This window comes from Aythya marila (genome assembly GCF_965140915.1).
Source record: "Aythya marila genome assembly, chromosome: 1".
NCBI lineage: Eukaryota > Metazoa > Chordata > Aves > Anseriformes > Anatidae > Aythya > Aythya marila.
The window spans coordinates 106,979,670-107,268,027 of NC_139042.1; the positions used below are offsets into that span (position 1 = coordinate 106,979,670).

The following is a 288,358-nucleotide window of genomic DNA, read 5'->3' on the forward strand; positions in this document are numbered from 1 at the left end:
ACCTACACATTGAGCTTTAGTCACTGGACAACACCTTGGGACTGTGACCGGAGAATTCTTGCAGGAGAAGGTGAAGAGCTGGCAGTAACTGGTCACTCACTGTCACTTCCATGACACAGAACCAATTCATTAAGAAATGGGCTGCAGATAACAAAGTTCTTGAGACAAGAACAATTTACCTACAAGAAAACATACACATCCTGCTGCTTTTTTAATCCAAGTATGTATAGTTTAATTAAAGCACACTAATCCCAGAGACATTCTGTATTCTGCTGATTTTGCTCTAGGCAAAACATCACTCAAACCAAGAAGAATTTTTTTTTTCAAAATGGCAAATGTGGTGAAACAACCTAACCTTCATGGATGAACAGAAGGGTCTTTCCTTGGTATCTGAATGTACTTCCTCTCATGACACAGCATGGACCCCCAAAGCACACTTACACTTTATCCTAACTTCATCTCTTGTGTATTGTATCTTTACATACTGTTTAGAACACAAAGTTCAGTTGGAAGGGACCTTCAAAGATCATCTAGTCCAATCTCCTGACCACTTCAGGGCCAACCAAAAGTCAAAGCACATCACTGAGCACATCACCTCATTCTTATTTATTAGATTTTTTTTTTTTTGCCTTTATAAATTGCACTGCAGAAAAGTTGCTAGGTATTATGCAAAGAGATAATATAGAATGTTATACTAAAACCAGTTTGTCACATTTACATTAACTCAGTGTTTTGGTATTCACTGTGGCATAGAGAAATGCATTTCCTTTTGATGTTAAAATTTTACAGTGTCTCCAGCATCAGATTTGAACTGCTCTGCCTGACTGGTTTCTTCAAATCCCAGATAAACTAGGAGTAGGGGAAACACTGTTAAGATGGAGATTTTCTGAACCTCAAACTATTTTATTTGGTTCACAAACCCCACTTGACCACATGAGGAATTTCCTCTGGGAATTTCAGACCACTGTTTCTGTGAGGCAACTATACTTGCAAGAGATAGGTTTGTGAGTTACAGAAAGTTTTAATGATGTTTCAGGAGCTATAGGTGACCAAGGGAATAGTAGTTTGGTTAAAAGGAATGCAGTATTGCCACGGAAAACCTTCAATTAAAAAAAAAAAAAAAAAAAAAAAAAAAAGCAAGACTGAACAGTCACCAATAGCTAACAGACAACAGAAAGAGTAAAACAATAGTGACCATGTTATCTATTAATTCCTTTAAATGACTCATCAAAATTTTGATTTCATTGTTAAAGTCTCCTCTAATTGGCTCTATAGTTATGTCTTGAATTTACACATTTGAATATTCTCCTAATCTTTCTACTGTCTTTTCTACTTTTGTCTTTCTTTTTTACTTCTCAACAACACTGTCTTCTCCACATCATAATTTATTGCTACATTTCCTTCTCACTATTTTCTTTGTTTCTTCATCTTATTAAATGTTTTTAAGAACAGATTCTCCTGCAGTGTGGACATTAGAATCAAATTTTCAAAATCAATCAATAGAACAAGGAGACACAAAAACCTTTAGCACTACTATACTAGTTTTCCTTCCCTGCAAAGAATGTTCAGGATGATGATATTGCTGTCTGGTTATGTACACATGGAGATAATGGCTTTTGACGTGTTCTTGGCTTTTATATGAAATGCTGACCCATCTTCTCATCGGATGGCACACAGAAAGCTTGCTCATTCCATCCAAAGTTTAACAGACTTCTGTTGCAGGAAAAAAGCTCTGTTAAAAACACTTTTTTAAAGTTTACATTATCAAGTTGAGTCTCACAGGTAAATGCAGAGTTTGTAAACGTTAATCATATAAAATCCTGCAGCAGGTTATCCATTTCTTAATGTTATATTACATTTTGGAAATTATGCCACCTGCCCATAAAACAATATGCACCTGCAGTTTTGAAGCAGGCTGCTTGCAGACCTGTGTCACCAAAGATGTATTTCACACATTGGGGTGGAACTACAGAGAAAAAAACAAACAAGCAAACAAACAAACAAACAAAAAAAAACATAAAAGTTTTGTAATCAGGAAATAGTTATGGAAGTGTAGATATTATCAAAGCCTGGTGAGCTTGTGGACATATGAGATGACATATAATTTGTACAAGGCTGCTAGTCCAGGCAGCATGTGAATTTGACTAAAACCGTGCATGAAGCTGACCTAAGAGGCACAAGCTCATAGGAAATCAACAAATGTGTTTTCCTGTAAGATCATCAGCCTTAGTGCATTCAGTCTCCTGCAACCTGATAAGCTTCCTCTGTCATACTGAATAATAATGAGGATTCAAACTGCATGCAGAAGCCTAGGAGAAACATTGACATTGCAGCTAGCTTGACTTTGGTATGTCCCAGATATAAAACCTGGCTTGCAAGAAGGCACTCCAGATGGGCTTTCATAAGCCAGCCATTGCTTATTGCCACATGTACTGTTCTGTAGCCGCAAAAGCAGAGGACCGCTCTGTCACATGTCCCCAAGGAGCCAGCAATACAATGCATAGCAGGAGTGACACAGAATCACAGAATCACAGAATTTCTAGGTTGGAAGAGACCTCAAGATCATCGAGTCCAACCTCTGACCTAACACTAGCAGTCCCCACTAAACCATATCCCTAAGCTCTACATCTAAACATCTTTGAAGACTTCTAGGGATGGTGACTCCACCACTTCCCTGGGCAGCCTGTTCCAATGTCTAACAACCCTTTCGGTATAGAAGTTCTTCCTAACATCCAACCTAAAACTCCCCTGGCACAACTTAAGCCCATTCCCCCTCGTCCTGTCACCAGGCACGTGGAAGAACAGACAGAAAACAGTAGGGAGCTAGTGTACACTGCCAAGAAGAAGGGTGACATCTTTTCCTTCAGGGAGGCTGTAGCCTCATAGAATCGTAGAATCATCTAGGTTGGAAAAGACTTTCAAGTTCAATACTAACCATCAACGTGACCTTCTGAGTCCTTCGCTAAACCATGTCCCTTGGTGCTATGTCCACATGTCTCTTAAATACCTCCAGGGATGGGGACTCCACCACTTACCTGGGCAGCCCATTCCAATGCTTCACCACCCTCTCCTTGAAGAAGTTCTTCCTAACATCCAATCTAAACCTCCCTTGGTGCAACTTGAGGCAGTTTCCTCACATACTGTCAATTCATCACCTGAGAAAAGAGACTGGCACTCTCCTCACTGCAACCTCCTTTCAGGTAGTTGTGGAGACCAATGAGGTTTCCCCTCAGATTCCTCTTCTCCAGACTAAACAGCCTCAGTTCCCTCAGACTTTCTTCATAAGTCTCATTTTCTAGCCTTTTCACCAGCTTTCTGCAAGGCTCAATCAACTCAGTATCCTTGTAGTGAGGGGCCCCAAACTGAACACAATATCTGAGGTGTGATCTCACCAGTGCAACATACAAGGGGACAATCACTTTCCTAGTCCTGCTGGCCAGGCTGTTTCTGTTGCATCTGCATGGGGGAATGGATGTGACCATCACCAGGTGCAGAGGAACTAGAGCTGTCTCTGCCAACAAAGCATGGCATGGTGGCAGGCCTTCTAAACTCAGGTGCCCTTGTCACACTCGCGTGGCAATGCAGCTCCTGGGGTGTCTCTGCAGACCAGCATGTTGCACTGGAAGGGCACTGTGGCAGCCAGGCCTAGCTCAGGCCCTTGTATGCACCATGCTGCAGCTGATGCCTCTGTGTACATTGAGCATTTCAGGCACCAAGACACTCTCCTTATTTTTACCCATGAATTTCACTTCTGAATAGCCTGAACTGGACACAGTGACTTCTGCTGTGGGGTTGGTGTTTCAAGCTGAAGGGATCTCTGGTCAGGGGGAGGGAGGAATCAGGGAGCTAGTAGCAGAGTGATCATGGTGTGAAAGAAGGAGGGCAGCAGCCTTCCCTTACCCCAGCAGGCACCGTGAGGAGGGCTCATGTGCTGCAGACTGGCAGGCCTAGTTACTGCCACACACTGTCGGGGAAAAAGTAAGTAAAAAAAAAAAAAAGAATGAAAGAAAAGAAAAAAGAAAAAAAAAAAGAGAGAGAGAGAGAGAGAGTAAACAACCAGTATTTATTTGTGTAATTAAAGGAGGCTAAAATGCGATAGAAATATCTAATCTCCACAAGAAATCCCGTAACCAATTTCCAACGTGATTAAACTCACATTGTTGTGAAATGAAACAATCTAATCAACAGTCTATGTTCTAATTATGTCTACCTGATCTTGAAATATTTCCAAGCTTGTTTATATCCCCAGGCCCTTTTATCTTGACGTATCGAAAAATCATTTCTAAAATGAATCGAGTAACACGTTTTTCCTTCCGTGGCAGGTACCACATGGTGAGCTCAGGGAAGTTCAGAGCCTGCTGCTAGGAAATGATGATTGAAAAATCTCAGGCAAGGGAGGGAGCAGCGGTGAGGGAAAAGAAAGAGCTCAAGGGGAAGAAACATACTTAGCGCTGGGTACAGAAGGAAAAAACATGGTATACAAATGAGGGTATAGCAGACTATCAGGGTGAGAGAAACTACACCATGCAGAAAGAGAAGGAAGAGCAGAAAGATGAAGGCAGTGTGGTCAGAGACACCTACAAAAAAAGAATGAATGTGACAGAATTCAAGGCTCTCATCAAATTACTATTAATTAAGTTTCAAAAAGTCTTATTTTTATCTCTTCCTCACAGTTTATTATTTTATTCCTTTGAGCATTTCCTCAGACCTGATCTTTGCTCTCATAACTATAATAGTTCAAGCATTAAATGAGGGTTGCTTGAGGGGGAGATGGATGAGAGGTGATATATGAACATAGCCAAATCATGAATACTCTAAAACATACGTCACGTTACCTCCAAAAGATAGTGAAGTGCAGGGACTTTGGAGAGTGGGGAAAAAAAAAAAAAAAAAAAAGTCTTCAAACATGTCTTCCTAGTTCACTGCATAGCGAAGTGCATTACAAGGTTTTGATCCTGATACCAGCTTCTGGATGCTACTGCAACATATAAAATTAACAGGCTTGGTATGGCAGCGGGAAAATACATCATGCCTTAAACTTTAGAGTTTAGAGCCCTAATACTACTTTTACCGGCAGATAAATCACAAAAATAATGAGGGAGAAAGAAATACAAACTTTCAAGGTTTTTCTTTTTCCCATTATGAATTTTTATAAAATATCAAATTACTTAAAAACTATTTCCCCCCACATATACACATATTAATTCCAAGATGGTGATTTAAATCAAGCTTTCTTCCTGGAGTGCTGAAAATCAAAAGGACCTCTAGCACACAGGCAGAGTCCCAATTAGAAAAGCCCCAGACAAAACACAGCTCAGCACTGTCTATCATGTCTCTACTACTAGGGACTGAACTCAGGTAAGAAAATGGATTGTTACTTTTAATCAACATGACAATAGTAAGACCATTTGAATGGGATGAAAGGCAGAGGAAATACCTTTAAACTGATGAATAACCAATTTTCTGTACTTCTAATGAACATTCCTACAGTTTTAAAACATTCATAAATGCTTCAGAGGTTCCTTGTGAAACACATCTGCTCTGGTTTCTTGTTTCTGTGGGTACCCAGAATGAGATGTTGTGGGAGAAGACACAAGAATTCCTTGTATAACATTTGTGGAATAAATTTCACTGCATTAAATGCTTTTAGTTTCAGATCCCCAAGATTTAATGTCTTTCCCATTGTTAGTCATGATTAATGATAGCAACTCTTTACTATTAAGATCAATATCTAGGAGGGTGGTCTGCCCTCAAGGAGAAGCAGCAGGATTCTGAAATTTTGGCAGGCTTCCTCTGAAGCACATCTAGTGGCCTCTCAGCACAAATAGGTATTCAAAGCAGCAGCAGCTGGAAAACTGAAGAGAGAAAAATTGTTTTGATAGTGACCTCTGTATCAGGATTAAAGGGGGAAAAAAAAAAAAAAAAAAAGAAAACTAACACCAACTCTCTCTGAGTTGTCACCAGGAAGTATCATGCATGATGCAGCTTCAGAGCTAGAATAGAGGAAAGGCCTGGATCAGACCTTCACGTTTACTTTGTGAAAGTCAGGAGCATGCAGTAAGCTTAAAGCAACTTTAGCCATGTTGGGAGTGTATTGTGTGACACACACGTCCCACAGGAGATTTTTGCAGGGTCTGAAGGGCCTTAGGTGCTTGATGCAAAGGCAAAGGCAGGAAGAGGATCAGAGAATGCTTTGTTATGGGGGAGCACCAGTAGGGATGAGACAAAGGTGCTCTCATAAACAGTTAAGAGAGAAGGAAAATGTGTGCAACACCAAAAACAGAACAAAAAAAATATGTTTGGGTTAAGAAAGAAAAAGAAACCACAGTTCTGGAACAAAGCTAGCAATTCCCAGAAGTGCTTACGCAACCTACCTATCTTTCATTAAGTATACCACTGCTGATAATACAAGTGCAGAGACATTCAGACTACCTTTGTACTATGGGAGATCTGATTATGTGTTAAAACCTAACTGTGACTACACAGAACTTAGCATCTAATCATTTATCTTTTTTTTTCCCTCACCTCTTCTCCTTTGATTGCAATGTATGTATTACTTGGAGTGTCCAAATCTCATTTATTTGTGTCCTCCACCTTTAAGAAGATATCTGAGTTCATGAGGCTTCTCTGGATCAGGAAGCACAGAAACAGGAAAAATAGGCTAATTATAAACTACCAATTATGCAAAAAAGTGGTGTGGTAGCTGATGATTTATATATTGTTTGATCTTTTATAGGTCATCTTAAAAGTTAACATTTAAATTATTTGAGAAATTCTGACTCTTAAATTGACTGCTTTAATAACATTATTGCTGCTGACTCCCTTGAGTGTTTCTGCTCTTAGTTTCCTGATTTTAATTATTAATTCATCACTGCATGTTGCATGTCTCTAAAGCAACAAAAAAGTTAATATTCATAACAGATATCTAGGCTATTTTTAAAGGTAGGTGAGGAACAGTGGAGGGAAAGGTGGGGAAGGATGAGAATCAAGTTTTAATTACTGGTTAATATCACTTATAAGTTATGGAGCTGGTTGCAGCTCTGTTCTTTACAAGTTCCTTAAGTGCACACAAGAAGCGCAATTCTACCAGAGGCTTCACACAGCTCTCTGCCTCTTGCACATCACCTCTGTGCAAGCTGCTCCTAGCAACCTGTGACCAGCAGCTTCTGTAAGACTAGCCTGCTGAAGTAATAAATGAAGCAAAACATAAGAGAATGGTTCTAAAAAAGGAAACCCATATATAAATACAACCTCATGTGATCTTACATTTCATTACAACATCAACAAGGCAGACTGGCTTCTTTCTTCAGTAGGGAAGGATAAAATCCAGCTTCCACTTTCAGAAAGCCACAGAGCTTCCTGGAGATCCAAGCTTCTCTCTGATTTATTCCTTAGTGTGTCTCAAACTGATTTTTCTCCTGAGGGAAATCTAGACTTAAAACAAAACAAAACAAAACAAAACAAACAAACAAACAAAAACTTCAAAAAACCACAATTTCTTCCCTGCTACTTTTGGTCCTCCAGAAAGTGCTAAAGTTTTTTTTTAATTTTTTTTTCTTTCATCTCTACAAAGCCAAACTGAGGAATCTTCCTTTATCTCAGCTAAGATTTCCAGCACATTCTACATTTACTATCAGAATATAATATTTAGTCCTTTCTCAATAACAGTTGTACTCCACTACATTTATAGTGATGTCAGAAAGTGACAAATAAAAGAGGAAATGGAAAAAAAAAATCCTTTCACTAGCAGTCTTTTCATTCAGCTTTTTCTTCAGGAGAAAACAAAAACAAAAAATAGTTCACATAAATAGTCACATCTAGAGCTTGAATCAAAGTTCAGAGTTGCTGGAGACAAATCTTCGCACAGCTCTGTACCACCTCTGTGTTTAAATGGGGAAGTTCCTCTTGGGACTTCTGGCTTCCAGGCTACTCCAAAAATAAAGATGTAAATGGAACAAACCTGTACCTCCCTATCTTTTAAACTTACACAAAAAAATTCCAATGTGCACACTTTTGTGCCATTTTAAATCCTCAGCCCATGAAAAACAAGATTTTTTTTTTTTTTAAGTGGATTTTAGAAGATCTGTTTTTATCTTGCAGGCCTGTTACGGGAATCCTTTCTGCAGAATGAACTTCATGAACACTATTTCTGCTACTCCATTTTCTTTTATTTTATTTTCAAGAAGTTTCTTTGCTTTCAAAATTATAAAGTTATTTATTTATTTATTTATTTTATTTTTCCCAGCATCTGTTAAAGCACAGGCAGCCTCTAGGAACACAAATCACTGTGCACTTGCTCTTCATAGATAGTTTTAATCACCTATATTCACAAGAGGACATTTACCACAGGCTACAGATTCATTTACTTTTCTTTACTGTAAAGATGATGCTATTATTTATCATGTATTAGCATTTGAAAAGTCTTTTTATGTTCTACATCAAAAAGATGAAGCGAATAAAAACTGAAAGTCTTGCTATACGTACAGAAGATAACAATTCTAAACCATAAACTGCATGTCCATTTTAAATTGCTTTTTCAGATTAGAAAAATGATGAAACTAACCTCAGCTTATTCCCTGCCACCAGCCAAAACACGTACACATTCCCACAGTTTCATGCAGAAAGTTTTAACTAGGATTACGTACAGCTAAGACAAAGCAGAGAGCAATACTACCAACCATAGCATTTCTCTAAAGATCCTAAAGTGTTATTTTTGCTCTGTCAAAGACCTCTAGATGGCATACTTTAGTAAACTTTTATGGTTACAGACATTTTGGCCTCAGTGCACAGTTTACAGTGCTCTCACCAATGTTTTTGAATTAATCTACTGTAATGACTGTCAGTTTAATGAGTTATTAAAAGATATTCATGTTTTTGTAGTGCAAAGTGTAGAGAAAATAGAATAAGTAACATTCCATTTATTACCGAAGTTCCCAGAATAAAAATATATTTATCTGTCTGAATTGCATTGCAGGCTGTAGGGGAAATAAAAGCAACAGCATTTTCAAGCAATAAAATATTTTCTGGAACAGGACACATGCAAAAATTGTAATAACCTATCTTCCTCTTGAAGTCATTAGGGTCTTTATAAATAAGAACTTCAGTAAGTTTGAAGGGCTTATCTGGTAGGGATCTGAATGGTTTTACAAGCAAAACATCTAATAAGCAAAATGGCAACTTGCCTCTAGGATCCCTGTGCAGCATTACACCAGGATGTTGCATTAATTTGTAGTAGACTGCCAAATATAGGTATCATTAAACAGGTGAATACAAATTTCTGTATCACACAGGCTCTCTGTTACTGCTACATGAAGCCAAATAACTTGCATTTGGCTATATGATTCACAGAATCAGATCCTAGCAGAAAGGCAATCTGTTTTGAAGAGACAAGTCAGCAAGACTGTCATGGCCATCTGACAAGTGACAATCTCTCACTTTAAGTTCATATATGTATATATGAACTAAGACATTTCTGTGCTAATTTGCCACATGAGAACTGGACACAATGTGATTACCATATGGTTCATCTCCCTTTCATCCAAGATTACAGCTATCTGGGGCTGAGTCACAGAAAATCAATACAGGTACAAGGTCTCTAGGGCACATTACTTGGGACATGGAGTCAGCTTATACCCTCTAACTGAGTGGTGCAAGGTTTGAGCTGGTTCCTACATGCCTGCACTGCTTTCAGGCCCTCACCAGTGCAGGTAGAGTGAAGGTTGCATGCAACCACCTCCTGACTGTTTCTATACCATAAGACAAAAGACAACTTGCCTTTTCTGCAACTGATTTGGCTTTCAGAGCTTGCTTTCTCACATCTACACATCTTAAGTCTCCTCCTTGGTCAGATGTTGTATTCCCTGCTCTCAGCCTCCATGCTTCTTCCTTCCTCTTCTTTCTGCAAAGTCCTAAGTGCATGGAAAAAACAAACAAACAAAGAAACAAACAAAAAAAGACAATGGACAAAGCCTTTCCACCTCAGTTCCAGGCAGCTCCCCAATATTACCTGGATTATAGATCCTGACCCACTCCAAGGTACCTAACAAGCATTGCTCTGGGGCACGTCTGCAATTCTACATGCTTTGTTCAGGAATGTGGTTGTGAGGTCAGTGGATTTGAAAACATACCTCAGAAGACTGAATCATTGGATAATTATGTTTGATCTAGTACGTTCATAGGTATTATGCTTTGTTTTTTGATGCCCCGAACTAAGCCATATATGTTCTCTCTGCCTCTATTTTAGTGTGTGGGTGATACTGAGTGCCTTATTCAGAGTACCATAGGAGAAGGGAAATGAACAAATGCTATATAAAACAAGAACAAGCCAAAAATACCCTGGGGTTATTGCCGCAAATTTTTGCAGGTGTTCCAGTCTTCAACAGCACAGTGGGACTTTTCCATTCATGTTTTGCCTGCTTCCTGGAAAACAGCGTTGATGTGAATATCCAAGCTAAAGAAAGCAAAGCCCAATGTAAATTTCAAAAACAGAACTGGCTTTATATCCCACAGATTATTATATAGCTGTGTTCACAAACTGTGCCTAGGCATCTCAGGCATGTTGAACTATTCAAGCATAAACAGAGCCAAGATTATTTATAGTCCTTTTGTAGTGGATGAGGCTTTGTTGCAATTGGACAAATAATAGGGCCCAAGGTGACACATACTGTAGTATTGGTAGAGGGAGAGAGGGGGAAATCACCAAATTGAAGTGCTTGGAAGTCTACTAACTACAGCAAGTGCAACCAATGTCATGAGAAAGTCATTCCTCTCTCACAACACGTGATTTCAGGCTCCTTTTAATCATTTTGTCTAGTTGTGTACTCTGTTTTATGATGGTTTAATTGTAGCTGTACTTCAAATGTGGTATGCTGATGGGGGACAGCAGGGGAGCATTACGCATAAAATTTAACTGCAAAGCTCAATGCACTACTAATTGTGGTGCTGCTATGACACCTCCATAATTACTCTTTCTTATCCACTGGCTCTACTAAAATAATTCACAAGACAAAAAGCAAGCTGAGAATGCCAGCATTGTCACTGCAGTCCAAATCTAGACAGGACTAAAGCATGGTCATGGCTGGCTTTTTGACATACACATCCCTCCACAGAATTTACAAAAGCCCTATTTTAAGCACTCAGTTTCCATATAATCCAAAGGTCATCTAAACCAGCTGGAAGGAAATGTGGAAGAGAAGTGCCTAAAATTTCATCTTCCTCAGGCAACTATGCAATCTGAGTAAGTAGTTTTTCTGAAATCAGGTTCTACAGTCCTGCAGGACTTGTGAACTTTTTGAGCACACACTGGCAGCTTACACTTATCCTCTTAAAAAAAGCTAGAAACAGAAGAGGAACTTGTGCCACTATTTTTCTTTTCTTTATGATAGCAACCTAGGAGCAGTGCATTTTGTTCATGGACAAAATGAATAAGCATCACCATGCCTCAGTCACTCTCTAGATCAGGACTGCAGTGACAGGGCTGGCATTCTCAGCTTGGCACTTGTCTTGTGAAAAACTCAGTGGAGACAGTGCGTAGGGACAATTAATGACAAATGGGTCATAGCAGCATAGTAATTAGGACTTCACTGGGCTTTGAACTTGATTCAGGAAGTATGGATCAATCTTCAGTCCTCCCTTTGCCTGGGGATTGCCCCTTGTTTATTAGGACATATGGGACTATGGAGGGAAACTTCCTCCTACAGGATTTTTTTTCTGGACCAAGTAATCCTTCACTATTTTTTAAAGACTGGCCAATGTCACCCTTCACTTTACAGTTAGGATCTTTTCATGGGAAAGGACATGTGATGGTCTGCGTTCCTTGGGCAGAAGATCAATTCAAGCTCTGACCTTAACAATGACGTTATGCAATGGGCATAAAACCAGGTATGGGGAACCTTCTCAGTACTTCCTCCTCCTCTTCCTCCAGCTCTACCTATCATACAATGGAATCTAATCAACCCAGATAACTCAATACTTTCACCATAAAAAAAAACAGGAAACTTGGCCACACTCAAAAATGAAAAATTGTAGCTACTGTGAATGGTCCAGTAAGAAAAGGTGTATGCATCCACAGGCCTTTCAGCATCAAGACTGTCATTTTGTGCTTGGCACTCTTGTATTTGGGCTCCATTTTACAAGCTTTTGTGTTTTACAGGTTATGTCTCAAAGTCTGATCAGAACTGGAGAAGCAACATGACTCCAGATAACCTGTAACATGCACTCTGGTGTACACAAATTGGTAGCAATAATATTTATCACAGTAAGATTAAAGAGCTTTAGCTTTTGACTCTGCAGAGGAGGTGGAGGAGAACTGCCAAAATTCTCATTGCTGTATCTCAGCCTTTCTGTCCTTTTAATTTCAGAGCAGTTTAGGTAGGATACAAAACAATTTAGTGGACTATGAAGCAAGGAATCTTTAAGTTTTGGGAAGGAAATCAACAGAGATGCAGATTTCCTCTAGTACTGATAATTCCAAGTCATCTAAAAATTCCAAGAGGTTGGTTTGCAATAATGATCGCTAAAAATATTTTGTAAATAGTGCAAAAATATTTCACATTTTAAAGTTTTTCCTCTTTAAGTGCAAAGACTACAGATGAAAAACAAACAACAACAACAAAAACACAAAACAAAACTTATTACAGATTCTCAAGTACTAACATACAACTATGAAACAGAAATAAGACAGCAAATACTGCAAGAATTTCAAATAAATGGAAAGAGTTTGTAACACTGTCCCTGCTCAGATGATTCATTTCCAGAGTGCAAGGTTGGGTGATAGGTACTGACAGCAAAGGTTAGATCAACTTCCTAGTCTGCTGAAGGGTGCTTAAAGGATTAGGGACTTAATACTATTGAAAGTACTTGATTCTCTCTGCTCCTTCTAGCTTATTATGAGGAGCATCTTTCCTCTGCCTACACAACAGCAAAATATCTCATCAAGGGCAAAACCAGGTATGGTTATTTAATTTCCAGATTCCTTCATGGCTAGTTTCTGAAAGTGAGTCACATTTTACTTAGTCAAACCTGTGAACCAATCTGGACTCATAGGATGCAACACCCAATCAACAAATTGGACATTGAAGCCAACTAAAACATTATAACAGGTATTGTTGATTCTAAATGTGGTTACCTTTAAACAAGTGCAGTCATTTTTAAAGAAACCAAAACATTCCTAAAACAAATTTAAGCTCAAAAACATCTGGACCCACACTTCTACTATACATGTATACATACATGTATTACATCTATTATACATACATGTATTTATCTGTGGTTCTGTGATTATATGTATATATATATGCACATACATATGTAAGTATATACACAATGTATATATACATACACATGTATATCCTGTTAGTTTTGTCTGAAATTGTAATGGGTTTACGTGGCAAGGGTTTGGTAGCAGGGAGCTGCAGGAGTGGCCTCTGAGAGCAGAGCCCAGCAGCTGCCCCATGTCAGATCAGAGCCAGCTCCAGCAGGCTCCAAAAGGGACCTGCTGCTGGCCAGATCTGTGCCAGGGAGCAACGCTGGTTGGGCCTCTGGGAGAGTGGATTGAACAAAGGGGAAAAAAAAAAGGGGGGGGGGAAAAGAGGGGGGGGGGAATAAAAAAACTGCTGTGCAACAGCAGCTGGGAGAGAGGACTGAGAAAACGTGAGTGAAGCAGCCCTGCAGCCCCCCAGGTGAGTGCAGCAGGAGGTGCTCCAGGCAAGAGCAGCAGTTCCTCTGCGGCCTGTGGAGAGGCCCCTGGTGGAGCAGGCTGTCCCCCTGCAGCACATGGGTCCCACATGGAGCAGATCTCCACGCTGCAGCCCCCCCACCCTGTGGAGGAGCCCCTGTTGGAGCAGGGGCACAGACTGCCTATGAAGGAGTGGCAGAAATGAAATGTTACAGCCTGACAGCAAGCCCCATTCCCCAGCTGTTCTGGTTTTGGTTGGAATAGAGCTATATGTCTTCCTAATAGTTGGTATGGTGCTGTGCTTTGGATTTAGGGTAAGAATAACGCTGATAACGTCGATGTTTCAGCTGGGGCAGAGCAGTGCTCATGCATAGCCAAGGACGTTCCAGCTCCTGGTGCTGCCCTGCCAGCGAGGAGGCTGGGGGTGCACCAGGAGCTGGGAGGGGACACAGCCAGGACAGCTGGCCTGGGCTGCCCAAAGGGGTGTCCCATGCCACGTGGTGTTGTGCTGAACAGTGAATATGGGACGTTGTCTGAGGTGGGTGTACTGCTGCTTGGGGATTGGCTGGGTCAGAGGGTGGTAAGCAATTGCATTGTACACCACATGTTTTTTATATTCTTTTATCAGTATTATTATTATTTTAACTTATTTTTTTTCTGTCCTACTAACCTGTCTTTATTTCAGCCCTTTTTTCTTCTGATTCTCTCCCCCATCCCACTGGGATGAGTGAGCAAATGGCTGTGTGGTGCTGAGCTGCCTGCTGGGTTAAACCATAACTGTGCTGCCATGGGGGAGGAGGCAGAAGAGGGTGGATGGGGGGAAGGTGTTTGCTTTTAGTTCTTATTGCTCTAGTCTGTTAGTAATAGGCAATAAATTATATTTATGTCCCTTTTGCTGAGTCTTGTTTGCCTGTGACACTAACTGGGGAGTGATCTCCTTGTTCTTATCTCAGCCCATGAGCCCTTTTCTCATCATTTTTCTCTCCCTCTTCTTTTGAGAGGAGTAGTGTGGTGGAATTGAGCCACTCACTGGTGTGAAACTACCACAGAAGTGTTTTCTAAATATGAATCAAAATTCAAAGTCTTCTTTTTATGCACACTGACAAAGTGAAACACAGGTAGTTTCAGCACTTCTCTTCTCTGCAGTCGTATAAAGAGTCACCTGATCACCTAGAGACATTTATAATGTAGTTGGATATGTAGCTGGAAGTAGTCAACTAGACTTCTGCTCAGTCAGCACAGAAATGTAGGTTTATCCGGAATATGACTGATCTCAGTTGAAGGTAGAGGTCTAGATGAGACTAAAAATTTAAAAGCTGGTAAGAAAAATACCTATTTAATCCATTTGTAAATCCATTTCACAATGTGGAAAAGAATGGCATCAGGTTTACATTAATTTACAAAGAAACCAAGTAAAAATCAAACAGGTTCAGAACTTTAAACCTATGAAAATCAAACCTCTTTTGCTTTTTCTTAAGATCTAAAAATCACCATGTTACATCATCTATTAAATGACATCCTGACAGCTCGCCTAACTTAAACACTGTGGAGAAATCCAAAAATTGACTGACTAAATTTTATTTACTTGCAGAAGTATCACTTCTGATCTGAAGCCAACCATGGAATACGTTAAAGCAAAAGGGATCTGGCTGAGGAAACTGTAGACAATTGAGGTGAGAATGGTTAATGGAACACAGCCTCAAATATAGTTATTCTGCATGAGCACAACATAAATATTTCAAAAGTAAATTTATCACAAAGAAAGCTTTTATAAAAATATAGAATGGAAAATTTCCAAAAGAAACATATTGCCCATCGTTTCTTTGATTATTTGTTTGTTTTCCTCTCTAAAAGTCCGTAAAATATCCATTTAGTGTCTGTTACCTCTTGCAAGTGTAGCAGGGAAGGACTGGATGACTGAACACAACTGTAGCAAACAGGATCACAAGAAAGTGGTTACAGATTCATGAAGACACCTTCTGGAAAAGATGATGCAAAAATACAACACAAACATAAGAGGTTTTTTTTCTTTTTTCTTTTTTTTCTTTTTTTTCTTGAAAAATGAGTTATATGACATCCATGGCTCATTAAAGGCATTTCATTTCATTACTAGTTTTTCACAGATGAAAGGTAACTCTTAAAGCTCAGTAGTTTTGATAATGTAGAACAGAAGAGCATGTCTAAATCTCGATATGTCATTTCTTAAGCAGAGAAAGGCTTTATGTCTACTTTAAAAATATTTATATATACATCAGGGAGAAATGGACAATTATTTTGGTGACTTCTGCTATTGACATAAAGGGAAAAATTAGATGCACAATAAATGTACAAATTTTACCTCTTCTGTAGGAACAAATTATCCTGCTTACCCTTTAACAACACATTGTGACTTTTTTGCCATCAGCTCATAAAACCAGCTGAGGGAATTTTGCTAATTAACTACAAGTTGTGAGCTGCAAAATTCACCTATCAGCTTGTTTCTTCTTTAAAACAAATCAACCAAACAGGAAATATATCAGAATGTTCAAATGCTCCTGTTGGTTTTATCTTGCATTTCCTAAGTAAAACAGATATTTAAGATCCAGAATAAATACTAATAGTACTAGCTTGTAACAGCTAATGGGTGATGCAGGCCCCATGATGCTAGAATTGAATGCCAAAATGCTCCAGAAAACTAGGCCATTAGATTTCCTATCCACTACACTGCCAATAAGGCAAATGCAATGATTTCATTTATATAAATAACTGCTGCTGTTCACAGATAATGGAAGCTTAAGCTACTCACTGTGCAGTAGGCCACTTGAAGAAGCAAAACAAAAATAAAGCACCTTGCAGAAGTAAGGAACAATTGTGTAGTTGCTGGCTATGTTTATACAGAGAGGAACCGTGGTGATTTCTGGCTACCAGAGTGGGCACATAGACGAACAGATAACTACATGGATAAACAAATGTTCTTACATAATTTGGATGCAGAAAGCTAGCCCACAGAATAGACCTGCACAACCTTGAGCATAAATAGTGTTAGTTTTATTTTTGGCTTTTTTTTTTTTTTTAATATTATTATTTCCAAGGGCTGCACGTGCCTGATAAACTCTTACTGCTCACAGGCAGTGACTAGAACAAATGAGCTAGTTCAAAGGGCCGTTGCGAGGCTCTCTGTTATACATATATGGAAGTACCGTTTTTCCTTTGCATGCTCAATTCCATCTCTAATCCAAAGCAATTGCTCTGAGGTGCCAAACTTACATGCAGCATGACAGCCAGCAACAGCAAATAACATCAATGCCTGCTTTCTCCAGATACTAAATGCTGCTGGACAGAAAACTCATGCTATGTTCTCCCTGTGTCCCACCATCCTGCTAGCATTCATAATAATCTCAGATGCTGCTCCTCAAAGAACCACAGTAATTCTGTAACAAATAGGGCACTACAGAAAAAAAAGCAATGCCAATTTTTTCAGTGCAGAATACAACAGTAACACAAGGGAGCTCGCTTTTAAGCAGGATACTTTGGTTTCTGACAGCTCACAAAGCTGATTTTTTGCCCTGCCACCGCATCAAAACTGTACTAGATGATTATCAAGGAGCCCATGAACCACCACAGCTCAGAGTGCAGAACTGCAGCGTAAATGGAGGTAGATGATGATTCACACTGAGGTTATTTACATCCTGCAGCACAGGGTGGTAGCTTTCTCAGCCTTCTCAAGCTAGCTACTCATGCTCCAGTAAAAAAAAAAATAGTAAAAAAAAATAAATAATAATAATTAAAAAAACACAGCAGGCAGCATGAAAATAAATATATCAACAATGTTTCTTCTAGAATCTGTTGTTGCCAGGCTCCATACACAATGCTCTAAAGTGGGCAAAATACTAGGGAAACTGTGAATGAACTGGATGTCAGGTTCTCAGACTGAACGCCTGTAACCTCACTAGTACTTCCCTGAGGTTAGAGACATTAAATATTGAAAAAAATCCAAAAGCATGGTAAAAGTTCAAAACACTGAGGCAAAAAAAAATGGCTCTACTGGTATCTCAACCTATCTTTGATGAGCAGATACCTCTGAAAGACCAGGGTAAGGCGAACACCGCCTTGAAAACTCCCTCAATGAGCTTTGCTGTTGACTCTCTTCTTGTCTCTACCCATGGGAACGATAGCTTAAGTGGTACAGCAAATGAAGCTTGTGAAGAAAAATTAGCCTTTAGGATTATCAGTACTCACCTAACATAAGTTTATAGAAGGACAAAAGTGAAACATGAAATTAACAGACGAACTGTTCAATATTACTGGTGAGCTACTACCTCACAGGAAGAAGCTACCACTCAAGCATAGTGAAATATTTTCCACCTTCTGAAATGTGCTGGTTTTCTCCTAACAGTAACTATATAACGACACCTTAGATTAATCAAACTGCAAAGATTTTATTTTATTATTTTTTCTCATATAAACGTAATTTAGAAAGGGCTGTGAATATCCAGGCTGAGATGGAGAGGAGCAGCTTTGCAGATGCTGTTTCTGGAAGAGTCAGGAGCACCCAGGCCCTAAGGAAGCCATCTTCAGAGCCCACTCAGGGCTTTTCTCTCAGGGTAGGAAAAATCCTTCCTGTGCCAATGCACAGCTCCAGGGCCTGAGTCACAACTGGTGGAAGAATTAGCACAACTTCACCAGTCATACTGAAGTTATCTCAGTAAAGGTGTTCTTCCCAAATCTTGTACTTTTTTGAACTAGCACTCTATACCATGGCCAGCTGTGCTACCATGCCAGTTAAAGTGATGAGAAACAGTTGGGCGCACATATGCTTAACATGAGGGGGATAGAGAGGTACCAGAGGTACCAAGTCAGCATCAGTGATCAAAGCACAGCTGGCTACTTGTTCAAAAAAAAAAAAAAAAGTTTGGATTTTAGTCATGTATTTGCAGCATTGCTGTGACCTTGGAAAAGTGACTTCTTGACTTCACTCCTATGCCTTCCCACCTGTGAAGCATCTTGGGAGCTGTTGCTTATCTACCAGTGCAATCAGACCTACATATTATTATTGTAACCTGCAGTCTTTCATAATTAATTGTGATAGATGCAAAGTTAATTTAAAACACTGTGTTTTAAGACCACCAAATATTTCAACAGAACCATAGCTCTTATTTTTAAGAAACACTTGAGTTCTTTGCTGTTAATCATACAAGACATAACTGTTCTCCACTAATATCTCTGTGATGTAGAATTTAATTTACTTTCCACCATTTTACTTTTAATTATTGCAAGACTTCCAAGCAATAAACTGAAGCAACATATTGATGGGACAAGCCTTTTAAATGATGAGACATAATAATTATTAATTACAACTTAAAAGTCTCCAGCAGCACTTATTTGCTATAAATACTGGCTGACTTCAAAAGCTGAAAAAGGACAGTATTGTGCAACAGTCAATTAATTACATATAATACTGCAGATACCTTTGTTAATGAATTTACTTATGAATAGAGCAACTCTCGGACTGAAATACTGACTCAAGTGTTAGCATACACATATTTTTTCAGGGACAAATAAATTAGCATGTACAGGCCACCTAATTGTGTTGCAAGTTCTTATTTTCTCTAATACAGCATAGTGTACTTTGTATGTGTCATGCACATAAGCAAACCACGCTTAGCTACACAGCAAAACTTTAAATCATCCATAAAAGCAAGCAATTTTGCATTTCTTTTCTCTGTTCTCTGCTTTTTTTTTTTTTTTTTTTTTGGGGGGGGGGGAGCAGAACATTACAATTTTATTGTTAGCTTGAACAGGATTGTAAAATAGCATTTCTGTCACAAGTAGATCAACAGAGCACCCTTCTTAAACATATGAAAATGCTTAGTAAGCCTCTGTTTTAATTGCAAGTACTGGCAATTCCTTTTCAGAAGAAATGATTCCACATGTAGAGAAGATTTTGGGCTTTTTTTTTTTTTCCTGTCAATTTTGTGAAACTACCTTTATCTACCTTTAACTGAATCTTGCACATACATATTGGGAAGCAATTTATGAAGTTTACTGAGAGTGCAGCACAGCTCACAAAATAAATTGGCCCTTTCTGAATGTACTTACCCCACCTAATGACTTGGAGACATGTTTTTGTTGTCACTGTTTCTTTCTTGCTTTCTTTTAAAGAAAAATGAAAAGCATGGAGATATATGGTCTTGTGGCACCAGTGAAAGCAGCATGAGCCAGGATTTAGGGCACGTGGTCAGAACAGGATAACTGGATTTTCTTCTCAGCTGTACCAGGTGAGCTAGACCAGTCATGTCATTCGTTGTCCAGCATTTGCATCAATGTGCAGACAAGTACTTTTCCATTACCATTAAATTTTTTTCTGAGAAGTGGAAAAAACAAAACCTGTCACATAGGAGCAAAATATTGTGTGACTAGATGACCAAACACCACATCATGCTATGATAACATTAAGCGTACATTTTCTAGTTTGCAACTATTTGCAAATTGGATTAACTTTAGTAAAGTCCAGTAATTTACAACTGTGGTCACAGAGAATGTAAAGGAAAGACAGATGACTAAATGAGAAACAGAGCAAATATTAACATGACAGTAGCACCAATAGCTCCATAGACAGATCTGTAGAAAACTGCCTCTGCTCTCAGTAGACAGGATAGAGAAAAAAAGGAATCACTTCAAGATTTTTAACTTATCACTATCCTTGGCTGGCTTTTTGTTTTATAGAAGATATGAAAGCAGTTTTGTGGACAGGTCAGAGCCCAGAATACTCTCAGAGTCCACTGTTAAACCTACTGAAGAACTGCTTGCACTGGCTGCTCTCATAGTCTACAAAATTTTCACATCTTAGAAGGATGACAGAACACTGAGGAAGATTTTTACAATGTTACCTCATTCATTCAGGAACATATCCAATGCTAACTGTAACATGAACTGGTGATGTCTAGCACTATGAGCAAAGCAATGGAAAATACTGGCCATACATCCTTGGCAGATGTATGTCCTTCTGATGCTTAACCTTGTAAAATTCTGATGCAAATGAAGATTAAAACAAACAGACATACAACAAGTGAGAGGAAAAACACTCTCAAAGCTGGCACAGGAGTGTGGTATGAACTATACAGCTATACAAGTCTTGTGAAAACTGTATTTTAAATTAGCTTTAATTCCTTATGGAAACTTCAAGGCATTCTCAAGGAAAACAAATATGTATATATATATATATATATATATATATATACAGAGAGGGATGGAGAGACTCTTAATCATATTTTTTTTTCTCTATTCATCTCCCTAATTCTAATTAGTAGGGGATATTTGCATTGAAACAATCTCTTTTTCTCCTTCGTTCATTTGATCAGCTGCTTATCCCTCACCTGGAGCCGTAATCTCTTGTCTGTAGCTTCATAATCTTCTGCACTGCTAAAGGGATTAGGTATCCAGGTGAAGCATAAACAGCAGGAACAGATGATCACATAGGAAACAAAAACCATCCTGACTTTTCAGATGCCAATTTCTCCACTGGTAATTAAAAATTAAGTAAAATGAAACCCTAACCACTGCCACTCTTAGAAAGTAAAGAAGCAACCCTTCTTTTGTAGAAGAAAGCAAAACAAAACAAAACAAAACAAAAACATAGGAAACAACTTTTTAAATAAATAACTCTCCCCAGATTTAAAACCGCATGAAACTACAAAATGAGTACTAGAAAATGTGTAAGAAGATTAAAAAAAAAAAAAAAAAGAGAGAGAGAGAGATGATTCTAATGCTTTAACAAAATTGCTGCAATCTTAACAATACAAATATTTTCCAAGCTGAAAAGAGATGCTTTTTTTGTCTGAGCTTTCTAAAAGAACAGCGAAGCTGAGCTAGGGTTGTGAAGGTTACATTTTTAGCCTATAGTTTTCAATGGGCAAGACTGAATCTGCCTGTTTACATCCCATGCTCATTTCTTGCATAAAATTATACAGCTTTCCTTGCATCTAACCTTTTTTTCTTTAAAAAAAAAAAAAAAAAGCCAGTGCACCTACTGAAGCAAAGCATAGACTTGCCATAACTTCCCACTGTAATTGAAAATGACTCTGATTACTTGTGCTCATTAAACATACATAAGAAAAACATTTGTAAAATTCAATATACTTTTCAAAACAGTACGATCTAAATCTAGCCAATTCATACCATTTCGACACACCCATTTAATCTGATATTTGAGTCTTTTCTTTTGTTATTTCTTGTTTCATTGTTTTCCTTCAACTACACTTATGACACTAAGCTCAGACAGAGCCCCTGCTAACATATTGCAGAACTGTAAAATTTTCAGGAATTGTTATGATTGCGTACTTTTGTGAGAAAATAAAAATATGTTTTGAAATGTATTACGCTCTTAGATTAATCCTAGTTATACAATGATTCTTACAAAAGCAAAACAATGGCAGATGAATACAGCTTTTCAATTATTCAGTTGTGCTTTTATGTGGGAATGGGGTACTCTTTCTGAAGCAGACAGTGTCACCTGGTAGATAAAGCCAGAAGCAAAAAACAAAGTCAAGCTATTCAAAAACACATACATCTTCATATCTATCTTCTTCCCTTCAAGTTATCACCAGCTTCAACTTACTTATCCACCAATATTGTTCGAGGCTTAACAAAGTTCCTTTCCTATCAGTTTAATGGGCAATAGATCTACTTCTCTCCATCACTAGTGTATGGAGATTTACAGTGAGTAAAACAAGCATGCTAAAATCTATTCCCAAAAAGTTTACCTTCCCTTTCATCAATTAAAATAGATTTTAGTAAGTGAATGGATGAAATAGATAGCATAACATTGTAGAGGTTTTGAAGGTCTACAAAAAATCCAGTCAAATATAGACTGAGTTAATATAGTTTTACTGACATAACCATTCTCTCATCAGCACGCCTGTGGACAACGTACTGTCAACAGCCTCTAGATGAGTAGACAAAAATGAACACCTGAGCCAGGGGCTCTAAAGTTTGTCTACATCTATGTTTATTCATAATAGTTCTTTAAAATCTTAGCATTAAGCAAAACCCACTGAGATATAACACTCAAACTGAGAACAATTAAAACTTTATCAGGCACTTCTCTTTACTACAAGCACTCATTGTCAGGCATAGATAGTACCAGGATGTGAAATTGGTAGCAAAATATCAGAATCAACTTTTTTAGCAATAGTTTAGGCAAGATGTGTTGATGCAGCAAGGACTGTGCCTGGAGGAAGGGGGGGCGGGGGGAGAGAGGAGGAGGGAGCATTACATAATCAGTTCTTCAATTTAAGTGTAAGCAGATTTCAACACAATAAAACTGCAACACAATAAGTTGAATTGAACGATGAAAATAATGCAAAAGAACATTCACTGAGGCAAAATTTTTAGGTTTTGGAAATGACATCAGCCTTCCTTTACTTCTTGGAGGTTTACAGAGAAAGCTACCCTACCAACACTGTTTTTTAGCATCTAAAGTATCCTTCAACTACAGCTGTGGTCCTTCTGAATTTGGGGAAAGCTGTGAGTAGGTCCACCACATGGGCAGCCCCAGTTCCGGGCTCATTCCCCTCTTTCTTTGCAGCAGCCTCTGGCCACTGACCTTCCAGAGTAAGCTTCTGAGCTTGTCTCTTCCCCTGGGCTCCAGAAATGGCAAAATGACCTGAAAGGCAATAGCTGAGACTGAAAACGCTACAATACACAATGTTTTTTTTTTTTTTTTTCTCCTTTGCATTTATATTCATTACTTTAATCACAGTGTATATCAGAACAGCCTAGAATCTAGGAAAAATGCTTTGAACACCGTACATAACTCCAGTCAACTGAATATAAAATTGGAATATCAATGGTGATTGCTCAGGAAGTGATTAACAAGGAAAGACAAAAAATCACTGCAAATGTACTATTTGACAAAGAATTGATAGTAGGTACATGTTAATGAAATAGTCAACAAACATTTCAAGGCTACAAGCAGCTATGAAGGAGACAAAGTTACACTTCCATGGACTGCCTCAAATAACAATAAAGGTTACATTTAGAGGCTGTTATTAAATAAAAAAAAATCTCATCTGTTATTGAATAGTAAAGCTTTAAAACATTACTGTATAAACACCAAAGAGATAAGGCATGAGAGCACAGAAAAGAACTTAAAATAAATTGGGCTTTAAATTAAATATTAATTGTTCAAAACCAAATTCATCATCTGTGCTCTGAAATTAAGAAAATGTTTAAGATGGATATGCCATAAATGAGACTTGAAAAGTGCTGTTGCCCAAGCATTTTTAAGTTGCTCAAAGTAAGTATCTTTTTAAGGTTACAACTTGGGCGCATCATTAGAATATCCTGAGGACAAATGCAACTTTCTTAATGCTATTTTACAGCCATATAATTTTCAAGAACCAAGACCAGGAAATACACTATTTCATAGCAAACAGAACAAGCATTCCCAACAAAAGTTTGATAACATTAATGAAAATACAACAGAGAAAAACAATTAAAATACACACAAGAAATTAAAATCATAACATGACCATTTGACTTCAATATACAACACCTGCACAAGATTTAATAGAAGTTATCAGATTTATGCTGCTAGAGAGTGGATATTGGGTATTTTTGAACATCAAGTGATCTTTCGTAGTAAAGAAAAAAAAAAAGTTTTCTTATTGAATCTCAATTGACTTGTGCTATGTTGCTGCCAATATAGACACATATAACAGAGTAGTAAAAGGAAAAACACTTCTTTCATATATCTCCGGATAAAATGTGATCCATCATCCATGAACACGCTGTGCATCTCAGTTAAGATTGCTTCTTGCAACCATGTGGTCTAGAATAGCTCCTGGTTTTGTGCCTCTCTGGATATTCTGACACCTATTAGTGTTGTCTGAGTATTTCTTCCTTTTGTTTTGGTGCACGATAAGAAAATTTGGCTCAGCTACAAGGAAAAAAAGAGCAAAGTGCACGCACGGGAATGTATAGGAAATGTATAAGAAATGAACAGGATGGACAAAAGCAATGAAAGAAAGAATGGGACCTGCAGCGTATTGAGTTATGGTCTTCTCTCTTTCAGTAACAACTCCAACTAGTCTGCCAAAATCTATTTCACACTCCTCCTCACCATAAGTTTTTGTTTTTCATGTTGACAAACATTATGACAGAAGATTTTTCTCACTTAATTCAGTTAGGATCAATTTCTGACATTCACGTTTGGTCAACTAACTCAGAAGTTATACTCGTCTCATGCAGCAGCTGCAGAACTAAGTGCAGCCCATGGTTTCATCAAAATGTTCCTGTCTTTGTTCTACCAATTTGCCTTCATCTCTGGCCACTGTCCAACAGGACTCACCACACTGGAGTACTTTGAATGCCCACTTGTGTTCCACACACAAGATCACAGAGAATACAGCATCTGTAACTCAAGCATTTGCGTATTAAAACACAGGCCTAAGTGTAGCTCAGGGGCTCGGTACCAGAAAAGTGTTAATGTTGCCAGTTGCTGTATTTCATTTCCCCACTCCTCTTTGCTGTTTTGATTACACTAATCTCTCTGCATTTAGAGTAAGCAACATGCTAGGTTCTTAAAGTTATTGTAATAATGAAAGTAATAGTCTGACTGTATATTAAATAGCATAACTAATATTTTATGAAATAAAATAGCAAAAAGTAAATAACACATCTACCCTAGAAAGATTGCTAATTCTGACCAGTATAGCTTATTCTGAGAGTATGATAACATTTTGCAAATGAGACAAGAATATGTGCACAGAGAATGTGTTGCTAGCATGTAATAACAATAATAAGTTTACACACAATCTTTTACCAAGGATTTAGGGAGATAAACTGGTAGCATCTGAGGAAAGAACTAAAGAACTCCTTTAGAAAAAGAAAAAAAATAAACACAAAACCAAACCAAACTGAAACCAAACCAACCAACCAAAAAAGCCACAGGCTGATATAGCCAAAAGCTTTACTGTCAACAATATGCACCAGCCTATAAGTGGATCTCAGATGAAACAAAGGAAGTATTTAATCCACTCTAAAGACTCTGCAAATCACCAAAAGTGGTTTGCAATATGGAACTATACTCGCCTAGCAGGAATATGGAACAGATGAACTAAATCCATTTCCAATGTCTTAAATCAAGGCACTAGAAAGCTGAATTTCTAGTTTATTATATGAAGATGTTATCACTTGTTAGCTCAAGTGTTTAAGCTTTTATTTCTTTTAGATCAGAAAAGTTAAATTTTGTAGTCCATCAATCCAACCATCTCAGAGTTGTTACTGAAGTCAGAGGACCTCAGAAGACAAGGGAAAAAATTAAAAACAAATTAATGTGGGAAGATGAGATAAATCAAGTAGTGAAGGCAAGAGTAAATTATAAGATCTTTTATCAAAAAATGAATAATTTTTTTTCTACTGCAAGAGGAATCCATTAATTTTATTCCTCCCACCCCATCCCTTAGCATGATTGTAGTTCAAGTTGCATAATATAAAAATAAACTTATGAAGATTTGAAATGTGTTTAACATATTATAATCACCACAGTCCTTCAAAATTTAATTTAAAAATATGTATAAATCAGGAGAACATAAAGAGTTTGCACTTGACAATATTTAATGGGAAAAACATATTTATAATTGTTAAATTGCAAGCAAAAGGGAATCAGAAAAATAAATGGCACGGGCTGGATATGGCAATCACTGACAGTGACTGCTTTCATTGACTTTAAATGAAGTTTTGGGGAGTGCCCTATATAGTAATTCTAGGTTTTCCAAAAGACAAGATCTAGGAAGTCCAGTGTGATTTAATGCAATTCAAGCAGAGAGATTCCTTGAATATCTGTACCTCCGTTCTGTATGAAACTGAACTCTCCAATCTTGATTAAAAAGGAAAATAAAATTAAAATCAAACAGCATATACTCAACTTGATGGCTTTTATCTCGCTGGCATCCCTGACATACTTCAAGTTAAGCAAACACTTAAGTTGCTTTCTAGACTTGCCAAAGTGAAGCCATTGGACTTGGCACCTCACTGGCAGGTAGTATGCATTACATGAACCATTTTGCAGTGGTTTATACCTCATGTACAGTTCTTCCTTTTGGTTATTCACTGCAGCACTATCCTGTGTTCATCTTTCCCCCTCTTCCTCTCCTGAAGTAATTCCTGGAAGAGAAGCCAAGAAAAAGTTCCTTAGGATAAGGCTGTGTCATGCTAAAAGGAACTTTCAAGGAATCAAAATTCCTGAAAGCAACTATTTGCGAATGTGTGAAGATACACAACCAAAGCCCACCACAGCAAAGGCAGACTCCCTTAGTTGACTGTGGTAATTATCCAGTGCGACATGGAACAGACATAAGGCTATTAGTGACTTCTGTGGAAAAAGCTTCCTGAGGGAGCTTGCAATAAAATAACTAGGTAAATCCTAACACAACAGATCAGTGGTATCAATCACAAAACTACTAAGAATGGTGAAGCCAAAGTTATCAGAAAGATACAGTTACTTGCCAGTCATTATCAGCTCTTATTAGATGATCACCAGTTGACTGATACATAACTCAGGATACAGAGTTAAACCCAAATTCCATTTCATAATTCATATGCTGTTTTGTGAGGATGGCAGGATTTTATCACTAATTTAAAATACTGCAACACTTTTGCAAATTTAGTATAGTCTTGAATCCTGTCTTCTACTGTAATTCTGGTCTTAAGTTACCAGAGTTATGGTAATTACTACATCTCTATATTACAAAGACAAAGGCCCAGTCTTAAGGAGGAAAGACAATAATTCCCACTGACCTAGAATTTATGATCCCAGAACTTCCCTGATGGACTAAGATCACTTGCTTAAGGGAAGCCAGTTCAATGAAGGACTCATAAGAAAGAAAGCACTGAACAAACAAATGGCTTTGAAACTACTTAAACTAGAGCATTTGAGCTTACACAGAATCAATGGCTGCTTTAGCAGGTTGTCAGGACAATGGTTTCACTTAATATTTAAGTAGATATACCTGATGTGAAAGAAATATGCATCCATGTCATATTTGTCTGTATGAATATTTTCCTTAATGAGAAAGGAATATTCAAAAATGCTAGTTAGACAAATCAGCCTTTTTACCATGTTCCTGGGGAAAGAAAAAAAAAAAAAAAAAAAAGGCCTTTGTAAATTACCTGATTTATCACACAGTCAGAATGATTATTTTATTTATTTATGTTGCAGGAATATGCAAGAATTTCAGAAGTAAACCAGAGCTTTTTTTTTTTTTTTTTTTTTTTTTTTCTAGGCATGTTTGGGCATTTGGGCATTTCTTGACCCTAAAAGGATTAAATTAATAAATATCAATGCAATTATGCTATACTCAAATATAAAAGTTAGAGATTTATTTTTCTATGCACAAAGATGTCATACATACATTTAGAAACAAACACATATTTTTGTGGAGAACAACCCATTTAGGATTATGTCAGGATTATGACACAACCTGACTGTTCAACCAAACTAATACCACAAAAGGCCTGCATGCAGCACTACCACCTGCCCCTTTGATACAGCATGGATCAGCAAGCGTTTGGGTAATTCATACCAAACTCATCATGGACATTTTATACATGAACCTGTATCACATTAACACTGAGACATCTAACTGAAAAACAGTTTTTATCTGAACACAGTTCAGATTTGACCCTTGGCAAGAGTAGTACATCAGTTCTCTTCTGTTCTTTGGCTGTTTCCAAATTAATCTTGTTATTTTAGGTCAAATGAAACGTTTCAAGTATTAGAAAACATAGTGGTTTACTTCAATAACAAGCAATAAAAACTGCTAATATAATCTGTAAACATTTGTACTTTATTGCTGTGCTGAATGACCCAATAAATTCAATTATTCACCCAGAGAAGAGACACTGAGCTCTACTTAGACAGAGAAATCCATTTTAGTTACTGCTGGATTTTTATGAAAAGTGAAGGATGACTTTTCCTGGAGGACTGGAATGAGAATGACAACTTTAATACATTTGCTTAACCCTCTTAAAACTTTTTCAAGATAATTTTTTTAAGCTTTAACAGAAGTTAAACTCTATTTATAAATATTTTTTTTGCTTTCTGTTGTATCAACTGAATGCATAAACAGGGATTACTCTATAAGCAACAAATGCATTTAAAGTCAGTGTTTCCTACCTATTATGTTGTAATCTACCCAGCAGGGCCAGAACCTGACACCGTGCTGGAGAAGTTCATGCCTCAATTCCTTACAATAACAACAAGTGTGAGTTACTGGACTGCTGCTATTCAGCCAATGTGCCTCTATAAAAATCAAATTAACAAGACTACTGTAACCACCACAGTATTGACCTCCATGGGAGGTTTTCCAATGAAAAAGAATACTGATGTTTCCTCCCTAAGCTCGTCCTCAGTCCTGATCTTACTGCCTGGCACAGGACTCCAGCCACTGACACGGGCTTCAGGTTAACGCAACCTCCAGGACAAACCTTGGCCTGGGGGATGCATGCTGCCCTGGGCCAGGGGTGGGGAGCACCTGGAGGGCTCACTCACCTGCTCCGGCTTTTGCCTATCTCTGGATCTAAGAGTGGCCATGTATGGCTAGCCAGACAGGAACTGACAGGTGCTGAAACTCCATCTGGGGAGCTGTTGTGAAGCTGCAAAAAGGGCTGATGTGGCAAATGCCACATCACGACCACTTACAGACACCACTTCCTACCTTTGATGTACCTTTAACATATGACATAGCACCCTCCCTGATTACTCCCTTTGCTAGAGCACGCAACATTAGAGTGCAATGGTAAAATGCAGCAGAACTTACACATAACAAAATATTTGAAGGGCATCAAAAGCAGTATTCAAACCATTTAACACAGGCTCTTCCTGAGTCCAATTAAGTAAGGAAGAAATTAGTAAGAATAGAGCAATGCAAGATCTGGAAGGAGTGAATCCTTGTATCATCAGAGTACTGTAATGTATATCTGAAATATAACCTCTAATGGACAGATCCCTGTCTATAAAATGTGACTATTTCACTCTTATTTCTCCTGTGCTTTTGTCTTTGGGGACACAAATCATCCCCCACCATCCCTTATTAGGTTTGTGGCACAAGGAAACACCAATATCAGCCAGGACTGAACCAATTTCTGATGCTGAGTTTAGGATTGTACAAACAGGAATGGCAACCCTCAGGGGCATTGGGGTCAGTAGGGAAGAAGTTAACTATTTCACTATGTGCTTCTAAACTTAAAGCAAACCCCACAAAACTCGTTAATTTTTAAAATTCTTCCGGCATACGAAGACAAATTAGTCTCAGTTAAAAAAAAAAAATCCCCTGAAACCAAACTACTACTGTCAACCAAATGTTCCGGTGGTAATGGTTTTGTGCACTGAAATGTTACATATACTGCTTCAATTTCTAAGTCTGTATTTCAGATGAAAAAGTGCAAAAAAATGTTTATAAAATTAGATATTAAAGATTTTGCTACTCACTGTGGGTTTTGTTACATTAGACAAGAACAATATTTGCCTTAGCAGACAGAAGAACAATGTCTGAAGGCTGTTATTATGCCAGAATGGCTACATTCAAATAACTGTAAAAATAACTGCAGATTCACAAATCAGCTCTGTGTTTTGCAGAGTTACATAAAAATCAGGGCTTAAGCCAAGGAATATGTGACAATAGTGAAGTCTTGCAAATTTAGAAACAATACTACTGGCCTATTAAGCTACATCTGCATTAGCAAATATTTTAGGAACAGAAGATCAAAGTGGCTGATGCATAACATAGCTGTTACTTACAGCTCTGGCAGTGTACTGTGGGCCAGATGTAGTCTCCTCTCCAGTGCTGATGCCTTAACTCCACACGCAACTCAGAGCTTCCTGATAGGGACACACATCAGGCACATATGGGAAGTCCTTGCAGGGAGTGGAGACCATACATGGGAACATTAGGGTCTAAACAAGTTACATACCAATAGGCATTCTGAGTGCTTTGGGAGAAAAAATCTGTTTGGTTCCATCTCCAAGGAATATACCTTGTTTGTCCCCAAACTGCTCTGGGAACAGAGTCAGCATATAGTGATTGGAGTCCCTCAGGGAACTTGCTTCAAAATTGCATATTACTTCTCTGATCCAAATCGTGTTTGTAGACACAGCCTTACAACCAGAGATACCAAACCATTTGCAGCATATTTATCTTTCTGAACTGTACTATAACTTTTTTTTGTTTTGTTTGGTTTTGTTATCACTTCTGAGGCCTTTCAGGATGCATTTCTAGAAAGATATCATGCAGTATTAACTACACATCACTTGGTTAATTAAGCAGTATCATGTGTGGAAATGTTGTGCAGCAGTGGGCTGCTTTTGCTAATGATGTGACTTAGAGATGCGTAAAAATAGTGGGAACAGGATACTGTAGAATGAGTGGTTAAAGAATAAAGCTGAACTCTTCAAGTTTCTGTGACCAAGAGATACATAAACAGAAGTTTTAAAAGCAAGAGGAACAGCTTCACTGCAGATACTTACCAGGTTTATCTGGCTACTTATTCCCTGTCCACCACTCCCTGCTCTACACAGATCTACTACACGCAGTCCATCCCCAAGCAAGCCTGGCCTTCCCTCTGTGCAGGATTATCACATAGCTAGCATTTTCTGCCAGCACCATTCACTGTGAAAGACAGAACAAGCACATGATTGACTCTAGTAAGAACTGGAACAGAGTTAACAAACAGTAAATTTTCCGTGTGTTTGAGGTTTCACACTCTTGCTTGCCTTGGCCATTCTGTTGTTTGAGTTCTTGCCATTGCATATGGAGCATCCCTTGAGCACACAGAGCATCTGTGTACTGATATGGATATGACTGACCCCCTTGGAAGAGATGGGAAGAGGACGTGTTTGATTGCATCAGTCCAGCAGGTTGCAGCAGGATTCCCATCAAACCTGACTTCTACTAGGCTTCAAAGCAACCTCAGCGGGTGATGTGTCTTCACAGACCCTTCACACCTTCATACTTTGCTTTGCTCCCCCCCATGTCTCACTATAAAAAGCTGTGCCTGGTGAGCTGTGGTATGAGGTTCTCTCACCTCCTGAGCAAGCCATCCACCACACACCAACTTTTCAGAGCAAAGACGTTATGGGACACAAAGGAATCAGATTCCTCTAAATATATGCAAGGACGTGCTCAGACCTAATTTTTTTCCTCATGGGGAAAATTCCCTACCAGCAACATGCAAGCATTGCTCAGCAGATGACACAGAGGAATAAATTTAATAAGTTGAAGATCGTTCATTTGCACATCTCTGATTGCAGCTTACATGTGCAGTGTTATAATAACTGCTGTGAGAGCATTAACAGAAACATTACTACAAATCCTTTCAGCTCAGACAGCCCTTAAAAGAGGCTACCAAGCCAGGGCCACAGACTCCATAGGATCTGGGGAAGTTCAGAGCTGGGCCCCTTGTGATGTTTAAGGATGTTGTATAACACAGGCCAGTATATTTGTCCCTGCTGTAATCATCTCTCTGCCTCCAAGCACCAGAGAGATTTGGCCTTGGCAGAGCTTTTCATGGGCAAAAGCCTTGCAATTACACCTATCAACATACCCACCTTGTTGGGTGGTAAGAGTCAGAGAAATAGGCAGGTATAAGGACACGAGGGATTCTCAGAATATAGCTAAAGGCAGGCAGGGCTAAGCAAGGTACAGTCCTGCAGGGTGGCAGGACAATAGGGAAGATAAGCCCACTAGACACCTGCATAAGTCACCCAAAATAAACAGGAAGATTCACAAGCTCTGTTCAGAAAAAAAAGCAAATGCAGACAAGACAGGCTGAGTGCCATGTCTAGCATCAAAGCACGTCTTGGCTTGAAACCCATCAAGACTGTTAAAACTAAAGGTCAGTGTATTTAATTATTCATGGCGATGTCTACCGATGAGTTACCTCTGATGAAACACCAGCCATGATCCTTCACGTTTAAACATCCTTGTGCAGTGTTTTACATAACATGCTGTGTATCACCACTCAAGTTTAAATTGGACTATTACAATCAAGCAGTGTAATAAGTACACACTGCTAGGCAAGAATTTCCTGAAGAGATCTTCTGTAACAGTAGCAGATGTATAACTTGGGGATATTTGCTCCTTTCATGTTTTGTACCAGAACTAACATGAAGATTTCTGAAAATGAGTAACCCTGCTTGTGCAGTGATGGAAAATTAGGACGCTTCTCTCTCCATTCCGTCAGTATTTAAATCCAACAGAGAACTGGATAATTAGAATTTTTATTTATTTATTTTTGTTGATATGAGAATAGCTTTCCCTAGTTAATTTCTAGTTATGTGTCAATATGGTTTTATGTTCCCTTTAATGCGTGCATGCGTATTTGGTGATAGTATTTCTAGGCACGCATTAACCACCAGTGATACCTTGTGGTTACTCCATCCACAGAAAAAGTAGAAAGAGAAAAAAAAGAAGGAAAAAAGCTAAAATTGCACTAAATATATCATTTACTATCACTTTCAACCAGCTATCCTCAGCTGAGCAAACCGTGCTCAGTTTCTTTTAAAATACTTAATCATGTTACTGAAATATTCCTTTAAAAAAACAACAAACAAACAAAAAACAAAACACAAAACAAAACAAACAGGTCATTGCTATGAAGGACTTGTGGCCACTGTGTTAATCCATGAATATACATTGTATTACACTTCTCCAATGAGTTTGAGGAACAAGGGCTGGTAACTCTAGAAGGTTACTGAAAATAAGAAGGAAAAGTTAGTTCTGTTAGTTAGCAGTTTGTTACACAGCACAACTAGAAAACACACATACAAATTGGACACCACACAGTCACCCCCTGACAAGTTGTAAGGCTGAGACACCAATTGTAAAGAGCCCATTTTCCAGCTAGGGTCAAATTTCTGGACATCTTAACGCCATAAAAAAGTTACGTTCCTGCCAAATCATCTTGTGGCATCAACATTTGTGCAAGGATCGCTGCTGGGACACCCTGACCCATGTGGCAGAGAAGACACTGAGGCCATCAGCCTGGCCAGCCACTGCCTGCCTTCCCTCCCCTGCAGGTGCCAGGCAGGCATCGTGCCGCTAATCACTGAGGCCTGAAGTGCAGAAGCCAAAAGAGGCCTACAGAAAGCTAGTTCCTGTAGCCCAATGACTTTATACACTCACTAAAAAAGTTCCTTATCTTCAGAAGAAAGGTACATGGATTCACTCATGCAATGAACCTCCTGAAGGCCTAGGCCTCCTCTACAGAGCTGCTTACACTAATGATGTTGAAGCTGTTACTGTCTAGGCTTTCCAAATGTATTTTGCTCAGCATTTATATTTTTATAGAATTTTTCTGATTTTTTTTTGGTGTTTTTGTTGTTGTTGCTGCTGGTGGTGGTGTTTTTTGTATTGTTTTGTTTTCCCATTATCCATCTATGAAGATGCAAACAACCTCTTTTTTTTTTTTTTTTTCCTTTTATTTTTTAATCCCCTTCCTCACAGAGACATGTTATTGAACTTGGAATTCGAAGTCTCTCTAGAGTAGCAACAGTTTGGGACCAAGGGAACCTACCAGAAACAAAGTAAATTGAATTAAGAATTACAGAGACTGTCCAGCAGGTCTTAAGCTAATGCCACACTAACAGATCTATTAGATTCGCTTTCACATTTTTTTTGTTTGTTTTTTTAAACCTCTCATTCTTTCTGGTTATCTCCCACTGCAAATGAGGACATATTTGAATCTTGGAATAGATTTTTTTTGCCTTGGGAAAATTGTTTTCTGGTCAGAAATCTGTTCTCTGTGTCACACAGCCCTTCTGCTCCATTTCATAAACTGAGCAACACTAGTTCCTTCAGACAAACAATTATTGATAGAAAAATACATTTTAGGTTGTGGACACAATGTGTTTACATAATTGGCTTTCTCATGCTAGTCTAAAGACGTGCTTTTTTTTTTCTTTCTTTCTTCCAGACAGGGTTTGCTTTTGTCTGACAAAAACATGTCACAGTCAGAGATTTAAAATGATTAGTGGAACTGCAAAGGCAGGAATTGAACACCACTACCAGACATCTTAAGGCTCCCCTCTTATCTGCACTCTAGAAAACCCCCAGCCATAGATAACCCCAACTTATTATGGAAGACAGAAAACTGTGATTGCCTCAAAAATTCATAGCTAGTATTAACACAGGCTACAGAATACAGAAAGACTCATAAAAAATGTTGTGTTTGGTCCAATACTACTGCAATGAACAACAGCAGCAGCAATGGAAGCAGTGGTCAACAGACACTTTCTACAGAAGCCGTGATTAGAATTTCATACGTCCTACAGAGCAGGTTTTTGTTTCAGTTAATTTTCCATATCTTTACTGTACCAGAAGGTAGTTATTTGATAGAATATTTTTGTGTTTAATACAGAATACCTTTATGAAGAAATTTATATTTAAAATAATTTAAAAATATATATATAATTTTCTACTTGAAAAAAAAAAAACAAAACCCTACTATATTTTTCTACAGGAATAATTGTTTGTCAGCAAGTCAAGACTTATACAACAGAATCGGTCCAAGAGTTTTTAGCATGAAACAGGCTGGGTACATACACAATTTTGTCTGATCATTCACAAAGCTGATACTTTAACCACAGGATAATTAGCGTACTCCAGTTATCTTGCTCTAGAACCCACAATGACACAGGGTACGCTCAGTATTTTGTGAAAGGCAACTAAGGTTGGGATTTACCCCTGAAGTGCGCAGCTAATTCAGTTTTTTGGTGGCTGTGGTGGGCCGATCCCAGCCCACAGTGGACAGGGAAGGTGAGAAACCTCATGGATCAAGACAATGACAACTTAACAGGGAAAGTAAAACCTGTGTGTACCAGCAAAGCAGGAAAAGGAATTCATTCACAGCTTGAAATCAGCGGGCAACATCCAGCCACTTCCTGGTAAGCAGGGCCTCATATATATACTCACCACAGATATATATATGCCACACCATATGATGTTTCAAATATATATATTTATTTATTTATTGGTTAAACACAACATCATATGGTGTGGCAATCCCTTTTGTCAGTTTGGGTCAACTGTCCTGGCCATGTCCCCTTCACGAGCTCTAGCCCACATGCTGGGATGCATGAGGGCAGAGAAGGAAACGGAAAGCCTCGACACTGTGCAAGCACTGCTCAGCAGAAGACAAAACACTGATATATTATCAGCACCATTTTAGCCACACAGTACCATACGGCTGCCAAAGCCTGAACAGCAGGACAGCTAGCCTAGAGCGGGACAAGTAGCTTCACGTTCCCGATCCCTTCCCTCCAGTAAAGAGAACAGAAAATATAGCTGCTCAATAATCACTCAAACAGATTACTGTAAAGTGGTAGAACAAAAAATACTATGGAGAAAACAATATAACATTACAGCATTTGCTGCTTAGTTCCTTTAGTGTTTGAAGACATAACTATTTTTCCTAAATGTGCTGTATCTATTTTTTTCATAAACATCATACTTACCCTGAGCAAAGGTTGAATATTCAACCCAATAAATTTACACCATCCTATCACAGATTGTCCTTGCTGTATACATTTAAACTGTGATTTGTGAAGTATAGTCAGAATAAGACAAGCAAGCTTAGAGGGAGTTCCCTGCCAGTTTTTAACAACGCTGAAATTATCTTGGAGTCAAATGGCATGAGTGATTAGTGCTGCATCAATTTTAATTCTCTCCTAATATTTTGAGAAATGATCGTCCTTAACTTCAGAAGACAGTTTTCAGAAGAAGATCAATTAAACTGTTAGACCTTTTCCAGGGTTCAGAGTAGCTTTGTAAATATGCAAAAATATCAGCTAAGCTGAGAACTATTACTCCAATGCCTACATGTTCTTACATTTTCTCTTAATTCATTTTAGGCTTTAATTTACCATGAACATCCGAGAGTTATTTATATTTACAGGGTACATATTGTATTCAGAGGCATGAAAAATATAATTTGTCTCATCTAATGAGTCATAATTAACTTTTGTTTTTACCTTTCCATAAGTGGAATGTTTCTAACACATTCAACTGGAGTTATTTTTATCCCAGGATTTATATAATTCTTTTCAGTAAGAATAGTCATATGTCAGCCTATCATTATTACTGCAACTGTTCAGATGAAGTAGAATGAGAAAGTCTGCATAAAGGAGACACTGCATGAAGAAAAAAAAATTCTCTCTCTATACCAAGGGTAAAGAAGACCAAAAGAGATTTTGTTTTGTTTTTTAAATGCTAGTAAAACTTTCAGAAAGAAGCAGTTTCTCTCCTCCATAATTTTAATACAACTCAAAATGATCTGGAAATCAAAAGAGTTTAAAAATATGCTTTGGCATTAGAGACAGCTCTCCATTAGAGCAAATGACCTCAACCTTCCTTTCAAAACACTCATGCTATATGCTACGAGATCTGAAACTGCAGTCATGCAGAGAGACTTCCTTGGCTGAAAATTTTCTGTTAATTTTAAGGAAGCCACTTCTAGGCTGGCTTTTATGAAGTTCAAATCCTAGCTAAGGGATGAAATATGCAAATACAAATATGTAAAACACTGCTTCATCTCTGTAGCAGTTCACCTAGAATGACTACAGCTTGGAAATATTAGTCCGTGAGGAAACCTGAATTCTTTATACTTATTCCTCACAAGCAAATTATGGAGCAGGAAGAAGACCTGATCATAGACCTCTATGTATCCAGAACACAATACCTACATTTAAGTTAAAGGAAACTGTTTCTGTTCTTCATTCAGATAATTCATACCCTTTGCTATGTAACTAATGAAGTAATTTCTATGCATGAGAACAAAGACCTTTAAATAAATAGGAAGTTATTTGTTTATCCATTGATGTGCAGTTAAGAACCTGGAATCATGAAAAAATGGGACAACTAAAACTTATTCAGCTGCTTTAAACATCTTAATTTAAAAGCAGAATTGTGATTGACAGATTGATACAGAAAATATCACCTTACATTATGTCTAAGTACCATGCAACAATTTATCTAGCCTGGTATTTTACTGTTCATACAGTTGGCCTCCACTTGTCAGAGGATTAGCTACACCACATTCCTGTCTTTCAGCGAACATGGTTAACAAACTCTTTACTAAATTGACTATAATGAGCAAGACAAATTCCATAGGAGAAAAGCAAACAGAAAGGTCAAACAGTTTTTCCACTGAAGTGTGTTTTTCGGACATACTCACCAAGCTGAAACAACTGCTTCATTTTTCATCTTCAAAATAAACCTCAGGACAATAAGGCTTGAATTGTGGGACGAGGAGGAAACAGCAAGGGAATCAAAACTTACTACCTTTGGAATACACAGTCTAGTGGATACCTGCCTGTCACTGTACGGATCACCTAGGCTGGAGAAGAACATGAATTATTCAGTACAAGGAACCACTCAGCATACAAACTGCAAAATAGAGGTAGGGTCCTGGAACATCAGTCTGAGTCTTTAGATAAACTGTCAGGTGAGGAAGAACTTCTTGAGTTCATATTAACGGCTAGAGAGACCATGGAACAACTTCTGAGGCCAAAAAGCACCTCGTTCAAAAAGCATCTCTTTCAAGATGCTAGGGAAGTAGGAAAGCTGTCTTTAAAGGAGTATAGATCCTTATCAGCCCATTGCCGTAAGAGAGGTTATCTTTAAAGGGAGTTCTTCCATGATGTAAATAAAAATCTCTGTGCAGTCTTGTGCTCAGGGATGACTCACCATGTGCCACTTCATTTAATTCTGTGACAAACTATCAGATTTATCTACAGAGTTCTGATGACCTTCTGATGAAACTGATCGGGTAACAAGTCTATGGGGCCTGATGACATGCATCCCAGGGTCCTGAGGGAACTGGCTCATGTAGCTGCCAAGCCTCTACATCACATTTAAAAAGTCATGGCACTCAGGTGAAGTCCCTGGTGGCTGGAAAAAGGGACACATCTCTCCCATTTCTAACAGCAGTAGAAAGGAAGACGACAGACTGATGAACCTCACCTCTGTGGCTTGGGAACATTATGTAATGAATTCTCCTGGAAGCAACGTTAAGGCACATGCATGATAAGGAGGTGGTCCAACACAACCAACACAGCTTCACCAAAGGCAAATCATGCCTGACCTATCTGGTGGCCTTCTGTGATGGAGTGACTGCATCAGTTGACAGGGGAAGACTGACCAATGTTATCTACCTGGAATTCTGTTAGGACTTTGATGCAGTGCCACACAACATCCTTCTCTCTAAATTAGAGATGGATCTGAAGGGTGGATAAGAAATTGACTGAATGGCTGCAGCCAGAGAGTTGCAGTCAACAGCTCTAATATCCAGGCAGAGGTCAGTGATGAGTGCTGTCACTCAGGTGTCCATTTTGGGACTGATACTGTTTTATACCTTTATCAATTACATAGTTGGATTGAGTGCACCCTCAGCAAGTTTGCAGATAACACCAAGCTAAGTGGTGCAGTCGATACCAAAGAAGGAAGGGATGCCATGCAAATGGATAAGCCTGAGAAGTGGGCCTACATGATCCTACATGTAGTGAGGTTCAACAAACCCAAGTGCAAGGTGCTGCACCTGGATCAGGGCAATCCCAAACATGAGCACAGACGAGAAAGGAACTCATTGAGGGCAGCCCTGCAGAGAAGGACCTAGGGGTTCTGGTGGACAAAAAGCTTAACACGAGACAGCAGTGCATGTTTACAGCTCAGAAGGCCAATTGCATCCTGGGCTGCATCAACAGCGACATAGCCAGCAGGTCAAGGAGGGGTTTTATGCCCCTCTGCCCTTATAAGGCCCTACTGGGAGTACTGCATCCAGCAGCAGGCCCAGAGGAGGGCCACAGAGATGATCAGAGGGCTGGAGCACTTGTTCCAACTGATAGAATAGTGCTCTAGCCTGAGAGAAGGCTCCGGGGAGACCTCATTGAAACCTTTAAATACTTAAAGAGGGCTTATTAAAAAGATGGAGAGTGACTTTTTACATGGGCAGATAACTAGATGAGAGATTTAGATTAGATGTTAGGAGGAAATTCTTCACTCAGAAGCACTGGAACAGGTTGCCTAGAGCTGTGGATGCCCCGTCCCTCAAGGTGTTCAAGGCCATGCTGGATGGGTACAACCTGATCTAGTAGGTGGCATCCCTGCTCATGGCAGGGGAGGGGTAGAACTAGGTGATCTTTAAGGTCCCTTCTGACCCAAGGCATTCTATTATTCCATGATTAGAGATACACCCTCAAGGGAAAATATGCCAACATCTTAATACAGGCAGAACACCACCATTAGAATGTAGACATGGACTCCAAAAAAAACCCCTTATTATTATGCTTCCTATATTTACATGCTCATCTTGCAAATCTTGTAGTTTGCATTTATTAGTGTATCATTACATGAGTGATGTATTCCTGACAAATAATCTGCCAGTCTCTCTAGAATGTTCCTGACAAAGACAACTTACCTATTTCAAGTTGGGCAGATCTAATATACTGTCCAGTATTAAGGCTACTACACAATCTTTTACAGTAGAAGCAATCAAAATCACAAATGCCTTGGTTTTATAGTCCTCAGTTTATTTGCATGTAATTTTACATAGTTTATACTTCACATCATGCATTATTCCTTCTCTTGAAAAAAGTTGTGACAAGGGTTCTTGCCTTGCATTACTATTTGAAACCTGGAACTTCTGCCAATATAAAAAAAAAAAAAAAAAAAAGACCTATAAAACATTAGATCAATATAACGTAAATATAGCATATATATTAGAAGTTGCTTGTTGTTTCACTACAAGGAAAACAATTTGGAAAAAAAAGATTATCAGTTCCAGTTGCTAAAATACTTCAGTGTATTTTCCTGTGAAGTCTCAGTGTCTGGGAATGCTTTTATTAGCCCACTAACAAGCAATGATTAAACTGGTACAGTGGAAAATGAAGCACAATAGAAGACAGTATTATAGTTCTCTTCTGCAATACAGAATTCTCTGTCATAAAGAATATAGCAGACAGGATGTTCATGAAGTTCTTTCAGTGTGAACCTTGCGAAAAGACTGTTTTCCATCATGTTGTAATATTCCATCATCTCCCTTATTTTGCCTAAGAAGTAAGCCATATCAAAGTAGAAGTAAGCATTCCGAGAACTATGAAGAGATGTGTAAATTACTGAAAAGTTATTCCAATGTAGAAAACTGGGTTAAAAAAATAAAACAACACCACTTGGAAATGGTCATGGACATCTTCCTCTTTGGCTACTTGAAGAGTTATAAAAAAAAGACATTAATTTCGTAACCAATTCTAGTGTGCCTTTAAAAAAGTGGAGAAAAAATAAAGTATGTCTCATTAATTTGGTATGAATTTTCCAGAGTACTCTGCAATACATTTTCAAATATAAAGAATCTTACTTTTTACAAAAACAAGTTCTAGCTTATTAAAGAACTCACTTGAATAATCTTAGCAGCACTCCAACAATTAACTACCTTGATTTTACTGAAAAAACTTGATCACTGTATTTTGAGACTGTTTCTTCTCAAACCATAAGCAACATTTCAGAAGTTATAAAAGTGCAAGAACCACCTCATGTTCCAAACTGAAAGCATGTGCTAGAAATGATGAAATCAGTATTACGAGGTCCTGACGTCACTGAAATTAAAGCAACAGGAATAATTATATCTTAAGAACATTTTCCAGTGGAGTATCATTCCACTTTTTACTGGAGATTTTAGCCATCTAAATATAATAATTATCATTTTTTCAGCTGTAGCAAGTGAGGTGCACAGACTAAGTGATTTGAGCAAGTAAGCAACACAATGGTCTCAGCAGGTCAGCGGTCAATTGGCTTCCCCATTTGGATGTTTAGCATTTTTGTGCAGTTTTAATAAAATAAAAAATGGCAGAGTACATTACTCTAAGGACCTTCTCATCCATTTGGATAAACACTTTAAATTCCATGTTGGACCTCACTGAAGAGGAGCCTCAAACTAGGTCCCACAAACCATTAAGCCTGCCTTTCAGCCAAGAACTGCTGTTCTATTTAAGCAAGCTACTATGCATTGAACATTTGAATGAACATTTGAATTCACTATCAAAAAAAAGATTTTTGCAAGACATTATAAACACTGGAGCAGGATCATGCTTGTTAAGATGTTATTGCTGATAAAACTGTAAACAGTAATTTAATTAGCAATACCTGCTGCTTTGCAATATTTTAAAGACTAATTTTTTAATACCAGAACTACATTTTTCTTTCTTTCATAATGGTTTCCAAAACAGTTTCTAGTGAACCCAGAGCTCTGCAATTACATGTGAATATTAATCTTGCATTTTAAACAGATAATATTACTACATTCGGTTTCAGAAAGATTTCTTAGAACTAGTTTTGTTATACTTCATACTAGTACACCATATCAGCACTTCCTCTATCACTTGCTTCTTCGGTGATTATTAGAGATCTTCATTTTGCATTATCCATATTCTGAAGCACAATAGCCACTCTGCTTGGAATGTACACCTAGTAAAAAGATGACAAGAACAAGAAGAGCTGAGAAAACCACAAACCTCACAGGATTCAATTTCTACAAAAGCGTATGTGAAAACACGTGTGAAATACTTTACCATTCATAATTTCTCATATTTGCAGTGTATGGATGTTTAGCATTTAGCATTAGCAGGTCATACTATCACATTTTAAATGTGCTTAATTGCTTAGTCCCCAGCACTTGAATCATACAAGACAATCTAAACGTTTAAAAGACATCTTAATTGCACTCTCTCTCCTCTTTTTTTTTTTTTTTTTTTTTTTAATAAATCTTACTTTGATAGATTTAAAGAGGCTACCAGTAGAGGGCCTCATATGACTTCCAATGCCCAGTTTAAAAAACTTGAGAACATCTAAGTCAACAGACTGTATAACGATAAATGAGCAAGTTTTACAACAGCATTTGAACACCCTTCTGCTGTGAAGTAAAGTTGCCCCAAGGTCCATCATATCATTTCATACAGGTAAATACCAGCCATATGACACAACAATGTATTCTCCATCTTGGCACCTGTGGAGTTTCAGTGTCTGAGCAATAAAACTTTATCTAAAAACTATATACAGATTCAAATTAATCATTACACTATTGCATTTTGCTTTATGGTCTTTTACCTTATTACCATGAAAAGATACGCATATAATCAAAAGACTTCTCATAGATCACAAAAAGCTCATGGCAATATATTTTACATGACATTTCTTCCAAGCAAAGTAGAGTCACAATCTGAAAATGAGACTGATATGTACTACCTACCAATTACCTTGATATATGGTACTCCATCAATTGTCAAGTATATGAATGTGTTTGCTGAACAAGTCAATAAAAATGCAATTATAAAAGATAACACAACATTGAAGATTATCGGCTTCATTCTGACAACATCCTCTTTTACAGTACCCTCCATCCCTGTGGAACGTCTAAGACTGTGCAATTTCAACTACGTTATCTGCAAACTAGAGCCTGATGGCATGAAAGGCTTTCATAGTTTTCAAAATGTGAGGCATTGGAACAGGCTGCCCAGGGAAGTGGTGGAGTCACCATCCTTGGAAGTCTTCAAAAGACGTTTAGATGTAGAGCTTAGGGATATGGTTTAGTGGAGGGCTGTTAGCGTTAGGTTGGAGGTTGGACTCGATGACCTTGAGGTCTCTTCCAACCTAGAAATTCTGTGATCTGTGATCTGTGATCTGTGAAAACAGAATAAAGCAATAAAGCAAAGAGCTTTAGGAAAAGGAGGAAAAGAACAGCTGATCTTCATTGAACCAGACAGAGCCATGTCCAATGCTTCTTGAAAGGCAGCAAACATAATGATTTCCCCTAAGGTTTCAGTGATAAATAGCTCCTACAAATATGTGCAGTGAAGGAAATACTTAATGAAGTCAACTAGTTCAGAACGTATAGATAAAGGAGAGATTTTTCAAATTCTTTATTGAGAAATTCAGTGCTCTGGGTTTATATGATGACATGAAAAGGGAAAGAAAATTATTCTTATTTGCTCCTAACAAAGAATGTGTAAACAGCTACTTCAGTTAAGGCAAAAAATATTAACATAAACACAGGATACAGCAATTCTTAATCATATTCTGGTCAATAATATATCAGATCTTAGGAGGAATAAATTATCTCATTTCCTTTAAAGTCAACTTGTAGCTGAGAATCTGAGAACAGCATGGAATCATCACACCAGTTCACTGTTGATCAGAATTTTAGAACTGGTTTTAGGCACATTTTCAGAGTTTGTGTAAAATATATTTAAATTGATAAGAGGTATATTTACGATTTGTCACAAACTGATTTAACTGCCACCTTATTAGCCATGTGTTTTTCCACGTCTGGGCAATTAAATATGGGTTCTAGTGTTTATTGATTTGTTAGGCTTCTTGAAAAATCATAGAGAAGCCAACTGTGGCATTCTCTCCTAATCTTATCAATTTATTTCATTCACCATTTTAAGCATCTCCAAAGCTTAAATAAAACTGCATGCAAAAAGCGACAAAACAAAGGACTCTCTCCATCTGAAGTTAAATATTCATTCCACTAGTGTACAAATTTTTAAAAGAAAAAAAATACTACACAAACATTAGATAATTTCTGTTACAAATATTTTTTCTGTGTCAATTTTTTTTTTAAACAGTATTTCCAGAAATACCACTGTGTATGTACTCTGGCTTTACTGTTTGTTTAAACAGACAGAATACATAACATTTGGGTGAGAGACGGGAGAAAAAACGTGACCAAAGATATTGCAAATATTGCTAATATTTCCTGAGATAAAGTGACATCTGGAAGACTATCTGTCCAGGAACCAACAACATTTTCAGCCTTCTCAGCCCAGATTTCTCACTTCTGCTCCTTCTTAGGACACTTAAAATCCCAGAGCTCCCTCAGCCTTTCCCGTTCTTTCATCACCTTAATTACTACTTCTGTGAAAACACACCCCACTTATTTCTATTTTCTCCAACCTTTTTTTGATTTCCTCCTAGCCACAGATACTCCTCTTCCACCCAGACTAAGGGCCATCATACTTGTTGCAATTACTGGACTCCTTCAGCAGTCTGGCAGCATTGGTGTGCTGAGTAGTCTATGCCCTATCCGTGGTATAAAAATAAAAATAAAAAATAAAAGCCAACTTCTTTTGTCATCTTTAAATACTGAAAAAATGGCAACTTTTTTCTTTTTTCTTTTCTGAGGTAAAGCACTACGCACTTTCTTAATATTTGGTTTAAGTCTTTAAATTACTCAAGTCCAAGTTATATTAAAGAATTTTAAAGATAATTTCAACACACTGAAATGCATTAATGAAGATACCTGTTTTAACTTATTATGCTATGGGCCTGTGACAAACTCCATTCCATTTAAATTCGTATTCAGCATAACCCCAGTCCTTTTTCTTAGGGTTCCTACTCAGAATACTGATTTTCTAATCTTCACTGATACATGGCGTTCCTCTGCAGAATTTTTCTTCATTAATTTGTATGAAGTTTCTATTGGCTAAATTTATCAAGATACATCTGGATTAGACCAGTAACATTCACAACTCATACTAATTCAGTGTCATGTACACATTTGCTGTCTCATCAGTACGGTTGCTGCTGAAGACTCCAAACAGTATCAGACCCAGCAGCAATTCCTAGGGCACTCTTTCAACAGCTGGACATTCACTCTCTGACTACTAAATTTGCAGCAGTCCAACTAGCTCTCAACCTGCAAAACAAGCTTCAAATCCAGCTTGTACTTCCTAGATAAGAATGCTGTAGGAGACAAAGCTGGAAGTCTTACTGTGTTGATTGTATTAACCTCATGCACACAGCTAGAGTCCTTTCATCACAGAAAGCAGGCAGATTAATCAGGCATATTTACCTTTGCTAAATCTGGATTGGCTTTCTGATTGACCCATCTCATATGCCTCTCACTTGTTTAGATATGGATTCCAAGAGGATGCAGTCCACGATCTCTCGAGGGACTAATGAAAAAAGCATACTGGCCTACAGAGTCTTTAGGTTTCCTTTTTGCTTTTACTAGAGCCTTTACTACAGCTGTCAGAAATTTTCCCTGACAACTATGATTTTTCACAGATGATAGCAGCCTTGCAATCACACTACCAAAATCCTTCCAGATTCCTGGGTATATCCTATTTATCCTGCCTCTTTAAGGTGTCCCTAACCTATTGCTCTGCTGCTGCTTCTTTCATTTCAGGAGCGTACTGGCACACAAAAGGGTCTGAGAGCAGGCTTTGCCCTCAGACACCAAGGCTTGAAAAAAAAAGCTTTAAGTACTTCTGCTCTCTCCAGAGTACCTATCATGTTTGACTCCTCCCTTTGTCAAGGGACTTGTGTTTCTTCTTAAGCTCTTCTGCTATTTGTATACTTTTTGTACACTTGCAGAACTCCCATCTTGCCATTCTTTATATCTCTAGCTAGTTTTTAGCTTCAGCCAGGCTTCAACCTCTCTGATTAGGCTCTTAGTAGTTTACAACTTGCTTTTATATTCCTTCATTACTAACCCATATTCTCTTATTTGCCAGATGCTCTATTTTGTAATTAAGTTTGTCAAGTAGCTCCTTATTTTTTATTGCTGTGTTCAGCATGCATATTCTTGTCATTTGTAATTTTACATAGAACAGTTATCAAGGTGTTGACTTTCAATTAACAATTATGAAAATAAAAGTCACTTAAGAACTGACAACTGACTTGTCTTTAAGGTCTGTTTTAGAAAAAAAACAGACAATTTAAACTTGTCCATTTTAAACTGTAAGGCAATCACACTGAAAAGGGACAAATTCCTTATAGATCAGGGTTTCTGGCATTAATATAGTTTACATACTCCAATACATGCATGAAAACATTTATTGCTATCAGCCTGCTACACATTGTGTTATGTCAAAATCATATTCCATTCAGGTGGGCTATTGCACAATAGGGGAAAAAAATGGTATTGCTACTATTGCCAGGAATGTATACGATGCTTTTCAGCCATACAAATGCTTATTTCTTAAACTTTTTTTTTTTTTCCCCCTGTAAACATCCAGATAATTTCAAGAAACAAGAGATTAGAAAAGCTATAAAGAATACAGGAATACAAAATAAAGGAAGGATCTGTAGATAGCAGAACATATAAGCATGAAGCTCACTCTATATATTTTGAGAGGACCATAATATGCAGCAATCTCCATATATATATATATATACACACACACACACACACACACACACACACACACATCCACAAGCAAGAAGTTCTACAAAGGACAATTTCTACTTTCTGATCCATCAGACTGCATTCAGTACCAGGTGCAAGCACAACTAAAATTGGCTGGAACTGCAATGAACTACCCTTCATCCTACTTTGAGGGTTGGAAAACATCAAGTCCTAAAAATCATTTCAAGGTCATTTTGCAACAGATGGGAGAATTACTGGAACTCAGAGCTAGATCAGGCACTGCAGAAAAAATATTTGATAGTGCATATTGCAGCTGGTGGATGCAGAAGGCAATGTCACAAGAGCCTGTGCCAACATTTTCCCAAACTTTTAATTAAAATGAGGGCTTTGGACTATCTCTTGTCTTCTCTGTATCACTACTAATTGTCAGACACTGACACTATTCTGAAAATATAATTAACCATCAATGAATAGGATACGTGATAGCTTTTCCTTTCTGACTATAATTTGTTATACAAAACCACAGACATTTCAGATTTCATTTTGCTAGACATTGCAAGTGAAAAAGAAGGTATGCTTAAAATAATGTGAAGTTCTTTCTTCCAATTTGTTTTTCAGTTTATAGCTGTAAAGCATGAATATGCAGAAAATCATTTCTCAGACTGTCTTGCTTCATTTATGCAAAAGATCTCCATATACTGCACAGGCTCTATCTTAAAATTTCTATTATCTTTTGTATTTTTTTCTTAAGAAAGAGTGCTTTAAAAAACAACAAAAAATGACAAAGACAAATGTGAATGGAAGAAAGACTGAATGAAATTGGACTACATTAACTTTGGAAACATTACACTTGTTTGTTGCTGTTGTTTGTTTTAAGAAGTCAAATGATCAATGAGCAACTGAATCTATAAGTCTTAATCATCAAGAGGTAAAAACAACAAAAGATCTTGCTACTATGAATCTTATCTGATTCCCCTAGTTATAACAGTTAGCTTTCTAACTACAAACACTCTTTCATATATTCTGCATATCTGTAAATGGAAGGAGAGGAAACAGTTAAAGACTACATCACTCCCTAAAAATTTAATACATAAATCCTTATCAAGAAAGTAATTCAAATGACTATTTTCAAAGCTAAGGTCACTAAAAGCTTTTAGATCATCTCAGTATGTGAATATTTTAATTTGTCAATAGACTCATGGAAGCAGGAAGTTGAACTTTGACATTAAATATTATACATTATGGCCAAGGTTAAAAAGCCCAACCCAGCAATAAGGATATTCTTAAAATAAGCCACACAATTTCTATTTCATTAGGGGGGAGGGAGGGTGGCAGTGTGGAGTGGTGTATTTCAGCATCTATTTTTTAGCTAACTGGAGCTAACTGGAAAGAAGTATGCAGAAAGGTGGCAAAAAGGAAATGTATAAAAACTGAAATACATTAAACAATAAACTGCATACTATTTTGCCAATGACACAAACACTCTACAATATTACATTTGGCCTTTTTGTTACTGAGTTATGGAGATACAAAGTATAAAACCCACTGCTTCCCTATAAGCCCTTACTTCTGTGAGTTAAAAAATACTTAAGTTACTTGTACTACATTGATATCAAACAACATTTTACAGTAAAATTCAACCAAGTCAGTTGCCTGATAAAACATTTGGAACAATGAATATCATTAAAACAGATCCCACTTCCCCCCACCTGGTCTAAGTCTCAGGTCCAACAATCAAGAAAGCTATCAACAAATGACTTTGTACATAAAGGGGCACTAGGATCTGACAGGAGTTGAAATGCATCTACAGCATTTAATTTACTACCTGTAAAGAAATGGGAAGACTTAAAACAAAACAATGTTTATACAAGCATTGAAAAAGTACAGAACTTTCATAAAACATGGCTCAAAAAAGACTATTGGGGAGTATCATGTGGAAATACAAACAGAAATAAAACTGTGGTAAAAAGTCAATTTCTACAATAGCAAAGAAGTTAACGGCTTGTTATTAGAAGGTTTGATGACATGGAAAGTTATGTAGATTGCAATATATTTGTTAACAATACAGACCAGAGCAAGCAGAGAAATGGAAAAATTAGATTATAATCACTATTTAGATCAGTCATATTACAATGGATATTTTGGTGCATTTTTCTATTGAGTTTTCAGGGTGTGTGTAATGATTTTGAAATCTGGCCTTCTTACAGCATTACTAAACAGAACACGAATTATCATCTGTTCATCAGCAAAATGTTTCAGTGCAATACCTAGCAGCGCTTACAAAGCTTCATCCAGTTTTCTTCGCTCCAGGTATTTCATATTTCCCTTCTTATTTTGCACCATCACTTTGTGTTTTTATTTTATTAGGTGATATTTCTAGAATGACTCATGTCACATCTAATCTCCTATTTTAGTAATGTTTGTACACTATTTAAGCTTGACTTGAGCAGCAGAATTATTGCATGTGATTTTGCCATAGTACTCTGGGCCTGTTTTTGCTGATAGTGTTTACTAACACACCTTAAGGGAGGTGCATCTGTCACCATGAAAAAAAAATATATCTTTTGAGTTCTATGGTGGATGAAGAACTAAATTTTTTGAAACTAAATACTTAAGTTTTATGCATTATGCAAGTACAATAAAATAATTATTAAAAAAAAAAAAGTAAAAAATTTGTGTGAGTTCACTGAGGTGGTTGCCATACATCTTCTGAAAAGAAACTTGAAAGAAGACACCTACTTGGATTTTATAACCTTCAAGTAAGATTAAAGCAGTTCTCAAGGATGACTGATCATCTAAGAACTAGGATTTAAAATGCTATTTACAATAAAGCAAAAAATGTTTTATTGTAAATAAAAAAAATGTTTTATTGTAAAACAGCAGTTGCAGATATTTATTGTAGCTTTTGTTCTTTGTTTCTTAGAGTTCTATCTTGCTAAATTTGGTCTGGTTTTCCAGAGTGCTTCCCCAGCTACATTTCCTTTGTGTCCTTGTACTACCATTTTACCTTTATGTGGTGCTTGTGGCATCTTCTGGGCTGTTGACTGAAGCTGGTCTGTGAATTGTACTGCTGAAGGATATAAAAGACAGTTATCATGACCCATTCTGATGGGTTTCTATCTGACCCGGAAGTGCCATTGCCATGCCACAATTTATGCTGCAAAAATGCATTTGCTGCTTTGCTTGTCACATGCCTTATCTTCTACATGCTCCTAACAAATCACATCTTCATATTGTTGCATTTTTTCTGTCTTGAATGACTTGCATTCGTCATCTAAAAGTCCAAATGTGAAATATACGTTCTAGATTAGTTAATAGCCTTGCACAAGTTGAGTTAGTGGCAGATAATTAAGATGCTCTCTAATCACTAAAGCAATGTATTTGAATTGGACACAAGAAGCAAGAATTCTGGGAGCATTAATTTGCTGTATAACCTTCAGGAATGAACTCTCAGGGTCTGTTTCTTACTGTGCAAATGAGAATAGATACTTACCTACTCTATAAAGGCATTGTCACATACCGACATTAAAAAAATGTTCCCAAGATCCTTTAGGCCAAGCATGATAAAAGCACAAGAATTCTTTTCATGAAATAAAACCACTTTAAAACATGCAAACAAAAGAAATGTCAGTACTCTGAATATAATGAAATAGGGTGAAAGCAAGTGTGAGATAGATTAAAAGCTACAATAATTCTCAGGAATATAGATCTCGTGAGACACATTAAGACGTCACACCAGAAACTGATTTCTCCATTCTGTCATGGAAGAGTGGCACACACAATCCAGTGCAGAGATCCTCTGTATCTGTAGTCAGTTACAATACAAATGTAATGTATGTACAAGCATTTCTGTGTACAGCTATACCTGTGTATAGAAATACACACACCCCTTCACACTTTTATGTTTTAAATATGAAAATCTAGTCAACAACTTAACTGTTCTCAGAACTTTTTCAGTGAACTCTGCCTTAATTCATGGTCTTTTTGAATCTTAATCTCTGAGTTTGTGAACATACATACCCATGTATGTGTATATGTATACACATATATAATGAATGGGAAAGTAACAAATTCATAAATTGTTAATTGTAGTAAGTAATTAGGATTTCAAGAGTAATGACAAAGGAGTTATTTTGGTTTTGATTAGTCACCACCTCAGCTAACAGAAATCATATGCAAGTATATGCCTCCCACATTACCTGAAGTGATCTGTGGGAAAGTCTTTATTCATTATTTAAGATAGTTTAGGACTGGAAATTCTTGATGGGACTAGAGAAGGTCTGTTCTATGTTGCATTTTTTTTTTCTGTAAACTGAGGAGAGGAAGTAGCCAGTTGCCAATGCATGATTTGCTCTTATTCATGTTTGTGGAGTTCAGCACATGATATTAAGAAAGCGATGCAAAAATTAGTTTCTATGGAACTCTATTCACAAATAAAGCATGAAGATGGTATTTCTCAGACATGAAAATAAAGGAAATGATTATGTTCAAAATGGCAATTCAAAAGCATGTTAGAAGGTTTTCATGCATATTGTTTGGCAAGGAATGTTGTGTCTGTACTGCAAGAGGGCATGCACATTTAAATGTAATGTCAAAAAAGGAAAGTCAGTTAACTTTATAGGTCATAATAAAATCATGGCATCACCTCTCCTATATTCATCTAAAGGGTGATTTCAGAAAAAAGCACAAACAAAAAACAACACAGAAATATTCCTAGAATATGCTCCATACTTCTCCGAAGAACTTCAAAAATTGTTCAGATAAAAACAGAATGTCTTACTTACCATAAGTGAATTATGTCGATAATTGTGAGGATATTCTTCAGAGAAATACTCTGTATTGTGGTCCAGCCTTTGATGTCCCCCATATTCTGAAGCATCAGAATCCAGAAGGATTTTATACTTACGGAAAACTGTTAAGGAACTATGCCAATTTATTGTTAAATGGGACAGAAAAACTGAAAGAATTGTTGAAACATATTTCAGCCTACATCAATATATAGGATTTAATTTTTTTTGTCTTGTTTTTATTTTTAAATCAACCTAAGAAAAGAGTGGGAAAACATACAGAACCTACAGAAACTGTGTGACAGTTTGTCTTGAAATTTTCATCTTAGCATAGTGATTCCTAGTAAAGAAACTTCCTTCTCATCTCTTCTAAAATCTTCAGTGAGAGATAAATTTACAGTATTACAGTAGTAATATACACAGCAATTTGTGTAATGCTCTAGACTAAAAATGCAACACTAAACAAAATGAGTGGCTGATTTGACATAACAAAATTGTGAACAACCATAAAAATTACAGTCACTGTTTAACAATCAAAGAATCTGATCAAGTGTCCATAGGAAAAGTATATGCTCTTACAGAAAAAACACCTTACAACTCCAATGAAAGTTTTTCAGAAGAGAGTTTGAGTTATTATAACACAGAGGAACAAAAGGAAGGTTATTTTTAATAAAAGACCTTGTAAAACAAATGTTCTGACTGCAGTTGCTAAAATGGCATGTTATTTAACATTTTAACAATGAGTAGGACTACCTGCACACATACTTATAAGGATTCAAACAGATTTAACAAAAAATAAGAGAAAATAATTTTAAAAGAAGAAAATCAGAAATAAGGTGGAAAATAAAGAAGTAAAGAGCTAATACACAAAAGTATACTTCTTATTTGGGACAACAACAAATTAAATGTTTTACGATTTTCTGGACTTCTCACAGGCAACATTCAAGGTTGTTGGAACACCTCAGCTGTAGATGTTGATTGCACAAGCTATTTAGAACCCTTTAATTTAAGTACCTTTGGATTTCTTGCTTGGGTATCATTAAAACGTCTTTTACCATTCTGAAGTTATAACAGAAAGACTCAATCTATCCCACCACCACTAACCAACCAACCAAACAAAACATACAGAGAAGGAAATAAACATTCTATTATCCACAATCTGTTTCCTTAATTTAAAGCTATGTAAGAATCTTGTTTTGCTAGGGCTTGTATTTAATAGAATTAGGAAAGAGTAAAGCAGCCCTACTGATTTAAATCTCCAGCAACAAGAAACTGTTCATTTGAAGCATGGCATAACAAAAAAGATGCCTAAACTAGAAGTGCAAATTTAACCTGTGATTAGAAACTAGAAGATTGCACAGGTTTTGCTGACAGAAGGTAAGAAAAAAGAAATACAGGTACAGAAGAGGGAAGAAAACCAAAGCGCTCAATTAGCTTCTTAACATTAGCCATTCAGTAGTGTCTTCTCCAGAACTATTTGCAGCAAAGGAGACCAATGTCAATGACTGCCATGTTAGTATTTGATTTCTAGAGGGAAGGTACCAAAGAGAGAAACAGAAGATCACTGCATTCTCTAATAACATTTTCATGTAAGTGTTTGTTAAAAAAGTATTTTGTTAGAAAAATTATACTTTATTAATCAGCTTTAATACTCAATGTGTGCACTACTCCCCTCACCCCCTTTCATTTTATAAACACGCCCAACATACCATTCATCTGTTACCATGCACAACATATCAAACCAGACTCCAAACTACAGCTCCTAGTTTTCTCTTTGGTACCCTTTCAAATCCAGCATCAGCAAGGACTGCTACAATTCCACTGCATATTGTATGAACACGAATGTCTCCCTCAAGCATTTCATCCTTTGCTACTGTGATCTACACTATACATTAAATTTAATAATTTATCAATGTTGCTGAAAGCCCTGACATCTCTAATGATTCCTTTAAAACTATTTACATCAAATGCAATTGTTATAGCTATGCTAATTTTGAAACAAATTATCCCATTTCCTTAATCCAGGCTATAAAAGTATGTCTAGCAATGCTCTATAGCAATCACTGCCTCTCCACTCCTCACAACATAGATGATTTGGCATAAATACTGCTAACCAGATCCTGAATAATGGGGTCAAAAGCATCCTAAGATCTCCACAAATTAGATATTCCTCAGGAAAAAGACTTTGTTTGGTAAACAAGCCCATTTGCCTTCCAACTTAAACCTCACAGAAAAGCTACATTTCACATTTCAGAATTTTACAAGCATTTAAGTTTACCATAATGAAAGCATTAAACAGTTATGCATTTTAATTAAGCACATAATAGAGGTATTTTCTTTTGCAGTGGGGCCTCTCTTGTTTCAGCAGCAGAGTGTTGGATACACTAGCCTGTACCCTGACTGAAAAAAAAGACTGATTTCTGTTCAGTTTGATGCTCTGATTTTAAATTTACTTACAGCTACAGTAAAGGATAGCAGCAAAAGAAATGAACTCTTGTACAGATAGAGTTGGAAGTGGAACGTGTGTCATTATCAACCACATTAATTACTGAGTTACTATGTTTTTATGGTATTTTAAAAAATATATATTTTAACACAAATTTCTAATTTAATCTTATGTATGCTTAATGACACGTAAATTCTACTAAGTAAATGAAAACCATAAAATAATTTGTATTTTGTTCCTCAAGCTTTAGTGGTGAAAAAAAGGATCCCAGTATTATTTGTGGGTGTGATAGACCTGCATAATTAGGAGCTTTGCCAAAGAGCAGATAGGAATTTCTACCGACCAATTTCAAAATTATTTAAGGCTTACTGAGTATTTATAAAGAATCAGTCCTCTGTATGGTCTGGTTTGATTCACATAATTTTATTTGAATGTGTTTGATCCATGACAGATATTTAAGTGCAGGTCCTCTGTATTACACACAACTCCTATTACACAGATTATCTAACTTGATGGGTATCCTGTCATGTAGGAAGTCCAGACATGACTGAGCAAAACTGGAAACAGAGGAAGGATAACCAAACGTGTATGAAAAGACTGTCATCCTGTTACACATCCACATTTTATAATGTTTTCAAAGCTAGGACTAGACACCATTATAGTTTAAATTTTATTGTACAGTTAAATGTTTAATCACCCATACCTCTGTTTCTCTGGTGTTCTCCAGCCATGCAAATAGAGCACGCGTGTGTACATAAACATTTATTTTCTTTTCAACTCATATGTAAACCAGTCAGGTGTAAACTTCACCTGTATGGTGAAGTATGTTTCACCATACTTCTCAATATATAAAAATACCTAGTAAAGATTTCATTCTTATCCCTTGCTACCATTTCTTGGCTAAAAGCAAAAGGATATGGTTCTAGAAATACAGATTGGACAAAGCTAAAGTACAGATCAAAAAGGATCAAAATCTGTGCTGAAACACTTACTTTATGTCTGTATATAGAAACTTTCAGAAAGTGAATTGAGGCTAGAAAGAAAGGTATGGACAACAGACATGGGAACACTTTGAAGAAGCTTTTGATCCTTTAAAAAGTTTGGGATCAGCTGGCTGCCCTGAGCCAGTTACAGCGGCAAAAGCTAACACCGACATGACCCCACACCTACTTAAGCTGGAAATAACACCCTTACGACAAGATTAAATTTACTCATTCTCATTATATACACAGAGATTAAAAGTTTTACTCAGCCAAGTAAAAGCTAAGGTACTCCTGGATGCTTTGTTTGGAAGTGTCCAAAGAAAGTTTTGGGTGGTTTATTTTGTATGTTTCCTTACATAAAACAAACAACTTTCCCATAAAGACTCTTTCAGTATTTTCTAAGAGAAATAGCTACCGTGTATATACTGTCATAATTGCACACAGCATACAGAAGACCATCTCTTCTCAGGAATACTACATCTCATTAAATAGTTTAATGTAGTTACCATTCAAAATATATTAGCAAAAGCTGCACAAAAAGCAAGAGATATTTAGCTAGGACATTTGACACAACATGCGGGATGTTGTGTTCTGCAAGAATGCAGAAAAAAATCCCACTACCCTGCCCCAGAATTCGTTGTCATATATTCTTGAAGCAAAAGATCCTCCAGTACTCACAAAAAGAGCAGACCCTCCACATGCAATCTTACATTATGCATTACAGCAAAAATAAGCTTTATAAACATGGAGAAGTGAAAAGAAGAAACAAAATTTCTTAGTGAAAAAGTTAAAAAGGTGCTGTATCTGTTTTGACCCAGAACTCTACTCTAAAAACAGAAATTACAAGATGGCTTTCTTCTTTCAAATAGAAATTCATATCATAGTAGATTAAAAGAAAAAAAAAAAAAAGTTTTCCTCAATCATTAGGAATCCAGTGTAACACTGAAGTGCTGAAAAATTATATTCTTACTCAATCCAGACGGTGAATTAAAGCAGTTATATTAGCATTATTCAAGAAGGACTTACAAAATAGATCCCCAAACCCAGAAAAAATAATCCAAACTTATAATGAATTAATAAGTTTCCAAATCAACACATCTGCCTATATGCAACAAATAACTTGTTTCAGCAGATACAAATACTGGTGAAAGCAACATGTTTTCAGATTTTACCACTTGCAAAATCATTAAGAAGTGGTCGTGACAAGACAAATATATGCAAATAAATGCTGAGGCTTCCAGTGACTATGATTTTAATATTAAAGGAATGCTAGCAGTATTGGACACTCTAGTGCTCTCCCTCTTCTTAGGCATAAATGAGTTCACATGATTTCCATACACTTTCATGCATATCTATTATCTAATGCCCTTGCCTGAAAAGACAGAAAAAATTTGAGTTATTAAACTAGGATTTACTGAAGTTTTTAATGAGGATGCATTTAGTAACTTCACCATCATCCTTAAGTGTAGCACATGAAAACCAAGGCTGACTCCATCTGATGCTGAGTGTTAAACTGCTTCTTAGTACGGTTAGTTTATTAGCTACATGTACAATGACTGCAGAAGATAAAAACTCTCAACTAAAAGCCTTTAATGAGTTGGAAATATTTTGACAAATCCAGTCCTCAGACTCTGGTAAAATATTTTTGCCCACCTGCAAGGAAAATCAAAAGCTACCTTTCAAGTATTGTACCAGCATTCTCTTTTGTCATTTTAGCTACAAGCATACAAGTAGTCTACACGTGAACCAGATTCAACATTGTAATAAATGGATGCTCAAAGGTCAGATTGAATAAACTGGCAAAGATGTGTTGAATGACTCACAGCAGCATTTAAAATGTGAATATACAAGTCTTTCCAACTTTGCTCATTAAAATAAAGTCACTCTAAGTCAACAACATAGAAGACTACAAATTACTAAGGGGCAACCCTTATGAAGTGTGGATTAGAAACCTATCATTAATGCACCACAACTTCCTTGTACTACTTTCATTTAAACACAAAAATTGCTTACCCTGTTTTGTTTGTTTGTTAGCACTTTTTCAATTCAAAGTTGGAAACTAAATGAGGAAAAACATGAAAAATCACAGAGGTAGGTTTCATATTTCAACTGAAGCCTTCATTGATTTCAACCACTACCAGAAGTTCAAGTGCACCTAAATGCACCATCATCTGAAACTGTTTTTCCTTACTGAGCCATTTTTGTGTTCCTTACGTACCTGAACCTCTGGCTGTACTTAAGATATCATACTAATTTTCTCTAGGTAAATATATCTCAGAAGATAAAAGGGAAACACTCACTCTCTGGTTTCACGAATAAGACATACTATGGCTACTCAGTCAGGGTTTTCTCCTCTTGCAGATTTTTATTTTTTTTTATTTTTTAACCAGTTTAAACAGAATATAAAGCTTGGTACACATGCCTACTTTAGTGAGACAATATTAGAAGCATACACACAACTTGTCCCAAAGACAAAACAAAAAAATATTTCAGGTTGCTTCCCCCTGACATCTGAATACTCAAGTTGTGTGTCTAAAGGTTGACAATGTGAAATACATAATTTGTCTCAAAAGCTTCATTTGTCTCAAATGAAGAAAAACACCCCCAGATTCAACACAACTCTTTTCAAAGCAATGTGTTTTAACTTAAGATCAGAAAATTCAGAAATCCATCTTAAAGTTTTTTCTTTACTAAACAAGTTCAAATCAGATCCGTTTAAATATTCCACTATTTCAATCTATTTTAAAGTCAACTCTGAGAGTGCTCTGGCATTATCAAGAGAGTTTGCTTTCCAAATCTATGCAGGCTCCATTTATTTATTTATTTATTTATTCATTCGTGTATACTCATCTTTAAGAACTTTGCTGACAGAAATAACAAAGGGTGAAAAGCTGCTATTTATGAAAACTACTGCTAAATAGCTGCAAGAGCTCACTTAGGCAAGAAAGGTGACCTCTGCTTACCACAGGAGTTTACAAGCACACAGGAGGGTAAGGCACAGTATCATTAAGCTTGTCTGAAGGAAAGAAGATAAGGATTACAAGTCATAGGATGGGATCACCAAACATTCAGGTTGGAAGTCAGCTACAGGGTCAGAACAGGTTGTTCTCACTTTTATCCAGTATGGTTTTTAAAAGGGTTGCCGTAAATACTGAGCCTGCATAACGTGTTGGGTAGACTGTTCCAATACTTGCTTGACTGTCAGTACTCTCGACAAATTTCTGGTTGGAAGGGTAGCATCTCTGCAACTAGATCTGTAGCTAGTGAAGCTGTACTGTGATTGCATACCCTATCTAAGACACAATACAGATTTGAGATTGGATTTACTGGAACCATGCCCTACTCCTTCCCAAGAAGTAAAGATACCCGGGGTAGAGAATGCTGTTCATCATCTGTTTTTCAGAACTATGTATAAAAGTTGTTGGGAAAAGTATAGAGAAATCATGAGGATGACAATGAAGACAAAACAGGACTGTCATGTACAAAAGTACTAGCTAGTTTGAGAAGTCAAAGGCAATAACAATGAATCAGGGCCAAAGGAAAATATTTACCCTACAGAAAGCAAGAACAGATAAGCTCTCCTGGCAACAATTTTCATTGCCAAAATGTTACCACTTGAAGTAAAAGAAAATAGCCTGCCAAAAAGTGAAGACCAGAAACAAAATAAGAAGGAAACCCGGGTGCATTAACAGCTGTAGAACTGTATATTGTTATAATAAAGTTGGATTGTTAAAGATACTGAAGACCTGCAATTTCTTGAAGAAATTGATTTTGTAAAAGAAAAGCTATGGGCACAAGCATAATTTATGAATTATTAATTACTGAATTATTAACTTGCACACAAAATGAGAAATATAGTCACAGATCAATATGGCTGAACAAAGAACTTTTCATTCACCTCAAATCCTAGGAAGAAGTATAAAGAAAACAGAAACCAGATTTTCAAGCTAGGAAGAAATAATACCAAGGTAATAAAAAGGAAGTTAAAGGAACAAAATGATATGCTAGTAACATATGTTAAGGAGAACAAGAACTCATTTTTAAATGCACCATGTACACAGAAACGATGAAGAAAAGTGAAGCTTCCAGAAGGACTGTAAAGTGCCTACAGTGTTTAGTTTTTTTTTGTTTTTTGTTTTTTTTTTTTTTTTTTTTTTTTTTGCTTTTAACAGTTCTTGAATTTCCATAGAAAATCAGGTAACTAGCTTAATTAATTTCAAGGTAAAGGGTACCTTGGTTCCTCCTCTCCACACACTCCTAGTTTTGGAGAAGACTGAGGTGTCAACCTGCAATTGAGAAAGAGCATATTAGAGAGCTTTTAGATAAATTTTCAAATTAAATTAAGCACCCCGGCCTGATGAACTTCATCTCCAGATATTTAGAGGGTATTTGAAACCACTTAGGAGTTAGCTTATGGCACAGTACTGAAGTGGAGGGAAAAAGTACTGTACCTTTTTGCTTCAACCAAATATGGATACTTTTTGCTTCAACCAAATGTAAATATGGATATATGGATGTATTTAAATCCACATCAGTTGGTAATCATGATGACAAAATGCTGATTTACTTCACTGTCTGCTTATCCTTTTTTACTTGCAATATATCTGATTCATACTGTGCTAATAGGCAAACGAACAGCATATGTTATATCCTGTTTTCATCCCACTGTTGTTTAGGATGTAGGATCTTCTGACAAGTAATCTGTGCCACAACAGAGATGGTGCCACTCACGAGTACCTACCTTCCTGTCTTGAAAGGAAAACGGAATACTTTGTTTTACTGCAGGGAACAGCATTCTTCATTATCAATGCAGGCCATTCTTATAACCCTTAATTTGTTGTTTATGCCAGTACTTGCACAAACACTTTTCCATTCATGTATTTTATACATACTAATGATACTTCTGTTACAAATCTATTATTATTTTGCAGATAGCAAAATCTACAGCTGCTTCAAACATGCTACCGTAAAGTCAAGAAATGGTCCCAGGTGAAGGAAGGAAAGTTCAGCTGGGAAAAATGCAAATGCTATACAGGTAGGAATAAGAATTATTTAACTGTGGGGAATAGTGCAAGATGAGAAGAAGTGAACAGTTAGGAAGTACAGAAAAATAACATATGAATTACAAATGGAACATGCCCTGGCACAAACACCACATAGGAAATGAGTTATTCAAGACCATGAATTTGATAAACTTTTTGATATTTGAAATTTGATAAAGTCAGAACCACGACTTGTTTTTGGCATTGAGCTTCAAGGAAAGCTAATTCCAGAGAATGGCTCAATAACTTCAAGAGAAAATCAAAAAAGTGACATCAGTGTCATCAAAACAGAAAGGATCTCTCTCTTCCATTAAAAACAGGACCAATAATAAACAGTGCTTAAATTGCTGTAAGACATTTCAGTTAGAAAATAAGAATAACATTATAATAGCAGAGACAGTAACATACTGGAATAGATCCTACTACAAAAGTGGCGAAGTTATTTTGAAATTATGGTGGTTAACTTAAATGGAAAACAGATCATAGCTCCTTTCCTCTTCTGCTTCCTTTCAGCCATTTTCCTTCTGAATAGAGGAAAAAAGGTCTTACTGCAGACGTGCCTTGGAATCACCACTAGCCCACAAAAATGTGTAGACAGGATTAAAAAAAGAAACAAAAGCAGAAACTTATAAATGGCTTCCCTGTTAGCATTCAAAATTTTATTTACAATCAGAACTAGAGACAGCTGACCTAGATGTTGATTATTTGTCTATCTCCAAACTGAAGCAAATTAGGCAGAAACAATTTGTTAGCTCAAGCTGCCTGTTTCTCATGAAAAGGCTTCTGAAAGAACATAATTCATGAAGTAGAATTCCAGTATCAGTATAGAAATGCTTTCTTTTTTCCTTTACAAAATGAAACTGTATTTTGGAAATAGCATATGCTACCCTGATAGTAACACAGATTCATGGCAATGGAAACCCGTACCTTTTTCTACACAGATCAAACTTTCTCAAGGTGCATTAGTAGGCTATACTTCTTATTCACGCATATTAACCTTAATGTATGAACTATCTTGATAGAATTTGGCATTTGGCTGATTCTAAATTAAGTCCTTTGTCTTCATTTGCTGTGTACACGCCGAATTCTAATAGGTAGGGACAGTTACATAACTGTACTTCAAAGCAGCCTGCAAAGTAGCATCTTCGCCTTCAGCAATCACACTCCAGTGACTCACTCAAGTGACCTTATTTGCTCATTAGAAGCTCTCCGTGCAGGTTGCAAGTGTCAGAGAGCCAGAGTTAACTTTTTTTTTTTTTAAGTATATTTTTGCAGCATTTTAATGACAAAATTTGTGATATTTCAGGCCTCAGTTAAGTATTCACTTATCAATGATGACTCTGACTTTGAATATATTCACTGTAAATCCATGCCAACAATAAGTGACTCTTATATTCATTCATTGTAACTTCACAATGCTTTGGATACATTACGCCATATAAAAATGGCAATATTTGTAACGAGGTAACCATTTCTTCCCACTATGAAATCTCCCTACTTGCATTTTAGCAGTTTATGACAACATAAAACGTCAAGACACAGAGATAGGCTAGTAAAAACTCAATATTGCACAGCAATATGTACAGACTTTTATACTCACATACACAATTAAGGTCTCCATCCCTGAACGTCTCACATTAGGATACATGATCTTAGGAGAACAAGATGTATGCTGAAACAACCCACTTTCAAGGGAAATAAATCAACGGAGAAGACAATTTTATAAAAGAAAAACTGACTCCAAGTTGGCTATGACTCTTCATAAAGTTGCCTGTTCAGAAAGACCTTCCAAATTAAGCAGGGCCAGAAGTACTGTAAAGTCTACTATTACTCCTCTTAAGAAAGTACAACAATGTTTGCTATGCCAACAACCTACAAATAAGAAACAGCTGAAAGAAGGATGATGTCTTCAATGTGGTAAGAATATAGGAATGCCTACAAAAACAGAGGTTGGAAAGGCAGGAAGCTCTATATCATTTAATATACCTGATAAGAAATCTGAGAAGCTATATATGGCAACAATGTTATGATATGTACTATTAGAATGTATGAAGAAATATGTCAGAAATATGACAAAGTCATTCACTTAATATAGACAAATGTAATAACAAGAGTTACATACACTACTTTGATTAATCCAATCCATGAAACAAACCTAGGTATGGGCTGATGTAAAGCTCATCACATTTCTCACAATTCCCAGGATCATTCAGACAAACTTTTTAATTAAAACATTTGAACCAATACATTATAGCAGTTACCTCTTAAGCCTTATTCAGTAAATTGCCTCTCAGAGTGTCAAATTCAAAATCCACTGACTTCTTAAAACAAAAACAAAATGGTAGCAATAAACTCATGTTCTTAACTACTTCTACTTCATGTTTAAGTTCAAAGGGAGAATAAAGAATTGCTTTCAGAAGTGGAGAAGTGGAGAAAAGTTGTCCTGAAGATTTAAGGTCACAAGACAATATTTCTTATTTATAGGATATATATTTTCTTAAAATCTCAGGTTGAACATTACAAAACTACATACAAAATCCAGAGCTCTAATTGCAGGACAAGAATTAGAAACAAAGCAATTCATTGTTAAAAACAACCCAACATATTTAAAGAAAAATGATACTAAACATTGGTCTGCTGGATGTTGGCAGGAAAGAAGAAAGGATGCCGAAAGCAAGTAGCAATAGTAGTTAATAATTTTAGGATATGTTTCATTTAAAAACTAATCCTCTGAACAGTTCTGCATTGTTTCTATAATATGAACGTTTGACTACTATAAAAGACTGAGTTGTGAGAAGAAAGTTTCATGATATTTTTGCCTATAACTGATGAAAAATACCGTTCAAGTCAGCTGTTCTTGATTAATTGTTTAAAAATCTTAATCAGAAAGGACTTTCAGCATGTCCAAAGGACAATTTTTAGCTCTTCTGTTTAGGTAGAATATAAAGTGGACTTCCTATGGACTTGTGCTGTTGATGACTACCCTTAACTTCCTGTTCTAAAAATAAAGTCAAATCATTCATGAAGTACCAGGAAGAAGCCTCAGCCTCATTCATGTTCTGCCACTCTCCTTCATGCCGTCCTTTTCTTTTTTTGCTCACTTTTACCAGAATTAAAAAATTACAGAAATAGTTCAAGTCAGCCACTGTTAACCACTAACACTTTATGCAGTTACACTACAGAAAATAAGTAATGTGCACCACAGAAAATAAGTAGATACAAACCTGAGCCGCACTGTCTCCCACATATTAACTTTTGCCTTTTGATCCAACAAAGGGAGGTGTTATGAAAAGAATACAGATGTTTTAGGCTTGCTGTTACAAACAGAATTACGAATATCATATATTGACTTCTCATCTCTGAAAAGGGAAGCCATTTTTAGTTATCTTCAATACCTCAAATTTACTGTCAATTAAGACTATGCATACAGTTAATTATCACTGCTAAGCTAAGAAGTTGATATTTAAAGAACTTCTGTAACATGATTCTGCTTTAGAGCCCAGTTTCAGAGAAGTATTTCAGTGGCTATCTGCATCTACTCAGTTCTGATGCAAAAGTATTAGGTATGTCAGGTTTAACTGAGGTATTACTAAGATTTCATAGAATCATAGAATATCCTGAGTTGGAAGGGACCCTTAAGGATCATCAAGTCCAACTCTTGACACCACACAGGTCTACCCAAAAGTTCAGACCATGTGCCTAAGTGCACAGTCCAATCTCTTCTTAAATTCAGACAGGCTCGGTGCAGTGAACACTTCCCTGGGGAGCCTGTTCCAGTGTGCAACCACCCTCTCTGTGAAGAACCCCCTCCTGACGTCCAGCCTAAATTTCCCCTGCCTCAGCTTAACCCCGTTCCCGCGGGTCCTGTCACTAGTGTTAATGGAGAAAAGGTCTCCTGCCTCTCGACACCCCCTTACGAGGAAGTTGTAGACTGTGATGAGGTCCCCCCTCAGCCTCCTCTTCTCCAGGCTGAACAGGCCCAGTGACCTCAGCCGTTCCTCGTACGTCTTCCCCTCAAGGCCTTTCACCATCTTCGTAGCCCTCCTCTGGACACTTTCCAACAGTTTCATGTCCTTTTTATACTGTGGTGCCCAGAACTGCACACAGTACTCGAGGTGAGGCCGCACCAGCGCAGAGTAGAGCGGGACAATCACCTCCCTTGACCTACTAGCGATGCCGTGCTTGATGCACCCCAGGACACGATTGGCCCTCCTGGCTGCCAGGGCACATTGCTGGCTCATATTCAACTTGCTGTCTACCACGACCCCCAGATCCCTCTCTTCTAGGCTGCTCTCCAGCGTCTCATCGCCCAGTCTGTACGTGCAGCCAGGGTTTCCCCGTCCCAGGTGCAGGACCCGGCACTTGCTCTTATTGAACTTCATGCGGTTGGTGATCGCCCAGCTCTCCAACCTGTCCAGATCCCTCTGCAAGGCCTTTCCACCCTCATTCGAGTCCACAACTCCTCCAAGTTTGGTGTCATCAGCAAACTTGCTCAAAATACCCTCTATTCCTACATCCAGATTGTTTATAAAAATATTGAAAAGTACCGGCCCTAAAATGGAGCCTTGAGGGACCCCACTGGTGACCGCCCGCCAGCCTGACGCAGCCCCATTTACCATAACCCTTTGGGCCCTGCCCGTTAGCCAATTGCTCACCCATCGTATGATGTTTTTATTTAGCTGTATGGTGGACATTTTGTCCAGTAGGATCGTATGGGAAACCGTGTCAAAAGCCTTGCTGAAGTCCAAAAAAATCACATCAGCTGGTTTCCCTTGGTCCACCATACGGGTGATCTTATCATAAAAGGAAATCAGGTTAGTTAGGCAGGACCTACCCTTCACAAACCCATGCTGGCTGGGACCAAGTGCGCCTCAATAAGTCCGAGAACCATCTTCTCCATGATTTTACCAGGCACTGACGTGAGACTGACAGGCCTGTAATTGCTAGGGTCTTCTTTCTGACCCTTCTTGAAAATTGGCACAACATTTGCCAGCTTCCAGTCTACCGGGACCTCTCCAAATTCCCAGGATCGTTGAAAAATAATTGAAAGAGGTTCCGCGATGACATCCGCCAGCTCTTTCAGCACCCGGGGATGAATCCCATCCGGACTTGTAGGGATCCAGGTGGAGTAGCAAATCCCGCACACGTTCAGGGTCAGTTGGGAGTTTGTCATCCCCACCGTCCCGGCCCTCCAGCTCAGGGCACCCTGGGTGGGCACCCAGGGCACCCGAAGCCCATCATCGGCATTGAAGACAGAGGCAAAGAAGGCGTTAAGCGTCTCTGCTTTGCCTTTGTCATCGTCTGTGAGGAGACCTTCCCTATCAAGGAGCGGCCCTATGTATTCTTTAGTTCTCCTTTTTCCATTTACATATCTAAAAAAAACCTTTTTATTTTCTCTCACAGACACAGCCAGCTTCAACTCTAGGTGTGCTTTGGCCACACGAACTTTCTCCCTACAAACACAAACAGCATCCCTGTATTCTTTCCATGACGCCTGGCCCTCCTTCCAGTAGCGAAACACTCTCTGTTTCCGCCTAATCTCCATTAGAACATTCCTGGTCAGCCACGCCGGCCTCCTGCCCCGCCTGCCTGACTTGCGATATTTTGGAATTGCCTGATCTTGTGCTTCTAGGAGGCATCGCTTAAAGAATGACCAGCACTGGTGGACATCGAGGCCTTCAAGAGCAGTTTCCCAGGGGACCTTGCTGACTAGTTCCCTGAGCAGCCTGAAGTCCGCTTTCCCCATATCTAGGGATGAGGTTTTGGTGGCACTTTTCCTTCTGTCACCGTAAATTTTGAACTCAACCACTTCATGCTCGCTATGACCGAGGCGGCCACCAATCACCACATCTCCCACCAGACCCTCTCTGTTTTCTAGCAACAGGTCTAGGAGGGCACCTTTCCTAGTTGGCTCCGTTAGCACCTGCACCAAGAAGTTATCATCTAGGTGCTTCATGAACCTCCTGGACTTGCTCGTGTCAGCCGTGTGGCACTCCCAGTTAACGTCCGGCAAGTTGAAGTCCCCCATAAGGACAAGGGGAGTTAATCTCGAGGCCTCTCTTAGTTCTGTAAAGAATAATTTATCGGCGCTATCGTCCTGGCCAGGCGGTCTGTAATAGATTTCAGCAGTTCCATAACACAGTGATCTAACACTATCCAGTCATGGCAGTTCCACAACTCCAAGGCTTTCCTTGGACTAAGAACAATCTTTTTATACAGAGAAATAGGATAATAGAATACTTTCGTCTTCGTTTATCAATGAAAAAAATATGAAGAATGCAACTGTCAGATGCAAAATTGCTGTCTTTCACCCAGACAGAACAGAAACAAAAAGTTCAGTTATGTTCAAAGTGTTTATGGACAACTTACTGCCCACAGACTTATTGCCCACAGACTTTGCTAGCAACAGGCACTAAACAGAAGTGAGACTGTATGATATAGGTAGCAGGGTACGCTGTCCTATTTGACACACATAATCAGAAACACTTCTTTTAGAAAAATGTCCTGATGTTTCATTCCATGCAAAGGCCTTGGATGAGAACATCTAGAAATAGATCATAAGCAAGCTTCCCAGATAAAAATGAGGTCTTAATTGCTATATGATATTTATTATAAAGGACAAAGAGAAAAAACAAAAGAAAAAGGATACTTGATCCAAATGATCCAAATCATGGATCCAAATCAAAAGGTTTTGACCTACATTAAATTTGTTTTTTTCCTTTTCACACCTTTGTTATTTTGTCCTTTTATGGTCAACAGTCTAAGGTGAAACATCTTGATTTTTATTTCAATGATCAACAGAAACTAGAGCAACTTCCCAAATTTTGTTTCAGAAGTCTGATGAAGATACATTCAAATCTGCTGTTGGGATAAAACTACAGTTGTGAGGCAACTAAATGACCTGTTCAAACAAACACTATGTTCTAGCATCACAGTGTCTTCATAAATAGATTTTTTTTCCTTATCCAACTGAGAGTGTGCTTTTTGTTCTCTTGGCATGGGAAACATTGCTGTGCTGCACTTCAGAGAAAACCATGCAAAAGAAATAAGATTTGAAACCTGAAAATCTTTTCCGGCTGGCTTTGTGAACCAGAACTTGTATGCAGGCAGATATATAGCTAGTGATAGAACATACGTTATTTGGAATGATCTTTAAAATCCCAGATACTGGAATGAAGAGAAGGTTCCTGTCTCCAATCAGCAATAGCTCAATCTCAGAGTTCACTCCCCTCATTCATACATTGAACTGCCATAGAATAAACTGACTAGCAGAAAGATTGTTGAGGTGATTGATGTGAAGACTCTACATTTGAGATTCCCAAGTGGAAACACTGAATTATGAGAAGCTCATTGTTTCTCCTCAAAGTACAATGCAGTAAAAGAGGACAACACTTCCTTAACTAAATGAACAAATGTCTCAGAGGTAATGGTGTGTGTTTGACAGAAACGTAGTGGCAGCGATGGCACTGAAGACCCTCAGTGCCATATAGATCCACTATTTGATTGGGGTGGGAGGAGTTACTGAGACAAAACAGCTTTAATAAAAGTACAGTGTCTGTAATTGGCAGTTCCATTATCAGTAGAAAAAATAGCTCAGTAAATGAAAACATTAGTATGTATCTTTATGCTTTAACAAATTTTTTTTTATCATTAAACTGTCTATAGTAAATTATGGAAATAAAATTATACTACACACACTTAAAAGACAAGAGTGTACCGAGACTAACATATTAAAATAAATACATGCTTTAAACTGCAAATATGAGACATTATCTGTATGCCTTTTGTAACCACATACTTGTTTTGAACACACTTGAGCTGCTAAGTTCTAATATGATTTTCAGTAAATCAGAAAAAGGATCTAAAAAAAATTTGATCATCCACCACTAAGTGAGTAACAAGCATTTTCCAGCAAGTTCCAACTTAAATAAAAAAAATTAAAATCAATTAGCATTGACTGTGCTGCTGGCCATGATACAGTACAGAAAGCTGTTTCAATGCTCAGAGTGAACTAGCCACAGACCAAACCAGCTGGGCCTTCAAAACCAGTGAAGAGCAGATCTTGCGATTTGCTTCACAACAGCTACTATAGAGCATTTGCAGCTAAAACAGGAGCAATGCATTCAGGATTCAGAAAAAAAAAACAAAAACAAAACAAAAACAACAACAAAAAAAAACAAAACAGTAAATGCCTAAGGAAAAAGAAGATTCTTGTGCAGTAAAACAGATACATGAAATGTTTCTGAAATGACTGAAAAATTTAGAGTACTGGTAAAAAAAAAAAAAAAAAGACTGCTTATATGAAATATTAATTTAGTCAGACTAGTCATAAAAATATTTTCTTAAACATAAAATAAACCAAAAAGCTTCAGAAGTGCCTGAGCACAGCTTAGTCCCATCTTAGCTATAAGGGCTAAGGAGTAGAATTTTTGTAAAACTCTGCAGCACATCTACTTACATGCACAAAAATACTGCCTTGGTATTTAATTCACTTAGTACAAAACAGAAAATGAAGCTATGGAAACAGACTTATGTAATAGTTAAATAGAAGCCTGATCGAGACATTTACAGAAGATGTAAAAAATATACCAAGTTCTTGAAAAGGAGGATTTTTTTTTTTTTAATATTTCTCAAGAATTTCTGAGAATTGAACCTTAAAAGCATGCTTGACAAAGAAAGGCAGAAAGCAAACAACATGTTTTGGATTACAGCTTCTTCATGAGGGGAGCAGAGGGGCAGGCACTGAGCTCTGCTCTCTGGGGACAGTGACAGGACCCGAGTGAACGGCATGGAGCTGGGACAGGGGAGGGTCAGGCTGGGGGTTCTGCACCCAGAGGGTGGTCGGGCACTGGGACAGGCTCCCCAGGGCACTGGTCACAGCACTGAGCCTGACAGAATTCAAGAAGGGTTTGGACAACACTCTCAGACACACAGTCTGATTTTTTTTATGGTCTTGTGTGGGGCCAGGAGTTGGACTCAATGATCCTTGTAGGTCCCTTCCAACTCAGGATAATCTATGATTCTAATTGCATCTAGAATCAGAGCAAGAAAGTCATGTTAATTCTATTATTGTGTGCTGTAGCCAATAAAACTGAATTTACACCTTTTCCATCTGCATACCTCAAAGCATTTTACACAATGCAGAGGAAGTAAAGCAGCATCCACTTAAACAGGTATACATCTGATGCCTATGACAGTCAAGTGCTGGTGTATCTCACAGCATCAGATTGATATTTTATTAAACTAGATTACTACTCTGCTATACCTTTTCCAGGCACTCCTGTAGGGCCATACAGGCAGCAGAAGAAAGTACTATAGAAGGTGGGTTTGACCTAATGTTTCTAAACCCTGCTACGTTTCAGAGCTCAGCAGGTAAATACAGCACTGCTCAGAAGTTAGAGTAATAGGGTGCCACATCACACTAAAGCAACTGCAATATGGCAAAAGTTTGCTGAATCTACCAATAAATAAAAAGAAAGTAGGCCAAAAGTTATGAGCTGCAGTGATTTAAACTGGCACAGCAAGACTGACTAAAGTTTGTTTGTGAACACACTTAAACTGAATTTGGGAAAACTAAATTCCTCTAGCAAGTTAATGTTACTTTTTTTTTTTTTTTTTAAATCTCCCTCAATGCTAAGGATTTGGACGAAAAAGTAAAACCAGCCAATTCTTTAAGAGTAATCATTTACTGCTTCTCAGCTGAGCTAGAACACATTCTCAGTCTACCCAGTTATAAAACAAAAATTGTACAACCTTCCTGGAAGTTTAAATTAATACATTTTTCTGTGTGACTCTGTGCACAGACTCATCTTACTGTGGTCAGTTTCTCTTGCTTATTTAAAACGCAGAAGTTTCTTGATTGTTGTGTCACAACATTAAGAGAGAGAGAGAGAGAGCAAGAGAGAAGGGCAAAAAGAGAAAAAGGGCAAAAAAAAAAGAAAAGAAAAAATCAAAGGGAGACTCTCAAATGTAGTCTTTAAATCTCTATTTTTACTTGTGTTCTACAAAATGATCTCATGAAGAAAACAAATTTGTAATCATTATTTTTGCAGTAAAGCAAGCATTAAAGACTGTACCAATGACAAATAAGTGTTTTCTTACCTTGTAACTAGTTTGCATTCATACTGGAAAATTAGTTTTTAAGTAACTAAGTACATTTCTCTGTACAAATGAAACAGTAAAGAAAAGGATATTTTCCTGGAATTTCAACACCGACTCTGTAGTCTGTATAACTTTGGTATGGGTGGAAGTTGAAAATAAAAACAAGACCTGCTCTCTCAAATGCAATGACCTTATTGGATTCATGCTTTTCACTCACAAAGGCCTAGGAAGGAAAAAATAATAATCCCATTACTATGTAGTTTTTAATTTCTAATTAAGTTACGGAAAATAAGAAAAACACTGCTGCAATCCATCATTTCAAGTAAAATTATACAAGATTCAAGCAGTATAGATGTGAGCATTACCATGCAAACTAATTGTAGTGCCTATGTAATGTAATAGAAAACTTCTAGTCACTAAACTGCAGCTTAGTTTTTAAAAGAGAATTTTAAGAGGCAGAAGCTTGCAAGGTATATAGAACAACTGAAAAAATCTTACTCAGCAAAGACTAATAACATGGTCTTTTTAACACACTTCTATTTAGCAAAAATGGATTTCTTTTATTAAATTTTCCATCTATTTGTTATGACAATCAGCATTGCTTCTGCTAGTAATTTAGAAAATGAAGCAGTATGGTTTTTGTTTTGTTTTTTTTAATGTGTGAGAAATTGCTTTGAAAAACCACATTGAAATGGTGGACATACACCACCTTTGCTCTATTAGCTAACGCCATTAATAACTAGAAGCATATTTAAAAAAATCTTCAAAGTGGATTACAACTACTATGAAATAATTTTAACACTGAGAAAGGATAATTGAGTTGCTATAATAAAAAATACAGTGCTATGTTTATATAAAACAGCAAATGCAAAAGTGACAGGCTAAAAACTAGGAGACTATAGCTTACACTATACTCTATGTAAAGCATTTTCTCAGTAACAAAATAATTATTTATGTAAAATTAAATTGTCAGAACAATTTACACTTTTCCAAAGCAATCCCTGGATTGGATTACACACTATTTTATAGTTTATTTTTTCCCATCTGCACATACTAAATAAAAATAGCAAAAATAATAGGAAAAGAGCTTGCTAGGAAACTAAAAGGAGGGTGTTTCAGATTGCCATTATCCGTGGAAGATATTCCAGTGACATGTTTTGACAACTTCAAATATATAGTGGGCATTACACAGTGCATAATAAAGTGCTGTTTAAAATTTCTGCATGTAAATTCTGTATTGTTGTTATTCTGAGCACGTACACAACTAGTGACTAAAAACTTATCATTTAGTATATACAGCTTACCGGGGGAGATGCAAGCCAGCCAAATCTTTCCTCCGATTTATTCATATCTCTATCAAATGCATTTAGGAATCTATAGCGAAGAAGATGATCATCAGTAAGATTAAATTGTCTTCTGGCATAGTGATAGCTCTCGTTATTCCCTTTTCTGGGGAAGTCAAGCCATTCAGGATGCCCAAATTCGTTACCTGAATTTAAAAATATTAAGGAGCTGTAAAGTCATATGCTATAAAAAACAAACAAAAACAAACAAAAAAACAACAACACAGAAGTAAAATACATTAAAATACGTTTCATTTCTACAAGTATTCAAAATAATACTTCTTCAAATATAAATTGGTCCTTTTTATTATTAAAGCAGTTCTTAGGACTTTCATGCTTGGTTAACAGGTTTGTTTGGCCAATAAAATAAGCAGAGCTAAATATCCAAGACTATGGGGGAAGACTGAGTTAATGAATGGATTTTATCCTCTATGCTATTATGGTATTGTTAAAAATTTCTCATTTCCGTGCCTTAAAACAAACAAACAAACAAAAATAGTTCCATCAAGCAGGATACAAATTTTGGAGTTGCTATAAAACCTAAAAACATCACCGTAACACTGCAAGTCCATTGTTTTGTAGCACTTAACAGAAATTGGCACTATCATTCATACTGTCAACTTCTACAACCACAGAGACTATCTCCCGTTTTATCAACTGAATGACAACAAAAAAGTAAAAAAAAATAAAAATAAAAAATAATCAAAAGATCAGTTGTGCCAACTTTGACCACTTTGTTGATTTTTTATCCAGGGTACAGATACTGTCATCACCACTTCCAGTGGTATAAAAATAACTATTAGGAAAAGTGACTTGAATCACTGTTCCTCACTTTCTAGAAAAATTGAGAAAGACGTCGTAGTTCAAGTAGTGAGCTAGGTAGTATAGAGTGAAGCACAGCGTGTAGTGATGCATTCAGTGTTTGATATTGAAAACAACTGACTTAAGGGGCTTGGTGCTTCAGGAACCTACCAATAAGTATTGGCTCAGCCACCCTACAAGGGGAGCTTCTTTCCCATACATAATGCTCCATGTCACACACACCAGAGACGCTTTCCAGGACTGGCACAAAGCATGTTTCAGCTCTGGTTTCTTCCACATGCCTAATGGCTCATGTCCCACAGACTATGTGCAAACACAGTATTTCCATTTGTTTTTGTCTAGCAGTAATGTTCTGTAAGTCTCACCCCAATTAACTAGCCCCCACAACTAGGCAACAAAACATGCTTCACTTTAAGACATGGAGTAGGCTTATTCAGACTTAGGTCAAACTTCATTAAAAAAAGTGCAGGAAAAAAGTTGCCATTTAACCAAGGAAAAAGAAAGCTTGGCTTATGTACAATCTCCGAAGCAAATCTCAGCTGCCAAAGCTAAAAGATTCATGCCAACACTTCATCTGGAATGCAGTATTTTGAAAGACTTTCACGTATGCAAACGTTGTTTTGTTTCATATACCATCATTATTACAGTTTGATGCAAATCCAGGTGAACTTAATGGTTCTTACTTGTGCTATAACCTGCTGCCTAGTAGACTCGCAGCCACTTTACTGTTCATTTTACACAGAACTGACTGAAGTTCAGTACTTTGAAAGTTAGACACATTTCAAAGTCTGTGATAGCTGGTTCACCACAAACTTTTTATGTAGAGCACGCAGAGTATCTACTCACTGCAAATCAGACGCAACAAGTGGTGTATCTGGAAACACACAAAACTAATGTGATCAAATATAAAAGGGTTTATATGAAAAATCCTGGTATTTCTACAGGCAGACACTCAACTTTTGGCAATAAACTGCAGTTCTGTGGGCAGACGAAGAACATGGATGCTGAGGGATGGCAAGTGCTGTTTCCTGGATGGATACCCTGCATGTGTAGCCACCATCTGCTGTCTCACACTGCCTGTGTTGCCTGGGAGGCCCCGAGGATACGGTCAGCAGTGACAGCTATGAATTTACATTTTCAAAGTGTTTTTTGTGTATTTCCATGCTTTTTTGGGGAACAAAGAAGTGAACAAAGAACAAAAAACAGCAGGCTACATATATATTTAGGAGAATCCTTCACACTGGTACCCATTTTGTAAGCAAGCTGACAAGCTGTAAATTAAATTTCCCATTCAAAAGCTAAACCACTAAATTTCATATTCCGCTCAGAACCAGAAGACAAACAAAAGAATCAGAATCACAGCAGGACAATGAAAATAACCTTGGAATAATGCTGGACTAGCTCTTAAACTGTGCTAACAATACGGTACTGAAAATGAGGAAGGATATTGCTACAAAACTGACACTATACCTAACCAAATTCAATACTCTCCTAAGAGCTGGGCAAGGTATTACCTTCTTTCATGATCAGTGCACTATTGAAAAGATGGACTACATGAGACAGCTCAGTTAAAGAGAGCAAGAAATATCAGAAAGTCAGAGATAGTATGTATCGAAACAATAGCCAAGAAAATCATAGCTATTTGTTCAAGAAAAACATAAAGTTAGTGTTAGGTCAGAGGTTGGACTCGATAATCTTGAGGTCCCTTCCAACCTAGACAATTCTGTGATTCTGTGATAAAAACAGGAGAATAAAGCAATGGAAGATAGTGAATAAATTACAGTAATCTAGCACATCATTTCAATGGAGTATTTCACTCTAAGCAGAGCGTATCTATCATGGTTAGACCATAAAGCAAGTCTGCCACCTCCATTCACTTTCCTTGTTTCCCCACCACAGTTGCTACTGTTTGAGTGCTGTTTGCCTTTTTATTTTGCATAAAACATAAGTACAGCAAAATTAAAAAAGTTATTGTCTTAACTGCTACTATCAGTCATTAAGAAAAAAGGAATTTAGCAGTGTAGCAACCTGATAAAAGACTAAATTACTTAGAATTTAGAAAAGAATGTAGGTCTAAACATTTATTGTTTGCACTAACATCTGTTAGTGAGGGCATCTTCTGCACAATGTACTTGTGAACCCTTTGTATTTGCTGCTTAACTTTAAAAGGTGCTCTTTATTTCTGAGGTAGACTTGAGATAGAGAAATTTAAGTTTGTCAACCTGACAGAAAAAAATTAAATTAGTTCAGGAAAAGGTACAAACATTTAGGATGGCAGCAGGCCTTCTAATTAACTACATAAACTGCTTCTGTACATGAAAAGCACTGAGTCTACACATCCTTTAACAAGAAACAGATCTCACACTTTTTTTTTTTTAATTGCTTTTTTCCTAGTTTAACTTTACAATGAAAGAAGGGAGGTGCTAGAAAAGGGAAGGTAGGGGTAACTGGATGATGCTAGAGATAGCCAAATGTACCTGTGAAGTACATGCTGCCCCCTTCTCCATGTTCCACTTCTCTCCAATGAGAAGCAGAAGCATTCACTTAATAGCTGTGAAAGCCTCTAAGCACAGAAGTACTATTGGGATTTCTTTTTCCTGTAATTAATTTGGTGTTTGATATAAAGGTCCAAAGTACAGATTGACAAGAAGCCAGCTGCTACAAATGATGCAAATCAAGACAATGGAACTAATGTGGAGGAGGTAGAGAACAAGGCTGAAATTAACTGAGATTTTGATTAGAGAAACAAAACAAAAACAAATCATTGAAGTGCAATGCATACTAATTTTTATCTATGAATTAATTCAAGTCTGCTATTCCCTACATATCGTGCAACTTTATTGCATACAAGACTTCAAGATCATGGTCCCAACAAAGGAATTAACATTATCACTATAATGAAAATTTACATCACACTTGTTTATTGTGACAGAAATACATTTACACCACAAAGTATGCTGACGAAGATTACTTTGTAGCTGAGCCCATCTTTACTAGCTATTTTCTCTCAAAGAATCAGGATAAACAGAACCGAGGACATGTTTAAAAGATGCAGGCAATGTTAAGAGATGTCTGGTATCTTGGTTTGTTTTTTTGAATGAAGAATGACATTAAATACTTTAAGAGCAGTTAAAGCAATAAGCTTATTGATACTTCAAAGGGTAGAAGACTAATTAGGTATTTAAGGTTGAATGAGAATACAAATGATCCAAAATTCTTTAAGATCTTATTTAAAACAGATGAGCTGAAGATTGGACACACTGGGACAGATTTTCAGCTGGTCTACCTTAACATATTTCTACCAAAGTAAGTGGTAAAGTTATGCTAATTTACACAAGCCAGATAATCAGCTCATTCGGGAGTTATAACTGATTTGAATTTAACTTCACTACCTTTGTGAATATTGATGACAATGCAACAATCTACAGAATATAAATAGAATCAATGTAAATAAGATCTAGATAACATTTAATGTAAGTAAGATCTAGATAACATTTATCACCACTTCAAAGCATAAACATTTCAAACAACTAATTCTCATTTTCCCTGAATGCGAAGCTCTTGGATATTATGAAATTCTGATCCTTTGTACTTACTCATGTTTGAACTACATCATCTTCAGACCCTTAAGTAACTAAGCTTAACAACATTCATATTACCTGAACCATACAAGAAGCTCTATACTACATTAGAATTCTAAGAGAATGAGTTTCATTATTAGCATTCATTTAATCTTGCTATCCACATGAAAATATAATCAAGAGGATTTCCAAATTGACTCCTGGTGAAATAGCTGGGATAGGCACCTTGAAAACCTTTATGATTTTCAGCATCTAACACCAGCTTTCAATGACACGTTGATTCAGTAAATACTAACAAAATAGTTTCAAGCAAACATTATAGTACAGTTCTTGTATTAAACACAACCCAGCGGAAATATTATGTATAAGATAGTGGTAAAAAGAGATGTATTGGTAGAAGAGTTCTGTGAAAAATGTTTTTCTCTTATCTTCTGAAATGGACTAGAAATCCTTCCAATCTATGAGGAGAAAAATCAGGATAAATATTTTATTTGTTTTGAAACTCAGATCTTCCATATCCAAAGAGATTGTTTTGACCACCGGCTGGATCACTCTTTCTTTCCACCTTTCATCATCTCCATACAAAGTTTCTTAGAAGTGCAGTGTTATGTGCAAAGATTTCTTTGAAACACGCATTTCTGAAGGCTCTGAATTGGTATTTTGGTATCCAATTAATATTTTATGTTTAGAATCAAAAAACCTTTCATTAAGTCTGCACAAAGAAACTGTCTATAATCTACAGGATTAATATTCAGGTAGCACAAATGGGGTTCAACTATCTTTTCCTTAATAAATGCGGTGATCTTACTTTTGTATTACCTTTAATTATTATAGTAAAGGAGCACATCATCCGATGTTAAAATTACCACGTATTCTAAACACCATGGACAGGAGTATTTGTGACATGATGCTGGCCCAATACCACATGCAGGCAAATCTCTAGAACATCAAGTCACAGAGTATTGTAAGGTGGCTAGTGGTCCTGCAGTCACAAATGTGATCCAGTAAATTCCTTTGCTAAGTGGTAACCTACTTGCTGCTGACAAGTAATGTGACAGATTTAAACAGGTTTATGATCATGCCTATGCTGTCAATCAAAGTGAAGGAAAGGCAGCAAATAGAACAGGGATCACACTAGACATGGGAGCAAAAACCTGAGTTTCAAATGGGTTTGAGAAAGTAATTCATAACTTGTATTGCTGAAACAATTAGGATTTCTTTGAATTAAATGACAACTATGATATAGGAACAGCAAATACAACTCCAGTAATTAAGATATAGGGATTGATCCAAGAAATTACTAAATGTGCCATAATAATACATAAGACTTCACAACAGACTTGAGAGACCAAAGGGGTGTAAGCAAATGGAATAAGATACAGAAAGGACTTCACTGAAGTAGAACATTCTACACTAACTTGACTTTTAATAATGTATCATACTGTCTTAACAAGAGCAATATATTAAACCTAATACTAGAGTAAATCATAGGATAGCACTGGACTCAAGTTCATTTAATCAGAAAAAAACAAGGTTAGTATGGAAAAAAAGTGATAGTGATCAAGAAATTTCCTGCCAGAGAAATGCCAAAAAATAGTACAGAAATTAGCACTAGACTTTTCTGCAAGACCCCTTGAGTACTTGGCTTAAGAACTGAGATTGGTTTTAATGTGTCATTTATAAACTCTGTAAGGACACTAATGAAATTGTTTTTATGAGACTATAAATACAAAAGAAGATGGGAGTATTACCTAGTAAGAATAGGATACTTGTGAGGTCAGCAGCAGAAGTGCTAAGACACAGTATAAAGGCCTAGAGACCACCAAAAGTGACCTGTTCTGGGGACAGCTCTTCCCTTGAGAAAAGCTCACCCCCACCAGAATCTTGTCATCTTCCAGATGAATGTGGCAACTCAGGCCGACTGAAAATGAGCACAAAGGAAGATAAAAGGTAGCAGTCATTTATTCCTGTTGCAGAATATAATAATAGAAGATGAGAATATTTACTTAGCTTGCTAGTGAGAAATCTATACCGATCATTTTGTTCTTAAACCTCTGTTGCACCACTGCACACAGACACACACCTCAATTATGAATTGTTCTATTGGGATCCTCATCTCCAGCTGAAGAACACTGTCATCGCTGATGTGCGTGTGGATCAACTGGAAATGACTGAAGACATAGGAAAAGGGAGGAGATGCTGAACCTTGCCTGTACTACAGGAAAAAAAGAACGTGTCCTCTAGTGTGATGCAGTAAGGAAAAAAAACAACACAGAATCCCTAAAGACACACGAAAGTATTCAGTCCTTAAAATGGTTACTGAACAAGTAACTGAATGATCTTTTTCGTAATGGAAATGTTAAGGAATTCCAGGTACGTCAGGCTTGTTGCTTCAGGAAGAAATCTTTCAGGTTTTCTATGGATGTAGTTTGTTCTTACACCAGAATAACACTGAATACATTTCTATAGCACTAAACGAAGTCCTCCATTATAATTATCTTTTCTACCTTTATAACTTTTTTTTCTTTAGTACTTCTCAATCTAAACTGTTATCACAGCCAACTGTTTGAAAGCATGGTTTTCAACACTAATAAATAAGACTGGAATGCCATACCTAAATAATACCTAAATGAAAAATGTCCCTTTATCCGAGCTACCTGTTTTCAACGGTGTCCAAAAGCAGAATATTGAAAACAACTTAAGAATACAAGAAGCTTGAATGGTGATATCTCCTGACACACTGTCAGCCTCCACTCATTTTCAGGAGGAAAAAATCATTTTAAATGGATAGAAGCCAACATGGAGGCCTGTATTAGATTCACACATACAACAGCAACAGGTTGCACTTCCAAATATTATACTACCCATTATACCACCCGTTATCTGAATATTCAGGTGTTTAAGTAGTACACATTTTAATTCTGCTTTAAGCCTTTCTGCTCTGATGACCATTGGTAGCAGTGAAATTTTCTGCACAAGACTTTCATAACAAAACATCTGTATGTTGAGGAATATCAGCTCTTGCAAAACTTTAACTGAGACAAAATATTCTCCATGTCTTCTTTTGAGGCTTTTATATTATATTAAAGAAAATACAAAATACTGGATCACAGAGGAACTGCTTCTGTATTCTATGAGTCTGAGAACAAATCTGGGGTGTCAGAGACTTGTGTGTTATGACTCTGGAGATTCTGTACATGTCCCTCCTCATTTCACTAATTTATCTTTGACTGGTTTGCCTAAAACTCAAAACATTACAACAACTCTAAAAACTGGTTTCTGTTCTTACTTCCTAAGCAACAAAATTTCTTTTTGTTGTATTCTTTTCAAATTGAAAATGATAAAGTACAGCATAATTTTCATTTATTTATAAACCAATTAAAACTGTGTGTATATAAAAGTTATTTGTGACATGTACCAAAGTTTTTGTTAACAAAAAACCTGTACAACATTGCTCAGCAAGAAAACATTAGCTTTATATGTTATTTTCACCACTCCAAGGATCTCATTACTTTTATTTTTATTTTTTTTAAAGCATTTGCTGGTTACTGACCTTTTCTCCTCCCAAAGAGATACCTTTGCAGTATATGTCACTTGCAATAAATGCCTTCTTGTCAAAGCAAACAGATCTGCTTCATTATTCTCTCAGTCATTAAGGCAAAATGCCACGGGTTAATACAAACAAATCACCCAGAAAAGCAAATAGTCTGGTATAAGAGACTTTGTTTAAATTCATAATTTACTTTTTTTTTTTTTTTTTTTTTTTAGTAGAAGTAAACAAATGCTTACCAAATCTGTGCACTTGCAAGATACTGTATTAATTTAATATTATTGTTAAAAGGTCCTGTACTCTCATTTTCATATTTAATGTCCTGGCCATTTCAAATCACATCAGGCTATTCCTTGGTACACAGGTTGTCAAGCCTAGACAAATCAAATGCAGTTAATCTTTACCTGCGTATAGACGCTAAGTTTTCATCCCTATCAGAAGGCCTCCATTTTGACATATACTGCAACATGCAATATTTAATTAGCTTTTTTTCCCCTGATGAAATATTAGCTGATCACAGCACTTTAAAAGTTCACAATGATAAATACTCTAAAATATCCTCTTCAAAACCAATTTATTGTAACCTATTCTTTACACAGCCTATTTACCAAATAAGAGATCAACAGAAATTCCATTAAAAGACATTTCCCACAACCAGTAATAGCTACATTCTTCTATCTTGTATGTCTTCATTTTAAACTGGAAAAAAATGTTTCGGAGTGTCTATAGAATTCAAGAGTAAAATATCACTGCAAAGTAAAAGAGAAGCCAAGGAAATAAGCCCATATCACAAACTTCTGCAAAACATATTTTACTTTATTTCTATTACATTCACATGCCACTAAAATGATACAGTTGACACCCTAGTTCCCATGTGTATTTCCAAGGGCTGTGTCTGGCCCATTGAAGCATCTCTTTTGGGGAGAATGGCTATAACACAGAACATTGCAGGAACACATTGAGATCTTTGCACTAACTCATGCATCTGCATGACACAGAGCAGAACTGCCCTTCAGCTCCTGAAAACAAATTCCCTCACAGTTCCCTTCTTCAGCAGATCTCTCTGAAAGAACTTTAAGCCAGCTGACATTTCCTCACATACAGTTTCATATGAAGATACTAGCTTGGTTTCCCAAAGCTCTTGCTGTCTCACATTTCAGGTAGCTGCCCAAAGATTATTCATTATCCTCACAGTCTTTCTAAACTACTGTATTCTATCACAGTATTTGAGGGCAACATTTTTCTTTTTGCTTTACATCTGTTTACCAAGTTACTTGCACTGTGGAAAAGAATTCAAAGAACTGGAGTTGCTTGTTAAAGTCTGAGTAATAGGGCATGAAAACAACTTCCTGAAACAAGTATGGTTATAAACAGTGATCAATACTATGATCAATATATTATGATCCAGTCCTCTACATGGGTAAAGAAAGAGCACAGCAATTTTCAAAGATGACTGTGACAGGGTGGGACAGGAGAGGACACTGTAAGCGTGATGAAACTGTTACACTATGTTTCATTGGGATGAGGCACCTATAACCACCTCCAGTCCAACCTGATCTATTGAAGCAGGATCAAATTACACAGGGAATCTGACCCTGCCTTGAGGCAGCAGGTTGCATTATATGTACGTGCAAGTCATATACTGGCAAGAGCTTACAACATAATTATTGGAAGACAATATTACTTTGTTTTCTTATATTTTTTAGCCTGCTTTCTCTGCAAGTACCTTGAAAAAATTAAACAGTGAGAACTATGAGTGGATTGGGGCCTTGTAAATGCTTAGAACTGAAATGTTAAGTAGCTTTAAAATGTAGTTTTTATTATTATTATAATATTTTGATAATGTTTAAGCACATTTCTGTCCCCCTCTTCAAGAAAGTTTAAAGCAAAATAGCATTTTCTGGGTTGTGGTGTGAATCAATGAATGCCTTGCCTCTCTCTCTGCAACCCTGTCCTATCAAGGTCGGCCTGTCTTCACTCATTTTCTGCTGATGGTAGAAAGCTTGAGTTTTTGTACCATGAAATTCTATAATGTTGATAAAAACTGTTCTAAGTTCTTAAAGAAAATAATTTTACAGTTCTTCAGAAGTTCCAGTGGTATTAAATAGTATTGTTTAGTCCTCATTTTTCAAACTGATCCTTTCTTTTGTCAGATCAATTGTAGAAAAGAAACCACAACTATTTCTACTCAGAAGCATCGACTCTGTGTATTTGCATCAGGAAAGGCAGGATGGTTGCGAAGCTCACTTACACAGAGGAATAACTTGGCACAGTCAGAGTGGACAGACCATGACACTGTACAGTATGATTTATGTTTTTCTTTGCAACAGAGGTAAAGTGCAGCACACTCAGAACTATATTTAAACAGAGAAACATTTCTATGTAATAAATACTTTCACTTACATTTCTGTAGTGTTTCAACAGAAGAGTATTTCATATTAATGAAATGTTAGTATCACCACTGATAACATTCAGTTCTATGGGCAGAAAAGTTTTTCCTTAAATACTTTAGGGAACAGAGCTTAGGAGCTTCAGCAGTTCATACGAGTGGACAAGAAAAGAGATGTCATCTAGATGAGAAGTTATCTAGACCAGAAGGGACTTTGAGAGGATGGTTATTCTACCTACTCTTAGGTAGAATAGATTGTTATGAATGCTTAGATGTAAGCACCCCTTCCCCAGGGCAGAATAATACATTTGAGACTTAAAATTTAAACTATTCTCATATACAGTATTTAACAATTTGAATAACAACACATGTTGCTGTTACACTACACTCATTTCCATTATTCTGTTTCCTATTAGCTGAATCTTGACAAAAACAACAGATTATAACTTGCAGCATAGTGGAAATGTCACAGTATTCATGCCTACATGCACTGTATATATTATTTAGGTAACCAGTTTCAAGAGATCCCAGAAATATTTAGAAACACAGATATTCAACAACACATCTTTTCTTACTATACTGCAAAGGTCTATAAAATTAAAAAAAAAAAGTCACCACCAAAAAAAAAAAAAAAAAGCAAACACTCCAAGAAGAAACTTTCCTGAACAGAAGATGTGGTCAAATAAGTTCTAGCTAATTCTTTCTGTATGACATACTGCTGGGTATTGACAGATACCACAACTGACAGGTCAATATATTTTAAAGGCGAATCAAGGGCCAGACTGGAACAGGAAGAGGTCACACAACATGGATTTTTTCCCATAATACGTTAAGTAAATGGCAGCTTGCTTACTGGCTTCGGTTAATCTAGAATTTCATCCTCTAATTTTGAGGAAGTAGATAAAGGATTATGCAAGTGAAAGTAAATGAAAACTAACGAAAAAGACCACTTGAATAATATTTGATACAAGAGGAAGTTAAAGCTTTTCATATGATGTAAATCAACAGTGAAAGTTGACATTGTTCAGTAATATTCTGTGCTTGCTATAGGAGCAAACGTAGTTAAAATTAAGTAAATATGCATTTTCTAAAAGCATAAAACGAGAAAAATTTGACATAAAAGTTTGGACCAACTCAAAAAGCAGTCCATAAGTTATTGTTTTTTTTTTTTTTTTTTTTTTTTTTTTAAAGATTTAAAAAAAAAAAAAAAAAAAAAAAGGTTGCATTTGTAGTTTGGAGACTCACCAAAAACTTAATTACACTAGAAAAAGTACTGCAAGGTATGTAAAAACAACAAGCAAAGAAGCTATCTGGGAGCACAACTTGATACAAGAAGGTAAAAACCCCCGGCAGATATACATGTATGTCAACAATTATTATTTTTGTTTTTTTTTGGACAAACTTCTTCATAGCATTTGACTCTAAAAAGAGTTGTTAAATTTCTCATGTATTTGAAATAACCCAGTTCTTAGAAAAGTGAAAATTGTGCACAGAAAACGTAAGCCTTCTCATCTTCTACTCAAACACATAAAGAAAGTCTACTTCACAACTGGCACATCATCTACTCTAGGAAATCATCTCCTTTATTGTAAATACACTACTATATGCACTAGAAGTATTTTATTTGCTCAATATATGCTTCATACACAGAACTGATGTAACAAGCTAACTAGAAGGGAGATAGATGTTGAATTAGGAATTCATTCAACTGTCCACATATCAAGCCACTCTTTCCTATGCCAAACAAAACAGCAAGACAAAGTCGCATTTTCTTGAAACCATAGCACAAATCACCTATCAGAGAACACTTCTAGTAACAGCTCTGAACTTCTTCCTATCTAATACTCTCAAAGAAGTACATTCCCAAGACTCCTCCTAGAATCACACAGCTGCTGCTTTGAGCCTACATTAAAGCTTCCTCCTGTCAGCTGCCTCCTGCCCTCCACCTGAACGTGACTCACCCTAGCACACTGAGAATACATTTTAAGACTTATTTAAAAAGTACTTGTTTTAAAATTATCTTGTTAAGACCTTCACAGGTTCAAACACCTCATTTACCATTGTTTTACAGAGACTGGGGCACCGACTAAGATAATTTCAAAAACTGAACTCTGTGGTTATTGTAATAATCTTTAAAAAGTACACAGCATCTTACCGTTAGCTACACCACCCTTTTCCTCAAAAAGATGGAAAACACCAAAAAAAGTAGAGCAAGTATAGCGCCACCGTGTCAGGCAAAGGTGCCCTGGAACGGTCTAGAGACTTACTTCCAATACGCTCAGTCTTAATGCTGTGGATACTGATGTTAGACCTCTATGATTAAAAAAAATCAAATTGAAGAAAAACAAAAAACACCCTGCCAGCCAAAAGTATCTGCAGTTCACACACCAAATATGTTTCAATGTAATTAAAGAAATGGATTTATTTATATTTTGAAAGCTACATAACTGACTTGTGAATTTTGAAGGTACAAGCAGTATCCCACTTGCAGGATGTCACACTTATTCAAAGCAATCTATTACTGTAATGCCTCACCACTGTGAGCTCATTCATTTGTATAAATACGCAAAATCAAAAATATTTAATATATATTTATATTAAAATGTAATCAAACGGTCTATTTGTTTCTAAACGGATACAACAGCTGAAATCTGTTGTATGACTAATATCTAACTTGAGCCATACTTTGGACGCACAAGGACATTTGCTTGGAAATTTGTTGAAATAAACAGAAAACAAGTAAAATCAAGCAGGAACAGCTACAGAGTTACGCGTGTCCTATTCTGAAATATTTCCAGTTTGTAGCATTCCTCCTACAGAAGATTCCAGCACAACAGTGGCAGTATTATCCAAGCAGCAGTGTTCTTGTCCACACCTTGGAAGTGCTACCTGCCTATCCACTCATCATCCTTTCTGTGAAAATTCATACGCTATTGTTATTCACATGGGTAGATGGTCTTTGTTGTTTTCAGATGTATCATTTACCGATTTGTATGAGGGTAGCCAAGCTGAACGCATGGCTTACACTTCAAACAAAAGGTAGCAGTGCTCTGATAGCCCTTACTTTAAGAAGCTTATTTCACATTCTCTGATTGCATTTCATTGACAGTGATGCCTACAAAGACCTGCTTCATTTACAAAGTTACCTCGGAGCCAGAGAAAACCTATTTGTGAGCATGGTCCTTGGCAGGTCTTTCAGATCCTAGGGCATGCCCTAGGATATTTGGACATGTATCACAGTGCTACAGATTGCTCTGAGATATGGAATGAAGTTGTGCAGAGCTCCTGTACAAAGGGCAAAAGATAAATTTGATGTATTGGCAATAGATGCCAGCACATCTCATCAAAGCATGCTGATTGGCATATGAACTTTATGTGCTTTTAAACAGGCTAGGTTTTACAATCCAGTTGAATTCTGATTAATGTGTAATTAACTGATCTGTTGCAAATGAATGCAACCACTGTATAATTAAGACTGGACATAGTTTAGTCTCTGAGGTAAGTTACAAAACTCAAGGCCTGAGTACTTGGACCAAATAAATTATCATACAGAAAAATCATATTGTTAGCAGAGATTTTGACCACATTGAAAAATAAAAAAACAGCAAAATGATTCCAAAGTAAGTTGCATGTGTCACACTTGATAAGAAACTTTTTACATTAATATCCTTGCTGGTTCCTAACTTAGCAAATAATCATTATGGAAGCACATGTTAAAGAAGTTATATGAATGTAATTCACACCTTCCAATTACATACACTTTAGAAAATATAGATCAGTATGATGCAGTCATTGTACATTCAAAGTATTCAGTAGAGTCTTTTAATTAACTGTTAGAGGGTTTGATGACACCACTCCAACATAACACACATAGTGCTTGGTTAGTACATCCAAAACCACCGTCAAAAAGAAAAGCAAATATTTGACCCAATATTAAGTATTGGCAGTGTTTCAGAATATAGAAAGCCTTCCAAAATGAGAAGAGTTGCAAGCATTTTCAGATCAGGTTTCTTTTACACAGTTCTCTCAAAAATAATTTGTTTCGAAAAATAGACTTGCCTCAGTGAACTGATAAAAAAAAAAAAAAAGCATAGCCCTGGCAAAATACAGCATTCCTACTGTTCAGCACAGTGTATCTTCTTTCTACAACTACTTCAATTCCACTACTTAGCAGGAAGACATTTAAATTTTTATTGTATTTCTACTTCTCAGGAAAAGAATGTACGACATTGATGCTAAATAATCATGGATTGAGGATTTCATGTTAGATTTTTTTTTTTTTTTTAATATACACAGCAGATGAAAATAAATGCCAGCTACTGACACTGAAAAAGAAGATTGGCCAACTATCCCCTTTGCTTCAGGGCTACTGCTGTGCTATGAATGAAATATTAGCCATCTGTAAAATCAAACATGCTAGGGAAAAATAAATACAGAAATGACATTTTGAGAGCTGTTACTTTTGCTAACAGTATAGAAGAATCCTGAGGTAAGACATGCCAGCTAATAGAGCTGCTTTCCTATACAGTCATCAATGTAAATGTTAGGTGTTGTTTATGTGTAACATTAATGAAAATAATTGTGTGTAGATAAAGGACTGAGTGTGGGCAACAAACAGAATCAAACCCTTCATCCTGCCATTTTCAAATGCTCATATTCATTTCATATATATATATATATACATGTATATATGTATTTGAGAGCAATATACTGAATGAGTTGTAAAAAGGTCCAAAATATACCACAGCTACATATACTTGCATTTAAAAGTTGATGACTATTTTGTGTCAATGAAGTCATTTAACCCAACAGCAGAGTTTGAAAAAGAAAAAATGTAAAGGTGGATCAGGCCCAGAAGAAACCAGATGGCCCTGTTTATAGGAAAGACAAGACCTTGCACCAGGAGCGGCAGAAGCCCTTACTGAGTTCAAGGCTAGCTAAGGTCGGACTATGCTGCTGCTCACAGAGATCGATGGACAAAAATTCAGTTGAAGCACTGAGCCAGCAGCCACTGTCTCCTACAGCTTTAAGGTATTGCTTATCACCTGCCCCACACTGCCTTGTTCCAAGATAAGCAGCTCTGCCCAACTGCAGCCTCATCCACCTGAACTGCCTGCAGCCATCGGCAGAAACTGCTGTTGGTCCTCCGAGCGCAGCTGTTGATCCCAAGACTTTGTAACATGCCAGAGAAATAACAGTGACACTGCTCTCCCACTGTAGTCTGTGGTCCTCTTCAGGCACTGAACTGCACAGTAACTTTGCATAAGATATTAATTTGGAAATGAGTGATGAAATTTACATATTTCTAACACAAATGTTGGTTTAACGTCTTCCAGACAAAATAAACTCACCAACTCAGAACCACGACACAGCATTATGCATTGCTTATTTGGCATTCACACTCAGGCCACAGCATTTCAGTGTGATTTGCTAGGTTGTAGAAGTAATTTTTACTTAATAACTTAGATAAAAGTTAGAGGCAACAGAGGAAGCCTCAAGAGTTTCACATTCTCATTTGCACTACACCAAATTAAACACTGCACTTACATTCTGATTCATTTTCCTTCTGCACAACAGTAAAAAAAATACATGACTACAGTAGTATAAACACTTTAAATTTTATCATGCGAAAATAACTTGCTGATTTTTCATCTCGGAAAAACTTGACTTCTCATTCTAATTTGAAAGAAAAACTGCCTTTGAAATATACTCATATTCCAAAGAGTGAAACTCCTGCTTTGCAGAGCATGTTTCAAAAGCAGTATCGTCAATGGTTCATAAATATTTATGTTGATATATATGTAATTAGTGCGTATATCAGAATAACCTCCCACATCAATCTGTGGATTCATTGTTTCAGAGTCTCCTTTCAACTTGTTCAATGTTATCTTTGTGGTGTTCTTTTGTTTGTTTGTTTTTGTTGTTGTTTTTCTGAGCTACTCTTACATTAGAAATGAAAGAAAGTGACTGGTTCATTCAAGACTGTAACCTGACACTTAAAACATTTTTGTAAATGATGGTTATTACTTTTAGCATATTTCCAAAACACCACTACAATAATTGTATGGTGACAGCTTAGTCTGTTGCAAGATCTCTGTTCATTACAGTCAATCAAAATCAGGATGGCTAGAGGCAAGATTATCTATATTGCTGGCATTTCTTTATTTTTATTTTTTGCTGTGAAGAAAAGGATATTGAATCTTGCAAGTCTTGGTTTTTAGTAAGAAAAGTTAGACACCAGTAAGTTCGGTCTCTGTACACAGCCATGCTATAAAATGGGCAAGTTTAAAAAATAAAATTCAAATCATCATTGGAGGCAGTATATTGAACTGACTGAAAATTCAACTGTTCAGTCACAGAACAGAAAAGGTATAGCGTGAATTCAATGCTTTGTCTGTAAATGAGATCTATTAATGAAAATGTGCGAAAGGTCCACATTAATGCACAAAAGCCTCAGATGACTTGGTTCTGACCTGTCCAGCTCAGTTAATTGCCCTGGTATTCACTCATTCTGTCTCCCACTGGAATAGGGACCAAATCACACACACATCTTAAAAAAGTTATTCTGGACTTTTTGCAAGATCCAGCAGTTATTGCACTGCATAATGCTAAAAGTCAGAATTCATTTAAAATCATTGAGATGTACTGCCTCCACAAAAGTACTTAGCCTTAGAACAATCATTACATCAGCTCCTACAATTTAGGATAGATTTGCAGTCACTTCATGTGGATTCTATGCATACAAGTGTTTTGTATGGATGGAAAAGATGCAAAATTTGACTTCAAATTATCTTGAACCTGATCCTCACCAAGCCTTTTTTATTCACACCTCAGAGAATGAAACAGGAAAAGTTAAAATATAGTCCCAACATATTGCTTACATATTATGTGACTGCCTACAATACCAGAATAACATAAGGAAAAGCTGTAAGTAACAATCAGTCTCTGAAGAGCATTATCTTCTCGTACTAATCTGCAATTAATTGCATCAGATGCAAAGAACTTCTCACGATATGTTTCTACGCTTTGGGGGGGAGGGACAAAAAACCAAAACCTAAATGGTTTCACACAGCACACAGGGTAAGCAAATTTATGAAACAGGTCCCTGCTTGAGTAACTAAGGATGGTGCTGCAAGTCAGCTCCCAGCTCTCACAAAGCAGCCGTCTGCTCTGGGGGTGGCGTGCAGTGCAACAAGGATGCTACAGCAGGCCGCTACAAGTGTCCTGACAAACAGATAGGCTGTATTTACAAATGTAATTTAAAGATAGGCATGACTCGTGTACATTTAATCAGTGTCAGCACAATTGAGAAATGGATGGGGGAAACAGAATACAGGAAAGAAGAAAATATAGGAAAGACGAAAAGCAATTTAGCAGGTTTAGGTACAGCCCATCAGGCAATTGCCCAGCAGGCAATAGCTTTGGAAGCCAAAGAGAAACATCACTCCTCAGAGAAAAAGAGGAGTGCACTGCAGAAAACTGGTACTGATGGTTCCTATGCTACAAATAGCAAGTGATTTATAAAATAATACCATCCAAAATCTCTAAGATTAGAGAAAGCTTCACAGGACAGTCATTCGTCTTTTTTTTTTTTTTTTTTTTTTTTTGAATGGAAGAAGACAGGAAAAAAATCTAGCAGTAGTTATAGAATGAGCTAAAACTGGATATTTATCAAAATTTAGAACAAAATAAAGTGGGAAAATTTACAAGGAATGTTGTCATCAACAAACTGGATCATAACTGAATGTTACCATATTCTTGCTTAAAAACATCAGTTGTAGCAGAAAATGCCCTTTCTGTATATTAATCTATTAATCTTTTATATGCTCCTCTCCTTGTACTTCTGAATAGGCAATACCTTAAAGAAACAACTTTAAGAGACCTCAGAAAAGCTGCAAGATGCATTGCATTAAGTGGCATTATTCCATCCCCATTCTTTCAAGTAATCATTCTTACTACAGGGACAAGGACTAGAGACAAGATTTTGGCCATTTGCCTCCCAGCGTCTTTTGATGAAGAGCACCTAAGAGGTACTCAGAGCGCCATTAGGCAGAGCTTCTGCCAATTCCATACTTCACCTACCAGTTTTAGCATAGAAATTTGTTCAAGTAACTAGGAAATCAGTAATCTATGAACGAACAACATTTTCTGATGATTGGCATATTACATACATAACTCCAGATGTGCCATCAGCACATACATTACGAGCACTAGCATGAGGTACACATGCATGAATAGGAGCTGAGCAGCATGGATCCACAGACAGAAGCAGAGGTTACCTGCTAGACTTCAAACTACTGGTATTTTTTTAAAAAAATATTATTTAGAAAAGCCTTAGAAGAGCTAAGTATAAAAACTTTTAATATAAGTAACTTGCTGAATTCACCACATCACCTCACACTACCAGCTTTTATCAAGGAAGACACTATCCAGTGTAAGTTAGTCCTTACCAAAAGGCAGCAGAAAAGTGGAACCTATGTATTTTGATCTCTCTAGCTGCATTTGCATTGACAAGAAGATAATCTCAGAGTACGTAGTTCAGTTAGTAATCAAGGGAACAAGAACGGGCAAAGTGACCTGCCCGAAGTGACCAAAATATACACGATAAAACAGATGTGTTGAGGTTTTTGTGTTGTTGTTTGTTTGTTTGTTGTTTTTCAATTTCATTTTACTTTACAAAATTCTATCTGATCATTTCACAAATTCAGAATGTTAAAAATACTTATAAACAACTGTCTGGAAGACTTCATAGGGAACTGATCAGGTACTCTTTCTTTTCATCCAGGTGGTACATGCAGGCGAAATAACTTACATTTTGGATAGTGCAACTGGGGAAGGGCTGACTCAGACCAAGTGTTTTTGTACATCAGAATAAGAGCTTCTTGTCTGGAGTTATTCCCACAGGAAAGAAAGGTATCATAAAGCGAGATTCATCATCTATCTTAATATTCGTGACTTTTTTTTTCCAAACAATTTCATTCAAACAAAGTTAGGAAATAGGTGAATAGCCTAACACTGCAAGCCTATGAGATCCATTTCCAAGAAACAGAGATTCACAGTGAATTATCCGTCTTCATTTCAGTATATCATACATCCCTATTTTCTGATTACAGCTACTTCAGGTTTTGAAATTCTAAATTTGCTATATCCACAGATGGCAGTATTTCTCTTATACTTGAAACACACTTAGCTGAGCCCTAAGACTGAAGGCGTAACAACACCAGAATCTTTCAAGACATATGTAACTAATGATTTTAGGTTTTCCCTGTGACACCAAGTTAACACATACAAATATATTTACATTGATAAATGAGAATGGGTGCAGATCAAAAATCTAAATTACATTTCAGCTGCTTAAAACATGGTAAATTTTTAATCTTTTTCTTCCTTTTTTTTTTTTTTTTTTTTGAAACAAATACTTCTAAATTAGCTATATAAAGTACTACATGTAAACTCATTTAAGTAGCCACCTCCAACTTTTTTCCTTGAGCAATTTTTTACTAGAATGTTTTAAGATGTTTTAAGGGTTACTAGAATGTTTTAAGATGTTTTAAGGGGTACTCCTCCTTCCCCTACCCCAGAGAGTAAGTAATTGCTAGAAATTCTGTATGCATGTATTGACCATTCTATTTTAAAACAGTATTCCAAAATTATCATTCTATTTTACTGAAACTTGTATGCATTTGAAGTACTATATCAATGCTATCATTACTCTCCATACAAAGAAGCGATGCAGCTTTCTTAGGACCCAAGCTGAAGACGTATTGCAACCACATTAAGAAGAATGTAATGCTTTTTCTGCCCCTAAGACAAGGATTCTTTGGTTCAAAGGAAAAGTAAACTTTGATTTCAGAAAAAAAGCTTGCTTCAATGTCAGAAAAATGTTGTGTTAAAGCTGTTTGAGGAAAGCCAAATATTTACAAACACTAAGATGATTTTCTCCTCTCTCCCTCCAGCAATGCTGTATGGAAATTCAAAGTAACAAAAGCAAAACACAAAACAGAGACAGGAAACCATTACAGATTACTTACACAAAGAAATTTTGATTTGGACAGCTGAAATACTTTTCAATGATGATTTTTCATTTCTTGTTTATTTAAAAAAAATGATGTTACTAAGGTGATAAATGTTTTACATGGATCTTCTTTAATAAAGGGGGAAGACAATTCTCTGAAACAAGTTAAATTACATACATAATTGCAAAAAAAAAAAAATGTTACCAATATCTTTAGTCTTCCTCTTTTGTTTCATTTCAGACTTTTACATGGGCATAAAATGCTGGTAGCTTATTTCACTACTTGTTTTCTTATTCAGATCTTAATGGGAACATTTTATCGTCAGAAAGTCAGAAATTCTTTTAAAATCTGATACTGCGTTGGAAAGTGGGAAATGGGGAGTGGCTAGGGGGGAGAGAACCAAGAAAATCTTATGTCATTAGATCCAGCCTTTTGGTATCTCTCAGATATGGCTCACATCAATCCCATACAAAGTGGAAAATTAAAAAAATCTTCTTACAGGAAGAAAGATACAGTACAACTACAGTACAATTTTCTCTATACATATTGCATGAATTCCATACTGGAGAAATACTTCTAGCACAAACACTTCCATATATACAGTTAGGCACTGAAGGAGTGGAACGTAAGACCTTCTTTGGACACACAACATGCTGTTTTCTGTCTAGTTCAAGAGTGCCTGTTTCAGTATTTTCAATGTCTTCATATAACAGAAAACACCAAGAATCAAGAAGATTACAGAAATGATATAATAAAGCAGCTATAATAAAGAACAGTTTTATTTCTATGCCTTCTTCTCTTCTGTATGTAAGGTTTCAGAGACAAAGCAATAGATTTAGTCATGTATTGCTACATGCAGCGTACAAACCAAACACTACTTTAATGCAGGAAATGAAAAATGCCAGAACACTGTCCTGTTGGCCTACAAATATAAATGCAAAGTGTAAATACAGAAAATGGAATTTTATATTTTATCTGAAAAACTTCAGCTATATCAAAGTTAAACTCAATTTAAAATGGTCTTCATATTTCATAAGAGACTCCCTGCTTCATCATTTTTTAATTGAGATGCCCTTCTTTCCCGTAAGCAGGAAGACAGCATACCAACTAATAGCTTACTAAATTTCTAAGACTACTCACAGCCAGCACTGTAACAACATTAGAGCATTTTTTTTTTTTTTTTTTGGAAACCATAAGAACAAAGTTCACATACTGGAGAAGTCTGCACAAATAAAGCCAGTTCTTTTCATATCTACTGAAATTAACATGTCAATATTCCAGTATGATTATCAACTTATGGGCTTTGAATAGCCATATTAAAATGTAACAAGAAGGCATAAGCACAGCTTGAAGCATAGCTTCTAAAACTTTGGATTAAATCAGACAAAATGAAATAATCTTCATGAAAAAGCCAAAAAGAAAATGTAACTTGAAACAAAAATACACACTTCAGCTGAAGTGATTGGACTGGCTAATCTTCCAATTTCTCCTCAGAAAAGCACCTGCAGGCAGGAATAGAAGTTATGCCAAATAGCACCTCCATCACTTTCTTCTAGATCACCTTTACTTTTTCAGAATGAACGTTTTAGTACTGAGATGTTTGCAAGTATGCCATGTATTAAGATAAGAGTTCATATAAGGAAGGCCATCAGGATAAAGAAAATTCAGAAACAAGATGAAGTAGTATTTCACACATACAATTGCTATATATAAAAGTTTTTCAGTAGTGCTTGCTAGAGTATACTTTTCTTTCTCTAAAATAAAAAATATTTAAATATTACTAGAGAAAACATTTTAAAATACATTGAGAAAATAAAGGATTTTTAAAGAATTCTCTCTTCACAAATTGGAAAGAGGTCTGCTGAGATGCCTAAGTACATGTAAATAGAACACAGGAAAAAAGCACAACAATATGAACGGAAACCTACTGAAAATGGCATATGCATTTATACAGTTTTGATATCTGTAAACATCCAGCATGCCAGCTATGATGAGAGAGGAAGTATTCTATGTTCAGAATTCTGCACTTTTCCTACAAGCAATATTATGTTAAAATCCTCACTTTCTAAGACTGTGACAGCCATTATGAACTAAAATAAATAACCACCCCCCAAAAAACAAACAAACAAAACCAAACATTTGATTCAGGCTGAGGTCTTGTTTGTTTGTTTTGTTTTTAAGAGGTCAGATGCACATATTCCCTGACTCGTAGAGAGAGCACATGCACAAAGGACACCTATGTAGAAGTCTACAGTAAGGGTGGGTGGGAAGTTCGGGGTGTATTTTTACTTCAGGATGCATATCAATTAGTAAGAATCACACGACACAATTCTGAAGTTTTTACTTTTCAAATTTAATGAGTATAATTTAAATGGACGGCATGATGATGATTCAACACTCTACACTAACAGATCTATTTTCTTCCTTCCAATTTCCTTTTTTCCACAATAACATTTTGGCATATGGCCATGTCTTCACTGTGAAGACAAAGCTCGTGAGCTTAGGCTGAGCTAAGAGTTGACCTACACGTATAATACAACTATCAAGGTGATCCATGCCATCCTGCAGTATTTGGTATTAACAGTCCAATTAAAAAAATGATAAGCATACGGGAAATGTTTCATAGTCATGGACTCTAAAATCAGGAATGGCTTACAAGACTACCTTTTCAACAGTCTCAAAAAAAATGCTAGTTAAGAAGCTATTCAATTGGAATAACGTGCCTGTCTGACCTTGCCTGTCAGACCTTTGTCTTCCAGCTTGGCAGTTACTTCTACTTAAGATACATAGAATGTAGTCTTTTATATTCAACAAGATAATCCAACTCAAAAGCTAGGTATTGTATTCGCCAAAAACAGCAAAATTCATTTTCTGCTTACCCAAAGACCATTTTATCTTCTTCCTAAGATCCCTTTCTGATTTACTCCACTATAAATTCCTCATCTCCCTTCCTGAGATGTTTACTCAAAGCATCTCTATATTCATACACAAGATTGCCTCACTTATCTCTGAAACTAAACCAAAATAACAAATTTTCAGTGTATTTTCATAATTTCTGGAGCCTATGGAAATCATTTGCCCTAAATTATGTACAAGAATGTATTTTATAGAGCAGGAAAGATAAAGCAGCTGTCCTGGGTTAACTGAGCCTTTCAGCTCGAATGCAGTACCAAGCTGACTGTGTGCTTCCTTCCACCCCTACATTTTCCTGGTTTGCCTTCTACCTTGCACATTCCCTCCTCCCAACACCAACAGATAGCTGCCTCTCCATGACTACTGCTATATTAAAGCATTTTTCATTAAGTCTCTTGACATATGAAAGGACACCAACGGATTAGAGTGCTTTCAAATTCTCTTTTTGTAAACTTCAACAGGGTTATAATAAATTACAATAGGAATGTACTCCAGATCAAAGTATGAAGACTATGCTTGCAATAATAAATTTTAGTGACACTTAATGCCTGCACAGTTTTAAATTTTAAACTGAGGATCTCAAAAGACATACGAGAGACAGGTCAAAATTTATATGGGATGTTTCACTATGCTTTCCACCACATGATTTACTACATCTTATTAAAATTTGCATAGAAAATACCTTGCCCCTTGATGATCAATGCAAATTCAACTACAATGCTGTTTGAATTCATACTCTAGTAAATTTCTGAGTAAGTGTCAGATTGATGGCCTCAGAAAATTAAGACAATGAGCAGATCTCATCCTAACAGGGCTTGTGAAAACAAGTTTTTGAACTCAAAGACATGGGATTTTATTCCAGTGTCACCACCAAAGGTGTTATTCCAGCTTAAACTACCTTGATCTAATGAATTAGTGATGCTACTGAGATGAACTCATTTCAAATTACCACAACCGCACACATTAAAATCCAAATTGGAATGTATGCCTAAGGATATACTAGTACTCAGACTTTACTAATACGAAATGTTATCTGCTCGGTCATGTCTCAAAATAACAATTCCTTTCTACACATACGGTTTAATTTTATTTGTCTATGCATTGCCCTGCACCAGTCTGAGAATGAACAATGCATCACCAAGTGCAGAGTTGCTGATTAACAGATTCTTATGCGTGCTGTTATACCAGCTCACTATAGTTTCATATTGCTAAATTACTTGATTGCAATGTAAAGGCAAATGCATTTTATGCCACCTCTCTCTCTTTAAAAGCCAGCCTATGAAGTATAATTGGGAAAAAATTTCCTTGCTTTTTGGTAGAATTAATTTCTCTAAACCATGCAGTTCCCGAGTCCTTTCCAGACTGAGTACACACAGACAGCAAAAAATAGAAGTAAAACATCCCTGTTTGTAGTGTGTTTAGAGTTTCAGAAATAACTTAAAGACAAAACTAAAACAAAATATGAGTAGTTACAAATTATGAGCAACAAAATTGTATCAAGTACAATGAGCAGTAGGGAGAGAAGAGAATCTTCAATACGAGAACAGCTCAATACCTTCTTTAGTAGATCCAGTTCCTTTCATAAGGAGAGAATTGTACAAGACAATTCACAACATGTATTCTTTAACGAATGGTCATCCTTACTGATGACATAGACAGTTCATAAACAATCTATTTGTCACTGTTTGGGTTGAGTACTCTTACCCTTTTTCCCTGCTCTTACACAAAATTCTTCCAGTGATAGTCTTAGACAGATTTAGCAGCTCCATTGTGTGTTTTTTTTTTTTTTTTTTTTTTTTTTTTTAAATCAAGTTGACTGTTTCTACAGACATCTGGCAAGAAACTAGAAAATAAACATAACTCCTATGCTTTGTGACAAAGAAGCTAAAACCTATTAGAAAACTATGTGTTCTGACATGAATTTGTTGAAGAAGGTAACACTGAGGAAAAAAAAAAAAAGCAAGTCTAGTCTCTCAAAAAGAAAGTCTAGTCTCTCAAAAAGATAAACATTCATTTCTGATTCAACTGGGACCTTGATGGCGGATTCCAAACTTACATACAGATCAGCTTAGTTACATGAAAGTCTGAAAATATGTATTTTTTTTTTCCCTATTTGGTTTTGGTACAGTGTTTTCAGATCAAGAACCAAGAGGGTCAGAAGTTGACAGCTTATCTATGATAAGTATAATCAATCTATCATTCTGAACACAGGCAGTGATGGACTTAACCTTCGCAAGGACATAAAAAACACATACATAACCCCAAGAGTGCTCTCTACACAGAAGAGGGAACAAGCTAGATTGTGTGATGATTTTGTTCACAAAGCCTTTTCAGAGAAAAAACAAAGGCATTTTTACATACCTTATATTGAGGCTCTCTCAAAAGCCCTAATTGTTAATAGAAAGTTCATAGAATGAATCTGAATTTTTATAATAATTACAATACATTTTAAAGCACTTCAAGAATACATAAACAGACAACATTCAAAGCGTTTTGCTTGGATCCAAGTTAATTACAGCATAGAAAGGCTGAGAAGAATACACTTAATTGCTTACACAATGAATCATCAAGCAAATATTTGCGTGCATATACACACACACACAATCAATTTTCAATATATTAGAGTTACAAAGAATTATCACACTTCAATACTAACAGGCAATATTTTATCCTCCACAAAATTATAACATTTGTAGATGTTACATCTGAAGTCTAATTAACAGTTTTTCATGTATACTTATGTGCATTAACATGCACAACTCCCTGCAAGTCTGAGATACTTTTATGACAGTTATTTTACTACAGTGGTTACATTCAATAAAAAAGGCAAAAGAATCTGAAAGCGAGGTAGATCTGTTGATTTTCAATTTATTTTGAATCAAGAGGAAGAAAATGAAAACTTAAAAGACTATTTAGTGAGAACGTTGTAACCACTAGATTATATTTAACTATTGAGTATTTAATTTCTTTCATAAAAGACAGCAAAGTGAAACAAATCAATGCCATCTATATTTAGTCTAATTATCATTTACAGAAATTTTCCTGAACTTCATAGCTACAAAAGGAGGAAAAAACAATTGTGAGAGGACAAAGGAACAGCTATGTCCTGCAGAATCAAAAATCCAGAAGATGTAGAAAATGCTTTCGATAACATAACAATTTTGTCATAATTTCTGTAAATTATATTTTTTCATGCTTAACTAGAGAAATTCTTCTGAAAATCACTGCTAAACATGCCAAGTTGTAATATACACAAGCTTATTATTGTGATCATTCTTCAGAACAATAAAGCACTAACAAAGACTTTTGTACAAAGAGATATAGAAGATTTCATGTGACACAATCCATCGAATCAGTAGATCTGGTTACATACACTCACACATGTTGACAGAGATGTTACAAACCTGAACTGCGAGCTGTACAAACTACACAAGATGCAAGGAAACAGATGGAGTCTTAAGAAGAAAGCTTGAAGCATTAGCAGAGGTCACAATACCAGTATTACTGTGATTAAATGGCGGCACTAAGCATAATACAAGAAAATCTATAATTCCCCCAAATAACTTAGGTTAATAAATAAATAAATAAATAAAGTCTCTGTAACAGCAGAGAAAGAAAAAAAAATGGAAAACTATGCATCATTCAAAAAAAATCCAACCTTATAACCCAATTAGAATGGTTTGATTTACTACATATCCACTCCACTCATAATACTTGAATATCTGATACTATGAAGACCCAAGAGTTAGACACAAACTAAGGAAACATCAGCATTGCTTGACATGTCAGCGTTGCTCTGAAAAAAAAAAAAAACACAGAAAAGTCACACAAGACATTGAGAGTCCTCAATTCAAAGGACTCCCTCCTGCCCTGGAAAAATTACACCCAGATCTCAATCCATGAAAAATGTCGGAGCAGCTGTTAACTCCTGAGTTCTGAGGATGTTGCTGACTGTGAAGGTTTATTTTTCAAGGCTTCTAACTTGAGAAACCACAGTGTAGACAATAACTAATCACCACATGTATGCAAAAAGCCATTTCATTTCCATATTTAAAAGAGATACACACAGGTATGGAGCTTTCTTCCCTACCCTCTCAAGTAGGAAATGGAATCAATTACCACAACCAATTTCTAGTATTTGGACACACTTTGTGAAGAGAAGTTGGAACGGAAGGAAAAATGGACATGTGCGTATGTGTTTGTGTTACATTCTGAGACAGTCTTCCTCTTTAATTGCTTTTGTACTAATCTCTAAAGCATTTTGAGTGTATGTAGAAGTGAAGCGTATTTTACTGAACTGTAAATGAACAAATATATTAACAATTTGTACATCTAGAAGACCTTCCAGAAGAGACTCAAAGCAATTAAGGAAGCCTATTCTAAAAAACTGGATTCTCCACTTCCACTCCCTAAGTTTTGAGTGGGGGCATATGGTGTACTGTGGAACAACACTGTAGGCAGACAAGAAGTCTATGCCAAATTGTAGGTAAAACCTCAGATAACACCCTTATTTTGCACCTTGCATGATCTTAAGGGTCTTTTCCAACTTTTATGATTCTATGATTTTAATTGTTTCTGTCAGACTGCCATGAAATTAAAACACCTGGTAGAACTGGCAACACAGAAAGCACATTTGCCAGGTATGCCAGCTAAGCATACTAAGAAGGATGACTTCAAACTCCCTATCCTTTACTAGCTGAGCATTTTAAGACTGTTCATTAACAGGAGTTGACTGTATGGAACTAGTTTAACAAGTATTTGCTCTTGCAAGGCTATTTTCTAACTTATGATCAAAAAAAGTCACAATAATCACTGAAACCAAGGCACAACAGCAATAATTGTAAGAAAGTAAACAGAAAAAATAAAATTCAGAGTCACTTGTTTGCAACATCTCTAAGAAAAAGAAAATAACCCCTTTGGTTTAAAATGAATATCCTTGTTCTGAATACAATTTCTTTTTAACCAGAGTAGATAGCAAGAAAAGTAGTATTTTAGGTTTTGAATCAGAAAAAGATACATTTTGCCTTAAATGACATCCCAATTTATATTGTAGGTTATGTTCTGTTCTTTTTATTTCAAACTTTAACTTAACATTCTTAAAGCAAATTGTATGCACATCTCCCAGACTGAAATTGGTGCAACTGATACAGCTTTTGCACTATTTATTTCTTTCCTTGGTTAACTTTTTTTTTTTTTTTTTTTTTTTTTTTTGCCTAATAAATGCTTTTTTATTATCAAATTCCTTAGCTTACAAAAATCTAAGTTTCTTTCTGCAGAATACTCATTTGGAGGAATAATTGATGCATATTATTTTTTTTAAAGGCCAAAGAGAGAACAAGTCCTCATACCAAACCATTAGAGAAGAAACTGTTTAGAGCATAAAAAATATAAAAATAAAAAGAACTCTAAATATAAATAAACTACTGTGTAAGTGAACTGATGAGTGGGAAGAATGGAAAGAAAAGGAAGCATTTCAGATTGATTTGATATTAGTGAAACAGAGATAAATGTCATCCCAAACAGTAACACCATCATTCAATGATTGTGACTGCAAATTTCTGTAGTTAATGAAAATCATTTCCTTGCTTCTAAGTGAAAAAAAACTTGTTTTTCAGGGAGAGAGAGACTTGGTCTCTGGAGCCCTAATTAACAGTTGTTTTACTATAGAAAAGCCACAGAAAACAGTACTAGAGATTCATGTTGGGATTAATCTCAATTTAAATCAATAGATTCAAGTTTAAGCCTATTTTAAATGAAGAAGGAAGCAAGAAAATGATTGTTTGCAAACTGAAAAGCAAGGTTTTAGTGGCATAAAACAGTAAATATTTGTGCTATAACGGATCCCAAGGATCTACAGTGCTATTTAAGGCCCTTTGGGCTAGATCTTACGTCTATTCTAGGCAATAAAGCAGTTACCATTCCTTGCCTAAATTTAGGTAGACACAGATGAACCACAAGAGAAGGAGAGAAAATGGAAACAAGCTCACTGAAGTACTGCACAGCTCTTCAACATGTCCTGCAGGGTTTTCCATAATTGCAGGGTGCAGACAACGAGCAAGAGAATAGGAAAGAAAATTTCAAGGAAATGAACTACTACAGTTGCCTATAGCTTTTCTTCAAGGACAGGATGGAAAATGAAGCAACATACAAACAGAACAGTACAACTAGTATTTATGGGAAATATATGAGAGTTTTTAATGTTGAAGTTAGACATCATCCAGTGGATGACAACAGTGGTTAATTTATTCACAAGGTGTGATCAGAAGATCCCTGTAGTATTTTAGAAGTCTTTTAACTTCTATTAGTCCTTGTTTAGCAATTTAGGAAATAAGCAAACCTTAAGACTTTTTGTTCTTTTGTAGTAGTTGAATTGACAAGAAAGATTCTAGTTTAGTCAGATGTAGGGTATTTATTTTGGTTTTGAATCTTCACATTAGAGTAGGCAAATATCTTTGACTCCAAATATTTTTCCAAGTTTTTCTTCTGTTTTGAACTACATTAATATTATATGCATTTTGTATTTCATTATCATTACAATTACAAACAAAAATACTTGTGTATGAACAGAGGTTTTACCAATATTGCCAATAGAAAAACGACTTCTACTAATACAGGCAGATACTGTGAATGCTTTGGACTTTTTCTTAAAATGTCATTAAATCTCAGACAATCAGATGTGTATTATCTATGTTAACACCTTCATGGAAGCTTGCCGGTGGAGGAGGAAACTGTGACCTTATTAAAGCATAGCACAAAAAGAATTAGTAAGTTTTGTGATTTCCTAAAATCGCATACCATTTTCTGACCAGCACTGGCCAGTCTCAGTACTAAAATCTCCATCAACAACAGGAATTGGGCAGAACAAACTGCAACTATAGTATGATTGCTACTCCCTATGTGCTTTGAAAGAAAAGGATTTAGATACAGCAGAAGTATCAAAACAATTACTATAAAACAATACTATTATTATTAAACAAACTGTCCTTCCAGAGTGTTCATTCCCTAAAGCGGAATGTTAATCACTGTCATGCTCATTTTCAGTGAAGCGTGTTAAGTTTTTCCTTTCTAGGTTAAGTCTTCCATTCCAGATGGGCAAATGAAACCCTAGAGATTACTTGCAAAAGCTGCACAGAAAACTGAAACAGACAGTAGAAAAGAATATACCAATGATCTGTATTATTAGAAAATTAATGTGCAAAGTTTTACTGTTCAAACTTAAGTTTTCATACGTCACTGCTTGCCTATACTGGGCTGTCAGTGAAAATTTAATGTCCAGAAACATGGAAAATAAGGTTAACTACTTCCAGGACTTTTCCAGTGGTTTCTCATAGATGTCTGTAATAAGGGCACAGAACTATCCTGTGTTAATAGCATCAGGAGAAAGTCACGAGCAGTGATCAGTGGAAACAAAACTTCTCAGTAACAATCTTTCACATACAGAATGTAAGTGATACTCCAACACTGGGGTAGTCAAATATAATTCTAGATCTTCAAAGAGAAATTCAAGCATATCTTTGAGAGCACAGTTTTCCAATTCCATGTGTACCCCTAATACATTATTATTTATTTTTAGGTGTTTCCTTTTCGTTAAGGTAAGCAAAGCATTGAAAAGGCAGCATGTTGCTTTGTCATCTTAGTTTTCAGAAGAAAACACAATAGAATTATTGAAAGACCCAGGGAAGCACAGAGGCACCCAGAGTGCTTTCTCCAGGTGTTCTGAAAAGAGACACCCCCTGCCCCCTTCCTCCTACCTCACTTGAGGCTTCTCTTCCCAACTCTTGTCTTTCTCTCAAAACTGAAATTTAGAAAACTCATTTATCACTGTATTTGCTTAACTAGCATTTTAAGTACACCAGACTGAAAGCATTCTGAACGTAAGTTTTCTACTCCAACATTCATTACAATTTTTTTTCCACCTTTTACATATAGCAAATGATAATGTATTTACTGAAACATTTGCAGTACTCAAGGATACACAATATTAATTGCTCAATCAACCTGCATTGACACACTGAATTTAACATGCCACATTGAATTACTGATCATTTTTCTAACCTTATGAAGTCAATCTGGGACAGAGACATCTGCAGTTTAGTACACATACTTTCTAAACACCTGTTTCCTCAACTACTGTAGTATCACTAATCTGAACAGAACAGCACACATCATAGCTTGTACATTTTGGTGCCTGACTACACAATTCAAATATTTATTTCATTCACTCTTCATTCTTGAGAAAGTATCCTACGTACATGTTATTGGAACCAGTAGCTTCACTAGTATACCATACAATTATATTTTTTATTTTTATTTTTGTAGCGTATTCAAGTTACTTTAGTTCTTTAACAAAAGAAAACCCCCAAACCACAGCCATGGTATGTAAGTTTGAGTGTCCTAATACTGTGAAAGAGAAGACATCAGCACAAACATGTTTAAATCAAATGTCAGCACCACTTGTTTTTTCATTTTTTTAAACTTATAAATATATTTTAATACATCTATTTTATAGTATACTATAAACATTCTACTAAGGAAGGCAAGCAGAATATATCCAATGCTCCTCAAACTTCGTAATAAAACATTTAAGAGCAAAAACTGAAGGCATTACTAAGCTAAAAAGTATGTAATTTTCAAGTGTTTCACTGTGTAAAAACTGTCTAAAATAATTGTTTTCAGCATGCTTTCAGCCTTTTTTCCCTTTATGTAACTAACAGAACTGCCATACAAAACTTGCCACACCACATCACAGTAAAAAACAAAACAAAACAAACAAAAACCAACAACCACAACAACAATAACAACAAACAATTCTGTAAAGTAATGATTATTTCACAAAGAAATTAAGGAATAAAAATCCAGAAGACAGCATCAAGCTTACATTGCTTTAGCATTGCATGTAAAAATAAGAGCAACATTCAATTTTTAAGACTACCAAATTGAACTGCAGCTTGTTGATCAAATGAGAGCAACTACCGAAGCTTTTGTAGTGCTTAGGAAGCAGTGCAACAGTTATTTTTTTTTTTTCTTACAAACAAAAAGTATATCTAGCTTTTATTACTTCCCTTCTTCCACAGCAGGACGTGCTTCCTGTCTCTAAAATTTGTCCTTGCCTGCACCTCATTAAGCTTCTGCTCTTCACTTGGAAGCAATGAAATATAAATCAACTGATTCCAGATTACTTCCCTTCACTAATTATTTGATAATGAGTAATTGAAGTAAGCACAGAGCTATCCTTAGTTATTTCATTGTTACCCTAAAAAGCTTAGGAAGAGAAGAACAGATGAAAGACAAGCTAGCTCTGTAAGACGAGGCTTACCATCTGACAGACTTGTAGAATTACCATTAAAATACTAGTTTAAGTTATAAATCAGAGTAACTTCTGAACACACTTAGCACACTTCCAAACCTTATTTCTGTTACAATTAGGAACCACCCTGATTTTATTTTCTTAGCTTACAGTGTATCTTACAGACAGAAAAACAATGTGTATTACAATTTGTACTAAATCTTTACAAAAATATTTATGCTCAAAAATAAATAGCATGACTATAAGATGGTGTCATATCTTTTGATTTCACTGCCAAGCCTTCTGTAGATGAGAAAATGAAAGGCATGCTCCTAAGATTACTTACCCATGAAGTTGAGATAGCTGTCTCCTCCAAGTGCATGAGTAATGAGACGAATCATTTTATGAAGCTGTATTCCACGATCAATAACTGGAGTTAGAGGCGAGAGCACACTCATGTTTGTATACATCTCTGCATCCATCAATCGAAATGCCAGTGTCTTATCACCAACAAGTGCCTATAATAGTTTAAAAAAAAAATGAAGAAAACCCGAGTGTACTAGTGTACTAGAAGTGTTTCTAACTTTTTTTTTTTTTTTTTTTGAAACAGGTGTTCTGTATTCTAAAGGGAACATTAGAACAAGATGATCCTTAAGGTTCCTTCCAACCTGCGCCATTCAGGAGACTGGCAAGGGGTTAAGGACGTGACTCAGTGTACACAGTCTGGTCCCAGTTCACAAAGTGAACATCCTGCCCCTGCTGATGAGCCTAGCTGCTAATTATTGCAGCGTTGCATTTTTTTTGATGTGTAACCACTTGATTGTGATACGTGATCTCTTGTCAAAAAGAAAAAGTCTGCAAGTTGACACAGAGACATCCCTGAGCTGAGCCCTGCCTGAACACCTGACCCAACTTTGCACTTTTCCTTTGCAATCCTGTGAGTGTACGTATACAGTCAATCAGCTCCTAGCTATCTCACCCTTGCTATGATCTTATATTTCACTTGATGGTATCAAACTGCACAATTACTTCTGAGAACCTTTTTGCCTACATATATTAAATGTAAAATGCTAGTGTACACTCAATAAACCACAAGAGACCTAGCATTTTGGAATTTTTGTAGGGGAAAAAAACAAAAACAAAACAAAACTAAGAAAGCAAACATCTCAAGTAAAGTTCCTACGATGTACAAATAAAGAGCTACTAACAATATTCCTGATTTACAGATGCAGAGTGTGAAACATTCATTTATATGTTATCGAGAATATTACTAGTTTTCTGATTTCACAGAAGGTAGCAAAATAAGCTAGTATTTCTATCAAAAAAACAGTAACTGAATTACTAACTTCGTAGTGTTTGCTGGTATTTAAGAATGGAAAAACACCAAACAAATGCTGTTGGTTATTCTAATATTATTAGGATTATTCGAATATATTAGCATACAGGTAGTTGAAAATATTTTGGAGTGTTTGCATGGAAATATATGATTTTTGTTTCATCAGCCTGTCTCTTTATACTCTAACGTGAAAACTCACTACATTACAACTTAGTTGTCTATGTGGAAACAGCTCTAGCTGAAAGGCCCCATCATCCTTCAGTTTTCAGACTAGCAATATAATGGCATAAATAGATAATTCCCTCAAGTTAAAAATAAATTCCTTCAAGCTAAGGAAGAAGTTATTATGCAACAAGGGCAAGACTGCAATGCTAAAAAGTTCTGTATTAAGCAGACCTGTATTTGCATGCCTTTCATTTGGCTCTACTTTTTAATAGTTAATGAGTATTCTTCTATTTCAATAAAAGGATTACTTAACTTCTGTATTCACACAGACACAAGTGCATGAAGTGTATGACATCAGACCAGCAGGCTATCTGGCTTAGTGTACTGTCTCCAAAAGCAGCCAGTAGCTAACAGGCAGCAGAGAGTATGAAGGCAAACAAAACTCTTAACAATACTTCCCCAAAATGTTACCCTAACAATCACAGAAAACAGGTGAAACAGCATGTCTGTATTCAGGAGCCTTCAATCAATCTCCTTTGAAACAAATTCAAACGCTTTAGAAGTCACAAAGTTTGAACAAACACATCATCCTATGACAAGGGGTTACAGAACTTGCTTCATGCCAGAGAGACGGGGGAGGAACAACAACTCTTTACTCAGAATCTGGCATCTGTTAGTTTTAATATCTTCTCTAATCTTCCCATTGGAAATAGGGGTAATTGTTCCCTGTTCCCATTTTCTATGCCAGTCACGACTTTATGAACTGATGTCCTTCCACTTTTAATGATCTCTTTTCTACCCTGAAGCGTCTTAGTCTATTTAGTTTTCTTCCTTTGAAAGCCACTCCATACCTTCTAATTATTCTTACCATCTCTCTCAGCACTTCTTCCAGTTATGCTGGATCTCCCGAGATACAAGACCAAACCTGCCTCCAATATTCATGATGCAAGTAAACCATAAAAGGCTACAGTGGAATACTGATTTTGCTGTCTGCTCCTTTCATAACAATTCCAAGTAATCTATCTGCTTTTTTGACTGCTATGAGCACTGAGTTGGTATTTTCCATTATCTGCTATAACCATGAGACCTTGTACTTGGATTGTTAGTAGTCTATTCATAACCCATCATTACATATAAAAAATTGGAATTGTTTCAGCCTCTTATGGGCATCACTGAATATTTTTACATTGAATTTTATCCACACTCCCATTTAATTTCTCTATCCTACTTCTCACATGTTATCCTGGTGTCTGACTGCAATCCTCTTTAAAAAAAAAAAAAATAAAAAAATAAAAATCAGCTCAAAATAAATTCTTCCCAAACATGAGATTCTAAAACAGAAATATATTGTCATATGAAAAACTATTGATATAATCTAGCATGAAATAAAACAACAACAACAGAAATGTTATACATGTCACACTTTGGGATGAAGGATCACCTTTACTAAAAGCATATAATCAGAAGAATATACGTTTCCAAGTAATACCTGAAGTTCTTAACCAGGACTTGGACTCTGCTCTCACACTTTACGTGAACACTGTATAACAATCTCAGTGATAGGAAGGCAAATAGGTACAGTAAAGAAAGCTGATAAATTATTTTGAAAATATAATATAGCTGTAATTTTAGATACTTCTGTTGATTTACATTATTAAAGGTATTAGAAATGTCCACCTCTTACATAAAGGAACGAGTTGAAAGTAGATTACTTAAGCTTTTTATTAGAAAATGGTTTATTTATTTTTAAGTTTAAAATTTTAAAGTTCTCAACCATCATGTTTTCTGATTCCTCAGGAAAAAAAACAAACAAACTTTGAAAGATTGTGGGAGATGAGTGTTATCCAAACTCATCATTACTTTTTTTGTTTTTCCATATACAGAACCTTTACAATTGCTGTGTTTTGAATCACACTGTTAAAGAACACTCCATTTAGATCTCAGAATAGGATTGGGGTTTGCAATCCTTTCAGAAAGAAAACATTTTCTTGAAGGGAATAAACACATTTCAAACGCTGACTGAGTGAGCAAATTTGCTAAATTGTCATCTTGTTTAACACTTACCATAAACAATGCTTCAGCCTACCTTATGGAAAGTGGATTTTTAGAAAGCATGGATTATATGCCTTCCTATGTCCTATGACAGGCAGGACAAAGAGGAGGCTAGAATTTATTTGTTAGAAAACAAAACTGAAAAGATAACACCACCCAGCCATGCATGGCAGGATTCTTTTACTAAAAAGGAAGCTCAAAACCAAACCAAAATAAAAAAGAACAAAAACAAACAAACAAACAAACAAACAAAAAAACCACAAGCAGCATACCAGACCTGCCCATCTCAAATCTAGGCTCAATTTTAAAAACAAAAACCTGCTAAACCTCTAAACTTTATCTTTTACTTGCTTATATATGGAAAAAAAAAACAGGTATCATACCTGGTCATGGCTCTCTGCATATGCAATACATTTTTCTTCATACCGCCTGTTTGTTAACGTATACACAATATTTCCCATATTCCAGTCTTCATCTTTCAGCTCCTTAATGATCTACAGAAATTAAGGAAATATCATTCACAGGTTACTTCTGTTTAAGTACAAGCCTTGTACTGCCTTTCTTCATTATATTGGCACAGCAATTTCCAATAAACTGTGGACTTCAACTTTTCCTGCTACCAAGCTTTGACATGATGAGCTCTCTCTGGTGATCCAAAGAGATAACTTGCATACTTTGTTTCCCCTGTACTCCCATGTATCAATAGGGAAAACAGGACCTGGCACCTATCACGTAATTCCTTTGATACAGTGGGGCATATGATTTACGAGCCGCAACAGAACACTGCACCAAAAACTGGGAAGAAATATCTGCACAGACCAACCTACATAAGGTATTGAAATATGTCCTGTATTTCAAGTAACCTTGGCATATGGCACCATCCTTCGTAACTATAGCTTAAGTACTGAGCGGTGCTGTGGAGAATGTCACGTTGCAAGATTGCACCTATGTTGCTGCCATGAAGCGTACAATACATGTACAGTGAGAATCTGCTTAGCACAGGGACTTCCACATTCCCTGATCTGCAAATTCCAGCTCAGTTCCAAACCAGTTTGAATGCCTGAGTTTTGGAATACAAAACATACTTTATTTTCTGCCATGTTAGCTTTTTTCTTTTTTAAGCAATTTAACAAATCACATCAATAGCAATTTTCTGTCTCACATGATACTATTTCCCTCTTCTAAATCTAGCCTAATTTCACCGTTTTCTTTTTCTATAAGGCTTTATCATTCTCCATTGTTCACTCCAGTTTAAACATGTATATATATGCATGATGTATACATAAAAAGGTATATATGTCATGTACATGATAGATAAAAAGATAAAAAGGCAGTGACAAAGAAGGCTGATGTGATCCCATAAAATTTAGCATTCCTATTTTAACTATGTACTCCTAAACAACTTTTTCCCCCCAGCCTGAGTTCTTGCCCTGAAAACATTCAGGCACCTATGCAGCATCATATTATATACTAGGTCTATGTTAAACCTGACCTATTGAACCCACTGTTACAGCAACTACTTTTTCAGTTACAGGAACTACTTTTTACAAATCCCTCAGAAAAAGCTCATGGATCCCTGGAGATCCTTCAGGTCTAAAACTGCTTTTAGGAAGTTGCCCAGAAAAACATGCTTTTAGAAGGTACATACTTAAAAGCTGGAGAGAAATGTAAGCAAGCAGTCTAGGAAAAAACAAACAAACAAACAAACAAAAAAACAACAGTCGATAGACCTTGCTTCTAAGTTTCCTCTTCCAGTCCTTTTAGCTTTACTTCTATCTTGAGAAGTGCAGTAACAGAAGCACACGCATAACCTCTTCTTCCACCTCAAGATCTTCTGTTGTGATTACTTATTTGCAGTTTCCTCATCAAGAACATTTCTGCCTGCATGTCCCTACGTTCTTGCACAATCACACTCCTACATAATCTGAGTATGCTGGGAAAGAGCCTAGACTATAACAGCTGAGTTTACACCCAACATCCCATCAGCATACCAAACATTCACCTGCTGTTTCTGGAAGCTTTCTCCCCAGTTAAAGGACAGAACTTACTGCAGGATAGGCATGCTTCCTCTCTGTATATTGAAAATTAAAATAAGCAGCTCACAGCAGAGATGGCCAAAATAGATTATAATTTGTTATTATAAAGTTTTCTTCTAAAATTGTAGGGTTTTTTTGTTTGTTTGTTTGTTTGTTTTTCCTCCCCTGTGTAATATTTTTACCAGGAAATCACTCGTCTTTACAAGTCAGAGAGTGGTAGGGAAGCTGAAGGTAGAAGGAAAAAAACAACCATTAAGACCATCACAACAAGGTTTTTTCTTTGTTACTACAGACTTACGAGCCCTCACTGCATCCAGAATCTGAACTACACACTCTGAAGTTTAGTAATGATCTTAGAAAAGCTGGCAAGTTTGTCTTCCACATGAAAAAAAGTTCAAAAACTATTTTTCAACCAATCTGCCCTCTACCTCCTAGTTACAAAAGTGAAAGACGCTGAAGATAAGTTAATTCACTTTTTATTTTAAGCTACTCACTACGTTTATTGAAGCATTAATGTTCATATAGAACATTTACTGTTTTCAGATTATCATGATACACCCAGGGATTTGGATGCAATCTTATATTTAACTGAAGAGCATTTTCTTAAACATCAGTAAAAGCCTTTTGAGATCATTTATTGTTTCATTCTTTTTCTTGTGATCCTCTGTATTAAGCAAAAGGTGATTTTAATCCTTATCAAAGTCAATGTTTATTAGTACATTATTGTTCTTGAAGAGCATTTACAGACTTTTATTATTCTTTTTGTAACCCCTTGGTACTGATTGGTGGTGTTAGTGTAATTTGCCTGTGATTACTTTGGTTAAATTTTCAGCTCTATCGATCCTCCATGCCAATTGTTATGCCCAATTTTAGTAGGGTTCATTGTATGATTCTGTTTGTTTGTTTTTAATAAGATAACCATATGCACATAAATTATTTATCTGTTCACATTCAATATAGAATGCACATCATACTGCTGCTGCAAGAGACAGGTTATTTCAAACAAAATGAATATTTTGTTTGCATTTTGCATTTTATTGCAAAATTAAATTGCATTTTATGAAGAAAAAAAAAATCAGCTAGAATGCAAAGAATAGCCCATGATGTTACTCATCTTCTGAAACCTAAGATATGATATCTGACAGCTCTCATTTCAGCCGCTAATATCTGTACTCAAGACTGTCAGAACTTATTTTAATAGGGCATTAAGTTAACAGATAAGGGAGACTAAAATTCATCAGCAGAATTCCAAAGTGTTTCTCTGTATGCGTAGTTAGAGAAACATACCATTTTGAGGAGCAGAACATATTTTTAGAACACCTTTCCTTACCTGTATCCACTTATCTGGAATAGCCATGGCTAGTCGATAATCAAATCCTCCTCCTCCCTCTGCAACAGGACGGCAAAGAGCTGGCATTCCAGAAACATCCTTAAATAAAACACAACATAATTTGGCTAGCATTGCAATCACTAGTTCAGAGTTTCCACCGTACAATAGTACTGTAGTACACAGGCACTCTGTAAACTAAACATCTTCAAAGATTGACAGGGGGACAAGGGAAGGGAGAAAAATCAGGTGATCACAACAGCGAGACTTACTATTTGAATGCAAAAGTTACAGGGTAGCATTATGGCTTGTCTCATCAAATACTCCACTACAAAGCATTTTAATAGAATAGATATTTGAAGAGAAAGAGACCTTAGTAGAGACAGAATTTGAAATAATTAGCTCTCTTGAGCTCCAAATAATCAATAGCAAGTAGAAAGTAGTCAACAAAAGACAAATTAAACTTTCGTTTTGTTTATTGATATTTTGCATAAGGAATGGCATAAAAATAAGAAGCTGAATAAAGCACAGTAAGAAAGAAAAATACAATCTCTACCCTTTCCCTAAACACAAAAACAAAACTATTGATCCAGCTAACCCTGGAAAGTAACATGCCAACGTTGACAGAGGTGAAGAAACAGACCGCACTATCATAAAGCTCATGTATGGCATCCTTGGGGAAAGTGTGGAGTGCAGAAAGAAGGCAGGCTGCCATTCAGGGGTACCTTGACTGGCTGTAGCAATCTAGAAGTTCAACAAGGGCAAATGCCAAATCCTGCCCCTGGGATTGACTCAGGGCAGACTGGGGACTGCCAGGCTGGGGAGCTGCTCTGCTGGAAGGGCCTGGGCTGGCAGCACGCTGAGCATGAGCTAACCTCCTGTCCTGGCAGCAGAAACGGCCGGCAGCATGCTCAGCTGAGTGAAAAGACAGGGGATCAAAGGAAGGGATTATCACAACTCACTCAGCAGTCATAATACCACAGAGAAAACTGCACCCACTTTCTCCTCCTTACCCCTGTCCTCGGTTAAAGACAGACCCTGCCAAACTGCTAGGAAGTTTAGCAGGAGGTTACCAGGACAGCTGGACCTGGAGCACGTGCCCTGGGAAGGGAGGCTGAGGGAAAGGAGTTGTTCAGTAAGGGGAAGAAGGGGCTACAGGGGACAGAACAGCAGCCAGCGCCTGAGGAGGCTACTGAGAAAGACAGAGAGACCCTTTTGTGAGATAGCAGGAGAACAAGTGACAAAGGTCCTAAATTGATACAGGGATGGTTCTAGCTGGATGTAAGTATAACAAACAAACATTTACAAGTTTCCAATAAATAAGCTCTGGAACATGTTGCCCAGAGTGGTGTGAGATATGTCCCTGAAGATTTTCAAGACCAACGAGACAAAGCCCTGAGCAACCAACCTAGTGCAAGTTGAGTGTTGAACCTACGCTGAGCAAGAGGTTAGTCTAGATTACCCTATTTCTCTTCATACATGAACAAACCTATTATTTATTTTGAAGTATTTATCAAGATTTATGTATTTCACACACAATTTCCCTCTTTCAATTTACTGAAGAAAATTAATAGCAGAGTTAAGTATGGGAATAGCCATACTGAAGGAAAGTACAAGCAGTTTTAAAAGTGAAAAACTAGCTATGAAAAGAATTTCTGCACCCGCACAGTACTTTTTACAATACTGATTCTCCTTATGTAGACATCTTCAAAACATAGAATCATTATGGTTGGAAAAGACCTCCAAGATCATCCGGTCCAACCATACCCCTACCATCAATGTCACCCACGAAACCATGTCCCTAAAGCACCACATCCAACCTCTCCTTAAATACCCCCAGGGATGGTGACGCCACCACCTCCCTTGGCAACCCGTTGCAATGCCTGACTGCTCTTTCTGAGAAGAAATGTCTCCTCATTTCCAACCTAAACCTCCCCTGGCACAACTTGAGGCCATTCTCTCTAGTGCTATCGCTGCTGACCTGTGAGAAGAGGCTGACCCCCCGCTCCCCACAACTTCCTTACAGGTAATTGTAGAGAGCAATGAGGTCTCCCCTGAGCCTCCTCTTCCCCAGACTGAACAAACCCAGCTCCCTCAGCCACTTCTTAAGACTAGAGATTCCACATGTTGTACATCTTAAAGATTAGCAAAGTAGATTTTCTTTCTAAATGTTTAGATACTAGAAAAGGAAATTCAATATTTCTGCTAAATCAGTCAAAGAATAAAAGCAGGACCAGCACTCTCCAAAACACCAAACCTGAAATAAAAGCCTCATCTGTGATGCCTACCAGGCCAAGGATGTGCATCTGAGATTTAAATAGCACCTACTGACTTTATTCACAATTTTTAAATTCATATTTAGGGAAATAAAATTGGAAATTTAATACTTATTATATCCACCTATATCTAAAAAGTTTGCCTGAACACTAAAAAAATCCATTAGTACTATGTTCAGTATATCTTCATATTCAGATATAGTTCGCCAATTCCTAAGCAGTTGCTCACATCTTAGTTTGACATGAGCTGCATATAAAGAAATGAAATCACTGCAGGAGGGATTTTTTTGCCTGTTTGTTTTTACATCATGCCTGAAGGTTTTACATTTTCCTTAACACTTTTTTTTCCAAATTACACAAAATCTTAATCCCAGTTTTACGGAAAAGACCAAATGAAAAATAAGCATGCAGTCAGTAATATCTAAAAATTTAGGAACTACTAAGATGGTGAATGCACAGAATATTAAAAAGCTGTGCAAGTTATCCATCAAATAATTAAGGAATGTATTATCATTAATTATGGCTAGACAAAAACATATTTTACTCATAGAGCTCTCATTCCATCATCATTATAAGAAAGCAAAATTCCTCATTGCCTTTTGCAACTTTCAGTTATGCCAACAGTTCCTCCTTCTGAAAGTCTCCTTTAACCATGGAACACATTGGTCAAATTTCTGTTCCGTATAGTGACTGCCTTAAACTGAAGAATATCATATTGAAACAGAAGCAGTTTTCAACTCAAGCACAAGAAACTGAAGAGGCATATTATTAAAAATAAAAACAACTCTACAACTCTTATACCATGTAATATAAGCAGATTGAACTTAAAATTGGTTATAATCTGTCTTCCTAGAAAATAAGTCATCTCACACACACAATAACTTGCTTCAAATAAGCCTACAGATTAATGAAACCACCTCAACTTTATTATTAATTGCTTACCAGATGCTGTTTTTGATAGCCTGCCATTAAGCTTTTAGCTGTTTTTGTTTATAATGCAAACTAATCATAAGTAAAAAAAAAAAAAAATTAAAAAAAAAGCACAATTTTGTTTTCCCAAGGAGGAACTAGGAACTCTAATCCAAAAATGTTTTATTAACAATCTGTATAGTCCATAATGACATGAGATAGATGCAACTTTTTTAAAATGAAGAGTTATATTTAAATATAACAATAGAAGAATCCTCAAGGTTTACAAGAATTACTCATTTAGATAAAGAGATAAAATATCATTGAAAACTGAACCAAACTTAAATACAGTTATTTATTCCCTCAAAAACCTAAGGAAATTTAATACTAAATATAAATTAGCACATAAATTCAGCATTTATAAATTTACCACAATTATTATGAAGAACAGTTGTCAATTATGCCATTATAATTTAAAACATGCAAAACAGCACAAGGGCTGTTAAGATTTAGTACCATGAATTGCTAGTGACAAATGGCAATCATGCAAAAACTTTGAACTAATGAAAACAAACCTCATTCAAGGAGACTGGGGGGAGAGGGGTAATCCCCACATCAGTTAATGACCCAATAACACAGAAAATTCACAAAATGTGTATTCCACTTGTTTTTCCTCACAAGACAAAGTCTTTCTCCTGATTAATATTTGTCAGCTTATATTGTTCCTTGAGTACCTGAGGTGTGACTTGATAATTACCAGGAAATTCAAATCCCAAAGCAAACTAATCAATATTATGTCACTGAGTATGGTAAATTCTGATTTTACCTCTGCTATGGTTATGCATTCTGGATGCAAGAAGTTAACCATGTGGTTGGCCAGCATTAGATAACACAAAGCATCTTCATCCACATGTAGGCCAAAATATTCATTGTAATCCCCACTGAATCCTGTGCCTATAAAGACATGAAGTTTAAAGGACACAGTTATATTTTTAAACACATTTTGCTACACACAAATTGCTATTCATAATTTCAAATCTGTCAATGTAACAGCACAATAAGATGAATTATTGTCTGAATTTTGAGCATTCAGTGAACTTTTGTATCACCATTTCCACAGTAACAGAACTATAACAGGACTACTTAGATTAGAGTTGACCAAATTACTTACCAATTCCATGATGGTGATACAGCATAGATGTAACACCATCAAATCGGAAGCCATCAAAGCCATAATCTTCGATCCACATTCTCAGATTGGAAAGAAGGAATCTCAAAACTTCCCAGCTAAAAAAAAAAAAACACGGAAAATTTTAGAAACCGTGAAAGTAACTGGAGTTCGTTATATAGTTTTCCTCACTTGAATATATACTACTTATACTGGACTTTTACCTTTTTAATGGCTTTTTCCTCATTTCCTGAATCCCTGTCTTTTACTGAACATAATTAAGATTGCAGATGGGAGCTTACAGTATCTATATATACACGGCTACCTATATATACACACCTATATAGGTTATAGTTTTAACATGTTTTAACACAGTATGTGTCACTGTATATCTGCAACTCTAAAGACAATTATACTCTGTGAGAACAGATCTTATAAAATGGAACAGAAAAAGCACAGAAGCGTAGAATGGTTTGGGTTGTACAAGACCTTAAAGATCATCTGGTTCCAATCCCCCAGCCATGGGCAGGGACACCACCCACAAGACCAGGTTGCCCAAAGCCCCATTCAGCCTGGCCTTGAGCACCTCCAGGGATGGGGCATCCATGGTTTCTCTGGGCAACCTGTTCCAGTGCCTTACCACCCTCAGAGTAAAGAATTTCTTCCTTATGTCTAATCTAGAGCCTACCCTCTTGTAGTTTAAAACCATTACCCCTTCTCCTGTCACTACACTCCCTGACAAGGAGTCCCTCCTCAGCTTTCCTGTAGGCCCCCTTTAGGTATTCAAAAGGAAAGTATATGAGGTAGGATTTATTTCCCAAGATTTTATGGATTTACAGTAATTCCTAGGCCAAACAAAAGTTGAATTCTTTTTTTCCCCTTCCTTAAATTATGCATACAAATCACATATCACCAGTAGGTTTTTAGCACCAAATCATCTACTGTGTTACAGAACTTCTTAAAGTGCAGACTAATGGAAGTTGAGATATTTGCAATTCAGAACAACAGTAATGGTATAGAACAAACACACAAACAAGGCATGGACGGTAAAACATAAATATAAAAGAGTTTTCCAAGTGATTAAGCACATAGAGGCATTTGTGAACAGAATTCATAACAAAGAGCAGAATGGTTTCTCAGTTTTCCCACTGTTCGCAAACAGTTTTCCTACTGAAACTACTAAGACCTACAATAGTAGGTCTTAGTAGTTTCAAAACCACAAGTGTCTTGCTTCCATTGGTCACCTGCTGTGCCCCTGCCCTTTGACACTCTCAGCTCAGGCTGCATCAGGTGCATCTCCTGTGAACTAAGGCTTCCAGACAGTTCATCCATCTCAACTAACCCCATGAGGTGCCAAATGCTTTTTTGCCCACATCTTCAACATTTGCCAGCATTACAGCTCATCTCATACCAATTTCCCAACACAGCATAACTACGATCCCACCTGTTACCAAGTTTGTGCCCAAGGAGAAGGGGAAGCTCCACAGAAGCATGCAGGGTCTCACCCATCACCCTCTGCTGGGCAAGATGGAAGGGGTACACCTTGCTCAAAGTGCATTAGGCTGTATCACAATTATAATTTACATATGCACATAGCTGGTGCTAGCCAATGAAGGTGTCCCTTTCTATGTTTCATGTAGCAGATACCAGAGGCAGTACTCATGAAGCTATTATATCACAAGAAAAAAAAAAGGTTTCAGCAAACTAACATCCCAACCTTCCTTCCTTCCAGAACCTTCCTCATATGAAGGCTGCTTTAGATCTGAAAACACGGGGACACCCTAGACATACCATGAAGCTGGTAAAATCCTGATCTCAGTGAATAGCCAATTTTTATTTACCTCAATGTGATTAGAATATTTCTGCTTTTCTTCACATGCTCTGCACTATATAAAAACATAAGTATTATCAAATTGGAAATTCCAATTTGATAATAATAATAAATAATAAATTGGATAATTTGCCAGCATTTCCTAGCTTTCAGCATATTGTCTTGATTCTGTAATGTAATACCTTTTGGGGGCATATATTACATAACTTTTTTTCCAGCCAAATATTTAATTCACAAGATAATACTACAGTAGGAAGATCTCTGTAGCTTGTCTGTAGAACCTTTTATATGTTTCTTATTTCTAAGGTGAAATGATTAGCAATGAATGAAAAATAAAGAAACATAATGCTCTGATAGTGAAAGGATTAGAAAGGTATTGACATTCTTGTGAACTGGTAAACTTGTCACTTAAAAAATGCAGCTTTTTCTAATACTTGCTGTATCTTTTCCTGACCCAGCATCAATTTTGCAGAAAGCTCCCTGCTGTAAGCTAAACGCTGTACAGCTACTGCTGACTTTTGCTCATAGTGATAAAAAATAATCTCTCAAGATTAAGATAATACATGTACAAAGAGTAGTTTAATTGCCACAAGCACTAGTCAGACTTGGGAGCTGGTTTTCCTCATTACAGACTGCTTGACCTTAAAATTCTTAAGATGATGAAGAGGATTTGCACATTTGTAAAACACACAGTTCCCAAGATGGGTAACATATGTAATTTTTCCACAACTGCTGGCACTGAAAACTGATCTTTGGAAAAAAAAGATGTAGAACCATTATGAAAATAAATTGTAATGACTTTTACATGAGGAAGTGACTACAGATAAGAATAAACAAGATGAATTTGCTGAACCAAAAGATCAGTTAGCAAATTGATGACTTCAAAAACCTGAGTAGGCGCAGCAGATGTTTTCCAGCCATCTGATTGCACATGGGAGAGAAGATTGTAAATAAATAAACAGTTAAATAAACTCTGTTTCTCATATAAACTTGGGTGGGGGGGAGGGGGAAAATGAAAAGAATTTCTACCAAAAATGTCAAATAAAAGCAACTATATTGATCTTTACGGAGATAACTACATAACTCCAAAATAAGAGACTGAATAATGGTTTCAAAGAAACATGCAACTCACAAATCATACAGAGGTTTGTGATTTCATCCAAGTCAATTTGTTTACAGGAGCAGCAGCATTAGAAATAGAAATTGACATAAGTAACAAAACTTTGCAGAATTGCAGTAGAGGCTAAAATCATAGCAGAATTGAAATATATCCACCATATGAGCAATAACTCAGTAACATTCCTAGAAGAGAAATTTCCTAATTTTACAGACAGATATGCAAACTGGGTAGCATTCATTAAAAATGTAATTTCTTTTGAGCAGAAGTCATATCTTAACTTATATCCTAACAGTCTCTCACATCTTTGCATACCACATAAGAAGTTCTTTCAATGCTTTCATGGAAGAAGAGAAAAATATATGCTATGCTAGCAAAAGGAACCAAATGGTTTACAGTGTAAATTAAAGCACTTCAGAATTCACTCAGACATTATTCAAAACAAAGAAGATCTTTTCAGAGAACTCTTACTGGTTTTTTCCCCCACCTTTGGGCCAATAACTTACACATTTCAACTGAGAAATTTGCTTTAAGTGAAATGAGCATATATCTACTTAGATGACCTGGTTTCACAAGGTGATGTGGAATTTAACAACTTTCCTGTACTAGGTCAGCAGAAAACCTGTGGTACTGCTTATAAATCACAATTCTTATTTTTCTACTGCTGTACTAATAAGACAGTAAAATAATGATTTGTTCTAAAAAAAAAAAAAAAAACAACACTAAATTCCAATCCATGATGAACATGAAATATTCAGATGCGAGTAATGCATTTAAACCAGTTAAATTTTGTCACTACGAACAAAAAAAAATAATATCGTCTGTACCTAAAGCAGTTTGAAGCTGCAGTTCTTGAACCATATTAATGTTGACATTCAGGAACTGCATTTATTATGTATTATAGAAAACGCGTGGAACTGCTGACAGTATAAGAATCGAGACACTTATGATGATTTACCTGTTTTCAATTCTTAGTGTATAATTAACTTAACACATAATAGCATTGAATTGCTGAAATATTACTTTTGGAATTATTCCCTAACATTTCAACAGTTGACTGGCTTAATTTCCAGCAAAGGATTACTAAACATAATAATAACGGAATTGGCATTCAGTCTGATAATGCTAACTCCCAGTGAACCCGATTAAAAGTTATTTTCTGAAAGAAGTATGTATAGCACAGAGCTGATACAGAGATTTTCTTTTCTTCCCTGCACTGTTAGTCAGCATATACCTTTTTACCTGTTACTCAGAAGCACTTTGTTTACAGAGCAATACAAAAGGTAACAGCTATTACCCCTATTTGGAAGAAAGAAACAAAGAATCAGCTGTGTATATCCACCTCCTTCTTTTATGTGGAAAAGCGATTCCTTGCTCTCCTTCACTGTCGCCAAGACCCCCAGCATCACCAGCCACGAGGGACCGAGAAGCAGCAGCAGAGCAGACACTCACTTTTTATCTGAGGCAAGATTCCCACTACCATGGCTAGACCACTTGATCCCGGCACTCATAATCCTACAAAATGCCTTTCTACGTTAGCATAAACCTCTCTGTGTCATTCAACATAACATGAAACAGCCATTAAGAGACCAATAGAACATCTGCTCAGTACAGATCAAGATCTAAGCTGCATTTTGTCTCTGAATTGAACTGTATAGAAAACAAAGAGCTATCCCCCTGGGGCCTATGGTGATCTGTGAGCAGAAGCGGTCAGCATCAACACATCACTCCACCTGTATCAGTCCCAAGAAGCAGTGAGTTGTCTCTTTTCCCCACAGGAACAACCACAGAGGCACAGGTGTAGAGTGCTACTTTCTCCAGACACAGGATTTCTGAAATTGCATTGCATGGCTGCCTTCTGGAGAGCCAGGAAGGAAACAAGCCATTACGTTTCAGCAGCATTATGTTTCCTCACATTTCAAAACTAATATTGAGACAAAATAACTTATAAGGAAAAAGCTTATTCTGAAAACAAAGAATATGAACTAATGTTAGTAGCACAGATATCAATAATACTGAGGTGAGAAGTTGCAAGACAATAAGGCTTTTTGTTTACCATACACTGATTTTTTAACATTATTTTAAAATAAAAGGCACTTGACACATGTTCCAAGGACGTGACAATGTTCCAAGGACAGAGAAATATAAAGAGCTTCCAAGTTTCAATCAAATTCTAGTTGCAGGAGGTCTGATAAAAGCTTTCAAAATTACTACAAAAGTCTTGAACTATTCAAGTTGTAGTTTTTAATTAATAAAAGAAAAATACATTCCCAGTACAGACAACCAATCCAATGGACAATTCGTATATTGTCATATTCCCTTTGGTCAAGCAGTTCAAGTTGTTGTAGAATAAAAGTGAGCTGAGGACCAAGGGAGAACTTAGAGGTTACATGCATCAGTTGAAAAAGTCTTTACTTCTGTCTGTCACAGAGACAGAAGTACAGGGATGAAGCCTGAAACTAACACTTTCAATAACAATAGACCTTTACTCACACACAAGCTTGGAAAAATGCTACTCATATTGTACTTCCTTGGGAAAGTTTATAGGTATAAGCTTGCAATTCTCTCATTTTACTAGCGTTACTGTCTCAAGATTTCCTTAATGGGGAGCTGGGTCATTAAAGACAACTTATCTGCATCTTTCAGCAACATCTGATGAAGAGAAGCACTTTTTTTCCCCTGAATCATCCAAATTTAAAGTATTAGCTCTAGATCTACCCCCGAGCTTTATCCTTAGTTATCAAATATCTTAATTACCTCAGTCTTCTCCTTTCCCACTTACTACCTACAATCTTACTACTGTACCTCTGTTCTCTGCATTGTGAGGTTTTGTTGTTTGTTTTAAAGAGAAATGGATCCATACCACGACCTTTCTGTTTCACTTGATTAGGTTATGCTCACTTTGCTACCTGTACAGAATTCGTAATACTGAAAGCAGACACTTCATCTTCTGAGATACAGCAAAGATGTTGACAGTGCCAAACAGAAGACTAGTAACCTTTGATCTCTGCTCTGCAAAACAGCTTTATCTTTTAAATGATATTTCAAATGAAAAAGCATGACACTAAATAACACAAGTAATGGTAGATTACAGCTCTGAGTTTTATCTTTCCTACAGGTCCAGCAGGATAACCAAAATATTTAAAAATATGACCTCAACTGCCTATTAGATAGCTTGGTCTGAAGATTTAATGACCAAATTTCCTTACAGTTAAATCAAAGTCCTCACTTTGGAAATCCTGACTGACATAGCAAGTTCTTGGGACGCAAGCACAGAACAAACAGAACCCTCTACTGAAAAAGAACGCCCACTATCCACTGCAAGTGGTTGAAAGGTTTTGACAAACTGTGACTGCTATGCAACTAAAACTTTAGAGTGATCTGCCTGCATGTAAACGGCACTGTTACACTAGAAAGGGGAGACAGACCTATATTATGGACACATGAAAGAATTTGAACTATAAATAAAGAAAAACAAAAATGCTGCACCTCTGAAATCAGCAGAGACAAGCAAAGGTGAGTACTCAGGCAGGCATTTGAAGGCATACCAGATCTTAGCTTCAGGAGCTACAGGGACAACATCCCTCTAAGGCAGTGCTAGATTATACTTGCCTTGTCAAATGCCTACTTGTGTCTGTTCTAGACAATCACCCTTTTATCAAACCTTAAAGTCCAGATGTCTGCACCAGAATACAGCAGTGACTGAAGACCAGACTGGTCTAAGTACTGGTCTTGAAGCCAGACTGTTCTGCCCTGAGACCAGAAGGGAATGCAGCAGTTACGAAAGTCTGAAACACTAGATCAGGAATTAGGGCCTCAGGATGACTTCGTGATTGTGAAAAAAAAAAAAAAAAAAGTAGTGTTAAAGTTTCTTATATTCTGACAGCCAACACTGTGGCCCTTGGGAGTGTTTTATTACTGGAAAGAACAACTTCAAGCAAAGTAGCCCTTCTGGACTTAAAGAACAAGACCTACAAGAAGACAGGTCATTCCTAATTTATCTTGTCATAGTGAGGTAAAAAAAAAAATCACAAAGTAGACATAACTTGTCAACAGTCCATCTCAACCTGTTTCTGGTCAGGTATTTGAGTATCAAACCCAACATTAAATCTACCAGTTGTGACAAGAGCAGCTGTGGTAGCAAAACCCAGCACTTGTTCAGACAAATGTCTGTGGAAGTCTTTTCTATGTTTTTACAGGACATTATTCCATTAAACTGGACAGTATGAGACATTAAAATGCTAACAATAAAACTTCGTATGTGACTAGTGAAATAACTCCACCAAGCCTTGCGTAAATAAATGGAAGAGACAAGGTTTTGCCTCACAGAAATGGGCAGTAAGGAAAAAAGAAGTTGAGCGTTCTTTAGAATCTGTGCCAGAGAAATGCAGGCATCTTGTGTTTTTAAGATCACATGAACAGCAAACATATAACCTAGGCACATCTAAATCCAGGAAAAATGTTTTACTTCTCGCCACGGAATTTCAGAAGTTATGCATGCTATCATAAGAAAACCAATGATATTACAAAATTACTAGACTATTTCAAATTACTCACAGAACGACTAAAAATTTTCTGTAATGGTGTAGAAATGGTTATTTTTATTAATACCTGTGGTGGAAGACATCTTTGCTTAGATGTTAACATCCCATTCCTTCAATTACAATGGAAAAGCTCAAAAGTATTTCAGAATTTCAAGATGAGCTTTCAGGAACTTGTCATTAAATATTTAAGTAGTATTATGAAAAGTCAGAAGAAGTCATCATGATGAAAGAGGAATTATTTTTAAACTTTTTTTCAGGGAGGATCTGAAATCCTTTCACAAACTAAATCATATCAGCTTCTATCAGACAACATAAAAAGTTAAACACTTAAATCAATTGTGTATAGGATTGCATGATTACTTCCATACTGTTCTTTTTATGGGCACAACTCCAACTCCATGGAGGCTACTGGCATAAGTATATGCATTTTAAAATACTTTTTAAAAACAGCACTTCTAAAAAATTTAAAAAGAGCAGCACTGATTGATATACATGTAAATTGTGATATCCAATAATCAAGCCCTAGCTGCAGAGACAGCTACAAAATCAAATGGACAAAATAGAAAACAGTGCATTAAAAACACTAACACTGCATTATGTTCAACAAAATTAGTAATGAGGAAATTATTCTTCAGAACTCAAAGCTAATGGTTACTTCATAATCTGAAGCTCTAATTCACTCTGAGAAGAGTGAATGAATGCAAAATATTAAAAAGTAAAAATGACGTCAGCAGAATAGTTTTCCTGGTTTAGCTATAGTTAAAATATTTCATTTAACTAAAGCTTTTTTTTTATTTTATTTTTTTTCCTTTGAAGAGTAAACCAGAACAGCAGCTTTGAAGATAGAGAGGTTTTTCAATTTAGTTCCAGCCAGAATTCCAGAGTCCCACATCAGACAATGCCTGTTCTGGATGCATTAGTCCATTTATGGACCTCCATAAATGTAGTGGTATGCAGCAAGATGACACTTTCATTCACAATGTTGTAAAAGATAGAATAGCAATATGCAATTAGACTTGATACACATCCGATAATTAGGGAAAATTACTTAGAAATCAGCACATCTTCATTCAAGTACAAGCCATAGTTCTGAAGTCCCCAACAAAATAACACTAAGTTCTTTTCCTCTAAAATTTCTACTTCATCTGTTGGCACGAAGAAGTGCTATACAGTAAGGTCCTTCAGGAGCTATCGGCACAGATGCTCTCTCAAAGTAGCCAATATGCAGCCACATAATGCTCTCAGACATCTGAAATTACATTTGAATTCATACCTGGATCAGAATATCTTCTCTTCTGCTAAACAAGGGAAGAACAGAACCTACATTGACTCCAGAGCTTAGAAAGCCTGTCTGTCATAGGAACATGAGGGCATGGGGGGCAGTCTGTTCATTCTGTTCTTGAGAATAAGAGTAAAGGAAGAAAAAGAATTTCAACCATGTAGTGCTGGATGACAGATTTGTGGACACCTTCCATAACAAGCAGAAAGTTTTTGAAATACATTAAAAATGCCTTTCAAGAATCAAACTTCCTTTAAACCTTAAGAAGGGGGCTAATCCACACTCCACATTTTCTGAATATACTCTAAGTGCTCCTAAAAATAAATTTTAAACAGATGCCAACTCCAAAGTAGATTTTTGAGAAATGAGTTTTATGCTGTAAAGAAAAAGAAAAGTTCAAGTATGCTACAGATCAGGTCCATATCATTACATCTGAAGTGCTGACAGCATATAAAACAGCACCTGATTTATTTTCTCTAAAATCCATCAGAAAATAGAGGAAAGCACTTTTCAGATGTTATCTTGTATTTGGGTTGTCATTTCAATGAGCTCCTTCTCCCTTTCTACCCTCTTCCACTCAGACCTACCATGTGCTGAAAAAGCCCAATGTATTCTTCACTGAGGTCTACTATATGGGCAGATGAATTCAAGTCCATTACTGACTCCTTACCATATTCAGTCTTATTTTGAATAGGTATGTATGCTCAGTAAGTGCACAGAAGATGTATAGCTGGAGATTCTGATACTTTACCTTAGTTTTGAAGTTAAATTAGCGTGGCTGAACATGTACTAGGCAAACAGAAAGACTAACGTTTTGTCTAAATAAAGTTAGAGATGGAGGGTAACCACTTTTTCCCTACAGCTTCTCCCAAAGTCACTATTACTGACCCTGGAGGCACACTGCTGTGCATCCTCATCAGTTAGTTTGTCTCAAGCACTAGTGAACATGAGGAAGCGAACTTCACTTTAAGTACTGAACACTGGTCATCTGTGCATCTAGTTCTGGATCAGAAGTTCTATACTTTATGTATAAATGCTACCTATGTGTGGTAACAAGGACACATGTACACACCAAAGGCACCAAGAGTAAGTTACATATACCCATCAAAAAGCTTTACTCACAAACAGGAATTTTTTTTTTTTGGCAAGTACCAGATCTGGGTTCACCCCAGAAAAAGGCAAAGGCGAGATTCTGATACATGGGTCAGGAAGCAAGTTTTGTTCCCCTGACCCCTGAATTTCCCAATTTTCAGGTGTTCAAAGATTTTTGAAAGATCCATGATTTTAATTAAGCAGGTTAATTCCTCAATAACTATCTTTGTTGTATTTTGCCAATTAAACACATTTATGAATATATCTACATGACTTTACTGAAACATATTTGCACAAAGATTTTCTTCACTACAAGGATATATAGGTCACATATAGATTTACTGTATCAAGTAAGCAGCAGTGTCCTACACTTAAATTTTTCAGCCTAGTGCTATCTATGCCTGATAAGAGCACACCAAATAATATCAAAAACAACATCCAGTTATTTGCCATAAAAATTGGAGCAATAACCCAAGTATTACTCAGTAAAGGTCATGCCCTGCAAAATGTGAATATAAGAAGAGCCTTAGAGGCAAAGCAGGTATGTACTTATTCTAACGAAATGTAATATTCTTAATGCTTTTTTTGCTCAGAGAGCTTCCTTAAGTAAATATATATAAATACAGAAGACAATTACCTGTAGTTTTAACAGAGCCTCCAGAACACACACGTTTTAAAATAAATGTCTCTAAAAACAAATAATACAAACCCCTTTAAAATGCTGATAAAGAGTACATGAATTTCAGCTAGTTTGGGTAATGTTAGCACTTCTACCACATGTATTATACAAGTTATACACTTAAAAATGTGAATATTTAAAATATATTGTCTCCCAAAGTGGGTTTCCCAGCAAACATTAAATTTGCTTACTCACATAATGAATCCTGCAGATTAATGAACCAAACCTGTTGTTCTGCAGCATACAACAGCACTACCAAACATGAGATTCAGGACTTCCATAACTGAACTGAGATCTTGAACTTTGCAAAGCCGTTTACCCTCCCACACTGGGTTCACTTTCAAATTAAGTCTGCATGCAAGTGAAGAAACAGCCAAACTATGATATATCAAATGACTGAAGCTCTTAAATAGAACATTATACTGAATGTTCCCAATAAAAGAGCACCTGAGACATAAGAAGGGGATAGGTGAATAATCAAACTTCAAGGGATATTTAACTGCTTTGTAGTGAGGTGTTTTTCCCCCTGAAATACTATGCTATTATACATATGTAGAAAAACAGAAAATTTTCCTTGACTTTTCGTTATTTCCTACATAAGAAACCAAAATTACACCCTCCTTGATTCATTCTATTAGCAGTTATAAAATATTAAATACTTGGTAACCTATTAACATTTTTAAGCTCTACTTTCTCAAAATGATCTTATTAAAAACTGAAGAGTGTTTTCTGTAAACATAATTTCCTTTATCACTTTAAAATACCTTTTCCCAGAATGAGACACAAATTACTTCAAAGACTGAATAAGTGTTCAAAGCCTTTCCTTTTCTGTTTTCTTCTAGATCAATTGATCCCAGTCTTTTGTGTGAAGAACCCAACCGTGCCTCCTCAATCACACAGCGTAGCCACAGCTGAGACATACTACTGAAACCTCTACCCAAGTCATGGCAGGATTTTCAAGCTCATTCCCTCACTCATACAGGCAGAAAACAGTGTTGCAGGAAACAAAGCACTACCCTTTCTCTTCACTGGTGGTAAACATGGAAGTATCAGAATACCAGCTTAAAAATAAATGCACAAAAAAGTGTTTAAAGTCCTGCTGTTATGTCTGTATCTTCCAGGTGAAAATGCAGACTATTTTCATTTGAATTCAAGTGGAAACTTTGTTTTCTCTAATGCTAATGAATAGCAACAGAAATCTGGAAGCAAAGAAATGAAGTTGTTCACTCTGGTCTTATAAAAGAAATTTAAGGCATCTCTTAATTACTACTGTACTCCATCATAGAATGGCTCAGGTTGGAAGGGACCTTAAAGACCATCCAGTTCCAACTACCCTACCATGGACAGGGATGCCACCCACAAGATCAGGTGGCCCAAGGCTTCACCCAATCTGATCTTGAACGCCTACCTCCAGGGATGAAGCATCTACAACTTCTCTGGGCAACCTGTTCCAGTGCCTCACCACGCTCAGAGTAAAGAATTTCCTCCTAATTTTTTCCTTATTTTTATTTTATTTTTTTCTAAAACAGAACATTTTGAAAACTCCAAGAAAAACATTATAAAAGTTGAAATAAGTAGACAAGAACTCTGCCCTCAACTTTGAGAGAATCCCAACATTGAACAAACGTATAAATCAAGTACCCAGTTTTCCAAAATTAAGACCTTTGCAAAATTAAGACCATCCATCCAATCATATTCTGTGTGCAGACGACAGTGAATCTTTGTTTCTACAGAAAGACTCAAGTTCATGTATTCCAGGAACACACCAACAAAACCTTATACATTTACCATTCCACATCCATATGCTATTATTGTTTGGTGTTTTTAAGTAGGTAACTACCTTGAAAATCCAAAAATAAAAATATTTATCTTTTATTAAGCTTTTTTTTTTAATATAAGTTAACATTGCAACAACTTCATAAGGAATAATTATTTTTACATACAGAATTCTGAAAATGGGGTGATCTTTCCATTTTACCATCCTAGGACTTCCACCTGGCAGAAAGACTGAGTATGTACACATACTTCAGTCTAAAGGAGACTCTTGTTCACCCTTTATACTGGCATCACCTAATGTAACGCACAGTTTAGATTACATCCTTTCTCAATTCCAGACTGTTATGCTCAGCATAAACAATTGCTCTGGATGCACTCCAAAATTCTCTTTTCATCATCACTCAGCTGTATGACAAACTTCATCATGAAGGGCAGAAGAGTTTATACAGCAAATGGTTTCCTTAAAGAGATTTCTACTGGAAGGCTCAGATGGTCTGAAGATTGTCTTACATCATCCTCACTACAGAACTCTAGAAGTGAATGCAGAGGTAAGCAGCCATCTGGTAAAACTAAGTGATGTATGCATCAGTTCCTATTATTTTTCAGTGAACACAAAATGCAAAGCTGTTGCATTTGCACTAAACAGAAAACAGTACAGACAATCTCAAACACAGGGTTCATATTAGATAGGAATCCATTTTTAAGCACACTGAAGTATTCCTCTATTTTGCCACACTTTTTAAAGCTATATTCCTCAGGAAGACAAATAAAGAAATTTTCTTAAACAGCGCCCATGGACTTAAGAGCTTGGAAATTTTGCTGTGTGCTTCACAAATACTTTCCCATGTAAGAAAACTGAAGAACGAGTGCATATTCAAAGGCACTCAATTAGTATTTCAGTTTCTTACTACACACTGCTGTTTAAGCTACATAATTTGTACTTCATGGAAATTAACATAAAAACAGTATGCAAATTTAGAATAAGTTATTACAGTAGCAATTATTTGAACTGTCTTGTAGCAAAAATAGCTACCATGTACTTTTTATATTGATTCACAGTTGTACTTTGTTTTCTGTGATTCTATTCAAAAAAATTAACTATCAATTTAGAAAGATTGTGAAATGTTTCAAAAGCCACCAAATTTCTAAGTTTCACCAACAAACATATGAGAAAGGTACTGTGTATTTAGCTGATTTCAATTAATCCACTGAAATTAGTTTTAAACTGTGACACTGAAAACCTCAGATAGTGTCTCAAAAGTACTCAGGGTTACAATTAATGTTCTTACAGCAGCTATAGATGATTAAAAGCAGATGCTACTGCCTACAGCTTATTTGGAAGTCTGTTAAAAAAACAACAACAACAACAACAACAAAAAAACCAACACTCCTCCACATCCCCAAAATTTTCAACTACTGTCGTTACATTTCCAAGCAACACAGAAACACAGAAGTAGAAACTCTCAAAAGCAAAGCAACAGTATCTTGTGATAGTTTTAATAAATATTAACCTATGCTGCTCAAATGTCTGAATAATATAGTAGAACTTGAACACTGATCTACTAGTATAATTAACACACTGGAAATATGTATTTATTTTTAACAGTAAAGTTTTCCATTAAATTCCTTGATTTTAAACTACAAAAAGAAAGTAACTGTTCCTGCTAGACTTATCTTCATCTTCTATTTCATACCATACATCATTGCAGCTATGTATTACTGATCCTGGCTTAAGAGGTAGCAGAATGATAGCAATTTTTGATTAAAATGTAAGTTCAGACTAGAAATTTCATAGCCTTGTGAAAACAAGTTCTGTTGTCTAAGCCAGGATAGAATACAAAGAAAACTAGAGCTAAGATTCTCAGAAATATTTTAGAAGTAAGTTTACCCTAGCCCATATTGACAGTTCAGCTCTACAGGCAAATGAGTTGCTCCCATCTTCCACTTAAAGACGTTCTTTCTCATCTTTTTTTTTTTCTTTTTAATCAAATTGAGAGGATAATGGTGCTGCCTTATTAGCAACTGTAGATGTGACCTGCAAGTAGACAATTAATTTGTTTATTTGGTTTATAATATTTCATACTGTATTCTGTAGGTTACTAGCTTCTTTAACCAATGTTGGAAGTAGGCATTAGCAAGAGCAACCAACTTGTTGCTTTTAGCTATCTGCTTCCTGATAAACTTTCCATTTCCTTCTCACTTAACACAGTGAGAAAATAACTACCTTGGAATTTCTTATAACATAGTCAAAGTAGATTTTCATTTTTTCCAATGCCCATACCCAAGGTGTTGGCAAAGGAATCCTGCAAGCATTGATAACTTCGTTTTTAGTCTTCAGCAACTGCCTTTTGCTTCCTCTCAAAAATGCATTCATTTTGTAAACAGCCTTTGGGGTTGAGCATCAATTCCAGTCATAAGACCTCAACTACTAGTAAAACTTCAATTTAAATATTTATTTTTCATTTTACAGAAAAAGCAATATATAATTTCAGAGCTCAGGAAAATTAAAAAACTAAAAATCTTGAGTAATAAACATCAAACACTCAAAGTAAAAAGCGGGAGGGAAGACGAAAGAAAGTTTAAATCTTTTGGATTTTTTTTTTTCCATTTCTCCAGCCTTCAGCTGTTTCTATTTACTTAGATTCACTTTTTTTTTTTTTTTTTTTTTTTTTTTAACATGGAAAGCATCTAGGAATCTAATGTCAATAGCTGATTTTCAACAACAAAAGGAGTATCACCTATCCTTGTTCTCCTTAACATCAAATATGTTTGGCATATGTTTTAAAGTTGCTATTTCCTTCTTTTTTTCCTTCTTTTAAATATTCAAGGACTCATTTTTGAACTTCTAAGCTTAATCCATTTTAATCTCAAATTTTAAAAAAACACAAGCATATGTAGGTTTCCTTTGCATGAACAACTCTGGTTACCTTATTATGATTATTAATGATCCTGACTATTTACCATCATGACTAATTTGGTTTTGAAAAAGTGAAATAAAAACTTCAGTCTTTTCTTTCCTTTTTTTTTTTTTTTTTTTACCCCTCCTCTGGGGAAGAAAAGAAGGGGAGGAAAGGGAAGTGGAAATTCAGTACTGCTATCACTTTTTTCTGCAAAAGCGGGGCTTCGCCCTACATTCACCCTATTATGAAGTGCTAAATTTCTACACTTTTTTTTTTTTTACATAAATCCTTCCTGCCAAGAACGGATAATCTAATGTGTTTGTTTAATTAGGAAAATGAGAAGTCATTACTTTCTTTACTTCTTTTAAAAGCAAAGAGAATAGGCAAGATAAGGATAGAGTACTCTTCTTTCCTGTGAAGCCCTTTGATATATTCACTCACTTAAATGGCCTCAGTACAGTCACTAAATAAAACATTATATATACAGAAAAACCACCTATTTTACTAAGTAAGTCTCCAGAGAACTTCAATATGAGCTCTTTTTTTTGACCATATTGATAAATCTCCAACAGAACAAAATTACTTGAGCTCATAGCAATGACTTATTATACAGATGCGCTTTTTCAATCTTGTGTTTGTTTATATGTGTCTATCCTTTAACTAGATTTGATAGGACTATTTGCACAATAATTAGACTGAAGAGATCAAGGGGAGTACGGTTAACAGATTATTATTTGCACATTTCACTCACTCCCAACTAAACTCATTCTGTCAATCATAGTAAAATAAACTTTTGTGGTATGTACTATCTAAAGTAATAATGGTAATCTATGTGGTGAATAACTTATTTTGTTTCAAAATAACATTATATCAATTTTCAACCAATTAGCAGGGACTACAACACAGATATGTAGATATATTGAGTAAATAGCCTTCTTAAAGGAGAGATGATACAGGGAACCAGGAAAAACAGATGTTTGATTGCAATTCACATTGCAAACTATAAAAAACATCATAAAGCTACCATTTTACAAGGAACCATCAAAAACAAATACAAGGAAAAAAATTAGCCAAGCAAATTTAGCATCAAATGCTTTTTGACAAGTATTAAACTCTCTTTGCCGAACCAGGTTTAGAACAGTTCTCCCTGTTTTTTCAGGGGACAAAATTTTTATAGAACACTTCCCTTATTCATTGAGGCTCACTTTACATGAAACGCTATTTCAGCTCTTCAGGCCTGTCATGTAACCATATGGGCCAGAACAGAACCTAGAAGAAAAATCAGCGAACGCTACTCTCAGTTCATCTGTTACTACTCTAAGATCAGTGTGGAACCAATGAGTACTTTCTATACCTTTATTACAATTTCACTAATAGTTTTCTGAGCTTTGAGATGAGTTATCTGAATGACTAATGAAAGTAATTTTGGCACATAAATAACCATAGAGAGATCATCCTTATAAAGAATACTGCATGTCTCCCTAAATTTTAGGGGAGAACCACCAACGTAGTGCTATCTGAAACCAAATCTCATGCAACGGCTACAGCTAATTTGGAAGAACAAACAGCTACCACTTGAAGTACCATACTAGCTGCTCGTTTGGATGCTCTGACCTCCACCTTCAGTTTCTATCAACTTTTAGGAACAGGTACCTAGTCTTTATGTAAATCCATGAAACAGCATTCCTCAAGAAAAACAGCATTCATTTTAAGACTAAAAGTAATATAAGAGATTGACATGATTATTTGCAGGTCACTTCTGATCTTTAGCAATATCAATTGTCACGGCACCACTGAGTACTGCAGTGCCGGACATGCTGAAACTCCAGTACGAACTGGAATCAAAGGCAGCCAAGTGGTATGCCACAACTGGTATCACTAATGCACTTTTCTCCATCCCTCTATCAGCAGTGTGCAGGCCACAGTTTGCTTTCACTTGGAGGGGAGTCCAATATACTTGGAATCAGCTGCCCCAGGGGTGGAAACACAGCCCTACCATTTGCCATGGACTGAGCCAGTCTGCGCTGGAGCAGGGGAAAGCTCCTGAACACCTGCAGTACATCGATGACATTATTGTGTGGGGTGACACAGCAGAGGAAGTTTTCGAGAAAGGGAAGAAAATAGTCCAAATCCTTCTGAAGGCCGGTCTTGCCATAAAACAAAATAAAGTCAAGGGACCTGCATGAGAGATCCAGTTTTTAGGAATAAAATGGCAAGATGGACGTCATCAAATCCCAATGGATGTGATCAACAAAATAACAGCTATGTCTCCACCAACTAGCAAAAAAGAAACACAAACTTTCCTAGGTGTTGTGGGGTTTTGGAGAATGCACATCCCAAATTACAGTCTGATTGTAAACCCGCTCTACCAAGTAACCCGTAAGAAGAATGAGTTTGAATGGGGCCCTGAACAACGACAAGCCTTTGAACAAATTAAGCAGGAAATAGTTCATGCAGTGGCCCTTGGGCCAGTTCAAACAGGATCAGATGTAAAGAATGTGCTCTACACTGCAGCCGGGGAGAACGGTCCCACCTGGAGCCTCTGGCAGAAAGAACCTGGGGAAACTCAAGGTAGACCCCTGGGCTTTTGGAGTTGGGGATACAGAGGATCTGAAGCCTGCTACACTCCAACTGAAAAGGAGATATTGGCAGCATATGAAGGAGTTCGATCTGCTTTGGAGGTGGTTGGTACTGAAGCACAGCTCCTCCTGGCACCCCGATTGCCGGTACTAGGCTGGATGTTCAAAGGAAGGGTCCCCTCTACACATCATGCAACTGATGCTACATGGAGCAAGTGGGTTGCACTGATTACTCAGCGGGCTCGAATAGGAAACCCCAGTCGCCCAGGAATCTTGGAAGTGATTATGGACTGGCCAGAAGGCAAATACTTTGGGATATCATTAGAGGAGGAGGTGGGTCGTGCTGAAGAAGCCCCACTGTACAACCAGTTACCAGAGAATGAGAAGAAATATGCCCTGTTCACTGATGGGTCCTGTCGTATTGTGGGAAAGCATTAGAGATAGAAGGCTGCTGTATGGAGTCCTACACGACAAGTTGCAGAAGCTGCTGAGGGAGAAAGTGAATCGAGTCAGTTTGCAGAAGTGAAGGCCATTCAGCTGGCTTTAGATATTGCTGAACGAGAAAAGTGGCCAGTTCTCTATCTCTACACTGATTCATGGATGGTAGCAAATGCCCTATGGGAGTAGTTACAGCAATGGAAGCAAAACAACTGGCAGCGCAGGGGCAAACCCATCTGGGCTGCTGCTTTGTGGCAAGATATTGCTGCTCGGGTAGAGAACCTGGCTGTAAAGGTACGCCACGTAGATGCTCATGTGCCCAAGAATCGGGCTACTGAAGAACATCAAAACAACCAACAGGTGGATCAGGCTGCTAAGATTGAAGTAGCTCAGGTGGACCTGGATTGGCAGCATACAGGTGAATTATTTATAGCCCGATGGGCCCATGACACCTCAGGCCATCAAGGTAGAGATGCAACATACAGATGGGCTCGTGATCGAGGGGTGGACCTGACCATGGATGCCATAGCACAGGTTATTCATGACTGTGAAACATGTGCTGCAATCAAGCAAGCCAAACAGTCAAAGCCTCTTTGGTATGGAGGACGATGGCTGAAATATAAATATGGAGAGGCCTGGCAGATTGATTACATCACACTCCCTCAAACTCGCAATGGCAAGCGCCACGTACTTACAATGGTGGAAGCAACCACCGGATGGCTGGAAACATATCCTGTGCCTCATGCCACTGCCCGAAACACTATCCTGGGCCTTGAAAAGCAAGTCCTATGGCGACACGGCACCACAGAAAGAATAGGGTCAGACAATGGGACTCACTTCCGAAACAACCTTATAGACACTTGGGCCAAAGAGCATGGTATTGAGTGGGTGTATCACATCCCCTATCATGCACAAGCCTCCGGGAAAGTTGAACGATACAATGGACTGTTAAAGACTACATTGAAAGCAATGGGCGCTGGGACATTCAAAAATTGGGATACGCATTTGGCAAAGGCCACCTGGTTAGTCAATACTGGGGGATCTGCCAACCGAGCTGGACCTGCCCAATTAAACCTGTTACGTACTGTAGATGGGGACAAAGTCCCTGTAGTGCATGTAAGAAATATGCTGGGTAAAACAGTCTGGGCTACTCCTGCCTCAGGAAAAGGCAAACCCATTCGTGTAGTTGCTTTTGCTCAGGGACCTGGATGCACTTGGTGGGTGATGCAAAAGAATGGAGAGGTCCGGTGTGTACCTCAAGGGGATTTAATACTGGGTGAGAATAGCCCATGAACTGAATTGTATCATGTTAATTATTATATAATACTGTATGTCATCACTACCATGATTACTATATACCCTAGATGAAAGTAGCGATTAATTAGAATGTATGGGAAAAAATGTTACCAGAGCATGACATAAATGGTATGGAATAAGGGGTGGATAGATGTCCTGGTTTCAGTTAGAACAGAATTAATTTTCTTCCTAGTAGCTGGTAGAATGCTGTGTTTTGGCTTAGGATGAGAAGAGTGCTGATAACACATCAATGTTTTAATTGTTGCAGAGCAGTGCTTATACTAAGCCAAGGATGTCTCAGCTTCTTGCTCTGTCCTGCCAATGGGCAGGCTGGGGGTGCAGCAAGAGCTGGAAGGGGACAGACCCAGGACAGGTGACCCAAACTAGCCAAAGGGGTATTCCATACCATCTGATGTCATGCTAAACAATATATAGGGGTGGCTAGCCAGGGGAGGGGGGCCGGACTGCTTGGGGTTAGGCTGGGCATTGGTCAGTGGGTGGTGAGCAATTGCATTGTTTGTTTTGTACACATTATTAGTAGTAGTACTATTATCATCATTATTGCTATTATTATTTTTATGTCTTAATAAACTGTCTTTATGTGAACTCACAGGCTTCGTTTTCCTATTTCTCTCCCCCATCCCAGAGAGGGAGGGGGAAGTGTGAGTGAACGGCTGTGTGGTGTTTAGCTGCCAACCGGGTTAAACCACAACATGGCCATAAATACACAATTGATTTTCGGAAAAGGTTTACCTTACATATAAAACTGCCAGTTTTCTACTTTCTAGATATGGTTCTTAATCATTTTATTCCATTATTATCCGTTTTGTCTCTCTTCCATGAGCTTTCAAAAACTGGATTTCAATTATCTGTATATTACACAATACATACATTGAGGTCAGAAAAAAATGGCAATTGCCTTAATGATCCTACTCTCCTTCCCTGCCATGAGAGGTAGCATGCCTTATCTTCCTTTAATGTGTAACTTCTTTGCATGCATCCCTATTTGGACCCCTCTTCATTTGTGGCATTTTCCTTATATACTCTCTAATCTCAAATCTATATAAACATCACCTTTTCACCACGCAGCAAAAGCTCCTATTCACAACAGTTACAGTGCACCTATTGAACTGCTCACATAACATGCTGCAGCAATAACATAAGAATGCTGTGAAAGCTGACAATTTCAGTGCGGATTACTAAAAGCAAGATCATTATGACATTTAGACTGATGAGGAATGATTCTCTACAATGTCTTGAATTGATCTAATTTTAGACTAGATGATGATATTACTGAAATACCATAATTAAATTCAGGTAAGAGTAATTGTGCTATTCAAGATAAGAATGAATTCAACTGGCTACCAGTGGTGACCTGAATATTTTAAGATAGACCATCTGACAGTTTAGAACCATTGGCTGCAATTTTTCAGTCTTTGCTTTATGGTAATAAATCAATATATTGATATATAACTCTTCTTGTGCAGCTGCATTACAGAGACTTCATGTAGAGCTATGGTTGCTGCATTGCATGTTATTTTGGGAAACTGGATACTTTAAAGAAATTTACACATTCACACACTATTTTCTAAGTTGCAGAGCATCTCTGTATTTAAACTCTCCTACTCTGTCGTATCGGTACAGTACAGTGAAACAATTGCACTTCTAATATTTAATAATATTTCTAGTATTTTATTACTTTTGTCGATGTTCCCACTACTCATTTCCTTCAAGGAAGGCAATCTATTAATGAATGCTACAACTCCAATTATGTAATTTAAAGTGCCTTCTTGCTGACATCTACAATTATAACTAAAAGGAGTGGAAAACAAGGTAACATAAATGATTTTCACAAGCACGTTAAAGGTATAGAAGTTTTTGTAAAGTACTTTGGTGCCTTTATAGTCACCTTCATAAAGTTCAGTCTATCAGAAATAGAGTGCTAAGGACACATGCAGGCAGTTTTTGTTTTGCCAGCCAAATCCAATTCCAATGCTAATGTATACTATTGGGATCTGTAAATACACGGCTTTCCTGTACTTAGTGAAGGTAGAGTAGTAGAAAACAAATTAAAGTCAACATAGCTGAAGGTTTTTACATCATGAAACAACTTACATTTCTGTTCCTATGGTAATTACCTTAGAATCAGTGTACACAAAAAAAAATAATCAATCATTAAATGACTAAGAATCTGGCTCATTGACAACTGTTTCTGTATTAATTTTAATCTAGTTGAAATTATGATCAAAATATGTCCCCAAGGAATACACATTTGTGATAAACATGACCTGCCACTGGATGTCATTGCTACTGCATAAATGCAGCTATATCTGACTACATCCTCAAAAGTTGAGGAAGAGAATCATTCATTGGCTACACATACACTTTGGAGAATCCACTCTTTTGTATATGATACATCAAATCTCTTCTAATTTTCCCCTACATCTTTCCTTCTCCCCTCCCAACGAGCATGGGATCACTTGTGTCCCACAACCAGTATGGATTAAGCTTCTAAGGAAACATCTTAGTTGACAGAAAGTAGTAAAAGTGTCTTTAGAATAGAGCTATTCAAGGTAAGAAACACAGTTACAGACAAAGGATAATTGAAATAAAGATTGTTATTAGCTCAAGGGTCCAAAGAGGAAAAACAGTGAAAGGCACGGAACTGTAAAAGCAAAAAAGCAGGGAGTCTGGAGAGGATAACCCAAAAAGACTCCTCAGGTATCTTACGGAAGCTAGGAGTATACTAGTAATCTTTAAACCCTATAGTTAACACACAAAAAGGACACAGTAGTAGGTTGCAGTTGAGCATAACCTCTTTTCACTTGTTAAGACACACATGAATAGTGACCCTGAGATGGACAGTAAGAACACCAGATTATCTGCGTTCCTTAACTCATTCTGATGTGCCAAGTTTCCTCAAGTGCATTAGGCAAGGAACCATAATCTTTAATACAGTAATATCCCTTAAAGCATTAGCGTTCTTCCAGGAAATCAACTCTTGCAAGCCATAGTGATGCTCCCACATAAGTCAACATATTTTAACTCCCACAGAAATCTGATATGTAGAAGAGCTCAACACTGAATTGTCGTCTACTTATGCCTGGAAGATTTCTCTGAACATTTAAGTTAAGAAAATTATTACTAACCAAACATTAATATCTGAAGGAACATTTGCCAAGTCATTCCACCTAATAACAACAACTCTGGTGACTAAAGATTGGGGCAGTTGGGAGCAAGAACAAAGTAAAATGGTCTTAGGTAAAGAACAGCTGTTTAAGCAAAAATTAAATACCGACCTTAACAGAGGTTGTGGAAAAGGTTAGAAGGTCAACATGCCTTTAAGATCCTCAAGTGCAGTAAATTACTACTGAGACCAGTGGACATCTTTTCCCATGAAATACTGTGCAGAGCTATACTAGATTTAAGCACGAGATGGCAGAAAGATCCACTCTCAGCATCCAAGCAGAAGCGTGATGCAAGGGAGCATCCAATATACCTGCATGAGGCTGGAACACAGGACACAGATCCTCCAGGTGACCCACACCATTCTGGAGATGCAGCTAGAGGACATGCACTCTAAAACAGAGCTAAATGTGTACTTGGGCAGCTGAATCACTCTCCAGGCAGCTATTCAACTTCTGCTGCACTGACAGCCGTTTAAAAGCTGTTTCTGAACTAAAGTAGTATATAACCCACTTTAAGAGAAACTGTGGGGGAAGGAAAAAAAAAAAAAAAAACAAAAAAAACCACCTAAAAACCAACAACCTGAACAACTTGAACTATAGTCTGCAGAATTCAGGAGCTGCTCTGTGAACAGCTCAGACGACTGAGCTGGAGAAGACAACTGGTTCGCCAGCAGGCGACCAGAATGTCATCTGCTGCCATGATATAAATTGCTGTGACTTGTGGGACACAGACTATATACTCTGAACCCTACCTATAGCATTTCAAAGCACATTTGAACATCACTTGATACCTACTATATAAAATTGAAGAAAATGAGATTTCTTGCATTACATGGCTTAGTTAAGCAAATTTCAGTTCCTCTACAACATTACAAGCCTTTATTCCCAAACTGGAGTAGTATTGCCAACAAATACAAGCTAGACAGAAGTTGTAGGTGGACAGGCCAAAGCATTCCCCACTAGCTATGATTTGGTGCCTGCAAAGAAGAACTGAAGCACAAGTACATAAAATTTCATCCAAAAATTTGCTCTTAAAAACAGAGCCTCAAAAAAAAGCCTTACGAGAGATTCTTGGGATGTCTGCTGGCCCCAGAACCTTGTAACTTACTGATTAAATTGCTATGTTCAAGGAAGCAGCACTTACTAATTAAGAACAGGATTAAATCTAAACTCCAACTTTTGTGCCAACTTCTTCCCCTAGATTGAACAACAACTTAAAATTTTGGCTAAATATTCAGATGTCACAGAATTAATAAGAAAAAAAAATTAGAGCATCACACTATTTTTACCAAGTTTTATCATTTTCCTAGATATCTGTGTAAGATGAGCATTTATCTGGATACTTACTGTCCCTTAGAATTAGCTTAAGAAAGAGTAGAAGCTAACAAAACCTAATGAGAGAAGAAAACAGTCTAAAAAAATGAAAATAATTCTCTCAGATCTTAACAAGCCAAGGAAGGGCAGCATCTTTTACAAGGAGAATGAAAGCAAATGGCAAACATCTTTGCTAGGTAATATCTTGTTCTTAATTCTTTTTAAATTGTTTTACCTGTTTTGTATTTTAGACACATTTGCTATATGCAGATGAATTGATGAATGAATTTAAATCAAAACACAATCAGCTACTCTGGTTGTGATCCCACCTGGTCTACAGGGTCTATAGTGACACTTCTAATGAACTTGGCAGCTGGATAATGTTCAAATATGATTTGAGTAGGGAAGAAGTGAAACACTTAGCTTGTGTTATGTTAATTAAAAGCAGAATCCTTACTTAATATGCGTTTTGAGTGAGCTGTATCAAACAGGATCATAGAAGAAACAAGGTACTTAATTTACCACAGAATGAACTACACTGTGCCAAGTAAACTACAGGTCCAGAGCTTGTAGTGTCTCTTACCTTACAGCATTATCCTTTCCTGAATTCAGGGAAAGGAAAATCACATTTTAATATGAATCAGGACAAAGGATATAAAAATCAATAATATTTTTCAAAACAGAAACTTAAAAGAAACCCCAATCCCCACTCACAGTTTGTGAGTTTGGGTTTTGGTTTGCTTTGGTTTAAGGGATACAAGAGTGGAAGAACAAGAGGGAATGGAAAGATAGATTCACAAAATTAACATGACTGAGGAAAAAACTGCCCAGCTCCAGATACTAGAAAAACTGGGGAAAAAATATCAAAATTATGAAAGTGGAGGTTTATTTTGGATTTTTTTTTTTTAAAGAAAAAATCAACAATACTGTTTTTCAAGAAAAGTTAAGCAGAAAATATTATTTTACCAATCCAGTTATTTTACTTCCAAGTTCTCTTTTCACTGAAATTGAGGTTTTATTTTCACATCATACCACCTTGAAAAGGATAATTTTTAAGTTGTTTACAATTTACCAAAGTTCACTGTTTATGCAACACTTATATAAACATGGATTAAAAATACATTCTGCTTCTCATTACATGTTGTCACAAAGATTGCAATAAAAAACATGACATGCTTTTATCTTCTTATATTACACTGTGGTACTAGAGATGCAACATCTAGGTTGAATAGTTTTACTTTTAATAGCTTTGTTGTTATTGTTTGTTTTGCCTTTTTTTTTTTTTTTTTTTTGCATGGATATAGATCTTTGCCACCTTCTGTTATGGTAAGCATTCACGTTCATGTTCCTAGACAATAGAATAATCATGCAAAGTATGTAAACCAGTGTTCTTTAAGTCTGGGCATTCAAAGAAAATATTAACAGACTAAACTGATAAAGCCATTGTTTCTTAATTTTCTTCATGGCAGATAATTAGTTTCTCTCAACTCCATTGTAAATTGAGCATTCTTTGCATTTGATGTCTAAGGACCTGTAGATTTAACAGGTTTTCCCCACTACAGAAGAAAAGTGATACTATTCTGTATACTATTCAATAGACTGTGTTTGGTGTTATTTATTTTAGAATCATTTAGAACCATATAGGCTGGAAAAGACCTCTAAGATCATCAAGTCCAACTATTAACCTAGCACTGACAAGTCTACCACTAAGCCACATACTTAAGAACCACATCCATGCATCTTTTGAATACCTTCAGGGATGGTGACTTAATTACTTCCCTGGGCAACGTGTTCCAATGCCTCACAACCCTTCCAGTAAAGAAATTCTTTCTAATATCCAACCCAAACCTCCCCTGGCACAACTCGAGGCCTTTTCATCTTGTCCTATCATGTTGGTTGAAAGAAGAGACCAACCCCCACCCAGCTACAACCTCCTTAGAGGTAGCTGTAGAGAGCAATAAGGTCTCTGAACCTCCATTTCTCCAGGCTAAACAACCCCAGTTCCCTCAGCTGTTCCTCATAAGATTTGTTCTCTAGACCTTTCACCATCTTAGCTGCCCTTCTTTTGACACACTCCAGCACCTCAATGTACTTCTTTTAGTGAGGGGCCCAAACTGAACACATTATTCGAGGTACAGCCTCACCAGAGACAAGTACAGGGGGACAACCACTTCCCTAGTCCTACTGGATATACTATTTCTAATAAAAGCTAGTGTTGAAAAAAACCTGAGTCTACCTACTCCCCTCTTTCTGCTGACAGCTCCTCATTTAACATTTTTCTGGAATCTCTGAGCACGAAGAAACAATTGTTACACCTCCAGTGTTTCAGATAAAAGGACTAAAAAAAACCTTTAAGACTAAAACCAGTTTACTACATAGCATCCTATGCTTAAAGGTGAAGAAGGGACTTCCCTAAAAGTTTAAAACAGGAAAACTGAATTTGATGCATTTCACTAGAGGACAGGGGATAGAGAAAGAATGACATACAAGATCTTCAATAGGAAATACACTCAGAAGCTCTAGTCTACTGGTTTCTCATCTAGTCTGTCTCCCTTATGGCTCTTGCAGTCTGATGTCTACTCCAATCACATAATATAAGGAGTAATTATGCAGCAGTGCTCCTCCTCAACAAATATATGTATCATTAACTAAACATACCTGTGTAGGAAGTTCTTTTGCTCTGAATAGATGCTTAATATTGCCTAGTTCTACCTAAAAACTGTTTCCTATTTTGTTCATTTACATATCTTCCCAAACACTCAATAACATCACCACTTGCTTCACCAATAAGAACAACCAGCCTCTGCTTGGAATACAAAAAAGGTCCGTAACTGCATTCAATTAATTTCCTCACTGGATAAGTTTGTATCACCACACACTTGTTTGTTTATCCATAAGTACAAAATGTAATAAAATGTAAAGTATTATTGTATTATATTAAAGCTTTAGGGTTATCCAAAATGGAGTTTACTTGCACATGGATTCAAAGATTAATAGGAAGCAACCCAAAAAGGAAATGGTTATGTTTGGACAAACTACAATGCATATGTTGCAATAATTAAAAGCACAATTCAAGAAGGCCGTCTGAATTCATTGTAAAATTATCCTAAATAAAAAAGGAAATTAATAACAGCTCATCCTATTAAGTAGTACAGTGCATAAGTCACATATTACACTGGTCACTCAGTTTAATTGAAATTGTGAGTTACTGTGCAAGAGCTTCCATTAAAAAGTTGACCTATGCTATGTAACATTACTTCTGCAAGACTGACCTTCTTAAACACTTACAGTCCCCATTAGTTATGAAACTGTCAGCCAAGAGCATAGCCTATGAGTACAATATAAAAAGAGTGTTTTTTTTTTTTTGGCAACTACCAGAACCTACAGAATTCTGATCCAAGGTTTAAGGACATCTGCAACATAACAATATCTAGTTAATGGCAATTCAAGGAAAGCAAGGAAGAGAAAAAAGGAAAAAAAAAAAAAACACAACTGTAAATTGAACTTGCAAGCACACATACCCTAATAAGAAACAGATTAACAATAGAGCAGAACTCTTAAATTGCTGACTGATGAGCCACTGAAGGAACTACTCAAGCATAACCTTGAAGAGGTTAAACCACAATTTTGTGATTGATAAAATAAGAAAACCAAATTATCATGCATCTCAAGAGGATGCAAAGAAAGCAAATTTATTATGGAATAAGAGGTCTGTTGAACTATATAAAATGTATTGAGAAGTGTTTTAAGGAGATTGTGGGATTGCATCAAACTTATTGCGGGATGTTTAGGGGAAGAATCAAAGCCAAGTAAAGGCTAAAATCAAGGTGGTTCAGGGAAGAAGTTGAAAAAAAAATGGAGACAAAAGCTAGCTACTTGTCATCCCCCCTACCTCCACCTATCACTATGTAAAACAACTAAATATTCAGCATACAAGTTCCCACCCAGTACCTCAATGGTACACAAACTAGATGCTAATAGTCACCTAGCATTAATGTGTTGGCACACAGTACATTTATACTAGCAAATTAAGTGTGCCTGGACTAGGTCTCTAGACCTGAGACATACTGCTCAGAACAGACTCTACATGTAATTTCTTTAGACTCCAAACCAAGATGCCTGCAAGCAATCTGCCTACTCTACTGAAAATGACCTCTGCTCTGTATTAACTGTTGATCCATCTCTGTAAAGTTTTGGAATAGAGCTACTTGGCCTGGGCCAAAACCTTTAATGCATTTCAACAGTCCAACAGTTTGACAATAGATTTACAGAGATTACAAGTTTTATTCAGTTTTTCTTATTCTTATATTTTATACATATATATTCTACTTAAATATGCTTTTATAATTAAATATAGAGTATATATATGCAGAATTATTCAGTATATACTTATAGACAGGTAGTCATTTCTCTATATATTAACAAATAATTGAATATATTTAAAATATATAAAATTACTACATATAATTGTTTGCATATTAAAAATATATACCTGCAAAATGTTGTTCACATATAGTCATAGATAACAGATTAACAATAAAAATTGAATGCATTTTATCTTAGTTTTTAAATATTTATCAAAATAGGTGAATTTAACTCAGCATATTGTAACTGTTAAGCAATCCAAATGACTTTTTTTTCCGGTTTGGCAAGTAGTGCAGCTTTAATATAACTTGTAAGAGGTAATTATCATTTAAACACTTGAAATGGCATTGCATACTTACTTTGAATAATCGAAGAGCCTGCTGTCCCAGAGCTGATGAGTTCCTTTAGGACCGGAATGGAAGAAACAAGAATCTGTACCATCAAATTTGTTGAGACCATCTTCGGAGTTTTTTGATGCATGGCTGTGCACAACATCCAGCAGAACAGTGATACCCATTGAGTGAGCAACATCAATCATTTCCTTCAGATCATCTGGAGTTCCGTAACGGCTATCAGCATGAAAAAGCAATGTGTTGTAAGGGGGGCAATCTGAACTTAAGCCAAAAATACTTACCATTACTAACAGTAAAAACACAAATGTCACCAGTTCATCACCTAGTTTCCAATCGTATATAGTGTTTTTGTTTCTCACCCTCTGAAGTAGTAATTATTGATTAAAACCGACAGTTATTTTTTTATTTTTTTTTAATTATAAAATACATTTGTGCATGCAGCTGAAGCTGGATTAGCTGGAATATACCGTGACAGCTAAAGTTATAGCTTTGGTTTGTATGATATACAAAGTGATTCACAGAACAGGTGATCACTGCCAAATTGATTTCAGACTTAAGAGGAAGCTATAAGCAAATACTTAAGCCTGTACTTTCCATTAAACTACTACTTGCAAATAAACGCAGGCACAGATTTCAACAGGTGGGGAGTAAGGTAAAGTACAAAAGAGATGCTGAAGTACTTATACCTACCTTGATGCTGCAAAGAAGCTTGTGACCTGGTAACCAAAACTGGCATAGTATGCATGTTCCATAATAGCCATCAGCTGAACACAGTTATAGCCTATAGAAACATAAGACAAAAAACAAACACACCCCTAGTGTTAAAGATAATTTAAAAAAAGGATTTGACTCCTGTAACTTACTAATTCCTTCTCTTATTTTGTTTGGTTTAACTGTAACGCATAATCAGCACCTAACTAGAGATTCAGTTTCTCTCAAGAGGTAGTTCTACTTAATAGTTTACACTTGCATTACTTTCCATTAAAAATGGAAAGTTCTATCTTTAAGTGATCTATGTATCACTAGAACTGAGAGATGAAATGCATCTAAAAATGAGTGTTATGCAAATATTATCTTAACTTGACTTCAGAATACAAATATAATCTTAATTTGACTATGCGCATCTGTTCACTTTTGATACTTGCAGCATTGATCATGGGGTGGGAGGAATGCACTATACCTTATCCCTCGTAATAGTCTTAGTCTTACCACTCACAAAAAGTTTAATGATTATATGCCCCCTCTATAATAATCTTTCAAAAGAAAGATGAGACAGAAGTAATGCACTTTTGTTCTGAGTTTACCAAAGAACCAAGACAATACAGGAGTGTAGCAGTCAGTGTCCCTTGTATTACTCAAAGTGTTTCAGTGAAGTATTAAGGGAGAGAATCTAAAGGGGAAAATAACATACTAACAATGGAACTACTTACTATACTTTTGAACCAAGATATCTTTAGTGCCAGCAAATAAGCGCTGCAGCTAGCTAGCCATTAAGGATGGTCAGCAAAAGATAACTTTTAAGTTTAACCTACAGTCTGTTGAGACACCCACAACCGCATCACTTCTCTTTATTAGTTTAACCAAAATCTTCACTTCATTCTATAGTGTAAGACAGATACTTCTGTTATTGGCTTTGTTTTCAACTTTCACACCCATAAACAAGTTATCAGTAGATGGCATGAGCTCGGCAGTTTGTCAGATGCATCGATTTTATAATTCAAGCTCACTGTATTTATTTACAGCATTTCTGAAAATAATTGCACTGAATCTCATTTTTACTATTTTGCAATTTTAATGCATATATTTCTACAAGTTATTAATATCTCAGCTTTTTTGAAATACTGATGTCTTTAAGCTCAGGTAACAAGATATTTCAAAATTGAATCAAATATCCCTTAAAAACTTTTCCTAAAAAAGAAATACAATTCCCACAGACTTTGCTCACTTAAAATAAGAGCAACAGCCATCATGTTCTGTATTTAGTATTCCTTTTATTTAGTGGTATATCAGCCTTTTAATGACATTTCTCCTCCCCAAAGAACAACCTGTATGTAAAGCAGAAAGATGCCATAGTTCTGGTAAACCTATTAACCTCCTGGAAAGAAGAAAATATCTTGACAGCAGTGAAAGAAACATACATGTAGATATTTAACGGATAATCCAAATGTATTTTGTGAGGGCCTCTATATGTGCATACTCACTCATCCCTACCTACAAAGTCAACTTTATTGAGAGGTAAAAAAACATGCTTCGTGCAACACTGACACAACAAGTAACCCTACAAGAAAGACATATAGTTTCTACAGGCACTCTGATAAGTAAAAATCAAACAACCAATCAAACAGCCACCATGCATGGAGATATCAGCTATGCATGTCAACCTTTGACATTTCAGTGCAATAAAACATATTTCATCACAGGAAATAAAAGTTAACAAGTTCTAATATTGTCCATTACATAAACAGTGAGAAGACAACTCAAGAATTTAAAAATAAAAATGAGAAAAATCACTAGACAGATTGAGATGAACAGTTTGCTGTGCTTCTTGATTTAATCATGCCAGCCACTTCATGTATGCCCTCCAATATACTAGAAGTTCTTTTCTAAGAGAGGATTTCTCATGTTTAAAGTTAACATGTTCTGACACTTCAAAGCAACTGTTAAGCAATAGAAAAAAAATGATTAGCACACTTTTTCTGTCAAACAAAAGGACAATCCTTTCTATCCACATATATTTTGTTGTCTTCTCTAAAAAGCAAGATGTAGATTAGTAAACCAATTAAGAACACTGTATTTTCCCAAAGACTATCACACAACAGATCTGTTTTCAAGTGGAAAGCAAGCCATGCTGAAAGCAAATTGCCCTCCAATTTTTATCTAGGCCTTTAGAACCACATTTTACTTTAAAATCTGTTGATTAGATTTTGTTTCATATTTTACTTCAGTCTGCATTTATTTTCCACAGATTTCACTTTATTTTTGCTGCCTAAAGAATCTATTTTTGCATTTTCATTTGAAAATGCAAAAAGAAAAAACCAATAAAACAAAACACACAACAACACAACTAATAGACACTTGATAATTACATTTTCTAATAAGAGCACAGGCACATTAAAAAAAGATCTCTGCAAGTATCTGTGTTATTACTTACCAAGATCCTTTATTCTAGGTAGTACGTTGAATGTGAAGTTTTTATAAGAAGCTATTTTCCCTTCTGGGGAAGCAATTCCCACATGAGATTCATAGATTCTTAGGCTTTTCAATCTCTCAGGGGAACGATACTTACGCTATAAAGAAAAAAAAAGCAGTTGTCATTAGGATGCAACAGGATACAACTTAGTTATTTTTCAAAACAAAATTCTTTCAAGAAGAAACTAAGAAAAGCTAATTCTCAAAACACATTTCCCTCCCCCCGCCCCAAGATTTTTATTCCTCCCTCTCCCAATTTAAAAAAAAAAAATATTTTTTTTTTTCTATTTGTCATTTCAATATTTAAGTGAGATTGACAAGTTAAAACAAAATCAGTTAAAACAAACACATATATATGTCAACAGTAAGCAAGTTATAGGAGACAGTATGAAGAACATAAAGTTCTGGTTAAGGTTTGTTACCTGTATTTTACTTTCACTGGGCACCTCTGTACTTGTAAAACAAATCGAATCCTTTTATCTGATATAACTCAGTAAGGGCTTGCTGCACCCTAAATGTTCTTGCCTCCTCTGGGTCATAAAAACTGCTGCATTTCTAGTTCTTTCTCAATTACTCTTCCTATAGAGGATCTAGTAGTCACAGAGCATTACAGAAGCAGGGTAGGTCACTTAATTCATACGGACTATACATCTAAATATATAAATATGTAACTTATATATAAATATGTAAGTTACTGTAGATTATGCAATGTTTGCTTTTTTTGTTTTGTTTTTAAAGAGATTTTACATACGAGTTACCCTGGCAAGCAGATACTTCATCATTTGAGGTGGGTGCTAAAACCCAACTCAAAAGTCAGCAATATCTCACAAAGAATGCCCTGCATATTGTTATTTGGGAGGGGGGGGGGGGGGGGGTGAACTATAATAACATGCCAGTCTGAAGTTCTGAATGTTTTCCTAGGGTGTTCCTCACATACCACATAAGGTGTTGTCAATCCTGCCCATCACTTGCAACACTGCATGAAAAGATGGATTTAAAATCTGTAAGCGGATTTTCCTGATACAAAAAAAACCATAATTATACCAGAGCACAAACACTTTACTTTTAATGACTATTTCTTACTTCATACAGTGTTGACTTCTTACTGGAGCTGAACTTTGTACTTGTAGGTAATTAGTTCTAAACCCGGGTCCCTCTGCTGGATCAGGGAAGGACCATGAGCACCTAGCCTTGGAATACCCATTGAATTTGTCCAGTATGTGGAAAAGTAATACCATTTTAATAGATTGATTTTATTTATTTTTTTAATGTATATGTTCAATGGAAGACTGGAAAAGTAGCTCAAACATCCATCATTAATTTGTTTCTGACAGTCTTGACCATAAACCCTTCATTTCTCAGGTGGTTATTCTAACTAGTATATTAACTCTCTTTTTGTGGAAAGCCTATTTTTTTTTCCAAATAAGAATACAAAGAGGTTGGGATACACATTTTCATACACCTTTTGAAAACAGTATTTAAGCCTTACTATATATGATTGTGGTGGATTCCAGTGTACCCAATCGTAATTCACTTTATCTTGATCACGGACTACATATCTTGCCCAAGGTGAAATACGATAGAGGAGTTCGCCATTTTGAGCACGAATCACCACCTATAAAACAACCATAATGTACCAATGCAGTCAAATATAATTCGTGCAACATCCACTATGTAAACCATAGAAGAGAATGAAATAGTATGCTACACAGAAGTTTAAATTAAAGAACACACAAATACATCATGCTAGTTAAGACAAAAAAGAATAACCCTATTCACAGGCAAGATTTGTAAAGGAATAACAAACCAGGCATGTCAGAAATGATGTTCACAAGCACAAGCTAAAAGGTGAGGATAAGCTCACCTTTATAATATATGTAAACTATACATATGATATATGTAAGCATATAAGACATATGTAAGCTTCACATAAATAATGGGAAAAAGAGCCTTCCCTTACCAATAGGTTCCCTGACTTCCTCTGTCATCACTGTTACACCAACATATTCTTATAAATTTAAAAAGACATGCAGTATAACCAAGATGAGAACCTTGATTTGTTTACTTGGCTAACAATCTAGTAAAGCAATTTTAGAATCATAGAATCATAGAATATCCTGAGTTGGAAGGGACCCTTAAGGATCATCAAGTCCAACTCTTGACACCGCACAGGTCTACCCAAAAGTTCAGACCATGTGACTAAGTGCACAGTCCAATCTCTTCTTAAATTCAGACAGGCTCGGTGCAGTGACCACTTCCCTGGGGAGCCTGTTCCAGTGTGCAACCACCCTCTCTGTGAAGAACCCCCTCCTGATGTCAAGCCTAAATTTCCCCTGCCTCAGCTTAACCCCATTCCCGCGGGTCCTGTCACTAGTGTTAATGGAGAAAAGGTCTCCTGCCTCTCGACACCCCCTTACGAGGAAGTTGTAGACTGTGATGAGGTCTCCCCTCAGCCTCCTCTTCTCCAGGCTGAACAGGCCCAGTGACCTCAGCCGTTCTTCGTACGTCTTCCCCTCCAGGCCTTTCACCATCTTCGTAGCCCTCCTCTGGACGCTCTCCAACAGTTTCATGTCTTTTTTATACTGTGGTGCCCAGAACTGCACACAGTACTCGAGGTGAGGCCGCACCAGCGCAGAGTAGAGCGGGACAATCACCTCCCTTGACCTACTAGCGATGCCGTGCTTGATGCACCCCAGGACACGGTTGGCCCTCCTGGCTGCCAGGGCACACTGCTGGCTCATATTCAACTTGCTGTCTACCACGACCCCCAGATCCCTCTCTTCTAGGCTGCTCTCCAGCGTCTCATCGCCCAGTCTGTACGTGCAGCCAGGGTTTCCCCGTCCCAGGTGCAGGACCCGGCACTTGCTCTTATTGAACTTCATGCGGTTGGTGATTGCCCAGCTCTCCAACCTATCCAGATCCCTCTGCAAGGCCTTTCCACCCTCATTCGAGTCCACAACTCCTCCAAGTTTGGTGTCATCAGCAAACTTGCTCAAAATACCTTCTATTCCTACATCCAGATCGTTTATAAAAATATTGAAAAGTACCGGCCCTAAAATGGAGCCTTGAGGGACCCCACTGGTGACCGCCCGCCAGCCTGACGCAGCCCCATTTACCATAACCCTTTGGGCCCTGCCCGTTAGCCAATTGCTCACCCATCGTATGATGTTTTTATTTAGCTGTATGGTGGACATTTTGTCCAGTAGGATCCTATGGGAAACCGTGTCAAAAGCCTTGCTGAAGTCCAAAAAAATCACATCAGCTGGTTTCCCTTGGTCCACCATACGGGTGATCTTATCATAAAAGGAAATCAGGTTAGTTAGGCAGGACCTACCCTTCACAAACCCATGCTGGCTGGGACCAATGACTGCTTTGTCCCCCAGGTGCGCCTCAATAAGTTCAAGAACCATCTTCTCCATGATTTTACCAGGCACTGACGTGAGACTGACAGGCCTGTAATTGCTAGGGTCTTCTTTCTGACCCTTCTTGAAAATCGGCACAACATTTGCCAGCTTCCAGTCTACCGGGACCTCTCCAAATTCCCAGGATCGTTGAAAAATAATTGATAGAGGTTCCACGATGACGTCCGCCAGCTCTTTCAGCACTCAGGGATGAATCCCATCCGGACCCATGGACTTGTAGGGATCCAGGTGGAGTAGCAAATCCCGCACACGTTCAGGGTCGGTTGGGAGTTTGTCATCCCCACCGTCCCAGCCCTCCAGCTCAGGGCACCCTGGGTCCCGAAGCCCATCATCGGCATTGAAGACAGAGGCAAAGAAGGCGTTAAGCGTCTCTGCTTTGCCTTTGTCATTGTCTGTGAGGAGACCTTCCCTATCAAGGAGCGGCCCTATGTATTCTTTAGTTCTCCTTTTTCCATTCACATATCTAAAAAAACCCTTTTTATTTTCTCTCACAGACACAGCCAGCTTCAACTCTAGGTGTGCTTTGGCCACACGAACTTTCTCCCTACAAACACAAACAGCATCCCTGTATTCTTTCCATGACACCTGGCCCTCCTTCCAGTAGCGAAACACTCTCTGTTTCCGCCTAATCTCCATTAGAATGTTCCTGGTCAGCCACGCCGGCCTCCTGCCCCGCCTGCCTGACTTGCGATATTTTGGAATTGCCTGATCCTGTGCTTCTAGGAGGCATCGCTTAAAGAATGACCAGCACTGGTGGACATCGAGGCCTTCAAGAGCAGTTTCCCAGGGGACCTTGCTGACTAGTTCCCTGAGCAGCCTGAAGTCCGCTTTCCCCATATCTAGGGATGAGGTTTTGGTGGCACTTTTCCTTCTGTCACCGTAAATTTTGAACTCAACCACTTCATGGTCGCTATGACCGAGGCGGCCACCAATCACCACATCTCCCACCAGACCCTCTCTGTTTTCTAGCAACAGGTCTAGGAGGGCACCTTTCCTAGTTGGCTCCGTTAGCACCTGCACCAAGAAGTTATCATCTAGGTGCTTCATGAACTTCCTGGACTTGCTCGTGTCAGCCGTGTGGCACTCCCAGTTAACGTCTGGCAAGTCTCGAAGCCACGAGTTTATGTGAACAGCACGCCTTTCAGCTTTGATCCCCCCTATCGGAAGGACAGAGGCAAACACAACCTGCACCCCTGATCCTCGAAGTAGTCGCCCCAAATCCCTAAAGTCTCTTTTGATCGCCTTCGGACTTCTCGTTGCTACTTCATCGCTACCAGCCTGAAAGACCAGTAGCGGGTAGTAGTCAGTGGGCCGTACCAGGCACTTGACTTTCCTGGCAAAGTCTCTCACCCGAGCCCCAGGGAGGCAACAGACTTCTCTGCAGGTTGGGTCCGGTCGGCATATCGGTCCCTCTGTCCCTTTCAGGAGGGAGCCCCCCATAACAATAGCCCTTCTTTCTTTTTTGAAGGATGATGTGGCAATGTGATGTGTAAGTCGCCTTGTCTTAGGCGCCCCCTCCAACTGGGACGGGTTTTTATCTACTTTGTCATTTAGATTGTCTTGTTCTAGTCCTTCATATCGATTATTTAAGGGTAGATGAGAAGGTGAGGTGGGCAGAGAGAGGGCTCGCCTACCACCCCGAATAGGCACCTGCCTCCATTCCCCCTCTTGATCTAGGTCTCCTCCCGCTGCCCGGCAGGAGGAGGGAACCTCCGTCTTCTGCATAACAGGAGACGCCTGTGCTGTGGCAGGCTCGTGAGCCTGCCTCAGAGAGGGTAGAGTGCACCTCCACCAGTCAATTTCCCTCTCTGATTCCCTGATGCTCCTGAGCCTGTTCACCTCCTCCCGAAGCTCCGCTACCTGGCTGAGCAGTTCTTCAACCTGGGCACACCTCCCACAGGCATACCCACCACTGCTGTCGGAGACCGACAGAAGGCTGGGGCACACTCTGCAGCCCAGGACCTGGATGGCTGCGTGTTTCCCCGAGCCCTCCGTCTGAGTAGCAACACTGGTGACCGTGGCTGGAGATGCCGCACGAGATGCGGAGGCCACGGTTTTCTGCCTGGTCGATACCATGGTCAGGTTCTACGCAAGCAGGTTACAAGCACCGAAGGGAGAGGCAGCTGCAACAGAGCGACAATGGGCCCCCCGCTCGCCCTGCCCGCGCGAACTGCCGCGCCACGCCCTTTGATGTGCCACGCCCTGTTTGCCGCGCTCCTGGTCGCTCGCACTCCCTAGGGGCAACTTTTAAACAGCCTGGGAGGGGGCATTGCTGGCTCCGCCTGCGCCTCGTCAGCCTCCCTCGCGAGGACTGCCTGGTCCCGGCGGCTCCCCCGAGTGGCCTCAATGCCGGACAAAAAGCCCTGCCCGCCTCGGTCCCCTGCTCCGCTGCAGAACATGTCTGCCCCGGAACCGATCGCCTCAGCAAATGGGAATTAATATCTTAATTAATTTCTTAATATCTTAATTCTCTCTTCTTTGTGAATCATGACTGATATGGTATAGAGCAGGATCACATATCAACACAAGCACAGGAAAGCTTCCAGGCCAAGAAGAGGGTAAAGAACAAAATTAAAATTTCTGTGTTTCTGCTGTCTTTCAGTTTCTCTGGACACCTTTACCATCGTAATCAAAAAATAAGAGAAGGCATTCCTTTCAAAAGCTTGGAACACTCCACTTTGTCAGAAAAAAAGTGACCAAACACAAGAAACCTAGCTCTTTTAGAGTATTATCATTTTACATAACAAAAGCAAGATTGACGTGATGGACAGCATTGTACCAGGAATCCTTCCAGATGTTATATTCCAGAATTCAGCAATCCTCAACAGGCCACGCCCACTCTGGGATATGTAATTAGGTCTTACTAAGCCTGTACATTACTAATATAATCTGTAATTTACAACAACCTTTCAAAAGATAAGCTGTATATGGATCAAGGTGTGGAAGGTATAAATTAGCTCAAATGATCAGAAGGGAACACTTCTCTCCAGAGATCAGTTCCACTCCCAACAGCGTGCCATGGGACAATCCATCTGAGCTCTGCCTGGTGCCACAGGAGGGCAGATTCCCCTCATTGGGAACGATGCAAGACTCACTATCTGTATTTCCCTTTTTCCCCATCTTATTAAAGAAGTTATCCTAAGAAGCCAGTTGTCAGACCTTTGTTATTGAGATCCTGAAGGAATCCTTCTCTCTCTCACCCCTTTCCTCAGTGTAGGAAAACTGTTGTCAGTATAGTTTTGCTTGCCTACAGTTTTGTCTGCCATTCAAGCAATGACAAAACAGGCTTGCAAGTATAGAACCCAGAAACATAAGCCACTGAGGTCTTCCACCAAAAATTCCTCATTCTGCATTTGTTAAGATGCTGACTGTAGCTTTGTTTTTGTTGGTGGCTGTAAAGAGAGCTATGGACATAGTAATGAGTCTTGAAGGGTGGAAGGCTGAGCTCCGTTTTTTGTTGTTGTTGTTTTCTTTTCCTCTTAATTCCTAAGACAACATCTGGACAGATATGATTATCAAACTATTGCCTTTGTGCCTGTGGCAAGTGTTTTATTATTTTGACAGATTATCTGCATTCACAATCCAACCACAGTAGAAAACAAGATGAAAATAAGTATACATGGCAGATTAATGGAATTCGGTAGAATAAAGCACGGAACTGTGATTGCTGTGCCTTTCAGTGTGTATTATCACAGACTGAGCTCTGTTAGCACACTGAGCTTCACTACCATTTCCAGACAGGTTTTGAAAGAAGTAATGGTCACTAACCATCTCATCCAAAAAGTTGAGAATAAGTTATTGCAAACTCTGCACAGCTGCAAGAAAAACTCCTTCTGCCAGAGTGCTGTGCTAGTAAAGCTGGCCAAAAGGGTATTTTTGCAAGTTTCATCAACAATATAAAGAACCTTCTGCCCAAAAGCTTTGATACAAGTTGCAAATAACTCTACCTACCTACTCTTTTTGATATCACAGTTCTGATGTTATTGCTTGTTTTATTAATTTGTCCCAATTTATCTAACAGAAATAAGATAATTACTGCATATAATAACCATATCTAGCTAATCTTAGCATTCCTTTTTTCCTCTAACAAACTTGTGTAATTTATTACTACACAGGGTTATGAGAAGTGGGCACATTTTAATATGAGATAACTAAATACAGAACATCATTTAATTAGATGTAGGTCTGGTTTAATCCAAAAAAAATGATGGAAGGGGGTGTACTCTATTATGAAATACTAAAACAAGTCATGCATTTTATAATTTAATCCATTACGCAATAAACTCATGAAAACAACAAATTAGAAACATTTAAATTAGCATACAGTTACTTCCACAGTTATGCTGCACAAAAGAGTTTAATTCATCTCTGTATTCTGTACATCCAAAATCACAGAACTTCTCTTATTGCACACTCAGTTCAAACTCACTGAACTTCTACCTCATTTCTGAGCCATCAGTGTGCTTGATTTATCAGTTCTTCAAAAGTCAGTTTGAGCAACGCAACATTAGCATGTAAGATATCTATCAGGTCAAGTTTGTTGGTTAGACTTCTCATGAGCTTACAGACTTTTATAGGAACACAGGGAAGTTCCTACAAGCTGTCTCTGCCAGAATTCTAACAGCAGCAAATAAAACTCCTGAGAAGCAGAAGTTCACATGTATTTCTCATATGCTGCAATACTAATAAGATACAGCCACAAACACGATGTGCTAATATATGATTTTCTGCAAATGTTGGGTTTACACACAACTTCAATGAAGAAATGACTTTTCTTTGATTCCTAACTGCAAATGATCTAAATATTTTTTTTATCTTTGCTTTTAATTTAGGACAACTCAATTTACAGTTTAACTACACAAATTGAAATGAAAACTCACGTTCTGAAGAAATGCATTCAACAATAGAAGCCATACGATTTAACTATGCAAGTGTCAGAAAACCCCTAAAGTCAAGGGAAGCACTTATTTTAAACAAGTATTTAGAAAATACATCTGTTACTTTCTTCACGGTCTTCTGAAAACAAGGAGCATTTTCAGATGCAGCTATGGCTGTATCTGGTTGAACCTCACCGTGATTACCATCAGTAGAAACCTTAATGTCCCCTGTGTTGCCTTCATTTTTTAACATCACAAGGTGCATACAGAGAAAGTATAGTCAAGAGGACTGTTGTTAACTCAGAAAATGAATCATTATGGTAATGACATTGGTAAAGCTGAATCTCCTTCTCTGGTTTACAGCAGCAAAATCAAATTTCTTTAGAGCTGTTCCAAGTGATCCCCAATGATTTCCATTCTGGTTCCTATGCTTACTTAACTTTTACTTAGTTTTACATGAATAATATTTATGAAACTTTTCTTTTCCTTTAGCATGCTCTGTAACTTATTATTCTTCTATATGGAAGAAAGTTGATTATAATAAATTACAAATAGAAATACTACAGATAGCATTTTAGAAATTATCTTAAGATTGAACTCCTATACCATCATGTTTAGCTGAAGCATGAGCAAAACAAGCTGCAAAATGTTGAAGAAACTCCAAAACAAACAGCAATTCATCCCAAGGCTGATAAAAACCACTAAATGTCCAATAGCCTTTATTTCCATATCTGCCTCATCATTTCCTGAGACAATTAGAAATCAGGTTATTTTATAAAAGTGGTAATTATACAAAACATATATGTAAAACCGAGATACAAACAACAACCCTTGTTCTACATAGCTAAAGCATTTGGTATGGTTCATTCTTTGTAGTGTTCAGATATATGATGTAGGCATCATGTACATGCTGCACATGCCACTACAGGTTATGTATTCATGAACAATAATGAATAGTCATTACACAGCCCTTTTGACAACATACCTATGAGTTTCTTTAGCGGATACTTGATTTTTACCCTAAATTTGATTTTTTACTCATTTCAAAATAATTTTGAAAAGTTATGGTGCACAACCATAGCTAAGCTAGCTACAGATTAGACAATCAACATTTTATAGTTAGGTTCATATTTCCTATTTCTACAACTTTCTCTAAACATGTATAAAATCAGAATGTTCGCTAAACAGGCCAATTTAAATTGGCCTTTGAATTTACCTACTTCATTTATGAGATATGTCCCTCTTAAATTAAGTTATATGAAGAAGCACAGTATACTGTTTTATATAAACCCTGCAGCCCCATTAATAAAACTCTAAAATACATGCTACTGTAACGACATGCATTTGTGAAGTGGAACAAGCAAAGCGGCAGAATATTAGCCTCTAATGACAACAAAACTATTTCACTTATTTAATACTTAAAGAAAATCCTAAAAAAAAACAACAACAAAAAAAAAAACCAACAACAACAACAAAAAAAGTCAACTTGTTTCTAATTTTCCTTACCATTTCTTTTTCATTTTTGCTGCCTTCCAAGAAGATACAGCATCATTTTGCTGGCTTTTAAAGAACAGACCTGTTAGAGCATGTCCAAAAGAGGACCCCCCAAAATGAACAGAGGGCTGGAGTACCTGCCCTAGGAAGGATGGCTGAGACAGCTGGGATTGTTAAACCTGGAGAAGGGAAGAATTGGGGGAGACCTTATATAGCAGCCTTCCATTACCTAAAAAGGCCTACAGGAAAGCTAGGGCAGAACTCTTTGTCAGAGAGGGTAGTGACAGGATGAGAGGTAATGGTTTTAAACTAAAACAGGCTAGGTTTAAATTAGGTCTAAGGAAGAAAATCTTTACTCTGAGGGTGGTGAGGCACTGGACCAGGCAGCCCAGAGAAGCTGTGGATGCCCCCTCCCTGGAAGTGTTCAAGGCTGGGCAACCCTACATACAGACTGAGCGATGAGACGCTGGAGAGCAGCGGATCGGGGGATTGTGGTTGACAGCAAGTTCAATATGAGCCAGCCGTGTGCCCTGGCAGCCAGGAGGGCCAACTGTATCCTAGGGTGCATCAAGCACGGCATTGCTAGTCGGTCGAGAGAAGTGATTGTCCTGCTCCTCTCTGCGCTGGTGCGACCTCACCTCGAGAACTGTGTGCAGTTCTGGACACCACAGCACAAAAAGGACACTGAATTGTTAGAGAGTGTTCAGAGGAGGGCGACACAGGTAGAAAAGACCCTAGAGGGGAAAATGTATGAGGAGCGGCTGAGGTCACTGGGCCTGTTCAGCCTCGAGAAGAGGAGGCTGAGGGGAAACCCCATCACGGTCTACAGCTTCCTCCCGAGGGGGAGTAGAGGGGAAGGCACAGGTCTATTCTCTTTAGTGACCAGTGATAGGACCCAAGGGAATGGTGTCAAGTTGCGACAGGGGAGGCTCAGGCTGGATATCACGAAGAGGTTCTTCAACGAGTGGGTTGTTGTGTACTGGAACATGGTCTCCAGGGACACAGTCACAGCATCAAGCCTGTCGGACTTTAAGAAGCGTTTGGACTGTGCTCTTAGTTATATGGTCTGAATTTTTGGGTAGACCTGTGTGGTGACAGGAGTTGGACTCTATAATCCTTGTGGGTTCTGTCCAACTTGGGATATTCTATGATTCTGGGTTGCATGGGGGCTCTGAGCAACCTGGTGTTCCCCGTGGCAAGGGAGCTCAAACTACGTATTCTTTGAGGTCCTTTCCAAGACTTACCACTCTATAATCCTATGTACATACAATTGTGAATACAAATAAGGTTGATAGAAAAAAAAAAAAAAAGATAATTAAACTTAGTTAAACTCAGCCTGGAGAAGAGGAGGCTCAGGGGCGACCTTATCACTCTCTGTAGGTACCTCAAGGGAGGCTGTAGCGAGGTGGGGGTTGGCCTGTTCTCCCACATGCCTGGTGACAGGATGAGGGGGAATGGGCTTAAGTTGAGCCAGGGGAGTTTTAGGTTGGATGTTAGGAAGAACTTCTTTACTGAAAGGGTTGTGAGGCATTGGAACAGGCTGCCCAGGGAAGTGGTGGAGTCACCATCCCTGGAAGTCTTCAAAAGATGTTTAGATGTAGAGCTTAGGGATATGGTTTAGTGGGGACTGCTAGCGTTAGGTCAGAGGTTGGACTCGATGATCTTGAGGTCTCTTCCAACCTAGAAATTCTGTGTGTGTGATTCTGTTAGTTACTATGCGTCATAAACAAGCATAGTATGCAGAAGTTTTGCAGTAGCCATTTAATAGATATAGCATGTACTTTAGATGTTAAGTACACTTTACTAACGTTTTTGTTTATTGTTTAAAACAAGTCAGACAAGCGTTTTACTCTTACAACAGTTAGCCTAGTGTTTACTTTCGATTTAGAATTTTGTACAAAAAGAGGCTTCTACCTGTTTCCCCGTACTTTCCAAGTCATCTTACCCACTGGAAAATTATGTTGCAAGATTCTGGAAAATTCAAAGTTAGTCATACAGTATTTGCCTATGTTAACGTTAGATATCTCACCTGTTTTGTTTTGTTTTGTTCCTCCCCCCACTGGTAAATATATTCACACAACAGGAATAAACTCAAAATCCCTGGCAACCTTGGAAGCCAGAATCATATGACAAATGAAGTATCAGTATGTATACACATTAAGTAAATGCTTTCACACAAACACACAAGTGTCAGAAAGACACTGAAAACATCCTTCAAAAGTCATCATTTAAAAGTCATTTTCCTCACTAAAAGACTTGGCACAAATATAAGTTATATATACGTAATAATCAAACAAAAATGAAGTGCCTACACTAAGCCTGCTCATCTTTCATACATGAAGATTAAAAATGCATGCTTTATTTACATTTTCCATTATAATGATGTTGGGTGTTTTTTTTTCTCAACATTTTTATCTGAAAATTTCATCACATTTGAAGTTTAGCATCTGAGACCACTGTAATTAGTGCAGTAGATTTCACAGATGAGTACACCCGTGATAGTGAAAAGTGACCTGAGGCTCAAGCATCAATTCTGCTGAAGTGATTAATTCTGATGTTAAAACTTCCAGAGTAAGTAAAATCACCAGAAAAACTGAAATGTATGGCAAATGTGTAACCAAAAATCACTGAAGTTATTTTAAAACTAGTGTGCAAAGACGCAATCCAATTTTAGTAACGCTGGACTAATAGGAAAAGTAGGATCTCAATCTCACAAGAATGTTATTACCAAAACGACAAGGTGTCTGTCCCACTAGAGTGTACTGAATTTGTGACATGGAGAATAAGCTGTAGGGTAAAACTAAGTACGTTGATTTAAACTTCATCAAAACACACTTGGAACCATTCTCAAAAGCAGTTTATCACAGTGGGGACCAACCATCATTCTGAGGGCACTCTAGTACCTTTCAGAAGAGGCAATAACAAACTGGAGTAATTCAGAAACTGCAATAGGTTCCATTTAATTTAATGGTGCTTCCAAGGCAGAACAAGAGAGATTCAGTGGCCTCCATTTTCAGAGATATTAAACATTTTGGAGACTCAAATACCCCGGTATTCTTTCTGCCTTTCCAAAGTAGCATAGGCCTTCCATGTGGCCTACAGCAGATCTGCCAGCCCCTTGCAGAAGTCTAACATTTAAAGTAAAAACTAAGCACTTACATTCAGGCAACTTTCAACCTACTGTGACTCAGTGAAATTTGTTGGCTTTTTATACCTTTGAAACACACTTTTTTCCCTTGAATTAGCTAAAACAATGAATCTGAAAGTTTCACAAATCTAATGCCGTTTGGGGACAAGTAAGAATTTTTTAAACAAAATATAAACGTGCAAAATGGAGCTTAATGTGATTGTGCTATCATTATAACAGATTAAACCATGCAATAACAGTAAATGACACCATGTTTAAAATTTACTTTCATGAATATTTCATTTCTTTTTGTGCTAACTTTTCATCCTCATTTTCACGTTGGCTTCACATGGCTACCTCATCTTCCCCACAGGTCTTCAGAACAGTGGCAGAATCATTCAAGTAAAAGCTGCACATAAGATCATATACAAATCTCTCTCCCACTTCCAGCCCCAGTGCTTACTCCTTTAGCTTTCAGCTCCTGAAGTTCCCCATGCAAGTATTGTTTTCCATTGTTATGGCACACTCCTTTAAGTCATCTACAGCTCTTTCCTGCAGCTGATGAAACAGGACCAAGCATCAAAAATTAAGGAGCTGTCATTGATACATCGTGATTTGGTTTTGAGGTACTCATTTTCATTTGAAAACATTTTCGATTAAACAAAAACAAAAAACACCTCTTACAGATGTGAAATTAAGAATGGTATTTTTGCACTTTAGGAAATTTGTTATAGTGGTTTGTCATTTATACTGGAGTTGCGGAAACAGACAGGAAAGAGTAGGAGAGAACTAGAAAAGATACATAAGCCAATAAGCTGCTCTAAAACACTATTATTATTTCATTACTTTAACAGCTTGAAAGCCCTTAGAATGATTGTTGGTATACGTGCCTTTTAATATGGTAAAATTAAATTGGTCAAACTAACGATAGCTAATATAACGAGCGAGTGGACTACCTTTAATATAAATATGGAAATGTCATCAACTTAATATTTATAAGGGCAATAAGCTATTATTTCTATATTTTATATCTTAGTTTCTCATTGCAGTTTTCAACCTTCTCCTCTCTCCCCCCCCTTTCAGCAGGCCATAAGAAGAAAGAGTATAAACTGTAAAATTTTACCAAATATGAAGTGTTTTGTAATACATAAAATAAAGCAATCAGCATTTTTTTTTTTTTTTGGTAATTTATTTAGTGACAGGGGAGGTTCAGGCTGGATATCAGGAAGAGGTTCTTCAACAAGTGGATTGTTGTGTACTGGAACAGGGTCCCCAGGGACACAGTCACAGTCACAGCATCAAGCCTGTCGGAGTTTAAGAAGCACTTGGACTGTGCTCTGGTCTGAATTTTTGGGTAGACCTGTGTGGTGACAGGAGTTGGACTCTATGATCCTTGTGGGTCCCGTCCAACTCAGGATATTCTATGATTAGCTTTACATTTATTCATTTCTGAGACAAGATTATCTGCACATAAAAAATAAAAGCCACAAGAACACAGGTGCAAACACCTCAACTCAGCAACATGCACCTGATTTGAAAATAAGTCCCACTAAAAACCTAAAAGCATGTCAGGTTTAGGTCTTGAATACCTTCTGGAAAGTTTAAGCTACATGCTGCAATAAGGTAATCATCTTTCTGCTATATGAAATTTATTAGAAATTAAACATCACAGTATTTCCCTTCCTCAGTTGCTCCAAGTACATGGGGAAGGGAAAAATAGCTTGTATACCAAGACGTTATGTAGTATAATATATAAGACAAAGACAAGTTTTCATTTTTTACTTTCACTAAAATAAGGGAAATGAGAGAATGCACAAGTTTACAAGAATACAAAAGAATCTGAACCAATTTAAACTCTCTAAAACTTTATACTTAAATCACATTGCTGCTGTAAGGAAACCCGATCCTATATTTTACTTCATAACTGCTGTTCAGTTTCAAAGCCTGTTCCTGCATTCAAGTCACTGAAGCAATCCTGCTATATGATCATTTTTCTTTTTTCTTAAATTGTTCATCCTTCCTTCTTGAAACACCTCAAGCTGCCACAGAAATAGAGAAGCGAAACTTTACAATCAATTGAAAGTACCTTTCCCTGTGTGTCTCCATTCCACAAAGTGTATCCAATACTCAATAAGAATACATGCTTCTGATTACCATCTTTTGCTAGTGGTTGATTCAAATTGAGCATATTTACAAGAGTCAATAAAACCGTATCAGCAACCCTGCATTTCACACACACAGGAAGCCATAGAGCAACTAGTACCCTTCTCTTTCATACTCGTTTGTAAGCAAAGGACTTCCACCCTCTGTTATAGAGAAGTCACTTTACTTTTCAGGCAATCATGTATTAGACAGCCAACAAAGTATACTGTTTTCAGTTCATCCAGGTTTATTAACTAAACCTCACAGAGCAAACTGAAGCAGCTTCACAGTTGGCCGATAAATGTAGCATGCTCAACTATTTCACTACATGCTCAAAATACTCCAAAGCAGGTTTTCTCCCTGTTCTAAAGGTGACAGACATTGCAGTATGTTTTCAATACATGGGAGCACAGCAGGACACTTTTCAGTAAGGGAATGCAATCTGGCAGAGAATCCAGGACCAGAATTCAGAGCTCCTTGCCTCCCACACTTACCTTCAAAGAGCATACAGTGAAAATAAAAACACCTGCCAAAAATTTAGGATAGAAAAGCATTGTTAAGTGTTTTATTCTGGAATTGTCTTATTCAACCTGATAGATTTGACAGAGTCCATACAAATTGGGCGATGCTTTAGCAGCTTCTGCAATAGAAGGCAAGGAATAAACAAGCAAATGCTGCTTCTTCACTACTGCCATACAGTTCCTGCTCCTGTATGCGCTCACCTAACAAAGCCCAAGATGGGCCCAAGAGGGATCAGCAACTGTTTGACACTCCATCTTCTCCCCAGATGGAAGTACCATCCCAGATCATCTTCTAACCAAATCAGTAGGGCAGAAAGCAAGGAAAACTGGAGATTTCTACATGTTGAAATTCCACTGAAAAGTGTCACTGTCTTCTAGATTCTAAAGCTACAGATAACCAATGCATCAAGCATTTCAGTCAAGGTGCCTGCATTTCTTGTGAGGTGCTTACGGTCACTGAAGTAATTTGCTATCAAGTTAATTGAGTATAAACCTTGAAAAGAAGTTTCAGAAATTATTGAAAGCATGTTGCTTCTGTCAGGTTGCTATCCTTCATAAATTGAAGGTCAGATAAATTGGAAAGAAAAAATTGAACATTCCAGTCACATTCTTCCAAGTTCCCCCTTTGCAACTTTTTTCCTCGTCAATTTAAGATTAGTCTAACAAAAATCAGTCAAGACAAAGCTGCCTGCTTTATTTTTTTCTCTTCCTAGTAATTTTCTGAAGAAACATGCTAAAGGGACAGTAATTTACAACAAATATTGGGAGAATGCTAATTAGCTGTTAGATACATGTGAATAGTCCCCAGGTGTTTTTATGTTTAAAAACAGTTCTGCAGAGGAGTACCTGTGGTTCAGAAGTCATGCGTCAATCTTCTGTGCAGATTATTTTTCTGCAAATATATCACACTAGCTATTAGACTCTGAACTTATCAGGGGTATTTATATCTGTTCAAAACTCTTCCATCCTCCCCCGCCCCTTGGAAAACTAAAAATAAATAAAATCCAGGTATGACAGAAGCAAAAGACTAACTCCAAAGCCAAGTCATGCCCCAATTTTCCAAAAGAGGGAGATATAACTCCATTTCTGAATTCAGCAAGTGTTTCAATTCCAATGAAGAACATAGCGTGTTGAACTAGTTTACTAGACTATCTTAACAATAACAATTTTTGTGTGTTCTCTCACCTCTTTCCTCCCCCCCCCCCCCCCTTCCTGTTTCAATTATCAGGCCTATATACTAATATAAACCTACAGAAAATACAGTATCTATTGAAACATAGTGCAATGCAAAAGACTGAGATGACAGCAGCCTACTATTTATTACAAAAGCATCTATGCAGAAAGAGATACAAGTAACATAGGAGAATATAACTTAAAAATCAAGGAAACAACAGGAGCATTGTTAATATTGAAAGCAGTATTACATTGAAACAAACAAGGCCCAATACAGTTCAACAGGCACAAAGCTAAAGACAGTACTTCACTTAACCATCAACTACTATAAAGTACATGAAGAAATAACTGGTTCAATAACCCTTAGCTACACAAAGATGACACCACTAGGCATTTCACCACTAGGTGTTTACAGATAGATTATTTTTTAGAAACACATTTGTACTGCGGGATAGCATTCAAACTTACAGCCTAGAATAGTTTGAAAAACTATTTCAAAATCAAGTTAATAAAAGTTGAAGGAAAACTAGAGTCTCTAAAATACACAATTCAAGAAATACTCCCCCTCCCCGCACACTGTGACTTAAGCAGAATCAAGTTACCATAATGGTGATGTATACTAAAGAGTATAAAAACTGTATGCATAATATAAAAACATTCATATATGTATTACATAACAGAGGCTTGGGGTAGGAGAGCATGATTTGAAAAGCAACCATAATTATAAAGCACATTACACACAATAAGTGCAACTTATTAGAGTTGTTTCAAGCCACGTCAAGTAGAAAAGAAGCTATTCAAGTATGTAATAGAAGCACCCAAGCATTAAGTATTACTTATCCTCTACTATAAAGCATTTGTAAAGGACAACTGCTGCATAATGCACCTTGCTTTTGGGTGGTTTGTGGCATAGCATGCATACCTTCTGGTGTTCCCCTCCACAACTGTTTCAAACTGACAGCAAGTTGTCTTCTGGAGATGAAGTAGGTCACGCTCAACGCCACCGTTTCCTGTGACATACTCCTACAGTGTTTTCCAGGTGACTGGGTTAGCTAATGGCCCCCAATGGTGCTTTCACTTTCCTTGTCCTCCTCCCCAACAACTCAAAAGTCTGTCAACTTTTGTCACAGCCTCCTTGGTGGATAACCGAAAAATGCAGATAGTTCTGAAGCCATCTCCTGTGTTGCCATCACAGATTCCATCTGACAGGACTTTAGCATACACAGTATGGAACAGGTCCACTAGAATACTACAGTTTTAATCTTCTGCTTTCTCGTTGGCTTATAATCTTAACAATATTAGACATGAATACATCCCCAAATTAGAAATTCTAAATCACCAGTAAGTCACACTATAAAGTGTTAAAAGCTTTAACTAATTAGTGTCTTTATCCTAAAACAAACAAGAAACTCTAAAAGAAAACAGTCATGTTTATATAAATTTAGTATGGACATTCAGATTTCAACTATTGCAAGACCCCTTCCTTTTGAAAAGTCCTCCTTTCCCTCCAAAAAACTGGTTGCTCTATTATATACCTAATACCACTTGACACGATTCATCTTGTATGGGTAAACTAAAAGCAAACCATTCTTAAATAGCAAAACCTCCTGCCAAAGAATTGTGCAATCTTCAAGTCACAGGAGAACTAAGCCTGCCAAAATAACTGAACAAGAATATTCTGAATTGCTGGGTTCAGCTTACAAAAAAGGCTCTGAAGAGCAACAGTCCACTGCATTACAATGCTTCATCCCTGCTACAACCTCTCCTATGTGCCCAGGAGCACGTTGCCTATTTGGATTTGGTAAACAAAGTCAAGAGGCCATTTATCCTCCACTGAGGTAACAACTCCTCCAGCTAGTAAATTTAATCTGTAGTTAACACAGAAAAGTCTACAATAGCTTGCTAAAGGGTCAGGGCTCACAATCAAACAATGAAACAAAGGGCATTGCCACATATTTAACTGAGGCTTTACTTCCCATTTAGCACCACTGAGGTACTGAATAGAAATGATATGGAAATAGATATGTTGAATGATTTAAATCCTGTTCCCTAAAATTTAAAATGCCAGCAACACCACGTCTGCTCCTTGCTGCACACAGATTACATAGCATGGTGCAGCAGAATACTCATTTTACTCACTGCTCAATGTTGCAAACATAGGGGTTTTGTTTCGTCTCACCCATCCACCATTCATGACATGAAATTTAAATTATGTGGAACTTAGAGTATAAGCAAGGGTATTTTCCACACACACAGCTAAGTTGGAAGCAGGAAATAATAAAATTGTTTGCTTATACATATGAGAATGCAAATAGGAAGCTTCCTGAAGAGACGTTCCTATTGAAGCACATCAGCTAGTGCTCCTTCTCCTGCATATAACCTTTTTACATCTTGTATAAAAACAAAGCAACAATGAAAACCCACCAAAAAAAACACACACACACACAAAAAAAAAAACACATCTTGAACACTTCTATATCTAGCATTCTAACCACAAGTCTGTTATTCCACTTACTCAAGTTTACTGGGTTTTCATATTGAAATTAATAACACCTAATTTTGCCTGCAGACCGCTTGAAATGCATGAGATCTGAGCTTGAAACCAGCCTGATACTATGCCACTGGACTGTCTGATCAGTAAGGTCAACTGCAACGCCATCTACTTCATCACTGGCAGTAATTACACTTGATTAATTTTACTATCAGTGGTTCCCTGACACTGATTAACCTACTTGCTTACTACATTTGATTCTTTTTCAAGGTTTATAAGTTAAACACAGAGCATGCAGCTCTACGAGTTACTAGACACAGTGGTAAAAAAACTGTAAAGATGAATTTTTAAAAATGTTATTTACAACCAACTTTTCTCTCCCCAGAGCCTCAAAGGCATAAGTTATTTTCAGGTGTTTTAAACATTGTTAGCGTATGTTAAAATGTTCTGATGCAAAGCAGTTCCCCTTTCACAATTTAAAGTTAAGAAGAGTTTTGTTTGGACTACAGAATTACCCCAAAACAATAGTAGTAGTGGGTTTTGTTTTTGTTTTACAAAATAAGACTTGGTGACCATGGTGCCAGCCCTGGTTTTGAACTGAACTTGGCACCTATGAATATTTTTCAGCTATCACTGAAATCATTCAAATATATAGCAGCCTGCACTGTCAATAGAAGAGTATTCTTAAAAAGCACACAAAATATCAAATCGAACTACTTCACTATAATACAAATGCTTCCTTGTAAAACATAATAATTGAAGTTTAACATGAGAGAAAGAGGAACTGATATAGATTTAGTGATTGGTAGAATGCAGTTTTGAGAAGTTTCTACCATTTCCTGAGGTGACCTTTCCAGGGAAGACTTGTTATTTGTCCCTGAGCTGTATATGAGTGGTTCTATCACCATATGAAGGCTACGATACCACAAAACCATCTGTTAAAACACAGCCAAAATTAGTGATGGAAAAAAAATGAAAACTGAAAACAATTACTTTTAAAAAAAATACTTCTATCCATCCGCATGCAACATTAAAGCTATCTGAGAAAGCTACCCCTGAGTAGTTAATTCATGTGGCCTCAAAAAAGCCATTTGAAACCAATAATGCTGTCTGAAATATCAGTGATGACTATCACCTAATCTTTACTATGCCTTTAGAAAAAGTTGCAACAGGGAGGCATGTCAGCCATCCTGAAGCTTCCCTTTATAGTTGAAGAGAAATAAACCAGAATCACAGTGAAATTTCATGAGCAAACAAATGAAATTTAGAGGTATACAGTGTTTTAATTTCATGCACCTACCCAGCATGTTGTCAGATAAAGTGTCAGATAAATTTAATATATAAATTTCACATTGTCAAATCACTTCAAAAATCACAGATCACCTGTCATTACTAGAGAGTTGAACAATTACTACTGTTTTAGTATATCCTCTCACACACAAGAACATAGTGGTTCAGCTATACAGGTCTCTTAATGGAAATTATTTCCTAATCAATGTTTTGTGGTGTCTGATAGTTCATAATCATAACTGCCAATATTTTAGAAGTACCGATCCCACTATCTTCTATTATTTGTGTCAAAATATTTTAGAACTTGATCATTAACCATGAATTTGGAAGTTACTTTCATCTAGGCCTGAGTTCTTATTGGCATTTTCCAATTGTTCTTCATTTTCTGTTTTGATCATTTGCATTCCTATAAAGGATATTAAGCAAGTTCCCCAAAGGAAATAGATCTCTACTTTTAATAGTGTTATACCCAGCCCTAAGCTTCACTGACCCTATATAAAAACTAGAAACAGTGAAAACTACAGCTATTTTTAAAGAGTTATAAAATTAATTTAAAAATAAAGACTAAAAAGAATGAAGTGGAGCACATATAATCTCCTACATGCGTACAACAATGTAGGAGACTTAGTAAAGAAGCCTATCAATCTGATTTTTTATAAAAAGTTTGGTATATGCCATAAAGAAAGAATTAAGAATACTCTTGTCAATGAAGGAAGATTTTTTGACAAAGAAGATAAGCACACACCCTCCTCAACTACCATCATTGTAAGAATGAGACATACAAACTACCTCCATTAGAATAATGCAACAGATGTACAAAGATCAATCCGTTGAAGCAAAGAGAGGTGTTTTTTTTTATTATTATTTTAAATCTGTGGTCAGGATATGACATCTGTCAGAATTTTTTTAAAAATAAAAAAACCTCTTACAATCACAACAATAATTACAACTTGTTTAAACAACTAATTCTAAGCTCCTTGATCGATCTGGGAGTAATTTTGGAAATACTGTGTAGCACCTTCCACCAAGAAGAAAAATACCACTATTTTCAATTTTGTAGATGGATGTTGTAACTCACACAACAGTCATTTTCAGCTGTTTTAAGTACTTATCCCTTGACACAGAAAATACATCAGAAACATACCAAAATATCTGCAACAGGCCTTTTTTTTTTTTTTTAATTACTTACCTTCAACATTTATGCTTAGTTATGAGAAGACTGCCTGAAAAACTACAGTAGACAGTTTATTATTACTGAAAACAGGAAAATGTTTCACCTCTATTCCTCATTTATTTTCCTATAAAAATACTTTGTGACCTGATCTAAATTAGTGTCATCAGCTACACTCCATCCATTTCCCATTCTGGTTCAGGAGTTACTTATTTAAAAAGAAATGACCTTGTCACAATTTCAGAACTTGTCATTTGCCTATGTAGAACTGAAGATGAAAATACTGTATAGAAAAGCCAAAGATAAGGACCTCCCAGAGGAGCCTCTTTCCCCCTAGCAGATTATTTAAATATTTACGTAGTCAACTTTAAAGAGATTTAAGACATTCAGAGAATTAATATTGTCAAAAGAAGCTTTAAAACACATGCCACTATGCTTTTTACAGTAATGCAAAAAAAAAATACACACATACCTTCAATACCAAGAAATAATTTTTGCTGCCTAATCTAGTACACTACCTGTGTATTTAAACATCAGCTCTGCAATCTGCATAGTAATTGCTATCTACATATAATCTACTGTTTTCATCTTATACGTGAACAAAGAACTGCAGAACTGTGCTCAACCACACAAATCCCAATGTTCCCCAAAATACACACACTTATGAAAGGCCACAGTCTTGTAATGGAACCATGTAGTTTCAAGAAAATTTAAAGAGCAGCAGTTTTCCAAATACATTAGTGAAACAATAGCAGAAAAAGATCACCTGTAGCAGGAGGAAAACATGCATTCCTGCCACACGTGGAATATTCCAGCCTCACCTTAGGTTTTTGTTTTTGTTGTCAGATAAGCCATTTTAGAACTACCTTAACTGAGGAATATTCTCCCACTTTAGTTATTACATATAAATACATTGAAAGGACGTGTTAAGAGTCAATTGTGAGGCACCAAGTCACAAAAATGTGCCATGAAATATTATCAAAGTTACAGTTGAGGCTGGAAGAAATTCTACATGGATTAAGTCATCAATTATAGTTGCATACACTTCTGAATTGAATTTCTAAACCTTTGCACTTAAAATACATAAGGATATGTGCATTCAGAATCAAATCAGTCTCACAGGCAGACAGAATAATACCAGTTTAACTGCATGGACCTCTTTGGTAATCACACTTCAGTGTCAGTAATACATAGATCTTTGTTCAGAATAAACTCCATAAAGGCACAACTAAAGACACAACAGTAGGAAGAAGAAAGAGGAAAAAAAGGAGAGGAAAAAAGGAGGAAAACAAACCCGTGTTCTGCTCCGCCAAGAAGAGTTTAATGACTCAAAGCAACTACAAAACTACAGCAAGTAACATTACTAGTACTACGAGTCATCAGTAACCCAAAATTGTGTACACTAGACCAATTATGCACAGTACTGTCTCAGTACTGTCTTTGCCGTGTGGAGCTTCTGTTTACTATTCTCTTTGACAAATAGAGAATACGTACTACAAAGATCTGCACTTTAAGAATGGGATATGACCATGATAGAGAGCAAGAAAACCCCTAATTTTACCAAACACATTTATGAATATATGTTATTTGCTAGTAGTACCAACATTACTCATCATTTACACTTTTATCTCTACTGAGCATGGAACATTCTACAGTGGGTGAGTTCAATACCTTTGTAAATATAACAAAAGGTAAATTTATCAGCAATTAAAAAACTAACATATCTCTAAATCATATCAATTATTAAGTAACCATTCTGCAATCTCAAATTACTGCATAATCACTGCATTTGAGTTGCAAACAACTATTTACTCCCCTGTTCTGTGAAGTAAGATCAGCTTTCTCACATCGATGAATGATTACTCCTAAATTTCAATTTATTCATATTTATTATTGCGATGATTTCATAGGCCATAACAAATGCAGAGGGATAAGCACATATATTGAGTAAGTATTTCCAGTGCATTTTTATGCATTTGTTTCAGCAGATTCTCTGTTTATCTAAGATCAGATTTTCAACAGAAAATTGAAGATTCTTTACAATGTGTTAGTTTTGTTGGTGAGAGCCCTGAGAATATAGTATATATTATACAAATACTCCCAGTTGCTTAATTTTCCTGGTCTATAGATTTTTTCAGTACATTTCTTCACTTAACTACTCATTACTGTCCCCTGTTATCATTTGACATCTCTAGAACACAAGCTCAAATTGCAACAAGTCAAATTTTCAGAAGTATATCTCAATGACTGAAATCACTATTCACATGGAAATAATCACATCTACTGATAGTTGTCATTATGTGTATCTGCACTAAGCATAACTACTGCGGTATCTGACAGCTCAAAGAAATTTTCCATTAATTTTTGGAAGACAGGATTTTATGCTCATTGATGTTCATGAAATACAACTAAGGTTTCCCTCATTCTGTTTTAGTTCAAATTCCTTAATCTACGCTGATTGGTATTCTTAATTACTAAATAATCCAAGTTTCAATAGGCTACATATCCTGTTAAAGCATCACAAAAACAACACGTGAAAAGTTATGGTTAAAAGCATAGCATCTTCAACCAAGATACTGAGATTTGAATAGAATCTTAAGTAGCTGCATCAAATATAGAACAGCTTTATGTTCACCTTAATTCTTATTTTTAACATTATCAGCATGTAAAAACTGGTTTCACCTTGTAACACGATCCACTACATTATATCCACATTTCAGCAACATATGCCTGTTTCTATACACCACGAAGAAAATTAGATGTTAATACTATTTCATCCTTTGGGGTCACTTCACGGAAGTAGATAAATTGATTGCTTCTTATAATAATAATAAGATAATAATGTTATTTCGGAGAAAACAAAAAGGGCAAAATGAGTATAGAGTGTTACAAGAGCTAGAAAAAACTAGCACCTTTAGCTTTGATCCATGGGGAACAGGAGAATAACCGTCTTGTCCAGGTGGAATGAACAACTCCCATTTCCCATACTCCATTTTCTTATATGGGTGAGAAAATGGATTCCAGCCATCTGTAATAAGAAACAAAAATAAGGGTATTTATCTTAAAATGTGTCCAATTAAAATTTAAAGGCATAACAGTATTGTCAAGTCTTTTTCAGAATACACTTGCAGCAGATACAAATACCAGTTATTACTGTACCCTTTTAAAAGAGGTTCAATAAAACGTATAAGACTATAAGATGTTTACTGGGAATCCATACTCCAGTTCTAATTTGACAATTACTGATTATGGGGGGGGGGGGGGGGAAGATGAGCTTGGACAAAACATAACCAAAACCCACCTCCATAAGTCACATGCTCAAACCAGCTTTGGACAGAAACACATACACAGCTCATTGCTTCTATTTTGACAAACTGATGTCCTATTGATAACATTAAGTGTATAAACTAGAAAAGTGAGGAAGCTACAGACAAACTTGATAGCAATGGCTACAAAACCACACAATACCAGATACCAGCAACACAGCTAAGAAAACTGGCCTGAAATGCCACAGTTATATGTAAGTAAATCTTAAAGCAAATTTCTTTTCATAAAAAACACATTGAGAGAGACAAGCTTAGATTCTATAATTCAAGGTTCTTCATACTGTTTTTATTCACTAAGCACTGGAGAGGTATGAGGTTAGTTATGACATATCTAATTGCGTTAACACCTGTCAGGATCACGTGTGTTTATATAGACGTTCAAGGTTAACTGTCACGAATGAGAGTGAAGATAAAGCTTCTGAACTGACAGACTTCAGGCAACACAATTATTTCTGAACTAAAAGGAAGCAGGCAAACTAAGTTTCAAAATGACTTTTCTTTGCCTTGAAACTTGTCCTCCTCACAGACCCCAGCAATGGGGAATACTAAAGTAACAAGAAATCAGTCGACACAGGAACTGAATTGCAAGATGCTACCTCCATACTAATCCATTTGCATGCCATTTCCTGTAGTAAATAGAACTAACACCAAGTAAGAAGCATAAACAGCCTTCGCTGATCTTCTATACATGACCTTAGGTACATAGAGTAACAGTGAATAAAGTCTATGTTCATTTCCTAAATTGTAGTTCCATTACTAGTTTAAGCTAGTATAAACAGCATTTCTACTAAACATGGTAGTCTGGGTTAAACAAATTAAATAAAAACCAGACATGAACACCAAAAGTGAGATCTCCTGTTTCAGTGGCAGTAGCAACTACTTAAAAGCCACCAGCTTACTTACTGTGTCTGTAGAGCTTTTTATTGTTTTTAGGGAAAGCAAGGACAAATACATGTCATTACTTCTTAGTATGTAGCAGCAGCGGTCAAAGTGGACTAGTGAAGGCAAATTTCTGTATTAATTACCTTAAAGCTTTTTCAGAAATTTCAAGAGTAGCATTTAACATCTGAGATGATACCACAGTTCACTGTAGAATATTGTTTTTTTCTTCTTTAAATGAGGAAAATATAGATTCCTAAAACAGATTATATATGCTGCAAGATCTTTGAATATCTTCCCTAATTTGAGAAGATATTAACAGTAGCAGGGAAAAAAATACGAACAAAATATTACTGCTGATTCAGTGATATAAAGCCATCTGCTTTATCTTTGTCCTTAAAAAAACAGAAAGCAGTTCTCTTGGGAGCAAGTGATGGAAGAACAAACGTCTTCAAAAGTAGAAACTCACAATAAATTAACATTTATTTAATGCAGTGATCAAAAGGAATCTGATTTGTGCATTCACACAGTATTCCATCATAAACAAATTATTAAAAAATTAAAACAACATAATTTATTCCTTCATGGTCTGAATGCATACTGCTTATCAATTTTTATGCTTCAACTTACTTGAGTTTACCACGAAGGAACAAAAATTGCAGTATCGAAAGAAATAACTTATAAATACAAACTTGTAACTAAACTTTTAAAACACATTCAGGACAAAAATAATTCTTTTACTTAAAATATATTGCAAAAAAAAATTAACACAGTAGCAAGTGTTTCTCAAGTCTTACAGCTTATAATTTTCTAAATTATACTGTTGATGTGTGATAAATCTTATTTTCTGTTAAAAGAAAAATAAACATGCCCAGAGCAAAGAAACAGTTTGACTTGCCTTTCAGGAAATGCTATTTACTAGATGGCTGACCTGATCTGATATTCGTAACCATCTCACTTCAATCACAATTTTGGACTAAATGCTCTCCAGAGATCTTCTCCAACCAACCTATAGCAGGTTAGGGAATAGACTACAATACCACATACTATATACAATTTTAAGACTACTTCCAACTAGAAGAACTCTGCTGCAATGAAATGTGAGTTTAAGGAAGAGATTACTACCTGCTTCTCCATGGAAATCACGTACAAAATCTCCATGTACAGTGAAGTACAAAGCGAAGTTACCTATATACATCAGCAAACATATTTTTCCAACAAACGTCAATAATCTAAAATATTGTCTAGCATGCAAAATAATGTTCTCTAACAGTACATGGATGTCTTCAGCTTCTGGGAAAAAGTAGACTTTTAAAGAAACTTGCCTGTTACTTTCATATAACTGTTTAAACCAGAGAGATGCCAGTCTTTAAAGAAACAAACAAAAAGCACAAGTCAGACAACCTAGACAATGACAAAAAAAAAAAAAAAAAAGGCAAACAAAAGCCTGCATAAGAAACATTCTAGTACCTATTCATTTTATAGTAATGTCAAACCGATGCAAAGATGCATTACTATTATAATCAAGAGTTCCCTATGCTTAAAAATAGAAATACAATTAATTTTACTCTGTTTAGATACAAGTTTTCAACACTTAACATATTTGGATAGTGCTGACAGAAAAACACATTAGCAGAATGAAAGTACTCACTAAACTATTGCTTGATTGATAGCAAGAGAACTTACATATTTAGTAAGATTGATTTTTAGTCTAAAGCTTCATCCAAAAAATAACAGAACAAAAACACAGGACTACTAAGGACCAAACAAACACTACCGGAGCAATAAAGCAATAGCTTCTTAGAAGAACAACCAAAACTGAAACAGTAAGTGTATTCTCTACCTCGCCCTCCCTCTTATCAGGAGCTTCAGATACTTGGAGGCAGAAGGTAGAGAGTAGGGGAATATTATGCACAAACCAGATAACTACATGCTCTTAGGACATCTTTGCATAACCTAAGTGGCACTGTTATGGTCCTTAAAGCCATAAAACCAGCAGACTCCCTTCAAAACCAGCAGACTCTCTTCCTCCCTACATTCCACCTGCAGATATCACCTTCACCACTTTTCACGAAACTCTTTCCAATTGAGCTATATTTCCTGACTATGTCTTGCTAACATTAAGTAGCACAGAAGTGTCTTAGTCCCCGACATTCCCTATATAATCCCTGCATCTCCCCATTCCCTTAGGGAAATTCACCTGAAGTTTTCTACGTACACCGAGAACACTATATTATTACATTATATGATTACAAAAAGCTTCTCATGCCCTTGGTTTACAACGATTCCCTGGGACTCCTACAACCAACTCTTCTCTCCTTTAGAAGTGGAACAGTTGCACCTCTCTATTAATTCAAGCATGCCTGCTCTCCACAATTCTGCCCCAGTTGCTTACACTCTCTGCCTCCACCTGCTAGCAATCCCCTATGCTCCACTTAATTCCTCCTCTTCTCAGCCATGGTTCCCCATTGCTTGGTGCCTGTGGTTCATGATTTCAGAATACACAAAGCAACACTCATCTATCACAGATGTTCCTACTTAAAACCATTATCTACTTCTACTCCCTTGGAAAGAACTCATTCATGGAGGTTACAACAGAAAATATTGCCTTGTATTAGGTAAGAGACATACATGTAAAAACTTAAAATGCCCCAAAATCTGAAGGCCTGCTACAAAGAGGAAATGGTTCAGGTTTCTCCAGTTTTACTGATGAATTTTCAGATTTTTCAACAAAACAAAGCCAATAATATCAAGAACAACATCCCTAAAAAAAAAAACAAAACACCTGAATAGCTGAATATTCAGACATCTGCTGTTTCCAGAAGAAAAAGGACAGGAAGAAAAGACAAGAAGCATCTTAGTCCGAGAACAAGAACTTCATAAACTCTGCCAATAGCTACAAACAGAAAAAGGTTAAGAAGCTTACCAACAGAAGTTAAAATAATCAACTTCAGTACGTTTTATGAGAGAAATGAACTATTGTAGACACCCCATAAGGCATACACAAATACAAGAGGTCCTATTATAAAATCTGAGGCCCCAAATATGTCTTATTCCAACACAGAAGACATCTTGAATAGCCTAGTACTTTTAGTTTCTAACTCACTTCTATGACTGGATCTTGCAAAAACAATCTACTTCAGGGAAATAAAGCACCAAACTTCTCCTTGCTCACAACGCCACCCTCAGTATACCATGAACTAAGCTTTCATCTAGAAAGAAAGGTAGAGCCATGACACCATGGATACTACCATTTGTTGTAAAAATACAATTTACATGCAATATTTCCAGATAAATCATAAATTAAATGACTTTTTGTTCCACAACTCTGGCTTTTATTTTCGTGTTGACATGTATATTGCCATGCAGCTCTGAGGCTCAAGAGTTAACTTAGACATCAAGCTGGTCTGAGACTAACACTCCTCTTTCATCTCACAAAGGGAAGGAGCACTTCTTGCATATTGACCAAATCATTCAGTTGTTCCAGTCTGGAACAACTGGTACAGCAGTGCAATTTTGTAACTATGAAGTGATTTTTCAAAAGTAGAAACACTTTACAAACTGAGATTGAAATCTCAAGTGCAAAACACTCCTATGACAGTTGCACTTCTACACACCACATACTTTTGTCTAACAGGAAGGTGCTCAATGAAAATACAGACTAACACAGCTTCCTTGAGGAAAAAATACCAGTCAAATAGCAGCTTCGACTACTGGCATTGGAATCCCACAACATACCTGGAAATTCATTTGCATGGAACATGAAATCAGAAAACTAAAAGCAGAATGTAACTGCAGTGATTCTCTACAGACACTACTGGTTACACAGAGTGGCCAATTACATCTTTCTTTCTACATTGCCTTATTTTGAACAGTACAATAGCAGGGCCATTAACAGAATCTGCTTAAGAAGTCATTAAACAAACTCAAATAATGACATGAAAACGAATGTCATTACTTCCCAGATATGATATCTCCCTGGATATTAATAGCAGCTTACACTTCAGTATTACCTTCAGTCATCTGCAGCCACAGAAGTATAGCACTATGTCTTTACTCGTGAAATCCAGGTATTCTTCTACAAAAAAAGCTTTGATAAAAGTACTAAGAAATTTAGTATTACATCATCATAGTATCTAGACTTCATTTTGATAAAAGTTGAAGTCTGAAAACAAATCATTCTAAGATACTGGAAGTTTCTAGTCTCAACTTTCACATATCCAAGTTATGAGGACTGGTGGCTGAAGCTTTGCCTTCTTAACTGTGAAGAAAACCTGCCAGAGTTTAAATAAGTGGCTAACATTCCCCCGCAAAAAGGAGCCAGCCCCTCTCTCCACACTCAGCACAAGTCTTCTCAACTAGTGCAGAAATAAGGCGGAAAACAGAACAAATATTCCAGAATGATCAAATCTTTAGATTTAAATGTTAGCTGTGAGTGAGGAAGGTGAAGAATGAACTAAAAAAACGGAAGCCACAATTCTGACTACATTATCATCAAATATTGACTTCTGAATTAGCATATATATATGTATACACACACACTCTTTGAAGCTATTTAAAACCAGTAACTTTTTAAATTTTGATTAGAATAATGTTTACAGACAACATACTGAGACATTGCATGGCCAAGTACAACTTTGAGTATTCCAATTCCCCAAATAAATTCCATGGGTTACACTCAAAACTTGCACTTCACTGACTTATTTGGAAATAGTTGATTGTAAAGTAGCAATAAATTGCCAGCAGTCAACAAGTTCCTCAGCAATACAGCATGCAAATAAAATACTGAGTGTTATTACAGAGCTTTTAAGGTAGCTATAACATTGATACTGCATCTGTATCAGAAATTCAGCTGACTAATTGCCTCACACACTTCATTTACTGAGATGCAATAAGTACTGATTGACAAAACTTAATGTTTTAAAATGTTCAGAGTCACAGAATTGTGGTTGGAAGAGACCTCTAGATCATCGAGTCCAACCTCTGACCTAACACTAACAAGTCCTCCACTAAACCATATTGCTAACATTCATTTAATACATTTCAGAATGAGTAAAAACAACGTACCTGACTACTAACAGGTATAGTGTCTTGATCTCCAGTTATGAAGTTTTAAAGAGCAGACAAAAAGGAGTTCCGTAAATATTGGCATTTTCTTGAATTTATGTTTTTCATTCTCCAATCCAAATACAGATTTGTATGCTATTCTTTTTTTTTTATTATTTTTTTTTCCAGAAGACACAACGATACTAAAATCTTATAATGAAGTTCATTCATTACAAGTGCCTCAGGAGATAGCAAAAAGACACTACCACCCATAATTTGGGGTGAAAGATCTTAATGTCAAAGCTTTTATTGCCTATTATAAGGCATAACAATAATTCAAAGGAGTGTAAAGCCTCAATCTTACAAATGTATATAATGTAAACAATATGTACACATACACATGTATATAACAAACAAGTTATTAATGTTTATCTTAATAAAGTCATTATCAACTACACTTATGAACCATCAACTTAAAATTCTTTCAGAATTCATAATTAAGTTCTCTGTAACACAGCCTGCACCTGCCATTATCATTTTCACTAGTTTTTGATCCTTAAACATCATTATCTTACCAGATTAAATAGCAGCATTTATTATTGTGTTTTTCCCCTCATCATTCAACCAAACACATAAAAGTAACTTGGACAATACCAGATTAAGTAAATGACTGAGAAAACATTGCTATCCATCTATCCACAACAGAACTAAAAACATAGCATAAATTAACTTTTTAATATTATATACCATTATATTTCAGTTTTAAACTGAACAGCTGCTGTCATTTCAAGTTTGACATTTCCTTCCTTGCAACATTTCATCCCCCTCCTTGGGGTTGAATTAGTTCTCTCCTTCTAAACCTGAGCTTTTATAAAAAAAAAAAAAAATCTTATTAAAAGTAATCCTGATATTCAATTTAAATATGATATGATCATAAATTTAGTTTGAGACTTTAACCTGTTCAAAAACTTAAAGAAAGGTTAAAGGGATTCAATTTTAATTAAACGCATCTGTAGCAACCTGATTCTAAATCTTAGGATTTTGCAACCCAATTTCTCATCAGAATATTATTAAAGCACATATGAATTGAATGACAATCTTCCATTCCTCTAGGCTTTCTGAGTACATTATCTTCCCCTTTGGGAATGAATACTTTACTTTGACTGACGACCAATATGATATATAGGACAAATGCAGTTTTTTCCACATTAAAATGAATTTATTTTTATTATTTTGACTTCTTACTAGCACATTTCATTAATACGTAGATAAAACTATTCCAAGATATTAGTCCTAAATTTCTTCTTCATGTGATGTATTGCATAAGATATTTTTTAAATGTAGTAGGAGTGTTTTTTGTTTGATTTATTTTTATTTATTTATTTATTTATTTATTTTAAAGAAAATCATCTCAGTTTGTAGCTTTTTAGCTATCATTCTGGTATATAGGTACTTCCCTCCAACCCCCACTCCAAAGACAAAATAAGTTATATCGTCTTTGTAAATCTTAGGCATTAATGTCATTAAAAGTCTGTTTTTAAAACAGCTAACCGGTAAGTTACATATTTAAAACAAATGCATTTAATCTTGAATTGTGTTGAGTAATTTAACCTAAAGGCTACTATTCCCATCACATAAAAGAATCTTAAGGTGTAGATGATGAGGTGGTATTGCAGACAGTATAGAAGAGGAAAGGAGAAATTGTCTGTGTTTATACATGTGAAGCTTAGCTTTTAAAACACCCTCCTCTAGCTATCTTGCAGCCAGTACTGATATCTAGCACCATTGTAATCTAGGCACTGTAATCTAACTATATTCATGATTCCTTACTCAGTTTTGGAATCACAGGATGTATCTGACTCCTATATTAAAATTCAAGTACTACATCAACCTATTTTACCAACATCCATTCCAACTAAATACAAGGAGTATTTGAAGAAGAACTACCTTGTCATTCAGCAGGTTAAATCGTATCAAACAAGATATGGCTGAAAGTAGCGTTGCACGAACTTCTTTGTTAGTCTTCTAAATTTATTTATTTTTCTAAAAATAATTGTTGTCTACATACTCAGGTTGCTACAGTGAATAGGTGACATGGACCCTCAAATCACGTTCTTAAAAGAAAAGAAAACAAAACAAAACAAAAACAATCCTGACAATTAAAATAGATACAATTTGAGTGATGCCTGGTTACTAAATCATAATTTGAATATTTAACTGTTTCTTTTGGTTATTCTGCTTACGAGTGTATCTTGAGAGTATGGATAAAACAGTACTAACACCTAGTGCTATGAATTATTAAAAATATTAATGGCTCTGGAAAAAAACCATAATCAATTTCTTTGCAACTGCACACATTTTACAGAAGCTTAACCATAGTACTTTAAAAGGAACCACTACATACTACAGCTAATGGCATGTGTAAAGAGTTTTAAAGTTACTTTAAAGTTATATAAGCACATGGAAATGAAAGAGAAAGTAGAATCAGTATTGCAGGATTTAAAAACAAAAATGCGTATGACTTGCATTTAGGAGATTGCATAACATGACTCACTTGAGTGTAGCTCGTCTTCTGAAGAATGATGAAATTGCTACTTTTGTCTCAAGTTTTAAGTAAGTGGAATCAACGTCTCTTAAGTTCTCCGACCATGCAATACAGGAACACCTCCACTGTAATGGTGCAACCTTCCTGTTCTGCCAACAACACTCTTTACTCTTCCCTCAGAAGGGAAGAGGAAACACCACCTACTTTTTCATGACTACGTTCATTTATGAGTTTAGGTTACCATTTTCCTGCAGGACTTTTCTAGACTCTCATAATTAGTGGGAGTCACAAAGGGCCTTGGTCCTTACTCAACACTGCTGTTAGACCAGTCAAAAAAAGATAAATCAAGTTACTCCACTGTTATCTTTTCCTTCCCCGCATACTGTTTAACAGAAGCCTAACAGTGGACCTTCAGGAAGAACCTTGGGTAGTTTAGACACATTCAACCTAAAGCTGCAGCATGATCAGGCTAGGGCTTTTAGAGAAGTCATCACTTTATGGGTATAAAAATAGATGCACATAATACTGACCATACAACAGATACACACATGTTCTTAGGTTACTGCAATATGGAGTAAAAGATTATTAGTTTAAGTTAATAAATATCATTACACCGGTAACCCACACCACACATTTTTATTATTAGAATTTTATCATTGCTACAACATTGTCTAAGTGAAAGGATATCGATCTAAAACACAGTGCAGTAAAGAGGCAATATTCCTAAAAATACTTACTGAAGTCACCTGTGAGAAACACTGCTTCTGCTCCTGGTGCCCACTCTTTGCAATATACTCCACCATCCACAAATTGGTTAACTCCGAAGGTTTTGTAACTTTTTGAAAATTTATCAAGACCACCTTCATTTTCCTCAATGCTCTTCAAGCGGTTGTAAAACAGAGCATACCTTTCAAAGAAAACAGATACAGTTTTAGAAAGCTTAGCAAGTGTCTTACTTATATTAAGAAATGCAAGAGCATAAAGACCACATTGAGACACTGTCACACTGTGTCCCAAGACTACAATATTGGATTCATCACTCTACAGAAATAGAAAACAAAACTAATCATATGATTTTTCCAGGGTTGCAACACATAACAGAGTTAAAATTTTCACATCTGTATTTTCTCTACTTCATGTTAACTCTTTATACTTTAAGACTGCGAATCCTGACTGGCAGTCCAAAAATCATAGCTTTACTACACAATATGAGAACTTCACACTCTGAACAGCCTTGCACTTCTATGTCTGTCTTATTAATGCTGGGCAAGGGCCTCACAGGGATAATTGTCTTGCTCTGGTACATCTATCACAGCCAGTTTTAACAGACAATCTCAGGATCTCAGGACACTGAAAAACTTGTAATGCAACATATAGCAAGTATGGAGGAAATAATCTGGCACTTGCAGAAAGTAGTTCCCTAAACAATCTCTCTAGAAAGACCATCAGCGAGATTGAGCAGTCCCTTGCCACTGAAACTAGTCGGAGAAAAAAGATTACTACTTTATGGACGTCATTATTTGGTATTGTACTCTACAATAACAGTCCCTATTAGGACTAGAAATGCCATAAACCTCTAATGTAAAAATCTGCTAGTAACAGGTTGAAGTTTTTTGTTGGACTTTGCCATGTTTTCTCCAAGGAGTTCCCAACAATTCAGAAACACATATCAAGCACACATTGTACATAGAAGACTGTCAACTTTTCTTCCTGACGTGTAAGCTACTTCTGTGAAGCATGGCTAAAATGCTTCAGTTTAAAATATTATTGAATCTACCTGCAGAGTTACTTTATTTGCAAATTAGAAGTGTACCCATGTTCTCCAAAAATAGAAAGGAGGGTTCTGAAATGTATAAAAACTACAAAGAATCTGGACAAAAACTTGCCTGCCTCATTACACTTACTATATTTTGAAAAACTATAAACAAACGGTAAAGAAGCAAACAGCATTATGGTATTATACTCCATTGGTTTAAAACAACAACAAGAAAAAGAAAAGTAATCTGCTTGAAGTGTTAGGTTGTACACTACTCTCAGGCTTGTTTTAAGGGTTTGTTTCAGAACTGGCCTTCATTAGTTCAAAGCAGAGGATTAAAATGTCAATTTACTGGTTAAAGTGAAATAGGGTAACATTAATTTTGAGTACTTCAACTACTTTCAAGGTTAATCTCCCAGTAGGTTTGTATTCCAAAGACTGATGTTCACCTTTAAAAACAGCAAGATTTGAAAAATGCCTCAGGATACACTATAGCAAAAATACTTTAACTTTTTGCACCATTCCTTTAAAAGTCCATTTCCATTTGTAGCGCTTGAGGGAGAATATTTGGCCAGATTTACAAATAATTGCCTTACCTGTATACACATGTATACACACACACAAACTTGATTGACAAGCTTTAACCAACTGCAATTGTAGAAAAATTTATATAAATAAAATGAAAAGTTAAATACAGAAGTGCAAGTCAAAATAGCCTCAAAAGTTCATCATGTGGCATTTGGCAAAGGAAAAATTACTCCATTACTGAATGATTCTCCTTGAAAAAGGAATTTATATTCATTTATTTATCTTTGTGTTTTTGTGGCTGTGGATTGACTTCAAGTTATTCTTTAAAATATACTAATTGTATTATACAAGAGTATAATACTTGTGACAGAGCAAGCTAATTCAGACATTAGTGCTGCATCTTCATTACAGAAATAATGAATATTGAAATGACTAGTGACCTCCATACTTGTTTTAAGTGATATTCTAGAAAGTATTCGTTTTTAATTTTGTTAAATGTCTGAAGTGATCAAATTTAGAATAGTGATTTGCTTGAAGTTCATGAAAGCCACTAGCTCTTAAAATGGATCAATTACTTGTGTTGCGATCTATTCTAAAAAACTCATCTCCAGACATGAAATACATCCGGCCACAAAACAGTTATCTTCCCTTGAAGGTCCTGCAAAACAGAACAGAACTGTAGTTCTGTATCCCGCTTCTGCTTTAAAGGAGAGCATTCAGTTAAGTGCATGCTTATGATCCAGGTGTGAGAAACTTAAAGCTAAGATTATATAAAAGCAAAAAAAAAAAAAACAAACAACTTTAGTTTCTCCATCACTGAAACATTCACCTTCCCGGGCAACCTCTTCCAATGCCTGACTACTCTATCTGAGAAGAAATGTCTCCTAATTTCCAGCCTAAACGTCCCCTGGCACGACTTGAGGCCATTCCCTCTAACCTTATCACTGCTGATCTGTGAGAAGAGGCTGACCCCCAGCTCCCCACAACTTCCTTCCAGGTAGTAGTAGAGAGCAATGAGGTCTCCCCTGAGCCTCCCCTTCCCCAGACTAAACAACCCCAGCTCCCTCAGCCGCTCCTCACAGGACTTGTGCTCCAGGCCCTGCACCAGCTTTGTAGCCCTTCTCTAGATATGCTCCAGGGCCTTGATGTCCTGTTCCAGTGAGGGGCCCAAAGCTTAACACAGTACTTGAGGTACGGCCTCAACAGAGCTAAGTACAGGGGGACAATCACCTCCCTGGTCCTCGACTAGATGACCTTGGAGGTCTTTTCCAGCATCAATGATCCTATGATCTTCCAAACTGAAACCTCAGAATCATACAGAGAAAATGACAGGAAAGCTCTTGCTTAAGCAATCCCAAAGGCTTATTATGCACTAATAGCATACAATCATATATATATTAAAAAAAAAAAAAAAAGTATCAGACATCATTACATTTAGCAATTCCCTGTGAGCAATGGAAGTTGCCATATTCAGCGACACACAGCAACATACATAGTCATACTGACTATAACCAAACTGGTCACATGGGACAATTCAAAGGCGAGAATCTTGCACGACTGTGGACATATAGAGAGAATTAACAGGAACAGCTAGAGCTAGAAGCCAGGACTAAAGGCTGTTCTGCCCTCCTACCTTCAAAGCCCGCTGTTGCTCATTAAACTGTGAAAAGTCTTTTCAGATTTCTCTACTTCCTAATATTCGAGTTGGCACTGGAGAAATATTACAAGGTATGTTTTGAAAAGTACAGCTTACCTTTGTGACAAAAGAAAAAAACCACACACAGTAACAAGAAGATTCGCGGACTTTCAGAGAACTGGTCACATCTAAGTGGAAAACAACATACATTGTGTCCCTTCCTCTGGGGACATGCATGACACAAAACACACCAGGCAAGTACAGCTGATAGAGCAGGACTGCTCCGGGTGCTTTTCTTGCTCCAGGAATTCTTATGAAAAAGCAAGCTCATGTATGTGCTGAGAAGGGCTGTGAGGACCATACCAGGGGGCCTTTGCAATTCAAATCCCGGATCCTTTCTGCTCATCTCCACTTACAGACCAATGTTTTTTAAAGACCAAATACTAAAGTTAGGTGTTTTCTTCAGACTTCCTAGAGGAAAGAAACTTCAGTCATGGCATTTCTTCAAGCACACATACATCCAGCTTGAAACAAGACACTTAGTAACAGACTAGCTCTTTTACAAGCATCCTTGCTTCCCCTTCCTTCTGTATTTCATAGTGAAATTCATAGTGAAATACTGAAAATCATTAAAAACTGACCCTGTTTCAAATGATGTGTTTGTTATATTAATAGTTTGTAACATAGCGTTGCTTTGAATCCCATGCTTTATACACAGCCCTGTTTAGAACTGTATGATGAGAGTGTAAGAACTGGCTGACTTTCCACAACAGCAGAATTAAAATATCAAATATGACATCATACAATGCCTATCCAGAAAGTGGGTAACTTGCCAAAAAATAAGCTTCACAGTGAAGGAGTAAAGACTGTATAACTCAGTAGTCATTTTAGGGTGGTTACATTTCAACATTTCAGATGAGCAGCTATTCCTCATACTTCTACCACCTCAAAAAAACAAATTCAAGTATTGTCTTTAAGTACTTAGAGACCTAAAATGTATGTAATGGAAGCATACACATACCATAGAAAGGTCAGAAAAAGAGATGGTTTGATGTTTTTTCTGTGCTATGCAAAGATAAACAGCTCTTAGTCAAAGGAATAAGGTTCTATTTATCTGATAACCACAACAGGCAAAACCCACCTGATGTGCAAAAACCCACAAAACCAACTTGCTATCATCACTGACTTCATTCAACTAATTGATTCCATTAAAAATGAAAAAAAGGTGTTAAAATCAGTAGTTTCACTACAGGGTTTAAAAACAAACAAACAAACAACAAAAACAACCAGTTAGCTTCCCTTTTCTTCCCAAACTCAAATGTCCTAGTGAAATAAGACTTCTGGCAGAAAGTTAAAGTCTAATAAGTTAGAATACTGAATCAAGTCTCCACGTAAAGCCTTCTGATATTTATTTTTCAAAGCAATAAGAGGTATTAACTTCTTCTTGGCCACCTTGTAAGGTGTCAGGAAAAGGTGGTATTAATATTTTAAACCTTTGTATTTATCCAAATAAGCTTTAGTTTCTTACGCATCGCAGGAATCTAAACAGGAACAAATATAACCACAAAGGCCTTGGCAGCATACAAAATACCCTCCTTAAATCAGTATGGTGCTGCACTTTAAGATGGTTGCCAAATTTCAGAACATTTTTATGCCCCTTTTCACACCTTTTTTTGTAAGTCATAGTTATTGCAGTTTATAGAAGAGTCAATCAGCTTATTTTAAGACCTGTGGTGTCAACACTAACATTAATCATTTTAGTCTCTCTTCTGCTTATAATGTTCATTTTAGTAGCTATTCATCTTTTAGATTTTTGTCTACACTAGCTTTTGTGCCATAATTTATTTCCACAATATTGGCCCAATATTAATGCTAATTTATTCAGAACATGAAAGCAAATAGGAGAGGCTTTGATAATGATATCTGGCGTCCATATGGAAAGCCCAGTTCTGCAGACACCAAAGGGAAAAAGATATGAAAGAAAATGTCCAGTAAGGTATTCTCTGTAGCCAAATCCTCCCATTTCTCAATAAATACAAACACTTGCAGGAATGTCAGTGTTAAAAATAAAGCTAGAGTCAATGTAGGTATTGGAAAGACTGAAAGATCAGAAATAGAAAACGTAAAATGATAGTTGTTGTTCTGTTGTTTTTCTCCCCTCATTTAAACAACAAACAGAAAAACTGTTTGGATGTTTTGAGATACCACTTATCCTATTTATGAGTTTGCTCCTGAAGCCTCCTAGGGGAACACCAGGTCCTATTTTTCAAGTTTCCACTCTCCTCCACCACAGGAAAAGCTGTATCAGCATTACATAAAACAGGCAATAGAAAAGCAAAGAGTGCCTAGGTCATCAAATCCTCTCCTGTGCCATCAATTACGTACCAAGAACAATGCTATTCAGAGTAACTGAGATTTCAGATGCAGTGTTATCAAAACTGGCTTGGGTCCCTCCCCCCTCCTATTCCTATGACTGGAAAAGTGCTAGAGAACCATGCTGACATGCAAGCATCTCCCCAACATGTCCATTCAGCAACTCTGTTTGAGGGCTAACGTGCCATCAGAAAAACTAGGTAATGTCAAACCTGTTGAAATGGACCTGCTGAAATGGACAGACTTCTAGCCATCAAGTATTTCCTGTTTTGTTATAAGTAGATATCTAGTTATTTTATTCCAGATCATTTGCAGGATCCACTCTAACTTATGATCCCTGTGGACAACTGAAAGGTCAACAACCTGCAACAAAGAAAAATCCAAACTGGTAAAAGTGCGATGCATCCACACTGACAATATATATAATACTAGGTACAGATTATTCTTCATCCTACAGAGAGGTAAACTGCTACCATTTTTAAAGACTTACTTTCTACAGTAATGCATTATTTACATAAAGCTCCACTTGAAAAACTGGCAAATAAGGAATAGAAGAAATGCTGATTTCAGTTCTGATAGACTACTTCTACAGGAATATGAGAAAGGATTAACAGCTGGTTTTGATTTATATATCAAGAGGCTCAGGAGCTGCAGATCCCCTCCTGTTATCACAGACAGCCCATCCTTTAGAGATAGATGTCCAAAGTCTTGCAGTGTTGTCACCAACTACAAGTGACGGGTATCATTTAAGTGCCTACATTGAAAATATAAGCAGCAACAGCTCCCTTTTGGAATGGGGAAAAAAACACTTGATAGCTAGATAAGAAGAGAAGCTCTGCACCTGCAGATACGATATTAACACTTGGGTCATAACGTTCCACACCAAAGCAGCTCTTAACACTCTGGGTTTATTCAAAAAGTGGCCAGCAGCAGCAGTAAAATTCACTCAGAAAACTATGCTGTAAGAACAGACTCCAGTCTGGTCTGCCACAACCCTCTGGGCAACTAGTTGAATTCAACAAGCAACGTATTACGGCATTTCTTGAAGCCTGTCTATAAAATAGGCATTCCTGCCTCCAAATCTGATCTGGTACGTCCACGCAGAGCCACGCAGTTCAGGCTTACCAGAACAGGGGAGCACAAGATCTTCGATCCACTGCAGTCCACCAGAGCAACAGACCTCTTTAACCCCATTTGTAAACCACACTACTGGTAATTGCCATCTCATGAAGCACTGCTATGAGGTCTCTGTACTCACCGTTTTTTCCCGGAAAGCCAAAGAAGTACAATTTGATACTTTCCATGTACATGCCTGAGGAATATGTTGGAATATAAGAAGGACAATCATGAAACAATCACCACTAATAAGGGCTACTTCTCTTCTTGCTGTGTCCCCTTACTGCTTCATAGTGGAAAAAAAGGAAACAAAAACATCAAAGTGGAAGCTAGAAGCATAGATACAACACCTCTGAATACTTCAAAATAAAGAACACATGGCCATTCAGAGATTACTTTTTCTAATATTGCTGATACTGATATGAAGATGGAGTTACAAATGCTTTCACCAACACCAAAGCCAATGCAGCGAGTCACTGCTCTGCATATCAAGTCCATGCATTTCATTTTCTACTTTACTTTACTGTCGTTTGTTTTTCCATAACACTGTCTTCATTAAGTTGCCTATAAAGGGACAGATTGAAGGAAAATGGGAGTAGGATGAAGCTCTTCCCAAAGCAGATTTCTGCAGTTCAACAAATCAAGTGCACCAGAACTAGTATTAAGTGGCAGAAGCAAATTCCTGTTCATAACTGTTTCTTTAACTAGTCACTAGTGAAAGACTACCAAAACAAAAGCTCCTCATTTCATTTTGTTGTTTTCTCCACCTCCTTTACTCACCTTTCCTTCATTTAAGGACAGTATAAATCTCAGGTAGGTACTACTACTTCAGAACGCTAGAACTACTGCATCGTAAGCTCAATCAGCTTTAGTTTTAGACAACTGACCTGCATTTTCTGCATAGAAAGATTAAATGAATTTTTAATAAGTTTAAATATGTTTAAATAGATTAACCAACATTGGAACAGCATGTAACCTTTCAAGCGTTAGAAGAATTCCAAGAGAATGTTTTAAAAGTGTAGGACACCAACGAGTGATGTTTACAGAGAGACAGGAAGTCTGACATTTCATTTTGTTTTTCTGTGGGTTAAAAGCAAAGATTTTATATGTTTCTGAAGTCATTATCATTGTCTGTGGGTGGCTAAATCAGAACATCCCAGAGGCTCTAGCTGCACTATTAAAATTCTTCACTACACAAGTACTTTGCCTCTTTATCCCAGGAGAGAGGCAATCTAACACTCATTTTATCCTTAGCTGAAAACTAAAGTATTCTGCAGATTGTCTGAAGATATTAAGTCCCTATTAGGTATAATAAAATTAACTGTTATTCAAGTAATTTGGATATACAGGTATTGCAGTAAGAAACTTAACGAGTTAAATCATTTGTTGTGATTCCTACCATTTAGGAAGTACTCAAAATTCAAGGTATGGTCCAGCTTGAAGAAGTTTCCCTTGCTACTTGCCACTAAAAAGACCCTAGAGCACAGAACAAAAATACAAGAAAGCCAAAATTTTCAAAAGCAGCTTTTCCAGTTGTTCTCTACTCCACAGATTAACACCAACATGCAAATTTTCATTTCTTGCTTTCCAACATAGGAGGCAGCTTGTCTCTCTGCCTTTCTGGTGTTCACAGAAAGTTTCCTTAAAATTTATTCAAGTGAATGGAGTGAGGGAAAAACATTCAGCAGTGCCTGCTACTGCTGGAGCTGTCAAAAATGGCTTTTTCATTAGCTACATCCAAAAAAGCTCCTTCAAGAATATAGGTAAATGCATTAGAGTGCCTTTACTGCTTCTCTTCAACTAGAATAAATCTTTAATACGCAAGCTTCACAGGAAATGGAAGAAAACAGGAACTGCAATGCAACACCTTAACTCAGTAGTTACAGTTCCAAGGCACCTTCCATGGTAAGCAGGGGTGTAAAATCACAACTTGCTCTGGACATCCCATTACTTCAGTATGAAGAGAGCACAGCTTTGTCGCAAACTAAACAGAGTATCTTAAAAAAAATAATATAGGAAATATTTGATTGGGGTTAATTAATGGGTAATCTCTTGTTCTATTGGAAGTACACAGGACAGAGTTACTAATTAAGCATTAGCTTTTCCAAAATAAAAGTGGTGTTGTGCAATTTGAGCCTTATCGACAATATACAGTCTGGTATTTATGAAAACAAAACTGGGAAAATAAAGAGTAGCCACAGAGCTTTTCTTGACATCCTACCAGCAGCTGCTATTTTTGACAGAAGTGAAGACTAATAAGCTAGAAATATATTAAAGATGAATATACTTCAGTAGTGTTTTAGCAAGAAGATTATTTGCCAGCTTAAGTTCTGGCACAATGCCTTCTGCACAATACCAAGGAGTAGAAGTAACCCTCTTCCCTCCTGTACACACTAAGATAATTTAGCAACTTTACCCGCATTTGACAGCTGCAATGTCTTGCCATCAGCCACACAGTGAATATATATCGTCCTTGATTCAGAACCAAAAGCAAAAGTGATTACAAGATGCATCAAGGGCAAACTTAATGCAATCATTTAGTAATAATTGCTTCACTAGCTTATCTAAACCCATCTACTTCTAAGAACCCCTTCCCCACAATATTTAGATGCTCTCTTACCCACATCCTCATATGTTTGTTCATCTTTCAACCCCTTCAGTTTTATTAGATTCATAGACACACCTCACAGGATAAATCCATCAAATTACTGATTCTTAGAATAAGCAAAAGGCAATTTCTTTCCATCTTTCCACACTTGCTACAAGAAAGCTATTCAGTCTCTTCATCTTTTACTCTCTATAGATATAAAAGGTATACTGTTACTTTTTGTTTTTAAAAACTGAAAGACACCCCAAAACACAAAGCCACCTCTAAGATGCTGAGCTGTTACAACTTTCTGGAGCACTACAGCTATGTATATTCTGCATACAGCAAAGCTCCCAAAACAGCTTCCCTGGCACAACAGAACAGTCTTAAGAAGCATTTTATAATTGCTGTCTCAAGGCTCTATTTTACGCTTTTCCCTTTGTATGTACGGCAACAAATTTACCAGTAGCATGCTTTTTGTTTTACACATCTAAATATTTGTCAGAGAAACAAATTTAGATATTAAGTTTCTTCATTTGATAGTCATTGTCTCACTATCTCTGATAAATAACCTTAATTATGCATAAATTATGCACTAAAAACCCTTCTTTTAGATGTAATAATTGGATATCATCCTAACAGAGAAGCAAAAGCAATTTGAGGCAGTTCTTTTCAAATTAACATAACTACAGAGAAACTCCATCATATTTGAGCAGAAGCTGCAGAAATGTAAAGAGACAGATTTCTTTCTAGAAATCAGTAGACTAAGACTGTGTTAGCTCATGTTTCATATTACACAAGAGAAAATAAACTGAAAGGTCAGTTGAACAGTTACAGCATTGCCCTTTTCCAAGGTAATCAGCAGAGCATGTAGCAGAGACGTGAACACAAGCGTGACTGGAAAGACAGTAGCTGATGAAGAGGCACGCTGCCACAGGACGCGGGACAAAATGCTGCTCCCACCGCCAGCTGAGGAGCGTGGCACTCTGCAGGACGTACTTCACTAACTCTGATTTATTGCTTTAATTTCAAATTAGTGTTCTTGTTAACCATTCTCGTTTTCATATTGCCAAAATACACTAGAAGAAGGAATACTGAACATTAATCACATCCCCAGGTAAGCTACAGAAAAAAACACCGTTATTAATTTGTTTGTAATAGGGACACAATACAGTCAAAAATTCATCCATCTGGTTTATTAATGCATTTTTGCTTTAAGCACCCAAATTGTTGTTCTTCAGCACTGTTTACCTGCACACTGTAGGGCAGAGGTCCTGTCTTTGCCCCCACCTTGCCCATCAAAATTTATTTTCCTATCAGAAGACTGTATTTATTGGCGGAAAGCTCCAAAACATTTTTTACAAACCACATTAGCATATGCTTAAACCCTCCTTACGTTAGAGACAACTCAAACATTTTATTTACTAGAATTATTCCTAATGAAGCTGTAAGCAAGAGTATATCGATTCCCATTTTATTTCACTGACAGCTATTTCTAAAAAACTTTCCTTGTATTAATAGGTATCTAGGTCTAGTTAAGGGGAGAGAGAAGTCAGCAATTCCCACAGCACTAGCACTGAGTTGGAATCAAAACACAAGCTAAAAGCAGTAGCTACAGCAAAGGTTTCAGAAGATAATATAGGAACTTTGAATGAATTTATGATATGCTTTTTGGTGAGCAAGTGCTACTGCCTCATGAAGGTCTTAACCAACCTGCAAGTGTCAGGCAGTACTATTTCTAAGGCAATTATTTGCCCAGTAAGGATCAGCCCACGTGCCTCCTATGGGTTTTAAAAGCTCCGCACATCGTGACAAGATAGTCTGGACTTCAATGACTATTTCATTTCATCTTCACTGTTTAAAAAAAGCTGTTTTCAATGTGTTTTATTTTTACTAGCTTACCACAGCAGTAAACATAAGAAGCCATCTGTTTCTTCTCAAATTTGGATTTTTAAGTGTGCTGCATCAATTTGGCTTCCACATTCTTTGGAATGCCGCAAGTGATTTTAGTTGGCATAAATGAAGCTCAATTCAATACTAAGAATGATTTATCCTCCTAAATAACCCCCAAGAAGTTAAGAATCAAAAGTTTTAGTTGGTAGGCAAAAATTTTGGTGGACAAGTTTATGTCAGAAGTCACTCCTGATTATTTCAAATTTTCAGATCAAACACTGGATATTTGTCATTCCATTAGCCTCCCAACCCACTTTAGAGGGCACATCTTTCAATTAAAAATAAAAATAAATAAATAATTTTGTACCTGAAAACTCTGCAACTGCTCTAGCTACAACATAGTTGTTGATTTTCATAAATTTTACTTCATTTCCTATTAAGATCTGTTCCAAAAATTAAAGAGTCTTGACTTAATGGATCAGATCAATGGCTTACATGCTCAAGTAGTTTACTACCTGAAAGTTAAGTTAAACAAAAGTCTTCTCATCCCATAATAACCATAAAGCAAACAAAAAACCTTACTACAGAGCTGCTTCTTTGTCAAACTTCAGATTAACTAGGTTTAAATAGATAGCCAGAGGCTGTCAAAAAGCTGGCTAGAAGAAGGGTACCCACAGCAATCACCAAGCTCTATACTACAGCAAAAGTTTCTCCCCTACAACAGCTTTCCCCCTCGTCTAGTGTAAGCATAAACTTGCAGTACTCCACTCTAATTTAATAAACCTTTAAACTCTATTATTTTGGCCTCAATTTCAAGATGTGCATGTATATCAACTAAATAAGCATTCTGTTTTCCTCTCACAAGCACAAATAGACCCCCAAGGTAGGTTTTCTTCCTAGCCTGTAAGTTATTTATCGCCCACTTTTAGATTACCTCTCTGTGTTTTAATGCTATAAAGAAAACTCCACAAAGCTCCAGGAAAGTAACATTTCTATGTTATTTTACATATAAAGAAGAGAAAAACAAGCATTAAGCGTGGGATGGGAAGGAAGGTATACTTTTGCTTTTCTGGCTGACAGCCGAGGCAGTTCGATCAGTCTTCACTGGCTGGATCAATAAGTCTTTTCTATTTAGGCTCAGTGGCTCTATAGCACAATTCATATTGATTGCAGATTCAACTTACCAAGTGAGCCTGGTCTGCTAGCTGGGTTCCCCGTAATGCCAATGAAGAATAGCAGCCTGTTGAGAATAGAGTTTTAAGGAAGAAAATGTTTCCTCCAGTGACTATAGACCAAGATCCTAGAGGGATTTGGGGCTGAAGAGGAGGAACAACACAGAGCTACTTTACCTGCTAAGTAATCGTAGCAGCCTTAGGCACCTAATCAGAAGTGCCATGCTGTCTTCACTGCACAAGCTTGCCTAAGTGTAATTCTTAACTGCCTTCATTGTTAGCAGGACCAACATGGAAAGCCAAGCACTCAACTCACTGTACAGTCTGCAGTGCAAAATGCTTGTAATTTAATATCAATAAACTAGAAGTGTAATTAGGATTTGGGTACTTAAGAAACATCTTTAACTAGTCCCGGGTAATCAAGCCTATTCCCAAGGAAGATGAGCAATCAGGAAGCATGTATGCATGCAACTATTCACAGCAGCAACCAACAATACAAAGGCTTACTTTATTCACAGCCAAGCATTTTCAAGGTGTGCTCTAAAAAGTTCTTCCAAACTTTGGTAAGAAGGAGCACAAAGCTGAGAAGCACTGGTCATTAACTGGTTTGTACCATCATCTCAGGAATAGCTGTATGAATGTCAAATTCACAGAAGTTATTATACCAAATATTTGAGCCTCTTAAGAAAATAGAGGAATTCAAGTTTTATGGACTCTGCTTGTTCTTCTGAAACACTAAGCCACTGTATCTCTTTGACACAAGTCTTTTATCGGAAGGAAGCTACACGAATTGCTGCATGTCAGGAATCTGGTAAGGGCTTCGTAACTGCAGAATGCGCACTACCTGGCAGCTGCTGGATTCCTCTCACCCACATTTCTATTTTCACAGGATTGGAGCTCAGAAGGACATATGACAGTTTCCAAGACATCTGCCTTCTGACGGGATCGTGGCTGTATTTGAAGTTAGCAGGGACAGCCCGATAATCATAGAAGTCACTGTTGCTTTGCAGTTTCCAAGCATATGTCAGTCTCTTGTCTGTAATTCAACCTGTCTGTCACTGTATTAGGAGGCTTATGGTCCAAGTTCTGAATGGTAAAGAAAGTTGTAAACAAGAGGCATGGGAGAACAACTAATACTGCACCACTACTCAGTGCTCACAAATAATCTGCCCAAAACGTGACTCAAGCCTCCATAAGACACCGAAGCTCATGCCAGAGTTTTACATAGTTGAAGCAGTGAGGTTGCTGGGACTCACAGAAGGATGCTTGCTGCTATCTGGGGGTGCAGAAGAAGAAAGAAACCTCACACTCCCACACCAAACCCCTTAGAGAGCCAGGGTCAGTCTTCTTGATATGCTGCACACTGACACACGGCCATGATCTTGCCTTTTTGACAAGGTTACTGAGAAAGCTCCAGAGATCATGGAAGTATTGACATTTGTCTAATGCTAGGAGTTCAGAAACAAAAGACAAGCAAGCTGTCTACCAGGTGGAGAAAGCCTATTTTTACAGTTCCTTATTCATCTCATCTGCTTAAGACTCTATATGCACCATCTAAAGCAAGTACTAAAGTTAGAGAAGCCTTTCATATCAGATTTTGACAGAAGCTTTATTTACCCAGAACGCCTTGTATCAAAATTTCATATTTTTAACTTTATCCATCTGAAGCGAATGCTTAAACACAAAGGTTGAGCAACATAGTTGCACACTACAGGTTTAACAGGACTTCTTCCTTGTCACCAATTTTCCATCCTATGACGTTCCTATGGCTATTTAGTATGATTTTTTTTTTCTTCTTTGTGGAGAAATTCAGAGGATTCACAACTTCTCAAGCAGTGTATTTTAACATACTTGTCTATCCTTGAGGTACAGAATAGAAAAAAGCAGTGCACTATACTCTTGATGTTAGTATACACACAATTATCTAAGTATTTACATCAGGTGCTTAAACATCCCTTCCTTCCGACCTCCCCCACCCACAACAGGTACAACTGAACATTGAAGTCATCTCTTTTTTGGAACTAAGCCTAGGAAAACACCACTGGCTCCAATTCTCAGGCTGGAGAGCTGCCAAAGCAAAGCCTATGAACAGAAGCCAGGGGGATGCCAGGTTAGCCCCAGAGCTTCAGCCAGCACGGCCTCCTTAGCCCCGTTCAGCTCAATACGCAGCAGCATCAGGGAAGAGCCACAGACCTACAGCTTTGCCTAGCTTTTCAATTTATCCAGAACCTCATGTCTTCGTTTAAGAGCTATCTACCCAGAATAAAGCTCGTAAAGACTTCTGAGGCATCAAATATTGTTAGGTACGTAAAGAATTAATGTGTGACTTTTTCTATTGCAATATATTTGTTATATTAGAGTAGCTGGGGTACTTATTCCATAAGTACATCTGTCATTTGTAAAACTCCCCCAAAATTCAATTCTTCAACCTCTTCCTCCTCTCCCGAGGAGCCTGAACTGCTGATTACTTTCTGCGAGTCCACACACACACATTAGCACCCACATGTGCCTAGGTGGCTATCCTTTCCCCCCCTAACATATACAATTTAGGCACTGCCAGTTAGAACTTTTTTATTTCTCATCTTAAGTCTTTCATCTTGTACCAGTTCCACGTAAAATGCATGCAGAATCGACAGAGGAGGTACCAACTAGAGAGGAGAAAAGAAATTTCCATTAGGAACAGAGCCTGAGAGAGGCTGCAGGACCGGTCCTTACAGGTCTGAGACCCAAGTGGACCAAAGCCTGAAGTCAGTGCTGACCTGCTTCTCAGCAGGATGCTGGGACACTGAACATCCCGGGGTCCCTGCCAACCGGAATTAATCTAAGAGTATTTACTACTTTATAGCAATTGAAGCTAGCCAGTTTCACACAACAAAGAATGTGACAAGATATAAGAACAACAATGCAGATAATGACAGAAATACAACCACTGCGAGTGCCAAAACATTCTAATATATCTTCGGTTACCAGCCACCACATACACCTCTGCTAAGCTTGCATTCATTATCTGCGTACATAAATACACCTACAAAGAAAAAGGGATACCACAATGCTAAAACTGACAAAAAATGCAAGTGAAACAACCCAGCTCCTACCCCGAAAAAAGTTCTGCTGTTGTGGTAGGCATCGTTTCTCCTCCTCGAATACCGTATTAGCACAATTGCCATGCAATTTAACATCAGGTCATGTAGTCACTGAAGTGTGTCAAATCAACTTTTACGTCACTATCACCTTAAAGAAGCATTACAATTACAGTAACTACATGTTCACAAGGAACATACTTGGTTATTTCCATTCTAATTTCTTGTAATTTCTATTTAAATTTATGATACACACTGTACACATATGCACACATGAAATTTGCACACACACGCTTATATAAAGAGTATTGTGCCAAAGCATTCTGGAAACACAAAGTGATTTACTATTGACAAAAACGTCCAGAGTTTTCAGCACCGAAGTATAAAACTCTTTAGGAGTAAAGGCGTTATGGATGCAAGATTGTATTCATACTGTATATCACCCAATGCTAAAGATTTTTCTTCTTCTTTCTTTAACCTTTTAACCAAACGTTACAGTTGCAATTTCCAAGTCTTTCCTCCTGGATAGCTAACTCAAGAGGGAGGCATATTCCTGAGTACTCTGAACCAGAGAAAGGTGAGCCCTCAGGAAAGGCAATGGGAATACATCTCCTTCCTGAGCTGAAAGATAGAGCTGCTGTTCAACACCAGGATGCCTCTATGAGGCCAAGGGGAACCTTCTTTTTTCTATATCACCCAAACCTGCAGGAACATGAAGCCACCACACGATTCTCTGCATCTCTCCTTGTTTACCTTCCTGCTGCCCACTTGCAATCCCCACCTGAGTGCTGCAGTTGGTCCCCTTTATGCCCGCAGTGGGGTTCTGCAGGCAAGCCTGAGCCAACGCACAAGCTGTATGAGCACCTTACCCACCTTTCAGCCAGCTTCAGTAAATTTAAGTTAAGTGCACCTGCCCTAATTCTGTCACTCTGAACACTGTGGTGAACTTCTCCTGCTGATTTCTTCAGGATTTTTAGGGAGACTGGTCTCTGTGCTAAATTTGAAAGACAGATGCAGCACTCTGCTGCTTTTGAAAAGGTACCCAAATATATTTGGGATAGTTGTGTTTAGCACATCTTTCTTCCTTTACACGTCTCCCTTAAAACAAATTAGCATAATTCTGCCTTGCTAGGGAGGGCCTAATGTGGCACGGTTATTAGAACTACTTTAATGCCCAATGTGCCTCACACAGTAAAGGGCTCCAAGCATTTACATTACTCTAGTTCTCTTGAAGGAAGCCCGGGTCTTTATATTCCGTTAATTTATTCTTAAAAAAAAATAAAATACTAATTCTCACATTTTTCTGAGCTAAGCATTTCATGCTTTTTCTTTCAGAAAGTGCTTGCTAAATGAAATATTTCTTTTAATCACTAAGGACACAGGGCATCAGTAGGCGCACCGTTTGACAGAGATTAAAAGCCTTGGTTCAGAGAGCCCCGACATGCCATCCCACTGCGTTATGGTACACGATAGTTACTTGGCTACAATGAAAAGCTCAGAGCACAAGAGCAGCAGACAGAGAGAAGAACCATGTGGAAGGGCCCTTTTCAGTACACATCAGGCTTCTAAATGCAGACCAGAGCCACGGTCTCTTTCCGAGTCCTAAAATACCACACAGCTGGTGCAGTGAACTGCTCGGTCTGCCACATGGAGTCACAGGAGCAAGAGAAGTTCATTCAAGGTTACCAGCATCTGAATTGTGAACGTTGCACTGCGTAAGCACAATAAGCAAGTCTCAGGTCTGAGCTGAACAGTTTTCCCTTGCATATGCCATATGTACAGCTGAATTCAATAAAAAAGTAATCTTCGACCTGCCACACGACTTTGAGAGAAACCTCTTAAGAATACCAATTATTCCTAATTAAGTGTAAACTTTCAGATTGCTTACTGAGAAAAATCCACAATTAAAAAAAATAAAATAAAAAAATTTTGCAAGCACAATAGTATCTGTAATGAGCAGTATGAACAAAAACTGATACGGACAATAAAACAGAGTTTGAACTGATAATTCATTCCTCTTTTATAGCAGTAAGGAGTTGCTAGAACTGCATTTCACTTCCATAATTGAGTTTTGAGTGGCTTACATTCCTACTCTAATTACAACACAGCTAATATGAATTTCAACTTCCATATATCATACGTGTAGAGCAAGCCCCCTTCCTTGCTGTCTTGGGGGATGTCTAGGAGAAGCTGTCTTACCTAAGTACTACTCCACCTCGAGTCAACCAGGTTGCTGTCTTTCTGCAGACAGCCTTTTTCCCTAGAGTATGCTCACAGCGTAATGCGAGTTGCAAACGGTTCTACCAGTTTGTTTGTGCCCTCATACAACCCAAAGAAATCTGATCTCAAGACTGAGAAGACTGGTTTTCTGTACATACAAAACCAGAAAGCTGGATGCTCAGGGACAGCATGCAATCAGAGCTAGTACACAACGCGCATTACTGGAGCACGCTGTTTCACAAACGCAAAGCTGACCCGAAATTCTCCAGCTGACAGCTTCTACCAAGAGCCCAGAAAATTATCCTGGGAGGTGAAGTGGAGGATGAGGGGACACATGGTATGAAGAAGGCAGATGAAACTGCACACTTCTATTAAGACCCTTTAATAACAGTCAGGAAGCTGGAGCTGGCTTCCCCTCCAGGCGCTCTGGGAAGGGGCTCGCAGGGTTTCAGAGGCCCCAGCCCCAAAGGGGTACCAAGCAGGGACCCACAGCCAGGCCCTGCTCGTTGCCCACAGCCTTCCTTTACAAGGCCCCTTCCCCTTCTTCATTTCAGTCTGGAACAAGCCCCAGCTTAGAAATCCCCAAGCAGCCAGGCCAGATGCCTGCACACAGTTTAAGAACAGGCCCATGATGCATTTCTGCACGCCTGACACTGCAAGCAGCTCACGTGCAGCCAAGGTTTAAAGCCATGAGCACTAATAAAATACATTGTGTTAAAAGGCTACAGTACCGTGAAGGGAAAAGCTGTTCTTTAATATGTAAGTAATGAGTTGATTAAGTTATTAGGCAAAACAGGTAAGCAGTTTCAAAGCAAATATTTTGGCAAAGGCAAATGCCTATTAATTTCAGTAGAGGTGAACCTGAAGTGTGACAGCTTTTTTACTAAAACAAACAGAAGGCAAAGCCTACAGTTTAAAACTACGTTGTCCCTTTGCTGATCAACTATCTCTTTCTAGACATGATTTCAGCATTAGGTGCCTTCCACCTTTGCTTTAAGAATAAATTCAGAGTAAGATCCATCTGTCAAAGTGCTTTCCTCAGTGATTTTTCTCAGTGCCCCTCAGAAGGGCACTGAAAGCTACAGAAAACACCCCAGCTTTTGTAATAATCATTATGTTTTATTCTCCCATAAACTGAAATAACACCAGAAGCAAGTTTAGCTTGCATCCATACAGCTCACTCTTAAGTCCATTCAATTAGAGTGAAAGCAACCAACCATCCCACCCCCCAAATAAGTCACCACACACAGTGCCCACATCACATCCATGAGCTCATCCCCTGGACACAGCTGAATAGACAAAATCATCTTATTTCATTAAAAACTTTGCAGACCAATGCTGCCACATTATACAGTCGCTTGCAGTTTTATCTTGGGTATGTAGTCTCCCTTAGAAACTGGAGGGTCTCATCCCACCACCTCCATGCATCCTCTTACTACCTCATCCCCAGCAGCACTCGTGGAAACTTCAAGTTTCAGTATTATGCAGTATGTTCCAATTCATATATTTTAACAACACTGAAATAGGACGAGTTACAACAATGATACAATTACAAGGTTCATTTTCTTCCAGAAGTACTTTTGTTCTGGAAGTTTAAGATACAACCAATATGCACCATAAGTGTTAAAGACTAAAGAAACTATGCAGAAAAATTCATTCCTAGCTTACTACCAAATATGTAGGCCTTTAAACATCATCTAAGTCTGATTACAGAGGAGAAGTAAGGTAAAAAATAAATTTTCTGGAGGGAACTTCCTTCCAGCACCTTGCAGGCTAATCAAACGCTGTACTTTGGAGCAAAAGAAAAAATTGTTAGGAGCCTTAGAGTTCTGGGATCCCCCAGAGAATATGAAATTTTGGTTTGGACACCCCAAATCCATGCTACAGATTGCTCCCTGTCTAAGAACTACACAACTAAGTAGTGCTTGTAAGCAAAATTAAAAATGGTGACAGCAGTATGAATGAAACAACAAATGGAAACAGCAAATCGAAGATGCAATGCAGAATATTGTCAAGACCTGAAAACACATTTAGAAGTTTACAAATGTTACCTTTCTGTAAGTTTAGTTACCTTTCGGTTAACTAAAAAAATATTTTCACAATACAAAAATCCCATGATTTTTGAAAAAAAACAAACAAAAAAAAAACAAACAAACTTCTTTGTAAGGTATACTGAATGCCACCAATTATGGGAAACAGAGTACTGACATGAGCATATAAATCATATAAATACACGTTTTACCATAAATAATGCTGAAACTGTTCTTGTAGAATTTGACAGCATTATTTCCAGGAATTTAACAAAAAGCAGTTAAGCAATTCCACCTACTAAGAAAAATTTCTTACCAATATCTAGTCAGGATATCAGAACAGTAAGAATTAGTGAAGTGACACAAATACACCATTATTCTACCCGAAGGTTTATAGTTATCTTGCTCACATATAGATGATACAATGATGCAATTTTTTAAGTTCCTTGCATTTGACCAGCTCTCATCAGCTAACAGAGCAGAGCACAAAGGAACCAGCCAGGAGAAGCAATACTCCATTACAAATGTTATTGAGACGTGTGTGTGATCTGCAATTACCATGTCACTGCAGTAAGCATCATGAGGAGTAACACTCCACGTTGCAATTACAACCTGTTTGCTCCAATCATCTTATAACCACCCTATTATTTAAAAAATAAAAATAAAATCCTACCCATCTACAAACAATTCACACACCATGCACTTCTTCATAGCAGGAAAAAGAGAAAAACAGCTGCAAAGTCAGGAACTTCCTCACAGAGATGCAAGCCTCACGTTTTGTCTGTCTCTAGAGGTGGTCGGAAAACCTTCACTCTGTATTCCTTTTCCTTCTGCTCCCACATTGGCCCTCACTTCCTCCATCCTTTTTCATTGTCCTTCCATTATTTGACCACCCAGAAATTCAAATTCACATTGCAGTAGCATGTGTGTGTAGGCATGAGCTGAAATCCCACAGACCTCCACCAAAATTTGCCTTGGCTGTATTATAAAACATAGAGAAAGCAAAATGAGAATTTTATAGTAGTATATGCAATGTTGTTATGCATTTATCCTCAACTACCTAGGCTTCTGAGTCAAAAGTTTTGAAATAGTCGACTTACTCATATAACCTGCAATGCAAAAGACCTGAATGATTTCTGGGAAGATGATTTAAAGATCGTACAATAAATATCTCCATCATTCAAATAAGAACACGGGTATCAGCACGAGGGAAGACCTGTCTTTTTAAGCCCATAAATTCAATTTTCATGATCTTGATACCTAAAGAATAAAGAAACAAAGTCAACTGAAACCTTGTGCTCGTACCATATAACAACATATCAATTAAGTACTGAAACCGAGCACACTGTTCTCACCAACAGGCTACTTGAAACTTGGTCAGAGGAGGGTGTGTGTGTGGAAACGACACAAACGATGCCTTGCACACTGGCAGTCAGTAAGCAGCTAAATTACAGATGCTTATTCAGTAAGAACTATTTAATCCCACAGTTTCATTTTATTTTTCCTCCAAAGCCTGCAATGCATGAGCAGAAGCAGCTATGTGTCCCCTCAGTTATACCCTCCACTTGGGTTCATACCTTTGTGGTATGAAATAAAGTTCATCTGCCAAGACTGCAATTTCCTCCTCACTTCAATTTCCTTACTATTTATTTTATAGTTTACAAATGGACCACTTGATGAAAAAAGTATCAATAGAAACAGTAGGAAAAAGGAAAATCTCAAGTCAAAACTTCTCACCTAACAAGCCATGTATTCAGTGTCAAAGCACTGCCACTACTGTACAACTCTAAATTCAGATATGAAGGAAAACAGGAACACAATACCTCATAATACACAAATCACTGCTCGGTTGTTTTCCCTAGAGTGGGCTCTATGCTGTAGCTTGAATGGACAAACCTTATTAAGCACTGAGTAAGAACTGTGACAAAGTCTCAGTGCCATTTTTAGAACTACTTAACCTGCCAACAAGTGCTGAGAACTATGTGGCAGAGTCAATGATACCAAGAGCAGCCCTTGAAATTCATGGCCCAGAGTAACCTGTATAACCAAATACACAAAGTCCAGTCTATTTCCTCTTCAGAAAGTCCACGTTGCACAAGCGTGGTATCAAAACACGTACTTCAATTAATCACAGCCACATTGAAAGAACTAAGACAAACACAGCTAGAAGCCGTCACTGATCTTTTAAAATATGAAGACAATTGTTCTAAAATCAGTTTTACATTAAAAGTGCTTGTTAATATACTAGCAGATGCTACTGGTGAGCAACATCCTTTTTGCTGACAAAGTCCTCAGTGAAGATGAAGTTAAACCACTGAATTTGTCATCACAAGTTTTGTCTAGGTTGGAAAGGGCATCAGCAACAGTTGGAACTACGAAAAAGCACACTCTTGCACCTATAAGCTGTACTGACAGCACAACCATTTCTCTTACACTGCATGCTGTGCTGGCAATGTCTGTCTTTAAGAGAGCTACTTCAATATCTGCTTGTTGTTGCCCTGCCAAGTGATGCATTGATTATCCAACCTATAACACAGAACTAAGCATTTTTGAGAAAATACTGTTTCAATTGAATTACGTTGACTGGCTAGACTTTGCAAACTACACCAATCCCTGCTATTTAAGGACAAAAAAAAAAAAAAAAAAAGATGTTTAGAGGAACTTCTGAAGAAGAATCAGGTCTTGGCAAAGTTCACATTTCCTACTTCTATAGGGCCTGGAAGATGCTTCTGTCATAAGCCACTATAGCAAAAATGTTCTGCAACAACACTTAACAGATGTAAATGCTATTTGCAGCTACCTCCATTTTAAGCTGGAAACCACTCAAAGTTCACCATGATGGCTGCTGAATGCTCAGTCTGATACCTACTTTGATGTCAGCACACATTAGGAAAGGGAACATACTATTTCATGATCTGAAATTCCTGAAATTTAAAGGCCCAAGTTCAGAGAGTTTTGCTTCTGATACTAAAAAGCTTGTTTTGTTTTTATCTAAAATTTTCTATTTGCTGTTAAGAAAAAAAAAAAAAGTAAATAGCTAAGCCAAAATATACAAGGGCTGACATGCATGCTCAGAGACATCACTTGCTATCTTATAATACTTAGTCCATAACTTCAGGATCCAGAGTAGATCCTATTCAGGAGACATCTTATGATTGTTAATCCACTCATTGTTATTGTACAGTAACAACATTCCTGGTTTACTGGCTGTGATAAAGTAGTTGCCACCCAAGAGCCTCCAAACATGCTAAATTTTGAGGTAATAATGATCATTAGGTCTATTCCAGTACTTAATCTTCTAGTAAACCCTTTCACTTTATTCTCAAAAGCCACAAGGTAGAGCTGAAACACATACATCTCTGTATGCAGACCGACTTACTTTTACCAGTTATGGCACCTACAGACAGCTTCTACCAGCTCAAGGTGTCACGTTAACTTCTGTACTATGAAAGGTACTGCTGTTTATTTTTGAACAAGCAGATCTCAAGATTAAGTTTTCTGCAGCCATTAACTTCATCAAGTAATCTAATTTTAAACAATGCACACATGAAACCTGTTGAAACATTGGACTTGGAGACCTGCAGAAGACACTGTACTTGGGAAACCTGATGCACGTCCTGTCTGCACTACTGAGCCTTGTTCTTGAGGCTTGAGAAGCCTGCACATTAGCATGAGTAGCCAGCCGCTGCCTGGGAACCTGGGGGGTGCCCCATGCCAACCCGTGAGGACAAAGTCAATTTGAAGTTACCTTATAATTAAAGGCTTATCTTTGGCCTTAAAACATTCTCATATCTGCTTCTGAAACAGTAGTTCTTTAATAAATCTTAAAATCAGAAGAGACAGCTTGCACCATAATCAGCATTTACTTCGTGGCATGTTCTGGGGGCAGTGAGGTCAAATTTATATACCAGTAACAGGCAAGTTTTACCACCCAGCATCACCACTCTATACAGTCATTACTCCATAGGTTAGGTTTGGTAGTTAACACCTCTAGCTTCCTTCAGACTAGCTCTCCTTCTACTGAAGCTTTTCATCCATATTCTACCTTAGCAACATTAAAGACAGTTAGATATTTCATACATCACACTTTCATACGCTGACACTACAATCCAAGGCCTCTCTCAAACTGTATCACACCAGAGTTAGAATTTGTAACTTTCGAGGAAAGTACTGCAATACAACTACTATCAAAATCACACAGCATCTAAAACAGTATGAACTTATTTATTTATTTCAGGGTAAAAAGCAGGAAAGAGGGTTTTTCTCCAAAATGTTTACATGATATGAAGAAAATCTGAAGAAGTTTGGCAAATAAATCTACATGCTAACAAGCATCATTTACAATTTTCTGTCTGAAAGAGCTAATCATTATAATCACATTCAAATTACACTGCAATAGCATTACTATTAAAAGTCTGTTTACTGCTATCTAAAAGACACTGTTAGAAGGCTGATTTTTTTCTTAAATATTTCCCAATTGTTGTAAACAGGATTAAAAGAAGTCAGCAATATTTTGAAAAAATCTTCAGATGTTTATGAAATCAAGCATTAAAGACCTCTCGTTTGAAAGCTCCTATCAAATATGCCACAGATTAAGGCTATGAACTCCATAAGCCATAGCTAAACTTGCCATGAACCCACTGGAGGCTGGATACGTGCACATGCTAGCTGGAAACTCCTTCAAAGAAGGGCTGGTGGGTGTCTACATGTACATTAAGTGCATAGGTGCAACTTACAAAAAAAAAAAAACACCTCTGTTTTCCCAAAAGCTGCAAAGGAAGTTCTACAGCAAACATAACAGGAAAAGCTTGTTTCCCCCTCTAAATTAAGAGCTTAGTTGTATCTTAGTGTGTGAAAAATTCTGAGAAAAGCTACGAAACAGTTAACAGCAGGTCAAGTGACATCTCCACACAGCCCGGGGCAGAGAGGCACTGGCACAGGCTGCCCAGAGAGGTTGTGGATGCCCCATCCCTGGAGGCATTCAAGGCCAGGCTGGATGCTGCTCTGGGCAGCCTGCTCTAGTGGTTGGCAACCCTGCCAAGAGCAGGGGGTTGGAACTAGATGATCTTTAAGGTCCTTTTCAACCCAGGCCATTCTATGATTCGATGAGAAGTAGACAGAACACATTTGATCTCTATTGAAAGAAATAGCCCTTTGCCAACAGACTATGCTTCATTTAAAACCTCACATATACTTCCAAAGAGCCAACGCCATTGGAAATACTAAACATATACCATCTAATCACGAAAATTGAAATATTTTAATACAGAAACAAAACAACAACACAAAAAAAAAAAAAGCTTGGAAAATAATATAGTAAAGGAATATAACCAAGAATATTTATACTAGGGATATCAATGACAATAGGTATCAGATTATGTAAACAGTAAGATTTACTAGCCTAGTCAGAAACATCTCAGGGCATGTTAGCCTAAAATATCCAAGATAACTGCTTAAGATTATCCCATACAACAGAATTTATCAAGCTTCTATTATCTTCTCTGGAATAGCAGTTACAGCACAGTCAGGTACCCCCCAAGGCTGCTAGACTCCTATGTTTATGCAATTAATTCATTCTAGATGGGCAATTTCTGAACAGCATGATTTTAACAGGAGTCTTTCAGACAATTCCCCTTGGTCTTCCTGCTTTTCTCCAAAGCATCTTACCAAATGCTTTTGGCTCATATAGCCAAAAACCTTAGATCCAACAAGGCTGCATTTGTATATGACCACGGGCAGTGCCTGGAGGCACACATCCTGCACATGCATGCAGCCTGCCTACTTTGACCCATAAGCCAAAAAACACCCTCAAAACAGATGTCTGGGCCCACACACAGTTGGCACAGATGGATTTATGGAATGGGAAAGCATCGCTTTGTTAAAAATCCCCACGCTGACTGTAATAATCTCATAGCAGTGTGATGAGTACAAAAGTGTTATTTTCTTCTTATCATCCAATATAATCTCTCAAAGAGATTCTATCTAATTTTATCTAGTTCTCCTCTACCGTCTTCCTCTCTGGAAGACAAGGGCAAATTAAGATCAGAACCTAAACATTTCCCATTAAAAAAAATGAATATATATATATATAAAATACATATATATATATATTTATATATTATATTTATATATATATTATATATATATACATACATAAAATATATATAAAATTCTCTTCAAGTTGCACATCCTCACAATAGTGTTTAACTACTCTTCAAGATCAATGAAGTCTGTATTTTAGCTTGTCCATACCCCTATAAACCTTTTCTTGATCAAAAAGGAGGGTTTTGGTGGTTCATTTTCTTATTTTGGTTGTTTTTTGAGCAGGTTGAACTAATACTAACATACTTGAAGTCCACACTGCTCTAGAAAATTATTCTAACAGGCTTTCTTCAGTTTTCTGCTTCTACCACAAAGGAAAGTATCTTCACTTTGGTTCCTCTTGTCTGCGCCACTTAGAAGCAGGAGCACATGGATTCCCACTCTCGTGAAGGACCGCAGAACGTACAGAGGCAAACCCCTCTCTGAATGCAAGACCAGTTCACATAAGGGCAGAAACTTCTGTTTTATGAACTAAGAAAGCCCTCAGAAATTCATTTTGTATGACTAAGCATCACTCAATTACTTCTGCAGATCTAGGCTACGTTTTTGGAACTTTGCATAACCTCCTAGTAGGGGAATGCCTGGGAGAGTAGGTCCACCCTTACTGGAACTTCATAGCCCCCTTCAAAGTTATCCTGTCTAATTCTAAGCACAACTGCAGACATGCTAGCACAAAACCCAGCAACACATCACACCAAAAGCATAAGGACACGTGAGAACCAGAAGGATGCTGTGCCTGAGCAACAGCCCAAAGGAAAGAAGGAGGGTGTCAAATAGCATTAGAGCTACTGCTACCTGCAAGTAATATGAGACAACAGATTCAGAGCTGCATGTTAAAGAGACTATCAGTAAGGTTTAGGGTTTTTGTTTGTTTTTAACTATACCAAGATAGACTAAAATGAATTCAGCATTATAAATACCCAGGTTAATGAAACAGTTTCAAGATGTTCATATAACTGAAAATGTATTTCAAACAAACTAGTTAACCTAGCTCATTAGACAGGTCTTCAGACATCTATTCTGAGAAAGTAGATCAAAAGCCTACACTAGATTTTAATTGTAAATAATGTCCAGATAACATTCATTGGCAAGGTGCTTCTGACAGCAACAAGAGCGAAGCAGACTTTGTTGTTCTAATCAGCACGGAGGCCTATTCTTTGTAGCATGGCCAGGAATCATCACTAATAACTGGCCTTCAACTTGTTAACACAAGGTGCTATAAAGGTGTCAAGTAAGTTGTCAGATACTTGGAGAAGAGGTAAGCCATATTCCAGCTTAAAACTTTTTTTCAGCAGAGAAACATTTTTTGCAGTGGAAAACTGAAAACTCATGTTTTAAACATTTTAAATACAGAAACCTGATGTTGTTTCACTTGACACATTGCCTTAAGACATTATTTTCTTTTTAAGCTAATGAATAACTGTATGAAGCAAGCCTTCAGAAGTACAAAGTAAACTGAAGCAGCAGCGAGACAGGTTTTAGATCTCTGACACTGCACAAGTGGAAAGGAGTTCCTTTTGTGGAGAGACAGGAGATGAAGGAGCAGCGAGGATTAGAAGGCATAGCAGGAGTAAGTAGAGGGTAATGGGGAGACTGGAAAGAAAGAAGTGTGTATACATAAACACCGAAATTGAACAGAGGGAAAAATGCATCTTCATGAGATAGGTTGTCAGTTTAAGAAGGTCCTCTGGAATAAGAATGCCTTCTTCACAGTTTAGAAGTAGCGAAGATGCACGCATAAATACCTGAATGTGAAGTATTCAGCAATGCAAAGCTATTCCTTACAATAACAGTGAGACAGTAATTAGAATCCTGGACACATAATCCATTGTTTTAAGGTTCTGGCCAAATTCTCAGAACCCACCCAATTTCTTCAGACCTGCTAATGCTATGTAGCTGAACTGAGGCGGCCTCCAATCCATTTTTCAGAGTAATTAGTTGTAACTCGTATATAGAGGCAACTGCCCTGCTAACAAAATTTAATACTTATATCCTGATTTTTCCTGCCTTTTTTCTAAACCTAGCAGCTATTAAGACAATATACAACTTGAACGTTTTGTTGAGAACTATGACCAGATATAGATGTGCCATATGTCCATCAGCCTGTGTAGATGTTTTCCCAGTGCCACCATAGGGATGCTCAAAGGGTCTCACTGTGGTAGGCAGCAGAGCTACTTCGGGTCTCACTTGCACAGCTCCAGGCACCCAAGGCACACCTTGCTTACTAAGTCTCTTCAGCTGGAGCACAGGCTACAAGCTCTAATTTCCTTCAAATGAATCCTGCCCTTGAGTAGATCTACAAAGAATCTGCGGAGCATGAATCCAGACCACACAAGTCTCCTATCAAGAATCCACTGATGTCAAACCCCACACCATCAGGACCATGCCTCGTTTTAGTCCTGACTAGCCAATACCAGGAAAACAAGTTATGCACAGCATTTTCCATGTTTTGTCTCAATATCTCCAGCATAAGTACTTCAGAGGACATGTAATTAGTTGGTTTCTTGTTCGGAACTAGCGGATGTTTTAAGAGCAAAGACTTAAACTACCAGGGCTGTACTTAACACTATGAATACATCTCTCCCATTCTCAATGGAAAACATGTGAATGCCACAAAAACTGGAACAGCAGCAGCATTTATGTAAAGCATAGATTACCAGCTGAAGTGAAAGTCTACCATGCACACGACATCTTACATGTATTACCCAGCAAAAACAACTGGAGCCCGGGAGGAGGCTGCCCAACTCTAGCAATTGCCAGTGCAAACAAGCAAGGTGCAGGTACCCAAGTCCAGTGAAGACGAGATTTGTGCTGGACATCTATGGTTGCAGATCCTCGAGTAAGGACAAGTAAAACACACAGACACAGTTACCAGTATACATGTAAGAACACACCCTGCAAAGCAGTTATCAAGCACTTTCCCCACTGCTTAACTGCCTCCCTTTTAAGTGTATTCCCAAGACTATTCACATTCGTTATGGAAAGAGCGTTATTAAAGTTTGAATCAAATCATTGTACAAAAAGCCATAGATCTTTTCAATTGTTTTCTGCTATTCAAACAGTCCCACAGGAAGAGCAGGTTTCTCAGCCGAACCCCTCAGAGTGGCTCAAAACTCCAGCAGGTCACAGCTCAGTCTTTATTTGACTTTATAACGGGTCCTTTACTGCATGCCCTGCGCTTGGCCAACGCAGCCTGGAACGGACAAGAAGCCATCACACCAGCAACTACATGTATGTGCCTGGTTTTGCAGTCAATGGCACCGTAGTGCCTGAGAAGGAGCACCCAGTACAGACTGAACACTTCAGTGTCAGCATGTCAATGCCAGTTCCAAGCTGCATTGCGTCAACGTCTTCCTAACATCTTAGTATTTCCTTCAGGAATTGCAACTCCTAGTCTTAGCCAATAACAGTAAGACCTAAGTATGTGGTTATTGCACATGTTGTGCTTATCCCAACTTCTTGAAATCCTATTTAATCCAATGGCCCTATTTTTTGGTGCTTCTGGTTTTACGCTACTATTTCTTCTAAGTCGTTCAGATAACACTTATGTCTCAGCCCATCACATCTGCTTTCTACAACAGATAAAGCAAGTAAACTTCAGTGCATTGCAAAACTGCGTAACATCAGATGAGAGCTAGTTTGAGACAAGCTCCCAAACACCCGTATGTTCATCATGCTCAGGTACTTCCCCTCACAGGCTTAAAAGTTAAGGCCATCAATTATGCAATTGGCTGAGCTTGTCAGGGTTGTTTACCCTAATGCTCAAGACCATCCTAACAAGTACAGTAATGCAGATGCATATAGCCCATTGAATCGGCAGGTATTGTTTTTCTACACGGCTCTAGAATCATTCTGAGTAGTTCAACAGAAGTCTGCTGTACTTATGGGATGCCAGAAGAAAAAAGAAATGACAGCAATGTATGTTATCCAGATTTCCACCTCACTCCCACCATTGCCCATGACTAGGATGCCATCCAAGTAATTCTTCTCAGCCATCATTCCCAAACTTTTGAGACCCCAACAGCTGCCTTCCCACTCAGTCCTATCAAACCTAATTCCATGGTTTTTCATTTTCAATACCTCTTCAAGTACCCACTACTGTGTATCTCTAAAAGTAGAAAAAATGAAAAAACATAGTAAAGCAGCAGTAATCAGATAGTAGACAGATACAAACTGGGGAATGGCAAATATTTCCCTATTGAAAGAGTGGTGATATCTAAGAACACCACCAGAAACCTCTAAGCCAATTGACAGATACATTGCTAATTGATCCAGCTACTAAAGCCACTGAGTAGACATCCCAGTCTTAATGAAAAACTCAGCAACACCTTAAAAGAAATGGGACCTTCCCTTTCTTTCACAACCCATGCCTATGATCAAACACCATTGCAGGTGTTTTGCCTAGCTGAACAAACCAATGTCCTTCTTGAAGCTTTAGTCAATATAAAGACTGAAGCTGTGCAGTAGTACATTTTTACTCATTTACTCTATAAACTGAACTATTCAAAAAGTAAGCTTTTACTGAGGACTATACAGTTAGCAGAGTAAAGAGGCAGTTGCAGGGGCTACTAAAATATAATAAGACATGCACATTGTAACAGCAGAAAACTCTAATGGGCAGCATTTTCTAATACCAGTTCGTAACTCCATAAAATGCAATTACACCACAGGCATTAATGGTTTTAATTGAGCCAATTATGTTCTAAGAGGTAAAAGACTAAAAATACATACTAAATTATACAAAATCTTTAGCCTAAATAACACTTGAGAGTTAACAAAATACTTGTGGGAAAACATATCACAGATGGTCAAACAATTTAGAACAGTGATATCCTATGCAAAGGCTATCACTTGGGGGTTTTTTGTTAGATTGTTTTACTAAGTAGATTTTTGTTTCAACTTCTGAACAGCATGTCTGCAGGTCAGGGATGAATGGTTCACTATGAACAATGAAAGGATTGCTTTCCTCCCCAAACAAAATACCCCACACAACCCAGGGTCAACAATCAGGTATTGGGAGGAAAGAGGAATTACAGATTTCTCTTTCTACCCCCAAACCACCATTTGCATAGACATGACCAGAGATGCGTCACCAGAAGCCCATTTCTTCCCACTGGTCACTCATTCAGCCATGGTAGTCCATACCCCACACTTGTGGCTTAACAAGGTCCTAGCATCACATTTTAGGTAGCCCTTCTTTAGGGTAGCACTTGGATCCTATCAAGGCATCCGGACTGTGAAACAAAGTGTTTCAGACCACTTCATGTTTTATAGATGCATGCTGATATGTCCCGAGATTTGGAATATGAGGGATCCTGGTCTGCAGATGAGAACAGATGTGACTCCACAACTTTGATGGCTGAAGTTATTAGGACACTGCTAGGTGTCCTCCTGTCCTGAGGCAGGTAGAGATTTCTGGCCCACACACTGGGGCAAGCACCAGCAGTCTGAGCATCAGCCTCTAACGGAGGGGCATGGAGAACATCCACTTCTAATCTATTACTGAATGGATGTTAGTTTACAGTTTTGAGAGAGAGATTTTTTTTTCCCCTTTCTTAGGTCAAGGCAAAAATAAACCAAGAAGTCTGGCAAAACAAGGAGGACAACACTTGTAGAATGGCTCTGTTGTAAGGTTGAGCCAGATGCGTTCACTGCAAAGCCCACCCACACAAGTACCCAAGGCTATGGTAAAGTCCTACACACTGAGATGTATCTTACTTTATTCGGATCCCTTTCCTTTGGAGCTATTTATTGATTAATTACTCTCATAGATAGCTCTGCTTGGTTGTAATTTAAGTTACCTATAAACAGAGTTTTGAAGGAAAATTTGAATGAAAGAGCTCACAGTACCTGGGAGCAAGAACATTCAATGAGGCCACCTGAGGAACACTACAGATCACTGATGCAGAGCCTGCAGACCACTAATGGGGGAGAACACAGCTTGAAAGGGGAAGATTTCAGCAGTGTCAGCTTACAGGTAGTAGTATCAAGGCTTGATTAGATGTAACTGCAAAGAAGTTTGGTTGTAGTATCAAGCACTCAAAGCCAAACCCAGGCTAGGCAGCTTTGACAGCATCTGCTGATCAGGGTTTAAAGCCCTCTCAAACACAGATAACATATCCTCTATATGAATGAAGGACTAGTAAGATAAAGACCAGTTCTGCAGCAAGTACTTCTAAATATCTACATGCAAAATTATTCAAGATGCACATCTCCTCCTTGCTGTACCATATATGGCTGGCCTCATTTCACTCATCTGCCAGAGCAAATTAAAAATTCAGAGGTAGAGCACATTATGTAAGCAGAAAACATCATCTCCTTCAGCAACAAACCCTGTGTCCAAACAGACATGAAAACCACAAATCTCTTTTACGATCATTTGAATGCTACAGCTACAATCGTTAAGGTTGTGTTAGGGAGCTGTTTCCAAACAGTGGGAGCCAGAGAATTTAAGTGCATACCTGAAAACATATTTCAAAGTAATAGAAAGGTCTGCTTACCAGAAAAGTAAACAGAGTAATTAATAGTAACTATTAAGAAAGCTAATGTTAATGGAGTCTTATTCAAGTCTCAAAGAGCTAATGTAACAGTTGAGAACTTCAGGCAGATTTAATTTCAAATTTAGGATGTCTTCCTTGCTTACCAGGTGAATCGTGGCAAATTAAGACAGAAGAAAATGCAGTTGATGAAGGACAGAAGACCAAAAACTTGCATGCTATTAACATTATGCATCCATTCCTTCTTTAAAGAACACCCTTCCTTCACGTTAAATTGTCACAAATAAAATCCACGTAAACATTTGCTGTCAACTCCAGGTAATGTAAAAATATTTTCTGTTTCTTCTTATGAAAGACGCTCCCATTCCTTCCACTACAACCCAACAGAAAGAGATGCATCATAACACCTATGCTTTTTTTCTCAGCATATGCTTTTTTTTTTTTTAATGTATATGAAATCACATACAGAAGCAGTCACATGAGCAGAGATAAATGTACTTTTCTTAAGGTAAGCTTGCCTGAGATGGTTAAGCAGCTCTGCTGATTAAACTACATATTTTTATACAAATAAACATACACACACTAAACTGGCACACAGTTTAAATCAAGACATCTGAAAGTGATGTGTTGCATTACAATTAGACTATTCTTGTTCCTTTAAGTATCACAATCCAATAATTCAGTGCTTTTTTTTTTTGTTGTTTTGTTTTTAAATTCTTGAGAAATGAAGTCAGCTGTCTAAATCAGGAAATTATATTTGAAGAGAGATTATAGAAAGCAGCCCTCAAAACCAAAAAGGGGTGTTGTTTTCAGAACTCAAGGCAATATCATGAGTCGTTTCATCATGAATCTGGCAATTCTCAAAATGAATCAGCATAACTGCATCACTGTGCAGAATCCAGGCTGATGCATGTAAAGCCCATGTACCCTTCAGTACCACCCTCCCGACCCTGCCCAATAAACAAAAAAGCATATAAAAATCTGGGCCTGAAGCATGGTGCCATGTGGCACAGTCACCTCTCTGGGGAAGAAGGGGCACAGCCCAGGGTAGCAGAGGTGGATGGGAGCTCCAACAGGACAGGCTTGAGCCTGGCAAAGCATGGGTGCTCAAGGACAGGCTACAGCCTCTGTAGAAAGCAAGCAAGCTTCTTCTTCCTTGTCCAGCTTCTACCACCTATGGCACATAGGCAGAGCCTGACAGCTGGCTTCTTATGACTACAGAAGAAAAAGCTATCCCTGGGGAGGTGTGAGTGGCACTTGCCTGCTTACGGCCTTCAGCTACCAAAGGGGCAAGTGGGAGGGGAAATGCTTGGAAAAAAGGCTGAGCCAGGCTCCTGTCCACAGCACACAGAAGAGAGACCTGAGACAGCCAGAAATGCAGCAAGGGAAGTTACAGCATTAAAACAGAAATCTTCACAGCAAGGATAGCCAAACACTGGGACAGGCTGCCCAAGGCAGCTGTGGAAACACATCCTCAGAGACACAGCACAACCCTACACGGTCTTGCACGACCTGATGCAACAGCAGAAATAGCCCCGCTTTAAGCAGGAGAACAAGCCATCATAGTGAAGTTAGCTGTGTGTCTCGCAACAGCCAGGCACAGAAAGTTACGAAATTTTCCGCTAGCAATAATCTAGGCTAATGTGATGCTACGGATAAACAGCAGGCAGACTCCCGCCCAAGGGGTGAGTCAACAACTTGCTGATGCCACAGCCAGAAATAGAGCCCAAATCTTTTATATCCCCTCCAGTCTTTAGAAGAACACATAGCCAGTAAGCGAGGCAAAGGAAGGGCTGTTTTTGTGGCGGTTTGCACAACACGTCGTAAAAAGATCTCAACAGATATGTTAAAAAAAAAAAAAAAAAAAAGCCTGTTTCTCAAACATCCTTAATCCTCTGTCAAAATCTCCAGTTTTTATTTCTCTAGGTTATACACAGTGTGCTAGCTGTCAGGACTGAGGGGGAATTTTGTGGATTAATTACTTTGTTTAATGTGTCAACATCATTATAAGCTTTAAGAAATTTAGTCTACTACAAAAAGCACTCATATGTATTGTATTTGACCAAATCTGTTCTACTTTTTTCTCAAAACTTCCCAGTCCAAGCAAGAAAAACACTTTTGGTGCTGGAGGGTGCCAGGCACAACATCTCTCTCTCCTCCCTTTTGTCAGGAACAACTCAATGCGGAGAACTGACAAAGCGCCTGCACTTTTGGTGTTTGAACTATTCTAGTGGAAAGACATACTACTTGGGAGGCAGGGGTGGTGGTGTCATCTGCAGCAGAGGTAGAGAAGGCCTGCCCATAGTATCAGAAGGAATAAGAAACTTAACAATTCAGGAGTTGAGTGGTACCACTTCCATCTGACTTTCCTACTCTGGAAGAATTGCTACTAGCACAACACATGCTAAGAATGGTCCTCCCACCCTAACTGTGACCACAAGGCCAAGGCAAAGAGCTGAGTTGATCAGCTAATACACACAACTCCTTCACAGCAGATTCACTGCTGCCTCTTTGTAGCCTTTCCTACACTATATGGGGCACATTAATTCACTGGGTTGCTTAATGATACGCCCCACAAATGCAGGTCCAAGCTTTAAGTCACCGCTTAAAATACATGCTATCCTTCTAGAGGCACAAGAACATACTGTCAATAGGCTTTAAGATTATATGTGCAACTTTATTTTGTACATATGCTTGGAGCTTCAAAAGGTAAATATGTTTCTGCTTCTAGACAGCTTGCCAGGTTTTATTTTCCTTCACACTTTTACATGAAGGATTAGTTAAACGAGTGCCATATCATTATGTAACTGTACTAAATCCATACAGTATGCAACTCAAGGACTGTTTTCAGTTCCAATTCCCATCTCAGAAGGGGCTAGGAAAGGCACAGAAAACCTGGCAAAGAATGACAGACACGTGGGACATCTTCATGTAGCAGCCAGTTGAAGGCATCAGGGTTCCTCGGCCTGGTACACAGACCACAGAGCTCCACACCACGCAGATCTCAGACACTGCACCTGGAAGCTGGGATGAGTATTGCATGACAAGTACACAAAAGTTTTGCAAACTCACCATGTTCAGCACTGCCGTGCTACTCCCTGAAACGCAAACACCGCTATCCACAGTGTGACACTTAGATGGCATTAGGGCTCCCCAATCGTTTAATAAATGTTTTTTATTAAGAGGTCTACTCATTACTTCCTACACCCCAGCAGCCTACTGAATTAGGTGTTTTACAGCATCGCATACAGCACTGTAAGCACGCCAGAAATCATTGTTTAAAACCCTGTTATTGTGTCATTAAGAGATTAGTTTGAGGAAAGCGCTCGATAAACCAGCCTAGCAGTTTACTCGATTCCTAATCCCATTTCACAAGCCCCTTCCCTTGCTGCTACTGCTCTCTGCCAGGAACCAGCGAGACACCGAGCAGCAACAGCAAGCCGGCGGTGTGCTTTGTCGCACAGCAAGGTGAGCAGCTCCCGAACTCCCCTCCCCTTCCCTCTCGCCTCCCCGCCACCCCCCAGCAGCGAGGGGCAGGCGGGGAGCCGCGGGGCGAGGACACCCGGCCCCTCTCCAGCAGCTACTCGGCCGGCCGGGCCTGGCGAACCCCGCACACCGCAGAAAAACGCAGGAAGGGGCGCCCCAGGAAGAAGAAGCAGCAGAGGCTGAGGAGATGTTTATTCACAGCCAGCGCAGCCCCACCAGCCCGCCCCGGCCCCTGCTCGGGGGGCTTCAGCGGCACCCGGCAGCGGCGGCCCCGCCCGCAGCGGGGGCGTCGCCGTCGGAGGGCGCGGGGCCGCCCCGGCGGAGGGACAGCCCACCGGCAGCCCGCCGCCGGGAGGGGACGGGGAGGGAGAGCAGAGCAGGGGGAGGGAGGGGAGGCAGCCGCCGCCCCCCGCCCGTACCTGCGCTGGAAGTCCTGCTCGAAGGGGGCCAGGTAGGGGTCCCGCTCCAGCAGCTGCGCCAGCTTGGGCGCCCGCGGGCCCTGCGTGCTGGCCGCCGCCATTTTGTGCGCCCCGGCCGGGTGGCGGCGGGCACGGCCGCTATATAGAGCCGGGGCGGGCGGGACGCGCACCCCCTGCCTCCCGGAGCCGCCCACCGGCGGGGGCTGCCCGCGGGGCGCCTCCTCCTCCCTGCCCTCCCTGAATGGGGAGGCGGCGAGAAGCGAAGCAGAGGGAGGGGAGCGAGCGGTGCTCCTGGCGGCGGAGGGGACGGGGTGATAGGGGCGGCAGAGGGGGGTGCCGAGGCTGAGCTCGGAACACAGCCCTAAGGGCGTGCGGGAGCGCTCGTGCACCGTCTGTGCACTGCAAAACGGTGCCTCAGAGGGGCAAGAGAGCCCGAGACAAAGGAAGATGAGTTCGGCTGATCCTAATGCATGCCGGTGAATAGCAGGGAGAGGTTGTTAGGGAACTTGTTGGCCTGGTATCAGTGTGGCTCATTTTTGGATAGGCAACCAAATATTCCAGGCAGCTATTCACCAGCCTGACCCTGACTCTAGGCCAAACTTCAGCGCTTCTGTTCTTTTTAAGGTCCAACATTAATATTTTATTTATACACATAGTGACGACGTATATTTAGAGGCCTCTTTTGTATGCCTTTTAGCCATGATTTACAAACTTTTCAGCTCCATGGTACTTCACATCACTTCCACAACAATCCCAGAGACTGTTATCCTCAGTTTGTAACTCATCTCCCATTTTGGCTTCCTCTGAATTTTAGTGCAGCTTTCCAAGCCTGCCTGCCTGCCAGATAACTGACAGCACGTCACAAACATTAGCAGTTCATTTATAACTTTGCCCAAAATTGGCTACAGTGAAAGTTTCCAAAATGATTTGTTACGTTTAACTACACTGTATTTCCTTCCTTGCAGCAATTTACAACTACACAGGCAAAAAATTCAGTACTGTGTCCTTTTTCCTTAGTGAGAACAAGTATTCTCTGTTCTAAGAAACAGAAGTAGGAAATAGTTACAAAACTTGCCCCAGCAGAAGGCCTAAGCAGTTTCTGTTTCTTTTGGTAAAGAACTAGCATCTATGATATAGCAGAGTTACCTATAGTATTAAGTTCTGATAGATCAGGATTTTTTTTTTATTTTTTTTCTTCCCAGTGTCCACCATTTCTTCATTCTTAGTGAGGGCTGAAAACCTGCTTTTAGTATTACCTGTGCATCTTAAAACTGCCTCTGTGGCAGCGATTCCAGTGTCTGCATTACACCACAGTTTAGTAACCCTATCATCGTATTTCACACATCATACTATGCACATCATGTGTTCTTTTGCAAATGTGTCTGCCATTCTCACAGCTAACTAGCAGGGCAAGCTAAACCAAGAGAAAATCCAACTGATTATCAAGAGCCAGGAACTTGTTTTTCACAATAGCTTACGTTTTACTTGTGCTGCTGCTTTGAGGCTTCCAGCTGTAGTGAAGAGGTTGCCTGCTGCTGAAGTGGAAGGAGAAGGGCAATCCCTACATACAGTCTTTGAATTCAGTAGCACAGGAAACAGGAGCTTCATTCTTTGCCCAGTCTTTTTGGTTTTCTTCATTGTCAGTGTTATAAATGGCTCAGGATTCAAATTAGGATTAAATAAAAAAAATAGGATTTATTGAAAGAATATAAAGGAATAGAGGTAAGCAAACAGCGCTGGGTGCACCGGGAGTCTCCGCTCCACCAGGACGCACCCCAGTTACATCAAGCAGCTGATTTTTATGCTCCTAGACTAATACATATTCATTACTACTTCTAAAAAAATAGATTATTAAAATTAGCTTCCGGGGTGCAGTCCCTCCTACTGGAGCATGCGCGGTCTCCTCTGGGGTCTCTTCTGGGGGTCTCTAGGGGTCTTCCATGCTGAAGGCTCGCAGTCTTCCTCTTCCCCTTTGTACTTACTGGGCACCATCCCAAGTTTACAGAACACCTTCTTCAAAACACCTTCTTCAAATCTTGTCTCCCAGCCGCTTTTCAGCTTCTTTCTCGGCCCCCCCCTAACCAGATACCAAAGATCCACATAGTATCCCATAACAGTCACTAGTTGTTATCAGTTGTTCTGAAACTCCCAGACACACGGGTAATTAAAACATTCTTCCCCAGCCATTCACAGACACATCTATAGCAGTGTTAGAAATAGAAGTCCGGAATAACAAAAGCAAACAGGTTCATAAATTTAAGAAGTGATAAATTGGCTAGAATGAGGAATGAGGGGGAGACTGGGACACACTGCAGCTGTGGTTCAAGCATTGAATTGCCAGTGCAGGGCCCAGAGGCAGACAGGATTCAAACATTTCAAACAGAATTGTTCTTTATGGACACGAATTGTTAAAACATTCCTCACAATCCCTTATCTTCTTTTCAATATCCCCAATTCGTGTCTCTTCTGTTATTAATAATTGGATTTCATCAGTTTGTTCTTGGAGGGTCCAATTCTTAAACATCATAATTGACATATCCCCTTCCCTTTTTAATGAAGTTATTACAAATGTACTATTTATCACCCGGTGTATTAATAATGTAAGACAAGGTATCATACAAGGTATATACAATAACATAATTACACCACATGACAATAAAAATAACACTCTTTTAACCCATGGTCCACCAGGCAGCCATGAAAATAAATCCCATTCCATATCCTTCCAGGTTTGTGTTTGCTCGCTCACCTCCCCCCTCCTTCTCTGGGATGGGAGAGAGAAATGGGAAAGTGAAGCCTGTGAGTTGAGATAAAAACAAGAAAATAATAACAATAACAATAACAATAATGATGATAATAGTACTACTAGTAATAATGTGTACGAAACAAGTGATGCACAATGCAATTGCTCACCACCTGCTGTCCGATGCCCAACCTAACCCCGAGCAGTCCGGCCCTCCTCCCAGCCTGCCTGCTGACAGGACAGTGAGAAGCTGAATTTGGCTTGGTCCTTGGCTTGGTGTAAGCACTGCTCTGTAACAATTAAAAACAATTAAAACACCAGCATATTATTAACATTCTTCTCATCCTAAACCAGAACATAACATTCTATCAGTTACTAGGAAGAAACACCCTTTTTATCAATCTTTAAACAGCAATTACTAAAGCTAAATTTTCCACAGACTTCTCCTTCTTGTGCTAGTAAATAATCCAAAGCTAGGCAATTTTGATACAAAGCAGTTCTCATCTTTATAACTCATTTAAATCAGTTCTCATCATTTATAACTATTTCTATTACAGCTAATAATTCTATTAAGTATATATACTGGGGTCCTATAGTCCCAGGATCTGTCTTCTGCCCACGTAGCTGGATCATAATAGGCAAACGCCTTCAGTCAAGGAGTTAGGCCCGCTTTCAGGGTCACTTCAGGCTTGTGTTACCGTTCGGCCTGTCAGGGTGATCCAGCTCCTGTAAAACGAATCACAATTTTATATAGGTTTAAAAAAAAGGTTTTTTTTTATGTTATTTTCTCGGGACAACCTGATCTTAGTGTGGGAGAAGTCCGGTCGAGGCCCTCTCACTCAGCAGTCAATACCCATAGGGGTTGCCTCCCTCGGTAGACCATACACACCGCAGTGGAGGGTCCTGCCCCGGTCTTGCCTTCTCCGTTTTCTCCCTTTAGGCTTGTCCCCTTTATTTAGCATCCTTCATTCATGCAGAGCCTCGTTGCCAGAATATTAGTTCTCCCTTAGCTTGAGTTTCAGTTTCCCAGGAGTGGACTCAACCCTCCAAGTTTCAGTAGTTACTGGTCCTTTTATTCTGGATGCGTGGGTCCCTTTCTGCAGTTCTCACAGCTGTTTCAGTAGTCAGTAAAACAAGGTACAGTCCCTCACATCGGGGGTTCAGTGATTCTTCCCTCCCATGGCTGCTTGTTGAAACACTTTCTTTTTTATCTTCTGACAAGTTAAATAACAGTTATCTAATTTGCTTTGCCGTATGGCCCTTTCCAGGTTCCTGTAGCAGGATTCATCTGATAGCCACGGCTACATTCACATTTGTAGCCACATTTCAGGTTGATACAGATTTGACTACAGATACCAGGGTTTTGGCATTCATCAATACCTCCACAGTTTCTCTTGTTTACAAACTCAAACTCAGCTGGACAGTCACATTCATTTATGTTGCATTCCTTCAGGGGCTCATCACCCCAGTCCTTGCAATCTCTCTGCTGGTTACACACTTTATTGATATCTATGCATTCTCCACTTCTGCACTTGAATTTGCCAGGTCCAGAGCACTGAATAACATTGTTTCATCAGTGCCATCCAGACAGTCTCTCAGACCACTGCACTGCCTACTCCTATGGACACAGTTCCCATCTTCACATCTGAACTGGTCTGGCCTGCAGGTCCAGGAAGGGCAGTTAATTTCATCACTTCCATCCTTACAATAAGGATCTCTGTCACATCGCCACTTCTTGTAGATACATTCTTGTAGATACAAGTCACATTGTCGGGCGAAGGTGAGCAGCAGGCAGAGCGCTCCGCACCGTCACCTGTGTCACTTATACTACTCCTATTACCCATGCTGTTAGTGTCAGTGGCATCCTCCTTTTCTTTTTGCCACTGACCATTCACCACAAATGGATGAGACACATGATTACTAGTTAGGAAAGAGAGTGTAACGTCTGCTATACGGCTGCAGGCAGTGCCAGCTGCAACCTTAGGTTTGTGAAAGAGCCTGCCGGTGGTCATTTGGCAGTGTAATCTGCGTCTCTGCATTCCTGCCCTGCAATAGAGCTAAGTCGTCATTAGTAATGGTTATAACACCAATCTGGGGACTAATAGTCCTTTTTGCATTGCAAGATAAACCTTTTATAAAAAGAATGCTAGAGTGAAGCAGCACAGCCGCTGCTGCCGCTGCCTCCATGGTTCCGTCAGACAGGCTGCAGGGTCCTGATGTCCGCCCCTCTGCTCTGCGCCGACTCGCCTCACGGTGAGAGTCGACTGCCGGTGTCCACTGACGCCTCTGATCTCCCGTAGCAACTCGATCTCGGATGTTCCGCAATTACTTCAATTTCCCCGCGTTTTGCAGCTTCTGTCAGGTCTATTCTTTGTCTCTCAGAGCCGTCCGTGGCTCTGCAGCGTCCCAGGGCTCTCTCCGTCCAGCGGTAGTCCCTCCGTAGTTTCTCTGGTCTCCTAGCGCCGCTCCAGTCTCTCGGCGCCGCTCCGGTCTCTCGGTCTGTTCAGGTCTCAGCGAGTCCAGGTCTCGGCCTGTGCGGGCCTCATATGTTGCAGGAAGCACAGCCGAAAGCACCAGTAGAGTCAGATCATGCTCCTGCCTTTTTCTTGTCACAGTCAAAACATTTAAGAGCAAAAATAGGATACACGAGATACACAAGATACACCGGGCCCATATATTAGGCACCACCACTCAAACTTGGATAAAACAGCACTTCTTTTCAGTCTGTCAAGCACTTCGTTCATCTCTGCCCACTCCCCTTGCAGAGAGTACAGAACCACGGATCGGAACTCTGCACTCGCTTTGCAGCAACGCTGCGTCTCACTCACACAGCACAATCGCACACGGAGGCCTCCAGCACATCTCATTCATACCACAGGAATATAACTTAGAATGATAACCAACCAAATAAGTATTGTTTCTGACTGTGTTCTTCGTGAAGTGACTTGTAACACTTTGTTTCAAACCCTTACACTTACACAAATACTTTCAACACAAAATACGTACAATATGCAAATATTACAATATACAAAATTTCAACACAAAATACAACACAAAATACATACATAAAAACACATACAATTATTAACACTCCAGTTAGTATCCCTCCAGCAGCCGAAAACATACCGTTTGTCTGCAGTTTCAGGAGATCTTTGCTCCTGCGGTGAGCAGCTGAGAGTGGAGTCCCCTCCGAGCAAAACGCTCAGGGTGCACCTAGGGGTGTCCACGCTGCAGCCGATCCCACAGCCGAGCAGAGTGTCTCCTGCCTGGCTCACCAAAATGACTCACAGAAAGCTGACTCCACAATCCATAAGATTGTAAAGTAGGTATGTTTACTCAGTTCCATGCAGCACGGGGCGGGTAGTCCCACCAAAGTCGTACACGCCTAACATGGCAAATTGCTTTAGTAAAGAGTTACATATACATAAACATTCCTATACATATACATATTCCTAACCTGTCCCTTTGTGAACAGTCCTCCTTATCTCAGACCCCTTGATTAAAATCTGAACCATGAGGTTGTTTTTGATCTGGTTCTCGGGGTCCGAGAGGCTCCTGTTATCTGGTGGTATAAGTGCAGCACAGGCACAAATGCAGCACATATTCATTCTTAATCAATTGCTCTCTAATTTCTAATTCCATTGTTTCAGCTTGCTCTTTTCCGGATCCACAGCTATTCTACTATTAATGTTTAAAGCCTGACAGACCCCGTCCTCCGTGGATCAAAATACATGGGGTCTTAAGGGTTCTTTTGGTCATTCTATCATATAATACTGGATCATTTTCAATTTACTCTTTAATTTTCTGGGGCCCCTATTGTTCCAATTTCTAATCATTATTCGTAATGGACTTTTTGGTCATATATCTGGTAATTTGCTCCCTTTCTGGTCCTTGGTCTTCGATTTTATCTGACCCATCCGGGAATTTTACTAGTGGCAATTCCCACAGCCCTTGGTTGCCCCCAGTGAGAGTGTCTTGCAGGGGGTTTAGGACCTATCACCCACCCACGTATCACTCCATTCACCAGCCCAGCCCCCCCCGACAGGAGATTAGAACTGGTGAGAAAACAAAAAGACCTCCACGCTGACTTTAGAAGTCTGTTACACTCTCACACACAAACACGGGCAACCGTACCTTTACCCAACCGGACGGTATCTTACGAATCAGTCGTCTTCGTCCAGAGTCCAACCGGACGGTATCCACAAGCGTCTTCGTCTGGGATCGAACCAGACGGTATCCAAACGACTGTCGTCTTCATCCGGTTCGATTCCGGACACCGGAATCCAACCGAACGGTATCCAAACGACCCTGTCGTCTTCGTCCGGATCTTCGCGCGCAGAATTACGGGCACAAAAACACAGCCGGCAAGGGAGCTCAAAAAAAATCAAATTCTTTGCTTACCTTTATTCAGGTTCAGGATGGCATTAGTCCCGATCTGAGTCAAACAGGAGCCACCAAATGGTGGGGCGCCCCTCCTAGATTAAATCAGAATTCAGGAACTATAGCCCTCCCGGACGAGCCCCCAAATTGTTATAAATGGCTCAGGATTCAAATTAGGATTAAATAAAAAAAATAGGATTTATTGAAAGAATATAAAGGAATAGAGGTAAGCAAACAGCGCTGGGTGCACCGGGAGTCTCCGCTCCACCAGGACGCACCCCAGTTACATCAAGCAGCTGATTTTTATGCTCCTAGACTAATACATATTCATTACTACTTCTAAAAAAATAGATTATTAAAATTAGCTTCCGGGGTGCAGTCCCTCCTACTGGAGCATGCGCGGTCTCCTCTGGGGTCTCTTCTGGGGGTCTCTAGGGGTCTTCCATGCTGAAGGCTCGCAGTCTTCCTCTTCCCCTTTGTACTTACTGGGCACCATCCCAAGTTTACAGAACACCTTCTTCAAAACACCTTCTTCAAATCTTGTCTCCCAGCCGCTTTTCAGCTTCTTTCTCGGCCCCCCCCTAACCAGATACCAAAGATCCACATAGTATCCCATAACAGTCACTAGTTGTTATCAGTTGTTCTGAAACTCCCAGACACACGGGTAATTAAAACATTCTTCCCCAGCCATTCACAGACACATCTATAGCAGTGTTAGAAATAGAAGTCCGGAATAACAAAAGCAAACAGGTTCATAAATTTAAGAAGTGATAAATTGGCTAGAATGAGGAATGAGGGGGAGACTGGGACACACTGCAGCTGTGGTTCAAGCATTGAATTGCCAGTGCAGGGCCCAGAGGCAGACAGGATTCAAACATTTCAAACAGAATTGTTCTTTATGGACACGAATTGTTAAAACATTCCTCACAGTCAGAAAGCTCAAGCAGGTTCACAGTGCCATTATTAGCTGTTTGGCATAGAAACAAGAGAGAGATTTATAAATTAGCATTAGCTTTTTGTATAAACAGTAGGAATATTGCTGTGATTTCTAACTCCCTGGAGATGGGGACCCTGTCTTAGTCTTTGTTTGGAATATTTTGAGTTGAAATAGCACAGTATCAAGCCTCACATCTAAGCAACCCTAAACTTCAGGAAGTTAAATTCTGCAAATTGCCCCAGTCCCTGTAAATAGATCAAGCCCAAATGCTACATTTAATACCCTGTGAGAACTGGGAAATTGATAACCATTCCATTTGTATCCGTTCATGTTCCAGTTTATCTGTTCATGTTCCATTTACTTGGGCATGATTTTATCTGCTTACTTTGTCAAAGGTAACTCTGCTGTGGTTCAACCTGGCAGGCAGCTAAGCAGCACACGGCCGTTTGCACACTCCCAAGTGTGATGGGGAAGAGAATCAGAAAAAAAGGTAAAACTCACGCATTGAGATTGAGACATTTTAACCAGACAGAAAAAGAAGGGAAAACATACCGATAAAAGAATATGCAAAGCAAGTTATGTACAGTGCAGTTGCTCACCACCCACCACCTGATGCCCAGCCAGACTTCAAGCAGTGGTGGCCTCCCACTAGCCAACCTTCCCAGTCTTATTGTTCAGCACATCACCACATGGTGTGAGACATCCCTTTGGGCAGCCCAGGCCAGCTGTCCTGGCTGTGTCCCCTCCCAGCTCCTGGTGCACTCCCACCCTCCTCGCTGGCAGGGCAGCACCAGGAGCTGGGACATCCTTGGCTCTACCTGAGCACTGCTCCCCAGCAACAAACACTGGTGCGTTAACAGCATTACCCGAAATTGACAACACAGCACTATACCAGTTACTAGGAAGAAAATTAACTATCCCAGCTGAAACCAGGACAAAACTCAAGACACTAAGGCATATATTATTGTGGTCATCTATTAACAATGCGATCTGGCTGAGACTCTGAGGCTGAATCTGGCTCTCAGGACACTGCCATTTCATCTTCCACCTAGAGGCAAAAACACTGTTCAAACAATGAATTGTCACAGTGACTGAATGCTTCTTTATGCATTCGTCCGGGACTGGTACAAAGCTAGTAGTTGCTGCTACCTGCCAGCAGAAACAGGAAAGAGGGTGGATGGTAATAACTACTCTTCTGGGCACACAATAATGGATCATAAAGGAGTGATGCCTAAAGTACAAGTCTCACACCCAGTTACCAGTGAGGATGCAGTATATCAATCCACTCTGAACTATTTTTTCAAGGGATGCTCGTGATTAAGTTATGTATACTTTAAAACGTTGCATAGAATCACAGAAACACCAAATGGCCTGAGTTGGAAGGGAACTCAAGGATCATCTAATTCCAACCCCAATTGCATGCTGTATAATAACCGTATAGTCACAATTTTTATAATAGTTTATATGCAAAGTTCGAACAGAAGGAGGTTTGGATTAAAGAACATTCAAGATCTGAAAAGCATTGAAGAAAGGAAAACTGACTACTCACATCATGCAGTACATCAGTTTTGCTTGTTGCAAAGATGATGGAGATGCTAAACAATATGATCTGGGTTCTGTTAGGCACCTGGTTTAACTGAGGCACTGGTTCAGATTTTCCCCACCGTCCTGGTTCTCAGACTGGCCAGAGCAGGAATGCGCTGTTTGCTGGATCTGCCTTCTAGCCTGCAGGGACAGAAAGAGAGCAGTAGTCAGTGATGATGCATACCGTGTTTCTATTCCAGTATAGACATTAAGGGGACATTGCAAACATCCAGTACATTTCTTAATTATCACTTAACCTGGGTAGTCTTCACAGGCAGGTCAAATGTTGGGAATGGAGATTAAGCAAGCCAGTTATCCCTGTCTTTGAACTCTCCAAGGCCCTTTTGAGACACAGAGGGAAAAATGGGCAATGTTGCACAGCTGCTATAGCTCAACAGCATGTCACAGTTCTGTAATTTAAACAGAGTTTTGCACTTCTAGTAAGGACGAGACCGTTTGATTACATACAAACACTAAAGCACGAAACCTTGAAAATTAAACATTCCATGAATCCATTAATATAGTCCTTAATTAGTTTGTGGGTGTGGGTTGTTCATTTTTGTTGGTTTGATCCTTTTTTTTTTTTTTAATAAATAAGAAATTTATTGTTTAAGAAATATATTATTCATTGAGATTGTCTTTTTAGGTCTTACTTCTGCTCTGCTGTGGTATCAAGAGCTTTAAGTAACACATGTCTTTAAAGATCAAAAGCAATGTGCAATCTGAACTACTAGAAAGCCAGCTTCAGGGTTGTTGAACTCCACTAAATGTGCTTGATTGGAATGCCATTTGCACTTACCGTGCAGAAAAGAATGAAAGCACAGTCCAACAACATGAAAGTTCCAGCTAATGGCTGCTTTTTGCTTTCGCGTTATTGCAGTATTAATATGATTTGGTGTCCTTATTTCATATAACAGAGTATTAAATAAATGTAAATATATTTTGTAGCTGTTTACACAGATGACACCTCATAGTGTGATACCAATTAAAAAAATATCAGCAGATGTAAAACAGTATCTGTTGTAAAAATGCCTATGAATCTCACAAAAAAAAAAAAATCAATTTAGCAAAATGTCATTTGTTTCAAGTAAGAATTTGTAAAAGATTTCATAGATACAAAGTAAAGGATGCCTTTAAGAATACCGTAGCATTTATGGAGGTGGTATATACGCTATTGTATATATAACTGATATATATGCTTCTCAAAAGTCATTACTGCCAATGGTAGCAACCTTCTGCTACCTACTGCTAAGGGCCTACTGCTATTTTCTGATATTTTCTGTTTAGAGTACTCAACATTTTGTGTTTCATGCATATAAAAAGTTTCATCCATAACAAATACATACACGTTTGTTAGGAGCATAGATAAGCATAGGTTAATAGGAAGTACATCTGTCTTCACACAGAGAAACAGGATTTTCTCTTGCTTGGAGATGGAACCTTTAAGTTGGATCCTTTTGTCTAACTACCTAGGTTCATATTTTACATCCCCCCCCCCCTTTTTTTTTTTTTTTTTTTACCTTTACCTTTAGCCATGGCTTACTAGTTAAAAGTAGCATTTTCCCTTTTCCTCTCTGCACATATCATAGTTACTACACATTTAAAGAAAACTGAGCAATATGCAGCTTGCAGTATCCTGTGGATGCTAAAATCAGTATTATATTAATAGTTCGACTTAGCCAGGCTAGAGCAGCTCTTCCTGTATGAGTTTTATGGATACTCAGGTTCATTAGCTGCAATTTTGTTTCAAGAATACTTTGTGTTGAAGCACATCGTAATAAAATAACTACTTCATTACTACTTAGTAAGAATATTTTACTTTGTATTATTAGATCACTTCAGTAATCCTCCATCTGTTTCTGTTTTGCTTTCGTTTCACCTCTTCTTTGTAACAAAGTGGTAAACATTTTATATTTTAAACAGCAGTCTTTGCAATTAAACATATATATATATTTTTTACCTTGGGTTTGAGGCATTAATTACAATCACGTATTATAAGGTTAACTTTTGTTTTTCTGAATTACTGTTATCCCAATTCAATGAGAATTGTTTAAGGATTGATGGCTTTTAGTGTTCCTCCTTTCACACATCCTTCCTTTTTGGTATTTCTTTGAGCCTTCTGTTTCCCTCTCAAAATTCTCTCTGGTGTTGGATTAGGTCTTCTAATTCCAGTCAAGAAACGGTTGATATCACTGCCCAATCTGATTTTAGTTTAACCAACCACTCAGTGCAGATATCTCTCCCATTTTGCATGATCAGCTTCTGCAGCAGGGCATCACGCATCAGCAGTCACAGCTCTCGCAGCAGTTCTGGTTTTCACTGCTTGCATATTCAACTTCTTTGTTAGCACTTCATTCTCTTCCCCTGTCTGCTTAATCAGGACAGCCTTCTAAACTGCACAAATCACAGCCTGTGCCAGGTATTCAATCTTTCTGCATTATATTATTTTCCACGGCAACATCCAGGCTCTTCGTTTTCCACTTGCCCCTTAGTCCCATCAGGACAGTACGCCTTCCCCAGTGATCAAATTGTAATTTGGAGTCTGTAAAGGTGAAGTGTAAACCTTTTGGGCTCTGACTGAGAGGGATTCATTGCCTTTTTCCTTATGTCAGTCTTCAGTTAGTGATCCAGTAGGGGCCTTGTTGCAGATAGTGGCGCTGTGTGCATCTTCCCCAGTTTTCTCACACTGCTTTGGATGTTGGTTTGTGCTAGGTCCAACTCCTTTCTTGCTACACTATTTCCTACCACTGCATATGCACATGGATTACTTTGCTGCTGCTGCTTCTTAACCTTGTCACGTCCCTTTTGCCACTTTTTCTAAAGAAGAGTATTTGAGTGTAAATACTCACAAAAATAACAGTTTTATAGCCTCTAAGTCATCTGCTCCCTTGGATTTTTTTTTTTATTTTTTATTATTTACTATTGTTTATGGTTCCCTAGGTCACTTCTTCCCTCATGCAGGCTGCTAACTCATTCCATGCTGTGCTGATACCTACCAGCCACAAAACTAAATGCAGCCCTGTGCCCAGGCCAGCCACTACAGCTGTTTAAATACATCTCTGTCCTAACGCAAGGCTTGTCCATCTCTACAGTACATAAAACTTTAAACAGAGCCTGACAACTTTTTCTGCTTCTCATACATCTCTGCCTTTTTTTTTTTTTTTTTTGGCTTCTGATCACGATAATGATGCAATCTTTCAAATTCTGGTCTTCTGTTTTAAGCTCACACAGCGTTATACATCCACTCATAATAATCGGTTTCCACTGCAGGACATAGCTATTTTGCAAGAATCTGGAGCCCAAAGACTTAGTCCCTGCTGAATACCCCATTTCCTCACCTTAGCCATTTCTTCCAAGGGTAGGACGATGGATGTTTCTAGGAGCAGTGCTAATGTCCAGTAAGGGACTGGAGTTGTTTTTCTCTTTCCTCTGTACCCCTGTCAATGGCCTTGTCCTTTACAGGTAAGCCATAATAAAACCAAAATCTCTGTTCAGCTGAGTCATGAGAATGGAGCAGAGACAAACATCTCTGATCACCTAGGACTACAATCAGGGGCTTTTAAAGCAAATATCAGGAAACTTCAGGCTTCTATCCAGTGTCTGCCTAGCATGAGCTTGCTCAGACTGCTACTTATTTTCTCCTCTTTCTCTCAAACCTTCAGCAAACTGTCAGCTTTCCTCAGATCATTAGTGATCTTGAATCACCCGGGCTGCCAAAATTCATTTGTTACATCGTAAATGAGCTACCTGCCAGGACACAGGACTGCACACTGGCTGCATTCCTGGTCTTTCTTCCGTGATGACCGTAGGCTTCTGCCTGCAAAGATTTTGCAGACGGCTACTCACCAACACAGCGGAAAGGTTCACAGAAAGGTTTCCCCACGTTCTGCACTGATTTTTTACGCTCAGTGGCTTGTATGCTATGCTGCATACATAGTGGTAGTCCATAGTGTAAATCCAGTAAATATCTAACAGTCTAACAGTACAAATTATCAGATTAACATAGAAAAGCCTCACTTCTCTGGTGTTGTGTTCTCCTTTCCAAAGAGCCTCTAAGACCTGAGGTTGACAGTTTAAGTCTTCCTCATGCAGAGAAGAGGGGGCTTGCTTTACACGTTGTCATCACCCTGAGGCCTTCACAAGAAGAATGATGATATTTGCAATGGTGGTTGTAACTCTTCAGTCTTGGGTATGTTTGCTTTTATTTTAAAACTTTTTCCTTACACCTTATGATTGATTCTCAGCTAGATTGAATATTTAAAAATATCTTTATTTTGGGGTTCTCAACAGATATCTATCATCCAATTCTCTGCTATTTTATTCCACTATGTTACAATGTTAATTCTGCCTAAGTCAGTAATTTTAGCAATATAAAATTGTAATTCCTTAGTGGAGAATCCAGGACACAGGTGTTTATCATCAAGTCAAATGCAGAAAGTAGCAGCTGTTTTTTCAAATTCACAGTAGTTTTGCTGAAATACATAGTCAGCAGAGCTGTATAAAACTGGAAGCAATTGTGTCATAAGGTCGTATTTGTCATTTAGCTACTCAAGTAATGCATCTATAAATGGAAGATATTGTGAACATTTATAATGTTGCAATACATAAAGCCCATTATACAGTCTGCCTGCACTGAAGCAGTTTGTCAATGAAAAATATCAGATCCTTGAATCCAGTATCTCTTCCTGTTTGTTCTGGTTTTGCAGCATTCGTCAAATTTATGCTGAAATTTTAACATAGGTTATGAAAAGCTCTGTATCTGTCACTGTTGGCCATGAGCAAATCAGCTGATTGTGTGCTATCCCCTTACACTAACTCACTGTTCTCAGATAAATATCCTGTAGAAATACTTAAGTATTCTATATGCTTTCTCCTGGTGAAGGATTACAAATATTTTTGTCTTTATTCCATTTTTTCCCCAAAGAATATGAAAAATTACAGTCGGATAAGTGAGAATACATGGACCAATAAGTGCACTGGAACCTATCTGCTACTTCCTTTGCATCACCACTAACTCTCCTAATACGGCGTTCTAGGTGAAATTATTGTTGTGTATATATTTTTGCTTTAATATCAACCATCTATAAATTTAACTTGGTTTTTAATCAATAATACAGTTCACTGTCTGTGGTCAGTAGGAGTCCAATTTAACAGCCATATTAGTGCACTTCGAAGGAGAAATGCTCTAAAAAGTCTTCCGTGCCTTTTTCTTCCCCCACTATTAAAACTTAGTCTCACAAAGTACACTGAGATTCTCTCCTGGTATTTTTCTGTCAGTCTTTGGCTCTTTTACCCTTTGCAGTTAATGCATTGGTTTATGGAAATGGAGACATTTCTTCATTGATAAGATTGTTGTCCAAATTATTAGGATTGATGGTTTTTTTTTTCCCCTTTCTCTGTTTCAACTGTACACAGTTAAAATACTGAATTACTTTTACAGTTCACAACTTATCTGTTGCTTCTTGGCCTATGCACTCCTTCAGCTGTCTCCTCAGTAACTCTTATGTTGTCAACTGTTTCAACACATGCACAAGAAAAACTCACAAAGGATTCCTTCCTGGGAGCTGAGTCATTCTCTAAATCAGGACCATCATCCTCTGAACATAAAATGTTCCTCTACAGAACTTAACAGCAAGTATTACCTACATGGTTTTATATTGCACTTTTTAGCTACTCTTGAAGTACGTGTGTATCTGACTCAAAATACCACATCATTTAGCTGTATGCAATAAAAATTTCTTTGTGTTCATATAATTTGTTACATAATGCCAACAACTTAGTAATCCTTCTCAGGTCTGTGTTCTATTTCCATTCTTTTATTTACTGACATTGCAAAATATACTCAATCTTCACTGATTTGTTTTTTGTACATACATCTAATTCCTGTGAACTACAACTGCTTTCCTGTCATCCAGGAAACCTCCAGTACTCAAGGAACATGATCTCCTGTACAATCAAATAGTAAGTCCAATCACTCCTTTAAAAGACAGTCATGGTGAACAGCAATCTGGCTGAAGTCATCTGATACAGCTAACATTTAAAAGAGCTGACTAACGGTGACATGTATTAGACATCCTCAAAGTGTGGAAAAAGCAAGACAGACTATTTATTTCTTACTCTTTTCTTAGCACTATAAAATACCATACACATTCTTTGTATTTTTAAATGAACAGACTTGCTTTTAATCCTGTATCTCTGCTTGCCAAACAAATACTCTAGTAGGCTGAAACCAATCTAGCACTACTGCAAGTTATCAACGTGAACAAATTTTTTACTGGGTTGACTGTTTTTTGCTGGGTTACTTACAGCTCAGAATAAGATTTATACGAAGTCTTCTGGAGACCTCTCTATTTGAATTTTATAATACTGCCTGAAATAAAACTTTTCAGCTGATTTCTCCAGCATAATTCTTTTCATGTGTTAGGACTTTTCATGTTAGCTCTGTTTTTGTAAATAACGCCTTTATTAAATTTGTAACCTCCCAAACTTACCTCTTTTTTTTTTTTTTCCTGTTTTTTTTTTTTTTTAATCTCTCTCTTTTTTTTTTTTTTCCTTTTTTTTAAACAGTAAGTCATGTTCCACTGCTCTCCTTCAGGAATTCAAAGCTATACAAAAAATTGAGCCCCATGTGAATGGATGAGATAGGCTTTACAGCTTCTCTCTGATTTCATTGCATATTGGTAAAAGCAACTGCATAATATGAGATACAAATGTCAAAATATTTACCTGTTTTTGTAAGAAGTTGCACAAGGAGTCATTCTTTTTCTGTACACTTAAGCATGAGTATTCATAACTGTAAAAAACAACAGCAACAACAACGCTGCCAACAATAGAAAAATAACTGCCATATGTTGTTTCTTGTTTATCTAATTTCCTTTCTATAGAATGAAGCACGAGCATTCATATTTTCAAAAAAAATGTCAACAATAAGGAAAACTATCACATTATCTACTGTTTTTCTTATGTATAGAAATGTTTTGTAGATTTTATCTTAAGCCATTAGTCAGGTGTCTTGCCCTAGTTTTCGATATTTAGAATAAACCTAAGTATTTCAGCTTTTAGCGTTTGTCCTGTTCACATAATTTTATTTGTATGTTGGGGACCAATTTTTCATAAACATCTAGAGTTCTTTCAACACTAGCACAGTAGCAGGGAACTGAGGTAGGTTCTATTGTACTTCTGGAGTAAATTAAATTAATTTTATAACTTATTCCACACTTAGAAACATGAAAATAAGCCTTTTTGTAAGTTTGAAACAGGTACATTGTGCATTTCAGGTTAACATTTTATATACAGTTTTGAGTGCAGGTTTGCGTATTAACTGAATGGGGTTTGACGTTTTACTCTTTTCATTCTTTCCAAAAGAGTTTTTTGCATTGTACATGTATATTAACTCTATTAGTAAAAAGTGTAAAATATTCTCTGATAACTTCCCATTATGTTAGAGAAGATTCAACAAAGGCTTTAATGTCTTTTGTTTTAAATCTGCATAGTTAATAAAATCTTCAAGAATATGGTATCTGTAAATATACTACTGTCATTCATCGTTAGAGATAATATGCAGAGGTTATAACTGTGAGCTATTTAAAATCCAAAGCAACAGAGTCAGAATGTAGTCCTGTTTGGAGGTGTGATACATAAAAGTTATCCCTCAAGAACATAACCTTCTAAAGTGCAACCAAATATAATTATTTCATGTGGTGCTGTATAATTGAGATGACTTGGTATTCCCCCTCTTGTAACACTTTTCATCTAGCTGTTACATTTGACAGGGTAAGGTTAAATCTCCTTCTCCTATCACGGGTTAGAAAATACTTTTAGTTCTAAGAATAGCTCATTAAAGGAGGATGGAGAGTCTCCTTTTCCAACGTACATATTAATTACCATAACACTCAGTGAATTTATCTTTGCTGACAAAATGACATACCTTGCCTCTATTCTATATCAATGAAAACTGAGTTTCTTGCAGATTAAAACTGTCACTTGCCTCAAATAACTAGGTACAATGAATTCAAAACAGGGAAAGTAGAGCAAAACTTTGCAAAAATATATAGTTCTGTGCTAAGCAAAACAGCACCCATTTCTTTCCAGAAAGAATCTGAATTGAACACAGGACTTAGAAAAGTCAATAAACTCATGATCTGGTCCACTGTTGTTCTGGACCTTATGTGACCCCCTCTGCTGAATTGCTGGCTTTGTACCAATGTCAGTGATGACAGCAAACACCGTAGCAAGTAAACCTACCAGTGTGCTTGTACCTTCAAACTTCAGGTGAACAGTGCCAGAAACATGTGCAGCTGGAAGTCAGGAGTAAAACACTTGTATGCTCCTACAATACACATGCAGAAACTCTTTGTAAGGAAAAAGGGCTAGAGAATACATACATCACCAGATCTACGTCTCTTTGTTTACATGGGAATGCCCTTACCCTTTCCCATATTCTTTGCCACAGCACAGAGAAAATCATTGCATAACTACAGTTTAAGATTTATGTTACAATGCCTTTTTCTGTTAAGTATAAAATATTTTTTTTCATTCACCTCCAAGTGTGCAGCGCACTGCAAATAATACACATTTCTAAGAAATTAGTAATATATGCAGCCTTACTTAGTTTCCTTTCAGCTGCTGAAATAAAACACTCAATTTCTCTAAAAGTCAGGGTAGATGGATGTCTAGTTTATGGACTGCCAAATGTGTGATTTAGGGATAACTGCCAGAATTACAAAGCAAAGAAGTAGCTGCCCTGCATTGCCTAGTGACACCACTTGTCTAAAATCCATTTAAGGATTCACTGTTCCTATTAAAAGTACTTTTTTTTTTTTTTAATTATTATTATTTTTTATTTTTTCAGAATTGTAGTATTTTTTAAATAGAATAAGCATCTCCAGGTAACTCTCATCATGACATGATAAATAAAGTATAGAAGAAGGATTCTGGTATACTTTCAAAACATATAGTACAAGGGGAAAAAATGTTAAATAAACAATTTCAGCATAATTAGGGAGTACAAGACTAGTTAAAGATTCTGTTATTCTTCTCCAAAGACAATATCTGCTGCTCCTGCTGCAGTGGTGAAGAAAAGCAAAAGCAAAAAAAAAAAAAAAAAAAACACAACATAATTTAAAATGTTTTATTTTCATCCTTCTAATATATATTTTTTTTTATCAGCATGACCAATTTTTCAACAAAACAAAGGCTAGTAAGAAATAAATACAAAATAAATATTTAAATACTTATCTGTGAACCAATCTGGTAATGAAGGGAAATACAAAGCATTAAGTCTTCCAGAAACTTTTTCTCCAGTTATTTAAAATATTTTAAATAAATTCAAGACCTTGTCTATGCACTATTTTTGGTCGGTAGGCAATCCACAAATAATCTGGTACTAGCATTCATGTCCTGAAATTTGATTGCCTTTGGCTTGTTTTGACTGAAATTGCATAATATTCCTGTTCTTGTGTTCACATTGATGGTGCTAAATGATTTGGCACAGCCAGTTCAAACACTGTTCTGAGTGATTTTTCTCTGACAGTCACTGAAAATTTATTGTTCCTGTAAGACTATAATCATGAAGAAGAAAAAAAGGAACAGTAAATGTCTGAGTATATTCTTTTACTTATTTGACCAAATGTTCACAGAAATATTTTTCAGTATTCACTAACTGGCAGATAGCAGTGACTTTATATCCAGTAGTACTGTCTCCCTTGGCAAGTGAATAGTTGCTGGACCTCACCTCTAACTAATCTCTTCAGTGCACAGTCTCTTTGAGTGACAGGCCCCTACCCACATACTACCCGTAGCAGAACTCCCAAGAAACACTCTTCTTTAAACCTGATGAGTTTACAGCATCCTGCATTCTTTATTCCTGCATTTAAATCTCTTCAGAAGTACACCCCGTAAATTGCTAAATCTCAGTAAATTTATTCTTTCTAGTTTGAATATCCTACAGCTACCACTTTTTGTCTGAGCTCCAAAGAGGCATCTCTGTCCCTATTAACACGGCAAGACAAACTGTGATTTGTCTCTGCATGACCCTTCTTCTCTGGGTACTACACCAGCATGCAGTGACTTGCAATCTCTCCTAGAACTATTTTAAAGAAAGCTGTGAAATGTTTGTCCATTTGTGTCTTGCTGTAAAGCTTCGCCAGTGTGATAAGCATCAGAAGTGTACCTGCCTCGGGTGTGCCAGTATCACAGCTGCAGCACTGAGCACCCATCCTTGTGTTTTTCACCTCTGCTTTGGAGATGCAAGTCAGCTCTCTCTGTCACCCCCATTCCTTCCCAGACCAGGTTTGTCATGGGTTTTGACTGTAAACCTCAAAATGGAAAAGCAGGGGTATAACCTGGAAACAAGCAAAGTAGGGCATTCCTCAGTTAACAATTCTGCCATTTCTCATTGGTTCTTGGTATATTCTTGGAAGTATCTCTAATTGCAGTCCAGTTCCCTGCTTTCTTTGTTCTTCAATTAATTCAAATTCATCACGAAAATACCAGACAATTAAAGTGAGATATGTGTAATATCCCTGAAGCAGATATCCCCCAAAATTCTAATAAAGCCAGAGGCACTTTTCCTGCTGGTTAGGTTTCACTCAGTGTAAGTAAGAATCAAAATATGACTCTGTACTACAGCTGTTACAGAAACCTAGGGCTGTTTATTTTAACTACTACATTAACTAAGCATGATTGCTTTTAACGGAATGATCTTTGAAAGCATAAGAGATGACAGAAAAGAATTTTTTTCACTAGGGACAAAACTAAAGGATCTGTTCCTTTAGCCACCCTGTAGAGATCCCACTTACATTCCAGCCTTCTCAGAGAAACTTCTGTGGGAGAAGTGGTTGCAGTTTGAGACCTCAGAAGAGTTCTCGAGGCTGTCCTTAGAGCGTAGCTCATAGTTCAGACAGTTCACTGCAGTTCATTTCCTAATCTACTTCCTGCTGCTCTATAGCGTTATATTCATCCTTCTCACCCTCAGGACTTTTTTTTTTTCCTTTACCTGCCATACCTAAAGGCAAGTTACCAAACTCATTTAATCCTGAAGAGCAAGGATGTTAATTGAGTTGAAAATGGTAATGATGCATCTAATTTTCTCATATCTGCTGTGCTCCCCGCCACAGAACACCCGATGACACCTGTGTCCCAGAACAACGGCTTCAATGCGTATTTTTCTGTGTTGCACCCATCTCCTCGCTTGACCTATTATCTGTGGAAAATTACACAGTGAATCAAACACAATTCCCTCAGTCTCTCTCTTCATTCTGTACCTGAATAAGAGCACATGCATGCTTGGGACTTTTCTGTATTTGTTGCTACAGTTAAAGCCTAATTAGCTCCACAAAAAGGAAAGGGATTAACCACTTCCACTTTAGCTGAGACCTCTGTCACCTTTACATTTCAGGCTGCTATTTGGATCTTTAGCTATTTCAATTGCCAGTCAAGGAGGGGTTTAAGTCTGTAATAAAATAATACTTGCAATTGCTAGTAAATAGCATTTTACAGCATTAACTAGTCTGTCCTTACAGCATCCTTTTCAGGCAGGCAAATAAATGTTATTATCCTCATTTTGCAAACACATTGATTAAGTGACTTGCCTAAAGGCCACACATCAATTTCAATGTCAGTGCCAAGATTAGCACAAAGAAACTTCTGCATTGCAGTCATAGAAAAAAAATGATCCGTATTATTGAGTCCCCCTTCCACTGCTCAGAAACAAGCAATCACTTTTCAGATGCTTAGACTAAACAGTTCTTACCTGCTTCACATCCCCCACCTCAGCCCTGTGCTCTGCCCACTTGTTAAGCTGCTGCTTGTTAATGACTCAACATGGTTCCCAGTGTGCCACTAACAAGGAAAGCTTTTTTTACTGCATCCTGGTTTCAACCCAGCAGCTGGGAAGCACTGCTTCGAGAACCTGTGAAGCTCCCACACTTAGGGCTGAGCTTGTGGAGGCAGATGGGTGAGGCTCATGCTGCTCTCTGAAGGTCAACCTGAAGATGAGCAATGATTTGAGGAAGCGGCAGTTGCAGCAGGGTCACAACTAGCAAACAATTAGGAGGATCTTCCACCATTTAGGAGATTGTTGGCTTCTCCAATCAAGCATATTTTCAGTTTCTGGGTTGTGTACACCAAGCACAATTCTCTCTTCCATTGCTGCTGAAGCTACTGTTTGTAAATTGTGATAGTTGTACTGGTAGTATTGGAAATTGAGCCTTCAGCTCTAAAATGCAGTAACGTGTCTAGTCCTCAATCTGTTGAGCTATTAGGTAAGTTGCTCCATTTTAAAGCTCCTGCTTTTAAATTTGGAAGGAAATTTGGATTTCATCCACATAGTTTGGTTTATGCAGAGATACTATGTTTGCATTCATTGCCTGACTTACGAGCAACACAGACCTTAGTGCAGGTGTGTATTCTGACACATGAAAGTATAGAAAGTAACAGCATACAAAAATCTATTAAACAGTACTGAGTTTCTAATGTTAAAACCCTTCTCTGTTTACAGGCAATTATTTCTTAGGAAAAAAAAAAAAAAGCGGCGGCAGTATTTGTTTCCTGCCCTAAAGCATATGTTTCCTATCCAGAAAAATGAAACAGGAAAACTCACTACAGCACTTTTAACAGCAAGCTAAGGCCATCCTTGTGTAAGGGTGGCTATGTTTTGTTCTGATTTTGGCACAGCTTACATGATCTTTCTGACTCAACTTCTAAATATGACAGAAAATCAAAATAATATTAAATCTTTTGAACTTCAGTAGTACAGTTCGTCAGCAGATTCACAAATCTGTCATTAAAAGCCTATGGTTACATTTGTGAATACCTGAATTCAACCTAGTCATTGAAGCTGATACTGTGCCAGTGTCTGAAAGCAGATACATTGAAAAATTGTCCAGCATTTATGATAGATACTGGTATTTCAGACCAGATACCCAGGCAATGAATTATATTCTTAATAAGCATACATGACAAAGTTAAATTTAGAAATAGAATTTGAAATGGTTGCCAAGTTTTTAACTGAAGGTCATTTGTACTTTTTTATTTTTAACCCACGTGAAAAGAATATGCACATGTAGACACAGGAAACATGAAGACTTGCGTACAAAATACCTCAAATATTAGCCATATGAATTATACATTTGCCTTTTTTTCTGGCTTTTTAAAGATCATTTCTTGCATGAAATTAACACCATTCGATTTACTGCTTGCGAGTCACCTGTAGATTGCACTATCAGAATTATTCATTAGGTTTATGCCTGTCAAAGTTTCATATTAGCTCCATTATTCTTTAACAGCAAAAAAAAAAAATATTAAAAAAATAAAAAATCTTTCTAAAGGAATGCTTAAGTGCATGTGTTTTCTTGGCATTTTGTTGGCTTGGTCTTCAGTGCAACCCTATAATCCCTACTCTTCCACCTCAGAATATGTCATATAAAGAGATGGTAAGTTTAACTCCATTAAACTGTGATAGATGGGTAATCTTGCTGAGTGAAAAAACAAAACATGGCAGGATGGCCGTAGATGTGATTGTATTCTGAAGCCTGATAAATATTGTACTGTGCCACAATTTAAGATGCTCAGTGGCTTCACAACTTTAATTATGTTTTAATGATGGCAACTCTTTTCAAATATGTACTTTGTTGTCTTCAAATAAAAGCACTTCATTTTTAGAAAAATACCATGGTAAAACTCACCTGCAGGGCTGTTGCAATATTTGGGGTATGTCCTGTTTTCTTCAGCAGTAGTTTTTGGTGTCAACAAATCTGAACCAGAGGTTTCTCTGTTGGAAAAAAAAAAAAAAGTATATATATATAAATACAAATACATAAACAAGAATAAAACAAGAGGAGGTAATACAAACGACATTAAAATTACAGTCATGTTTGCGTGAAAATGACACTTTTTCTCTTGTTTAGTCTGTGTGTTCTCTGCAGGGCAAGTAGCATCTAGTGCTTTGTGAGGCACATTACACTGCACAGTGGGAACCTCATTTGTAGTTGATCCTTAGGTAATACCACGAACATGACTACTGAAGAAAAGAAGTTTTCTTATAGTTCTTTCTCTTCTGTAATTTATTTTATTGAGCTTCTCATAAACTCTATACAGCCTCCTTGCTAAAAGAAATTAATGGTTTTGACTAGGCACTTGGATTCCAATCTACTAAAGTGCTTAGATGCATGCCTATCTTCTGAAACCTTTAGCAGTCTCATTGTCTTTGATGAAACTTCTCACATGATGAGAGTCACAGGCATGCTTTAGTGTTTCAATGGATTATGACTTTAGCTGTTTTTCATTTCTTTGCATTTACTTCTAAGACCTAGCTTCTTAAAACTGTACTGGGTCAATAACGCTTCAACATTTTATAATGTTTTTGGCTCAATTTTGTTACTCAAATGTTCACTAATAACCCATCTCTTCCATTCACTTCCAGAATCCACTCCAGATTTTAATAAGTATCTAAAGTCAGAGTGCATAATGAAATGAAATATTCAGCTGTGCTTTCAAAAGAAGTTAAAATTACTTAGTGAAAGCCTTATTATCACTTACAGAAGCTCTTACAAACAAAATTATTTGTTTGTCCAGAAGTACAAGAACGATGGGTGAAGTTCTATTTGCTTCCCATGTGCCAGAAGTCCGACTAGATGATCAAAACACTCCCTTGGGGCCTTAAAAATCCCCGATATATTCTGAAGCTTATGACTGCAGTACCAGATCAGTGATAGGTTATCACTGTTACAAAAGAACAGTCCTCTGTGGTCACTACTGCTGTGTTAGTGGATCACTTTAACAACACAAAATAATTTTAAAAAATCATATTCTTATGTCCAGAGTTCCAGTTTTAAATATGGAAAAAATGGAGTCAGAAAATGGGTATTCACATGAATAAAGTGCCTTATACCTCTCATCCAACCCGTCTATTATCTCATGGTGCTTTTCAAATAAATGATTTCATGTAACTCACAACTTCTAAAGGGATTTGAAGGTTATTGCATTCCATTCACTTCCAAGTAGATTGGATACTAAAAATAAAAAAGTAATGACTCAGAGCTTACCTTTCCTGACTCTGGAGCTGAAATGGTAAATATTTAATAAGGGAAATGCTGTTTCCCAAAGTTTTGTTCTTCTTTGTCTTTCTTTATAATAAAAAAGCAAAATTAGTTTCTAACCACATAGCTGCGCTGATACCACACTCATGTTTCAACAATCATGTTTCCATTAGATAAATGCAAAGTCCCCATTCTGCAAAAACATGCAAGGATTTTTACTGATTATAATAACCCCAATAAAGACAGTAAGAATATAATTAAAGATTTACTATTCACTATTTAAAAGGTGAAAGAAATCACCTTGGTATATAAGGTGTAATGCAATGACTACAATGACTAAATGGACTGAAGAAAACCTTTTTTTTTTATTTATTTTACTAAGTGTTTTGCTGTCACCAGAACATCTCTAAACAAAACATAAACATTATATAGGCAACAGTACATATTTTACAGTGTGTATTATATACATACATATGTATATATACATATGCTTCATGTACTCAAGAGTAATGGGCACAGTAATGCATTTGTACTTTAGCCCACTTTTCCTAACAGGGAAAAAATACAAAGGCATAAGGCTGAAATATTAGTTCTTTCCTTACAAGGTCTGAATGAATGAATATAATTTGTTTCTAATTTTGATTGTTAGAAGACATTTACCTGTAAGAAAAAACTATTATGAGGAAAGAGATGATGCTTTGTGTGTTACTCAGTGAATAAAAATGTCTTTTTACTAGGAGCCATCATCCCAAGGAAATGCTATAGCTCCTTTGGAAAACCTCTCCAATAACAGCATAATACATGTATATTTGACTTGAAGTAAGAGATAAAGAAGGGTGTGCCAGAAATGAGAGAAGTACAAATATGAAGCATGAGGGACTAAATATGAATAAAAATACCAAGTTGGAGATTTCAGCTCCCTCTCCAGTCTTCCTTCCACACTGTCAGCAGGTCTTTGCTCAGACCCTTGATCTCCTTTCCCTTTCAATGCTTTCAAAGATGCCCCCCCCCCCCTTTTTTTTTTGTTGTCTCTAAGATTGGAAAACACTTTTGCAGAGACTAGCTGGCATAGAAACAATAAGAAAAAGTCTCCACAAAACTACACTGATCTTAACAGCCCCCTGCCAAAACCAAACACACATATCATATATTCTGAAAGTTCTTAAAATGATTGACACATAGGAAATAGCAAAGGTATTCTCTTGGGCTTTAACACGTCACTAGAAGATAACTGGAGCTGGATCACAGGTCATCTCAATACAACAGCCTCAATACAACAGGGCTCACATTACCTAACTACTTCTTACCCGGCTTTCCAATGATGATATAGCAGATAAAGCCTTAGCATGGAAATGGCACTCAAATTGTTGTGTAAGTGCATGCAACTCAAAAGCCGCAGGCTGACCATCCTGTTTTAATCCAGCTTGTTCTGAAAAATATCAAGTAAACCAAAGCATACCCTGAAAATCCTAACTAGCTTTTCCTCAATGCAAATTAAACTGATGTTTCCTTCTTCTCCATGACTACTGTGAGAAGACATTATCATTGTCCTTATGCTCTGCTAAGTAAAAGAAAAATGCTCTTTTCTAGTAGTATTAAGACAGAAATTTCCATTTTTCCAAAACCAGGTAACAGAGTATGTCAATAACAAAAGAGCATAGTTCACAAATGTGCATATATGCCCACTACACTGCATACTGAAAATAGGGTTAAATTACATCATGGCTACTGCTGTCTGATTGCTAAAGGCATTGTGAAGCTCAGCACGGTGCAAAACCCACCTTGGCATCTGGGTTGATAACCGGAGGAAGCTAATGTTGAGCTCCTGAAGCTAAATTGCTAGAATTATCTACTTTACACCTATCTCAGGAACATCTGTACTCACCTGCAGTACATATATCCTAGAGATATGTTATAGATGATGCAACCGCTATGTTCTTCCAAGTTTCAATTTTTTTTTTTTCAAGTATAATAGAACCCGAACTGTAATAATCATATTTATTCCAAATGGGTAACATCACATCCTGGATATAGTGGTAGATTTTAGTTTAAATTCAACAATAGATACAAAAGACCAGCCATGAATTTCACAGAGAGATCTGGATTTCCTCAAAATTCACAGATGTTTGAATCTTTGAGGGGTTTGTTTGGTTTAAGGCTATTTCTAGTTCAAATCCAATGGTACTTCTTGGAATATTTTTGTACCTGAAAAATGCAATTTCTCTACAATTTGTACTAAAAGCCTTCTTTCCTTGTAGTCTTCCAAATTTAGTTAAGGTGAAACAGACATGAATAAACTCACCATAAGGAGATAAAATATATTTTTTTCTTAAAAATGCATTTCTGCCACAAGACTTGGGATGCTTTGGGAGGGCTGAGTGGATTTTAGTTGCTATATTAAGTTACCTGGAGATTTCTGCCTAAGCATGGTAAGAAATAGATGTTTACATACTTTGTTTTTCTGACTTGTTTTTCTCTGCATTGAGTGGGCAAGAGGAAGATTATAGAGTGGTAAAAGGACCCAAGTAGAGCAGTTTTAATGGAATCGTTATAGGTTCATTTTATCCTCCAAATGGTGCCAACCTAGGTTATATCTGTTGGATCTTTATTCCTTGGCTAGGAATCCAACATTTTATTCCTTTAATGTCTCCCAAGACCAAGTAATGAAATTACCAAACTCTTCCAAACCTTGTGAACTACCCACCACAATATTATTAATGTTATTACTTTTAACTCTTCCTTGCAAAAATGGGTGATTTGGGAATCCAGGCATGAAAGCCAAAGTGTCAGAGGTACTGACAGCCATTTCCTTCTGCCAGCCTAATAGTAGCTTCTCGAGCTGAAGAGAATACTGGCTCTTGAATTCCCTGATGGAAAATTTTCAGTGGAGCTAATTACATAGTGTCCACAGCTCCAGGTTAAAGCAAGCCACAAATCACTTACATTCTACCGTGTTGATTCTGTTTTTCTTCTTATTATTTATTGTTTAGCAATCTGTTAGAAATTGTGTATATGTAAGATAAATACAACAGTTTTTGGAAGACTTCTGGGTCAGCAGGCATACTTACCACTTTATCTCTACACCTTCAAGGAAGTAATACTATGCCTCATTATGCCCCTGTGCAAAATGAGGGGAAAACAAACAAACAAACAAAAACAAACAAAAAACAGTAAAATGACTTCTACAAAATTGCACAACAAATCAGTAGCAGACCAAGGAGAGAATCTAATCCCTTATCCCCCTGCCATCCTTTCCTTCGCCCTGTCTCCTGGACCAACCTGCAAACAAGTTTGGTTATTGCATGCTTGCTGATGTGCATTTGTTTGTATTGTCTTGTCAGGAATTTAATTTCACATGCTACCAACACAACCGTGTCATTGCAATTTAGCATGCATTTTGATGATGTGTTCTGTATCTCATTAAAGTCTCATCTTCTTAGCCAATACCATATGCTACTCATCTGTAGCAAAGCTCTTAAACGTAATGAAAAAGGTATAATCACAAATGAGAAGGCAACTGCCAACAAACAACCTACAGGTATTCAACTTCCATGACACCACTGAAAGAAAAGATACTGCAACTGCAAGCCTTTTAAAACTTCTACAATCATTATCTGACAGGAAAAAAATGTTGGGCTTGGAGGTGCTCTTCAGTCATTCCTGCACTGCTCAATTCCATTGCAGCATTCTCAGATCACCAGACAATGCTGTGTCAATGCATAGGAAAGAGCTGTTTCTAACATTTATTTATTTTTTACCTGAGAAGAAAGTTTCAAATTATTGATAGGCCATACTGGACACTTTCTGTTTTCAAAGATACTATTTTAAAAATTAAAATATTTTGGAAATATTTTGTGATTATTAAACCTTCCTTTTAAACTTGCTGATTACCTTTTCTTTCCTCATTTTTTTGTGCGTTTTTTGGTTTTGTTTTGTTTTTGTTAATGTTTGTGTATTGTTTTTCTTTTGTTTTGAGTCATAATGGGAACTTTAACCTTTTTCCTGGATAAGAAAATGTGCAAATACTTTTCTGAGTGCTATTTTTTCCATGAAAAATTTTAGCGGTGATCAGCTCTATCAAAAATAGTATAAGAAGTTAGCCAAGTTCTGTCCTCAGAATATAATTGCCACAAATCAATTTGAAACATAGCTAGATTAGGTAACAAGACAAGTTTAGAAATAGGACCAGAAAAAGAGGTTCTAACTACTTAGAATATTCCTAATACTTTAACTCTCAAAAGTAGATAGAGGGGCCAACCCTCTAAGGAGCTCTACATGATATAACCCTGGGTCCACCACAGAGATGCACTGAAAATACCTAAAAAAAAATACCTAAATAAGTTCTGTCCAGGCATGTGAGGAGATCACAGGACACAGGCCTCAGACAAGCCAAGACAAAGCAGATGGGAGCCATGCCCAGGCACTACCCTGAGCTGGGGGCATCATGACAAGAAAGTGATAGAAACACAGTGCCCACAGCTGGGGAAACTGCCTGCCTGAGCACCTAATCCAGAAAAGAGAAGAGTTGCATGAAAGCCCATGAGCAAATGGGCTGGTGTTCACCCACAGTTTCATTCCCTGCTTGTCAGAAACAAACCCAAGCACAGGGTTTTTATAATCAATGTTGCACTCAGCACTGATACCCTGACAGACTGTTTCTCACAAATGGTGAATATACGATTGCCTGTGATGCTGTTGATAGTGGCCCAAATTTTGCTGTAGAGGCTGTTTTGATGGATGATGATGGATGGCCACAGCCAGTTAACCTAAAAGGCAGGTTTTTGTGACTCAATAGCAAGTGGGAGGGCCAATAATACAAAAGTAACTTCGCTCTGGTGTTAACGAATGCGTGTTGAAGGCGTGCATCTTGACTCCAGTCCATCTCTAATTAAATCTAAATTAAATTTCACTGGGGCCTAATTAGGCCAGGGCCTAAATAGACCCTATGATAGATCCTTCTTCCTGATGCCTACTAGCATTCGACTAAAGAAAAAGATCACTAAAGAGTAAACACATTTTTCTTTTCTTGGCATATTAGCTCATGTCACAAGAACTAAGCTAGTAGGTTCTTTTGGACAGACAATATAATGCATGTGTGTATTTCGGCACATATATTTTAATTTTACAGCTCACAAAATATATTTGGAACTAATTTAAAGTTCTTGACATGAGAAAATAGCTGTATATTCCAAATCTAAGGTTTTATACATTTCTTTGGTGGCAGCTACTTTAAAACTCTCTTTTCATGAATCTTATCAATATCAACTCTCTATAAATGAGCTAATGGTTGCTTTACTAATGGTTACCTTGGTCTCACTAGTTTTCTTCTTTTTTCCAAGAGTACAATCTTTCTTATGTATGCCTTCCACCTGGAAATAAATTGCTCTGAATTAGATAGACCTTTTTAAAAGTTCAAAACTTAAGTTTTAATTAAGCAGTCCTTTTCATTCATTATTTTCCTCCTAAGGGGCTCTAAATCTTAGTCTGTTTCTGCCTGATATACATAGATTACTGGCTTATATTTTCTTTCTATTTATATATTCACTTTGAACAAACTTCCATGAAGCTACGAAAGTTCCTGAGGATCACATGTGAACTGTTTTTCATATGTTCCTTTACTTTCATCTGTAAATATTGTATCAATAACAGTCATTTTGTGAATCAAGCCCTGTAACTTTCACAGTAACAAAAATGATTACCTTTTCATTAATCATTGAGAACAAACTAGTATTGTGAAAACAAAATGGCTGTATTCTTATGAAAATAACACTCCCTCTATACAATTTAGTAGATGACTGATAATTTTATATGCCTCAATCCCAATTTAAGATTGAAAGGCCCAGACTACCAGGTGGAAAACAGAATTGTCTAAATGTAGTCATTGTATGAGTCTAATTTTGTGCAATGTGTGGTGATTAGGCATATGATGAAACTTTCAGTCCCTGACACAATAAAAGGTCACTTTCATGACTTGCTTGTAATTCCCAGTCTTTCGTACGGCCTATATAGAGCATCTGCTTGTTCTTTGTTCAGGCTGTCAGGTAGTCTGAAGTTCTTAAGCAATATTGCTTCCTAATCATTAGAAGTTATTCTGGATTTATTATACAAAATAATTAAGAAATATCTATTCCAGATGTCTATACAAAGACTCCTGTGCTAAGTAGAGATACTGGGAACTAATAAAGCTATTTCTCCTGAATGTTGCTACCTACAGAAAAGAAGCCAATTAATTCCACATATCTTTTATTATTATTTATAAACTAATTCTTAAATAGAGATGCTTACATCTGCCTCTAGCTCCAGATGGTGCAATTTAGCTGCCTATGTTATTCATGAGTAGTCTTTGGTTTTAAACAAATACTTAACCCAGCAATTGTCTTATCAAGAATTCTCCATTTCTTACAATTGAAACCTAAACTGCACTGCTGCTTTAATTCTCAGAACGGGGAGTTTTCTGTCTCACAGGTCAAAAGTACAAGGGAAAAAAAATCTTTTTAATATTTCAGTGCAGCAGTTGCAGTTGTAAAACTGCCTGATACTGTACTCTCCAGCTACCAGCAAAAATCCAGGCAGCAAATTTAATCCAAAGTTCTCGTGAGGTCTGACCACATGTAGAGAGTAGGACAGACCTTCTTTATGATTATTATTTTTTTCCTGCCACATCACCTAGTCATTGAGTTTACATTTATGTCCCAGGCCGTAGGAGTACCATTTCCAGCTTAGAGCAAATTCTTCAGCACATACAGCAATGTTGTGTCCTTGTCCTAAAATCTGCCCAGGAGGAAGCAATGAGCAGCCTTCCAGCTCTCTGCCAGGACAGACAGGTGCTGGATGCTGTTCTTGTAGTTAAGAACCATAGTGGGATGGTGCAGCTGCTCCTAGGAATACTAGAGAATGAAAAAAAAATAAAAAAATAGTATGGGATATTCTGCAGGAATGTAAAAAACACAGCATGTGTACTTTGGCAAGGTCCTAGCAAAGTTATGGCGCAGATCCATCGTATGAAAAGCCCTGATAGATATCTTCAGATGTGATTCACCTGCCTACTGGAATAATAAGCAGAAATGACTGAAAAACCCTTCTGCTATGTTATGCTATGGATGGAAATTTTGCCTTGAAGCTTTATTACCAAATAATGTATTTTGAAACAATACTAAATTCTAATAAGTTATAGAATTATTCCATTTTGACTCTTGTCTTTGTAAAACCTTATTCTTATAATACCAAACTCTTAGAATGAATATACCTGGGAGTGATGGTGGATAGTCAGCTGAATATGAGCCAGCAGTGTGCTCAGGTGGCCAAGAAGGCCAACGGCATCCTGGCTTGTATCAGGAACAGTGTGACCAGCAGGGCTAGGGAGGTGATCGTCCCCCTGTACTCAGCTCTGGTGAGGCCGCACCTCGAGTACTGTGTTCAGTTTTGGGCCCCTCGCTACAAGAAGGACATGGAGGTGCTTGAGCGGGTGCAGAGAAGGGCGACGAAGCTGGTGAGGGGCCTGGAGAACAAGTCCTACGAGGAGCGGCTGAGGGAGCTGGGCTTGTTCAGCCTGGAGAAGAGGAGGCTCAGGGGCGACCTTATCGCTCTTTATAGGTACCTCAAGGGAGGCTGTAGCGAGGTGGGGGTTGGCCTGTTCTCCCACGTGCCTGGTGACAGGACGAGGGGGAATGGGCTTAAGTTGAGCCAGGGGAGTTTTAGGTTAGATGTTAGGAAGAACTTCTTCACTGAAAGGGTTGTGAGGCACTGGAACAGGCTGCCCAGGGAAGTGGTGGAGTCACCATCCCTGGAGGTCTTTAAAAGACGTTTAGATGTAGAGCTTAGGGATATGGTTTAGTGGGGACTGTTAGCGTTAGGTCAGAGGTTGGACTCGATGACCTTGAGGTCTCTTCCAACCTAGAAATTCTGTGATTCTGTAATATTCTTCAAAACTTTCAAAATAAAATAAAATCTGAAGAGTTTGTGTTAACCCTTTCAGATCAGTAACACTGATTGAGATTAAAAACATAAGTGAATACTTTTCAAATTACTGTGTTAAAAACTGACTGGAAATATATTTTCATATGAAAAATCTCAAATCTATATATTTAAATAATTTTATTTCTGGAGTGATTTTGTAGACAAAAATCATTTGAAAGGTAAAATTGAAATTAAGGTAATTTTTTATTTATGATTTCTGTGTATGCTCCTCTACTTTTTTTTCCAAAATTAAGATAAGTAAAACATTTGAAATAGCTTAAACCTATTTTGATTTACTGGTTATGTACCTAAGTTGGTATGTCCTTTCATTATGTAACCTTCCTGAAAGGTGATTTCTTCTCCTGTGGTCTGAAAAAATAGCATATCTTCCTTGTATCTAGATAGATAACCATGCTGATAAATCAGTGTTGTGGGTGTGTGCTGAGTAGCTGAAAGGTTTTTGTTTGTTTGTTTGTTTTAACCACCAGAGTGGACATTACCTAGATCTTGATCTGATTTCAGCTGAAGCTACCAACACAGTTGCTCAAACCAGGAGTAAATTCAGGAACAGAACTGACACCAGAAGGATATGAAAGTGAAATCCATGTCACCATGGGCAACCACTGAACAAGAGATTTGGGATCACATTTTTGGCCGAGATGGTCAAAACTTAGGTTCATTGCAGCTAATTTTCCTATGGCTAAATGAGTAACCTGAACTACTGAAATACCTGGGTGCAAATCTGTTAATTCTTTGGATTTTTCAGTCATGGTCTCTTAGTCTACCATGAGTCTACCAGTCCCTCTAAGCTCTTGTCTTATCTGAACAGTGAGTGCAAGTTAAGGAGCACTTCCAGAATCTCTTTCTAGTCCGTTCTAGGCCATCAGTATCTTCTTCCCACCTTTTACTCTTTGGGGAATGGAGAAGTAGCAAAGCTGTGGTGATTTCCAAATTATTTTCTCAACTAGGCATCTAGACACATGCTGAAAGAATTATGTCTATCTCTCATGTTGAATTCAACTTTTAGAAAATAAGAGAAATTTTTCCTACTGTCAATCTTCAGGCTTTTAAGAGCTTTAGAAGAGTTGGTATCCTGTCACAAGGGGGACTTTCATTAATTTGGTGTGCCATGATACGCAGTGAAAAATTAAAGGTGCGAAATTTTAGCTCTTTTGTAAGATTGCAGAGCCACATCATCAAAACAAAAGTACATTTAGCAAAGCACTGCCCCATCTTGTTCAATATGCTTACATATTATCATGTCATGATCATTTGGCAGATAGATAGTTTTTACAGATCTCCTGTGGTATTGCTAAGCTGCCACTTCAGGCCATTTCCTATAACTCTCAAAGTTACATGTTTTAAAACTAGGAAGAATTATTTTTTCTTTAGTCTACTTTTTCCAATATACTTTGACAGTGAGACCCCACCATTCTTTCTTCTGATGTATGTAGACCATTTTACAGTCAATACATGATATTTGGAGCTACCATTGTGAACCAAAATCTTCCCAGATACAAGTATCCAATTATAAAATGCAGCTCAGGGTTGAACAAATTCTTTTCTGACCCTGTAGGTGATAAAGTGATGGCCAGAAGCATGGGTTTCATTATCCATATCTTTATCACAGTTCATATGACTGTTAATGCCAGCAATTAGTTTAATCAGATTTTCAATGAGACATTTTCTTTATAAATCTAGCAAACTACATCCTGATCACTTTGTTCCAGCTTTGTAAGATAGAGACATAAACACTCTGAATGACCATGTATCTATTGATTATGAGCTTGGACAGACTTAACACCCACACAATAATAAGACATGTCCAAATGAGCATTAGGATCCAAGACAGATCAAGCATGCAGCAATTGTACCTATCAGCCTCATTAGCTAACCCTGACCATCCTTCATGCTTCACAGAAGTGCTTTCTGCATTTTAAAACATCATTAATGGGGAAAAAACGTGTTTGGGATCCTAAATTACTGCTTCCATATAATGTTCTTCTAATGTATTTCTGTGAACATTCCAACTAGCTGTTTATATTTCATTTGTTATGCTTTCCAAACCACCAGACCCATTCCTATGTAGTACAATACTGTATCAGGTATATCTTATGCAAAATGAGAAGTACAGCAGAGACAGCTATTTTTATAAGTGGCATTTTAGACTACTTAGGCTATCATATTCACTGGTTCTCTTCCCAGCCAGAGAATTCCTTCCATTTATTCATGTTCCAACAAATTTCCCATATTACCATTCCTTCTAAACTTCTATACATGAAACAAACAAACAAACAAACAAACACTTTCCTGTAGTCCTTGTGCTTTGATTACTGAGGAATCATTAGGAGCAGAGTTATGCTACATAATTCACAAGCCTATCAGGTAGAGTGAATGGAAACAATACATTATAACTGATCAAAAGACAGCAACCACATATTTGAAATTCCAGTGTTTTGACATTTAGTTTTTCATTGCCCTGAAATAAGAAGTAAACTTAACAAGACTTAGCAATAAAGAAATTTTACAAAACATTGGAGTGGGGAGATGGATTCAAATCTCTTTTGCTGTTGTTTAAAAAGTATTTATTAAGAGGTCAGAATCCTGTCACATTGTGGTCAGGATACCATGTCCTAGACTACATGGAAGTAGCATGCAAAGAGAAGAATTCACTTTGCTGTTATTATTTTATATATATATATATGTAACATTTATATGTATGTATGCACACATGTACGTATATATATCTCCTGCGATATTTTTAGTCAGAGCAAGAACTTTAGCATGTATGTGTCTTCCAAATCCCAGACCACTCTTGTAGTTGCCAGGCTACAGATCATTAGAGTCCATAACTTTCACTGTACCCATTTCAGCTCCTGGAAAACTATATACTGTAATGACGTGAAGGGAAACATTTTTCAACAAAATTTCATCTATCTTTAGCAGAATAGCTTCTGTATCTTTCTAGATATTACCAAAGAATACAAGAACCTAAATACAATAGAGGTGTTTTTCTGATGTTACAAGACTATAAATAGGACAGTGGAGCATGAGGAATGATGCCCTAAAACCAGAAGTCAGGCTATTATTTTAGGTATTATGTGTGAAAGCACCCCTTCTGGCCTGTCTCCATTTGTAAGAATGAACCATTCCAATGCCTGCTTAGGCCTTTCTGTTCATGATCCTGCCTTTGTACCGATTTGAAATAGTATAACTTTGACGTTCCTTTAAACTGAGATCCTAACTGGCAATGCTTTACGAATAGTCTCTTCAAAAGACAATTCTAAGAGGAACAGAACCAAGGAGTCTGCCAGTGAAATAGAGTTATGTCTAAATCTTGGATACTCTGTGATATAAGTTACTGAAAAATGAAAACAATCTCACAGAATACCATACTGCACAGCAAATGAGCCATGAGAGATTTGGTGGGAGGAATGAAAGGTAATACACCACTATAATAACTCCAACAGTTTAAGGACAGCCTGTGAACTGAAAGTACAAAAAGGTTTTAGTAAACACAAAGTTTGAATGCCTGGAAATGTCTTACCTACAGTCCTTTAGAACAAAGGGCATACCTCACCTTTTATTAGCTGTTTGATCTCCAACAGCAGACTTCAATCTTCAATACAGGACCATCACTAACAATGAAAACCAAAAGCATGAATTACTTTTTGCACATCTGTAGAAGACAAAAAAAAAAAAAAAATCATCTTTCATTCCTACTTAATATCTTTGCCAAAAACATCAAAATGCCTTTTTCTAGAAACAGACTCATTGTTCATCAGTTATCTTTACTTATTGCCTAGCACATATACACAGTAGTAGGACTTAAATGATCACTTAAATAGGATCAATAGCATGTCTCCCTCCACTGTGCTACTTCTCCAGTGGCTAAAATGAGTACTAGTACATACTCTAAGGTACACTTGTTTTGTGAATAATATGCTCAGGACAAGCATTATTTATTCATTTTAATTTAATCTTATCACAGATACTAAGCATTGCTTTTTGACTCTCCTTTTCCTTTCCTTTTTATTTATTTTTTTTGTTTGTTTGTTTTTGTTTTTTGTTTTTTTTGGCCAGGAGAAGATACCCTGGCCGAATGCACTCCTTTTGAACAAGGGGCATTGTAACACATTCCCTGTACACAGGAATAAACACATAAAGAAATGTCTAAGAGTGATATTTTTAAAGACGGAAAATATTTCTTGTGACCTGTAGACCTTGTCTCCAATAGTTGCTTGACAGGTAACTCCTGAAGGTGAGGTGAAAGGTAGGGAGCAGTTCTGGCACTCATGGAGAGGGATTCTTCTCAGGGATTCTTCTCTTTGATCATCAGACATGGAAGGGTTTGGACCATTTGGGGACCTGGTGGAACACCCTCAGCAGAGCAGCCTAACTGGAGCCAGGCATTTGCTATCAGCTGATCGCTATGATTTCCTCTTTGCAAATTTGCTTGGATATCTACAAAACATGCAGACATACTTTGCAGGAGGAGAGAGGAAACATTAAAGTTGGTAAATGGGCAAATGCCTGGTTCTGCTTGAGCTGAGCTGTGGAAAGACAAAAGAGTACATCTCACATAGCAGACGGACCATGAACACGCATGCAGCCCTACTGCTCACATTCTTTATTAGGCCTCAGTGGTTCTTCCATTCTTTCTGATTTTGTGACACCATGAGGAAGACATTTCTCTTGGCTCTGCAGCCATTGGGCTAGGTTCAGCCTCTCTCCAATACTATGAGCATCCCAAGTACCCTATCAGAAGATGCTGTAGGTTTATCTTTACTTGTAGCACTGCATTATGGAAGAATGCTGTCCTGGAACCTCGCAAACGCAAGACTCAAAGAAATGGAAAACAATACAGTTTTGCTTGTTGGTGTGGATATTCATTTCAAGACACTCCTGCCTACTTGATACTCAATTTCAAAGTATTGTACAGACAGATAAGATGGTGGACAGATCCTTCCTTTCATTAATTTTTGGAAATCATAGATATAGCGTCATTTTGGAGCTGGCCATTGCACTTGTTCTTTCTAGATGAGAAAAACAAGTCTTTCGTCTTTCTGAGCAATATATATATAGATATATATAAATATTTATATATAAGTTATTTTTCCCTGTTGCTAAAGATAAAGCATCTAACTTTCTGAAGGTTAGAGAGAAGGTTACATCGTTTCAGGGCAGTCCAGAAATCTACCTCAGGTTAGGAAAGAATGGAATTATGGACATATTACATAATGTACAAGTGCTCTGATTCCCCTGGGATATTAGAAAGCAAGCAGGTACTGCTCAATACAGCTGTTGTATGAGTGAGCTGGTCACTTCATGGACGCAAGGTTGGCAAGCAAGGGTTCCAGATGTAGCTGTAGATTCAGGTAATGGCCCGGCTATACTGCCTCTTTTAACAATCGCTCAAGTTGGTGCCCTACAGTTGATCATAGTCTTTAGAGTATATGCATTGCACACACATGAGGTTCGGATGGTTGGTAGAGGGCCCTGCAAAGAATGCCATAAGGTGTGTTCCTGAGGGTGGTGTGTTTCTCCTACACATGGGGCAGAGTTCCACAGTCACTTGAACACATGGATACAACCACTTCAGCAAAGGGTGGGAATATGACTGTAGTCTTCAAGGGTGTCAAACAACATTGCTGTACGCTGCCAACATTACCCCTCAGAAAGTTAGATCAAAAAAAAATTACTTGCAAACAAGTTAACCACTTGTTACTTGCTAGAAAGTGAGGTGGTGTTCCCAGTCTGCTCCCCCTACTCCATGCACTGAAAAAAAAATCAAAACCAAAATGTTTTCTAAAGCTCTCAGTTATAAATCAAGAGCTTTCAGATAGTTTAGAAGCGCCTGTTTGCACGAACTCATCTCTCATAAAAGGCTTGTTGCTGCTCTAGGGAGGAGTAAAATAGCTACTGATGACATTCAAATCATGGTCTGCCTTCTCAGCCATTAATTTTAAATATGATTCATACTCCATTATGCTCTGGAAACCAAAGAAATTATCCTTTATTGTGTCTAGCCATTTTTCATCACTATGGACTCATAATGACCAATTTTACTCTTCCCTGTTGTAATGTGCTTGAAAATGTGCAAAAATTAACCCGACTGTTTACATTTGCCTTTAATTCAGCTTCATAAGGATTTCCCAGTGTAAATATGTATTTACACAATAGTACAGAATTATTAGCAGCTAACATATATAAACAGCATTAGCTTTTAAATTGCTTAAATATTAGTGCTTGCAGAATATAAATAAGTCTGGGTCAATCTTCAGGGACCAAACACTACTGGTCTAAACAGACCAAACACTACTTTATCCTACTTAAACAGAAATCTAAATAAAAACATACCTTTTAATGAATGCCTAAGCCTGTCTTAGGCCATTTTAATAACCACGCAAGAGAAGTCCAAAAGTGAATGGGTTTATACTATTCTTCCTCATTTATAACACTAATACATTTTTAGTTAAAAAATAAAAGAAAGGTCACAGGAAAGAAAGGTCTTGGGTGAAGCTTTCAAAAATCCTGATGCAATTCCATGTTTTAGCCATGTGACTTTAGACAAATCATCTCCTATATTTCCAAACAGAGTGCTGTACAAGCAGAGACACCAAACAACAGGACAGGTATGCCGCATGAAGCAAAGACATCCCTTCCTTCACCTGTGAGGGGCAGGGTGTATCCTCTTACCTCAGGAGGCAACTGCAGCTCTGAATCCTAAGCCAGGGCTGAGTTCTTCCTCAAAACCCTATATGAGAAGTGACGCTGCTCTTCTGTAGTCTCACTGAGCTTTACTCTCTGTGAGCACAGCAGTTGAATGGGGTTTTTAAGGTCCTGGCTCCCTGCTTCCCAGCCCTGCCCTCTCTGGGGGCTGCAGGGCCGCTGGCTGAGGGAGGCAGCAGGAGGCGCGCGGTGTGGACGTGTGGCCTGAGCCAGACACTGGAACATTGCTCAAGGAAATAGGGATGTAGGATTGCTGTGTTTCACAGCGAAGTCTGATAAATATCATATAGATTAGGACAGGGAAGTAAATAATATCTATTATCACTAGCTACTTACCAAATAGCAGCTGAATAAAACAGTCAGCAGGGTCTGACGTACAGCATTCTCCAAGACAATGTAGTTTTCATTCCTGTCAAGTGCAAGAGTTCAGGGGTATCAGGGGCCGAGTTGACTGTTGCAGGCATAAAGGTCTCATTACTCTTAAAATAACAGTGATGAGTGCTGGGCATAACAGGACTTATAAATGCCCATTTTGTTTTGGTTGTGTTTTTGTTTTTTTTTTTTTTTTTTCTTCAGAGTAAGGAGTTACCTCTACCAGTTGGCAATACCAAATTTTACGCAGCTCATACAGCTTGTCACACGTGAATTAAGTCCAACATCTCCCACGAATGCAAGCCTCAAGGAGCACATTTCTAACTTAATCAAAAAGATTTGTTATTAAATTAAGCTCCTGATGGATGAGTGGAGAAGTTAGTCCTGTTTTTAAAACCTTAAACATGCTGCAAGAGGGACGAGGTACAGGGTTCAGGCGCTCAGGCAGTGGCAGGGGGCTGAGGGCCACAGGCCAATGCACTGATGGCTGCAGTTGCATTAGTAACTGGATGAAGCAACTAGAAATAGGAAAAAAAGAGAGCAGAAAATGAGACAAGTAGCTAACCACTCCAGGAAAGTTCAGAAAAAGAAGAGAGGTGCTTCTGGAACAGAGAGGTCAATGGAAAGGCCTGAGTTTTGTTCCTACTATGGTCAGCTTTCTCTCCATTTTTGTAAATTGCACTCGATTATATCAGAAGATAACTAATGCAGATTACATACTCCTAATGAAAATAACAAGGCATCAAATACTGGCTACCTGATTAAGCAAAAGAAAGGTAAAAACATATAATTTTCTCCAACCATTATTCTTATGAGTAATAAATCTACATGATGTTAACCAGTCACTTTAATGACTTCCAATATCAAACTCACATTTACCCTCACCACATTTCTCTCTTCTCTCTCTTTTTTTTTTTTTTAAAGTATGTTTGTAGCATTTTAAGGAAAATGTTGAAGATGCTACTGAATTTATCTTGAATAAATAATCCAAGTCCTCACTTAAAATTGTTCCCATTTTGATCTCTGACTTGTCAGAGGATGACTAATAAGCAGACAAGCTGTCTGTGCTGCCCAAGTCATTTGTTGGTCTGTAAAGGCCTCCAGTCCATTCCTATCCTCCTATGGACATTTACCTTACTTAAAGCCAAAAATCTTGCGCCCTGGAGATTTTGCACATTAAGTCAATTAAAATAGTACCAGAACAATAAACAAGCTGGAGAAACCAGTAAAAAACAATTTAATTGCTAAGCGGAATTCCAGAGCTGAAAAACAGTCTGCAGATTTTTTGTGTACTTTCTCACAATTCTTCTGAGCTGGAGAGAGAAGCAAGAGAAAGCAAGCAACCAATGTACTGTATAGCCACTTTCCCATCACCATTTTTACCCTGTCACAAATGAATGTTAAAATTAAATTAACAATGAAGCAACACAACATGAAGCAATCTATGAAACGTAATGTCCTTAAAATGGTTTAGAATGAATGAACAAGAATGAGAGAATAAAAAGTTAATCTAATTATAAAACTTATGTCCATAGTTATTTATGTTGCAGATAGTTGCTGTGATTCTTTGCAAAGCTTTAAATTTGTAATCTAAGAAAAAAATATATATTTTTTTTCTAAAAATGACTGAGATATCCAGTGATAAGAAATTAAAATGAACTACACAGAAGCCAATGCATAGTTACATTAGATGCAATTCTGCTGCTGAAATTGCCTTAGTATTGTAAGCTGTTAAAAAACACTTTTCTCAAGCGATCAACATCTATTTACAGAACTATATCTTTGGGTAATATGCACAGGTAAGAATCATGCTGAATTTTCTTTCATGAAGCAGCTCAGGAATAGATATTCAGATACTCATTTATAAAGTGTCAACTAGGATTCTGGCAGGTTAGAAGGCCACATGCAGGAAAAAAATTACTGCACAGAAACTGACATTAGCAGGGCTCTAATTCCCAGGAAAAAAAAAAAAAGTAACCAGAAAACCAAATTCTGGACTGGCTTGCATTCAATAGTATTACATGGGTGAAACACAGGACACATGTATACACATTATATTATATATCTTAAGAGTTTCTTGTGTTTTATTAATTCCTTTTAAGGTGGTCTTCAATAATGACCACTTTGGAAACGATGTTTAAATCACAAAATGTGCACAACTCCACAGAAACAATTTTCAAATTGATTTCAAATGGTGTTAGTCAAACTTGTCAGGCAACACTATTTCAACCTTGAACTGGCCCTGCTCCTGTTTGTTGTATGCCCTTCTTTGGCTTAGCTGTCTTCTTTTGTACTTGGGAAAGTTCATCCATGTCAACAAGCAAAAAGCAAAACTCTGAAAACAGCCTTAGTTCTTTTTCTTTACATGTCTTACTACAAAAAAATGGCTGCTAAATTCCCTGTTCCTGTGCTATTTCTCTTGTTGTTGCTACCATGTACTTTAAGATCAGTGTATACCTGCATCAGAAGTCTTTTAAATTGCAAAAACAAAAACAAAAAAAAAACAAAAACAAAAAAAAAAAACCAAAGTTTTTGTTTGTCAATGAAAGCCTGATATAAAATCTTGAAAAAATTTTGGGTAGTCTGGTAAAAAGAACAAGAACAAAAAAACAAACAAAAACTATTTTTCTTAAGGGAAATATCATTGCTGTGGTCAATGCTATTTGTAGTTTATTCTAGCCCTAAAAAAGGGCTTGAGCTGACTTCAAAACATTTCTATACTCCACATGCAGTGAGGTCATATAGAATCTTCTGTGCTTATATCTGAGCATTTTCCTGCAAATTTTGATGCATGTCTAGCTCTTAGGGTTCTTAACTTAGCTCTTTCAGCGTTGGAATAGAGAGCAGCCATACTGAAGCACATGCTAGCAAGCACCCCAGTCTCTTGTAGGATGCCAGAAGGGAGAGAAGAGGAATCCCAGACTACCAAAACATCACATTTTGCACTTTGCTGAGTGGGAAGCTTATAGCACAGGGAGTTTTTGCTAGGCTGTTGCTAAGGCTCCCTCACTTTGACATGGAACATAAAAGGGTCTTAGCATCATGGACATCAAGATACAGCTGCCTGGCTTTGACAATTCTATACCCTGAGAAGGAAGAGTCATTCTCTTTATATGTATTTGGTTTGTCTACTGTGGCATTTTCTTACCAGACTTCTCAGCTGCAAAAACTTGTCAGTTAAACAAGATTTTACTACTCATAAATGTATATTTCAAGGGGTACAAGGGAGCCATTAAAAGTTTTGCTACACAGCAGCATCTGCAGAACTAAATGATTTTCTGTTTCCACTGCAAAGAGTTACCTCTATTATTGTCAGTATGGTATGGTGAATGCTGCAATTCTGAGTGCCCATTGTACCGTGTAGCTGGTACATTTGGCATTCTCCACACCACAGATCCTATATATCAGCCATCAATCATATCCTTCACATTAATCTGTTACCTTCTACTGGAAGTAACTGGCATATTCTCATCACCATTACTACTTTACATCCTACTTTTCCATGCTTGTTACGCATCTAAACTCCTGCGCATCATCATGAGATCATACATGAATACACGTATCGACACATACTTACCTAAATATACACATATGTATACAAGTAGTCTGTAAAAGCAGGTCCATTTTTTTCAGCTTTGAACAGAACTTCAGTAATGTAGTTGTAGATATAGTGCATATTACTCTTGGCAGTGCTAAAAATAAGTCATTTGGAGTAACCATTTTCGAGAAGTACATTTCATAACTTAAATACTATATTTATTCAAGATCCCTTTTGGTTTAATAAAATTTGTCTGAGTGTGCACTAATTCCTGTTCTCAGCATAGCCTTGGGAGGTTAAAAACATTAAATACGATTTTTTGCAGTTTTTAAGATATCATCATGCCTTATGAAGAGCTGATTATCACTACCCAGTGATACTAATGTACTGATAGAATTCATTATTGTATGCATCAGAAGAATACTGAGAGTATCATGTAACAGCCTTGACTACGCTCTACGTAAGTAGCTACTGAATTGTAGCCAGTATCGTAAAACATTAGCAGGTTCTCATTTTCTTAACGGTTGGAGCCTTTTGGTGAAGCAAACTGCTTTCCTTACTTCTGACAAAATTTATTGCGGTAAGTTGTTAAATTGAAAGTTTAATTTAAGCTGTTAAATTGAAAAACTCTTGTAATTGAAAGTGGAAAATATGGTGTAGTCTGAATGTATGAATGAGGAGTAAATTACAGATAAAAGGACTGACAAGAAAGGAACCCACATGGTAGTTGGCTGTTTACAAATTAAGTTTTAATATAAGACGTAATTTTGCCTTTGTTTTTCATCTTAATTAATTTCCATTGTTTTTGTGTGAACACAGTAACTGGATTCTCACTGTTGTACATGAAAGCCAAATATAGTTTATAGAAATTATTTTGGTCAAGTTTAAACAAAACGTGCTGAAAAATGGTCTCAAATTTTCACCTGGGAAAACCTTTCATTTAACATTTATAGCTCTCTAGTGAAGCTTAACAACAGAAAGAATACCAGTAATTCACGCCATCAGTCTGTCAAAATCCTGGGCTTCCTCTATAGAATGAAAATACCAAGCTTTTTGCACAGTTTATAAATATACTAGACTGCCTACACATCTTTTATGAGTTACCCATTTACTTCTTGCTGGTAAAAAGCTAAAACAAACTGACTTTTAATTGTAGCCTTGAAACTCAGAAATGAAAAGTATAAAAATAGGTGAAACCAATCATCTATTGCAGAAAGCTGAGGGCAGTTCTAAAGTTCAAGAAGCTTTTCAAAAAGGTAAAATGAATGTAATCTTTATGAGAAATGTCAATTTTATTCTGGGCAACTGCAGTCAAAACATGAGGATTTTAGCCAGAGCAGTTAAGAACCATACGCTCAGAAAGCTAAAAGAGGAAAATAATAGTATGGGAAAAAGGTTAACATCTTGACATTAAATTATGGGCTTTAATAAAAATTATGATATGTTTTTATATGATCAGGTATAACTGAGTACTATGGCAGGTAATAAAACAAAAATGAAAAGACTCGTTTCATCTGTCAGTCTCCGGTTGCAGTAGAGCTCCGCAGGAAGCCTAAATGTGTGGGTCTTTGAACTGAGCTAAATAGCTGTGTGAAATAAACCCTCTTTACTTTCAAGTCTCTGTGCTGGAGATAAAAGTATCATATTCAGTCTGGCTTGTTTTGTTCAATAGCATAGAAAACTTTAGTCCCAGTTTCAGAGACTAGCCCTCACCTTTTATGACCTGTTCAGTAGGTTTTTAATTGCATATTTTTTATTCAATAAACTAATTGTACGTATATATGCTTGAAAAATTACGATATGGTCCTTAAGCCATGTAAGTCAATCTTTTATGGGATGCAGTTTTATAGGATTACTATTACTTTGGGAAAAAATATTTTGTTTAGAAAAAACTTCACTACTGTAATCATTAACAACAATTTTATAGATTCAAGTCTTTAAAACAAATAACAATCACTAACTGTAAATAAGGCAATTTTTTTTCAATGTGTATATAGGCATCTAAAGCTGCTTAGAACAGTCTAATAGCTTCTTTCCCCTGCAAAGTGACTAAATAGATAAAGTCAGTGGGAGATAAGTACCTAACTTGTTAAAGATCTTTGAAAGTCTCAACTGGTGTTCATCAGAATCATTAGATGCTTAAATCCCTTAGGGAATCTGAATCTAATTCTTTCTACAGACATTTATATGTTGCTGATTTGATGTATAGGAAAAGTCTCAGTGCTGTTTCTGCGTAAGATTGTTCTTTTCAAAAACATGTGTGGCAAAGCTGTGACTTTCAAATCTCCCGCATTATTACCATGGTTCCTCAACTGTCTTGTTGCTGTTAAATTGGTACAAAGATTCTCATTTCCACACTGTCAGGGAAATAACTATACTGTTATTGGGCCTATTCATAATGATACAATTTACCCCCAAAATGGGGTATCCATAACCCAGTAGTTAAATAAAAACACATTATCTTATGTACAAATCCTATCCATTTTTAAATTTTAAAATAATTAATACTTTACTGTTAAGAAGCATTAATTCCACCCGTGATTAAATAAATTTAATTTTAGGCTCACAAAATTTCAGGCATACAAGTCAGAACTTCAGCTCCAAGATAACACTAAGAACTTGTCTTAAACTGACACTCCTGTCTTTAAGTGCATTGGGATTTACTTGCTCAGAGAAAGGGTTATGTGAAGTCGCAGGCTCACACAGAACCTTTAGATTTTTTAAAGTTGTGCTGTTACAGTGCTGTGACAGAACATTGCATGATGATAAAGGATAAAAGCTAAATGGATTAATAGGCATATATTATTTTCATAAACATTTGTAAAGTAAAATAATTAAATACATTTTACTTTTCCAGAGAGATTAAAAAAGAAGAAAAAAGGACTACCTAATTCAAGTCAACTTTTCTCATCGTTACCATGTAAATGAAACTGTAAAGACAATCGTCCATTTAAAAAATATTTCTTGGTGTATATTCCACTGAACAAGCTTTCCATTTACATCACAAAGGCCATAGTCAAGTTCCTCATTTGTTAATAAACATTTAGAAAATTGGAATGACAAAATGTTCTTTTTCCTGTATATTATACACCTAAAACATAAAATATGTAATTTTTCTTTTCATTCCAGATCAGTGAACCAAATTCAGTTTGGTAGTTTTGTTACACCTTTTTATCATAAAGACTTCCAAACAAAGAGAGAAAAAAATCTGAAGGTATTTGACTTTAGGTGCATATTTGTGACTTGCTGAACCAGATTTGCTTACTACATAATATTGACTTATTAAATGTGATACATATATTTTAAGCATTGATGCTGATACTCTTACAATTAAAGCTATGCATCAGATATAAATACTTCATGATCTTATATAATGTTTACAATAGAAATTCTGAAATTGCAAAATATCTTCATAAAGGACTAGTATCCACAATTGTTCATCTTTTTCTTCAAATGATGGCAGCATTAGCTTCTAATGAAAACTCCTAGTAAATCCTGTTCTTTGCAGCATTGTCCTCATTTTCCAATTGGATTTCACTTGCTTAAGATTTTAAAGTATTATCTCTTTTGCTGACTACTGAGATTGATGCTAAAATGAAGAGGAAAGTAAAGAACAAAAGCCAGCTGAATCATCTTTTCCAAAAACATCCAGATATGAAAGGAGCTATGTGAAACACCTCCAAATGAAACATATTTTAATGTCTATTACAAAATATTAAATATTGCATTCTGTTCTGAGCCACAATGCTCTGAAAATATAAAAATCAAAACAAGAAACATTGGTGATTATGACAAGTAATCCCCGTTAATAAATTGCTCTCAGTATTCTGTCAACATGCAAAAATTCCCAGATCATGAAAGCTGCAGGCTGTCTGCTTTGTATATGACAGTTATCTTGAAGAGAACAAAGTCAAACACTGAAGCACGCATAGGCCAGAGGTGTGACACTGCTGGAGATTATGTATGAATTTTGTGACTCTGGTGGTCGCAGTGATAGCAGACTGGGAAACAGAAAATACAGATGTAATATGTCTACATACATGGTTTGGGGAAGATGTATGTATGTGGAAATGAAATGCATGGGGGAAATGCAGTATTCGCTTACACTTAAGCTGATAACTGAGTTTACCATGCAGGCCTATTTTCCCCATTACACAAATATCTAACAACTATTTGCTTGTATAGTTTGTCTTTCTAACTATACAATACATAATTGTGAATTGCTTGTTCATTTATTTTTTTTTTTTCAGTAAAACAGAAATAACTTCAGTTTTGCAGGTTAGAAAGATGTCCCCTCAAAAGATATATTTAAAGTCTTTATAAACTGTAGGATGATAAATAATTTTTATGACAGAAAGTATTGCTAGCCAAAAGGCCTTCCAAGAAATAGCTTTTTGAAAAAAAAAAATATATTAGGAAGTGCTAGGAAAGCATAATCAAAATGCTCCAAGTCCTTTATGATCATACTGATTATACCCAGGTGTTGATCAGCATCCAAGAATTAGAGGAAGCTGAAGAGTAAAGCAAAGCTTTGTTATGCCCTGTTACAGTTTGCATTATTTATTGTCTGAATCAAGAGGAAGATAATCATAAATGGCAACTAGACATTTCACTGGCAAGACCCATTTAAATGACCTTCATTCTGCTGAAGATGTTAATTAGTAACAGAAATACATCATTTTGTTAACGAAAGCAAATGAAAGGTATGTCTGTTAATACTGCAGAAATATTGTGAGGAGCATCAAGTCTTTTTGCTTTTCTAGAAAGTTCTGTGTGCAGTAACGGTGACATCAGGCATACGATAGCCTTTAACAACAAACATATTTTATAAACTTGAAATAATTTGACCATAGTAGCACGATCAGCACTGACAAAAAATAATTTCCCATATCTCCTCTCCTTTTCTAGAGATGTTCCTAGAACACCACAAGAATGAGGAACTTTTCTGGAATTCATCAATCTTATCAAGAAAGTCCTTAAAAATAAATTTGAAAGAACGTACTGTGTTTTCCAGAAGTCTAGGGAGTGCAAGCAAACTCAACACATCAAGTGTGAAACACGAACAGTTAGATTGGAACTTCTACAATAGCTTCATCCTAAGGAGAAAACAGTAGGGAGGCTGCTTGAAGGCACAGACAGAGTAGTAAGGAAAATGCCTTTATCATCATCATGAGGCTCAAAAGTCTAAGTAAAATAATACAAACCCAAAATACCCAGAGACACGTGGTGGATAATTTGCAGGAGCACAAGGTAAAGATGGATGTATTGAAAGCATTGTATGGACTTTTGTTTCCAACAGCAAAAAAAACACAGTCCAATGTATATCACATTTTTACTTTTGAATGTTATTCCCCCCCACTTTGTGAACAAGGATATAGATTAAAAAATAACAATCACACCCAATATCATAAATAAAAAGTGACAGTTTATTAATTACCGAGCAGTGAAAGTGAATGTGTATAACAAGAGCAGACTAAAATACTTCCTTTAGCTCTCTGAAATTGTCAGCAGGACTTTGGAGACTATTTACCCAAGTAATCAATAACAAACCAAATGTTACCATGACAACTATCATATTAGAGATGCAGTAGTTTATATAACCTTTGGGTTAAATGAACTTTTGTAAAACTCACTTGGTTTAAAAGTCTCTTCACTACTTTAAAAACCTTTAAAACTAGTGGTGAAAATGTGAATTATATTACTTTTTTCATGCTGGAAGGTAGCCAGCTTGCTAAGCTATATATCTATAAATCCACATTCTAATGCTTGCTTCGTTATTTGTGTTGAAGAGTCAGAATTCAACTGGATGTGGCAATAGTCCCACAGGACACTTTCTCCAAGGTATAAAAATAGCAGTGTTCACAAACTAGTGAAGTTCAGCCACCCTAATCTGTTACGAAACCTAAGCCCAGGATGGTTGTTTAGTTCATGGGGATCCTGTATGAAATTTGAAAGGTAAAGACAGCGGTACTCATGGCAACAGTGAGACTAAAGGCAGTTCATAGGTGGACCTATCACTCTTGGTATGAGCAGTCCCTTAGCACCAAAAGACTAACACCACCGTCTTTGTCACTAGAGTTGCACCCAGAGTAATGTCTTTTACTGTGCCTTCTCCATGCCCTAGCCTGGCTGTTATTTTCCTGGCTCACGTGTTTAGCTAAACCTCTTCATCTGAGCTGACTCTCTACCAACTGTAGAGGAAGGCCAGCCAGCATACCTTGGACATCTCAATTGGCACTGCCAGTATCCTGGCCATGTTTGCATACACATTTAACTGCAGACAGACTTTGGTGCATGATGGTCTATCTTCCTTACTATATATAAATCATAAGAAGAATGCACAACTTGAAAATTTAATATAGAGTAGGTAACGTGCAGGTTAGCAACCATTCATAAAGACTCAGTAGATGGTTGATATTTGGGTTCTATCTGTGTCCTATCTAAATCAGCAGGAGAATTGTAACTGCCATCTAAATGACAGAGAAACAGCTCTGAGAATTACGAAAGAGAACAAAAGAAAAAGAAAAAAGCATAGTGTTAAAAAACAGTTTTAATAAGAATGTGCACAGTTCTGGAAACAGAATTAGGCTTTTGGCAGGGGAGCCAGCAGTCTGAATTTAAATGTTAATTTTGATCTGTGGTGCAGAATGTGCTTGGTAATAAAGGTTAGATACATTTTTTTGGTAGTAAGTATCCTGTCACGTGGTCTGATTTATATCCTAATTAGTTTATAACCCGGTAGCTAGTCCATCTTACAAACAATTAGCTAAGAGATTTTCAGTATTTGATATGAGTGCAATAATTTCTATCTTTTCTTCCTCCTGTGCTCTTCATTGCTTTCCCATCCCACTAACAGCCTAAAACCAAAACCTAAAGGGTAAAAACAACCTGCGTTGTAAATGATATTAAAGAATGCAGCTTACCAAATAGTGTCCTTCTCCTCTAAAAAAAGCTAGCACTACTATTTCTCAGATTACATCATCTCTGATTGATGTATATATAAGAACATTTTGTGCAGATACCGGTATAAAGTCTATACTGCTAATAATTGAAAAGTCTGATTCAATACTTTGTGTGTAAGACATGAAGAATAGCTTTGTATTCTTTGAGCGCCATTCCTTGAGATAAATTAATCATTTCCACTGTTCTATCATCAAATGTCCATTGATATTTCAAATTCACAGAACCTACATTTTAAAGGTATTGTACTATATGTGTTGCACAACAGCTGTTTGACATAATTTAAAGAGGAAAACATTTCTGCAAACACATATATGACATCAGGAAATAAACTTTCAGAAGCAATTGCTTTAGGCTGAAACCTGATACAAGGAAATAAACTAATCCATGGTAAAATAAATTTAAAAGGCATTTCAATCACGACAAATTTGGCCTTCTGTCTTAAGATGAGAGCAAGAATTACTTTAACTTTGAAAATTAAATACAGATCTTGACAGAAAACGCAAAGTAAAAATACGTGTGCTTTCTGATAACCTCTTCTGCCACAGGCCCAACAGAGTAGACATTATACCAATGGTATGCCAATTGCTGATGTTCTAAAGAAGGACCAAATACAAAGTATTCATAACCTTTCATAATTGAGTTCGCAATTTAATTTGGATTCCAAACTGATTTGGCATCATTAGAAGTACACACTCACAAATCAAGTGCTTTAAAAATTGATTGTTCTAGACAAGAAAAAAGAGATGATAAAATTAACAAGATCATGCAGTAAGAGTATCTTATACTGATAATTGTTCAAACATACTGATAAATGTTGAAATACATTTTGGGACAGCAATAGGATTAAAACTTGGCCGTGCTTGCCAATGCAAGGGAAGAACATTTTTGTACTTAGTTTTATCTTCACTAGAAAGCTTTTCCTGATACAGTCTAAAGCATTGGTTGTTTCACTTTAGAATACTGCACTAGCAACACACAATCAGCCTGTGATCAAAGTATGTTCTTATTAGGTGTAAACCATGTTTTGTAAGTCAATGGTGGCTACAAAACATAAATTGCAAGTTTAAACTAGTCCTCCTACACATTGGCTATTACCAATAACTACACCAAAACATTTGTAACTATAATTGATTTTGAAATAAAGAGCAAACATCATGAAAGTTCTCTAATTAGTGGACTGATTTTGTGTTGAGTTACTAGTATTTATGGTTCAATTCATTGTGAAACCTAAAGTTGAGAAAGTTCTTAAGACAATAGCCCACACGTACTTAAGCTTAAAAAGCAAAAAGACAAGCGATCCCAAAGTACAAATATCCTGACAGATAAGTATTTTTGTTTTTCCTTGTGCTAAAATATGCTTTTGGGTTCCTTCTTCCCAAGAACAATCTTTATATTCTTTGAAAACTGTCTTAAGTTATAAATGGCCGTTAAAATGACAATAACTCCTATGACAGGATAGACTGTAACAGCTCCCAATGAGTACTGCAAGCTGCAGTGGCTTCTAAATTAAGGAGTTTAATCTGGTTAGGGACAGATTAAAAAAGTATTGACATGACAGAATTAGTCTGGCCTCATAATTAGTCATAGATTATGGTATTTGTCTTTCCAAAATAGCATTAGAAGTGAAAGTAAATATATTAAGGAAAAAGGCATGTACTATCCAAAGCAAAGTTGCATTGCACAGAATCACGTCCCACTCACACTGAAGCCTTCTACCATAAAATAATGCTACCAACACAGTCATATCAACCTATCAGCCAAAAGAAACAGTTAAATTAAGACTTCAAGCAAACCTTGCTTCAGGAAGGAGCAGCAGCACATAAACCTTATCAGCAGAGTTACTCTAACAGGCATCAAAACAAAAACTTGTGAGCATTACCACAAGTCTTCCTCTCTTTTTCTTTGCTACTGACAGTCATTTACTACATGTCTATGCAAAACCCTGTGCATTGGCTCATCTGTGCTGTAAAACAAGGAGTTTGAAACAAGTTCTCCCATGTATCTTTCAGAAAATGAGTGAATGACCACGCAGCTCTGAATAATCAATTCAGAGACACGAGGCTAATCTCATAATATTGCTTGCTGGTACTCCTTTGAGAAGTTTTCATTCAAAGCTGACTAAAAAGATAGGGGAGACAGATGGGACCAATCTGAGACTGGTTATAAGCAATAGGTGGTCAATCTGAGACTGGTTATAAGCAATAGGTGGTATCCTAGAGCTGTGGTACCTAGAATAGCTCTGTTGGTCTGCATATAGCAAACAGTGCTCCTGAAAGCATTGATACATGCACACCCAGTGGCAGTTCTGTTGCAGCCTGTAGTGGAGCTGACTAAACATACAGAGAGTTGTCCTATTTGTTGACGGATGCAAAGGCAAATCCATCTGAGGCTTGTGCTTCATCCTATCTAGCTATATCCTGTTTAGAATTAAACAGTTCAGGCAGCAGAAAAGGCAGGTAGTTATTAATAACTCTTCCCACATGGTTTGGGCATAATTTGTCTAATGACTTGAATAAGAGGACATCTCTGTGTGTCTATATGAGATATGATATTTAGTCGTGTGATTAAGTATCAGACAAATCTTCAAGCTCCTTTTATCCACCCTCCCTCCCCAGGAAAAATGTAAGCAACATGAAAAAGTTGAGCTTTTATTGTTGTTATTATTATTATTATTAAATCATTTTCTTCAAACTTAACTTTGATTACTCTGCACCTACTTTTCAGTCATTATAGAGAAGCTGTGCAAACACAGTGAGAATATGCTTGTTTTAAGCAGAAGGTAAACCTGGAAAACTGAAAATTTAAAGTGAAAGAATTCCTCCTACAAATGAGGTTTGTCAGGCTGGAGCTCAAATCATCTCCCAAGCTGGCAAAAGAATCATATTTAGATAGTCCATAGCATATAGTTATGTGGAAGCCTGAGGAGAATTATTCAGATAATAGCTGGAGAATTCATTTTCTCATTCTACTGTCCAAGTCAGAATGCATGCATTCTAACAGTATGACCTTTCCTTACTCAAGGTAGTGCAAAATTACAAAGTTATGTCATTTAACAGAATGAACAGGACAATATAAATTACACTGCAGAGAAAAATCAGGGCCCATAACTCTGGTTCTACTTCTGTTGGCCCAAGCATGTGCCCTCTTTTTTTTTTTTTTCTTTTGACTTTGTACAAATTTGCACCAGAAAATGCTTATCTGTTGCATACTGAAACTCAAAAAGACTATTTCTACCCTGAAATAAAAATAAATCATACGTTCTATTCCAGATTTGACAGCCTCATCTATACAGAGACATAGAAAATTGGGAGTTAAGCCACATCCCACGAATCATCTTGCATGCTCAAATGTCAAGCTGTATTCTACATGAGTTGCTGACTATCTGGATTTCTTTGGGGGTGTTTTTCTCCAGTTGGATTTGTAACCAAAGTCCATACACCTTTTCTTTTACTACAGTCTTTATCGGTGGCTATGACAAGGCCAAAGGTACTGTGTAGTCAGCCAGATAATTAAGCAGTTCCCTGGGATACCCCACACTGCCTTCTTTTGCTGTTCCTAGAAGAACATGGATGTCACAGAAAATGTAGGCTCATGTTTTCCATGGTTTTTGAATATAATCAGTGGCAACACTTAAAATCTGTGACTATTTCTAGCTTGTCAGTAAAGCTTAAAAAAATGATACAGCCACCTCAGGAGAATACTTTTATTATGCTATCTCCTGAACCAAGCAGTTTCAACTCATTGGAATTCAAGTAATTAAATGCTCAAGCAACTCCTGCAACTCCAGACAAGAACGCGTGGACACACAGTCAAGTACAAAGTGAGCAAGGCAAATAACGTTCCAACTTCTGCTCTTTCCCATCTGATAGTCAGTTTGGTCATTCTTTACTGCCCACCTGAGGTAGTTACTATTAGGGAGGGAACACTGATGAATCATCTTTACGTCTGGCAATACTGTCAGAACAGATCAAACAGATAGGGATTTTTTTGCTTCAGCAAACTTAGTCCTGAGTCCTGGAAAATACCACTGAAGTTACAGCGATATCAGACAAAGCTTTTGGATTCCCAGATGAGTTGAAATGTGAGAATTACTTGTCATGGAAGGATCTGTTTTCTTAGCATCACATGATCTTCACTTTGAAAAGCAACACTGGAAGTATGCTTTTACAAGTTAGAGACACTTGTCCTTTAAAACCTGATATGCATTCCTAAAACAGTCAGAGGGAAAGAGAACACGACAATTTTACAGTTGATATTTTTTTAGTAATAGTAAACTTTTTCCAAAGTTACTAAGTATGTCTTCCCCCTCCCCTCCCCCCCCCAGTCAAAATCAACACCAGGACCAAATGTTGTTAGAAACCTCTCACAAAGGGTGTTGCTTTTTGGACAAGAATTTTAAACATGGATGTCTCAAGCTGGATTCCCAAAGGCCACATTTAGGCACCTGTTTGCTTTGAAGAGTCCTGAGCAACCAGCCTCTCAACATGACTTCTCATAGGTGCCTGGCACCGCAGCAAAGCAGACAGATGCTTAATTACAGCCTGGGGAGCTCCTTTGTTAAGTTGCTACTTTAGCAAGTCTTGCCTTTATCCCTTCTCACAGGTGGGAAATCTTGTCCTTTCTACATTAGTTTGGAAACCTTTGCCCTTCCTCTTCCTACTTTACATCCCAAGATTTATATAAACGCATTTATATACACATATAAGTAAAGCAAATTGTCTTCTCTTTTTAAGACTATATATGTTATAATATAATACATTGATAACATTAGGCATCTTTAAGAATACATACTACAACAGCAGAATGTTTGAAAGAACAAACATTCCTATTCTCAGAGAGATGGTTACAGCTAAGCAAATAACAAAATGTGTTTTCCTACATCTTAACATTCCTAACCACCAATCTAGAGACCATGTAGATGTGAAAAATTTAGCCTCTGTGAGCATGTAAGTCCTGGCACTGATTATCAACATCTTAAGACTATTATCAACTGATTATCAACATCTAGTTATTATCACTGATTATCAACATCTTAAGACCCACAAAGTTGAATCAGTCAGTGCCGCTGTCCTATTCAAACTTAATTGTATGCAAACACCCAGGGAATTGCGTGTTGATGCTCTCCACAGTTCAAACTTAATGAAAAACCTTTGCTTTAATCTTATTTTACAATACTTTAAATGATTTTCTTACTTCTGATATAACGCCTAGGTATTTTCCCTATGCCTCTTTTCAGTATTTTAATTAATGACTTTTTAGGCCATATCTCTACCTCAGCCATCTGTTTCTGTGATAGAGTCCTAGTCTATTTAGTCTTTTCTCATCCCTGGGAAGTGTTTAAGTCCAGGTTGGATGAGGTTTTGAACAGCACGGTTTAGTGGGAGGCGTCCCTGCCCATGGCAGAGGGTTAGAGCTAGATGGTCTTCAAGGTTCCTTTGAACTCAAACTACGATTCTGTGATTCATGTGGAAGCCATATTTATCTTAATGTTCTTCACATACTCTTTTGAAGTCTAATTCTCCCTTTCTGAGACTGGGTAAGTGCAATGTCACACAGTATTGAAATCCTTGGTATTCTAGAAACATATGTAGTGGGGTAACTTGGAGCTTTTTGATTTTTCAGAAAGCTAAGTTTCATAGCAACCTAATGTCTCTCCTGCATGATAGCTTATTTAGAGTTCATTAGGCTGCAAATATATGCGTGCATGTATACACAAAAAAATATACACCATACTGAGAGTATCTACTATTGAGCATGTACTGACACCGAGTTTCTGCTGCTCTATTATGTACTTGCCCAGAACAGAATACATTTTTACAGGTCAGCTTGCCATAGTCATTTTTAACGTAACACTTCATCCCTTTCTCCAGGTTCAAAATATCCTTGCACTTTCGGTACCCTAAGTCCCAAACATAAGATCTGGAACCTCATCGATAGCAAATTTCCATTACAAAACCAAGCCTCTTATTTATCAGCCGAAAAAGACACCTTCTAATGATAGTTTCCTGCCTTTCAGGACTTTTTACCTAATTAGGTGACATTGACTGAATCACCTGTATCTGAGTATTACCTCACACTGAGAGAGAAGTGGCTTTCCCTTATTAAAAACAATACTGATTTTCCTTCACTGCCTCATATTTATTCATGGATCTGCTAATTAATTCTCTTTATTTCATAGCTCCTACCAATTTTATTCTCATGAAAATCTGATTTATTTGTGTATATTAACCAAGATTGCTCTGGGGGTCTTTTTAAGTTTCTGTCATGCTTGCCACATTTCTTTCCTTAGGTAGTGAGGCTGATACGAAGACTACATTGCAAACCACAGCTAGCAGTTCAACAGTTTCATATTCATGGGTGAATGACATCTGGCCTTGGCAATTTATTCCTATTCATTTTTTAAATTTATTTTAAAAGCTTTTTAAGTGAGGTTTCATCTCAAGACAGTTTTTCTCTCCCCCTCCCCTGTAATGAGAGGCTCCTTCTGCTGTGGAGCTCCTGATCTGTGACACAAGCTGCCTTGATCTGTGACAAGTATATTATCTATACATGAAGTAGAGGTTTCTAACTCAGCAGAAGCAAGGAGCTGCTGTCTTCCTTGGGCCACCTGTTTGGCAAAATCTTGACTTTGTCTGGTGGGTCGACCCTGCCTGGCAGCTAAGCCCCCAGCCCGTCACTCACTCATTTCCCCCCTAGTGGTATGGGGCAGGGGGAGAACCAGAAGAACAGATGCTGAAAACTTGGGGGTTAAGATAAAGGCAGTTTCCAAAGTGAAGCAAAGCTGCACACACAAGCAAAGCAAAAAGAATTAATTCACTACTTCCCATTTGTAGTGAATTTGTAGGCAAATGTTTGCCATTCCCTGGCAAACAGGCCTCTCAGTATGTTTAACAGTTTCTTCAGAAGGTAAATACAATAACCACAGAAGTCTCCCCCACACCCTCCTCCTCCGATCCCCAAGCATTTGTGGCTGAGTATGATGCTATATGTATCATATGAGTATGGGATATCCCTTTGGTTCAGCTGTCCCCACTGTGTCACCTCCCCCACAACTTCTTGGGTACACCCAGCCCACTTGCTGTGGGGACAGAGCACGAAAAAAAGTAAAAAAGGAAAAATAATAATAATAAAAAAGAAAACCTCAAGGCTGTGCAAGCACTGCTCAGCAATATTCAAACACTGGTGTGTTACCAACACCAGTAACACACGAATCCTAAACACAGCACCCTACCGACTGCTTCATCAAAAATTCTACCCCAACTAGATCCAGGACCTGAGCTGGAACAGGGGAGAAGGGTGAGGACAAAGGAAAGGCAGAGAGTAGTGCTTACGGACTGACCACAGCCTCCGTTCTTCATTCTCCTGCGCTGCTCAGGAGGGAGAGGAGGTAGGCAAGTGGGAAATGAAAGAGGGGAGTTGGGTCTGGGAAGAAGGGAGTGGAGTAGGGGGAAGCTGTTTTAGTTTAGTCTTCTTTGCGAGGACATTTCAGCATGAAGAAGAAGGTTCATACTTCAGTCCTGCTCCAAAAGGCTAAAGCCAGGGATACCTTTAAACCAGACTTGAGCCACAGCAGCTTATTTGGAGTCCCCCATGACATTTCTGCAGGCCTGGAGGCCATTCCAGCAGGCCTGGAACTTGGCTCTTTCGTCCTTTCTTTAATCATCACCATTACTAATTAGGTGATGTGTGCTTTCAGGCACAGAGATGCACAACAGAGAGCCACGTGCTACAATACATCAATAAGCTGCAGAAAGGCAGGGAAGAGCTACTGTATGTACTGTAGAAGCCCAAGACTGAGTTAGTTCTCAGTCAGGCTGAGACCCCACTAGGAATTCTCTCTTTATCATCACAAATCATAAGGAAGCAAAGCTTGGCCATAGTACAATTCAATACAAAGCATTAAATAAGCAACCTCTTCCTTGTCACTGTTGATGAGACCTTGATCACCACAGCAGGCACAGCACTCAGGGATGACAGAGCTGTAGAAAGCAAGCTATTGAGTGTGGCATGGAATAGGCAGCACACAGACAAGAAAACTGTGAGTACCTCTGCTTTCTGCTTTGTTTTCCTTCCTAGAGAATAGCAGGGGGAAAAAAGCATGGCATAGTCCTCTTCCTCTTAGCTTGCCTAGTCCTAAAAGTGCAGGGGACCCAGGAGCAAGTTCCTGAAGTTGCAGGTGTATGTGTTGAAATGGACCCAGAAGATGAGCCATGTGAGATAGCTCACTCACAGGAAGGGTTCCAAGTACAGAGGCTTGCAGAAAGAAATAAATGGTACTCAACTGGCGGCTTCAGAAACTGGAGTCCCTACTTGGGTATTGCTCCCAAGGACAACAGAAATAAGCAGCAAGAGCTCTGAGTGCCTGCCTTGCACAGAGGCAAAGGACACATTTATTCAAGTGAGAGCAGCTCATTTCACTTCCATTGTCACACAGACAGAGAAGGAGCTTGTGTCTTTTCCAGAAGCAAGACACTGCAAAGAGCGCAAGCATGAGATCAGCAACAAGATACCAACTTCCAACTTCTGCTGTGTTCACAAGCACATTCTCATGCCAGTCATCCCTGGATTGGCTAGTTCTAGCTTTTTATCCCTACTGTTTGGGCATTCATCACTACCACCACAAAAAAGAAAAGCAAAATCCAACAACTAGCGCAGCAAATATGACGAGATATTAATACATCTCTTGCACAGCTATTGATAACCCCCTCCCCTTGTAGTAGAGAAAATTCCAGCTCTCCTTCAAAACTGTGATGCATACATGTTGCCAATATAATGATCTTCCACATGCAAAAAAAGAAGGCAGGAAATGATTTAAAATGCTATAAACTTCCTCAGAACAGGTTTTCTGCTGATACGCCTTTCTCCCTGAAGTGCTCCCCATGCTCTTTCTGAAATATTCATTGCCCTAATGATTTCTTCAGGCTCTGCTCCTGTACATAAAGATTAGTTCCTCCTATCAGGAAAGGAGCAATTCCAAGGGAACTATTATGGGAGAAACCCATAGGGTTCAAAAAAGCACGTAAAAAATGTTAGCTTTTCTTCTTCTGTGCCTAAGGTTGATTTCAACCTTTACTTTCACATGTGGAACAGTTACTGTTATCCATGTGTTTACTATTGGAAAAACAAATCTCTGATCTCTTATTTTTCTAGAGCTGTAATGTGTTTTTTTTTTTTTTTATCCATTATCTTCCTTATTTCGTGCACTTCTATTTGTCCTTGCAACATTGCAGAGCTAGAACTACTAGAATTCACATGAACATCCATTCTCTAGACACTCCTGCAACTCTCATGGCAATTAAAAAAAATGTGTCATCTGTCACTTAAACTGAAACCTTTTTCCCCCACAAGATTTGCTTGCAAGCTCACTGTGTTTTTAAGAAGTCATTCCTTACAGTTCATTGTAACTTCTGACACCTTTAATACATGGTAGCCACTTTAAAGTATAGCTTGCCAGAAAAGAAAGAATTTTTATTAACTCCAGCAATGAAAAGCTCCGTGCAAAAGTGTCATCTTTGGATCTTCTGTGTTCTGGCAAAGAGGCTTTGTACTGCAAGACTGTGAAGCATGGTTCAGGAACACTCTGGTTCTTTCCTGCAAGTTGTAGACACTTTGCATCTCTTCTACTCTGTGTGTCTTTTACATGTTAAATTTAGTGAAACATAAGCAAATAAGTGGTCTTTATTAAGATCTACTTCAAGCAATGATCTGCTTCAGTCCTGCACTGTATCATCTCACCGGATAAGGGGTGCCAAAGCTCATTTGTGGGATGAACCCTGACTGCAGCAGAAAGCGTGAATAGTAATAGGATAATATTTGGATAATTAAACTCGTGACGAATTTAAGCTGAAAAATTAGAGGTAAATTTCACTTGCCCAAAAGAGGAAAACCTTGGAAGCCAAAGGAGAGCCACAAACACCAGTACCAGATTTCTTGTTCAGGAGTGTTTCAGTTATACAGTTTTAAATACAGGAATGAATCCACTTCATGCATTTCACAAACACTTCAAATAGCTTATGGTGAGAGGAATATAAACTAGATCTGTAACTCCAGGAGCAAGCTCCTAAGCAGACACATTTAAATAATCTTGTCTTCCATATGTTTATCAAAACAAGGGAATGGATATTCACCTGTTCCCACCATTTCTCCAGGATTATGCTATGTCATTAGTAATCTGTGGAAGACCTATTAAAAAGCAAAACAAAAAGACAAGATCACAGAAGTTCCATACAGCACTGAGGAGCTCACTTAGTATTTCAAGTTACTATTAATAAATAGAAATATGAAGAATACAAGCTAAATAAATAACAAACTATCTTGTCTCAGGTAACAACAGCATATGCAAAATAAACTGAGAGTATGAAGAACAACAAGAAGCAGGTATAAACCAGTAAAAATCATTAATTTGATTTTGTGATAGCAACAATTTTCCCACACCAAAAAACACCCCAAATAAAACATTGAAATGACTTAAAGGCATATACCCCAAAACTGGACAGACTAATTCCATTAAAATTTTAATTAGCTAAAGCCTTCAATTTCCATTGAAAATACAGATATATTTTATCAGTCTTAGTATTTGATACAATTATATTGGCCACAAACAAACCAATTTAATTGAAAATGTATTTCATATTGTTTCTTTTGTAACATAAAATATATTAATTTTAGAAGATTACTATAACAACGATTAATGCCCTAGCTAAAAAGCAAAAACAAACTGCAACCAATAGGTTAAAAAAAAGGTATTTCTTCAGTATATTAGAAAAAGAACAGAACATTAGATGAGGAATCAGGCCATTATTAACAATAGATAAAAAAGATCAGAAATAGCAGTAAATAAACATTCACTTGACAGTTGTAATAATACGGTGGTACAAAGCAAGAGAAGGTTTCCACATCTAATAAAATATTAAGGAAAGAATAGCAAGTTTAACACAGGGAAAGAAAAATAATAATGATCATTAACATAATGGGAAAATACGCAGTAGTAGAATCTGTAACCTTTTAAAAATATTTCACCCCAACTGAAGGGAATATCTTCAAGGAAAATAGCTGCAGTTCTCACCCCCAAACAAAGGACTGCAGCTTGAGTCAAAGGTCTGAATCAATCTGAGAAAGTTTTAAAGGATTTAAAAAGTCAAGATCGAGTTTTGATACTAGAAAAGGACGCAGACACAGAGATTGCTGGGGATATAGGAGTAAACAGTCTTGGTTCAGAGCTCACATGAAAATAAGAAGCAATTGATTCAGGATCTTGCGCCATCAACAGAAATTCAAGTTCATAATGTAATTGATGCTGGACATGAGAAGTAGGACATCTTTGTTGGTGACATGGACAGTGGGAGTGAATGTACCCTCAGCAAGTTTGCCAATGACACCAAGCTGAGTGGTGAGGTCGACACACAGGAGGGAAGGGATGCCATCCAGAGGGACCTGGACCAGCCTGAGAGGTGGGCCTGTGTGAACCTCATGAAATGCAACAGAGACAAGTGCAAGGTCCTGCACCTGGGCTGGGGCACTCCCAATCATGAATACAGGCTGGGTGATGAATGGATTCGTAGCAGCCCTGATGAGGAGGCGCTGGGGATGTTGGTTGACAAGAAGCTTGACACAAGCTGGCAATGACCACTTGCAGCCCAGAAGGCCAGTCGTATCCCAGGCTGCACCAAAAGAAGGGTAGCTAGCAGCTCGAGGGAAGCGGTTCTCCTCTCTGCTCTGCTTTTCCCCCAGCATAAGAAAATCATTGACCTGTTCGAACAGGTACAGAGGAGGGCCATGAAGATGATCAGGGGGCTGGACCACCTGTCCTATGAAGACAGGCTGAGAGCAGGAGTTGTTAGCTTAGAGAAAAAGCTCCAGGGATGCCTTGTAGCAACCTTCCAGTACTTAAAGAGGGCCTAGAGAAAACATGGGGAGAGACTCTTTATCAGAGAGTGTAATCACAGGACAAAGGGGAATGGTTTTAAACTAAAAGAGGGTAGATTTAGATTAGACATTAGGAAGAAATTCTTCATTCAGAGGTCGGTGAGGCATGGGGACAGGTAAGTTGTCCAGAGAAGGTGTGGATGCCCCACCCCAGAAATACTCAAGGCCAGGCTGGATGGGGCTTTGGGCAACCTGGTCTGGTGGGAGGTGCCCCTGCCCATGGCAGGGGGCATGGAAACAGATGGTCTTTAAGGTCCCTTCCAACCCAAACCATGGTTCTAGGATTAAGAGATACAGTCCTATTGTCTCTGTCTAAACATGTTTACAGGCCTAAAACATGCAGCAATACCATCATCAGAATGTGACAGCATTTCTTATCTTCCTTCTCTATTTTCATCTTTTTTTTTTTTTTTTTTTTTTTTTTAAACAAAAAATTAGCAGGGCAAAAGAGATGGAATCCAAGTTGAATTACTGAATTACTGACATCTCTAAAAAACATGTTTGGTAACAGGGCTTAAAGGCATTATCAGCCAAGTCCAGAAGGGATCAGTTTGTCATCCAAAATTATTTGGTAATTTTATTAGTCTACTGTATGCCTTTTGGGAATAGTAAATAATACAACAATGCCATTGGTCCTTGGTTTATATAAATTGGAATACATGTTTTGATGATTTGGAATTTTCTGGAAAACTGCAGCACACGTGTACTGTTCGGGAACAGTCTAATGCATTTACATTGACTTTTTGGAAACTTCATAATATACTGCTACTTACTTTCAAGAGTGACTTGCCATCTTTGTAGCCTATACACAGAGTTCATATCCTGTTGGAAAGTAATGGGGTTACTCTGCATCTCTTGTACATGCACAGCATGTCCATCCTGTGGATGCCTCAGATTTATGAACATGCGTTATGGCTTTCTGCATGTACCTTATGCCTTGTTTGCAAGTATGGCTAAAACCTTACATTTAAAACAGGGCTGACACATGCCTGGAAATCCTGGCCAAAGAACAAGTTCTCAAAACTTGCTTGGATAAGATTGCCTTGTGGAAAAAGAATATACAGCTGGACGAGAAAACAAAAATCCGTACCTAGCCTCCTCACACCCAGTAAACTGTAGGCCTAGGAGGCATAAAAGTATGAAACAAAATTAGGAGGATCTTTTTGCCTCTAAGGAAGAGATGCCTACAAGGTTATAGAGATACCACGCCCTGCTGGTTGCTTCCTGTGCTTCAGGAGAGATTTTCCTAGATTTCTGAGAAAGATCCCCAAAATGACTGACAGTGAGAAAGGCATGCCGTGTGATCTGTTTAGTTTACTATAGAGAAAAATATCGATAAGACTTCCCAGTGTATGCAAAGTACTTATACAATAAAGTAACTTGATACCTGCAGGATCAGAATTCACCCACAATACACAAACTGAAATACCAACAACAACAAATTCGTCATCCAAATAAGATGCAATTTGCAGATATTGGGTGCTAGTAACAATTCAGCTTAGAAGATGGCAGAATCTCTCTTGCTCAGAGTCTCTAAAATAGGATTCAATATACTTTAATGTATCTTTTGAAGACGGTTGTATATTATGTATGTGGGGAAGCTTAGACTTGTCACAACGTTATTGGATTAAATAATTCAACTAGTGTGTAATATGAACCATGCAGTATCACACTGCCAAATTTAGAACTTTCCTGATAGAAAACTGTGCTTTTAGTAATAACTTCTTTGTTGTGTCTTTAATATTTGAAGTATCCCATGACAGAAGGAAATCCAAGCCAACCTGAATTTAATCTATTCAACTCTGAGTTTAGTGGGAAAGGCACATTTCAGTTCTGCAACAGATTTGGTGGCACCGAAGGTTTTTAACTGTTCTCATTTTCATGGTGACAGTATTACAAATACCACAGGAAGCAAATCAAACTCCCTCATATCTGACAAGTAAAAAGACTGACTGGTAATAAACCAAGCTACTGCTCAAAATGATGAGCTGGTTCTTCCATTGTAATAAATCAACATTACTTCATTGGAGATGAAGTCTTTTGGATTTTTGCCAGGTAAGGGTCTGACCAGTATGTAGCACTTTGAAATCTGGAGATACCATTTTTCTTGGCTGCAATACATCTCATTCCTCATAAAAGCACAGTAAAACATTCAGAAAGGTTACTTAATACATTGTCAAAGTAAATGCATCTCTGTAAATCAGAGTCAGCATGGCTCTGTCTCAGGTGATACTAGTGTTGCTAAGGTAACTACTAATTTCCACCCTAGAGTAAATAGTTACATAAAGCTGACAGCTTATTCAATTTTATGTGTTAGGCTCTGGGGTAGAACATGTCTTTTATTTCCTCCTGTGATATTGACCCTAGTTCAGGCTGTGCACCCCCTTGGCTGCTTAAAACCAGAGGTCACCTTTATCGCCTGCCAAAAAGGCTATCAAGGTAACAGCCAGAAAATCTGATCCCTCTGGTCTGCCACTTTCTCATATCCTTGGCTTTTTATTTTGTGTCAGGTTATGAGTCAAATTTCTTGACTCACACACTGAGGCTTAGAAACAGCATCTCTAAAATATCATGCAGCTGGTTTCTAAGTAAAGATTCAGCTGCTATCAACCCGTTTTTCCCACTGAATTTGAATTTTTCTGATAAGTAAGCCCACTTGCTTTTTCCTTTCACACTTGTTGGAATCACTGGTGGGCAGCTGTTAGTATCTTGTTGAAACCACACAGCAGCACTTAAATGCTTATTGGAACTCCTTGAAAACTATCATTTCAAGTGCAAAGCATTTAGTGGCAATAGCAGCTTAAACTATTCCTTTCCCTGTATTATGGCGCATTTTGCTTTCTATTGTGCTAGCACAATCATTTGCTAGCTTGTGCTACAGCTCTAATTAGGATTCTCTCTTAAAAATGAAAAAAAGCCTTCTTTGACTGCCTTTTTTATTAGCCCAAATCAATTCCTTGATTAGGTTGAAAGAACAGCCCTATAAACAGGCATCCTGACATAACCGAGGATGTGTGTGTGCATGGCAACAGGAAAATGGGGACATAAGAGAAGGGCAAGGAAAATCAAATACCTAAAGATTCAGTTTTACCACACTCAGGTATCCCAAAGCCACAATACATGTTTTCAAATTCTGCATTTACCATTTTTCCCTCACTTAAGAAGATGTTAGTCTGTAGCTTTCGTATTTAGTTCCTGCTGTTCGGCTTTCAATTACATGGCTTGAATATGCCTAAAATGAATACTCAGAGTACACAATTCTGATATAATGCCTCTGTAGCTAAAATTCAGACACACCTTTTGAATTTCAGAGAGCAATATCAGTTAGTACCAGCAGAGAAACTAGCTTAAGAAGATACAACTTAGCAGGGCAACCACCACCTGCATGCCCATCAGGACTGTTGAAATAGATGCCGAATAGTCATTGGTCTATAGCTGCTGCTACACGCAATGACTTTTGAATATAAACAGTTTATTTTATAATAGGTTTAATCTCACTTGGAAATGGGGAAAAAAAAAAAAAAAAGTAATCTGCAAAATAATTTACTTTGTGAAATACCCATACGTTCCCACACTGATTGCTAGAAAAAAATATTTTCCAGTAACATAAGCAAGATAATCTTCCAAGTATTGAATTAAAGGTAGCTGAATTAAATTCTTGAATTTCATACCTATTTTTAATGTAGTTGGGTGAAAGGGATTTAAGCTAGTTCTTTATACGCTTATATCTATGCTGTCATCACATTTATGATGCTTATTCAGAGAACAAAAGAACACAAGACATGTACTAAAAGATATGGTGTTGACAGCTCGTCAAATGTCCTGTTTTCCCTGAAAAAGAGAACTAATCACAGTCTCACACTGAAGATGTAATCATACAAGCATTATATTGCAACAGTGGAAATGGGGGATTAGAAAACTATTTCATGAGATTTGGAAAATATTTAAACTTCTGTATTGGAAAATTACTGCTTTTGGAAGAGACCAATTCCCACTCCAACCCCAAATGTGGCAACAAGAATTCAAGGCAACATTTTTATATTTGTGAGAAAATATCATGGACTCTCTCAAGAAAAACAGCTAAGCAAACTGCCTTCAGTTTGTTCAGTGCTCAAGAGCAGCCAAGGTCTGTGAATCAATTAAGGATTCCAGAAAGCTCCCAGGAGACATGGGGGCAGTGAACATTTATTTGCACAACCCGGCTGCTGTCTTGAGTCTTTTCTTTAATGGTTGTTTTCTATTCCTGTTCAGCCTTTGAAATCTAAACCAATAATAGAGATGATCATATTAAGTGGACAGATGTCCTTAACGAACTGGACTTGAATCATCATTGCCTTTGATGTAAATTTATGGAATAGTTGTCAGATGGTAATGACTTTCAGTCATCACCATGTCTGAATTTGAGACAGTGAATAGCATAATAATATGTTTGGTGTCGCTTTACCAGTTTCCTGAACCACTCAGTGTCCTGCATCCATCGTTAAAAGAATAGATCTTGGTGCTCCTAACAAAATGTTAGAAAATTAAAATTCTTCTCTTTACGGGGCATCTAACATGTACACAGTAAACAATGAACGAAGTTTCCTGCAGTCATAATTGATTTTTTTTTTTCAAATAAATTTTGGACATAAACCCTGCTTCTTTAGGAATCTAGAGTTATCATAGTTAAATTATGCCTTTTAAAATTTAAATAATAATTAAAGAAAATGGCTTAGAGCAACAGTTTCTATCCATACAAAGTGAGTATTATCAATGCCAAGCATGACAGAGAAACTAAAGAATCCTTTGTGAATTCATCAGGGTTATGGCCTTACTGACAGCAAGAAAGGGGACCCAGTCAGGTGTTTGCATCATGTACTGGATTTTCTGAAGTTATTCAAGAAATCGGCAAGAAATCAAGTATATGTTGAAATCCAACTTAATTTTCTTATTCAAATTAGTGTATGGACTGCTGATGATTTTATGACACTGACCTAAAATGCTATAGTGGCATAAACAAGGAATTTTTATTAATCCAGTGTCTTTTGAGTTAACTGTTCTTTGCACATGCACATTGATATTCACCTTATAACAGACTTCTAAGAGTGATGTTTAGGGGCAATAAATAATCACTATAAACACTCATTATAGCAAAAAAAAAAAAAAAAAAAAAAAAAAGCCAGCATGTTCTGTCAGGAAGTTCTTTCTAACAGACACAACCTGGGCTATGAAATTCTGAGAGTTTTGAAAGAGTTCCAGCCAGGAAAGTGCATGGTAAGTCAACTTCACAAGGGAAAGATACAGAACTTGCCTATTAAGTTGAATTTAGTCTTAGTATAAGAAACCTTAGTTTTTTTTTTTTTTCTTTTGTTTCATCTATGTCTCCCATAAGATATGAAGAGACATTGCTTTCATTTCACAATAACATATCTTGAAGGATGATAGCAAAATAAACAAGATACCGAAATACAAACCCATTCCTTAGCACAGGATGAGGTGAATCTGTACTAAATGACTGGGGCTCCTGAAGATATGCTTATCTGCCAGAACATTCACCTAAATATCCATGTATGCTTTTCAGCTACATGCATTGGTTTGAAAAACGGTATCACAAAAGTTAAAAGAGGAAGAAATGACTTTTAGCGACTGTAACAACCGTAATGCAATAAGTTATTGGGAAGCATGCCAGCATCCCAATCACCTTCACGGAGCATGTCACAGCATGAAACTAAATTATCAGCATACTCATAAATATATCTTAAATTCCTTGAAAAGATCAAAGACTCCTCTTTCCCTATGATGGCTAGAATTCTACTAATACCTCAAATAGGTTTTAAAACTCTGACTTTGCTATACTTCTGAGAACAAACCCTTGTGTATTAATCATACGTATAACATATGAAAGACAGAATCAAGCTATTCAAAAGATTGCCATGCATGCAGTAAGTCCCATGGGCTTATGCTTCTTTGGTACACATAAGCAGTTCCTTGTTCAAACTTCCTCTATCATGAGTAGAGTTCTCTAACAGAAGTTATTCCACTGAACACAAGACATGGCAGGGACCTAAAAGACATCATTGCCACAATAAAGGCTGAAGGAAAGGTGGCACTGAGTCTTTTTCATATGCGTTGTCACTATAATGCCTATCCCAGGCCACTTGTGTCTTCTTTATTTTCTTACAATTTCAGGAAGAAAAAATAATCAGATTCTTTAGTTAATATATTTTACCAAAAATATAGAAACATTTATTATATTTACATATTTATCTTTTGCTGGAAATGAAGCTGGATTGCTGTAATAAAGACATTTGTTGTGTAATTTTCACTGACAGAGTATTTCAACCTATGTAACTAAACTTTTTTCAGTATCTCTCTTCTACTGTTTACAACTTTGCTAGATAACCTCTGGCGACTTGTAATTTAGGAAATATAGCCATCTCTGATCCACTATGACATTTCAGACATTTAGTTTCTCTGCACAAATATTTTTATGGTATACATTTACTGTTAAGGCTTAGCTAGAAGAAAATAAATTGCTCTAAGATTACTTAAACAGAAAATTCTCAAGGTAAAGAGATATATCATGCCAGCAAATCAACCGGTAGTAAAATATTAATTTCTTATTCAAGCAGGTCAGTAATTTTTTGTGTACTGTGAAGCTGGGAATAACAGCTTCATACCAGGCATTAACCTTAGGTCTCTTAGCCAAGCGAGTTTTCTTCAAAGATCTCGAAGGCAAGCTGTTATCATCAAAAAGGCACACTTATGAATCAGCATAGACACAATCACGCAGAGTGAAACACCCTCCCACACACACCACCCCATTTAGAGAATATAAATTTTCAAAATCAAGTGTTCAAAACCAAACCAAAAACTAGAATCAGCTAACAAACTGGGAAAACAGCATTTACTGTTGTCCCAGAAACTTTATATCGCTATGCCTGTGCTTACAGCCTGTTTTTAATCCTATGATTTCCTCTTCCCTACAATGTTTGTGCCATTCAGACTACACACAATAGACACTTTCCTCTTCTAACAAATAGTCAATACTTTCTCTGCTTCTCCTCAGGATATGTCCCCTTTCTTCAGGCTTTATTTACTATGCACTCTCTAAATCTGCTCTGATTAGCATCACACAAGAACTGTTGGAGAGAGTGAGACAGAGGAGTGCAGTCTCCCTGGCACTATTCAATTGCTTTAGAATGTGAGTCCTGCAAATACAAACCTTTGCACAATACATGTTCCAAATTATCCACATAAATGGCACTGGAATACATAATCTTCTCTATATACAGCCTTCCCTTCAAAAACTAGATATTCCCAGAACAACAACAAAAAAAAACTAACACATTTTAATCTCTGAAAGAGGAAGGGTGAGTGGAGGGACTCAAACAAGACCAGAATCATTTGTGCAACAAGAAAAGGAGAAAAATGGGCAAAACAAATTGTCAAGTGGCTTTCTAAGCAGCTATTTTGCTCAGCTAAATCCAGGTTTCCCATTGTCTTTCTCCTGTGACATATCCATTTACCACCTGAAGTCAAAACCTACTTCTGGCTCCTCTCCCTCCTCATCTGCTGTTGGTGCCCCCATCATTTCCTTTCTGTACTGGTAGCACCAGTCTTCTGCCTATAGATCTCTAGTCTCGCTTAACACCCACAAGTTTTGCCTTTCTCTCTAGTCAGCTTTCCAAAACCCAGGTTCTATCTCCACTTGAAGCTGCTACCTTGCTACATTCAGAAAGCATCTCTCCTTGGGACCGTCACAAAGTTACTGCACAAAGTTAAGGGATACATTTACAGCTCAGGAAGGACAGTTTTTGTCCTCACATTTTTGATGTGAGGAATGCTCTGGTTGGTCACCTATCACCTACCCAGAGCTACAATTGCAGTGAAAAAGGATATAAGTGAGGCAGCAGTTCTTTGCTTAACTATAGATTCAAAATATGGAACCAGAATAGTAAATTTTCTTTTACTTTTTTTTTTTTTTTTCCTGAATTTGCTTCATTGCAACCAATTTGCAGATTTTGTTTTTTTTTTCCAAATACTCAGAAATCAACCTGATTTTCCTGAGTCAAATGTTACACACCAGATATAAAACTTAAAATTCTTCTGTCCAGCAAAGGTGGATCTCATTTTTCTAAGTATGATGGTCATTTGGTAGCTCAAGTCTTAAACTGAGAAAAAGAACATGAAACTTTTTTCCAGTCTTATGCTCATGAGGATGAAATCCCCATGTTTTGTTACTTCCAAAAGCACTCAGCCCAGAGATGACACAAATTAAGTTACATTTGTATTGCATAAAAAGAGAGGAGTGAATAATATGCTACAGGCTCCTGCATTAGTCTCACCAGGGGCAGAAGGCACGTACCACATCATGTCATCATGTACTGGTATTACCATAACGTGCATTCAGCTCCAGCCAGTCTGAACTCTTGGTAGCATACAATAAGGCCATATAAAGTTTCCTACAGCAACAATAAATCAACCAATAA

The 288,358-nt window shown here is 37.5% G+C and overlaps 1 protein-coding gene across 3 annotated transcripts; it reads right to left on the reverse strand.

The window, feature by feature from the left end:
* Window positions 1-40,242: 40,242 nt before the first annotated feature.
* GBE1 (1,4-alpha-glucan branching enzyme 1) lies at window positions 40,243-217,858 on the reverse strand. Of its 3 annotated transcripts, XM_082769020.1 has the most exons (17): window positions 217,720-217,858; window positions 181,562-181,731; window positions 171,941-172,056; window positions 148,810-148,935; window positions 147,283-147,418; window positions 144,822-144,912; window positions 144,138-144,347; window positions 115,384-115,499; window positions 115,039-115,166; window positions 111,031-111,129; window positions 108,048-108,158; window positions 104,458-104,629; window positions 71,516-71,700; window positions 70,304-70,434; window positions 51,637-51,754; window positions 49,860-49,922; window positions 40,243-42,168 (listed from the first exon to the last, which is right to left on the reverse strand). In XM_082769020.1, exons 1-17 carry the CDS (start codon window positions 217,818-217,820, stop codon window positions 42,112-42,114), a joined length of 2,130 nt encoding a protein of 709 aa, XP_082625146.1. In that variant the 5' UTR covers window positions 217,821-217,858; the 3' UTR covers window positions 40,243-42,111. The 3 variants fall into 3 exon arrangements, with proteins under 3 accessions (XP_082625146.1, XP_082625145.1, XP_082625144.1); XM_082769019.1 differs by lacking the exon at window positions 49,860-49,922; XM_082769018.1 differs by lacking the exon at window positions 40,243-42,168 and having other exon boundaries at window positions 49,596-49,922.
* Window positions 217,859-288,358: the final 70,500 nt, after the last annotated feature.

Coding starts and splice junctions, on each gene's coding strand:
- GBE1 (XM_082769020.1), bottom strand. CDS start 217,820: ATGGCGGCGGCCAGCACGCAGGGCCCGCGGGCGCCCAAGCTGGCGCAG. Junction 144,348..144,821: donor AGCTTCTTTGCAGCATCAAG/GTAGGTATAAGT, acceptor TCATGCTGATAG/CCGTTACGGAACTCCAGATG. Junction 111,130..115,038: donor AATGCATAACCATAGCAGAG/GTAAAATCAGAA, acceptor GTTTTATTTAAG/GATGTTTCTGGAATGCCAGC.